Source organism: Nematostella vectensis, chromosome 11 (assembly GCF_932526225.1).
Source record: "Nematostella vectensis chromosome 11, jaNemVect1.1, whole genome shotgun sequence".
NCBI lineage: Eukaryota > Metazoa > Cnidaria > Anthozoa > Actiniaria > Edwardsiidae > Nematostella > Nematostella vectensis.
This window is the reverse complement of record NC_064044.1, coordinates 11900972-12151343: the sequence shown is the minus strand read 5'-3', so window position 1 is coordinate 12151343 and position 250372 is coordinate 11900972. Positions and strand designations below refer to the sequence as shown.

The 250372-nt window shown below is 40.9% G+C and overlaps 19 protein-coding genes, 5 long non-coding RNA genes and 2 other non-coding genes across 49 annotated transcripts; 13 read left to right on the top strand and 13 right to left on the bottom strand.

Moving 5' to 3' along the window:
* Window positions 1-10745: 10745 nt before the first annotated feature.
* Window positions 10746-52710, bottom strand: LOC5514715 (regulating synaptic membrane exocytosis protein 1). Of its 13 annotated transcripts, XM_032384331.2 has the most exons (26): window positions 52311-52710; window positions 51837-52047; window positions 51562-51567; window positions 46869-46952; window positions 44966-45158; window positions 42714-44866; window positions 37382-37481; window positions 35242-35367; window positions 34745-34865; window positions 33648-33961; window positions 33330-33409; window positions 33083-33213; window positions 32752-32842; window positions 32298-32369; window positions 31739-31898; window positions 30276-30515; window positions 29109-29390; window positions 27043-27288; window positions 25913-25978; window positions 25061-25243; window positions 22135-22384; window positions 20971-21009; window positions 15763-15863; window positions 15218-15334; window positions 14386-14525; window positions 10746-13253 (listed from the first exon to the last, which is right to left on the bottom strand). In XM_032384331.2, the coding sequence occupies exons 1-26, from the start codon at window positions 52442-52444 to the stop codon at window positions 12906-12908; spliced, it is 5988 nt and encodes a 1995-aa protein (XP_032240222.1). In that variant the 5' UTR covers window positions 52445-52710; the 3' UTR covers window positions 10746-12905. The 13 variants fall into 13 exon arrangements, with proteins under 13 accessions (XP_032240222.1, XP_032240216.1, XP_032240220.1 ...); XM_032384325.2 differs by having other exon boundaries at window positions 42714-45158; XM_032384329.2 differs by having other exon boundaries at window positions 22135-22288; window positions 42714-45158.
* On the top strand, window positions 35513-59492 carry LOC116619483. The gene is made up of 4 exons (XR_004296708.1): window positions 35513-35736; window positions 45984-46137; window positions 54196-54287; window positions 58899-59492. It is a non-coding gene; the product is annotated as an uncharacterized LOC116619483 (long non-coding RNA).
* A 1704-nt stretch (window positions 59493-61196) lies between these two features.
* Window positions 61197-62672, bottom strand: LOC116619484. Its single transcript, XR_004296709.2, has 2 exons — window positions 62183-62672; window positions 61197-61790 (listed from the first exon to the last, which is right to left on the bottom strand). It is a non-coding gene; the product is annotated as an uncharacterized LOC116619484 (long non-coding RNA).
* Window positions 62673-64522: 1850 nt separating this feature from the next.
* Window positions 64523-94865, bottom strand: LOC5514741 (adenylate cyclase type 3). Its single transcript, XM_048734731.1, has 23 exons — window positions 89924-94865; window positions 86922-87071; window positions 85823-85956; window positions 85525-85636; window positions 85177-85301; window positions 82534-82695; window positions 81880-82033; window positions 79232-79369; window positions 77304-77341; window positions 77147-77200; window positions 76295-76358; window positions 75531-75628; window positions 74696-74783; window positions 74168-74281; window positions 73507-73608; window positions 73021-73196; window positions 72371-72452; window positions 71799-71960; window positions 70786-70932; window positions 68705-68797; window positions 68300-68411; window positions 67799-67923; window positions 64523-67511 (listed from the first exon to the last, which is right to left on the bottom strand). Exons 1-23 carry the CDS (start codon window positions 90728-90730, stop codon window positions 67356-67358), a joined length of 3393 nt encoding a protein of 1130 aa, XP_048590688.1. The 5' UTR covers window positions 90731-94865; the 3' UTR covers window positions 64523-67355.
* A 54-nt stretch (window positions 94866-94919) lies between these two features.
* LOC125573908 lies at window positions 94920-95141 on the top strand. Its single transcript, XR_007314260.1, has 2 exons — window positions 94920-95005; window positions 95092-95141. It is a non-coding gene; the product is annotated as an uncharacterized LOC125573908 (long non-coding RNA).
* An 11105-nt stretch (window positions 95142-106246) lies between these two features.
* LOC5514712 lies at window positions 106247-116596 on the bottom strand. Its single transcript, XM_048734732.1, has 9 exons — window positions 116252-116596; window positions 114734-114898; window positions 112505-112816; window positions 111577-111758; window positions 110843-110974; window positions 110161-110391; window positions 109522-109591; window positions 108205-108284; window positions 106247-108032 (listed from the first exon to the last, which is right to left on the bottom strand). The coding sequence occupies exons 1-9, from the start codon at window positions 116370-116372 to the stop codon at window positions 107982-107984; spliced, it is 1344 nt and encodes a 447-aa protein (XP_048590689.1). The 5' UTR covers window positions 116373-116596; the 3' UTR covers window positions 106247-107981.
* LOC125573803 (uncharacterized protein K02A2.6-like) lies at window positions 106420-107945 on the top strand. The gene is made up of 2 exons (XM_048734585.1): window positions 106420-107810; window positions 107942-107945. Exons 1-2 carry the CDS (start codon window positions 106420-106422, stop codon window positions 107943-107945), a joined length of 1395 nt encoding a protein of 464 aa, XP_048590542.1.
* Window positions 116597-116671: 75 nt separating the features above from the next.
* On the top strand, window positions 116672-122299 carry LOC5514696 (pre-rRNA-processing protein las1). 3 transcript variants are annotated; one of them, XM_032384324.2, is made up of 3 exons: window positions 116672-117331; window positions 118591-119485; window positions 120816-122299. In XM_032384324.2, exons 1-2 carry the CDS (start codon window positions 116703-116705, stop codon window positions 119480-119482), a joined length of 1521 nt encoding a protein of 506 aa, XP_032240215.1. In that variant the 5' UTR covers window positions 116672-116702; the 3' UTR covers window positions 119483-119485; window positions 120816-122299. The 3 variants fall into 3 exon arrangements, with proteins under 3 accessions (XP_032240215.1, XP_032240214.1, XP_001634914.2); XM_032384323.2 differs by having other exon boundaries at window positions 119614-122299; XM_001634864.3 differs by having other exon boundaries at window positions 118591-122299.
* On the top strand, window positions 122202-123649 carry LOC5514700 (tropomyosin-2). The gene has a single exon (XM_001634863.3). It carries the CDS (start codon window positions 122210-122212, stop codon window positions 122936-122938), a length of 729 nt encoding a protein of 242 aa, XP_001634913.1. The 5' UTR covers window positions 122202-122209; the 3' UTR covers window positions 122939-123649.
* A 3006-nt stretch (window positions 123650-126655) lies between these two features.
* LOC5514701 (tropomyosin-2) lies at window positions 126656-128512 on the top strand. Its single transcript, XM_001634862.3, has one exon. It carries the CDS (start codon window positions 126745-126747, stop codon window positions 127489-127491), a length of 747 nt encoding a protein of 248 aa, XP_001634912.1. The 5' UTR covers window positions 126656-126744; the 3' UTR covers window positions 127492-128512.
* Window positions 128513-134951: 6439 nt separating this feature from the next.
* On the bottom strand, window positions 134952-156816 carry LOC5514691 (pumilio homolog 2). 4 transcript variants are annotated; one of them, XM_048734725.1, is made up of 11 exons: window positions 156632-156816; window positions 154365-154652; window positions 149452-149541; window positions 148361-148693; window positions 147164-147342; window positions 141074-142580; window positions 140211-140591; window positions 139518-139655; window positions 137915-138162; window positions 137340-137423; window positions 134952-136905 (listed from the first exon to the last, which is right to left on the bottom strand). In XM_048734725.1, exons 1-11 carry the CDS (start codon window positions 156686-156688, stop codon window positions 136668-136670), a joined length of 3543 nt encoding a protein of 1180 aa, XP_048590682.1. In that variant the 5' UTR covers window positions 156689-156816; the 3' UTR covers window positions 134952-136667. The 4 variants fall into 4 exon arrangements, with proteins under 4 accessions (XP_048590682.1, XP_001634869.2, XP_032240209.1 ...); XM_001634819.3 differs by lacking the exon at window positions 156632-156816 and adding an exon at window positions 155621-155761; XM_032384318.2 differs by lacking the exon at window positions 156632-156816 and adding an exon at window positions 155621-155761 and having other exon boundaries at window positions 140217-140591.
* On the top strand, window positions 137330-139065 carry LOC116619479. The gene is made up of 3 exons (XR_004296706.2): window positions 137330-137456; window positions 137536-138204; window positions 138792-139065. It is a non-coding gene; the product is annotated as an uncharacterized LOC116619479 (long non-coding RNA).
* Window positions 147442-147688, bottom strand: LOC116619511. Its single transcript, XR_004296720.1, has one exon. It is a non-coding gene; the product is annotated as a small nucleolar RNA SNORA73 family (small nucleolar RNA).
* Window positions 148973-149218, bottom strand: LOC116619512. The gene has a single exon (XR_004296721.1). It is a non-coding gene; the product is annotated as a small nucleolar RNA SNORA73 family (small nucleolar RNA).
* Window positions 155647-161725, top strand: LOC5514702. Its single transcript, XM_032384320.2, has 6 exons — window positions 155647-155780; window positions 158023-158169; window positions 159190-159245; window positions 159758-159837; window positions 160729-160850; window positions 161388-161725. Exons 2-6 carry the CDS (start codon window positions 158094-158096, stop codon window positions 161429-161431), a joined length of 378 nt encoding a protein of 125 aa, XP_032240211.1. The 5' UTR covers window positions 155647-155780; window positions 158023-158093; the 3' UTR covers window positions 161432-161725.
* Window positions 161350-171643, bottom strand: LOC116619488. Of its 5 annotated transcripts, none has more exons than XM_048734726.1 (10): window positions 171554-171643; window positions 171352-171475; window positions 167412-167479; window positions 166704-166968; window positions 166039-166103; window positions 164978-165592; window positions 164334-164510; window positions 162683-162748; window positions 162365-162457; window positions 161350-161833 (listed from the first exon to the last, which is right to left on the bottom strand). In XM_048734726.1, exons 1-10 carry the CDS (start codon window positions 171614-171616, stop codon window positions 161780-161782), a joined length of 1590 nt encoding a protein of 529 aa, XP_048590683.1. In that variant the 5' UTR covers window positions 171617-171643; the 3' UTR covers window positions 161350-161779. The 5 variants fall into 5 exon arrangements, 4 of the variants coding, with proteins under 4 accessions (XP_048590683.1, XP_048590684.1, XP_048590686.1 ...); XM_048734727.1 differs by having other exon boundaries at window positions 171367-171475; XR_007314259.1 differs by lacking the exons at window positions 161350-161833; window positions 162365-162457 and adding an exon at window positions 163028-163158 and having other exon boundaries at window positions 162696-162748.
* Window positions 171644-171693: 50 nt separating this feature from the next.
* On the top strand, window positions 171694-186014 carry LOC5514685 (methylcrotonoyl-CoA carboxylase beta chain, mitochondrial). Its single transcript, XM_001634860.3, has 16 exons — window positions 171694-171947; window positions 172985-173051; window positions 173198-173282; window positions 173490-173591; window positions 178868-178995; window positions 179458-179570; window positions 179852-179965; window positions 180281-180345; window positions 180797-180896; window positions 181123-181218; window positions 181951-182023; window positions 182277-182420; window positions 182800-182956; window positions 183224-183338; window positions 185182-185267; window positions 185374-186014. The coding sequence occupies exons 1-16, from the start codon at window positions 171810-171812 to the stop codon at window positions 185489-185491; spliced, it is 1701 nt and encodes a 566-aa protein (XP_001634910.2). The 5' UTR covers window positions 171694-171809; the 3' UTR covers window positions 185492-186014.
* Window positions 186015-187480: 1466 nt separating this feature from the next.
* LOC5514684 (programmed cell death protein 6) lies at window positions 187481-192201 on the top strand. 2 transcript variants are annotated; one of them, XM_001634859.3, is made up of 5 exons: window positions 187481-187614; window positions 188090-188308; window positions 189824-190025; window positions 190725-190936; window positions 191034-192201. In XM_001634859.3, the coding sequence occupies exons 1-4, from the start codon at window positions 187509-187511 to the stop codon at window positions 190891-190893; spliced, it is 696 nt and encodes a 231-aa protein (XP_001634909.2). In that variant the 5' UTR covers window positions 187481-187508; the 3' UTR covers window positions 190894-190936; window positions 191034-192201. The 2 variants fall into 2 exon arrangements, with proteins under 2 accessions (XP_001634909.2, XP_032240234.1); XM_032384343.2 differs by having other exon boundaries at window positions 190725-192201.
* A 606-nt stretch (window positions 192202-192807) lies between these two features.
* LOC5514703 lies at window positions 192808-194310 on the bottom strand. Of its 2 annotated transcripts, XM_001634817.3 has the most exons (4): window positions 194127-194308; window positions 193817-193894; window positions 193504-193569; window positions 192808-193125 (listed from the first exon to the last, which is right to left on the bottom strand). In XM_001634817.3, the coding sequence occupies exons 1-4, from the start codon at window positions 194224-194226 to the stop codon at window positions 192896-192898; spliced, it is 474 nt and encodes a 157-aa protein (XP_001634867.1). In that variant the 5' UTR covers window positions 194227-194308; the 3' UTR covers window positions 192808-192895. The 2 variants fall into 2 exon arrangements, with proteins under 2 accessions (XP_001634867.1, XP_048590265.1); XM_048734308.1 differs by lacking the exon at window positions 193817-193894 and having other exon boundaries at window positions 194127-194310.
* Window positions 194311-196271: 1961 nt separating this feature from the next.
* LOC5514695 (NFU1 iron-sulfur cluster scaffold homolog, mitochondrial) lies at window positions 196272-204392 on the bottom strand. The gene is made up of 9 exons (XM_032384311.2): window positions 204164-204392; window positions 202385-202520; window positions 200729-200795; window positions 200123-200237; window positions 199982-200045; window positions 199629-199668; window positions 199528-199563; window positions 198849-198947; window positions 196272-197580 (listed from the first exon to the last, which is right to left on the bottom strand). Exons 1-9 carry the CDS (start codon window positions 204375-204377, stop codon window positions 197497-197499), a joined length of 855 nt encoding a protein of 284 aa, XP_032240202.1. The 5' UTR covers window positions 204378-204392; the 3' UTR covers window positions 196272-197496.
* Window positions 204393-205227: 835 nt separating this feature from the next.
* LOC5514686 (protein kinase 4) lies at window positions 205228-208326 on the bottom strand. The gene has a single exon (XM_032384309.2). It carries the CDS (start codon window positions 208101-208103, stop codon window positions 205695-205697), a length of 2409 nt encoding a protein of 802 aa, XP_032240200.2. The 5' UTR covers window positions 208104-208326; the 3' UTR covers window positions 205228-205694.
* Window positions 208327-208974: 648 nt separating this feature from the next.
* Window positions 208975-219229, top strand: LOC5514708 (serine/threonine-protein kinase 3). Its single transcript, XM_048734255.1, has 14 exons — window positions 208975-209134; window positions 209268-209351; window positions 209531-209659; window positions 210247-210298; window positions 210437-210499; window positions 211185-211267; window positions 211633-211714; window positions 212152-212217; window positions 213391-213492; window positions 214120-214257; window positions 214743-214841; window positions 215107-215317; window positions 217480-217691; window positions 217970-219229. Exons 1-14 carry the CDS (start codon window positions 209121-209123, stop codon window positions 218129-218131), a joined length of 1497 nt encoding a protein of 498 aa, XP_048590212.1. The 5' UTR covers window positions 208975-209120; the 3' UTR covers window positions 218132-219229.
* A 1854-nt stretch (window positions 219230-221083) lies between these two features.
* On the top strand, window positions 221084-224348 carry LOC116605471. The gene is made up of 2 exons (XR_007314254.1): window positions 221084-221468; window positions 222353-224348. It is a non-coding gene; the product is annotated as an uncharacterized LOC116605471 (long non-coding RNA).
* A 2397-nt stretch (window positions 224349-226745) lies between these two features.
* LOC5514694 (carboxylesterase 5A) lies at window positions 226746-234955 on the top strand. The gene is made up of 7 exons (XM_001634856.3): window positions 226746-227390; window positions 229046-229228; window positions 230050-230189; window positions 231377-231478; window positions 232446-232893; window positions 233401-233606; window positions 234246-234955. The coding sequence occupies exons 1-7, from the start codon at window positions 226762-226764 to the stop codon at window positions 234425-234427; spliced, it is 1890 nt and encodes a 629-aa protein (XP_001634906.3). The 5' UTR covers window positions 226746-226761; the 3' UTR covers window positions 234428-234955.
* On the bottom strand, window positions 234930-239063 carry LOC5514710 (galanin receptor type 1). The gene is made up of 2 exons (XM_032384308.2): window positions 237654-239063; window positions 234930-237131 (listed from the first exon to the last, which is right to left on the bottom strand). Exon 2 carries the CDS (start codon window positions 236680-236682, stop codon window positions 235675-235677), a length of 1008 nt encoding a protein of 335 aa, XP_032240199.1. The 5' UTR covers window positions 236683-237131; window positions 237654-239063; the 3' UTR covers window positions 234930-235674.
* A 3787-nt stretch (window positions 239064-242850) lies between these two features.
* Window positions 242851-247729, bottom strand: LOC5514687 (adhesion G-protein coupled receptor D1). The gene is made up of 9 exons (XM_032384307.2): window positions 247527-247729; window positions 247032-247134; window positions 246015-246165; window positions 245118-245202; window positions 244800-244866; window positions 244052-244143; window positions 243461-243587; window positions 243336-243377; window positions 242851-243194 (listed from the first exon to the last, which is right to left on the bottom strand). Exons 1-9 carry the CDS (start codon window positions 247634-247636, stop codon window positions 242922-242924), a joined length of 1050 nt encoding a protein of 349 aa, XP_032240198.2. The 5' UTR covers window positions 247637-247729; the 3' UTR covers window positions 242851-242921.
* Between the last annotated feature and the right edge of the window lie 2643 nt (window positions 247730-250372).

The following is a 250372-nucleotide window of genomic DNA, read 5'->3' as shown; positions in this document are numbered from 1 at the left end:
CGTCCTACTCACCCTTCCCATAATCCAGCCTGCGTCCTACTCGCATTTCCCATAATCCAGCCTGCGTCCAACACACCCTTCCCATAATCCAGCATGCGTCCTACTCACCCTTCCCATAATCCAGCATGCGTCCTACTCACCCTTTCCATAATCCAGCCTGCGTCCAACTCACCCTTCCCATAATCCAGCCTGCGTCCTACTCACTCTTCCCATAATCCAGCATGCGTCCTAATCTCCCTTTCCATAATCCAGCCTGCGTCCTACTCACCATTCCCATAATCCAGCATGCGTCCTACTCACCCTTCCCATAATCCAGCCTGCGCCCTACTCACCCTTTCCATTATCCAGCCTGCGCCCTTCTACCCTTACCATAATTCAGCCTGCGTCCTACTCACCCGTCCCATAATCCAGCCTGCGTCCAACTCACCCTTCCCATAATCCAGCATGCGTCCTACTCACCCTTCCCATAATCCAGCCTGCGTCCTACTCGCATTTCCCATAATCCAGCCTGCGTCCAACACACCCTTCCCATAATCCAGCATGCGTCCTACTCACCCTTCCCATAATCCAGCATGCGTCCTACTCACCCTTTCCATAATCCAGCCTGCGTCCAACTCACCCTTCCCATAATCCAGCCTGCGTCCTACTCACTCTTCCCATAATCCAGCATGCGTCCTAATCTCCCTTTCCATAATCCAGCCTGCGTCCTACTCACCATTCCCATAATCCAGCATGCGTCCTACTCACCCTTCCCATAATCCAGCCTGCGCCCTACTCACCCTTTCCATTATCCAGCCTGCGCCCTTCTACCCTTACCATAATTCAGCCTGCGTCCTACTCACCCGTCCCATAATCCAGCCTGCGCCCTACTCACCCTTCCCATAATCCAGAATGCGTCCTACTCACCCTTCCCATAATCCAGCATGCGTCCTAATCACCCTTCCCATAATCCAGCCTGCGCCCTACTCACCCTTCCCATAATCCAGCCTGCGTCCTACTCACCCTTCCCATAATCCAGCATGCGTCCTACTCACCCTTCCCATAATCCAGCCTGCGTCCTACTCACCCTTCCCATAATCCAGCTGCGTCCTAATCACTCTTCCCATAATCCAGCATGCGTCCTACTCACCCTTTCCATTATCCAGCCTGCGCCCTTCTACCCTTACCATAATCCAGCCTGCGTCCTACTCACCCGTCCCATAATCCAGCCTGCGCCCTACTCACCCTTTCCATTATCCAGCCTGCGCCCTTCTACCCTTACCATAATCCAGCCTGCGCCCTACTCACCCTTCCCATAATCCAGAATGCGTCCTACTCACCCTTCCCATAATCCAGCATGCGTCCTAATCACCCTTCCCATAATCCAGCCTGCGCCCTACTCACCCTTCCCATAATCCAGCCTGCGTCCTACTCACCCTTCCCATAATCCAGCATGCGTCCTACTCACCCTTCCCATAATCCAGCCTGCGTCCTACTCACCCTTCCCATAATCCAGCTGCGTCCTAATCACTCTTCCCATAATCCAGCTGCGTCCTACTCACCATTCCCATAATCCAGCCTGCGTCCTACTCACCCTTCCCATAATCCAGCCTGCGTCCTACTCACCCTTCCCATAATCCAGAATGCGTCCTACTCACCCTTCCCATAATCCAGCATGCGTCCTAATCACCCTTCCCATAATCCAGCCTGCGCCCTACTCACCCTTCCCATAATCCAGCCTGCGTCCTACTCACCCTTCCCATAATCCAGCATGCGTCCTACTCACCCTTCCCATAATCCAGCCTGCGTCCTACTCACCCTTCCCATAATCCAGCTGCGTCCTAATCACTCTTCCCATAATCCAGCTGCGTCCTACTCACCATTCCCATAATCCAGCCTGCGTCCTACTCACCCTTCCCATAATCCAGCATGCGTCCTACTCACCCTTACCATAATCCAGCCTGCGTCCTACTCACCCTTCCCATAATCCAGCATGCGTCCTACTCTCCCTTCCCATAGTCCAGCCTGCGTCCTACTCACCCTTCCCATAATCTAGCCTGCGTCCTACTCACCTTTTCCATAATCCAGCCTGCGTCCTACTCACCCTTCCCATAATCCAGCATGCGTCCTACTCACCCTTCCCATAATCCAGCCTGCGTCCTACTCACCCTTCCCATAATCTAGCCTGCGTCCTACTCACCTTTTCCATAATCCAGCCTGCGTCCTACTCACCCTTCGCATAATCCAGCCTGCGTCCTACTCACCCTTCCCATAATCCAGCCTGCGTCCTACTCACCCTTCCCATAATCCAGCCTGCGTCCTACTCACCCTTCCCATAATCCAGCCTGCGTCCTACTCACCCTTCCCATAATCCAGCCTGCGTCCAACTCACCCTTCCCATAATCCAGCATGCGTCCTACTCACCCTTACCATAATCCAGCCTGCGTCCTACTCACCCTTCCCATAATCCAGCCTGCGTCCTACTCACCCTTTCCATAATCCAGCCTGCGTCCAACTCACCCTTTCCATAATCCAGCCTGCGTCCAACTCACCCTTCCCATAATCCAGCATGCGTCCTACTAGCCCTTCCCATAATCCAGCCTGCGTCCTACTCACCCTTCCCATAATCCAGCTGCGTCCTACTCACCCTTCCCATAATCCAGCATGCGTCCTACTCACCCTTCCCATAATCCAGCATGCGTCCTACTCACCTTTTCCATAATCCAGCCTGCGTCCTACTCACCCTTACCATAATCCAGCCTGCGTCCTACTCACCCTTCCCATAATCCAGCCTGCGTCCTACTCTCCCTTTCCATAATCCAGCCTACGTCCTACTCACCCTTCCCATAATCCAGCCTGCGTCCTACTCTCCCTTCCCATAATCCAGCATGCGTCCTACTCACCTTTTCCATAATCCAGAAAGTGTCCTACTCACCCTTCCCATAATCCAGCCTGCGCCCTACTCACCCTTCCCATAATCCAGCCTGCGTCCTACTCACCCTTCCCATAATCCAGCCTGCGTCCTAATCTCCCTTCCCATAATCCAGCATGCGTCCTAATCTCCCTTCCCATAATCCAGCCTGCGTCCTACTCACCCTTCCCATAATCTAGCCTGCGTCTTACTCGCCCTTCCCATAATCCAGCATGCGTCCTACTCCCCCTTCCCATAATCCAGCATGCGTCCTACTCACCCTTCCCATAATCCAGCCTGCGTCCAACTCACCCTTCCCATAATCCAGCCTGCGTCCAACTCACCCTTCCCATAATCCAGCCTGCGTCCTACTCACCCTTCCCATAATCTAGCCTGCGTCTTACTCGCCCTTCCCATAATCCAGCATGCGTCCTACTCCCCCTTCCCATAATCCAGCATGCGTCCTACTCACCCTTCCCATTATCCAGCCTGCGTCCTACTCACCCTTCCCATAATCCAGCCTGCGTCCTACTCACCCTTCCCATAATCCAGCATGCGTCCTACTCACCCTTCCCATAATCCAGCATGCGTCCTACTAGCCCTTCCCATAATCCAGCCTGCGTCCTACTCACCCTTCCCATAATCTAGCCTGTGTCTTACTCGCCCTTCCCATAATCCAGCATGCGTCCTACTCACCCTTCCCATTATCCAGCCTGCGTCCTACTCACCCTTCCCATAATCTAGCCTGCGTCTTACTCGCCCTTCCCATAATCCAGCATGCGTCCTACTCACCCTTCCCATAATCCAGCCTGCGTCCTACTCACCCTTCCCATAATCTAGCCTGCGTCTTACTCGCCCTTCCCATAATCCAGCATGCGTCCTACTCCCCCTTCCCATAATCCAGCATGCGTCCTACTCACCCTTCCCATAATCCAGCCTGCGTCCAACTCACCCTTCCCATAATCCAGCCTGCGTCCAACTCACCCTTCCCATAATCCAGCCTGCGTCCTACTCACCCTTCCCATAATCTAGCCTGCGTCTTACTCGCCCTTCCCATAATCCAGCATGCGTCCTACTCCCCCTTCCCATAATCCAGCATGCGTCCTACTCACCCTTCCCATTATCCAGCCTGCGTCCTACTCACCCTTCCCATAATCCAGCCTGCGTCCTACTCACCCTTCCCATAATCCAGCATGCGTCCTACTCACCCTTCCCATAATCCAGCATGCGTCCTACTAGCCCTTCCCATAATCCAGCCTGCGTCCTACTCACCCTTCCCATAATCTAGCCTGTGTCTTACTCGCCCTTCCCATAATCCAGCATGCGTCCTACTCCCCCTTCCCATAATCCAGCATGCGTCCTACTCACCCTTCCCATTATCCAGCCTGCGTCCTACTCACCCTTCCCATAATCCAGCATGCGTCCTACTCACCCTTCCCATAATCCAGCCTGCGTCCTACTCACCCTTCCAATTATCCAGCCTGCGTCCTACTCACCCTTCCCATAATCCAGCCTGCGTCCTACTCACCCTTCCCATAATCCAGCATGCGTCCTACTCACCCTTCCCATAATCCAGCATGCGTCCACTCTCCCTTCCCATAATCCAGCCTGCGTCCTACTCACCCTTCCCATTATCCAGCCTGCGTCCTACTCACCCTTCCCATAATCCAGCCTGCGTCCTACTCACCCTTCCCATAATCCAGCATGCGTCCTACTCACCCTTCCCATAATCCAGCCTGCGTCCTACTCACCCTTCCCATAATCCAGCATGCGTCCTACTCACCCTTCCCATAATCCAGCATGCGTCCTACTCACCCTTCCCATAATCCAGCATGCGTCCTACTCACCCTTCCCATAATCCAGCATGCGTCCTACTCTCCCTTCCCATTATCCAGCCTGTGTCCTACTCACCCTTCAAATAATCCAGCCTGCGTCCTACTCACCCTTCCCATAATCCAGCCTGCGTCCTACTCACCCTTCCCATAATCCAGCCTGCGTCCTACTCACATTTTCCATAATCCAGCCTGTGTCCTACTCACATTTCCCATAATCCAGCCTGCGTCCTACTCACCCTTCCCATAATCCAGCCTGCGTCCTACTCACCCTTCCCATAATCCAGCTGCGTCCTACTCACCCTTCCCATTATCCAGCCTGCCTCCTACTCACCCTTCCCATAATCCAGCCTACTCACCCTTCCCATAATCCAGCATGCGTCCTACTCACCCTTCCCATAATCCAGCCTGCGTCCTACTCACCCTTCCCATAATCCAGCATGCGTCCTACTCACTCTTCCCATAATCCAGCCTGCGTCCTACTCACCCTTCCCATAATCCAGCATGCGTCCTAATCTCCCTTCCCATAATCCAGCCTGCGTCCAACTCACCCTTCCCATAATCCAGCATGCGTCCTACTCGCCCTTCCCATAATCTAGCCTGCGTCCTACTCACCCTTCCCATAATCCAGCATGCGTCCTACTCACCCTTTCCATAATCCAGCCTGCGTCCTACTCACCCTTCCCATAATCCAGCATGCGTCCTACTCACCCTTCCCATAATCCAGCCTGCGTCCTACTCACCCTTCCCATAATCCAGCATGCGTCCTACTCACCTTTCCCATAATCCAGCCTGCGTCCTACTCACCCTTCCCATAATCCAGCCTGCGTCCTACTCACCCTTCCCATAATCCAGCCTGCGTCCTAATCTCCCTTCCCATAATCCAGCCTGCGTCCAACTCACCCTTCCCATAATCCAGCATGCGTCCTACTCGCCCTTCCCATAATCTAGCCTGCGTCCTACTCACCCTTCCCATAATCCAGCATGCGTCCTACTCGCCCTTCCCATAATCTAGCCTGCGTCCTACTAGCCCTTCCCATAATCCAGCATGCGTCCTACTCACCCTTCCCATAATCCAGCCTGCGTCCTACTCAGCCTTCCCATAATCCAGCATGCGTCCTACTCGCTCTTCCCATAATCCAGCCTGCGTCCTACTCACCCTTCCCATAATCCAGCATGCGTCCTACTCACCCTTCCCATAATCCAGCCTGCGTCCTACTCACCCTTCCCATAATCCAGCATGCGTCCTACTTACTTTTTCCATAATCCAGCATTCGTCCTACTCACCCTTCCCATAATCCAGCCTGCGTCCTACTCACCCTTCCCATAATCCAGCATGCGTCCTACTCACTCTTCCCATAATCCAGCATGCGTCCTACTCACTCTTCCCATAATCCAGCCTGCGTCCTACTCACCCTTCCCATAATCCAGCATGCGTCCTACTCACCCTTCCCATAATCCAGCATTCGTCCTAATCTCCCTTCCCATAATCCAGCCTGCGTCCTACTCACCCTTCCCATAATCCAGCATGCGTCCTAATCTCCCTTCCCATAATCCAGCATGCGTCCTACTCACCCTTCCCATAATCCAGCCTGCGTCCTAATCTCCCTTCCCATAATCCAGCATGCGTCCTACTTACTTTTTCCATAATCCAGCATTCGTCCTAATCTCCCTTCCCATAATCCAGCCTGCGTCCAACTCACCCTTCCCATAATCCAGCCTGCGTCCAACTCACCCTTCCCATAATCCAGCATGCGTCCTACTCACCCTTCCCATAATCCAGCATGCGTCCTACTCACCCTTCCCATAATCCAGCCTGCGTCCAACTCACCCTTCCCATAATCCAGCCTGCGTCCAACTCACCCTTCCCATAATCCAGCATGCGTCCTACTCACCCTTCCCATAATCCAGCATGCGTCCTACTCACCCTTCCCATAATCCAGCATGCGTCCTACTCTCCCTTCCCATAATCCAGCCTGCGTCCTACTCTCCCTTCCCATAATCCAGCCTGCGTCCTACTCACCCTTCCCATAATCCAGCCTGCGTCCTACTCACCCTTCCCATAATCCAGCCGTCGTCCTAGTCACCCTTCCCATAATCCAGCCTGCGCCCTACTCACCCTTTCCATTATCCAGCCTGCGCCCTTCTACCCTTACCATAGTCCAGCCTGCGTCCTACTCACCCGTCCCATAATCCAGCCTGCTCCCTACTTACCCTTCCCATAATCCAGCATGCGCCCTACTCACCCTTCCCATAATCCAGCCTGCGTCCTACTCAGCCTTCCCATAATTCAGCCTGCGTCCTACTCACCCTTCCCATTATCCAGCCTGCGCCCTACTCACCCTTCCCATAATCCAGCATGCGTCCTAATCTCCCTTCCCATAATCCAGCATGCGTCCTACTCACCCTTCCCATAATCCAGCCTGCGTCCTACTCACCCTTCCCATTATCCAGCCTGCGCCCTACTCACCCTTCCCATAATCCAGCATGCGTCCTAATCTCCCTTCCCATAATCCAGCATGCGTCCTACTCACCCTTCCCATAATCCAGCCTGCGTCCTACTCACCCTTCCCATAATCCAGCATGCGTCCTACTCACCCTTCCCATAATCCAGCCTGCGTCCTACTCACCCTTCCCATAATCCAGCCTGCGTCCTACTCACCCTTCCCATAATCCAGCCTGCGTCCTACTCACCCTTCCCATAATCTAGCATGCGTCCTACTCACCCTTCCCATAATCCAGCCTGCGTCCTACTCACCCTTCCCATAATCCAGCATGCGCCCTACTCACCCTTCCCATAATCCAGCATGCGTCCTACTCACCCTTCGCATAATCCAGCATGCGTCCTAATCTCCCTTCCCATAATCCAGCCTGCGTCCTAATCTCCCTTCCCATAATCCAGCCTGCGTCCTACTCACCCTTCCCATAATCCAGCCTGCGTCCTACTCACCCTTCCCATAATCCAGCATGCGTCCTACTCACCCTTCCCATAATCCAGCCTGCGTCCTACTCACCCTTCCCATAATCCAGCATGCGTCCTACTCACCCTTCCCATAATCCAGCCTGCGTCCTACTCACCCTTCCCATAATCCAGCATGCGTCCTACTCACCCTTCCCATAATCCAGCATGCGTCCTACTCACCCTTCCCATAATCCAGCATGCGTCCTACTCACCCTTCCCATAATCCAGCATGCGTCCTACTCTCCCTTCCCATTATCCAGCCTGTGTCCTACTCACCCTTCAAATAATCCAGCCTGCGTCCTACTCACCCTTCCCATAATCCAGCCTGCGTCCTACTCACCCTTCCCATAATCCAGCCTGCGTCCTACTCACATTTTCCATAATCCAGCCTGTGTCCTACTCACATTTCCCATAATCCAGCCTGCGTCCTACTCACCCTTCCCATAATCCAGCCTGCGTCCTACTCACCCTTCCCATAATCCAGCTGCGTCCTACTCACCCTTCCCATTATCCAGCCTGCCTCCTACTCACCCTTCCCATAATCCAGCCTACTCACCCTTCCCATAATCCAGCATGCGTCCTACTCACCCTTCCCATAATCCAGCCTGCGTCCTACTCACCCTTCCCATAATCCAGCATGCGTCCTACTCACTCTTCCCATAATCCAGCCTGCGTCCTACTCACCCTTCCCATAATCCAGCATGCGTCCTAATCTCCCTTCCCATAATCCAGCCTGCGTCCAACTCACCCTTCCCATAATCCAGCATGCGTCCTACTCGCCCTTCCCATAATCTAGCCTGCGTCCTACTCACCCTTCCCATAATCCAGCATGCGTCCTACTCACCCTTTCCATAATCCAGCCTGCGTCCTACTCACCCTTCCCATAATCCAGCATGCGTCCTACTCACCCTTCCCATAATCCAGCCTGCGTCCTACTCACCCTTCCCATAATCCAGCATGCGTCCTACTCACCTTTCCCATAATCCAGCCTGCGTCCTACTCACCCTTCCCATAATCCAGCCTGCGTCCTACTCACCCTTCCCATAATCCAGCCTGCGTCCTAATCTCCCTTCCCATAATCCAGCCTGCGTCCAACTCACCCTTCCCATAATCCAGCATGCGTCCTACTCGCCCTTCCCATAATCTAGCCTGCGTCCTACTCACCCTTCCCATAATCCAGCATGCGTCCTACTCGCCCTTCCCATAATCTAGCCTGCGTCCTACTAGCCCTTCCCATAATCCAGCATGCGTCCTACTCACCCTTCCCATAATCCAGCCTGCGTCCTACTCAGCCTTCCCATAATCCAGCATGCGTCCTACTCGCCCTTCCCATAATCCAGCCTGCGTCCTACTCACCCTTCCCATAATCCAGCATGCGTCCTACTCACCCTTCCCATAATCCAGCCTGCGTCCTACTCACCCTTCCCATAATCCAGCATGCGTCCTACTTACTTTTTCCATAATCCAGCATTCGTCCTACTCACCCTTCCCATAATCCAGCCTGCGTCCTACTCACCCTTCCCATAATCCAGCATGCGTCCTACTCACTCTTTCCATAATCCAGCATGCGTCCTACTCACTCTTCCCATAATCCAGCCTGCGTCCTACTCACCCTTCCCATAATCCAGCATGCGTCCTACTCACCCTTCCCATAATCCAGCATTCGTCCTAATCTCCCTTCCCATAATCCAGCCTGCGTCCTACTCACCCTTCCCATAATCCAGCCTGCGTCCAACTCACCCTTCCCATAATCCAGCATGCGTCCTACTCACCCTTCCCATAATCCAGCATGCGTCCTACTCACCCTTCCCATAATCCAGCATTCGTCCTAATCTCCCTTCCCATAATCCAGCCTGCGTCCAACTCACCCTTCCCATAATCCAGCCTGCGTCCAACTCACCCTTCCCATAATCCAGCATGCGTCCTACTCACCCTTCCCATAATCCAGCATGCGTCCTACTCACCCTTCCCATAATCCAGCATGCGTCCTACTCTCCCTTCCCATAATCCAGCCTGCGTCCTACTCTCCCTTCCCATAATCCAGCCTGCGTCCTACTCACCCTTCCCATAATCCAGCCTGCGTCCTACTCACCCTTCCCATAATCCAGCCGTCGTCCTAGTCACCCTTCCCATAATCCAGCCTGCGCCCTACTCACCCTTTCCATTATCCAGCCTGCGCCCTTCTACCCTTACCATAGTCCAGCCTGCGTCCTACTCACCCGTCCCATAATCCAGCCTGCTCCCTACTTACCCTTCCCATAATCCAGCATGCGCCCTACTCACCCTTCCCATAATCCAGCCTGCGTCCTACTCAGCCTTCCCATAATCCAGCCTGCGTCCTACTCACCCTTCCCATTATCCAGCCTGCGCCCTACTCACCCTTCCCATAATCCAGCCTGCGTCCTACTCACCCTTCCCATAATCTAGCATGCGTCCTACTCACCCTTCCCATAATCCAGCCTGCGTCCTACTCACCCTTCCCATAATCCAGCCTGCGTCCTACTCACCCTTCCCATAATCCAGCCTGCGTCCTACTCACCCTTCCCATTATCCAGCCTGCGCCCTACTCACCCTTCCCATAATCCAGCATGCGTCCTAATCTCCCTTCCCATAATCCAGCCTGCGTCCTACTCACCCTTCCCATAATCTAGCATGCGTCCTACTCACCCTTCCCATAATCCAGCCTGCGTCCTACTCACCCTTCCCATAATCCAGCCTGCGTCCTACTCACCCTTCCCATAATCCAGCCTGCGTCCTACTCACCCTTCCCATTATCCAGCCTGCGCCCTACTCACCCTTCCCATAATCCAGCATGCGTCCTACTCATCCTTCCCATAATCCAGCATGCGTCCTACTCACCCTTCCCATAATCTAGCATGCGTCCTACTCACCCTTCCCATAATCCAGCCTGCGTCCTACTCACCCTTCCCATAATCCAGCCTGCGCCCTACTCATCCTTTCCATTATCCAGCCTGCGCCCATCTACCCTTCCCATAATCCAGCCATATTTCATCCTGTCCCTTTTCACCGGTCCAATAATCTCTAATTTTTCAGACACATGAGCGCTATAAATAAATTTATTTTCTGCCTTTGCTTTACATTTTTTAACCTTAAACTCAGAGTAAATAAGACGATAAATTTGTCCAACTAAAACTCCTAAAACAGATACAAATAAATACAGGATATATAAAACTTTGTTATAAATTAATAAAGCTATATTCAGCTTTGTGGTTTATATAGCATTTGTGCTTTCTAGTAACATGAAAATTTTTTTAACATAATATTTTACCCTACCCAATAACAGTTTGCTTTCGGTAGTAAGCACAATACAAGTCTTGTGGAAATTGAAATCTACTTGAACTTGTCTAAAATGCTTAAAAAAATTGTACGCCAGCCACTCTTTGGGTTTGCTAATACTATGTACAAATGAAAATTTTAAATAACTATGTAAAACCAATGTTTTTTTCCTCCTTAACGGAATCCTATATATATTTTTTAAGAAAAGGAAATGAAATCGCAATGTATCGATGCAAACAAATACTTCAAGCGACCATAAAAAGATCATCAAAAAAGCCATCAATTTCCAAGCTTTTCAAATTAACTGTGCATTTGCTATATAGCTTGGATTAGCAAAAAACTTTAAAGTCCGTGAATCCGGCTTGCGTGACACTGTTTTGTTTTTGTTTTGAATTCTTAGAACTCCCATCATTTTGATAAATATAACTTACCCAGCGTTGTTTGATATCGTAGAAATATAATCGAGTCTGTTTTATTGTAGGATAGATTGAATTTCAGCATGATTCAAACGGATTTAATTCACATGCATGGGGTTTTCATAGCCTACAAAACCACGCGTCACGCAAATCGGATCGACTGGCTTTAAGTCAAGTATTGATAGTGAACTATCAGCTTTCTATCGCTAATGTTTGTCTTTTACAGAAATAATTGTAATTTCAAATGCAACAAAAGTGAGGAAGAGGCTGGCTGTATTTTTAACAATGTGGTGACTTACTCTTTTTAGGCTATGTATAGTGTTTGCACCGAATCCGCAAACGGTCTTTAAATAATTTTAACAAAAGGGCGTAGACGAGGGAGAAAAATTCAAGGTGTAGAAATAACTACATCAGATCTAAGGATAGCACGAAAATCGCTCTTTTCTTTATCACTCCTCGCTACTCTGAGAAAAAAGCGGGAAAGTGCAGTCTCACTTTACTTTTACCAGTTGCATTTCACGCAAACTTATACACAAAATTTATCCCTAGGTTTGTAACTTCTCGCTCTACGCTCTCTTGTTGCTTAAAATCCACAATTTATTAATTTGGTGACAATTTTCTGTTTAATTCATAAACGTTTCCATGTAATTCATTGTCTAGTTACATTGTCTTTTTAATACCAAGGCCTGGAGGTGCCTTTTGGCTTTATCAAGCAAATTTTCCACTTTATAAAATGCCAGTTCAGGGCTACAAAACGAACTAATAAATGAGCTATTTTACAATTTTCTATGAACTTTGGTCCAATGGTAATTCATCCATGTAATGCTCAGTGAAAACAAAGTCCTCGAAATAGCTTAACGCGAGTACTATCTAATAATTACTACAATATTACCTGGATTCTAAGAAATCTTTCGTCTGCCCTTATTTTGTAATGTGCTTATTTGGTCATGGATGTGTCATTCGTGGACATGACTTTAAAAAAACTTGTCACGTGACCAGGTGTTCGAGTAATTTCGGTTTCTTTAGTGGATTTGACCGTTGGTTGTCTTGAAATTCTTCGATATGATCATTTGAGCAGGCACAAATTGAGTTATCAAGTTTACTAGCGTGACAAATATCGTTTGATTTTGTGACCAAGATGGCGTGACGAGATGGAATCTCCTGCATTTGCCTGTCGAGAGCGTATCAAACTTGATGACGTGACATAGCTTGTCGTGACATAGCGTGACGTGACATAACGTACGTTCTTTTATAGCATGTTGCTTGACGTAGAAAATCTTTATCACACCGACCAGCTCGAAAAGTGCTGGCTCTCATCATTTGCAGTATTCCTGTGTAGTCTGACACAACGATTCGAATGTTTTGTGATTTCATAACACAACACACGTGCGTTTCAATTTCCGTTCCGCAGTCCGTTCCTCTCCAGCAAATCACACTTCATCACAAGTACGAGATATCCACGGAACGACGAAGTAGAGCAGCCAATTCAAAAGGTCAGCATTATCCGCCTACACGTAATCCCCATCTTGCTCGTCATAGCCACCGTCCATGTGACCCCTCACGTGACCTCCCATGTGACCTCCGTGACCACCCATGTGACCTGGAGGCGGCATGATTGTCGGTATAGGCGACATCCGGGGACTTAATCCATGCGAAGACCTAGGGGAGGGGGCTGGAGATTTTTTAGGCGAGCCTCCCATTGGTGAGGGGAGTGGTGGGTCGCACATGGACGAGGTTGAGAAGAGTTTGTACCAGCCCATACAAAGATTGGAAAGGTCCAGGTCATCGAGTAAAATTTGCACCACTCCCATGAACACCTTACGGTCCATTCGGCCATAGTCGCCCCATACTATGATCTGATGGTAAAGGGTATCATCATCATCAAAATCATCATTATCATCATTTAAACAAGCATTGTCATTATCGTCATGACAATCATCATTCAAAAAATAAGCATAACAGCAAACATATTAATATTTTCCACCATTTCTTCTTCCATTTTCTTCTTCATTTAAATTGATTTATTTAAATTGGTTCTTTTAAATTCGTTCCTTTCAATTGGTTCCTTTCAATTGTTTCTTTTAAATTGGTTCATTTCAATTGGTTCCTTTAAATTGGTTCTTTTCAATTAGTTCCTTTAAATTGGATCATTTAAATAAGTTCATTAAAATTGGTTCCTTTAAAATTGGTTCATTTAAATTGGCTCCTTTAAATTGGTATACTTGAATTGGTTCAATTAAACTGGTTCCTTCAAATTGTTTTCTTTAAATTGGTTCATTCAAATTCTATAGAACTTCGAGCAGTCCTAAGGCCAAAAATCATGTACCAAGATAATTTCCATGGTTTTACATAGCTTTAGGGTATAGCTTTGCATATATGTTGAAATTATGTCAATACTCCTTGCATCGCTGTGATTATAGTTATACATGAATGCCTATAGAGTTAAAACTGACAGTAAGTCATAAAGTTTCTTTTGTGGAATTCAAAATATTTTTTAACAGCCTTCTATAAAGATATCTCAATGAAACACTGGCTGTTTACGAATCTAAAGACCCCGAACTGTTGCTGCAAACTGTAATATTTCCTGGTACAAGAGTTTTTACGCCTATTCATGGAAATTGCTCGATGTTCTGTTGGAATTTATTTTCTTAGACAAGAACACCAATTATCATTGAATGGGAAAAGCCCCATGATCCGCGAGTTAAAACTGACAGTAAGTCATAAAAAGTTTCTTTTGTGGAATTCAAAATATATTTTAACAGCTTTCTATAAAGATATCTCAATGAAACACTGGCTGTTAACGAATCTAAAGACCCCGAACTGTTGCTGCAAACTGTAATATTTCCTGGTACAAGAGTTTTTACGCCTATTCATGGAAATTGCTCGATGTTCTGTTGGAATTTATTTTCTAAGACAAGAACACCAATTATCATTGAATGGGAAAAGCCCTATGATCCGCCTTTTATTATTTTATATTATGTTTCTTACTTGGAGAGTTTTTCCATTGATATCCACCCTAAAGTCCAGCATCTGTTGGTACAAGGGCTCCAACGTCCGTCGGGTAGTCCGAGTCTTTTTCTTTGCTATACACTTTTTTCCTTCCATTACATACACTTTAACATATGGAGCTAAAAAACGAAACAAAATTTAAGTTTTATAGCAGCAACATCACCATCGTGTAAAGCAGATATGTCGTCATGGCAATTAACAAAATACTATACTTATCTTACAATCAAAAGTCATTCTATATACGGCCTAGCGTAACTTGTTACCAGGCCCAAAGGACCAGCCGATACTTGTTACCAGGCCCCAAGGCCTAGCCACAACTGGTTACCAAGCCCCAACAAGGCCCAGCCGTAACTGGTTACCAAGCCCCAAAGGTCTAGTCGTAACTGGTTACCAAGCCCCAAAGGTCTAGTCGTAACTGGTTACCAAGCCCCAAAGGTCTAGTCGTAACTGGTTACCAAGCCCTAAAGGTCTAGTCGTAACTGGTTACCAAGCCCCAACAAGGCCCAGCCGTAACTGGTTACCAAGCCCCAAAGCAAAGCCGAAACTGGTACCATGCCCCCAAGGCCTAGCCTAATTGGCCACTAAGCCCAAAGTCCTAGCCGTTACTGGTTACCAAGCCCCAACAGGGCCTTCCCATAACTGGTTACCATACCCCAAGGCCTAGCCGTAACTGGTTACCAGACCCCAAGGCCCAGCCGTAACTGGTTACCAGACCCCAAGGCCTAGCCGTAACTGGTTACCAAACCCCAAGGCCCAGCCGTAACTGGTTACCAGACCCCAAGGCCCAGCCGTAACAGTTTCCCACGCTCACCTGGCAGGATCTTGGTGCCCGGTTTTGGTAGCAGACCCTTGGCTCGTATGACCTCTACTTCTAATGCGCCCTTACGGTAGCACAAGCCTAATTGAATATCACCCATGGAGGGCGATGCTGAAAAAACGAGGTATGAGTAAGCTAATGGTAAGGTATGCAGGCTAAACAACAAGAACACATAGCTCGGGAGTTAGCGCGATCACAAGTTTAAATAAAAAATTTCTAAACCGCCAAGTTGTCATAAACCCAGTGACAATACTGTGGAGGGTTACCCCCCAAGAGTGCTAAAGCCTGGTTTTCATATAGTGGTAAGAGTCGTAAGGGTCGTCCTAAGAGTCGTCTGCAAAAATATCCTCGCGACCCTTACCATTTCTGACGACCGTGAAACGACCCGTCGCTTCGGTCGTATCTGCCGTTTTGGTTATCCCATCGAGTGTTTCCATATAGTCGTAAGGGTCCAGAGGAATTGTTTTGCAGACGACTGTTACGACTGTTACGACTATATGGAAACCAGACTTAAGAACTTCCTTGTGCTAGTTACGTACCTAAAACCTGGCGCCCAACCATCTGTGATGGACCAAGCCCTTCAATAAAATCACCTAGATGACCCTCGTTGCCGAGTTTTAGACTTGGTGGAACCCACGGACTGAAACGAAGATAACAGGTTAAACAAGTTATAAAAGGTCAGTCACTTGCACTTTTCTTGGAACTAAGGCTGCGCGCAAAAGCAGTCTTGAAGAGAATGTCCAAAATGTTTTTGCTTGTAAAATTTGCTTGCTTACCCCCTCCCCTAAAAGCCATGAATGCGCACCTGCTTTTTGAGCATAAAATGAATGTGGCTGTGAATGATTTTGACGTGGATTCTTCGTTTGGCGCGAATCAGCAAATACTAGACTTCTTGCATATGCAATCTATGCGTGTCCTACCCTGTCCTCAGCAAACCTTCGCTACGTGCCTATTGTTGAATGTCTTTTGGGAATAATTCTGACCTGGATTTCTCTATTGAAGAATCTGCAATTTTTAGACTTATGGAATGTATGCCTGTCCAACCCTCTCCTCAGCAAACCCTCGCTATACGTTCCTATTGCTTGACTATAAAATGTGGTTTGGGAATGATTCGCATGTGGACCTAACTAAGAATTTGCAATTCTTAGACTTATGGAATGTATGCTTTTCCACCCCCGATTGTGATATGAAGGGTAAAAATGGCCTGTGAATAATTCGGATCATCATTTGCCGAGAGTAAAGATGCCAGTCTCTTCGTTGAAAAGGAGTCAAACGGGTTTCAAAAACTTGTCATTCATAAATGGTAATATATCCCAGGCGACTAAGAACAAATATTGCGCGTCTTGATGTTAAAAAGTAAATTTTGTTTGGAAATAAAATAAATATATTATGATATAAATGTTTTTGGGTGCAAGAAGGGACTACTCATTAAAAAATGCAGATCCTAGACAGTATATAACAATCATTAAAAATTATCAATGCATATTTAAAATTGAATACAGATGTTATGCTGACTAAAATAAAGAGAAAGCTATCCATTTTTAAAGGGTGCCAACCTCTTTACTTAAAGTACAAGCTCGCAACAGAATAATCAAATCAAATGTAGTATCCATTAAATAGTGATCAATACATAGTATGCTTTTCATCATTCGATATCAGGTATGATGGTGTAAGAGTAACGTAAATAATCTTATGTCCAGATTGGGGTTTGCCAAAAGTAACTACAACACATGGAAGTAATTACAATCTTATCATACTAAATTCTAATTTCCTATGTTTACCAACTCAAGATATGACAAGGAAATAAGAATTTTACTAAACAAAAACCATCATTTTCAAAATCTATTTAAGAAAATATCATTTTAAACCTGCCGACTTTTGTTTTAGCATATATGCAAACGTCTACTGCAGCTGCGGTTTCCCAAGTCTTTCCCAAAAATATCACAGTAAACAGTTTGTATTTTTAGTCTAGGAAGCACTGACTTTTATCAAAAGAATAGATACTCCTGATCGCGTTCATAGCCCATTAGAAACTCGTCATAGATAGTTACTTAGAAGCAAAAAAAGTTATTATCGCCAAAAGAGACTGTCGGATGATGCTTAAAAAGATTGAATAGGAAAAAAATATCATTATATCTTTACATGAAGACATGGCAATTTATGCGATATACAATTGCACATACAAAAAATTATACAAAAAGTCGAGATCAGATTTTTAAAGACCCTAGAAAACCGGAAGAGAAAGTCATCATTTACTTCTTTGATAAAAATTTAACACTGAATCCACTTTTTGCTGTCCCATTTCAAAAGATTAGAATTAGTTCAAACATTGGCAAATATTCCATGTCGCATGTATACCTCGGGAAGCAAGCATCCCTGCTATCCCCCTGCCTCTTTAACTCATTCACGACGTCAAAAAGAGACTCCATCCTCCAGGCGGTTGAGTGGTACTCTTAGATATAGCGACTTCTCAAGTGGTTATGGCGAAGGTGAGACACTGCGGTTCCATACTTACGCAAGGATGCTAATTCGTCAAGGACAGATTGTCATTTTTTAGGTTGCAACTCGCAACTGGGAAACGCATTTAATAGGCTGATTGCCTTTCAAAAAGGTTCAAAAGGACGTCCAATGCGTTCCAAGATAAGATTGCATATGTTGTGCTCAGAGAAATTTGCCCATAGATCATCGGGGAGCAATGAAATACAGCCGCATGAATGTTATTATGATTGCGATTTATTATTTGAAAAGAAAACAAAATATTTGCAATTGGAATTTCAAATTATATGACCTCTATTGAATAGCTCATGACAGTTTGGAATAAAACACGGAAAGACAAGTAAGAGAGGGCGTAAAAAAAACCCATCCCATGTGAAAAGGTGATTCGCTTAGATAAAAAATTCTGGAAATCATATCCCCTAATAAATATTTTTGATTTCCGGTTTTCTGTTTTTTATTGAAAGTAACCGGAAGGTTACCTGTGTAACAATTTATGTTGCCGCGGAGGAGTGGGGATGAGACCTAGACCCAGGCTCTCACGAGAAAAGTAAAAAAAAAAAATTCTCACGTAAAAATCGGAGGATAAATGTACAAATGATAAGATTTATCTTGAGCAAAAGAGGTTTAATGCAGTAGCGAATAGCTAGGTGTCATTGAGGACAGACGTCAAATTTTTTAACTGACTCAACGATAGACCAATATGGTGGGGAATTCTCTACCTTAGGATATCTTCTAACTCCCATATACACAAGTAGGCTTGTCCTACGTCGCTTTTCACCTCTTTTCTTCTTTATCTTCATTTTTGCTCTATACAGGGTCGATATCCTGGGGCAAACAATCCTTCAACCACGGCCGCGAAAAACGTCGAGACGCAATCCAATCTGACTTTATTTTAATCATTGTCCATTGAAATTGCAATAAGGAGAAAACGAAAAAAAAGTTTATGATTCCAAAACCAATTGGAAATGGGAAAAGGTAATGAACACGTAGAGTCATATTCGCTTGATTATTACACGCTTGTCCTGGGCAAATTTTAATTAATGGTCTTTTGTGTTAAAACTAAGAGTAAATGTAAAGAAATCAGAAGGTCAAATAACAGGAGAGTAAAATAGAACAAAAAACTGACATTCGGTAGCTCATGTTAACGCTCCTTAAGACGCCAATGGAAAAGAAAAGATGAGTTTTATCAAAATGAGTCGTTACTTCTATGTTATATGCATCCGTTACTTAACTAACACGGCTCCATAATACCTTGCTATCAAGAGCAAATACAAAAAATGCTAAAAAGATATAAAGAGCTTTGGCTTAACATGAACTAAGTGGAGAAGTTTAGTACCTTCCAGCAGCCCAGAGTTTACTTGCTACAAAATCCAACGCTGTCTCAAGCCTTGACATCCTCGGTCGCTCCGAAGATATATCGAGAAAAGCAACCTCCAAATTGAATTTTTAATACACTATTATCTGAGACCTAAAACCCATTTGCTTTACCATCGCAACGGTAGGAGTATTAATCACCGCGGCAACAGGAACAGTAAAGTGGTATTTAGATTCAATTTCACTTTTTAACTGACGAAGATTGAGCGATCTCTTCAGAAGCAAAGTGAATTTGGACACGAGCCTTGTAATTGGGGCCTTGGGGGAATTGCCTAATGGTGGCATTACCTAAATAACTTTTAACTCGAAAATGACCAAAGTTGTTTGAATTGGAAAGGATACGTCAGAAGCGCTATAAAAACAACAGCAATTGGTCATTCCCGATTTCCACCTTTGATGCTTGCAATAAAATGTTTTTTTTTTATTTTTGTTTCCTGCGGAATGACAAACACTATACAGCCATTTCAAATTCTAAATTCAACCTTATTATAACTATCTCAGTAGATAATTATCATAGAGAAAAATTAAAGGAAAAAACATTGTGGGGGATATGGGAAATAAACAAGTTTGACAGCTATCCGTGTTCCCAAAACAAAACTCAACTCTGTTGTGTGATGCCCAAATATAGATTTCCCTTAGTGCAGTATAGCACAATTAATTGGAAAACGATAGAAGGTACTCTGTACATAAAAGTCGTGCAGTACAATTATTAAATGAGTCTTATGTTTCTCATCGGGAGTTCTTAGAAAACGCATCTCTTTGCTAATAAGAACTGGTCGGAGTAAGTGCGCCTAATTGTGTAAACGCATCTCATAGATTGTCTTTTGTTAGTGCTCTGCTATAATAAGGACTGGAGTTTTGTCTTATGATGTGAGTGTCTCTCAGAGATTGTCTTTTGCTAGTGATCCGCTAATAAGGCTAGAGTCTTATAGTGGAAATGCATCGAGCTAGTGATCTGCTAATAAGGACAGGAGTAGCTCCTCATTGTATCAACGCATCTCAGAGATTGTCTTTTGTCTTCTAGTGCTTTGATAATAAGGAAAATAGCCTTTTAAAAAGACTCGAGTCTTCTAGAGTGAGAAGAAGACAAAGAGCAGAAGACACACCTTTTATTGCCATCATTATACTTTAAAGAAAACCTCTAGTTACTTTATATCGCCTGAGGGTTCCAAATCTAATTTGCAAATTGATTGAGCTGTGATAGATTAGAGCGCAGAAGCATTCAGGGACCAGTGAGAGCCTAACAGCATTCATTTTTTTTTTACTTTGCTTAAATCGAGCGCGTAGAAGCTTCCACGACATATGCGGCTACAATCTATTTGTTATAGAGTTAGCTATTATAATAACTCTATAATCTTAAACATCACCCATGGCAGGTTAATCACAATGTATGTAATATGTTTCATTGAGACGTCTCATGGGTAATGAGCAAAATAAAGATAAAAACAATCAGAAAAATCTTCTTTATCTAGATCTAACACTGTTTTAAAATAGCCTCTAAACAGTTTTAGACTTTGATTAAATTTTTGGGTATTTTTGAAGTTATTATAATTACGTCGCCATTTTTCCAACAACGCTGCTGACCTCCCGACCAGGAAAAAAAATAAAAACAAGTAATGATAACATATATTGAATGTTTTAACGCCAAATTCACTCAATATTCACTGATATTATATCAGTTCCTGCGGCATTAAACATTTCTATCCCGTGCGCGGCTAAATATCCAGCCTTATCTAATGGTGTGCGGCATTTTCCCGCCTTTTCTATGATATTAGCGCGCGCGGTATTTATTTCCCGCCAATCGCATTGCACCAGTGCAACATCCACACAAAACAAAACGTAACAAAGATAAAAAAGTAAGAAGAGAGTATACTAACATGTTGTTTTCTGCGTTCATGATAGCGTAGAGGCTGTGTCTGTCGGAGAGGAGAGAAAAGAAGAGAAGAAATGTAGAGAGGGATAAAATAAAAGTCATCTGATCCAGACCTACTTGACAGTTTAAATGCACTATAATTTTAGGTTTTTATTAACAGAGTTTTCCATTCTTTTCAAGTACCTCTTGGGGGGATGCACACAAAAGTTTTTATATATATAATGATTCATTTCCGTTATTCAATACAAATGCATTGGCGAAAAAAAGATAAAATAAGATTACTTTCTAGTAGGTCTGTTTCATGAGGCAGGTTACAAAGAGGAGTTAGTTATAAAGGAAGGAGGGGTCAGTGAGGAACTCGAAAGGCTCTGTGAGCTAACTCCTGAGAGACCATTAGGTATTTCGCATGCATGGACTGAAGTGAAAAAAATTATAAGAGACAAATAAAAAAAATGAGAACAAGAGACAAATGAAACAATGAGAAGTTAAGGATAAGCATAATTTTGTTTGTCTGTAAGTTGTTTCGTGTTGCATTGATGGTGTTTTGATTGCATGCTTTACGATTGTTTGTGTGAAGCTATAGAAACGGCTTCTGGATACAAAATTTAAACACGCTGCGTTATTGCATAGTGTCTTATAACCTTTGGAAAGATTTCAATTCCGTTTAGCACAAAAGAAAACTTGACGCGTTGTGGTAGATATATAACATGCTGTACTAAGGAATAATGCTCGTGTGATGAGCGTGTTTTGCGCATGCGTGAACATGCAACTAGCATGCATTAACGAATATGCATGTTATATGCATAAAACGCTAAAAATTGACACGTGACATGACATTTGTTCAGCATGAATGGCTCACGTGATCAACATGCAAGGGCAGATACTTCATAGCAGATATTGTAAGATGCACTGTGGGTTTCCCTAGTGTATAAAGGCTTGAGGGGAGGGGAGGGGAGAGAAGGGGGGAAGGGAGGGGCTAATGAAAACAATCAAACCAATATTCAATCATAAAGGAAAAGCAAATACATACTGCCCGCATTATCCATGTCCAAACGTGTCCAAGTCTAATACACAATTTCCATCATTGCCCGGATTATTCAGGCCCTATCTGCCCAAGTCACATACACACTTGCTACTGTTGTCCGTATTAGTGAGGGTATCAGCTTACCTTCCGCTTTCACTGCTTGCCACTGAGCCAGGAATACTGGTCAAACTGCCGCTGCGGTCGCTATCCGCTATCGAGGAGCTCCGACTGCTACGGCCGCTGCCACCATAGTTTATCTCGTTACGCATGGCCTGACGGGATGTCTTTAGATAACCGCCTGTTGAGAACACAGCGATATCGTTAACACTACCTGACCTGGATTGCTGGGTTAGCTGTGGCCCTTGTCTTGTGACGCCATTGCTTGGGATGTGACCTGTAGGGAGAGAGATAAAGTTAGTGACTATGGATCACTTGGCTTACCTTTATATTGAAGAGTTGGATTTGTTTTTGACGTTTTGTTTTGTAGAGCACATCCTTGTTATATCTTTGTCATAATGATCGTAAACAAAGCGTAAATAAAGCTAGTAATCTTTAATTCAACAAAGGCTACTTTGGGTTTAACAATTTGGTTATTTGTAAGTAAGAGTCAGGTAGAAACATAGAGCCTCATTAAAACACATATCAGGGAAAATCAGGAAGAAATTAGATCAATTAAGAGACGGTTAGAACTTTCAATTATAATACAAGCGACCTCAATTTGTGAAATATGACAAGATATTCGTCTGTTATTCGATTTTTTTTTTATCATACAGTTTAAGGAAAGGAATTATATTCCAAGTCATCCTAGACAATTTTCTTGTTTGTGTCCATCAGGGCTGTTCAGCAATTATAAATATTATTTGTAATTTTTAGCCGAATTCATTTGCGCGACCTCGTCGATTCCAAAATCCTTGTCTCGTTTGGGGATAGCGCGTAGCCAATCAACCGCCACTTGCTTTCTAGGCCCGTACCCAGGGGGGGGGGGGGGGGGGGGGGGGTTGCAGGGGCTGCATCCCCCAAAACGGCCGGTTCACTTTAGATTCTCAATAGACGTGCTATTGTTTGTAGATAAAACTATTAAGCACCAGCTAGATCACTTTGGTATGTAGCCAAATCCGACAATAAACGTCCCGTGGAGATACTGCAAAGGCGTGGTCAGATTTTTATCAAGGAAATCCCTTCCCACCCCCACCCCCCGGAAATACTCTTTTTCGGATTCCGCTCCCCCCCCCCCCCTAAAAAAAATCCTGGGTATCGGCCTGATTTCACTCTCGCTTCATTGACTATGTTTTTTCCCAGACGAGAAATTGATCTCTGGTCACGCAACAACGAATTCGCCTAGCACCTTACCGGCGTAGTCTACAAAGAGAGGGAGGGCGTGGGTGTTATCTTACCACAAATGCTCTTTTTAATTCTCTTATTTGTTATTTTCTGAATCCTAGTTCAAACGTAGAGGCATGATGTTTGTCGGCTATCAAAAATTACTTCAAAAATCGTTTGATATGAATATAAATGTGCAAAACTTTTGTCCATGTATCACCCTTAAGCGAATTACAAATTGCTGTACAAAAAATAACTTAAATCAAAGTCTCTTAAATTCTCCCGATTTAAAAGAAAAGTGTTAATGGAAAGGGCGATTATACTGCTTATTTAAGGCAGTGCTCTAAAGCGAGCAAAGAAAAGGATTAAAAAGAAAAAGTAGCCAGTCTGAGGTCATTACTGCGGTTTCTAATATTCTGCGAACTCTCGTCAATAACTTTCAACTGCTTAACCGCTTTTTGGCTTCCGTCATTCAATCTAACATAATTTCATACGGTGTTTTCTTTTTTTTAAAAAGCCATCGCCTTGCGGAGAGTTGGCGTTAATTAGAGCAATTTCAGTGCTGGCCAATGACTTTGCAGACTCGTACCCAGTCGTTATTTGCTGTTGCAGCGACATCCACAGGAACCCTGAAGCGGAGACGAAAAAAAAAATGGCAGATTACAGATCCAAGATGGCGGACGAAATCGGCGAGCAAATGTTACGAATTTTCACAGACGAAGAAAGACCTATTCATACTGCATTTCTTGATTGTAAAATTCCATGTGCATATATGATAACTGCAGAAATAGCCTAAATATTTTCCTGGAGTTTAGAATTCGGCGTACGATCATGTGCGCGAATAGTGACTTCCTCGAACTAGAGCTTCTTCTAGGGAACATAAAGACAATTTGTGCTCGAATTATATCTCTGAAAGTGTATATTTGTGATAAATACAAACCAACCAGAGCAGTATGAGTTCAAATAAGTGCCAGAACATTCAGACCATCCAAATTCATTTCATAAAATGACCCATCGAGCTCATCAGTTGCCCGCCGTCTTGGATTTTACGAAACAAAAAATGTCCTCTAATTGGGAACGACCGAAAAGAAAACTAAAATGGTTTACAACGAGTATGTGAAGTTGGCCCTTGGACTTCTGCACAAAAAAGTTTAAATAAAAAACGGTCTCCGAAACCGCATCCTGACCGTCATGCACCGTGCGCTTATTCAACCTCTCCATAATGCATCGCGCGGCGCCTGGGTACGAGACTGAGGATTTTGAATGACGGAAGTCAGAATGCAAATTATCTCACGGAATTCGTCGGCGAGAGTTCGCAGAACATTGAAAACGGCAGTACGAGAAAAGCAAGAGTTATTTTATTAGACTCACCTTAAAAACAACGAAGGAACCTGCACCTTTAGAAGAACCGTTAGGGATTATCCACGTAAAGAGAACGAGTTATGACATAGAAGTGAGCGGGGATAGAGAGCTAGAGGCGAAGTGATCTGGCCGCATCAAGAAAACGGCACAGAAGAGATTCACACACATAGCGTAGAGATGAGAAGATCATATGCGTGGAATGTGGTGGATTAGTGACTGAGGATCAATCTGCATGCATCATGATCATTATAATTATGATTTATTAATCAACAAAATAAATCCGTATCAAATGAACTCGCACCGGCTTTAGATTCCCTTTGAGGCACCCTTTATTATCCCTTTATTGTTTTTATAAAATTTAAACAGCGTTTTTCTAATTTTAACGTACCATTGGATATTCTCTCGCCACCCTCTGTGACGGGGAGGTAAGTGATGCTGGCACTTTTGCCAGATTGCCCCAGGGGGACCGGGCTAGGGGCGGGTTGCGCAACCATCTGCCCCTGCATGACGTCACGCTCCGTATAAGGAATCATGCTTGTGCTGTTACGCCGCTGGCGAGGGGGACCGCGGGCTAGATTGGGGAAGAGATGGGTGGACGATGATTAGGCAGGAAGCAGAGAGTATAAAGGTTGGTTTGAGAGAAGAACGTTAGGAAACAAAGAGAGAAGGCTACAGAGACATATATGACAGTGCATAACACTGCGTAAAGTAGAAGCAAAATAAGAAACACGATTGCTCCCTTGAAACAGTAAATCTGGATTTGACAGACATCACTAGAAAGAAAAAAAAAAGATTCCTATCAAAGAAAATAAGTTGGTAAGTTGCTCTAAAAAGCAGAACATAAATCTTACCACTGCGGCGACAAATAGAATAGAAATTATAGTAGAGAAAGAGTCAAAACACAGCAAGCATATTACAAAACAGACCAAGAGAAGGCCAAAGAAGGAAAAGATCCTGGAGAAAACGAGCTTTGAAAACTCTTCCAACCGATTTTGAAAAAACTCACGAGAGTTGATTTGACATTTTAGCGAATATGGAAATACCGCTGTGAAGTGTTAATGATGCTGTTGTCTAATAACCTTGTTTAGGCTTTAAAATTACATCAAAGGTTAGCGCTTTAGTGTTAATCTCTTAATGCAAACAACCATTAGATGAGAGGGGCTCATGGAGGCAATTACGGCAAAGGTATTTTACATACAATTAAAGTATAATACAATTAGATGATTAGTGAGGAACTCACAAAACATTGCTCTGTGACTCTCGTATGGGAAGCCATCATATAACATTCCACCAACGTACAAACGGTCTGTAGGAGAACATGTGAAGTTAGAGGCCAAGAATCTCAATCACATGACATTTTAGGCTCCTATAAGCCCGACACTAAAACAGCATCAAATCATTTTACGGAACCACTACGAGCTTTTCCCGAGTACAACCGAGCTATTTCCGAGTAGAACCGAGTAAAATGTGTGACCGAGACCGATTGACCAAGTCACATCTAATTGCTTTACGGAACCGCTACGTGCCTTTTCCGAGTAGAACCGAGCTATTTCCGTGTAGAACCGAGTAAAAAGTGGGACCGAGACGATTGACCAAGTCAAATCTAATCGCTTTACGGAACAGCTACGAGCTTTTCCCAAGTAGAATCTAGTAAAAAGCAGGACCGTTCACTAAACCGAGTGACCAATCACATTTAAAAACAAAGGCAAACCAGAGCAGAAATTGCAGAAAAATTATTTTAAAATACCTTATAATGATTGGTTTTAGTGTTGGCGTTTTATTTGTGGACAATTTTTTTTTATAGAAATTGGGAATCAGATGTAAATAACTAAAACTAAAAATTAACTTATTGAGATTCGTCATTAGTTTACGCGTTTAAATCATAGCGTTTTGTTACGTGTTTAACATCGAGGTGTGGTAGGTGAGCAAGGCAATGTTAGTGAAGACAGAAAGAAAGAGAGAAAGAGGGGGAAAGATAAATAGGCAGACATGAGAGACCAATAAGGCACGTATGGCATGAATGCGCATTCATTTCAGTATTTATAACCATGTTATCACAGTGTATAATATACAATGTCAGAAAACATTTCAAGGGTGAAAAGTGTTTTTGGCAAAATATTGAATGCAAAAATATCTGTAAACACAATTTAGTTCCCTTTATAAATAATTTACGAAAATTCATTTGAATTTAATGCTTTGAAATAATCATCTCAAATTGATTATTTTTTAAACTGAGAAATACTGTCAGATAATTTGATTAGATAATGCTTTTATGTGTGGCTTATCATTTAAGCGGTCAAATTATTTAATATAAAGATGTTATAAGTGGTTTGATTTATGCTCCTCTCGGTGGATCATGCCTACATTTACCTTGTGGAGACAAGTGAGGGGCTCCTTGTCCAGGACGCGGTTGGTGGACTGGTGACCCGCTCATGCGAGGTGAGTGGCGCCCAGGCCTCGGCGACATGGTCGGATCGTAAGGCATTTCACCATACACGTGATCAGGCGCCTGGCCATATCCCATCCTGCCTCGCGACCCGCCTATGACGAGCTTCGATCGATCAATTTCCATTTCTCGAAGTTTCTGTTTTGCCATGCGAATTCTTTCTTCTTCGTCTGATTGCCGTGGAAATAAGGTTATGATTTAAAGGTTAAATGGTGATGATTATTTGGGGGTGAGATTTTACGAGTTAGACTCTGGTTAATATAAATTTGTGTTTATCATGAATTTTTACAATGGTAAATCATGTTCAATTTATCCAATCTTTTGTTTATTCAACTTCAAATTAAGGTTGCTTAAGATTGTAGTGATCAAAATGATCTTTAAATTGATTAAAAAAAATTCATGATAGACATTAGCACTCCTCACTTTTTCTCGGATTATATTATTTTCTAAGGGTGAATGAACACTAATGGAATATCCTGATAGCTCCGTGTTGATATTCGCATTCTTAGAAATCGCTCATTTCTTATATGCACATCGGCATGTTATAGTTGGGTTCGTGAACAAACATCGGTGGATGGATGAACCGATTCACTCTTTTGCGTCATACTGCCTTTTTAGCCTCGTTTTTTAGCAATGTAAAAAAAATGATGAATCTGTTATCAAGCTTAATAAGTACATTGTTTCGATGTAGATTTTGTAAAAAAATATGATTTGATGAGGCTTCATCGCACAACGACTTCATCACGATCGCCAGGACGTCAATGACACCTGCCACTAACATATATAAACACAAAGTGCAGTGCAATTAATTAACGGAATAGGCATGAAATTGATTCTTTTTGGGAATGAATTCAGTTGGATCTGCATGAGTAGGTTCCAAGATGAGGTCAGGTGAGAGGTTCCCGTATGTTATTAGTCCCCCTATGTATAGCTGTCACGTTTTATTGTCTGCAGTTCGTAACCCATGCTATCGCATGCTTGGGTAGCCTGTGGATTGTTAAAGAGTCTTTCTCCGTTGTATGTCGTCTTTGCTACATTACTGCCATTGATTTTTTTTGTAACAGTTCTATTTTTATAACAAGTTTGCCTTCGTGGCCATTCTTAAAGGAGTTTATAAATAAGGTTACAAAAACAAGAATATGAAAACATCGGTTTATTTGAAGAAAGTTTTTTGAAAACATTAAAGAAGTGAAAAAATATAATAAGAAGTATATCGTTTTCTCTCTCAAAAAAGTTAAACTTAAAAAACACGGAGTGGTGCATAGAAAAAGTCTTATACCAGTAAATAAGAATTATAAATGAGTCTAATTCATGCCTCGTTATCTCGCATTTGAGAAATGATGGCGGTTAGTCCATGCGGGATCAGTAACATAAGATGGATTATATTGGCATGCGGGAGCCGAAAACGCTGAAACGAGATCCAATGCACAACATCACAGTTAAATGTGCCCTCGCAGACAAAAGATCGGATCAAATGTTTGAATGGGTCATGATGTTTGAATGTCATCGGGTGATCAAACGTTCGAAAAAGGGCGCTTCTAAAGCTGCGATATCTTGGACACTTAATAAAGAATATTTATGTTACGAAAACGGCCTCCGATATTCCATTATTTTTCATTGTAAATGTCATCTACTAAGGCTTGTATGCATCTCCTTTTTGAAAAGTACTTTTTCATAAGAAAGCTCCAAACCCGAGGTATAAATCCCAAAGAAATCATGAAAGGTCTGTATATCTCTAGTTTTGAAATAACATATATAAACTACTTCCGAGAGATACCAATAGATCGTTTATCATTAAAACAGTTTATTCGTTCATCAAACTTTCGCATCTCCAAGCCGTCAATATTTGAGACGGTTACTGTGTAAATCTCTATCGTCTAAATTGCCCGTTAACAAGTTTTCAATATATAAAAAAAGTTTTCAATGCATCCAAGCCTACAGTATATGTCCAGCCTGTCCGGTCAGAAATGTGTCCGAGTCTCGTCCTTACCCATTGGTTCTCGTCCGGGTGGCAACTGTGGTAGGGCACGTGTTTTTTTCTGCCCGTGGGGGCCGTGACTAGGGGAAGTTCGTCCCATAGCGTACTGCGCATGCGCCGGCATTGTGTGATACCCAGGTATACCTGCCGGCGACATGCGCCCGTCTTGTATTCTACCGATGCCCGGGTGTTGAAGGGAGCGCGGCTGCGTTCTGTTGTGGTCAGCGGCCGTGTAAGGATAAGTTGTGCCATGCGCAGTAGTTGTGACGGACGTGTTGTATTGAGGGGTGTACGCTTGGAGAGTTAAACGTGATACCGTACGTTAGACCGGTTTAGGGAAGTTTAGACCGGTTAGACCGGTTTAGGGATGTTTAGTTCGCATTTCATTTTCCACTTGAAAAGGGTTAAGAGTGCTACTAACATGGGATTTAAGGAAAACGTTTAGCTTACTCAAGTGCATATAATAGACGGGTCTTAGACATCACAGCGTTTAGGTTATGTATTTATAATGTCGGGCCATTTTGATATAACTTTGTTACATGCAACTGCTTGTTATTGCTATGTTTCAAATGCTTAGTTGTGACACATTTTATCACCATATTTTGCGAGTGTGTTTGACGGGGCAAACAAAACCGCGTGACACACGCAACAACAGCAGCCAAAAAGAAGGCGTCACAACCATGTAAGTCGCGTGACACAGCGCCACCAAGAGAGGTTTTCGTGACTACGAATACCTCGGTTAGCATATATAACCATACGTCACATAAAAAATGGCCGTGACCGAGTCTTTCCACCTCAGCGACGTACTAACTTACCATTCAACTGACATACAGATGTCCTTGTCTTGTATACATCAATAACTGATAACTTCTAGGTTTTGAGCTAGATGCATTGTTTGGTAGAATAGTGGCAGGGCCGTAGCAGGGGGTGGGGCACTAAGGGCACGTGCCATATTCTCACAAATTATAAGGAAATGACCAGTAGGGGCGTGGCTGTGCCTCCCATTGTTGTATTAAAGTTTCTGTATCGTGCCCTTCCCCCCCCCCAATAATGATGACAGCGGTGACAGCGGAGGCAATCAAAACGTTGCCAAAGTAACACCAATTGCAAATCCATTACGTGACACGAATTCAGGGAAGCTACACTTTATAAAAACTTTGTTGAAACAAGAAAGCTTACCTTGTATCATCTGGTTCTGGCCATAAGAGTCCGGCGGACTGTCTCTGTGTTGCATCTGCTGCTGTTGATGCTGCTGCAGCTGTTGCTGGAGATGCTGCTGTTGTTGCTTTTGCATCTGCTGTTGCTTAAGCCGCTCGTTGTCTGGGGAGTAACCGTGTCCACCGGGGATCATGCCGTTAGGTGCGCCATGTCCGCGCATGGTGTCGTCCTCGTAATCGCTTCCATAGCCTCCCATTGGACCTATAAGTGCAGACAACGTAAGATGAAATAAGGCAATAATAAAAGGCGATAATATAAGGCGATAATATAAGGCGATAATATAAGGCGATAATATAAGGCGATAATATAAGGCGATAATATAAGGCGATAATATAAGGCGATAATATAAGGCGATAATATAAGGCGATAATATAAGGCGATAATATAAGGCGATAATATAAGGCGATAATATAAGGCGATAATATAAGGCGATAATATAAGGCGATAATATAAGGCGATAATATAAGGCGATAATATAAGGCGATAATATAAGGCGATAATATAAGGCGATAATATAAGGCGATAATATAAGGCGATAATATAAGGCGATAATATAAGGCGATAATATAAGGCGATAATATAAGGCGATAATATAAGGCGAGAAAGGTGAGAAAACGTCAGGTAAGAGAAAAAGGTGAGGCATGTCAGGATATTCAAAGGGAAGCAAAATTTAGTTTAGGTAGTAAGATAAGGTGAGGTTGGGTGATGTAGGCTGACTTATGGCGAGGAGTGGATTGAGGTGCTATAGAGTGAGGGGAGGTGAGGTGAGTTGAAGTGGGGTAGGATGAATTGAGGTGAGGTGATCTTAGGTAAGATGTTATAAGGTAGGGTGATGTGATATGATGTAAAGTGAGGTGAGGCTAGGTGAGGTATAGTAATGTAGGGTCAAGTGAGGTGGGGTGGCCTGATGTAATATAAGGTAAGGTGGAGGTGAGGTAACGTGGGGTGACGTGAGGTGAAGTAAGGTATGGTAGAGTATAGTTAGGTGAGGTGAGAAAATGTAAACTGAGTCGCGAATAGCTAGCGTAAAGTGCGGTAAGGTTATCGTAGTACTAAGTAACGGGAGGAGAAGTGCGATGGTAAGTGAGTCAAGAGTGAGATGTAGCAGAGGATAGGGTGATGTATGGCTGGGTAGATCATATAAAGCCTGGTATCTTAAAAGCTATGGAGTATTGAGTTTAGGTGAACTAAAAGGGTATACCAGACAAAGCAAGACAAGGAGATAACTGTAAATTGATAGATTGAATGGGAAGGCTAGAAAGAATAAGTATGGAATAATCAGGGTAGATTGGGTTAGGGCAGAGTTGGTAAAGGGAAGGTGTCTTGAAATACAAGGTGTAGTAAGCTGTTGTGGTAGACTGAAAAAGGTGAAACCAGACCAAGCAAACATTAGAACATGACATACATTGAGTCATAATCCTTACCAAGATCTCCTGGTCCCCTCTGTCCCTTGGAGCGGAAGGAGCCCTGAGGAGATTGAGTCGGTGTGGGTGGGTTCAGGGGATCACCGTTCTCATCGTGTGACTTCATGTTGTACCAGTATGGATTTCCATCAAGATTAGCCTCAGTCATATTGATAACAACCTGCCAGGAATAAAATATATATATATCAACTTTTACTATATTTCAAGTTAATGCCTTCACAACATAGATTGTACATCAAGAACGAACAGGGGCGTGTCTAGAATGGGGTCCGAGGGGTCCTAACCCCACCGTGCTCATGTGACGAGTTGATCCGGATGATCCATTCGTTGATACAGTAGTTAAGAAGATGGTAAGTTTTATGTGTGTATTTGGATAGGAAATGTTTCTAGATGGATCTAGTGACCTATTACCATAGAGCTAAGGATGCCATTTTTAGCTTAATGATCTGTGGTCAGTAAATTACTGCTTTGCACCCTACTCTACGTTTTTCTAGTCACGCCCCTGATAAATCTATAGATATCGCTTTGATTTTCTATTCGTAATCACGGTGTTTCTTACCTCGCCGATGAATTCACTCGATCCTACTTTATTGTAATCCCACACTGTGATTTCTAATGAGCGACCTTGAAACTGAAAGTAATATATAGTGGGTTACTTATAGATACAATGTTACATTTATGGGTTAGAGGGAAGATTTCAATTCTTGAACCTCAAAGGGAAAATGAAAAAAATAGTAGAGTTCTCATCAGAAGGTAAACAAAGAAATAGAAGCCAATGGACCAGACGCCAATAGGCACTTGTACTAAGAAATCACGTGACTTTTTGAGTGACAAAAATTACGATACCACCACAAGAACAGCCAAATATTGGGAGTTACGTTATATAACAAAGTATGAGATTTGGTAATTCTTCACTGAGAAAAGTGTGCGTTTTGTGGCTGCCCGAGAGGGAAGGTTGCTAAGTGAACTTGCACCCTAAAATCTCACATACTAGTCGTCGCCACAAGTGATACCTTTTGTAGTCTGCACGGATAGACAAACGTTTGATTCCACTTGGGATTAGCAGTTTTCATGGCGGTTTTTGTACGACGTTTACTCTGCATACTGAAACATAAAAGGTAAATAAGTTGGCGATAAGTTTTGCGGCTGATTATTCAAGTTCTCGAAGGGCAAAACAGTGCCTTCTGTCTGGAATGATATATATTCAAGTGTCGTACCTTGAAAGAAAATGTATTCTAACGTACTTTCTCTCTGGAAGGAAATATTTTCTAACGTACTTTCTGCCTGGACGACAATATATTCTAACACACCCTTTTGTTTGGCAGGAAAAATATCCTAACTTACCTTCTGTCTGGAAGGAAATAAATTCTAACGTAGGGATTAGGGGGGTTGTGTGCATCTCTTGAAAGTAGGCCCTCGGCACCGACCACCGTCACGTTCAGATTTGAAGAATCCTCGTCGTAGAAAAGCTTGGCCTGAGAACAATATCAAACATGTTTGTTATGAAATGCGGATGTTTGTTATATAAACATCATATAGCGAGCCTTAGTTCGTCGCTTCTTACAACGATGTCTCTATTTTTATATTATACCTGGACTCTCCCTTGAGACGGCTTTCTTGATGCCTCACTCTTATCTGGTCCACCACCAAAGAAAAAGTCGTCGTTTGATACTAGAAATAAAGAAGAAAAAATGTAAAATGTTGCGACCTCATTCCCGGTTCATATTATGTAATGGCCGGTTCATATTATGTAATGGGCTGGGAGGTGGGGGCATTTTGCAGAATAATTTTTAAGGATAAATGGTCAAATAGGTAAAAATGAGTCAATTTCGTTTGTTTTAAGACCATTTGCATACATTTTTTAAAGGGAAAAAAACAATTACAGCATTTGAGTTTAGCCTAACCTAACCTTGTGATCCGAAGATGCTTTGGTCATTCATATTACTTCCTATGGCGTCATTCGTGCGATCGGGACCCATATTGTACCGTCCGGTATCGGGACCTGGGCCCATATTCAAGCGTCCGGTATTTGGGCCTGGGCCCATATTCAAGCGACCCGTGTCAGGCCCAGGGCCCATATTCAACCGGCCCGTATCCTGAGGGGACGCCATCGTTGTTAGCGGCGATGTCCGGTCCCTTTTTACAGGGGATCCTGACGAGCTTGTGGGAAAACGCCGTGAGGGCGAGTCACGTCTTTCTAAATCTTGTGGGGAAAATTTACTCCTGAAAAAAGGTTTAAATGAGCATACATGCATGAGAAATATAAGACACAGCTAGTTTAATATCCGAAGTGGTGGCTGGCTGGTTGGGTGGTGGTGTGGTGGTTAGGGGGGAGGGTGTTGCTCTTTGTTCAATTTGGATCTGCCACTACAGACTAAATCCGGCTATGCATTTTTCTGCCATTTAGAAATTTTAAGGCACCATGTAGGGAACTATTTTTAGCGGTTCAATACTCGAACGTTTAGCTAGTGGGGAAAGCGGACAAGAAACATGCGCCAACATTTTTTACGACTATCCACGGCGAGTAGAGACCCACGGGTAAATATATTCTTTGATATGGGAGTTCTGCTTTCAGTAGATATTGTAAGTAGAGAGAGTCTTGCTGTTTTGGCAAGGACGAGCAAGTTGTATTCAGAAGCGGAATGAATAGAGCCTGAATTCCCTTGAGACAGCAGAATCCATTACAATGAGTGTAGATCCTCATATATGGTTCACTCACAGCTGTCAACTCTCCCGCATTAGGCGGGAGTCTCAAGATTTTGAACCTTTTCTCAAACCTAATTTTCTTGAAAATACTTATACATTTTCTGTATTCTCCCGCATTTATAGCTATCTTGGTACTTCTGATACATTCACTGTATCTCCTCAAGATTTTTCCTAAAGCGAGGTTGACAGCTATGTTCACTATAGTAATGGTTTGGGTTAGGATTAGGATTAGAGACACTTTATTGAACCTCTGCTATTGATTTTTCATTTACTGATAATACTTATGTGCAAAAGACTTACTTGTCTCTACATAATACTAAATGAAGTTCAGGCGTGTCGATCGGCTGATTAATAATTTCTAAGACCTCCTCAAAGGTGCAATCCACAAAAGATTGCTCGTTCCACTCCAACACTTCATCACCTTCGGAACAAATAGAAGACAAAATGTTACTAAGCATTGATAAACATGATTAACATATTGTAAGCAATAAGTTCGACTATCCCAGAAGGATTACAGACTACCCCGGTTCCAGAGCCTCGAACGTCTCTCTATTTAGTGGCCAGACGTTCGAGGCTCTGGAACCAGGGTAAATACAGACAGCCCCCAAGAATAAAATCAATGACCGACGAAGACCCAGCAAGATTCATGCGAATGCATGATCGGACAGGAATTCGACAGAAAAATTCGCACGCGCACAACTCATAATCCCCGCCAAAACCACAGGTATCCCATACATCATTTGTAGAAACCATAACAACACATCTTATTTTTCTTATACTTTTGATAATTATTTTACCTTTTTGTAATTTTGCTTGAAGGTCCGCCGGTCCACCTCGAACAACATCAGTTACAAACGCAGCGAGTTTACCATCGTCCGACATTTTACCACCAACGACTTTTAGTCCATACATAGCGGAGGGATCTAGAAAGAATGTTTGAAATCTATAATTAGTTTTCTAAACACGTCATACTTGTACGAAAATGAAAAATTAGACGCGAAGAAATGACTTCTTTTGGAAAAAAAGAAAAACATAGGAAGCCCAATTTACTAGTGCCTAGTCCCCTGACCGTGAGAAGTGGCAGTAGAGACAAAGATGGCAGCTCATCGGTTCACCACAAGTCTCGATAAAAATAACGAGGTTTGCAACGAAAGAAGCTATGGAAAGTTTTTGATGAATCAAATGTTGTTTAAGGTTCGTAGTCAGAGATCAGGAATGAAAATCCGAACTCAGCATTTGATCATAAGGGTTATTGTATTGCAAAATCGAGATGATTCAAGCGAAATGAGGAGGTAAACAACATCTTCTACCAAATCCACGGTACAATAGTCAATTTTTCCTGCAACTCGCAATGCAATAAATAAATTCAAGGTAGCAGAGTGTTGATACACGCTCTCAATATTTCTCGCAACTTGCAAACCTGGGAGAAATGAGGCTCACTGATTTGATAATTTTTCTGAGATTATATCGCAGGCTGCCGCATTATGAGTTTCAGAAACTGGATACACAGCGCTGTTTTTTCACAATGTTGAGAAAAGTAGAAACAAATTCTAAAAATTGCATTTCAAGTTGCAAAATAGGATGTTTCATGTGTAATTTAATTGCAACTCGCAATGAAACAAATATTGTGTTAAAAGTTGCAGGAAACATTGCCTTGTGTTATGTGCTCTTAACTCGTATAATCTACAACATATTAACCACTATTTTGATCAAAGCTTTGGAGGGGTAGTTCTAATTTTAAACTACCCTTACCATAGGAACTTGACAAAGAACAAACAAACACAAGATAGAAATAAATACAATTAACTTATGCACTAGTCAATTGAAACCCCCACCCCCATGGTCTGTACAAAACAAAGTAAAGCCCCCACCCCCTCGGGACAAAACCGCAGTCAAATGACCCTACCCCTCAGGATGCAAACTATAGGCAACTACCCGACAACAAGTCATCTAAAATAATGTTTCAAAGCCAGTAACATTTTAGTGAGTACATTTGTAGTAATAAATATGAAGATATCAGTTACAAAAAAATGGAAAAATAAATTATCTTCATCTGGCATTTGTTATCATTTGTATTTGTTTTCGCACATGTCGGCATGCAACTTGCCACACGCTGATACATGGAACTGCTTGCTACAGAAGAGAAAGAGACTCAAACCAGGAACTGACATGACTTTTGCAAAGCATATTTGTGATGTTATTCATTTGTTCCCAAGCCCTCATGGTGGGGACAAGTCTTAGAGTCAAAAACTGTCAATTCCCCCACCCCCTCAGGAGAGATTCTTGTTCAAAAGTGCTCTAAGTCCCCATGTTAACCCTACACTTCCCCGGGACCATGGGGGTGGGGGTTTCAAATGACTAGTGCATTATATGATCAAGGGACTTCCATTGCAATAGAATACTTAAATGTATAGCATTCATTTCAGCGACATAGCAAGGATTTTTAAACAGGAGGGGGGCCAAAAGGCCATTTCAAGGCATTTTCCCCTGTATTTTAGATGATATCTCATACATTTACTGATTTTTGGCTGCTACAAGGGATGGCCCGGACCACTTCCCTGGCTATGCCCCTGCAATTTTTAATTCATTGTCCTCTGTAACCAGCGATAGATACAGAAATCTCGAGAGGTGGATGGAAAAAAACACTGAGGTGGGAGGAAATGACAAAAGGGGGACAAAGGGGGAGTCTGGTTGAGACTGAATACAGGGAAAACTGAAGGGAAAGCAATACAGTAGCATTGCAGCATTTTTTAGCCACCTGTGATATTTGAAATTGAAAAACAAGTGTGCTTTTCTACTGCTAATAGGTTTCACCATCCCCTCCCTCCCCTTCATCACATACATCAGAAAGTATCCCCTATCTGGGAAATATACCCACAAAAAATGAGTATCAGATTCAACTGGTATCCCCCAGAATCCCTGATCCAAATTAGCTACCTGTTTCTGATGGGTGAACTCTTGAATCTTTAGTGAGGAGAACTTCCCCAATACATTTATTATCATCATCAGGGGGTGACCACTTTATGCTGGATTCCAACTGAGCAAAAATAATATATCAACAAATTAAAACCAGTACACAATTGAATAGCATTCATAAAACATAATATACCATGTCTAAGCAAGGTAAACTCAAACCAAAGCCTGATAGTAGTCTCATTTACCCCTGTTCAAACAAGGCAAAACCTACCAGTTATTGAGTATCGATACTCTATCCGAGATTCATTAAGGGTTGTTCAGTAGGGAATCAATAATAGTCACTACATGTTTCTTGGTTACTTGATTATGAACTTCATTATTTATCTTACATTTGTTTTTGTTTCTAGAAGAAAACATGTTAAGCCACAAGATACTGTGGTGAGAATATAATTATAATAGTCATAGCTACTTGAGGATATATAATAATAGTCATAGTTACTTGGTAACTGGATTATTAACTTCATTACTTATTTTACATTTTTGTTTTTGTTTCTAGAAGAAATTATCTTAGCCACAAGATACTGTGGTGAGAATGTTGCCAATTATAATGTTTTAGAGTGTGTACTATTGGCTTCAGCCTACACAATAGACAGGCTATAATAATGGAATAATAATAATGGCAAACAGTTTACACTCTAAACTCACTACACTAGTAACATCCATGTAATTACTGTATGTTCAACTAATTACGTATGGTATCTGCTCTAGTTTTGCAATGTCATTTCCTTCTTACCTATCATTGTTAAATCATTCTAATTTGTTTCAAGTGTTTGTTACATTTAATCCTGTGTTGAGCCAAGGGAGGTCTCTGATTGCATTAATTCTGCATGCAAACAGATTTTTGCTAATTAAATCTAGAATGGAAATTAGAACAACCATTATATATTCACTACATTTTCCTTCAAAATTTAATTTTGTCCAATGGAAAGGACTCCTACTAAAGTTGTCTACTAAAGTCAGAGAAGATCTGAGATTTAGTAGTATTACAATCTCTACATCACCGGTGCTTAAATTGTCAAGAGCTTCAACTTGTCACATTAATGGTATATACTGTATATTATAAAAGGGGATATACCCTTACTTTAAATAAGCTAGATAACAAAAGCATGACATCTTACAATACATCATATATAAACTATCATTTAAAAAAAACACTAATACAACTTCTATATTCTAACCTGATTTCTAAGACTATTCCATGCAGGTTCCATGAATCAATTAATAATAAAAATACAAATGCCTCTGACTGGATACTTTCTGGATAGTTTTCATGTATCCTGGTATATAATAAGCACCCACTTCAGCAGTATGCTGTTTGCGAGTTTTGATACACTTACAATAGTCTCTAAGCTGGAGAGAGAGGATGATAAACCATAATTCCAATGTGCCATCTTTTCAGATCAATGGGCTACATATTTACCGAGACCCAACAGGTCATGGGTTATAAATCTTAGATGAACTTTAACCTTGAAGACCGTAAAGAACTAATGACTAAATAACACAAACGCATCTCACAAGCCCACCTGAAAGCTGATACATCCATCTAACTTTCCACTGATAATGGAAAGTTCTAGTTAAAGTCGACACTGAGAAATTGAAATTGTTTTAATCACAGCGAATTGGACTTTTTAACGAAGTAACATTTCGATATGTTGAGATCTGATAGTATGAATCTAGGGTCGTGGTGTGTCAACACCGATATTTCCATTTTAACGTTATGCCTGTTAAGTTATGAAAACAAGCCCGTTTAAACAAGGCTTGATTAAGTCAAATTTTCAAGTATAATATTTTTAAAAACATTAACTAAAGTGTTTACCAAAAAAGGCGGATTTTGCGTATAGTAGCTTTCTTATTTTTTTTTCAGGGGAGGGGGGAAATGTGTCAAAAAATTGTAAGCATTAGCTGCTGGAATAAAAAAATGTCACAAAGAGTGATTTTACTAATGAATCACGATCGTTGATCTTAGATACAGAAAGCATAAGATACAGCCTGAATCACGGAAATACTCGAGAATCAATGAATCATCGAATAATTCCTCGAGGAAACCTAAATGCCTTTCCACTCATTCACTCAATAGCATGCCGATTAAAGTGAAATTCATTGGGAAATCATTTTCAAAAGTGTAATCTGTTCATTAAATAAAAAAGGAAAATGTTTTGAAACTCATTTATCAACACGGACACCAAAACAAAATATTTGAGCGAAAAATTCCAGGGGACGCTACGGGAATCAATTAGTGGAAAGATGGTGATTACAAATGAAGCTTTAGTTGTTAAAGATAGCGACATCATTGCTCTAAAATCGTTGCGACTGTCATCTACAATACTTCTTAACTTGAGAAAATACAGCGAAGAATTTTGAATATATGTAGGCACATGAAAAACTCAAACCTCAGAGCGCCTTGTCATCGATCTACCCACAAAGGTTTGGCCCGGGTGCCTTGATTTATTCAAGAGAGAGTGCGCTTGTGTTGGTATCCGCGAGGAATTTTGAAATGTTGTTGTCGTCGTCGTTTGGATTGTAGGCGTAGCCGTGGTAGTTTTTCGGATCGAGAGAGCGCTGGTGAAGCGATCCCCGACACCGGCATTCGTCGATGAACTCGGTGGGTTCTCATCTTTGAAAAACAGATTACTCTAAGGACGGAAACAAACAAAGTACATCTTGCAGTTTCCCCTCCATTTCCGTGTGAATAGAGCGAAAAACGATAAAATGCGATGGAATTCTTGGAAATTCTTACCAGGAATACCCCAGGCGAGGTCCTGAAATTGGACATTGGAACGTTTGATCAAGGATCCAAAGAACGTATGATCCGCAATTCTACAGAAAAACGGTCTGAGGTTTTTTTTGCCCAACAGTTTAATATGTATTATTCATGCTGTCTATCGGCGAATGTTTTAAATGGAAGGCTAATCGCATAAAAAGCCATTGTCATATTTTCACAGGAGTGGGGCTTTCTTATTGAAGGTAATTAATATTTGATTTTGTTGTGATGCAAAATTTAATTTTACGTTTTAAGCCGACAGTACTGAATCGACCGTTGTTTTATTAAGACTGTATGAAGCCATTTGGGAGAATGTCACTTGGAATAATTTGGTAATATTGACTACAGGAAATGGCCTTCACACAGTGGGCCGAGCAAGCTGGGAGATATTATCAGGAGTATAAATATCAACAAACTAAAAATAAAGAGAGAGAAAGCCCTTAATACTAGAATTGCGTGATTTCGACATCAATCATTAGCCTACATCTCAACTCTCAATTATCTAAAAAAAAAAAAAATGGGATACTTATGTTTTAAATTTCGGATATAAACATCAGTTAAATAGTCGAGGTCCTTTAAAAAAATAAAATAAATCTGGAAACGAGAACGTTCCTAAGATGCAAAACAGGTTATCGGCTTATTAATTGTGCTGATGCTGATATCATCATAGGGGGGGGGGCATCATACAGTACTAAAAATATCTAATTTTAATAACCAAATGTTTACTTTAGCTAATTCCAATCCCATTCACTGAGAAAAACACCGTCTTTTTTTTCAATCTAGTTGTTGTTCGACATGTTATCCTGTTTCCAAGAAAATGGAGAAAGTATCAATGTAATGCAAAGTCAGGGAAAGAATTTCCCTGATATGATTCCCTGAATGTGATTATATGGAATCTACGGAAATATTCTATATGTTTACTAAGGTATTCTCAGTGAAGTGTTACGTAAGTCGTAGTATTTGTGCGACGTCTTGCTGCACTCGCACTAGCACTGGGACAGGGTGATCATGTTTACGTCTTACACAATCTGACAATACCCATTTTGGAAATTATTATTCGAAAAGTGTACTTAAAAGCTTAGCATAATTTATTACAATCTTGAGGTCAATACGCAAATGTTAACACTCTTCTTTGCCGTTTACCTCGAAACGCTCGTATTTGATTACCTTTTTTTATTTATAAGAACGCCTAATTTGCAGTTAAGGCTGGGCCGTTATCATTATTTAAGCATTTTAAGGCTGAAAAAATTCTTAGATTTCGGTGTATATAAAAATATGATACACAAAAAATATAAGAAGAGAATTACACAAATTATCAATAGCAATAACATTTATTGCATTGTAGAACGCATTGCACTAGCAAAAAATGTTGCTGTCTGATTCTGAGCATGTTCTAAGAATTCCCAGGGATAAAAAAATATAAAAAAAACAAAAGAGTGTACCTCTACCCTGGCTCAGCCATAATAACTAATTACCAACTGCTTCCACTCCTTTTATATCTAGCTTTTACGCAAAGTGTTTTTGAGGTCTAAGAATAGCATTGCTTTTTGTATCCTCGACGTTTTTTTTTGTATTAAAAAAACAAGACTTTGATCTATTTTTAACTTGAAGAAGTACAGCTCTACGCCTAAGCAAGTAATTATGTATAGCTAATATGCATAAATGAAATAGTCAGTTGTAATTGCTCTTCAAAAAGCAATCAGTCCATTTTTAGATCGTCCTGCTGGGGTATGTTTAGAGCTCTGTTTTACTAAACAAACAACACTGAGGTCTATTACGCATTTAACCCTATCTTGCGATGAACATTAACACCGGTGTTTATACTGCAAGGGCAATGACACACTTTGACTGTATCAAGCTGTGAGCATTAATCCTGATTTTTTTTGTATGTCTACTTCAAGGCGCCAACCGGAGACTACTTTGAGTTTCCTTGAGGTTCCCTAGATGACAATTTGCAGCACCCGTCGGCTGCTTATAGTTGGTCGTTTTGTAGTTTTTATATACCTTCTATTGCCTCTGGAGTACTACCTACCTTAATTAAAGAATTTCGCTCGACCTCTCCTTTTTTATTGTTTACATTTAAAAATACGTTCTATTGCAAGAAAAAACTGATACTTTTAATGATATTCGATTCAAAATATTTCGGTTACTCGTTTGAATGAGCCTCTGAAAATTGATGCCTTGGTGTGACTAGGTATTGTGCGAGACACGAAATGGTGGCTATGGCCTTCTTAAAGTACAGTCTTGGGCCACATTATGTTTTATAGTTTCAAACTCGAGAGTAGTCGACCATTCTGCAAAATCTCGCATGCAATAATTGGATTTTTCCGTCCTTCTCAGCTTATCTAACTAGTGATTTAATGATTAATGAAAGCCAAAGCCCAGCATTGTTTATGAGTGGCTTTAGACAACGCTCGCATATTCGTCTTGATTCCCTATCCGCCACTGAATACTCAACCTATGTTTCATAATCCGTAGTATAATCAAAATCGCACTAAACAGCGTATTTAAGCTCAAGTTATTTGTACTCACGTTGTTGTTGTCTTCGGGCGTTGGCCGTCGCTCTTTGTGCACCATATCGTCACCGATCCCATCCCTGAAGCCGTCACGTTGCTCACCAGCAAAGCCTGGCGAATCATCCACCCGCTTGCCCATCACGTCGTCGCTTACTCGCGAATCCATACTAGTACGAGGCGAGCTGTAACCATCTCTACCATCACGACCATTGAAAGATGATCCATAATCACGCCCATCTGATCGTTTCGATTCTGGACCAAAGTCTTGACCTTGTGAACCAAACCTGGATGGTTTCTGCCCTTGTCCAAATCTATCCATTCCAGGCTGGCTTGACCCAGGTCTGCTATCGCTGGGACCATACCCGCTAGGAGAGGCCAGTCTATTCGGAGTGTAGCCTTGACTGGGAGTACCCTGAGAACCAGGACTAAATCCCTGACCACCTGGGAGGCCCTGGCCAAAGCCTGACCTACCATCGCTAAACTGTCCATCAGCATTCATACCTTGGTTTTGAAAAGGTACCATCCTTTGGTCTGGTCTCTGCATTCCCTGATTGAGTCCTGGGCGTCCGTCGACATGCCCAGTGAATTGACCAGGAGGCATGCCACCATCAAGATGCTGGGGTGACGGACCAAGGTTGTGAATCTTCGGAGGTGATCCAACCATTCCTGTCCTTCGTTCGGAGAACCCTTGCTGTGACCTGCGACCAGAAGTTGGGGTCCCCATAGGTTGAGGTCCTGGCATTTGCCCTGCCATATGGGGTGGACCACCCATTTGCTGTGGCGGACCACCCATTTGCTGTGGCGGACCACCCATTTGCTGTTGCGGACCACCCATCTGCTGTGGCGGACCACCTATTTGTTGTTGCGGTCCACCCATTTGCTGTTGCGGACCACCCATTTGCTGTTGCGGACCACCCATTTGCTGTGGCGGACCACCCATTTGCTGTTGCGGACCACCCATTTGCTGTTGCGGACCACCCATCTGCTGTTGCGGTCCACCCATTTGCTGTTGCGGTCCACCCATTTGTTGCGGATGACCACCCATTTGTTGCGGATGACCACCCATTTGTTGCGGATGACCACCCATTTGTTGCGGATGACCACCCATTTGTTGAGGGTGAACACCCATTTGTTGTGGGTGACTACCCATCTGACCTGGGTGTGGCCCCATTTGACGAACCGGGTGCTGCCCCATTTGTTGATGTGGGTGAACTCCCATTTGATGTGGATGACCTCCCATTTGTTGACCTGGGTGGCCTTGTTGGTGTGCATGTGGTCCCATGGGGCGCTGACCAGGATGACCACCCATGTGTGTTGGTGCCTGTCCAATCATCTGCTGTTGCTGTACAGAACCTGGCATACCAGGGCGTGGTGATGGTTGGCCGCCCATCCTTGTGTCTAAATGTTGCTGCGGTTGCTGTTGTTGCTGCTGCTGCACTTGTTGTTGTGGTACACTAGTTTTCTGCTGTTGCTGCCCAGCACCTCGTTCGGCTTGTGCAGCTGCTGCGGCAGCTTCAGCAGCCGCCTTTTTTGCCGCAGGAGGCCGCATGCCCCTTGGTGGTATCTTCTTCCCATTAATCTCTGGCCTTGGTGTGCCATCAGGATTCGGCGGAGGAGCAGTTGCTGGGGTCGGGGGTACCGTACCTCCACGCCCTGTACCTGCCGCAGTTGACACCGGCGGTTGTTGAGGCATCTGCTGCTGTTGTGGAGGAACACCAGGTCGTGGGCCTAGCTGCATCATTTGGGGTCCACCCCGACCCATACCTGGTGCCTGCTGCTGCATCATCATTTGCTGGTGAGGCACTCCAGGTCTCATGCCAGGAGCCATCTGCCTTGCTCCCTGCTGCTGGGGGTATCCACCACGCATCCCAGGAGGCTGCCCCGGCGCTTGAGGACCTGGAGGGAATCCTGGTCTCACCCCAGGTCCTTGCTGCGGCATCATTCCTCCGCGGATACCAGGCTGCATGCCTCTCCCTTGCATTGGTCTCCCATTTGGGTGACCGCGACCACGCCCTGGCCCATAAGGCTGTCGACTCATTCCTAACCGTTGTTCGTCGTGAAATGTCACTTTCCTACGTCCGCGATTATCACCATATCTAGACGCTTCATCGTCGCTATAATAATGATTAAAATTATATGCAGAGTCCTGGATCGATTCAACTTCCTCATCTGAAACAGAAGGTCGTCGTAGATAATTATGTCTTTCCATTTCAAGTCTTCGCGCACGTTCGCTTTCTGATTCGTTCCGCCTCCTTAAGCTGCCCCTACCTGGTTCGCTGCGATGGAGTGCGCTTTGCAAGTGCATGGCTCGTTTGTCCTCCTCTGATGGAATAGCCTTAAAATCGTTGCCAAATTGTGAGGATGGATCGTCCAGCGCCTTAATATCTTTGGGGCCGAACCATGATCCCGTCTTTGTCAAGACTTCTTGTTTCTTCTTGCATATCAAGCACAACCACTGCACCTAAAGGAGATGTGACCAGTCGTTAGATGCAAAAGACACAAAAACGGGTGTTAATTCTGGACATTCAAACGCCAGATTAGCTTACGTCGTCTGGCTATTTTAGGGGAGTTTTGGGAACTGTCTGGGGTAGATAAGCAGGGCAAGAGAAAAATGTCCACTCCCCCCCCCCCCCCCTACACACACTACCTGCAGTCTTGCAAGGCGCCCCTACCCCCACCGCCGGTGCGGCCGAATATTCATTCAACTAGCTAGCCAAACATACTAAGTTACAAGACTATTTAGTGGACAGAAAACCTCTCCAGAACCACCAGCAGAAAACCACCAGTTACGCAGGCTGAAGGTTGATGTTTAGGGGAGTGGGACCCCTCCTAAATCTCTTCCTAAGATGACGTGGCTTTGATTAGGTGTTTATCTGATTATTCTTGTTAATCACTTTTCCAGGTCTTTATACATGCGTTTATTGTTATCATTTAGGGTGTAACCATGCTTTACGCTTCAACAAGGATGTTTATGTCAAAGTCGTTATACCCCTAAAATGCGCCAGACGACGTAAGATTATCTGGCTTTTCACATGGGACTTTCAAATATTACAATAAGCTAAGCATGCATATAAAAACCTTTGATACATGCAACCAAAATTACAATGAACCAAGCAAGCATATACAATTTTTAGACAGACAGACAGACAGACGGACAGAAAGACAGACAGTGACATTAGTACAAGTAGCGGTGCTTAATTTAAATGCATTATTTTATTAGAACACCCGCTCAGATGTTTTTATTACATGCAAAGTTTTAATTATTATTTTTTCATTGGCTTCACAGAAAACAATTTCCTGGTCAAATCTACATCATACTCAGAGCATGCGGTAAATAAGAAAGTTGAGAAAGCCCCAAGAGTGACAGGCCAAAGATTCATGCAGCAATCAAAGAGTGGAAGTAATGATAAACGGATAACTAGTCAATGGGAAATAGTAGGGTGAGTAGATAAGATATGGTTTTCTTTAACAGTAACAGTCTCTTAACAGTAATCTAAAGTCGTTCCTTAAGTAAAAGTGAGTTATACTGTGTTTCCTAAGATAAATATAGCAGCACTTGTTATCTTGTGTGACTCAAGTGCACTTCTTCGATAGTGGCTGATAGAGTCTGTCTGCTAATTTTCAAGTATTTATGGAAGTGATCATTCTGTGAGTGTATGTGTGCAGTTAAGCACTATGAGGGGCTCAGGGTATAGAGGATGGGACAAGAGAGATGCACGGACAAGGCATGAGGAAAGTTCAGGGGCGTAGCCAGGGGGATGGCCCAGGGGGCCTGGGGCCCCCCTTCTAGCAGCCAAAAATACAGTAAATGTATGAGACATTATCTAAAATACAGGAGAAAATCTCTTGAAAGGACCTTTTGGGCCCCCTCCTGTTAAAAATCCTGGCTACGCTGCTGAAGTTAGGGGAGAAGGTAAGAAAGAAATGAAGCTCCTTCCTGACCCCTCAACATTTTTCTCTAAAACCTTGTTTTTCTGACTCTCTTGCCCAAAACCCTTACATCCTGGGTCTTTGAGTTGGTGGTACAGTAGATCTAAGCTTGGTCTAAGCTGTATAGTTCAATGGTATTGAGGGAAAAAATGTTAAAAGCGAACAGTCATGTCGATGGTGTAAGGCAATACTGTTCAGTAAGTCAAAGCAAGAGTAAAGATAGGTAAGAATAGTTACAGACCTCAGGACCGAGAGCAAGAGTCTTGACCTCATTAATCAAGTTGGTAAAGAGAGAAAATCCTTGAGCAGGCCCGGTAGCAGCAGGCTGAAATAGAATGAACATAGTGCAACGCAATAATTAACGTTTATGTTTATGAATGTTGTGCGTATGAAAGAGAATTCTTTGCAAGAATGCTTGTGATTGATGTAGGATTAGAATAATTTGTCTTTGGCCATTTTTGATTTGTGATGACAAGGCAGGTATTTATGAAAAGGGCTCGCAGGTTCAGAAGAACCAGTTATCTAGAAGGACAAGTTATCTAAGCTAGAATAGTCTCTTTTGTTTAAACTCCTGGCGACAGGCCTAACATAGCCAGTTTTTGCTCAAAGGGTGGGCTTAGGGTTATTCTAGGTTACATTTGGGTAAGACTAAAGGTTCACCACATCAAACAAAATGCTGTCCATGTATGGGATTCTGATCCACTCTAAACAAAAACAAGCAATCTTGTAGATGGGTTAGTGGTGTTTATGTAAAAGTTGATTTAAAGTTTATACTAACAAGTTGAGATAGAAATCATCACACTGAAAGAGATAATTGATTAAAGCATAAAGGGGGAAATTGCAGGGAGACAGAGAAACAAGAAGCTGAAATAGAGAGTAGCAGATGGAAAAGAAAAAAAAAATCCAAAATGCATTTTACAAACTTTATGAAACTTTTAAAAACTCAAAATAATATATGTTGCCAGTTTTGAACAGTAGACATGTCAGATATTTCAAGTTAACTTTTCATGTTTTTGCAGTTGATTGATTTGTGTAATTGTGGATGATGATATTATTTTATTATAAACTTTATGAAGTTTGACCTTGAAAAAAAAAATCATAATTGAAAAGATTTTTTTTAAAGAAATCCTGACAATAAAAACATAAAAACTCCCATACTCCTTGATCACAAATAGCATATTTAATTTTAGCTGCCCCAAATCAATCATTGTATGTTAATACCTCATTGCAGGCTAGGCTTGAATAACAAGGTCATCAGCAATATTCATACAATGTTTCATAATAAAAATAGCAAAAATGTTTGGCACTAAAGCATTTTCTGGAAATGAGCAGTTATCTTCAAGCACTAAGGCGTTTTTTGGCAATGACGCCAGCTAGGTTATATTTGGGTGCATTTTCTGGAAGTAATTCATAGTATCTCCAAACATTAAAAAGCCTTTTTTGCAAGGGCATCAGTTAGGTTATATATTTGTGATATATTGCTGTCAAGCTCACATATTAGTTGAGCTGTAAACACAACTCATTTCCTAATATTTTGTTAATTATTGTCTTTTTTGCATTAGGAAATCAGAGGAATATCCATTCAAAAACTATTTTTATTTATTTAGGACTAGATGGATTGTAGGCTCTAGGATAGTTTTACTCTAAAGTGATGTCTAATGTCTTTTTTTAATTGACCACCTCAACTGGTTATATTTGCATTGCGGTCATTTTTCCAGCGAACACTGTCCACACAAGTTTATAACCTTTCAAACGACACACTTTGCACCCGCTACCTGGTATATGAGTGGCTTGACCCCCAGTTGCGGTCCAAATTGAGGTGGGAATACATGGTTTATTCAGCACTAACAAGACATTAAACATCAGGCCCGTACCCAGGGAGGTGCAGGGGGTGCGAACGCACCCCCCACAACGGCCGAAAGTCCACTTTTGGTTCTCAATAGACGTACTATTCGTAGACAAAACTATTAAGCATAAGCTAGATCACTCTGGTATGTCATTAATCCATTAGTCAGACTTTATTTGTAGCAAAATCCGACAATAAACATCCTGTGCAAAAAGAAAAAAAACTTTTTGTTCTGTCGGGGGTGGTCAGATTTTTATCAGAAAAACCTCCTCCATCCCCCCAGAAAAATTACTTTTTCGGATTTCGCACCCCCCCTCCCCCCAAGAAATATCGTGGGTACGGGCCTGAACATCACTTTTTAAACTATCCTGGAGTAGGGACCTCTTCAATATCTTAGTATGTTAGTATTATATAACCTCTTTAGTTATTTTTGCATAGTCATTTAAATAACAGAAAAGGGATTTTCGAAAGCATGTTATGTGTTTTATACTCCCGAAGGTTAGGGGAAAAGGGTTACTAAAGAAGTAAGAAAAGTTAAACTTTCATAGCATTGGTCGAGAAAGATGATTTTAACAAAAAGCTGATTTTTTTTCCTTTCTAATACAGTTACTATGCCCGCATTTACAGAAAAACAAACAAACACTGGATCTAAATATAGTCATGAGAAAATGTACACCAGCTATTAAGGAGTACTTGGTACATCTGATAATTTCCATAGAATTACACTCCTAGTTATAAACAGTTCTCTCTTAGCAGGTGAATTTTTTGTTTACTTATTGGATTTCATTCATTTCATTAGAAAACACATAGGTTTACAACCAAAAGCACATTTCAAATGTATACATTGATTTTTAGTTTGTGGGAATTGCCAAAGTAACATAGTATACTAGATTTTATATTTGTTTTGGTATGTCTGGCAAAGATACAATGTTTATTGTAGACCAATAATGGGTTAATCTGAAATTTTAGAGTTAATCTTCAACCTAGTTACCCATTGATACAAAATTGGATTAACACAAATTTATTCTTATTCAAAACCATGCAAAAATGACTTTGAATCTTAACAGAAATATCTAAACATCCAAAACCACAATTGTTTCTGCACAGCATAAATATAAATATTTGTGAAAGAATGGCAAACCTAATAGTGTTTTTTTTTGTGAATGTCTGGAAGACGCATAGAATAAACGATTAATCCCAGCTTTAAGCTGTCCAAGATTACATTTAAAGAGTTCTATAGCACATGATTAATCCCTGTTATCTAGAATAGGGTGTGTATAGCTGGGTATAGGGCGTGAATGGATACAAATACTTGTGAAGGCCTATATTAGGGTGTAAATTTTGGATCTTCTCGACTTTGCCAGACATTGTAATTACTTCGGTGTCTACTATTAAAACTAAGTGTAAATGGCAGTAATGAAACATTATGGGCTACAGTCCTCCTTATGTATTAACATTCCGCCTGTGGCAATAGCTGCACAGTCTATAAAAATGATTCAGCATTTTCAACCTGTACTCAGGTATTTGAACCAGTAGCATGCTATCTCCAAACAAAACAAATTTGTATCTCTCCTTAACCTAGAAATCTTATTAAATATTCAGCAATTTATGTTTGAAGCGTGTTTTTTTATTCGTGTAAAAACTTTACTCCAATCCGAATGAGCTAGCGAGGAAGTTAATTGGTTGATCTAAGACTGTGTTTTAAAGTGTTATTACTGTCTATGTCTGAATGTGTCGGGGAAAGTTTTAAACCAGGGCCCTGACGACGTATCTCGTATCTCAAAATTGCTGTTGGTTAGATGCAATCTCGATTCTTTATTGACTTTTTGCCAATCGCATACTCTTGTGGAATAAAAGCTACGGGTCGGGGTTCACTCACTCTCCGAATCACGTCAATTTGCCCTGCCCCGAGCTCCCTGCCAGCGTATGCGCTAAACACAAATTATAAGCATACGAGAATAAAAGCACTTTCAGTACTGTGATCGACATTTCTTGAAATAGCGGATTTGGTTTATGCATTGTTTAAACCCTAAGAAACCTCTAGCTCGGAATTGGAGAGTTTCTTTAATGAAGAAAGCAAACATGTATTCCATAAATCTGAATATTACGCTCAGGCCTGAAATTAAATTTTCGAATACGTATGTTAATTCTCTGCGTGATGACTCCGTACCGCAGTCTAGGTAGACTTTATATCCGAATGCCTAAATTCGTAACTTCACATTTCCTATGCATGGCTGAATTTCACGACAAATTACAATCCACGGTTTCGTAAATAAACAAGATGCGGCCAAAGTTATTACCAGTACAGCGCCTTTATGCTAAATTACTTCACAGTAAAGAAATGCATCAAATTCAAGGAGAAATTCCACTTTGGTTTTTATTCGTAAGATGCTAGTATTAGGCTGAGATGCATCAAAATTTAAACCGCTTGGGTTTAAAATGCAGATGGGTATTTAGAATACGGTGTTTTAAAACGAAGCTGGGTGGGACGAATAGCATGTATGACACATCATCCACCTGTGTTGGGAAAATACCCGTACGAAATGTCAAAACGTTGGCTGCGATTTTAATATCGGGCTAACGGAAGTTGGCACGAACTCACCATCTAAAGAAACTTTTGGTAAATGTAACCTTGGAAAATGCTGTGTAAGTGTTATTAGAATCTTACACTCGTAAAAATAGGCAGACAATTTTTGATGCATTTATAAATAAACTTGATGTTTAGGGGGAGTTTCTTTACGAAATCCCGCAAAGTTGAGACCGCTGAATCGCTCGGTAGCCGAATGTTTCTACCTTAGCGAGTAGTAAAACTTTATCGTGGTCACCCTAAAAGACGAAAGGGTGATGAATAAGTCTGATAATACTATCTCATATGCATGACTTAGTCAGTTTGAGTTTCAAGCGACCCACAAAAGTAGTTTTATAGTTTTTAAATATTTATAAGGCCAAATCCCAAGCTTGTCGGATTTCTGTTTACACTGGAATTCTGCAGAACTCTTTGAATGTTTTCCCGTCTAATTCGAATTTTCTGATTTGAAATCACACGAAATAAAGCCTGTGAAAGAAAGCGAGTTAATATTTAACTCACCGTAGTCTGAAGATGTCCAAGTATTCCAATGAGACGAACCAGAGAGAGAGAGAGAGAGAAAAAAAAATAGAGAAAATACATTAGTTATAATAATTTCACTTTGGAGATTGTATAATAGAACGAGCGGGCAGTGAATTTCACTTAGAACCGTACATAATACTTGTTCGATTTCCTCCGAATCGGGAATCACAATAATCAAGAAGGGTACGGCCGGATTTTGGTTGAAATTTAAGCGGGAAATTTAGGATTTTTTTGGTGGCAGCGACAGAACATACCTGTTTGGATCCTGGAATTGTAACCTCCATTCCACACCGTGCACAACACTTTAATTTACAGTATTTGCATTCTTTGCCGGTTCCTTCCGTAAATTTCGTCTTATTGCAAATCTCGCAAACGTTTTCTTGCTTAACTTGGGGGTTCACGACTTCCATATCTGTCTTTTTTTCCAGTTGATTCTGGAAGCTAGCAACCTCCTTCAACATACTCCTAAAAGAACGAAATTTCAATTCATCAACGAACTTTACTATGCTACCAAATTGCCGGCCAAATTCCCCGCAAAAAACAGCTTTATGTAAATGCATCCAAGGAGTAAAAACATACTTATAGTTATCTGATAGACAAAGAAACCAAAATCTTCCACCTAAATAAAAAACGAGGATGTATACGTCGTGTTATGTGTATCTTGTCAGTGCGTAGAGCGGCCGAGATGGCGTTGGCCGTGTCGAAATTATCCGTTTCCAATTGCTTACTTCTGCATCTCTTGCGTCTGGGCTTCCAATGATTTCTGCCGATTCATAACCTCAAGAATGATGTGTCTTTCTTCCTCGGTTAGATGCGAGAGATCAGGTGGAGGAGGCGAGGCTGGAGCTCGGAAGCCTGCCATGTTTAGTGCGACTCTTTCGGAGACGAATAGCACACGCGTACACTTGCGCGAATAAATTCAACCCACGCGAGAAAAACTAAAATTTAAAAATTATCTATCCACTAGTTAATCCTAAAATTCAATACGGATTCCTGCCTGAATTCTGTTGTCCATGCTTGTGGAATTTTTCATTCATTCGGCAAGGAATCGTACGGCGAAATCGCTGAAAAGTCTGTACCAAACCACAACAAAAGCAGTCTCCATTTGGTTTTGTGTATATTTGCAAATTATTTGTGTTCGGAATTCCGATCGGTAACGAAGCGTATTCGGAGAGTGCTCGTTCAAACTTCGGTATATACGAACAATGCTAGACGCCTGTATGTAAAGTGAGCAGAGCCACGTATGGGAATCGTAAAAGCTCCGCGAAGCGTGCGAACTTTCTAGCATGATGATTATTTTTTAAATTTCGTGACTTGAATTATGAATATATTTTCCGGTGCTTACCGAGTTAAAATTAGCATGCAGCGAGTGAGTAAGAACATGAATTTGATCAGTTGGTCATCATTACACATGCTTTATCAGAGATCTATTCAATTGATAAATAGAGAATAGACTTTGGCCTAGGTCTACATTTATACCAAACACAGGAAAGAAATAATTCGCGTTTTCTGATCAATTACTTTTCACCCCTAAACCACCTTTAATGCAAACGGGCGAGAAAAACCTATTCGTAAATGCTGATGAATTCCTCCATTCATAAAACAGCAAAAGTGGATGTGTTGCAATATTTATCAGTGTTTCAAATTTTTCAATAAAGAACCAGTTGAAAGTTGACGGCATGAGAGTAATCGGAATGGTAAAATTGACAGTGTTAATTTTTTGGGGGTATTCAACTAAATCTAACAAATTTAGCGTCGTACCACTTGGCGGGTTTTATAGAAAACTTGCCAATCTTTTGTTATTATTTTCACAAACGAAGGACGAAAGCCAAATTGTGCTTATAACATTACGTACTCAATCTCTTGGCCAAATTAGGCCTAACCAAATATTGAATATGAATCGTCATTGTTATTTAAACATAGTTTGTATTTAAGAACAAAACTTTTCACCATTCCTGCCTATAAAATCTCATCATGAGAAACAAGACTTCATTTGACTTTAACCAAAAACTTAAACCTAAGCGAATGTTTTCCTTAATGCTTGGATAACATTTTAGAATATCTCCTCGGTCATTTTCCACCTTCTTTTAATTATTACCGCTCTTTTTCTTTAAAAACTACCCTTCTTACCCTCTCGATCAAGTGTTAAAACAGACGACTTTATTACGAAGAGATATTAATCGTAGGAGTGACCTGTCTTATAAACCAATAAACAAAAGGTCAATGATCAAAGAGTTGATAATAACACGGGCAATACGAAATGCAGCTGGTGTTAACCCCTTTGTTGGCTTCTTGCTTTTAAGAGGGTTTCTAACTAAAATAAGTCCGTTAGGAATCTCAAATTATATAAGCGTTCACCAATGTGCAAAGCTCTAATATCCAAGGCTATTTGCCGTAGCAATTTTGGAACACGTCAGTATATATAAGTGAAATCCCCTCTCTTCTTTAGAAAGGCCTATCTTAATTTTACTAATTTATTATCTTGAGAGCTCTAATTTACGTTATACTTTAAATACCATTAAAATGCTCGTAAAATGAAAAGATCTCTAGTTTTCTTAACAAAATTATAAGAATTGGCCAAAAGTGGTATTTATTTCTACTTTATTTTCTTAGACACATCCACGGGGTATTGGCAACCTTTAGCGCATCATCTGTGGCTGGCGGTTTGCTGTGTAGTCTTACTGTGGCGCCAAGTTTATTTGTGGGTAAGAATTTACAAAAAGTAGAAAACATGGTAGGGGCGGATCCAGAAGTTTAAAAAAAGGGGGGGGGGCAAGCAAAAGCTTCAAGAAAGGGGGGGCCCGGACTTATTGTTCTTCCGTATATCCCCTTATAATTCTTGTTATTTTTTAGCCAAATGTCTGAAAATAGGGGCCGTGGTCCCCTCTCCCCCCCTAGATCCGCCCCTGCATGGCTTTATGGAAAGATAATTGCATAAAACGTAAACTCTACTCCCCCAATTTTCTCTTCCTCTGAGCCTCCTCCCATTTCCCATTCCCTCATTCTCTGAGTCCCGTTCAGTCCCCCTTCCCCTTCTGTCCTTCTCTGAACTCAATTTAACCCTTTGTAACCCCTCTCCTCCCACGTTTCCCCGTTTCCCTTTTCTCTGTCTCTGGGCCCCGTCCCCTCCCCTCCCCGTTCCCCTTCAATCAATCAATCAATCAATCAATCAATCAATTTTATTTGGTACCCTTATACATGATTATATATCAGGTGTTTTTCCAAATAGTTAAGATAAAAAGGAGGTTGTCATTATCCGTGGTGTGCATTTATTCTTTTTGGCATTCAAATCTTTTTCTTGTGCCGTCCCCTTTTCTCCGTCTCTGGGCCCCGTCCTCCCCCTCCCCGTCTCCCTTTTCTCTGTCTCTGGGCCCCGTCCCCTCCCCTCCCCGTTCCCTCTTCTCCGTCTCTGGGCCCCGTCCCCTCCCCTCCCCGTTCCCCTTTTCTTCGTCTCTAGGCCCCGTCCCCCCCCCCCCTCCCCGTTTCCTTTTCTCTGTCTCTGGGCCCCGTCCCCCCTCCCCGTTCCCCTTTTCTCCGTCCCTGGGCCCCGTCCCCGTCCCCTCCCCGTTCCCCTTTTCTCCGTCTCTGGGCCCCGTCCCCTCCACTCCCCGTTTCCTCTTCTCTGTCTCTGGGCCCCGTCCCCTCCCCGTTTCCTTTTCTCTGTCTCTGGGCCCCGTCCCCCCCCCCCCCCCCTCCCCGTTCCCCTTTTCTCCGTCTCTGGGCCCCGTCCCCTCCCCTCCCGGTTCCCCTTTATTCCGTCTCTGGGCCCCGTCCCCTCCCCTCCCCGTTTCCTCTTCTCTGTCTCTGGGCCCCGTCCCCTCCCCGTTTCCTCTTCTTCGTCTCTGGGCCCCGCCCCCCCCTCCCCATTTCCCTTTTCTCTGCTCTGGGCCCCGGCCCCTCCCCTCCCCGTTTCTCCTCTGAGCCGCTACTCCCTTCCCCCACCCCCCCCCCCCCCCTTCCTCTTTCACTCCTTTTCACATATGAACCCTATCTATATCAAGAGAGCTGTTGTTCAATGTTTGGCAAATTTTTAGGTCATTGTCTTTTTATTAGAGTAGATATTTCTACACTGAAAATAGTGCCGGGTTGACCTTACGTTGTGTTACCTGATTCACCGTAGCTTACCTCCCCAAATAGTGCCAGAATTTTACAAAGAATAAAAGAAGATGGTATCTGTCCACAGGCTCTCGTCGTTTATAATAATATCTTTTCCCATAAAAATTTCTAGCCGACTTACACTAAGAAATCGCTTGACTGTTTGGGTGGAAAGCTAGCGAGCTCAGGCTTTGAGCGGCAAAATAACAGCAACAAAAAGCAAATTATTTACTGGATTACAAGTACTCTGTTAACTCCAACTCTGTTGGGAGACAAAAATCAATTCCGGTTAGCGGGGTCCATTGGAAAAAAATATTAGCTGCTGATATTTTAAAATAAAGAAATGATAAAGTATCTTTCTCCATATTGTGCGGCGGAATACAATTTTATTGTTTTCATTTGAAGGCAACTTATTTAAAGAATCTAGAAAGTTCTAGTAAATTTCATTGGAAATGTCTCTGTAGCTCCTCCACCTCAGTCTTTCTCGCGCTTGGCATTTTGCTAGGATAACAAATGGTGGCTGATAGAAATTCTTTAAATAAACAAACTATTATTGCCATGGAGACTACCTCACTCGCTCGTTCCCAAAAACGAAACAATCTCAAATCAATGTCTTGATTATCGCCTTCCCAACAAGCCATTGTTATTCTATCATCAAGCCGACTAGCAATTGGCTCTGGTTTAAAATAGTGATGATTTGATCGATTGCGAATCTTTTAGCGGTAAGAAAAAGACGATTTCCAGGCAAATTATTTATGGCCTCAGCAAGATAATCTTGGGTTAAACAAAAATAAGTAAAATATGCTATGTCAGATAAATACAATTTTGATATTGCGATGCTCTGCCATCCTCGGGGACCCAGGGCGTCGCGGAGATCGGGCACACAGCGAGCGCGGCGCGAGAAAGAAACACTGTTTCTTTCTCGTGTGCATAAATTATAGGGATCGCAGGATGATTTAATAAAAAAAGAACTATCCAAATCTACATAAAGTATCGACTAAATTCCAAAGATAAACCAACTAAACACATTTCCCGTGACAGTTTATCATCCAAAGTAAATAGAAAAGAGATGTTTAGATAACAGGCATGTAAATTCAATCATCTTCAAGAGGCAATAAACACGGAACCGTCTGCTGGGCTTGCAAACCGGTAATTATAGGAGAATTAAAGAGCGAGTAAGATAGTGCCATAACGTTGCAAGTGCACGTTATTTGCTTCCCACATGGATTAGATATTCTCTTATTTTAATCATTCTCATATTCCCCATTTCTGTTTGGCTTATTTGCAAAATAACATCTTTTAAGATCACCCTCACGGCTGAAAAGAAGAAAAACACATTTCCGTCTAATTTGCAAATTACCCCTGTTCGCTCTACTGCTTTTGGCAACTTTGTTTTATTCGTTTAAAATAAAATATTAAAATTGCAAACATGATTTTTTAAATTCCATCTTTCCTTGCTTGACAAGCAGAGTATTATTTCACAATACCTCATCTTCTACTGACGATCGGGAGGAGTATTAGTGATTTACAAAAACTACTCCGAGTTCCATTTTGGCGGTTCTTGCTACCCAGTCCTTCTAAACGTGCAGCATGTTTAACTTTCAAAGTTCAATAACCCATCGAAAACGTTCTTCCGCCTCTTTTGTACTCTACTTTTATTTAGAAATGGAGAGAACTATCTGGATAGCGTGGCTAGTCGGTCGCTTTATTAGACGCAGCGTTTAAGTGTCGGTCAGAAGTGACAGTCTCAGCCGACAGCGTGGGCGATGTTTAAGTCGACCGACTCCTGATAACACAGGATACCAAAGGGTATTTTGCTCGAAAATAGATCAATATTCGCCGCGTAAGAGTCACGTTTTTTCCCCATTTGGTTTCTAGCATCCTAAGAAATTGCGAAATCGATTAAAAACCCCCAAGAGAGATAACCGCTAGACTTCAGTAGTCTCGCCGGCGACACAGGGATGTCATTTTCCGCCAAATTACTTTCGCGTACAACTGAACACAGGTAGCCTACTAATAGAAATGCACAACTAAACACAGGTAGCCCATCAATTGGAGCGTACAACTGAACACAGGTAGTCAATCAATAGGAGCATACAACTGGGTAATTGTCTTGAGTTTTCACAAGTAGAAGAACTATGAGAGAGAGTTATGAGCGAACCTGAAAAATGGTTTGACCGTGTACTAAATTACAGCTATGCTGCTACTCAATCCCGTCAGAAAATGCTAATCTGAGCTGTTTTAATCACTATGAATTATATTTCCGTTGCCTTTTGATTTGAATTGCGAAGTTGAGAGTTCAAGACAAAAAAGCATGGAACGGAACGGACTCTTCCTCCCTTTCTCCCTCCCTGCTCGCGCGTTCGTGCGACTAAAAACACGTGATTCATTTCTTTACTGTAATCAATTTACCCGCCTTCGTGAATATCAAAGTAAAGTGGCGCGGGGTTTTACGACGGAGCACGCACGCAGAAGGTTCCCGCCTTGTAATGGCGAAGGTTAGTGTTCATTAACACGCTGATGCACAAGCGGAAGTTAAATAGTCAACTACGTCAAAGTTTTGGTGGGAGTTCCCCCTGCCGTGTTATGACGTTTTCTGCCGTAATGTGCCGTGATGTTTTTTGCCGTTTACGTGCCGAGACGGTATTTGCCGTTGTTTTCCTGACTCATTCTTACGTTACGTACGTGTTTTTTTGCCGTTACGTGTCGTGACTTTTTCTGTCGTTACGTGTCGTGAAACTTTCTACCGTTACGTGTAGTGACTTTTTCTGCCGTTATGTGCCGTGATGTTTTTTGCCGTTGTTTTCCTGACTCATTCTTACGTTACGTAACATGTCGTGATTTTTTTCCGTTACGTGTCGTGACTTTTTCTGTCGTAGCGTGTCGTGACACTTTCTAGCGTTACGTGTCGTAACTTTTTTTGTCGTAACGTGTCGTGACACTTTTTACCGTTACGTGTCGTGATTTTTCTGTCATAACGTGTCGTGACACTTTCTACCGTTACGTGTTATGACTTTTTCTGTCGTTACGTGTCGTGACACGTTCTACCGTTACGTGTTGTCACTTTTTCTGTCGTTACGCGTCGTGACACGTTCTACCGTTACGTGTTGTAACTTTTTCTGTCGTTATGTGTCGTGACACTTTCTTCGCTGGAGTTTTTGGGTTTTTCTCTAGTCTGTAAAGCAACCATGAGGTATAAACTGTGTCGCTTTTTGCTACAGGAAACGGAAATTTGCTATTCTACCACTTGGTATTTTGCAAGTATGACAAAATGGCAGTCATCAGAGACTACTATCAAAAGTAGCCGTTGTCACAAGTCTTACAGAGGATAATGCAGTGAATACTCAAAGCTATAACGCCGACATCTACCGGATGTTTCAATCCGAAAGAGAGGAAGGTATAGAGTTTTGACGCCTTCTCTTGTGTTTGTTCGATAAGTTGACATCATTAGGCATGTAGTTAAAGATAATGGTTGTTTTAGCAGTGAATAAGCGAGAATAAAAAAAGGACAAATTGTTATTAAGTAGAGCCCTATATAGGATAATTGTCACTTGGAAATTGCGGCGTATTAGTACAGTTTATGAGGGCCGAAAGGGGGAAGAAAAATTGGTTATATTCGATTAAATAGAAAGGAAAGTGTCATGTTTCTTATTTTACTGTATTGCTAATGAAAAAAATCTTATTGTTATTGCCGGTGTTATTATTAACACCGGCAGTGTTCCGGATGTAAATGTTTCCTTTAGAAAAAAAAATGTTAGTTTTAAATGTCTTGAATGTCGCACAATGGATGGTTTAATTAAAGATCTTTAAAATCATTCTTGAGTGTTTTCTTATAAAATATTAGAAGCCTAAATGCAAATGCTATTGTGGGTAATTTGTCTATTATTTTTACTAAACGGTATATGAGATTTGATTTCCAAAAAGTAATTTATAAAAAAAATTAGATACAAACGCAGTTAAATGGAAGTGGTGAAAGATAACCTTTATTGTTGATAAGGCTTGCGGTAATCCTAACAGATTGCCTAAACGGTTAAATACTATCAACGGTTAAATGCTCTGAGAACATTACGTTACAATATAACTAAAAAGCCTCTGGCGGCCGCCATCGGTTGATTTGGAAAAGCGGTTGGGATATAAAGCATTTTATAATTTTAGGGTTTCTTCTCCTAATTTGGCAGTTGAAAACAAAAATACAAAGGCTGCCAATTAAATTATTGATATTAGTTAATATATGATAAAAACCTTATATAAGCTAAAAAGGTTTAAAGATGGAAACGGTAGGTAAAATGGGCCCGTCACTTAACACATCGTGCAGCATCGCCACAAAGTATTGACCAATCAGAGGGCGCAAAGTATCGACCAATCAGAGGCGCAAAGTATTGACCAATCAGAGGGCGCAAAGTATTGGCCAATCAGAGGGCGCAAAGTGTTGACCAATCAGAGGGCACAAAGTGTTGACCAAGCAGAGGGCAAAAGGTATTGACCAATCAGAGGGCGCAAAGTATTGACCAATCAGAGGGAGCAAAGTATTGACCAATCAGAGGGCACAAAGTGTTGACCAAGCAGAGGGCAAAAAGAATTGACCAATCAAAGGGCGCAAAGTGTTGACCAATCAGAGGGCAAAAAGTAATGACCAATTAGAGGGAACAAAGTGTTGACCAACCAGAGGGAACAAAGTGTTGACCAATCACAGGGCGCAAAGGGTTGACCAATCAGAGGGCGCAAAGGGTTGACCAATCAGAGGGCAAAAAGTATTGACCAATCAGAGAGAACAAAGTGTTGACCAATCAGAGAAAACAAAGTGTTGACCAATCAGAGGGTGCCACGTTTGGACCAATCAGAGGGTGCCACGTTTGGACCAACCAGAGGGTGCAACGTTTGGACCAGTCAGTGCGTGTCACGTTTTGACCAATCAGATGGTGTTACGTTTGGACCAATCAGTGGGTGCCACGTTTCGACCAATCGGTGGGTGCCACGTTTGGACCAGTCAGAGGGCACAAAGTGTTGACCAATCAGAGGGTGTCAAGTGTAACCTAGGCCTGGTAGACGGAAGCTAGAGGGCGGCTTATCTGTTTCCAAGATTTCGCAGATTTCAAAGTAGAAGATAGCAATAGTTGGAGGCGAGGCAAATTTATCATAAGGGAAAATGAACAAAAGCAACAACAAAAAGGACTTGGCTAAAAATGAATGTCCAAAATTAAGTCGTTTTTATTGTTCTAAATAAGCAAAGGGAGTCTAAACCCTTATTTCTGCAAACAATGATATTCTGGTTTATAACATACACGTATCCGATAGTTTGGAGACAAACGGCTGAAATGTATCAGAGTACATTTCACGACGCTTTTTAAATCTCGTTTTATCGTGCCGTTGCCATCATCGTTGTCTTCGTCGGCTTATAACAGACTAGATAGTCGCTCTAAGCAATTGGCGTGTATCGATGGATTTCGCCCCGATAATCGCTAAATATGACTCAGCATATTACAGTAAGATAAGGGGATATATCACGAGACGGTGGGCGCTTTGAATCGAGACAGACAGAGATTTTATTTGGAATTGTATACAACGTCCTTGTATATTGATTGACGTCCAAATAATATTAAAGATAAAAAAAATAATAATAATTGTACGGTATTTTAAGTTTGGCAGCGATATTGATCCCGGAGGGCGAAGCATTCATTTATGAACTTTTTCTTTGCACTGTGACGAGTTAGCCTCACTGGCGCTAGCTAGGATTTACTGAGCGGTAGGGGGTGGTTGTGCGAAGGTATAGACGTCATATAAAAAGACTTCGCGGATTTAGCGGTTTAGCGGGTGTGCGCGCTACTTGTACTCTCACGGATAGATCTTCCTGCGGTTAGCAATGTGCGCCCTGTCGGAAGACGTAATGCCATCGATCGAGGCTTTGAAATAGTCATTCAATAACAGTGCACCTTGAATTAAGACTTTCTAGAGTCATCAATCATGGTACTTGAAGGTTTGTTGGAGATGCTGTCATTATCTCTTGCAGAAACATGAAACTATTGTTGACTGCACAGCCATCGGAGGGTCATTTGCGGTCATGAGCGTATTCCGTTCGCAGTAGCGGGTCCAGAAGTATTTTAAAACCACTAATCCTGTCATTAAGATGATAATCGCAGCCACTATTATTATCATAATCGCCATCATAATCACAACCATCATCATCATTACCACCACCACCCATAATCATTAAAATCACAGCCACCATCATCATTATATCATCACCATTACCACCACAATCCTCAACCCTACTACCTCAACCATAACTCAGGGGCGGATACGGGAGGGGGGGGAGGATTGGGTGGATATCCACCCCCCTTTTTGAGTAAAAAAAAAACATTTGAAAAGTCACTTTGTTTGAAGAAAATAAATGTCTGAGGGACGGGAGGTACTTTCCATTTTCCTTCGCCTGCTTGACTTTGCTGACGCGACAAATCCAGTTCAGCGTGAAGTATTGTAAGTAAGTATTGAAGATGTAGTGACCTACCAAGATCCACTTGATCAGTTATATGCCGTCTGTCCGGCCATTATCCGGACATTTGTTCACAGTCCTTCACATCTTCAACAAATTTCAAAATTCTTCGGGAAAATCCTAAAGTGAAATCACAAATTTAGTCTCAACAAGCATTACATAAAAATAGATGACTGATTGGTCCAAACTTAGTAACTTAGTTCATAATTTTCAAAAAAATATATCTCTTGAAATCAAATTCAACATACAGTACCTTTCAAGTATAAATCCTACAGAGAAAGACAAACAAAGCAATGAAAGGTGCTGGGCAGGACTGACTTGCTTTAACGAATGATTGTATATAAAGGTAAGGTAAGGTGAACCAAGTGAGGTAAGGTGAGATGTGGTGAGGTAAGGTGTGGTGAGATGTGGTGGGGTGAGGTGAGATGTGGTGAGGTGTGCGGAGGTGAGGTGTGATGTGGTAAGGTGAGGTGAGGTTAGATGAGATGTGGTGAGGTGAGATATGGTGAGGTGAGGTGTGCGGAGGTGAGATGTGGTGAGGTGTGGTTAGGTGAGGTGAGATGTGGTAAGGTGAGATGTGGTGAGGTGAGGTGTGATGAGGTGAGATGCGGTGAGGTGAGATGTGGTGGGGTGAGGTGTGGTGAGGAGAGGTGAGGTGTGGTGAGGTAAGGTGAGATGTGGTGATGTCAGGTGGGATGAGGTGTGGTGCGTACAAGTAAGGCGAGGTAAAATAAGGTGAGGTTAAGTGAGATGCTGTGAGGTAAGAAAGGTGAGGAAGGTTGAGGCAAGGAAGGGGGGTAAGATGAGAGGTAAGGTAGTGTAAGGTAATGTGAATGTAAGGTAGAATAAGGCATAAAATTCCCCACACTAAGGCAGGATAAGGAAAACACCATACGGATGTCTTTTGAGGGTTTAAGCCCATGTAACACATTAACCACATTCAGGACACTGATGTGGCATTTCTCCTGTTTGTGTGAGAGCATGCTTTTTGAGGTTCAAAGAAAGGGCAAAGCATACTGAAGGCACTGATGTGGCTTTTCTCCTGTATGTGTGAGAGCATGTGTCTTGAGGTCTCCAGCCCGAGCGAAAAATTTACCACACTGAGGACACTGATGTGGCATTTCTCAGTTTCTCCTGTATGTATGTATTCTGAGGGTCCCAGCCTGTTTAAAGCATTTGCCACACTGTTCACATTTGTACGGCCTCTCACTAAAATGTGACTTTTTTGTGTACGTTGCGATTTCCAGGCTGACTGAAGCATTTACCACAGGTCACACTCGAAACTCTTTCTTCGTGGCTGTCGTTGTTTGTCTCCTTTTTTTGCTCCCTTTTGTACTCCCGGTAGATTCAGCTACAATATCTGACTCATGAATGCTGGTTTTGTTAAATGAATGAACTCTTGTGATTTCTCCTCGGTGTTTTGACGCCATTTTGCTACTTTGTAGCGATGCATTCTGGGGTCATTTTGGGACAAAGGGTACCCAACAACAGCAAAAACTGTTGGAACAACACGATATAACACAATATAGGCGATATAGTTTCGATTATAACGATCGAAATGCCCGGTCCGTTCCTGGAAAAATTATAGTAAAATGTATGGGAAAAAATTCATTATTACCGATATTTTCGAAAATAGCAATAAAAACTTATTTCTTGCAGTGCCACGTAAAATCCATCTCGATAGATTTCCACGCAGCAGTTTGACCCACTCTTATTTTATAATTCTTCTCTCAATAATGATGTAACAAATGCCCCTGTACGAATTTAAATTTTCAAAACTTACACATCCATGGGGGGACCCTCTCCCCCCCCTCCTCTGGGGGGACCCTCTATAAAAATAGACGGGGGTGATCGTCCTATCTTTTGGGGTATATATAACCCAAAAGAGCATAAGATATCTTATGCTCTCTTGATACACCCGATTTTTATATAAAAAAATCTACTACTGCTATCCCTTTTTCCGCTTCTGCTATCCCTTTGGGGGTCTCATGCATGTGGATCATAGGGTGACAAAAAAGTAAAAAAAAAAAAATGATTGAAGCGGACTTCCCACTAGCCAGGGTTAACCTTTCTTGCAATGCATTGTGTAAAATTGAAAGTGCATAACTTTATCCAGTGGTAGATACAGGTTTGGGAGGGGTGGGTGTGATCCTGGGTAGCAGATGCCTCCCCCACTTCGGATTAATTGAAATTTAGAGTAAGCCTCCAGCTACACGTTTCATATTGGCGCCCATTCTCCACTTTTGGACGACAGCATGGGAACATGGGTTTCGAACTCTCTCACCCATAAACTTCATTACGCTATGTAACATCAGAATTCAACGAGCAACAATACAAATAAAACACAAAAAGAGCAAAGATTAACTATTTGTATATTTCTAAGTGCCACATTTCGCGTAGCGACGAATCAATATTATACAATCACCCCATTAAACGGAGTGCTCTACCTATATTTATCCATAATTTCATCTGTCCAGAAAACAGCTACAGCATTGCTGACAATACACCCAGAATTGCTGGCAACACACTCAGCATTGCTGGCAACATGCCCAACATTGCTAGCAACATACTCAACATTGCTGACAACACACTCAACATTGCTGGCAACATGCCCAATATTGCTAGCAACATATTCAACATCGCTGACAACACACTCAACATTGCTGACAACATAAACATGCTGACAACACAACAAGAATTGTTGGCAAAACACTCAGCATTGCTGACAACATACCCAACATTGCTGACAATACGCCCAGCATTGCTGACAACATTAACAACAGTACTGGCAACGCACACATTGCTGGGAAAACACGCGGTTGCGGTTTCCAACATTCTGCGTACTCTCGCGGCTTCCGACATCAAAATAATTTAGGCGTTTTTATTGGCCAACATGTCTCTGCCATCTGCTAAGACGACCTATCATAAAGCACTAATCGTAATAGTAGTCGTGCAGCGCAAATACAAGCAAGAAAATTTCTATTCATAAAGGACTTTCTTTCACTTAAAGATCCAATGTTTGGTTGATCTCTGGCGTTAATTTGCGCAGCCATTTTAGCGTGAATTTGCCAATAAAAAAGTCATATTTTTTTTAGTGTGAGTCACCTATTGTGTCACTTTGAATGACGGAAGCCAAAGAGTGGTTAGAAGTTGGGAATAATTTACGAGGGTTCGCAGAATATTGAAATCGCAGTATGTCGTCTTGTGTTCGGCTAGGCTGGCAAGCGATGCCGGCGCTGTTTGTACGGGATCAGAGTTTCGCTGTGTGCCTGAGATCCCAAGCTTCTCTGCTCCTGGCATACGAGCAGTGAAGCAATACAGAAGCAATTAACTCTCTAGTGGAACCCCACGGGATCGTCCAGCTGGTGATTTGATAACATCATAGCCCTTTGACCAGACCCCCGATAGCACAACGCATTATTGTCTATCATAACTCTAACAAATCCCCGTCCTTTCCGTAAACCTCTGCGGGACTAAGTTTAAGGAGACGAGAACTGGGCACAGGTCTAAGTCTCTCTCCTATGAAATTTTCTAACACAAATAAGTACATTATGGTGTCCAGTTTTTTGGGGGTGTTAAAGGGCAAGTTATAGCACGATAGTTGTCAACAAAGAGTGCTCGGTTGGGAGACCCCACTGGCAGTCTAGTTCTCAGGCTACTGAGATTGGTCTCAGCCCACTATTTGCAAAACATCACGAAGTACGCACCGGAAAAGACAATATTGCTAGGATAGTATCTGTTGATATATATATAGGCACTTCATGGTATCCGGTCTGTTGAGTCCAGGTCACCACGACGTACATACTGGAGCAGTTAGGATCATCTTAAGCTGCGTTCACACTTGAAGTAAAACCCGTGCGTTACCTTTTACTTAAAGTGGTTTTCAAAATCGCGTGCAACAAAATGTAATTGTTAATGTGTAATAGTCAAGCCAGAATAAAAGAGAAAAAAAGGCATTACCGGTAATTAGTACTAAATAAACTAAATAGTAGTTCACGGGTTTTTGAAAACCACTTAAAGTGGTACGTACAATACGCTGTATTTGCAATTAAGGCATAATATTTAAAACCTTCTAAATTTAACCCATATTCTGTCACATACCACGGCTAAGGGCTGAGAACCCGTGAGTTATGCCTGGTGTACACTAATGACATAACGACATAGGCGCGCGCACGTTCAAGTGTGAAAGTTCGACATAAAGACATAAGCCCGACATAACGGTATGGACATAACGACATTGTGACGACGGTGATAACAATAAGGGCATCTTTAAAGTTCATTTTACACGTGGCTATATTTCCTGCAACTAGCAATGCAATTATGACAAACGCAAACAAATTTATAGGTTGCAGAAACATTTTCAACATTTCTTGCAACTTGCACCACAACAAAAAATGCATTACAAGCTGCAAAAAGGATAGTGTTAAACGCTTTATCTCTTTGCAATTCGAAATGCAAATTTCGACAGGAGGAGTTGCCTCGTGTAAAACGCGAAGTATGACATAAAAACCAAAACGACTGCCACAAGCATGGGTGTACACCTATTTTAAATAAGGTTGCAGATCTTGTCAATCAAGTAGGGTCCGCTTTCTCATTGGCTAACTGTCTGGCAGTTCTAGGTGCCTAAGGTAGCGCGTAGAGGGGGTGGGGCTCTTTGGAGAATTTTTTGTCTTTGCTTCCATATTCAGTACATGAGATATTTCTAAGAATGGGATATCTTTGGTAGCCGAGGCATAAAATGTTAAGTCATAAACTGTATAGTCAAACAAAGCATCTGAAAGTTACGTACAGCACGGTCAAAATTTCTTCACCATTATTTTACTGATGTGTATTTTTTTCTCTGCCAATACCGGAAATTACGAAAAGCAAAGCTATAAACGCTAACTTAGGAACGAAATGAAAACTTACACAACGATAATAAATTCACGGTCTTCTGAAAATCAATATATAAATGGTTATGTATATAAATGGCCTGCAATAGCGCAACCATGGTAACGAATCTCATATCTCGCGGGCTAATGATAAACAGCACGCAAATAACCGCGGGTACCCTGTCGCACAAGTATCCCGAGACAGTAGATATTATATAAAATGGAGATACCGCTACAACTGCTCTAAGGTACCCTGTTGCATAATTCTTCACCGTTGCGGAATCCCTATGTATTCGGCGGCTGCGAGGGACTGCGCACTATACTATCTGGTTCGGTAGCTTGACCTGTGACGTGTTTTTCCTTCCCGTCAGGTAGTAGGTGATGAGTTGACCTTTGCCCTTCACGCGCACTGCACCACGGTACACGAACACAAAGTCTTTATCCTTGATTGTCTCGTAAGTCTGCGCGGTTATCTAGAAAAAAAAAACATGGGAAAACTTTGGAGCATTGAGTTGTCCGCTTGCAGATTTGCTTAATAAGGAGGCAGTGGGCAACAAATTGGGCTAGGATTTATAGTAGCCATTTATGGGGTCCTGAGCAATTCAATCACGAAAGCGAAGGCTTTTAAAGGCTTGAAATGCGTTGTTTAATAACTTAGCATGCATTGTCCGAAATCTCCATCCTGCTCGCTATATTCTTCGTGTTATCCCCCCTCCCCTCCCCGCCATCGCCATGTGTATCGGAGGACCCCTTTGCTAACCTGAATACAGCCCGCTTTGCCCGTAGTCTCCATCCTACTCGCTACATTCACCGTGTTACCCCAGATATCATAATGCGGCTTTTTCGCGCCGATGACTCCAGCTACAATAGGGCCTTGACAAATACCTGGAAACAACAGGACGAAGCTTATTATTGCTTATTAGCTAAAAATGATATTAAGAAATTATAGGATTTTTGGGAAGACGAGACTGACATCTTGGTTTTTTCGGTCCAGCCAAGGTAAGCGATAAGCGAACAGCATGCTGGGACGACTTTAAAGGACGCCATTCAACATTACCGGTTTTCATTAACCCGTGAACTACACTTAAGTCTATTACATTTTATTGTGATCTGATTCTATTGTTCTCTTGTGTGTTTTACTGACTATAACCTTTTGACTTTCACACTTTGTTTCACGGGTTAATGAAAACCACTCTAACAATTAAAAAGTAGTTTCACCCGTCAACCGTGAAAGTGCCGGCAAGTTGAGCATTGCACCCACCGACGCGTAGAACGAATTGGTTGAAGGATTCCTGATTGATAAAGTCCAGCTTATCTCGCAAAGTAAGCGCGAAGTCGACGATGTCCACAAGGTTTTGGGATTCCTCTGCGTCCTGTGAAAAAAAAATCCATTCCATTCCAAGAACTAATGAATGAGAAAAGGATGTCGCACGTTACACATTAACGAGATTTTTTTTTACAAATTAACGAGATCTTTTAATCAAAGTGAAGCGTTAGAGATTTACTAGTAAAGATAAATATAAGAATGAGGGGGTATACAGGTATGTATATTGTGGTTCCAAGAATTTTATTGATGGAAATATAAAAATTGTATCAATACTTGTTCGAGCCCTCAATTTCCTAGCACACCACATTTTCCTAGAACCGGAAGTGACGTAGAACATACCTCGGACTCGGGTCTCAGACCGGAAGCCGCCATGTAAGTACTGCTGATCGTCTTGATCTTCTCGACGCCCAAGAACCGGGGGTCAGCCAGCACCTGTTGGCATGGCAACATAATGCAAATGAGTAAAATATCATTCAACCAAGAACATACAAAGGTAATCAGAAAGTCAGTTTTCCTACCATTAAAATCAGAAATGATAAAAGCGACAGTAATGATCAGCACGATGGCAGTGTTGATGGGGGATAGGAGTGGTCATATAAAGAGATGTGAACACCAGGGGTTGTGTACAGGATGGACTATCTAGGGAGGGGTACAGGATGGACTATCTAGGAAGGGGTACAGGATGGACTATCTAGGGAGGGGTACAGGATGGACTATCTAGGGATGGGTACAGGATGGACTATCTAGGGAGGGGTACAGGATGGACTATCTAGGGAGGGGAACAGGATGGACTATCTAGGGAGGGGTACAGGATGGACTATCTAGGGAGGGGTACAGGATGGACTATCTAGGGATGGGTACAGGATGGACTATCTAGGCAGGGGTACAGGATGGACTATGTAGGGAGGGGTACAGGATGGACTATCTAGGGAGGGGTACAGGATGGACTATCTAGGGAGGGGTACAGGATGGACTATCTAGGGAGGGGTACAGGATGGACTATCTAGGGAGGGGTACAGGATGGACTATCTAGGGAGGGGTACAGGATGGACTATCTAGGGATGGGTACAGGATGGACTATCTAGGGGGGGATTACAGGATGGACTATCTAGGGAGGGGTACAGGATGGACTATCTAGGGAGGGGTACAGGATGGACTATCTAGGGAGGGGTACAGGATGGACTATCTAGGGAGGGGAACAGGATGGACTATCTAGGGAGGGGTACAGGATGGACTATCTAGGGATGGGTACAGGATGGACTATCTAGGGAGGGGTACAGGATGGACTATCTAGGGAGGGGTACAGGATGGACTATCTAGGCAGGGGTACAGGATGGACTATCTAGGGAGGGGTACAGGATGGACTATGTAGGGAGGGGTACAGGATGGACTATCTAGGGAGGGGTACAGGATGGACTATCTAGGGAGGGGTACAGGATGGACTATCTAGGGAGGGGTACAGGATGGACTATCTAGGGAGGGGTACAGGATGGACTATCTAGGGAGGGGTACAGGATGGACTATCTAGGGAGGGGTACAGGATGGACTATCTAGGGAGGGGTACAGGATGGACTATCTAGGGAGGGGTACAGGATGGACTATCTAGGGAGGGGTACAGGATGGTCTATCTAGGGAGGGGTACAGGATGGACTATCTAGGGAGGGGTACAGGATGGACTATCTAGGGGTGGGTACAGGATGGACTATCTAGGGAGGGGTACAGGATGGACTATCTAGGGAGGGGTACAGGATGGACTATCTAGGGAGGGGTACAGGATGGACTATCTAGGGGTGGACACAGGGAAGACTATCCAGGGGTGGGTACAGGCAAGGCTATCCATGGGCAGGACAACAGCAGATTGTTGAGCTCCATTATGCAGGGCATCTGGTAAAGTGCGGTCAAAATCGGAAAATAGTGCGGTATTTTTTTTAATTAAAAAATTAGCGATAGTGCGGTAAGTAAAAAAAAAATTCCTCGAGTTCAGCTTTTTGGGGCGAAATATGATTTCGTGATGTTCTTACAAGATCAGCTATTGGAAAATTATATTCAATGGTATAGGAGCCTTGTTATTCTGTGGCTGTTGGTTGTCAGGCCAGCTCCATCTGCGAGGAACGTCTGGTATTTGTTCTTTGATTATGCAAACTATGCTATGATAGGCTTCAATTCGCTTGCAATTTACGATGTTTTGATGTTAATTGTTTGAGATTTGAACCAGGTATTTACATGCTGACCTTCAAGTTGGCCATGTTTTTAGCAAGTTTTTCACACACTATTATTTTCCGTGAGAGTTTTTTCCGAGATAGTGGCGGCATAGTGCAGAAAAAGTGTGAAAGTGCGGAAAAGTGCGTTTTTTGGTCAATAGTGCGGAACCGCACGGCCGCACTTTACCAGATGCCCTGATTATATCATTAAGTCCTAACCTCGTCAAAGTCGGTGATGACTTCATTGAGAAGACGTATACATTCTACACCTCCATTATTTATGTTGTCTTCTGAGTAAAACTCAGAGAAATTCGGGATCGAGGCGAACATGACGCTGACCCGCTTGTACGAGTGACTGTATAAATCCTGCAGAAAAGACAAACAAAGCAATGAAAGGTGCTGGGCAGGACTGACCTGCTTCAACGAATGATTGTATAAGGTAAGGTAAGGTAAACTGAGTGAAGTAAGGTGAGATGTGGTGAGGTAAGAAGGTGTGGTGAGGTGAGGTGAGATGTGGTTAGGTAAGGTGTGTGGAGGTGAGGTGAGGTGTGCGGAGGTGAGGTGAGATGCGGTGAGGTGAGGTGTGGTGAGGTAAGGTGAGGTGTGGTGAGATGTGGTGAGGTGTGAGGAGGTTAAGTGAGATGTGGTGAGGTGAGGTGAGATGCGGTGAGGTAAGTTGAGGTGTGGTGAGGTGAGATGTGGTAAGGTGTGGTGAGGTGAAGTGAAATGTGGTGAGGTGAGGTGTGGTGAGATGTGGTGAGGTAAGGTGAGGCGTGCTGTGGTGAGATGTGGTGAAGGTGAGGTGTGGTGAGGTGAGATGTGGTGAGGTGTGGGGAGGTGAGGTGAGGCGTGGTGAGATGAGGTGAGATGCGGTGAGGTGAGATGCTGTGAGGTGAGGTGAGATGTGGTGAGGTGAGGTGTGGTGAGGTGAGATGCGGTGAGGTGAGATGCGGTGAGGTGAGGTGAGATGTGGTGATGTCAGGTGGGATGAAGTGTGGTGAGTACAAGTAAGGTGAGGTAAAATAAGGCGAGATGTGGTGAGGTGAGGTTAAGTGAGATGAGGTGAGGTAAGAAAGGCAAGGTAGGATAAGCCAAGGAAGGGGGGGGGGTTGAGATGACAAATGAGAGGTAAGATACGGTAATGTGAATGTAAGGTAGGATAAGGCAGGGCAAGAAATTCCCCACACCAAGGCAGGATAAGGAAAACACCAAGGAAAGTGGTGGTCACGCACCGTCTCATCCTTATTCTGGTGTTGCAGAAAGTGGTCTGCCACATGACCAGGTAGAATATTGTATAACAATTTCTGGTTTATTCGTCTTAACTCTTCAACCTCCTTTTTCTTTTCATCCGCCTCCATCTTCCACAAGAAGAGCAGTCTTGCAGTACGCTCAACCTGAGAGAATAAAAAAGCAGTTAGACCTAAAATGTAAGCACTCACAAAAAACATCTCAAACATCCCGTTTAACCTTGTAAGGTAGCCCCGCCTTGATTTCCACTGCTTAACGTAAACAGAACACGATTTCAGACTTTCAAAATGTCAGGATTTTTAATGACCGTTTCAGGGCTGTTTCCCAAAAATCCACTAAATTTTGGGTACTTTTTTGGGTATTTTGTTTTTGTATTGCAGCTCACAATGCAACCTGCAATACAATTAAAAAAATATTATAATGTGGGCGCATTTCAAGTTGCAAGAGCGTGTATCTTCTCTATGGAGCCTGCATTTTTTTATTCATCATTGTTGCATTTCAAGTTGCATGAAAAATTGCCTCGTATAACATGACGTTAATCTTAGAACACTTTTACCTGTCGCCCGTGGAGGGCAAGGATGATGAAGGTCAAAGCAAGTACAACCGATGAAAAGTACATCTTTGGAACAAACGTCGACCTGGAGCAAATAAAAGCATTCCTTATTAAACTCCATCATCATTACCGAATACTACCGAGTCATTCTCGGAATAGAACCGAGTTGTCTCGAAATAGTACCGAACAGTACCGAATGATTCTCGGAATGGCACTGAATAGTACCGAGTCATTCTCGGAATGGTACCGAATAGTACCGAGTCATTATCGGAAAAGCACCGTACACTACTGTGTCCTATTAATTGTTCCCAGTCATTCTTTAAATAGTGCTGAACACTACTTCATGGAATAGCACCGAACACGTCCTTCACGAAATAGCACTTATTCAACATCGAAAAGGTACCGAACAACCGAATACAGCAACTAGATAATACCCATAACCAGTCACTTCTGCATAGATACTGGATTCGCTTGTCCTGTCTAGCGAGTTTGTAGCGTACTTACCGCTGTTAAAATAAACATATTTGTCGTAGTTTACGAAGAGCTTGTCCTGTCAAGCGAGGTTGTAGCGTACTTACCCGCTGTTAAAATAAACATATTTGTCGTAGTTTACGAAGAGCTTGTCCTGTCTAGCGAGGTTGTAGCCTACTTACCCGCTGTTAAAATAAACATATTTGTCGTAGTTTACGAAGAGCTTGTCCTGTCTAACGAGGTTGATGATCCAGTAGGCTATGAGTACACCAATCATCAGCATGACCTTGAGCGCGTGACTTAGCTGGACAAGGACCGAGATCCCAACCAGAATCAGGATACCGTTGTACGAGAAGTACTAGGAACGAGAATCGGGATGTAGTCAGACGAGTCTGTTAGTCACTCAGAATGGTACAACAGGGCTAGCATCCACAGTGGTAATATGTGTTTTAGTCTTTAAGTACTGTGCCTGGAAATTCTACCACAGGAACGATATCCTTATTCAATGTGTGTGCTAGTGTGTTAAGGCTGTTACTTGAGATGGTGCAAGAAAAGCTTATCTTCAGCAGATTTATTGTGTCATCAGCACAAGTATAACTATCATCTATAAATGTGAAAGCAAGGATTCATTAAATTAAAATAGCCGTTTAATATTGCATCATATTTACCTGTGGGTATTCACAATACTCGCTAGTGGGATCCAGTGATTTAGATTGATTAATCCATGTGCGAATCATATCACTTGAGACATCTCTTGAAGAGCAATCCAACTGTAAAGTAACACAGAGAATAACTTAGTAAACATAATGGAAGTAAAGTAAAGGGTGATAAACTCAAAATAGCTTTACAAAGTAAGTGATATATATATGAAAATAACGTCAAGAAATGCTAGAAACAACTAAATACAAAACAAATCCTTAAGCCAAAGACTTAAAATACACCAAAAGCAAATAATTATAGTTAAGTACCTGCGCGGTAGGAGAAACAGGGAATCGGGTGAAGGTGGTACATAATATAAGGCTAACAACTAGCGCCATGACAAAACTTAACAATGACACAGCGTGAGACCAATGATATGAGACTGGTGTTCCAAGATAGAAGTCAGTCAAATGGATGGTTGTAGCAAGGGAGGAAATAAAGGAATTTATTGGAGCTTCTTCGCTCTAAGTACGCCCGCTTGGAAGAAGGTGCCATTATTAACAGTGTTGTTTAATTGTAGGAGAATAGTCTTTGGGTTTCGAAGATGTCTTTATTGAGGAGGTCTCACTGTATGGGGAAAGTCTATGGGTTTCAAAGATATCCTTATTAACGGGGTTCCACTGTACTTACAAAGTCTATAAGCTCAGCTCCAGCGAGTACAATGACGCATAGGGCAGCGACGAGAGTGCGTGCTGGCTTGCTTCCTTCCAGTAAGTACGAGACGGAAAGCACAGGCCCACATGTCTTAGAAAAAAAATCAAACAATTATTAGACAACAAATGCACGTGAGAATGTTTATCATCGTGATACACTTTACTATTATATGCACTTAGACTATTTTGTACTCTCACATATAAGATTCCTCTACCAAAATAAGATAAAACCAATACATCCATATATAATAAGATGGGTATGTGTCAGTCGTGGCATTTTCCAACTACGGGGTCTCGACACTTACGGCATTTCGCCATGTACGGGATTTTGCCATCTACGGCATAACGCTATCTACGGTATTTAGCCTTCTACGGTATTTTGCCATTTACGACATTTCGCCATGTATGGTATTTTGTCATCCATGGGGTTTTCTGTCTACAGGGTTTATTTCCATGTTATTCATGAGTGTTGCAACCATCTGTTACTATATAAAGGGTATGTTACCTGAGGAAATTTGACGGCAAATGTGAGGACCGTAGGGACAAACATCAATAAAAACCCGATACCAAATACCAGATGACTTCGTAACGACCTGAAATAGAATGCCATTGTTTATCATCAATATTTCCTCACCCAGGCGAATAACACTTATACTATAAGTAATGGTAGATTTCACTCTTAAATATCATCACATGCATATAGCATGGAGTTAATATAAAAATATATTGGTGCGTTAATGATAAACTAGGCCTTATTTCCAATGAAAAACCATATGTGAAGTTATGTGTCAGAGCATTTTTTTAGCTAAGAGTGACTTATATGTTAATACTTCTGAGGTGAAGAAAAAGAACATCTTGAGAATAATCCATGACTTTTGAACAAACTCCACCTTATGTACTACTGCGGTTTTCAATAACCCGCAAACTCTAATTTCCAAAAGCCGAATCGCCTTCTGGCTTCCGCCATGAAAAATGCTCGAGGTATTTTCATTGGCCAACATTGAAACGGTTTTCAATCACGCCACCCTCCGCAAGACAATGGTCAATAAAAGCACTAAATGTACTTCCGTTAGTTTAGATGACGGAAGCCACAAAGCGTTTTAGATGAAATTATTTACAAAAGTTCGCAGAATATAAAACTCGTAGTAACAACGCATTCGGTTCCAGATATGCAAGAGGCAAGTTGCACCCAGGCTTCTGATAACAGCTCGTCTGGTAAAACCAGACAAGCCAAGTTTGTAGGGCAAGCAACCACTCGCCCTTCCGTCGGCATTCCCTCGTCAGGATTTCGGAAATGAGATAAGCGAAAAACCGTTCAATCAAGTAAAAGCGATACTTACGTCGGCAGAATGGCGAGCTCTACGAAATAACAGCACAACATGATGATGCATAGACAGGAAAGAGCTTCGGAGCACATGTCTTGCTTTTCAAGCGCGTACTGAAACACGTAACAGAAACGCGATCAATGTTTCTTAGACGCATAATAAAACATGTAACAGAAACGCGATCAATGCCTCTTAAACGCATAATAAAACATGTAACAGACACGTGATCAATGCTTCTTAGACGCTTAATAAAACATGTAACAGAAACGTGATCAATGCTTCTTAGACGCATAATAAAACATGTAACAGAAACGCGATCAATGCCTCTTAAACGCATAATAAAACATGTAACAGACACGTGATCAATGCTTCTTAGACGCTTAATAAAACATGTAACAGAAACGTGATCAATGCTTCTTAGACGCATAATAAAACAAGTAACAGAAAGACGATCAATGCTTCTCGAGCGCGTACTATAGCACGGAACTAAAACGCATTCAATGCTACTCAAGCGCATACTAAAATATGGTTGCAAATAAAGGAATTCATTGGAACTTCGTTGCAAACGATTTTATTACAAAAACTCGAGTCAGGAGTTAATATATTCCATTTCTACCTTCAAATATATTTTACCCTAATTAATTTAGGATCATTGATTATTTTTATCCACAAACCCTGGGTTCAGACCCTAGGGTTTAAATTCTCATCACCCAGCTGAATGAGACTTTGAAGATATCGGTAAGGAGAATTTGTATTTAGAAAATTGGTTCAGCTCGTACCTGGTACTCGACGTCATAGTTCTTGAATCTAAGCGTGACAGGATTCATGTCTTCTTGAATTTTTCTACAAAGACAAAGCGATAGGGAATATACACGGGCACCCTGTGGAAAGCCAGGTTGCACCTCCAAACAAGGTGTACAACTAGCGCCACTCGACAGTGCTGAAAAACGCAAGACTAGTTCCAGTACCGCGCGGTTAAACAAGCCGGATTGTTTTAAAATGGCGGCTTTTTACCGGCGAACTGTCACATTTTGGCAAATGCTAAGAAAACTAGACCAAACAAAAGGCTATAATTTTCTTTATGACCCCCTTATTATCACACAAATCTGTCATCTTTTGTACAGTATGGGTTTAATGCTGTACAGTTAGTCAAAACAGCAACTGAAGTCAGCCTTTCGCACCGTTACTCGAACGATTCAACACTACGATTGTGCTTGTTTTCGCCAGAACACGCGCATGCGCATACGTTATTCAGCACTGTCGCGCCAACCCTACCGGGCCAGCAAATACCGACGCTGTCATCCTAGCAAAATACCAAGTGAGAGAAAGCATCCACTTCCATGATTTGGGGGAGCTGTTGCAATTACCGAATGGTAAAGAAAGCATAAGATGCTATTTTCAGGTGGTTACCTTTAGATTTGAACACAAGAACAAAGGTGTGGATAACAAGGCTATCTGTCCGTCCGTCTAACTCTCTGCCAACTGTCTGTCCGTCTATCTGTCTGAACTGTCTATCCGTCCGTCTTTCTGCCGTCTTTCAGCCCAACTGTCCGTCCATTCGTCTGTCTGTCCATCCGTCTGTTTGCCTGACTATCAGTCTAACTCATCTTTCTAATATTATATATCCTCACCCTACTGTTCGTTCATCGAGAACTTCACAGAGGAGTTTATTGAGCATTTTCTCGCTAAAAGGTAAGAAAGAGGCACTTTAGTTTAGCTGCAAGAGTTAAATTCAGTAAAAAATTCAAGGGCACTACATCTATTAGCTCCAGCGGGAAATACACGTACTTTGACGTCGTTGATGCATCCGATTTTTCGGAATCCTCCTAAAAAATCAAGGAAAGGAGATTCAGTAATCAAAACTGAGGATGTAGAATAATGTCAGGTGAGCCTAAGTGCCATTGATGATGATGGTAAAGATGATGATGATCATCATAATAATCGTGCTGCGAACAGTAATGATTGTTCATGATAATGATTGGAAATATGATGATATATGAAGGCAATGATGGTGATAATGATGGTAATGATGATTATGACGATGATTACGAATCTGGGAACACGATAGACTGCTGGCCGTCTTTCATTTAGCAGAAAGTCCAAACGTTAGGCGCGACAATGGCGGGGTTTCTCCGGACTATCTCCGGACTATATCCGAGCGCTCACCCGACCTAGAAGGAAACCTGGTCCCACGAAGGTTTCGCGCCTACTGCGTATATTAGGGTTATTTAGATCCACGACGCCGGCAAGAAGACGCCGCCTCGCGCACGTTCGTTTGCGCGCGCACGCTTTTCTTGCCGGTGTCGCGTCCTGTTCAGGACGGCATTTCATGCTTTTTCACGTCCTCTTCAGGACGGGACGCCGGCAAAAATTAGCGTGCCCGCGCAATCGAACGTGCGCAAGGCGGCGTCCTCTTGCCGGCGTCGTTGATCTAAATCACCCTATTGTTATTAGGGACCTTAAAGCCGCATTGTCACCAGTTTACTTCCGGAGGTCCGTCGGAAACCTCAACCGTCAAAAGACAAAAGAACCTATTAGAATCCGCGCTATAAAACGGGCCATCCGCTCTAAATTATCAGTCAAATCCTCGAAGAAACTTCCAAAAGAAACACTGCTTTTAAAATTTTGAAATATTTTTTCGCGTTTTCCGTTAAAAATCGTCACCAGTTTACTTCCGGTCGATTACGTAACAATCTCCGATGATTTTTAACGGAAAACGCGAAAAATATTTCAAAATATTGAAAGCAGTGTGTCTATTGGAAGTTTCTTCGAGGATGTGATCGATAATTTAGAGCGGATGGCCTGTTAAATATCTCGGATTCTAATAGATTCTTTTGTCTTATAACGGTTGAGGTTTCCGTCGGACCTCCGGAAGTAAACTGGTGACAATGCGGCTTTAAGGAACGACAACTGCAACGCGGACGCCGACGGCAGAAAACAATGGAATTTGATTCAGAATTCAATAGTAGCACGTGGAAATGCGTTATGTCTGATACATTTCAGCCGTTTTCCGTAAAACCACGAACGTGGAAACTCCAAGTTTCACGGTCAACTGAGGACGCGGACGTTTGCACTGTAAACTCCATTAACTACGTTCGCTGCTGTAGAAATAATGTCCTTAGTTTATTTTTATCTGTCTCTGATTATAATGTTTTGCTTATTCCATTGCGAATAAATTATTATTGATCGCCACGCGCAAAAACATCTTTATCGATCGCGTTGTCCTAGCCGTCGTCGTCGTCCTTGCTTGAGTCCCTATTATGAACTACGGACGCGAAAAGACAGACTGGCACGCTGGCTTGTTACATGAATAGGGACCTTAAGCGACGACAAAGGCGACTACCGTGAGAACGTGATCCCCAAATCAGCTTTCATACTTTGCGCTCAATTTTAAATTAGTTATGATACAATTCACTCATTCATGTATTCCCCCAAAAAACTATAGTAAACCCTAGAATCTTATTTCTAACATAACGAACAAGGATAGTCTAGTTTTCAGCGCACACGTTTCCGTCCTCGCTAGACCGCGAAACTTGGAGTTTTCACGTTGTAGTTTGAAGGAAATTGGCTGAAATGTATCAGACAGAATCCATTTCATGGTATTTTTCACGTCTGGCTCTTTGAATTCTCAACTGTTTTATGCCGTTGCCGTTTGCGTTGCCGTTGTCGTTGCTTAAGGTCCCTAATGTTATGATGTGGATGGCGGTGTCTTATACCATATAAGACGAGGTCCTGCGTCTGTTGCCATCGCGACCGATAATTGAGTCTTTATCATTCGCCACCTCTGGTGGAGAAGACGACCTTCTCTTTTCGGGTGAGGTTTCCGGTGGTAACACAAGTGTATCCAGGTCCTCCTACAATAGGAAACATCAAAGTCACACTCTTCTTAGAAAATCTTATAGGAAGATCTTAGCATACTTATATGCGTTGGATGGCTTTCCGGCATGAAAGGAAGAAAAAAAAAAAGAAATCTCGGTGTTCGCATTCCGTGGCCGCCATCTTGAAGTTTGCGCGGCGCAGGGGATGGGGGTAAGGGGTAAGGGGGGGGGGGGGGGGGGTGAGTAAAGAAATCATAATCCAAGATGGCGGAAAACTCATAATCTAAGTAACGGTAGCGACATGCGAATGCCGAGTTTTCGGATTTTGTTTTGCCAGAAAAAAAAAAATGAAAAAAGAAACCTCCAACCCCCATAGGTAGAGACTAGGGAAATCTTAATATAATTGTTGAAATATCTTATTATTTTGGAAAATAACACAAAATACTGTCCATAGCAATCTGTAAGCCTCTGTACATTGTAGGCTGGATATTAGAATTATCAGTTATTTATAATGTATATTTAGCGGCAATAACATATTAGTCATACGAGTCAGGACTAGAGTCTTTACAGCAGTTTTCAGCAAATTGCCTTCTGGTTTCCGTCATTCAAAATCCTTGAAGCTTGTTCATTGGCCAGCACTGAAATGGCTTAAGATCACGCTTCTTCTTTGAGGAGCTGACCAATCAAGGCACCGAATGCAATTCGTTTGAATGACGGTAGCCAGAAAGCGGTTTCGCAGTTGGAAATTGTTGACAAGATTTCGCAGAATATTAAAAATCGCAGTAAGCGGGGCGGTTTTCCCCCCTCGTCGCTCTCCTCCCCCCCAACTGCCCTGCGTTCTTTTTGTGCGCTCGCTCCCAGGAACCGACGCGGCTCAAAATACAAGATGGCGCCCGATCACCGAACGAAGAGCGAATTTCCGCGATAATAAAACACCGAGTACCGTCCGCAAGCAGGCTTAGGCGCGTAGTTTGCGTGATATGTAAGAATCACGCTCGCTGCCGCTCTGTCGAACACAAATCTAATCAGAAGACAACTTGTCACCGAGACGTCAGTGCTATCGTCGATAACAGAAAGACGTTCCGACGCTAAAATATCCTAAGCGCGTTTTAATGAGCCATATTTTTGTATCCGTCATTTATAGAATGAGAGTTAAATCCAAACAGGAAACTTCTACTTGGCAGGATCTGAGACGTGATAAATGATTGAAGGAAATGATCAAAGACCGTTATCTTCACTCGACGGAAAAACCTTGCGCGCAAGAACTGCGAACAGATAATGAAAGACATGCCAACATTTCGTACAATGGCCCTCGCATTTCGGACTGATTTTCCCAATTCAAGACACTAATACCAAGAGGCTGAAATGCGCACTTCCAAGACTTTGCCTTCATTTTATATTTTCATATACACTGAAATTTAGGGATTTAGGAACACTCCTAAGCATATTTTCAGCCTTAAAATGCTCCAAAATTAAAAACGGCCCAGCTTTATGAAAATTAGATGTTCTCATAAAAAATATTTTACGTATTTTACTCCATTCACAAAGTTTAGTAAGGGCTATTGTAGTGTTGTTTCACTAGAAGTTTTCGTCATCGGAACTTTACGGATGATCCATCCGACCATCCAGCCATCCGACGATCGAGTGACACAGAAGTCCCACAATAACTCGTAAATGCTTTGCAAGCATTCACGAGTTAAAAACGCTGTCAGTGCAAAGGCAAAGGCATATGAACGACCGAAGGTGCTTATGGGTATAATTATTTATAAAATAAAGGTTATAAAAACTCTAGTGATGCCAGAACCATAAATTAATTAATTTCATCGCACAATCAATACTTTTTTCCCCGCTTATAAACTTGTTAGATATATAATTCGGTTGTAGAACTACAATTTGCCAATCGACGTTTGCGCTGACAATTTAATTAGAAATAGGTCTACACCTATTTCCTGTAGAATTCTTGTTTATGTCCTTATAAACATTCAGATACAAGAATGCGGCCTTTTAGCGCTACCCATGCGGGCTAGCCACCGCGGGGTAAGACACATGGATTCTCGGGTGCAAATTTTTTTGAAATAGGTGTATACATTCGAGGTGTACCTTTTTCGGCTTAATTTTCGCGAGTCTTTAAATTCATAAAAAATTTTTAAACGCGAGAATCGCGATTTTAAGTACGCGATCTTTGCAAAATTTAATAGATCTAGAAAAAATGATAATAAAGATTGAAGGTTCTATTGAGAACGAAACTATTGATAATGGTTGGAGGAACAAAAACACTGTGAGACTGATTTTTAAGGCAATTAATCAGCCGCTAAGGGGCAGCTCGTTGGTTTTGTCTCAATATATTTGTTCTGTTTTAGTCATTGATTAACGTCATTTTTTGGAAAAACGAAAAAAAGAACTTGAACTTCGTATTCGCGAAATTATATCCCATGCAAATACATTTTTTTTCGCGTTTGCAAAATTAAAGACTCGCGAAATGCTCTGAGAAAACTTTCGCGAAATTTAATATGCGTTTGATAAAAGCGGTATAAATGCTAGCCCACCTTCTCCCCGTCCCATATTGGCTTCGCTTGTGTTATCAGGTACGTCTTGATTTTCTTATCCGCGAGATAGTCGTCACGTGACCCGCCGTCACCGTCTTCCACCTCGAAGTAGTCTTTGATGGAGTTCAGCGTCGGTTCAGAAATGTGCACCCGACTAAGGACGACAAAATTCACTCTTAGGCACGATCACTGTCACGTCACGGGACGGTCACGAACACATCACGTTTACGAACACAGACACGATCACGGTCACGTCAGGTGACGGTCACGAGCTAAGTCACAGTGACGGGACGGTCACGAACACAGACACGATCACGGTCACGTCAAGTTACAGTAACGAACACAGACACGGTCACGAACATAAACACGATCAGGATCACCTCACGAGGAGGGTCGAAAGCACAGACAGTCACGAACACAAACATGATCACGGTCACGTCAGGTGACGGTAACGAACTAAGTCACAGACACGTTCACGCCACGGGTCGGTCAAGAGCACAGACAAGCAACAGTTAAAGGGAATACTCAAATAATGCATTGCTTTAACAGCAGATATGGTTGACAGTATACAGATACTATTACTCATGAAAACAATTAAATGCACATTTTCACGAGCAGACGTCACGTCCAGGAATATAAGCACGACAAGCTTACCCAGGAATGCCTCCAGACTCCATATGATTGGCAAGTGTGACGTCATTTGACCACGCCTCGAATTGCCACTTTCTTTGCCCCAGGACCCCCGCCAGCACCATGCCGGTGTGGATTCCCACGCGCATGTTCAGAGATTTGACGCCTTTCTCCTCACGCACGTGGCTGCAAAAAAAATGTAATAGTGTGTGAGGCTAAATTCAAACGACGTATTACCCATGATTCGTATTCAAAGCAAATGCATGCAAATGAAGATGAAACAATCGACTTGATTCATTTGCACGCATTTGCATTGAATACGGCTTATGGATAATACGAGGTTTGAACTTAGACAGAGAAATGGAAATGTTGATCGATTTTGGTTATTCTTTCAGTTGTGTTTATACGCAATATGCTCCGCCATGTCTAGCTCCGTGTGAACAGCGTACAATGCACAATTAGGTTACAAGTTCCCCCATGTCTAGCTCCGTGTGAACAGCGCAATGCACACTTAGGTGACAAAATCCACCATGTCTAGCTCCGTGTGAACAGCGTACAATGCACACTTAGGTAACAAGTCCCACCATGTCTAGCTCCGTGTGAACAGCGCAATGCACACTTAGGTTACAAAATCCACCATGTCTAGCTCCGTGTGAACAGCGCAATGCACACTTAGGTTACAAGTTCCACCATGTCTAGCTCCGTGTGAACAGCGCGCAATGCACACTTAGGTTACAAGTTCCGCCATGTCTAGCTCCGTGTGAACAGCGCACAATGCACACTTAGGTAACAAGTTCCACCATGTCTAGCTCAGTCTGAGCAGCGCAATGCACACTTAGGTTACAAGTTCCGCCATGTCTAGCTCCGTGTGAACAGCGCGCAATGCACACTTAGGTTACAAGTTCCGCCATGTCTAGCTCCGTGTGAACAGCGCGCAATGCACACTTAGGTTACATGTTCCGCCATGTCTAGCTCCGTGTGAACAGCGCAATGCACACTTAGGTTACAAGTTCCACCATGTCTAGCTCAGTCTGAGCAGCGCAATGCACACTTAGGTTACAAGTTCCGCCATGTCTAGCTCCGTGTGAACAGCGCGCAATGCACACTTAGGTTACAAGTTCCGCCATGTCTAGCTCCGTGTGAACAGCGCGCAATGCACACTTAGGTTACAAGTTCCGCCATGTCTAGCTCCGTGTGAACAGCGCAATGCACACTTAGGTTACAAGTTCCACCATGTCTAGCTCAGTCTGAGCAGCGCAATGCACACTTAGGTTACAAGTTCCGCCATGTCTAGCTCCGTGTGAACAGCGCGCAATGCACACTTAGGTTACAAGTTCCGCCATGTCTAGCTCCGTGTGAACAGCGCAATGCACACTTAGGTTACAAGTTCCGCCATGTCTAGCTCCGTGTGAACAGCGCAATGCACACTTAGGTTACAAAATCCACCATGTCTAGCTCCGTGTGAACAGCGCAATGCACACTTAGGTTACAAAATCCACCATGTCTAGCTCCGTGTGAACAGCGCAATGCACACTTAGGTTACAAGTTCCGCCATGTCTAGCTCCATGTGAACAGCGTACAATGCACACTTAGGTTACAAGTTCCGCCATGTCTAGCTCCGTGTGAACAGCGCAATGCACACTTAGGTTACAAGTTCCGCCATGTCTAGCTCCGTGTGAACAGCGCAATGCACACTTAGGTTACAAAATCCACCATGTCTAGCTCCGTGTGAACAGCGCAATGCACACTTAGGTTACAAGTTCCGCCATGTCTAGCTCCGTGTGAACAGCGTACAATGCACACTTAGGTTACAAGTTCCGCCATGTCTAGCTCCGTGTGAACAGCGCAATGCACACTTAGGTTACAAGTTCCACCATGTCTAGCTCAGTCTGAGCAGCGCAATGCACACTTAGGTTACAAGTTCCGCCATGTCTAGCTCCGTGTGAACAGCGCGCAATGCACACTTAGGTTACAAGTTCCGCCATGTCTAGATCGGTTTAACAGCGCACAAAGCACACTTAGGTAACAAGTTCCACCATGTCTAGCTCCGTGTGAACAGCGCGCAATGCACACTTAGGTAACAAGTTCCGCCATGTCTAGCTCCGTGTGAACAGCGCGCAATGCACACTTAGGTAACAAGTTCCACCATGTCTAGCTCCGTGTGAACAGCGCGCAATGCACACTTAGGTAACAAGTTCCACCATGTCTAGCTCCGTGTGAACAGCGCAATGCACACTTAGGTAACAAGTTCCACCATGTCTAGCTCCGTGTGAACAGCGCGCAATGCACACTTAGGTAACAAGTTCCACCATGTCTAGCTCCGTGTGAACAGCGCGCAATGCACACTTAGCTAACAAGTCCCACCATGTCTAGCTCCGTGTAAACAGCGCGCAATGCACACTTAGCTAACAAGTCCCACCATGTCTAGCTCCGTGTGAACAGCGCAATGCACACTTAGGTAACAAGTTCCACCATGTCTAGCTCCGTGTGAGCAGCGCAATGCACACTTAGGTAACAAGTTCCACCATGTCTAGCTCCGTGTGAACAGCGCGCAATGCACACTTAGGTAACAAGTTCCGCCATGTCTAGCTCCGTGTGAACAGCGCGCAATGCACACTTAGGTTACAAGTTCCGACATGTCTAGCTCCGTGTGAACAGCGCACTTACGCAATATGCTCTACCATGTCCAAACCCATATTAACAGCGCATAATGCGTGGTTACAGCTGTCATCCAGACCCGAGATGCAGTAGTAACAGTCGCCAAGAATTTTGATTCGAAGACAGTGATTTTTCTGAAAAAATAAATAAATAAAATAAACACCAATATGTATCAGATTTGCCATTCAAACTATATATATCGTCTTCTTGATCTTCTTTATTAACAACAACAATAATAACATCGTCGGCATTCAACACCTTTTTCCATTTTTTTGCTACAACCATTTCCCTGCTCATCATCATAAACATCGTCATCATCAACATCATCATCATCTCATACATCTTTAATCATCTTACCGCGGCGAGTTTGTCAAAATTGGCGAAGAGTTCGTTAAGAGTAACGATCAGCTGTTCCGCAGTGCACTTGGATGACAACTCCGTGAAGCCCACAATGTCCGCAAACAATATACTGGGAGGCAAAACGTTAATAAACGATGTAAACATTTTTGTAAAAAGCTTCCTGCACATGTCGTGATTTTGATGAAGTTTCCAATAAGGGCGTGGCAAACACGTAGCTCTTCCTTACCTGTACATGTCGCTTGCTTTGATGAAAAATCTAGGATAAGGGCGTGGCAACACGCGTCATTTTTTTTACCTGCACGTATCGTGTGTCCTGATGAAAAGCTTCTTGAAGGCGTTGTCTGTAAGAGCAGGGTTTCCATCTCCCTCGAAATCCTTCGTCATCTCTTCGGCCACATGTTTGGGTAAAACAGACAGGAGCAAACGCCTCTGTCAAAGAGATGATATAATAATCAGACAGCAGTATTGAGCTCGTTGTTTGACGTCATGTGTGATGTCAAGTTTTACCTAACATGTCATATCTTGTTGCCGATGTCCTTGAAGAAGTTAAGGACGGCACGACTTCGAAAATGGCTACGGCTGTCACACTAAAGCAGAGCGGCGAAGAATAAAATCTTTAAATGAAAATAAGCCCTTGATTGATTGATCGATCGATTGAGTGATTGTCACGTCGGAACATTATAATGTATATGGGTTCTGGTTACCTTTAATGGGGTGTAGAGTGTATAGGGTTAGGGTAGAAGGGGGTGTGTTCTGGTAACCTATTGGCTTTGCGTAGGGATGGGGTAGAAGAGGTGGTGTGGGTTCTCGTTGCCTATTGTTGGTTCTGCGTGTATAGGGATAGAGTAAAAGGAAAAGGAATGTTCATGTTACTTGTTGTTAGTTCTGCTCTTATACGGTAGAAGGGATGGGGGGGTCCTCGTTACCTGTTGTTGGCTCTACGTGTATAGGAATAGGGAGAAGGGAGGGGTGTGTGCTAGATACCTTTAGTCGGTTCTACGCGCATAGGACATGACGGGAAAGCATGACGTGACGCTTCAAATAAGCCCATTTCACATCCAATCAGGCGATACAACAAAGGCAAACAAAATACCAAGATGCGACTTTTTGTAAAGTGTCATTGAAATTTGAGCTTTTCGTCCCTGAGCTCATACATAGCGCAAGGGTGGTTAATGGAAAATTATCCTAAAAAGCCAAAATCTGGTTATGTGCACTTCGGCCTCACGTTTGTGTTTTTAAAATCAGTCTGTAATACAAGGAACCTATAGCCACTGAAGAAATTGTGTCTTCTCTCTCCTCTATCTGGAATTGCTTGTTTTCCAGGATAGAAGTGGGGGAGTGTGTTGTTGGTTTTGCGTGTATAGGAAATGGGAAAAAGGTTGTGTTCTAGTTACCTGTTGCTGGTTCTGCGCGTCCAATGTAAGCTTCACTTCTAGAGACTCCCTCGTCTCCAGGACGGATCGTCTCTGCTTACGGTCTGCGATGTGATAATCGATTGCGCCCAGAATATTTGCGCACACGAACACCAAGGTGTTGGCGACAAGCTAGTAGGATAATAATACAGCGTTGTCAGTTAAGACCCCCTAATCATTTGTAACCCGCACACCCCAGGGGTTGAATTGAAAAGGGGGTTACATGAGCAGTTTCGCATCTAGCTAGCGCTGTTTGCTAAGGGCTATAGAAACTTTATAGAAGCGAGCAGATCTTCCGCTTTTATGATCATCACTCGTATCTGCCTCTGCCTCTCCTTTATTTCTGTTTAGTTAACCTTTGCATAATTTACAAATAATATCCATTCAAAAACATGGAACCGACTTAACTAAGAAATCACATGACTTTCTGGTGGCAATCTCGCGCGAACTTCGGCTTTTGGTGGCAAAATAACAAGAACACAAATAAACTTTTTCAACGCATATGAATTTTCATTGGAAGATTTTTTTTTCGCTCTGTTTGCCACTCAAAAAGTCACGTGATTTCTTAGCGCGAGTCGTCCAGCAGCCTAAAGACACAGGGGCGAATACAGGGGAGGGGGGTGGATTGGGTGGATATCCACCACCCCTTTTTAGCAAAAAAAGTGAAAAGTCATTTTGTTTGAAGAAACTACGGAGAAGGTACTGTCCATGTGCTACCGCCTGCTTGACTTTGCTGACGCGACAAATTCAATTCATCGTGAAGCATTGTTAGATCTATGTGACCTACCAAGAACCACTGGATCAGATACAAGCCGCCTATCCGGCCATTATCCACCCCCCAATTTTGAAATCCTAGATCCGCCCCTGAGACTAGTATAATCCCTAAGCCAAAGCTATTTGCTAGTGTGTTATAATGAACAAATCAAACAAGTCTTATGGTTAGCGTAATACACAGGAGCGTAATGACCCTTTTTGTACCGGTTGAATCCAACTAAACAATGGACCATGAGATATTTGCAGGGTGGGAGGGGATAAAAAATAAAGAGAGCAAAAGATCGGACAGAGAAAAGTAATCCTACAGAGATACTGCAAATAATTTTGCCCCCCCCCCCCCCCCACAAAGAATGAGCTTTTAGCAAAATACAATCTCGTAAAAAAAAAAAAAAAAAAAAACCTCCTTCCCGAAATCTTAAGAGGATGTGGCAAACACCGAAAGGTGCCCCAAAGGAGTCCTCGCATTTCAAAACAAAACGCTCATAATGTCAGCGAGTATAACATTGATCCCTAAGCCTTAAACAAAGTCAACCTAAAACTGAGCATTTTTTTTATGTAAATACTTTCTAACAACTTTCTCCAACCACATAAAAGTACTCTTTTCTTTTCATGTAAAATGCAAATCGATAAGTCGAAAAAAGCGCATGCGATTGGCTGAGAGGGCGATGACGTCACGTGGCACCTGCGCAGAGTTCGCTTTCTCTGACTCTTGCCAGTGTGTGTACAGGTCCCATTGAAACAAAACCCTTTTGATAAAAGGGTGAATTAAAAAAGATTACCTGATTATTATTTATCGCTGGATTTGGCATGTACTGTACGCATGTACCGTACATCAATTAGAAAGCGAGCATATAGAAATTACGGCGACCTTGGATGATTTTTCTATCAATTTCCACCTGATCACGTCTGTATGGTAATTTGACTGCGAAAATTGGTCAAAAAAGGTGTTCTGTTTTAGAAATTGAGTAGCAGTTTTATAAATTTTACATGTTCTCCGTCTGAGCGCCACACTATTCTAATAGTGTTTTAGGTTGACTAGCGGCCCCTTAAAACTATTTACTTGGAGTAGCCTTACTCGAATTCAAGTGAATATATCCAAACCGATCGAGTTCTATTTATCAACCGATTCAGGCGGAAAGGGGATTGAGATGGAAATTACAAACATACCTTTTTGGAATATTTTCGAAACGTTATTTTGGGGGATTCGGGTTGACTGCAAACTGCGCGCTTTTAATTATAACTATCGCTCGCTAGACACACGGTAAACGAACAATTAACACAATAGAACAAGGGCATTGGTAAGCAACAACGGGCGATGGTGATTAAAAAAAATGCAAAACACACAAATGAAAAAAAAAAACCGAAATCTCATAATAGATTCTAAACAACAAGATTATATATTCGCTCGCTGCTCATATTTCTAATCGAAGATGAAGATGTATTTATGGCGTGTTTCGCAAGCGAAAGTATACTTTATAAATGACGTTCGCAAGGAAGAGAAAGGTTGTTGGGTGCTTCAGGCTCTTTTCAGATATCATACACGATTTTTATTTCTCGCAAAAAAAAACATTGCTCTCTATCTCCTATTCGGTATATTTCCGCAGTATGAAAAAAATATGCGAGTTAAAAAAAATTTTTCTAGCTATATAATACCATGGTAAAAATTAGTGTTGGTTTTCTAACCGCTCGTTCTCGTAGTGTTGTTATTCCGTCAACTAGAACCAAGATGTGTTAAAAGGGAAAAGTAACGGGCATTTCAACAGACTAAGGAGATATGGACCCAGATCCCACTAGAAAGCACACAATAATAAGCGCATTTTATATTCAAATCCCAATTTTTCATTTTTTTAGTGAGTACTACGGCGCGTTTATATTTAGGGAGGTTTGTAGAATGATCTAAATTTGAATATCCAACTGGTCTCGTCCTTCTAAATAAGGACTTTGGTTATTAAAGTAGAGATTATACAAGGCAGTAGGCTATGAATAATGCCACCGATGTCACACCAAAGATATCAAATCAAGGATAGAAACTAAATGCACACAGAAATACAACGCTAAAAAAAATGGAAATTAAAAGAATGAGAATTCCTGATCAAAGTCGTGAGAATAAAATCAGTAAAGTGGATGTAGAGTATATGAAGCAGCGGTATTTAGCGCAGGCAGGGAAACAGGAATGATGGAGACAGCGCGCACGCAAGGCTAGTAAATACCTGTTGGCCGAGATAGTTCAGATTCATTCTTGCTTGCGTCCCCGCTACGACCAAATGAGCAATGGAGATCATGATGGCGAATACAGCACAGAGGGCCAGCCTAGCCGGCAGCATAACATAACTAATGAAGGAGAAAAAGGCGAACATGCCCACAGAGTCACTCGGAGTTAGCGGGTCGTACCCTAAGACCTGATCCACTAGTAGCTGAGAAAAGATGCCGAGCCATACGAGGTACGGTAAACACTTCATCAGTCGCGCCGGGTACAGCTTAGAGGCATAAAGGACGACTAAGAGCAGATAGAAGGCCCCGTAAACGCCAGTGACAATGAGTCGACTGACTTGAGTATAACTACTAGGTTTTTTGAACACGGCGGCGTACATAGCGATTAACGCCACATTGACCAGCAAAACCAAGAGGATGATGTACAAAATGCGATCGAGCTTCTGTTGCTCGTAATAATGGTGGTATATATCTTCCAGTGGCTTGGAAAATAACTCGACTTTGTAAGAAGGCAGGCGTAAGGCACGACGCACGTTTGTCCATACGGAATTAGACGTATCGCAGCTTTGTTGCTGGTCTCGGAAAAATGCGACTTTGACACTCGATGTACTGATTTTTGAGGCCGATTTCGTGCGGCCGTTCATTGCCAATTTCTTGCTTTCCATGTTGTTCCCCGCTTTCCCGGAATCCATTTTCGGGTTTTTTGTTTTTTCGTGCTTTTCTCCTGTCGGTTCTACGTCCTCAAGGTCGGCTGCCCATCGTACTGAACCGGGGGAAATACGCGATTCTCCCGAGGTTTTCCCCATTTATACTCTTCTACTATCCGTAGCCAAACCGACGCTTTTTCGGCACTGACTTTTGCATTGTAAATGTCACACTATGCACGAAATCGTTACATCTGGCGCGAGATGTATAGCGAACACGGAATTAGAAGAAATTCCCTCTTTCTTTTACTGTTCTCTGCCGTGTTATGCTAATGAGAAACACCATGAAAACACTACAGAAGTGAAGTCGCTCCCTGATTGGCTAGCGCTATAATAGCCGTCTTCTATAAAGTTAAATATAATAAAACGAAGAGAACAAATTCAGCCTAAATGTGGGGAAATTATTCTAAGTCCAAGTCACTTTACATTTAAAGTGGAGTAGAGTTTACAAGCCAATTCAAATGAGCCTGGATTTGTTTCTTTTTTATTTTGAATTGAATGGAGTAAAGAGAACAAAAAGTGAAATTAGGATAATGGTAGCCTATTTGACAAATATAAGATAGGTTGAAATGTTGACTCCGTTGCTAGGTGAAAAGAATGTCTACGAACTAAACAACTTCATTTTAATAACACTCAAAATAGTTTTATTACAGAATACGAAAATTAAAAGCATAGTAAAAAGAAGACACGGTTCCACGTTTTGAGGAATTAAAAGTTTTCAATAAGAATTCTTCGTGGTTGTTTCTTATTTGGTTTTAATTTGTTCGTTTAATACCAAACCACGAATACATCAGAACAGGGACGAAACAAAAGCTCTCGTTCAACGTTTTAAGTAAACTCAATGTTTATTGTCATTTGATGGAAAACAATAAAAATCGGAGTAAAAAGGCGATAATGGTTGGATTCATTGACAGTAAATCCTACCCCAATAACAATAGACCACCAATAGAATAATCAAATCGGACTTTAATACTTAATTCCATCGAGGCCAAACTAATTGGTAGAGCACTAGCGGGAAAACTAGGACAAAACAACTCCCGCCAAAACACCACCTGTGCCCCATGGCAACGGCAGCACGCGTGGCGTGCCGGGAAATGTTTTACAGCGCAGGTACATTTCTGCGGTTAAGAGACCAGTTGCTTGCTTTGTTCAGTAATTCATTTCGGAAGATTAGTTCGCGTCCTTCTGGGATAAGTTAGCTCTCGCACTAACTCGTTATTAAACCCACTGATAGCTTTTTACCGGTGCAGTAATTGAGTTTAATTGGGCTCAAACGGGTGACATTTTTGTCGTCCTGATTTTGAGAACAGTTAGCAGCAAATTCGAGTCACGAACGGCAGAGAGCTCAAGTAGGCATTAGTCTTATAACGCTATTTACATAGCGAAGGGAATATTAGTGGAGGGAATTTCGCACAAATGCCAAGGGCACGAAGAGTGGGCGGTATCGTATGAAAAACACCATGTATACAAAGAAAACTGAGAACGACTCGGTTGATGAGTGTGCGGTTGGGAAGGAGGAAGGGGGCGTACTGGTCCGTTTGGGAGTGTAATATTTCACACGAAAAGATGCACACAATGACGTCATTTCAATCAATGTTATATCCTTATATGGACACATCCGAGAGTTCCTGCGTCACAAGAAAGCCGCGTTTAACGCAGACTGGCCGACACTCTTGGGCCTGACGAGTTAACACCGAGTAATCCCGAGCAACTACGAACCAAATAATATATTACGAGTTACTTTCGATTAGTACTGAATCTGATCTGAATAATACCGATTCACTCCCAACTTCTACCGAGGCACTTCGAATGATACCCAGTACTGCCAAATAAAAACGAGTCTGTTCCAAATGATTCCGAGCTAAGTTCGATTAATCACTGAGTCTGTTCTGAATAAGGCCGATTCACTCCCGATTAATTCCGAGCTCCTTTCGATACTATACCAAGTCTGTTCCGAATAATATCGATTACTACCGATAATACTGAGTTCTGTTTGTTTGGCGAGTGATATAAATTCAAATTGCCAACATGACAGTCTCGATGATAGATAGCATCTACTGGTCTGGTTTGTGCGCGTTAGTAAAGGAGGTGCGCAGAACCGAAGACCACACGAAAATTCAAGAGACACTCAGAGACACCAGAAACAAAGAAATGAACAAGGAAACAAACAAACGCAAAATGAGAAAAATAGAAAAAAGAAACTGTAAAAAACAAATAAACTTTTATAAGTAAAATCATAAGGCAATACAGCCGGAGTAAACAAATAAGTCAAAATCGTTTTGTCATTCGCAGGGTGGCACTATTTTAGCCTCCCTCGCAGGCGTTTTTAGGCAGGCGTCGCTCGCTCCCCTCCACAACGATGCCTGCCTAAAAACGCCTGCGAGGGAGGCTATATTTTTATCTACTCTGGAAATTTACTTGAAACGAATTACTTACAGTGGATTCTCGACATAGTGATACTCGATATAACGATATTCTCGATATAATGATAGCCTCGATACAACGATACTCTCGGTATAGCGACACTCGACATAACGATATTCTCGGCATAGCGACACTCGACATAACGATAGTCTCGGTATAGCGACACTCGACATAACGATAGTCTCGATATAGCGACACTCGATATGACGATGGTCTCGATATAGCGACACTCGATATGACGATAGTCTCGATATAGCGACACTCGATATAACGATGCTCTCGATATAGCGACATTCGATATAACGATACTCTCGATATAGCGACACTCGATATGACGATACTCTCGGTATAGCGACACTCGATATAACGATATTCTAGGTATGACGAAATTGATTTCTGGTACCAGTAAAATATATGGGATATATGTTGATGAGATTTTTCAAATTTTCTGTCCCTTGCCATATCGTTAAATCGAGGTTCCACTGTACTATTACATTATTATCATTATCATTATAGCTTTGATCTGTACGACTTTAGTATTGAGCATAAAAATTGCAGTTGGTAAGACACGTTGACAGATGTGGTGAGATGACTAATTACAGTTCGTAAGACACGTGACAGATATGGTCAGGTGACTAATTGCAGTTCGTAAGACACGTGACAGATGTACAGATGTAGTCAGGTGACTAATTGCAGTTCGTAAGACACGTGACAGATGTAGTCAGGTGACTAATTGCAGTTCGTAAGACACGTGACAGATGTGGTCAGGTGACTAATTGCAGTTCGTAAGACACGTGACAGATGTACAGATGTAGTCAGGTGACTAATTGCAGTTCGTAAGACACGTGACAGATGTAGTCAGGTGACTAATTGCAGTTCGTAAGACACGTGACAGATGTAGTCAGGTGACTAATTGCAGTTCGTAAGACACGTGACAGATGTAGTCAGGTGACTAATTGCAGTTCGTAAGACACGTGACAGATGTAGTCAGGTGACTAATTGCAGTTCGTAAGACACGTGACAGATGTGGACAGGTGACTAATTGCAGTTCGTAAGACACGTGACAGATGTGGTCAGGTGACTAATTGCAGTTCGTAAGATACGTGACAGATGTGGACAGGTGACTAATTGCAGTTCGTAAGACACGTGACAGATGTGGTCAGGTGACTAATTGCAGTTCGTAAGACACGTGACAGATGTGGACAGGTGACTAATTGCAGTTCGTAAGACACGTGACAGATGTGGTCAGGTGACTAATTGCAGTTCGTAAGATACGTGACAGATGTGGACAGGTGACTAATTGCAGTTCGTAAGACACGTGACAGATGTAGTCAGGTGACTAATTGCAGTTCGTAAGATACGTGACAGATGTGGACAGGTGACTAATTGCAGTTCGTAAGACACGTGACAGATGTGGTCAGGTGACTAATTGCAGTTCGTAAGACACGTGACAGATGTGGTCAGGTGACTAATTGCAGTTCGTAAGACACGTGACTGATGTGGTGAGATGACTAATTACAGTTCGTAAGACACGTGACAGATATGGTCAGGTGACTAATTGCAGTTCGTAAGACACGTGACAGATGTACAGATGTAGTCAGGTGACTAATTGCAGTTCGTAAGACACGTGACAGATGTAGTCAGGTGACTAATTGCAGTTCGTAAGACACGTGACAGATGTGGTCAGGTGACTAATTGCAGTTCGTAAGACACGTGACAGATGTAGTCAGGTGACTAATTGCAGTTCGTAAGACACGTGACAGATGTAGTCAGGTGACTAATTGCAGTTCGTAAGACACGTGACAGATGTGGTCAGGTGACTAATTGCAGTTCGTAAGACACGTGACAGATGTACAGATGTAGTCAGGTGACTAATTGCAGTTCGTAAGACACGTGACAGATGTGGTCAGGTGACTAATTGCAGTTCGTAAGACACGTGACTGATGTGGTCAGGTGACTAATTGCAGTTCGTAAGACACGTGACAGATGTGGTCAGGTGACTAATTGCAGTTCGTAAGACACGTGACTGATGTGGTCAGGTGACTGATGCAGTGAATCTCCAAGCTTTCCCGTGGGGGGGGGGGGGATGGACCGCTACAGTAACCTAACCAGATATCAATCATCTTGTACTTCTTGTCATGTCGCTCTGGATTCGAATGGAGTTGTTTTTTTACTGCCGAAAACAAACAAACAATTAGAATAAATAACATATCCCTTTGAATTGAATCATTCTTTTATATTTATTATTTCATATTTCTAAAGCAAAAATATGGTATTGAGCTATGACATGTCCCTTTTAAGTATATTAATAATATTTTTACAAAATGAAACTTTGCCCCAGGTTACCCCAAATTATGTACTAACTTGGCCCCAGCTTACCTCAACACATGTACTGACTCGGCATCAGGCTACCTCAACATATGTACTGACTTGGCACCAGACGCCAGTGCTGAAAAACGCAAGACTAGTTCCAGTACCGCGCGGTTAAACCAGCCTTTTTGTTTTAAAATGGCGGCTTTTTACCGGCGAACTGTCACATTTTGGCGAATGCTAAGAAAACTAGACCAAACATAAGGCTGTAACTTTCTTTATGACTCCCTCATTATCACACAAATCTGTCATCTTTTGAACAGTATGTTTTAGTGCTGTACCGTTAGTCGAAACAGCGACTGAAGTCAGCCTTTCGTACCTTTACTCGAACGATTCAACACTACGATTGTGCTTGTTTTCGCCAGAACACGCGCATGCACATACGCTATTCAGCACTGTCGCACCAGACTACCTCAACATATGTACTGTCTGGGCCCCAGCTTACCTCAACATATGCACTTACTCGGCCCAGCTTACCTCAACATATGTACTTACTCGGCCCAGCTAACCTCAACATATGTACTTACTCGGCCCAGCTTACCTCATCATATGTACTTACTCGGCCCAGCTTACCTCAACATACGTACTTTCTCGGCCCAGCTTACCTCATCATATGTACTTACTCGGCCCAGCTTACCTCAACATATGTACTTACTCGGCCCAGCTTACCTCAACATATGTACTTACTCGACCCAGCTTACCTCAAGATATGTACTTAATAGGTCCAGCTTACCTCATCATATGTACTTACTCGGCCCAGCTTACCTCAACATATGTACTTACTCGGCCCAGCTTACCTCAACATATGTACTTATTCAGCCCAGCTTACCTCAACATATGTACTTACTCGGCCCAGCTTACCTCATCATATGTACTTACTCGGCCCAGCTTACCTCAACATATGTACTTACTCGGCCCAGCTTACCTCAACATATGTACTTACTCAGCCCAGCTTACCTGCTTACCTCAACATATGTACTTACTCGGCCCAGCTTACCTCAACATATGTACTTACTCGGCCCAGCTTACCTCAACATATGTACTTATTCAGCGCAGCTTACCTCAACATATGTACTTACTCGGCCCAGCTTACCTCATCATATGTACTTACTCGGCCCAGCTTACCTCAACATATGTACTTACTCGGCCCAGCTTACTTCAACAAATGTACTTACTCGGCCCAGCTTACCTCAACATGTGAACTTACTCGGCCTAGCTTAGCCAACACATGCACTTACTCGGCCCAGTTTACCTCAACATATGTACTTACTCGGCCCAGCTTACCTCAACTTATGTACTTACTCGGCCCAGCTTACCTCAACATATGTACTTACTCGGCCCAGCTTACCTTAACATATGACACACGCGTCCGTTGCGCTGGTGGTATTACCGCTGTGCGGTGTTGTGGGAGAGATCGCGGGCGTCTTTTGCTGTTTTGTGTTGCTTTTCTCGTCTGAATCGGAATCAGGCTTCTCGCTCACGGTTTTCCCGTTGAGTTGTTTACGCATGTCTTTGACTAGCCGCTGAAGTCTACAAAAAAGTCAATCAACCTTATTGGGTTGCCTTTGGTTTTATATGTTACACGTGATGCCATTGGCAGGAGCACTCACTGATTGATTTCGCTGTTGTACATGTCTTCTTGTTCCCGTATTGTCTTCTCGCGGATTTCTTGTGTATTCATCTAAAAACACGTGAATTAGAAACAGGTCTGGTCTACGAGCGAGAGCGCGGGAGAAGGGAGTTGTGTTTAGATGAGAGGGGGAAGGTGGGAGATCAGGTTTTCTGTGGTTGGTAAGAGTTGTAACGTTAAGAAGGCCAATTACGCCGCCATTTTGCGCTAACGCACAATACCGACTCACTCAAAGAATCCATTTCCATCGGCTAAATCAAACAAGTGACTGAGATACTTACAATCAAACATTTTTAATGAAGTATCAGTCTTAGATAGAAATACAGAAACATAAAGAAAATATTTGGGGTCACAGCCTCGCCCCTACTGGTCATTTCCTTATACTTCTTAAAAATATTGGGGGGGGGGGGGCATGTGCCCCCAGTGCCCCACCCACGGCCATGAGAATGCAAAAGCACGTCCAAAATTCCACGCTTCCCCATGGTTTATCTGTGGGCACAGGGACCCCAACCTATCTATCCTGCCTCGTCACGAGACTCGCCCGCTTGCCATATAAGATAATAAAAACAAACGCTGAGCACTCACTTCGATGTTCGCAGACTTATGTCGGAAGTAACACCTGGAAAAAAATTTAAGTGAATAACGATTAAGATTTCACGAACAAAATCCAAAGCCTAGTTTTATCGTGACGCAATGGTGTTGTTTAGCTGTGAAAACCAGTCGACCGAGCAACAAGTGCAAGCGCAACGCAAAGCACAGACGACCCTTACTTTCCATCTGGGGTGGAGTAGACAAGTCCAGTGCATTTGGTGATGGAAACCTCAATAATGAATCGGTCTTCAACAACCTGCCGAGTGATGGCGCTATAGAGAACAAACAAATGAAATAAACTCAGTTAACAATCATGATTGTAAGTGTGTAAGCATGTCTGACTAGAGATAGTACCACGGACCAGCGTCCTCAGCGGATTATTTGATTGGTAATTCAAATATGGTTTACTGTAGCGTCCCTAACCCCAACCCTACCCATTAGTATAGTGAACCATATATAAAGGAGTATTTACGTCCCCCTATAACAGATTGGGCATGAAAGACGGTTTGTTGGAGTCAATGGCCTTATCCAAGAAGACGAGAGATTCACAGTGCTGGTGTGGAGAGACAGGTTTGATCCTCAATAGATTACTGATCCTCATGCTTGAGAAGCGAAGTCCATACCACTCAGCAATCGTGTAATTCTCTACATCCACCACCCCCCACCCCACCCCTACACCCTCTAATCTCTCCCTACCCCTCAAACGCCCCACCCAGACTAATGTCTCTAGCCACCGGTAGGATAAGATAGAAGGAAAATTGTATTGCGTATGAAGGAGGGGGTGGGAGGCAGAACAAGTGTCAAAGTGTTATTGTGTAGTTCCAGAAAATATCCATACCCTCCCCCCCCATGGAGGGGGTCGGAGGTATGACCCCCAACCCCTCTGGAATTTCCAGCCCCCTGAAAAGAAATTAATACAGTAACTGTTAAGTAAAAAGGGCATTTTACCCCCCCCCCCCCCTCCTCCCCTCTGGAAATTCCTAGGTGTTTGACCCCAACACTCCCACCCCGGAATTTCCAATCCCTTCCATGGAGGGAGGGGGCGTATGGATATTTTCTGGAACTACACATTAATCATGTGAATGATAAGGGACAATACATCTTTACCTTTCTGCCCCCTTCGGGCGGACGATGGGAACGAACTCGACCTGTGAACGAACGGAGAAAAAAACATCTGCGTGAAATTGTGGACTGAAAAGAAAGCGGTTTGCAGTCGGTATTAGCTTGTACTCAACAAGTATTACCTTGTACATGTCGTGTTTGATTGATGGTTTGAAGCGGCCCATCAATTCGTCTAAGCCAAGACGGAGCAAATCCCTCTGCACAAATCAAAAACTTGCGATAAGATAAACACCAAAATACTGTAGACTTGAAAATTATTGGCTACATTTATTCATTGATTTATTTTGCGCCAACTGAGAGGTTGGGAGCGTAAGGGTAAGTCTTTGTGAACATCCCAGCTAAATACCAAGTGTTAGAAAGCATCCATTTCCATCGGCTGATTTGGGGAGGCATTGTGAAATTTCAGATTGAATTTGGTAAATGGAATATTATACCGCATTCACACCATCACCTAAACCAGTTTAAAGGTGGTTTAATTAAATTGATTTTAATCTCAATCTCCCGAGAGTGGACGGAACCAAGAACAAGACTGAATAGACTGTGCTGTACATATTACTAAGTGATCATTCAGCTAGTAAGAATTCAACACAATGAGAAACTTGGCAAGTTCTCAGGCAAAGAAAAACCTTGTTTAACTAAACATGGTTTTGGTGTGAATGCAGCATAACACTTTGTTTTTTTAGGTGGTTCGTGATTCCATCACATAACGTATTGGTGAAAACAAGGCTGACTATCTCTCTTTAAAGACACGCACCTCCTTGCGCTTGACGCGAACTCCCGCTACGACGCCATCCTTGTGTAGACCGATATACGCCGTCCCGCACTTCTTGTTGTTCAGAAACGCACACAGTGTTCTGAACACGCACAAAACACAAGTAAAAACATATTCTTTGGGGTTCTAAAATTTTTATTACAACTAGGTACATTCAAGTGCAGACGTAGGGAGTTCAAATGCGGACAAGTGGCGCAAAGGAATGGATCGCTGCGTTTACATGCGGATGCTTGGCACGAAGGAGGCGTTTAAGCGTAGACGTATGTTGTTTAAGTGCGGACGCGTTGCGTTTAATTACGGACGTTTGATGTTTTAGTGCTGACGTTTTGCGTAAAAGAGTGAAATTATAGCGTTCAAGAGCAAAACTGTGGCGTTTAAGTGCGTACGTTTGGTGTTTCAGGACAGACGTTTTGCGGACGTTAAGCGTTAAAGAGCAAAAATGTGGCGTTTAAGTCCGAACGTGTTGCGTTTGGTGTTCGTTTGGTGTTTAAGTGCGTTCGTTTTGCATTTAAGCGCGGAGGTGTGGCGCTCACATTGGACGTGACACTTAGGTCCCGGTGCGCCTTACCTAGCTAGAGGTCTCTTTGACACATCGTGCACATTCGTCTGTGATCTGCCAAATAACAAATAGGCTCCTCAATATACCACTCTCACAGACAGAGCAAAAATTTGTTTCCCAAAGTAAGAGTTTTTTGCTCTGTCCTCTCACATAGTACCAATTATCAGATTGATAATTAAATCAACACAGACAGCTACGCCTCAATTATCATCATTATTAATTTCATATTAATTTCTCACACAGTATTCTTCCGAAAAAACCTCACACAGTATTCTTCCGAAGAAACCTCACACAGTATTCTTCCAGGATGACAAAACGAGACACTTTCAGTGGGAAAGGTTAGACCCTAATCTTGAATCTCAATCTCGGATAGAAAACAAATGTCGTGAAAACAGCACCAACATCGTTGGTAAAAAAAAGTCGCGGCGATATAGGCGCACATGTTCGCAGGCGTTACCCGCTTACTACCGCCTCAGGACTCGCTTCTACCATACCTTAATGCCATGTTCTTCAGGCAATGTTAGCGGGTGACCCCGGTGGGAATAGAGTACTATTTGGGCTTAAGCTAGAACTGTTTCTTGATTTCTTTCAGTGTTTAATCCATATCAATACAAGTTATCAGGGGCTTTTTGGAGACAAGACTCACCTAAAGTCATGCGTATCGTCTACTGCAAACGGAACATGGTGTGTCTGGACGTAGACTCACCTAAAGTCATGCGTATCGTCTTCTGCAAACGGAACATGGTGTGTCTGGACGTAGACTCACCTAAAGTCATGCGTATCGTCTTCTGCAAACGGAACATGGTGTGTCTGGACGTAGAACTTCTCGCTTTTGGAATCAAAAAGCTAGAACAAGAAAAAGTCATGTCACACACCATTCGCCTCTCTATGCCCCCCTCCCCCACCCTCCACCCCAGATCTAACAAAAAGCTGGAACAAGAAAAACTCATATCACACACCATTCGCCTCTCTATACCCCCTCCCCCACCCTCCACCCCAGATCTAACAAAAAGCTGGAACAAGAAAAACTCATATCACACACCATTTGCCTCTCTATACCCCCCTCCCACCTCCACCCCAGATCTAACAAAAAGCTGGAACAAGAAAAACTCATATCACACACCATTTGCCTCTCTATACCCCCCTCCCCCCCCCACCCCAGATCTAACAAAAATCTGGAACAAGAAAAACTCATATCACACACCATTCGCCTCTCTATACCCCCTCCCCCACCCTCCACCCCAGATCTAACAAAAAGCTGGAACAAGAAAAACTCATGTCACACACCATTCGCCTCTCTATACCCCCTCCCCCACCCTCCACCCCAGATCTAACAAAAAGCTGGAACAAGAAAAACTCATATCACACACCATTTGCCTCTCTATACCCCCCTCCCACCCCCACCCCAGATCTAACAAAAATCTGGAACAAGAAAAACTCATATCACACACCATTCGCCTCTCTATACCCCCTCCCCCACCCTCCACCCCAGATCTAACAAAAAGCTGGAACAAGAAAAACTCATATCACACACCATTCGCCTCTCTATACCCCCCTCCCACCCCCACCCCAGATCTAACAAAAATCTGGAACAAGAAAAACTCATATCACACACCATTCGCCTCTCTATACCCCCTCCCCCACCCTCCACCCCAGATCTAACAAAAAGCTGGAACAAGAAAAAGTCATGTCACACACCATTCGCCTCTCTATACCCCCTTCCCCACCCTCCACCCCAGATCTAACAAAAAGCTGGAATAAGGAAAATCATGTTTACCCCATTCGCCTTTCCACCCCCCCCCCCCCCCCCACTCCTAGGTCCCAACAAGCTTGAACAAGGAAAATCATGTCTTACACCATTCGCCTCTCCTACCCCCCACTCCTAGATCCCTACAACAAGCTTGAACAAGGAAAATCATTCTTACACCATTCGCCTTTCCAGCCCCCCCCCCCCCCCACTCCTAGATCCCAACAAACTTGAACAAGGAAAATCATGTCTTACACCATTCGCCTCTCCTAACCCCCCACTCCTAGATCCCAACAACAAGCTTGAACAAGGAAAAGTCATGTCACACACCATTCGCCTCTCCTACCCCCCACTCCTAGATCCCAACAAACTTGAACAAGGAAAAGTCATGTCACACACCATTCGCCTTTCCTAACACCCCACTCCTAGATCCCAACAAACTTGAACAAGGAAAATCAAGTCTAACACCATTCGCCTTTCCTAACACCCCACTCCTAGATCCCAACAACAAGCTCGAACAAGGAAAACCATGTCTTACACCATCCGCCTCTCCTACCCCCCCCCCCCCTCCCACCAAAATTCAACCCAGTCTACAATCAAACAGCAACATCGGTCAATCAGTGAATCGACTGACCGCTTCAAAATGACCGACAATGTAACACAGAACATGGAGTAATATTCCCCATGATCCATTCCCGTAAATGAATTCATGCAGCATGGGCTACCTGTAGCTCTCTGCTGCCGAGTTCAGCTGCATCCTTGAGGAGAGGCTCCCCGTCGGTGTCGCCCTCAGTCTCGCTTGTCCACCTCCCGCCGTAGTCCTCGTCGGAGTCTGAGCCAGAGTCAGTGTAACCTTTTCTTAGGTTTTCTAGTGATAGCGACACGTGAACAGGCTTTGGGCCTACTATCTGGTCGGCACGACGGCTTCTGTGGAGGAGAGCACTTTTGCTAAAGAAGATCAATGCTATAGGTGCTTGCAGTTTCAAACCACGAAACCACGCGTCATGCAAGTTGGATCAAGGGGTATTATAACAACAAAAACAAAAATGCTACGACTACAACAATAACAACAACGATGATGTCATCGACGACAACAACAACAATAACAGCATAAAAAGCAACAACGACGAAGACTACAACAATAACAACAACGATGATGATGGCGATGACAACAACAATAAGGTCGTCTTGCCTTCTCCTCCGCTCCCGTCGTCTTGGTGGACGGTACCCGTCATCTGCTGGCATGGACACAGAGAACCTTGCCTAGAAATACATAAACGGAAGTGTGTAAGAACCGCGTGCGAGAACCGCGTGTAAGAACTGTGTGTAAGAACTGCGTGTAAGAACCATGTGTAAGAACTGCGTGTAAGAACCATGTGTAAGAACTGAGTGTAAGAACTGAGTGTAAAAACCGAGTGTAAGAACCTAGTAATTTTAGAACCTAAAGGCAAAAAATTTTGATTTTAATACCCCAAAATATAAGAACCTACTTAGCCAAAAAATTCAAAAGGTTTTTATATGATGGATTACTCCATGATGAAACAAATTATTGGGCTTTAAAATATAAATTTGCTAAACAAAAAGATAAGATTACAGATATAACATGCATACAGTAGGATATCTCTATAGCAAACACAAGGGCAAGGAAATTATGAAATTGTGTTCTCTTGCGCTTTCTCTTGCGCTTGCGTTCCAGAGAGAATCGGAAAAATTTTGCAAGTCTCGCTTGTAAAAAAAGAAGGCGTAAGAAAAGGTGAAATTCAGTTAAATAACCATCATAAAATGTCTATGTTATGCAACCAGAAACAGTACAAGCTCCAAAGAACCACCTAGAAAAAGCGGGAAAATGCCAAGACGTTGCTCATTGTAACAATGACATTGACAGTCAATGATCTAGCTACGGGTATGTTACCCCTTTAAGTTATTTGTGATACTATCACACAATCACCTGAGGTACAGGGTCATCCATAACATGGCGTATATCAAGTACTGGCCGAGAGCGCTGAGGGCCGGGGTCACTTTTAGGAGCCCTGTAGAAATGTGAGTGTTTGTCAAGATTATCACCAACAAGAAAATTAAGCACAAGCACCAAACCTTTCTCTTAAAAATTCCATCAGAATAGCCATTCCAGCGATAAGCATGCGCGCATGCACCGTCATGCAGCGTGCCCTTCGTTTGGTGCAAGGTTAAAAAAATGCGTGCACTGCATTCTGGTAGTTGAGGTAGATTTCTATGGTAATGCGTGCGCAAACTTATAGCTGCAATGGCCTATTGAATTGTGCCTTGTTCTCCCCACCCTCCCCCTGTGACTATCATTTTTTAACACTCAAATCCAATATGGCGGCCACGAGCTACGATTTCAGGTTTTCTAGGGTTTTTCTCACCAAAAAAAGCATGGAACGCCTACAGGTATGCTAAATTGGCATCATCCTAATCATCAACAGAAATCTTAATTATCATCATCACTATCGCTATCACAATCTCCAACACCCAAACCACAATATCATCACAATCATTATCCTAACAATCGACATCATCATAAACACACAAAAAAACAGCAATTGTCATCATTATCACCAGCACCATCATCACCACACATATATAGGTCATCTTGATCACTCCTATCGATGACTACAACATGGCGATAAACTTTCGATATTATTGGAAAAGTCTCTTGACCTCCATCTTACCCTGGTGCATCGCCTATCAGGTTTCTAAGTGCTTCCAAGATGGAGTTCCGGATGGGTTCACTGGTGCAGTAGTGGTACAGATGAATCAACACAGGGAGCCCGTCAGCATTCACCATGCGCAGTCTATTGATGATGGTATCGGCAGTGATGGTCTTCAGTAGACCCAGGGAGAGCTCCAGAATCTTATTATCATCAGCATACTTCTGACAAATGTCTGTTAAAAAGCATAACATTAGTTATGACAAAAATAAATAAATTACAGTATACAGTATTTATATAGCGCGTAGATTAGACATTCTAAGCGCTTAACATTTCAATTTTAATAGCATTAGGAGTACTACTAGTACTGTTAGCCCACAGAAATCAAACTTTTAACTCAGTGGTGAGAAAAAAATACTTGCTATGTCTTGGCTGGTAATTTAACCTATTACAGCAAAGGTGAAAATCCCAATACACTGATGAACTAGCACACTGGGCCACCTGTGGATAGAGGCCCCATACATTGTTGTGGTAAATGTGCTACCTGTGGTGAGGCCACACATGCTGACTCACTAGCATACGTGTGCTGACGTGCTATTGCACTGGACAGCCTGTAGTGGGAGGCCCCATGCTGGCATGCTAACACATTGGGCCACCTGTGGTGAGAGGCCCCATGCTGACATGCTAACACATTGGGCCACCTGTGGTGAGAGGCCCCATGCTGACATGCTAACACATTGGGCCACCTGCGGTGAGAGGCCCCATGCTGACATACTAACACATTGGGCCACCTGTGGTAAAGGGCCATAAACTGATGTGCTAGCACACATATGCTATGAAAGGAACACATACAATAGGGGTAATAGTCATGACACAACACCAAGTAAAAAAAAAAAACTCTCTCCTTCATGGGAGGATAAACAAATACCCTCCTTACCAAGTATAGCACACACATGCTATGAAAGGAACACATACAATAGGGGTAATAGTGTCATGACATAACACCAAAGACTAAAAAAGGTAAAAAAAAAAACCTCCTTCATGGGAGGATAAACATATACCCTCCTTACCAAGTAAGTCTTGTATTCCACCCAGGAAACCAATGCGAGCTCTATATCTGAAGTCCAATGAGATGTTCAGCAGCGCTCCGAGAGCTTGGATCAGGATGTCCCTCACAGGAATAGATAACATCTGAAGCAGGAAAAATCAAAAGAGTTTAGTTAGCCACCTTAAAATCTCGATGAGATGAGCATGTAAAGTCAATTGTAAAAACAATTGTAAAAAGAACTACAGTTCTTTTAAAAGTTTAAAAAAAGATAAAAAGAAACCTTACTAATTTTTGCTATGCAAACATCTTGCTGAATTGCTAGAACTATCAAATCTGAATTATCGTGACACTGTCTTCTACCCACTGCTGCACTTTCTACTTAAAGGCCTCCATGTTGCTGCTGTTGCTAGTTTCGTAGAAAGGTACTGTATATAAACTCAACAACTGACATTTAGAACTTGGGTTGGCAGCCATTTGGTAACCATTTGTACAAGCCGTGATTGGATATCACTTACACTGAACAGGATGAGGGGTGAGCTGGAAGGTGCTCCAGCATGAAAACGGGTATGACGTTTCCGACTTTTTCCCCCCACCACATTCAGGGGAGTTTAGAGTGGAGTTTACCCCCTTGGGAGTAAAATGAATGGACCAGTTGTCTGCAGTATTTGCTCACTGTAATATATTCGGATGGGCTCCCTGTGTTGTACACCATATTTGGAATGCCTCGTGGGCATGTCGGGGGTTGTTCAGAAATAAATGGAGTTCAGTTGTTGTGTTCAACGAGCTGTCTATTTCTTCGTGATGTTTTAGTCCCGAAAAACATTACATCTGGCGACGAGGATGGGATCTGTGGAACACCATGAGTGTCATCGGTCAACTAAGAGAGTTCGACCGGCAAAAAGAGTCGTTTGAAGCTTACATTGAGCGGCTTGAAAACTTCATGAAGGCGAATGGCGTGCGAAAGGAGAACGAGGTAGCTGTCTTGCTCACTGCAATAGGTCCTGAAACGTACGGACTGTTGAGGAATCTTTTGACTCCGGAAAAACCTGACACCAAGACATATAAAGATCTTGTGGATATTTTGAGTGGCCATTTGCATCCGAAACCCTTGGTTATTGCCGAGCGATTCAATTTTCATAACCGGTTTCGTCACGACTCCGAAACAGTTGCGGACTTTGGCGCCCAACTAAAGAAGCTTTCAACTCACTGTGAGTTCGGAACTTTCCAAGATGAAGCTTTGAGAGACCGTTTTGTATGTGGTCTACGCCAGGAAGCGATTCAACGGAAACTTTTAACCGAGAAAACCTTGACGTTTGCGAAGGCTTTGGAGATCGCTCAGTCGATGGAAATGGCGGAATCGAAGTCGTCGGAATTGAAGGGCTCTGGATCGTCCGGATCGGGCTGCGGTGAAGAAGTTCATCAGCTTGGAAAAAAGCCACAGAAACACAAGAAATTCACACAGAACAAGGGAGGAAAGCCCAAAACAGCATGTCATCGTTGTGGCAGTGCTGAACATGATGGTAAATCCTGTAAATACAAGAAGTATAAGTGTGATAATTGTGGCAAAGTGGGTCACCTAAAGAGAGTCTGTCAGTCCAAGGAGTGCAAGGAAACCAAGTATGTTGAAGTTTCAGTGGACAATGACCAAGAAGATGAGTCATTGGGGTTCTTTTCAACTCGTGAACCCAGCAGCAAAGCAGTGACAGTAACTATCACTGTTAACGGAAAGGAAATTCCAATGGAAGTTGATACGGGAGCTGCACGCACAGTCATCCCTGAAAAGTTGTTCAAAGAGAATTTTGGACATTTGAAACTCAAGAATGCAAGTACCTCATTAAAGACTTATTCTGGAACAGTGTTACCTTTAATTGGTGAAACCGAAGTTCTAGTTGAGTACGAGGGTCAAAGTGCCAAGTTGCCTCTGATTGTGGCAAAAGTTGAGAGCAAACCAGCTATTCTGGGTCGTAATTGGCTCAGTGTTGTTAAGCTGAACTGGGAGCACCTTTTTAGTGTTTCTTCTTCTGATTTAGTTCATGAACTGACTGCACGGTTCAAGGGTGTTTTCTGTACGGGCCTGGGCAAAATCAAGGAGTTTCAAGCAAGAATCAATGTGCAACCTGAGGCCACGCCTAGGTTTCATAAGGCTCGCCCCGTGCCGTATGCCCTAAAGCCAGCAGTTGAAGCAGAGTTGGATCGCATGGAAAAGGAGGGGATCGTGACAAAAGTGTCCCATAGTGAGTGGGCTGCCCCGTTAGTGGTCGTCCCTAAGGCAGATGGTGGTGTTCGTTTGTGTGGAGACTACAAAGTTACGGTGAATCCAGTTTTGGACGTCGACCAATACCCTCTGCCTAACCCTCAAGATTTGCTCAGTGCTCTGGCAGGTAGTACCAAGTTTTCTAAACTTGACCTCAAGCATGCATATCAGCAACTGCCTCTTGGTGAGGAGTCCAAGAAGTTCCTCACTGTCAACACCTGTAAAGGGCTCTATCAGTATAATCGGTTGCCTTTTGGTGTCGCAAGCGCACCTGCTGTATTTCAATCTACTGTTGACACCATTCTCAAGGGCATTGATGGTGTTGTTTGCTATATCGACGATATTTTGATCACTGGAAGAAATAGACAGCTCGTTGAACACAACACTCACCTTTAACAGAACTTCAATCCCACCAGCAGTTGTTATGAATCCAACATTGGCCAGCTCATAGCTCAGATTCTGCAGTGCTCCTGCAAGCATGGCAACACAGTTAGAAATCAATTTTGCAACCAGGATTTGAACAAAGGCTGATTGTTATATTCCTAAATACTGGTGTCCTATCATAACAAGTTGGGTCATGAGGTTTCTGAAACGGTTATAAATAAAATAACTAAATATTAAATTGGAGTAGCTAATCACTCTCATTGACGCTGGGAAACTGAATTACGAGTGCTCAGATTCAGACGTGGTCGAGTTGAAGGCATGAGAAGGCGCCTCAGGCAGCCGCCATACAACTCATGTCTGACCACAGAACACAGCTAAGATTGAAATTTGATTTTGTGGAGGGATGAAACCGGGAGAAAAACCCTCAGAGCAAAGGTGAGACCAACTAACTCAACTCACGCTGGAACCAGGAATTGAACCGAGAACCCAGAGGTCAGAGGCAGAGACACTACAGAGCGACGCTCTGCCAACTGCGCCACCTGGGTTATAGAGATGATGGATAAAGGCAGTATGAGCAAGGGGGCAAGGTAGTGGGGTAGGGGTTTAAGGGGGGGTAAAGGCAGTGTGGGTGGGGGACTAATCATGTCTAGGGACCCTGTACTTTGCACAACTGAACAAGACTAGTGCAAGGTGCTAGGGGTGTGTCAACGGGGATTAAGGGCCTATGAGAGAGACAAGTCAGAGTAGTATGATGTTTCAGTGGGGTAAGGGTGTATAATCAAGACTGGAGTCGTGCGAGATGCAGGGGTTTAGTCAGTTAGGGTGAGAGTTAATAATCAGGACAAGAGTAGTGTGAAGTGCTAGGGGTGTGTCAGTGGGGGTGAAGGTATATGAGAGAGACAAAAGTAGTGTGAGGCGCTAAGGGAGTGTCAGTCAGGGTAATGGTCTATGAGAGAGACAAGAATAGTGTGAGATGCCATGGGTGTGACAGTGGGGGTAACAGTCTATGAGAGGTACAAAAGAGTAGTACTGTGAAGTGCCAGGGGTGGGTCAGTGGGGGTAACAGTCTATGAGAGGTACAAAAGAGTAGTAGTGTGAAGTGCCAGGGGTTTGTCAGTGGGGGTAACAGTCTATGAGAGGTATAAAAGAGTAGTAGTGTGAAGTGCCAGGGGTTTGTCAGTGGGGGTAACAGTCTAAAAGAGGTACAAGAGTAGTGTGAGTCACTAGGGTTGTCAGTGGGGCAAAGGTTAAAGAATCAGGGTTCTCCTCAAGCATTGATAACCAAACCAACTTAAGGAAACTCCATGGAATTATTCAACACACCTGCAGTGTGCTCCAGAATGGCAGCATGTGTTGGGCATGGCTGAACACCGGCAAGAGTACACAAGGAAACCTACAGCACCACATACAGAATGTTTTGTGGAGGAAAAAAATTGTTCATAAAGGACAGGGCTTTCATTAACTTTCAGAGTAGGAGGTGGAGATTGATAAGTAGGGGGTTATTTTATCTTTTGAGCTCAAATAAAACTTAAGTCGACTTTAAAAAAAAAAGTAGCAGGTATTTGGTGGAAAATAGCTGGTGCTTTGGCTGGCTGTGGGGGCCTAATGAAACCCCTGAAGGATTGAAGCAAGAGTCATTTCAAGACCCCACCAAACAGTGAATAAAAAGTATCTGAATCCAACTTCTACGATAAATATTTCAAAGCCAAAAAAGGATACAAATGAGATGTATATTGATTTAACTAAATCTACTTGTATCACTGTCAAATTAGAGTATTCCAATAAAAAATGGCTCCACTCTATTGCTAGAGCATAAAATAATCTATTGATAACAATATATTTTTTTCAAAATAAAACCATGTGTGTCACACTGGAATGGGTCCAAGGTCTTTCAAACCATTTGTTACCCGCAATTCTGAGCAGAAGAAGATGTTGCATTAAAATTCTAGTTCTACAATTTACCTGTGGTAGACACTCCTGTAATTCTTTTGGAAGTGTAAATAAACTGGATGTTTTGACAAGGACAGTAAAGCCATAATCAATAGCAAAGACTTTTGCCTGGCCATCTTGAGCGTCCGTGGCTGATGAGACGTCTAGGATGATTGCCCGGTAATGGTCTTTGTGGCCGGCTATGTTACCAGACACGCCCACTATGTCACCAGGCTCAGGGATGCCTTGCAAAGGATCACAAATCTAAAATAGAAGAGTGTGCTGTGTAAATATAAATGTTGTTTATGCATAGTGCTTTGACTTGTAAGTATTTGATACAGACTGTTCCTCGCCATTTATAATCATGAGTTGGGTGGTTCTCTTTCATGTCAAATACAGTTCAATAAAGTGTGATTTGAGACAGGACCTTGATAAGAGATTAAACATCTTTAACTAATAAAACTTAACAGATTCACAATACCAACGGTACAGCGCCTTTTCTACAGCTCTAAAAATAGAGATGACACGCCCTAAATTCGAAACCGGGACCACTAGCAGAAAATGTATCACCATGTTATTGCAGCTTTGAACTTTTACTCAACTTAAAAACAGTACTTCTTCAATGTTGTTTAGATTGAAAGATACAATTGTCAGTTTGACAAAAGTCTGATGTAGCAATTTTTGTTTTAAATATTATATAGGGTGTATAAGTAACCTGTGAGTGAAGAAACTTTCTGATCTCTTCAATCCTCAGCTTTGTGGATTCTCCACCAACATGAGCCCAGAAATGTCCAGCATCAATCACCTCACAAATTGATATGTCACGCCAAGTATTTTCACCCTTACTCTATGTAAACAGAAAAAAAAGAATACCTCATTGGTCAAGAAGTCCAAGCACGGCCTGTAACAGACCTCACACTACTTGAGGGCACAATACTGAGAGATAAAAAAATGGGGCACAGCCACGCCCTCTCTGGGGGGGTTTGCCCCCCCGCCCCTATAGGCATTCCAGCCCTGCCAAGCTGATGACAGTGATCTTTTAAAGATGTAATGATTATAAGACGAGAGCAGGCTCAGTTTGATAAGAATTTTGGCTAATAGCTGCAATTGCAAGCTCAGTCAATTGGCTACCACTCTTGCGCATGGGTATAATGGCTGGTGGTGCTACCCTTTCGTTGACCAAAGAAAAAGAAATTTTGGCAATCTGTTTCACAGCACCACCTAACATGATGTCCAAACAGCACAAGCATTGCTGGGCCACAACATCTCAACTGCTTTTTGCCAGTGATGCTTAGTGCTGTTAGCACAGGGTTCTAAGGGGTGGATCACGATTTTTATTTATTCAAGACTGAGGGCAAAATTAAATTGCAACTGTTATGGTCACACTCCATAGAAATCTCGAAAAGTGTATGGTTTACAAATTATACAGTGCATTAATACAATATTTACCTTGTCATTTTTACCCCTCGACCTTTCACAGGGTGGGTCCTCCCTTGATAGGTCAGGCCACACCAGCCCCTTCTCCACCAACTCTTTAGCAATGATGACATTTTTACCAGGCATACTGGTGTCATACAGGTCTACAGAGTTAAACTTGTTGAAAAGCTCGCTAAGGACAGTGAAATCCAGGCCTGAAAGAACATAAATGAGGTAAACAATATGTATCTCTACAGGCAGAAAGCTTAAATAATAACTAGGCAATTTCCCACTACCCTTTGGCATAAAGCGTTTCCTTATTTTTTCTACTAAAATACACTTAGAAAATACAATACTGACAGGGACAGTGCTCATCAAAATTTCCTACTACAGTGCAACCTGGATTTTACAATTTTACCTCAATTTACCGATGGTGTTCCTTTCTCCCGATGGAACTAAAGTGAAATGTATAAGAAATTACCTCGATCTAACAATATTTTAATACAACAATATTCTTGATTTTATGATACAAATCTTTTCTCTCAAGCATAATTTTGACCTCGATACAACAATATTACTGATTCTGTCTATCAAAAAAGAGACAGAAACTCAAGACACCACACATATACAGTAAAGTTAATTGACTTTTTGATTTGACAGATCTTGTTAAATACAGATTACAGTACAGTCCACAGAGTACAGTCCAATACAGTTGCATATCATTATTTTGTAAAAGTTGATAATTAACCCAACCTTGCTACAACAACATTTTCAGTGGATGTTCCTTTATTATATCTTAAAATCAAGGACTTCTTTGCTACAATACCTTGATTTTACAATACATTTTCTTTCTCCCGAGGTAATATCTGATATCATAAAATCCAGGTTCCACAGTACTTTAATGTACTGTAAAACCAGTCCACTAGACTAAGAGCATCAGAAAAAACCAAAAAAACAGCACCTTTGTGTAGCAGATGTAGAGCTGCTCTGACTGCTTGGGATTTACCCAGTTCTTTAACAGAACCAATGAGCTGCCGTCCTTTTGTCATCTCATACATGGCCTTGTCGGCCTCATCACTGTGTTTGTATATCATCTGGCAACAATTTCCATGACTGCCATCGGCGTCAAACACATCACAGAGAGCCACAAGCTGCCGTACTGCCCCGGCACTGATGAGCTCTCTCTGACATGCAGCATTCTTGTAGGCAAGCTTTTGTACAACGGCAGCTCCTTGCATGTGAGAGAGAAGTCTCTCGTTGTTTGTTGGGTCTCCTGAAAAATGGACAGACATTATTTAAAGGTGGAATTGAAAGCGCCTCACCCAACTCAGGCGCATACCCAGGATTGGTTGAGGGGGATGCGCAGTCATAGGTCTCATATAGAAAAAGCATAGTATTTGAAGATTCCTTGATAATCCCATGTACGCACCCCTGCTATCTGTTCCTGGAAGGAATAATCATGAGACCACAGAATCAAACTAATCAAATTGAGAACATTTAAAGGGCACTACTTTATGTTGGTGTCTTGGGGCTCAAATATGCGACCAAGGAACAAAACTTAGAGTCATTTGAGGAAAATCAGAGCTAGTGAAGACTCCTTAGAGCAAAGGAAAAAACCAACCAACTCAACTCAATTCTTAATCAAATGCTATGTACAATAATGAACTCAAATTTGTTCCACCAGCATTTTAATCTGAGGTGTTTGATTCTAAACTTGTCTGAGAATCAGTGCTTCTAGTTTGCTGTACAGTAAACATAACTGCATTGCCTGGATGCATGTTTCCCTTAGAATGATAACAGAGTATGCTGGTCTTAGAGTGTTCATTTTTTTTTTTTGCATTTAAACAATTGTTTGGCTTGGGGTACTATAAATTATGAACAGTATAGGCTGACATGGAAGTTTACGGGTTTGAACAGAGGTTGAATAGCAGGCCTGAATAAAAAGGTGCTTCATTTTTGTTGGTTTTTGGATTTATTATATATTTTCACCAAAAGAAAATGTCTAGCAGACTGGGACTGTATTTGGACCGTTGGGAGGCCTGTGGTGATGTCAAACCATGGTAGGGCACAAAATTTTAGTGTTGAATCGTATGGGAAATCCAAAATCAAAACACCAGAAATCAGTTGAGTAATGGTGTTGTCAAACGAAGGTGCCAGGCCAAGTGCCTTAGAGCTCACAGACCCCCAGTGACAATCAAGATTTCAACAGTAGAAGACAACAGTGAGTTTGATATGGTTTTTGGGGAATGTGCAGGGTTCAAAATATATATTTTTTTTATATCTGCTAGTTTTGGATTTTGGTGGGGAAAAAAAGCCTGCATAGTAAAAATATGAAGAGGTGATACAGAAAAAAAGCCGGCAAAGTCCAGAAAACAGCTGGCTATTGCCGGCACCTGGCCGCTATTTTGAATCCTGAGTTGGATGCAAATTCGCACCATATTAGGGTGAACCAGTGTAATAGTTGTAAATATGCATTGTATACTTAGTACAAGCCATCGCTTGCTAGCTTTTTCAGTTATGTTCTCTTTTCTTTCCTGATGCAGTGTAGGAAGAGATCCCCTCTTTAAATTCCTTTTCAATTTCCGGGCCTTAGCATCACTTCCGATGGAGAACTCCTTACTCTTAGTCCAGATGAATCAGGCCCATTTTTTTCCTAGATTCCGGGTCTTTTGTGTTGTATCCTAGGTTTTTTTCCAGATTTTGCGGACATTTTAAAACGAAGTTGCTTTCATTTAAAAACAATTTGAGTAGCTGTACCAAGGTTGTGATGTCATAAGCCCCGCTTTGACAGAGAAAAATGTTTGACAGTTTGCAATGGCAAAACTACAGCAAAACAATACCATACTTACCAGAGTATAATGGCATACTTTTTTAATCCCAAAATTACGTCGAAAAATGTGGTGCGAATAATATGTGGAACCCATTGTTCTCAACATGATAAAAAGCGGAAATTAATAAGAAAATGCGGCAATCCCATTGTAGGTGAAAAACAGTCACAAAATCACTTAAAAATAACTTTTCCGGTGTTTTGTAAAAAAAATGAAAAACGTTGGAGGGGTCTTTTTTAGGCAACTTTCAACCTTAAAGTATGAAGAAAGAACAAGTTATTCTACAGTTCAGCCTTTCCACAAATGGCAGAAGTGAAGGGCTTTACTGGACAGTATAACTGATAAAATATATTGCCACTCACCTAGATTACTTGACTTTCGCTCATGTGGTTGACATATCAAGACCAGGGTGGTAGCCCCGCCTTGCGCTATGACCTTGGCCTTGGCTGTGTTGTTTTGATGGCAAAGCATGACAAGTGCCCCTGCTGCATAGCTCTTTACTTGCAGATTCTGAGAGCGACATAACTCTATGGAAACATTGAATATCATTGGCAACTTGAGGAAATGTATTAAAGTCATTGGTTGTGTGAACAAAGTATACAATAGCAAGAATTGCTAGTGGATGGACGAACTCAATGGTGCATACAAGTCGAACAGTAACACTAGACCAAACAAGCACAAGTTTGAAGATGCTTCTAGGGCACAAACTCTTTTTTAGTGAAACAGGTGTGCAAAAAGAGCTGCATATATAAACCCGTGGCTACGAACTCAACACTTAACAAGACTTATATAGATGAAAACAGATACAATTTTGTGGCTAGAAAGAGGTAGATGCTGCCGTTCTACAAACGATCCCTCATTGCAGGGAATCTGAAGAATAAACTATGGCGAGATAAAAACATAATCACTAAGAAAAAATTATTATGACCAAGGCGTGCTACAGTAAACACTAATAAGACACAGTTCCCACATTGTCTCTCATAAGAGGGAAAATATGTGCCACCCTCAAATAAGCACCTTGCCTAAAAATACACTTTAATGATGAGGCAGGCTGTAGGCGGTAAGAGAGAGAGTGAAGAAAACTGACGGTAATACAAGCCACAACATTTCATCATTGAAAGTTTGCTATAATCTAGAAATGAAACCAATTTTCAAATATTTACCTCTCCTGAATAAGTGCCTTACCTTGGACACAAAAAGAAACAAATAACGGTCCGGGCACCTATTTGAGTAATAGGCCATCCCAGCTATAAGCTTGACGCACACTTACACTAGAAACCCATCTCAACTACCAGAATGCATGTGTCTGGTTTTTTAAGTTTACACCAAACAAAGTATGTGGTGCATGACGGTAGTTTAGGTAGGTCTCCATGTCGAGTGTGTGCGCATTCTTATAGCTGGATGTCTTATTGCGGTACCTCACAAACGAGTAAGATAATCAGTAAAGCCCCATCTGCACTAACAATTTTTAGTCGACAACTGTATTTGTTGGCATCTACACTAGCAAGAGTGACAATTTTAAATTGCCGAGAAAAAGCAAACCTGCTAGCTTTTGAGCAGCTATAGTTGCCATTTAAAAATTGACGACTTTGCTCCATCCACACTAGAAAATAAAAATTTTCACATAAAATTGTCAACTAAACATTGTTAGTGTAGATGGGGCTTAAGTTTATGCCAAGTAGATAATTACATAAAAAGAATAATGGTGATCGTCCACTGTTACAGCCAAAACTTTATGAACAAAACAGAAATTATTAAAAGAAGATACATTCACCGGCACATAATGACCTAATTATTTCACAAGCCATCGTGAAACACAAAGGTTTTAAACACAAACTTGACAACTTCGAGTTCATCAGAGCGCGCGGAATTGAGCTCACCTAATAGAAGTTCTATGCATCCCTCATCCACAAATTGCTGCTGCTTGGCTGGATTAGAGACACATTCGTCTATAATAGACGATAGAACGTCGATGGCACCTTCGTCTTTGTTACTTTCCATGTTTTCAAAGTTACGGGAGACGGCTCTCTCTCTCACGTGCCTTGTTGCTTGTGTTGTGATTAGGGCTTCAACTCTCCCCAGTCTCCATGAATGGACTTTTTACGCGCGAAAATATAAATACACACACACAAATGCAAATTTTTTCAAAGCCGTTTTTTTTTTTTTTTTCAAATAAAAAAAAAATAAGATGATAATTTATCTGAAAGAAGTTCCACGTAAAATTTGTAAAGATTAAAAAGACAAGAAAAATGGAATAGAGTTATACTTGGTATGCCTGTGCCTTTTGTTGAAAATTGGAACGCCTGGTGTAGTGTATCTATCGTTTCAGCAATGGCGTCAAACGCACGTGTCGTGTGTTGGTCAAATCGCGAGGAATGGACCCAAACATACGAGTATTTGTACAGTTTTCATGACATTTCCTTACAAAGGAGAGGTATTGCAAGGGTTTTGGCATGGAAAAGTCGCAGTGGCGGCAAGCTTCCTCTAGCTGTTGAAAGCACGGCCAATTTGATCTCTGCCCTTCTCGAAAGCCAAACTGCCCAGTACTCATACTCTTCACAAATGACTATTTCCATGGCTTTAGTAAGATTCGTGAATGGATTCACTGACAAGAGTCAAAAGGGTGTTTACGCACGATCTGTGCAATCTATAGCAGATGAAATCGGCCTTCCTGATTGGTTGGTTGACTTGAGGCATGAATCAACACATGCTGCTAAATTGCCTTCCCAGCAGACTTTGTGTGCTGGGGTAAAGGTAGCGCTCGATTGGCTGGAAGAAGGATATTGGAAGGCACAAATGAGGATGCATAGCGATGCTGAGGAAAAATTGCCAGCGTTACTGGAAAAGTACAGGGAGACAATAGGACCTCTGGTGGGTACAAAGAAGGCCAAGCGGATTGCGCACACGAGTTTGCCACTTGTGCAGGAAATTGTTAATCTGGTCCTTTCTAACAATCTTTGGTAAGTGTTGGAGGGCCTGGGAGTGAGGGGGGCGAATAGTCCCAAATCTGCCAATCTGATTATTATTTTTTTAAATCCACTAGTACATACACACCATGAGGCCCCCAACCCTTGACATTCACCTCTTCATGTAGCCAGAACTTGTAAAGGGGCTGACATTTTATATAAAAGGTGTAAAGTTTTTTATCCTTAACTCATTTACCCCTCAACCGGCCTGTACCAGCTTTGGGAAGTACCCACAACCCAAAAAATTCATAAATGCAAAATAAACACAACAAGATGAAGATACTCAGGCATCAGTCTAAGGGATAAATGGTCTTGAAGATATGCATCCAACCAAGCTGTGCAGCTGTGTTTGACTTTGACTGGCTGTATAAAACTCAGAATAGGGGGGGAGGTATCTGTTTTCAGTCTGTTTTTTTTTTTTTGTAAATTTAGCTAAAAAATAGCCAGGAGTCAATGGGTTAATTTGATTTTTGGTGGGGAAGAGGTGTTAAACCTGTGCCCTACTTTACTGTATCTTCCTCCCATATGCCTCATGATTTACTGTAATCTTCAGCAACATGTTCAAATATAGGATTTCTAGTGAGACCATTAGCTGCTTGAGGATTTGCAACAAGTCTACTATTATAAAAAAAAATCTGTTATGCCTAGTGCACACTAGCGACATAACGACATGGGCGCGCACACTCTTATCTTCGACATAACGACATAAGAGAAAAAAACAAGTTTTTTCTTTTATGTCATTATGTCCATGTCGTTATGTCGGGCTAAACATAGTGCGCTCGCCCATGTTGTTATGTTGCTAGTGTGCACTAGGCAGACACATACCAAGGATTGGCTGAGCAGTATAGGAATCATATGGAAAAAGCATAGTATGTGAGGATTCCTTAATAAGAAATGACCCACTTCTTGGCCGCCAAGGGTGCGTGCGCACCACTGTGTATGTGCTTGCTATGGGAAACACCTGCTATACTCTTTTACTAGAAGAGGCATTGCTTTTGGATTGTAAGGTACCTATGTGGCTCTTCAATAGAGGATATCAAGGGCTGTCAAAATGTACTGAAGTAGGCGGTTGCTAAAAAGGAGGCAGTTGTGATAGGATTGACACAAAATTAGCTCTACTTTTCATTTTAAACATCAGACAAAAAGTAACCAGTGATAAAATGTGAAGTAGCCGGATGAGCTCTGGCAGTTGCCAGCTTGTTAGTTTTCTACAGTAAATAACAGTTTTTTTTATGCTTTTCTCTTTTCTAAAGGTCTTCCCTTCAAGCCTGTCTCTTGGGTGACGGTCTGCTGACATCACTGCCAGGAACCTGTTCCCCTGACACAGAGAGTGCATTTTTATCCGTTCAAAATGAGCTAGTCACTATTTGGAAACCACTGTTTGTAGCGCTGGACAAGGAATCAAGTGAATTTATTCCTGGGCTGCTACTATCAATCTTGACTTCTGATGGGCATATCCAGCAACCCAGTAAAGATCAAATGAATGTCATGTGCTGGGCTAAATGGATCATCCAGTCATTCTCACACACTCAGCCTTATTTTACCTGTGACATGCCATGGCCTGCTGTATTAGAGGCTTCACTTCTAAGGCCAGTAGCCTTTACCAAGACAATTGTAGAACTAGTTCTTAAACAATTACCAACGCTATCAGAGTCATTAGTGGGCCAGGTGTTACGGTGTATGGATATCTACTCCGGTCACTTTTTATGCAGTGTTGATACAGGTGATTTTGTTACTGAGGAGATTTTAAGTGAAATGCTACAGAAAAAGCATGAAAGGTATTCCAAGAAAAACAAAGGTATCTGTGGTTCTGAACATGGATGGACAGTTTCGCACACAAACACACAATGGCATTTGATCCCTTTTGGTGAAATTCTTGGAACATCAAGCCAAGATAGCTCTTTAGAGCTTCAAGACTTTGACTGTGCCACATGCCAAGCACCGGGTAGACAGAGCGACCAGAATGGACCCCTAAATGTGTTTCATTCCATGGAAGAGGAGGAGGATAGCTCTAGTTGTCAGGACGATGAAGATGACACTGGTGTGTGTTCTCTGGACGACACCTTGCCAGAGGATGGGATTGCTGCTATGGAGACAGATCTTCTTAATGTGAAGGAAATACAGCAGCAGATTGTCTTGTTCTGACAGGTAGGTAGATAAAACAGATTATAATAACAAGTTCACCAATTTTTTTTTTACCTGATGGGCAGGTAGGTAAAATATATTAATGATTCAATATATATGGTGATATGTAATGGATTTTTTTTTTCTGACAGGCAGGCAGTAAATGGAATAGTTATAATAATAATGGGTTTGTTCTGACCCGACAAGCAGTTAGATAAAATAGCTATGCTTTGATATCTAGAGATGAAACAGGTTTTGTAAAAATACTCCTCAAAGCGCCTTCCCTAATAAGCACCTTGACTTAAAAAACTAAATAAGCTCCAAGGCACATAAAAGACCAATTACTGTAAGCAGGACATAGCTAGAGATGCTAGAACTGTGACCAAGCCAACATCTCTTGGAGTGAATATCTTCTTTATTATTGCAAGTCTTAAATTTCGCAAAAATTTTCTCGCCACATCTCGCGAGTCTTTAATTTAAGCGATCGCGGAAAAAAACTTATTACAGGGAATTTAATTTCGCGAAATTGAAGTTTAGGTGGCTTCAGTTTTTCTACAAAAAATAACTTTAACCCACAACTGAAACGAGACCAATATGTTGAAACACGCTGTTCCTGTAATGTTCTTGCTCTCTCGCTCGAGCATCATTACATGTCCTCACTAAGAGATCTCAATAAATGATTTTTCTGTATCCATTAGATTCCGCGAGATCCTAATTTTATTTTATTTTCACTGAAATTTAGAGACAAAATGGTTCCCATGTTAAAGTGTTCTAAATTGTAGAAAATTATAGATCTAACAATTAATTATCACAATTGAAAAAAACAGCGTATCCTTGATCATGCTCACCGTATTCTCGTTTTTTTAACGAGAAGGCTTTGTTTTTTAAAAATCTCCCAAATAAAACTTTAAAAATATACGAGATAATTTCATTTAAGCGCTTTTCACGTTAATTGGTGTCACTAAAACCGCGCGAAAAGGTGGGAGAGTGACAGTCGCGCGAAACCTTGCGCGCGAAAAAGTTACACAAGTTTCTTTTGCGTCACGAGTTGCAGGAAAGTAGAATTGGTTTATGAGTCTCTACCCAGGTGCGTAGCCAGGGGGGTGGTAAAGGGGGGCTGCTCCCCCTCCCTTTTAGCAGCCAAAATACAGTAAATGTATGAGACGTTATCTAAAATACACGAGAAAATACCTTGAAAGCCCCTTTTGGGTCCCCTCTTTACATCTGGGTCCCCTCCTCGTAACATTGCCAGACAAATCGAGGAAGGTAAAGTATCAGACTTCAAATGTGGATGGATAATTATTTTGAAGGTTTATTTTTGGCAACTAAACCTTTTACTTTGATATCTAAACAGTAACAAAGGAGTGGTCTTGAGATCCACTTGAATCGCTGGAAAATTCGATCCATCCTACAATAGACGCGACTGCATTCGGAATCACTGAAGCACAGGATAGTCTATGGATGATTAAATTTTCTAAAATATGAGACATTTAATGTGAAAATAAACATTAAAATAAACCTGATAGGGATGCTCGTCGTATTTTTCGGGGTCTCGGGTATTATAGGGGGTATCTGAGAGAAAATAGGTCTAGTATGGCTTGTAATTTTTGCCTCTGGGGTATTATTTACGTTAACATCTTTTAGCGTGCAGGTATTTTTCGAATTTCCCGATGAGCATCGCTATCACTTTTACCCTAGAGGGTACACGAAATAGCACGCTTGGGGCTTAAAAAATAACTTAGTTGTGAGACAACATTTAATAGATGATATGAATACATATAAAAGGCGCATGAAGTTATGGTTGGATAATTCAAGTGAACTCCGCCCGCCTAAATAAGGAGAAAAAGACCGCTGATCCGTGTATCCCTGACGTGTGAGTAAAGAAATTCAATACGCTTGGCTGGCTGCGGGCTCAAGCGATAACGTGTTAGGCAAAGTTGACACCCTGTTGAAAACTCTGATATCGATCTGATATATCCACAACTTCTATCAACCTTGGGAAATATTTTCTCTGTAAATCAACTTGAACTTTCAAGTTGAAAATACCTTAGGGACTCAGGAATTGTTTGCTATGCTGAAAGGGTTGTATGTGATGTTTTCGGTTAGAATCGCGAGACGTGGGATTCGTTATCGCCTCGAGGGGACCGTTTATCGCTGTGACGTAACCTTGAGCTCATCAAATGATTTCCGCTGATGAGTGCGGGCAGTGGCTTGGAGTCTACCAGCCGTAGCTCCGCTAAAACGCGCCTCAGAGACCTTTCTTACTAATAGGATATACATATACATGATTTGGCACAGCATGCTTGAAAATTCTGGCAGATTTTTGAGACATGGTGATAGAGGTTTTCCGGTTTGGGCGAAATAAAACCGAAAGCGAATCACGAGTGGTAGATTAGGCAAATAGCATCGATAAAATTTGGAGGAATAGTTTAAATGTTTAACGTCAAGAAGTTGTTTATCCGAGGCTGCAAAGCTTCAGACGTGAACCGAGGAGTGAAGGCCATTGTTTTTGGTTTATTAATGTTGTCTTTAATGTAAATAAACCTAGCCAATAGGACAGCCGAGTTCTGTTAAAAGTGACACAAACAAGGCACCCCGATATTGCATACAATTTACGGAAGCCCTAGTTTATAATTAATCTAGCGATAGGCCCTCACCCCTCAAACCACCGGTTGTCACTCCCCCCAGGATCACACACGCTCAAGTCAACGCTGTTATTCCTGAGTTTCAAACTAAAAGCCTTCCAAAATGTCTCTCACGGCAGTAAAGGAGAAAATGCAGATGATTAAGGACTCAATTGATGAGGCCGAAGAGAGAGAAAGTAATGCCAAGTTGGAATTAAAGGAAGCGAGAGCGAGGGAAGAAGCTCAGCTAGCCGAAGCAGAATCGATGCAGAGGCGAATTTTGCTTCTTTCCGAAGAACTTCGAAAAACTGAAGAAAGATTGGAAGAGCAAGAGGACAAACTAGCAGACTTGAAAGACCGTACTGATACTCATGAAGAGGTAAGGAAGGAATTGGAAGACTACGAAATGGAGGGGGATGAGAAACTTTTGGATCTCGAGGCGAAGTTGAAGGAAGTCGAACGTCAGGAAAAGGAGACATTGGATAAGTTGCACGAAGCTCAGCGACGAGAGGTCGTGCTCACCAAGGATTACGAGAGAGCGGTCGAGAAAGGCGACAACTTTTACGCGAAAATCGATGAACTGCAAGAAAAGGTGGACGATACGACACAAAAGATTAAACTCTTGGAAGAGAACGAAGAGTCCAACTTCGAAAGAGAAGAAGAGAGTGAGGATAAAATTAAATTTCTCGACGAGCAAGTCAAAATGTACTTGCAGCGCGCAGATGACGCGGAGCGGGAAATTGCAAAACTGGAGAGAATGAACGACCAAGTACAAGTCGAGATAGACAACAAAAGACGCGCTAGAGACGAAGTCATGAAAGAAATGGAAGAAATGACGGACATTGACTTTTAAAACTCGGAGTCTCATGGAGGCAAGCACTCATGCATAGCATTATTAATATTTTAGGTAGTTTATTTACACGTCCGCAGAATATACTTTGAAATATTCCGCATATTTTCGACTTTCGCAAAGTTTTTGAGATGTTATCATTTGTACATTCATAGGAATTTTGAAGTCTGACGGCTGATTGTCGAGATCTTAGAACGGTGACATTGATTTGTCCTTTATTTGCCCGTAAACATCTCGAATTACATGATTTCCAGTCGGTTCCATGCAGAGCTAGTCGGTATTATGACCTGAATTACAAATAACAGTGATTCAATGCTGTAATTCACCCTTGAGGATTTGTATTTCTGTTGTGCCTTTCAAATGGAATTGTTTGACTTATTGTAGGGTTATTATTTCCCTACCGCTAGTGTTTTGTCGTTTATATCTAGTAACAACCAAGGAACTTTATGTATAACCGGTTCATAATCCCCTCTAATCTTTTAAATATACTTTTGGAAGGTTTTAAGTACAAATCAATTCGGCTCGTATGCCTTTAACGACCTCAGTATTCTAGTTTCCACCAGACTTCAAATGGGAGATATTCTAGTGATTATCTAGGTGATTGAATATAGACTTTTATAAAGGTGGTTAAGATTTTGACAACGATATGAATATTTTTAAATCATGTCATTTGATATTCTCTATGTAAATGAATTAAAACAATTTACCAATTAAGTTGTATTTATTACATTATTTTTACCAAGATAGGTTTTGTTTTACAAATTTGTCAGCTTATCTTTGATTCAGCTGGCGGTTTTATCGTTTTATGCGGTTTTTGCCATCCTCTGGGACCCAGGTTGTCGCGGAGATCGGGCACACAGGGAGCGCGCTCTTTCTTTCTCGCGCGCTCCCTTATTAATCATTATCAAAATCGAAAATGACAGAATGCTATACCTAAAATAACAACTGCATAACAACCATACGGAATTTTCATTTATTTTTTGATAAGATGGTCTCGGTTCCGATACGGTACTCGGTGTTATCATCACGGAAAACACGCTCAGTTCGGTGATCGGGTGACATCTTGTATTTTAAGCCGTGTGGTTCCAGGGGTGCGAGCGCGTTTGTCCCGATTCGTCGTTTCTGGATTACATTTTTTTTTTTTTTGGAGGGTGGGGGAGCCCAGTTCTTTTTTTATAAGTTAAAGGCTTAAAAGAAAAGATTTGAAATTCTTTCTTGAAGATGTCAATATTTAAGATTAACAGGCTATTACATTTTGAATGTTGCTTTTATTGTTATCCAGTGGACATCACCGCAAAGGTATGCCCCTAACATGTTCCTAAGGGACAGACTGTTTGATATTTGATGGGTAGGAGTAGCTGGTCCCACCCCCCCCCCCCTCCCCTACACACACTCAGACACACCCGAAAAAAAAAATCAAGCAAGCAAAGACTGGCAGAAAAAAAAAAATCACCACATCCCTCGGGGAAACAGCAAACTATCCTTGAAAACCGTTATTATTGTAATGCTCTCGTAAGGGCCCGTATACACCTACTTTAAATAAGGTTGCAATCGCAGGAATCCATTTCTACGTAGTGTTGGCCATGGAAAAAAATGCGTCTTCGGAAGCTGTATCATTTTTGATTATGTTCCTGATTCACGCATGAACAACTGCAAGCTAAGACACGTTTATTCTCCATGGCAACCTTACTCAGTTACTTGGAATACAGGGGCGGATCTATGCTAGGGCCCAGTCCCCCCCCTATCTACACATATTTGGCTTAAAAATAACAAGAAATATAAGGAAATCCACGGAAGAACAATTAAAATGAATCCGGCCCCTTTCTTGGAATCCTTGCTTCGGCCTCCTCCGCCTCCTTTATGGAACGCCCTGAAATATGTGTATACCACAGGTGTACCAAGAAATACAAAAACAAAATGGAGACGCAAATCACTTTTCCAATCCTAACGAAAAATGATTCAAGTGATTTGTTAGATAATGCAATTAATTACAATGAATCATATGAATGTTCTATAATGGGCCTTCTCCATATTTGGGAGGCCTGTGTAACAGTGTGTTTTCATCAAGCACTCCGCTCGTTTTTACTCTAAAACTTGAAGCTGAAAAACTTATTAAAGGAGCTTGAAATGCGATAATTTGGTAAGAAAACGTCTTCAAATATTCGCGAGACAGCCGCTGCAAACCGAACTCCTACCTACCAAAGCGGCCTCGATTTCGCCCTCAACATCATCGGCATTGTCCTGAGAAAACTGGGGCGAGCCCATGAGGACGAGGTTCTCGAGTAAAAAGGTCTAGTCCGAGCGAAGTGCTTTAATGTCGAATCCTTTGTATCGCGACGCCGCAAAACATCGATTTGTTTTTGTCTTTTGGGATTTTCTGTTTCGCCAGTCAAATTATTTTAAGCCAATCAGATTCTTGCCATCTCTCGCCTAGTGCAGTTGTCTGGTTTCTGTCGCGACACTGTCTGCTTTTCGTCCAGAGGAAAGCCAGGGAAGTGCATAAAACGAGACTCTGATTGGCTTAGAATGGTTTTACTGACGGAACAGAAAACCAAAACAAATAGTGTTTCAAAAACGCGGGTCGCGATACAACGGATTCGACAGTAATTGTTGATAAACTTTTTTTATTAGCGCAAGAGACATTCAATTCTAGTGAGATAGTGAGCCTTTGATTATGCAAAACCATGGAAGCACGGGTGGCCTAGTGTGTTAGCGCGTCGGCCTCTCACCGCTGTGGCCCAGGTTCGAATCCTGGCTCAAACTGGGGATTTTTTCCGGGTTCCTGCCTTGAATCGAATTTGTCACAAGTGAGTTGAAGTTATTCTCCCGTGTTTCCAGTCTTCTCGGATAAGGACACTAAACCGGAGGTCCCGTCTCTTCAAGCTGTACTACACTAAACCTGAACCGAAGGGACGTAAAAGAACCACTGGGGACGCAATAAACCCTCTGGCAGTGACCACCCCTAGTGACAGTGCTTACTAACCGAGGTTACACTCATTGCCGGATTAGCTCGCGCTAGTGGCAATTACTGTATTTAAAAAAAAAAAAAAAAAAAAAAAAAAAATTAAACCACTATCCTATACCCGGAGAAACAAATGTCAAGGAGGCAAAAAAAGGTTCAAATATTCAGGGTTGGCCAAAAGGACTGTCCGCGCACGCCCTTTAATCTACCATCTTACAAAAAAAAAGTCAGAAAAAGAATAGGCAAACAAAGCGAGTTTATCCGTAAGAACACCCAAAATAATAGATTTGCTACTTTCCGTACCTTTTTAATTTTTATTTATTTATTTTATTTTTCATTTTGATTTTCGTACGCTTTTAGTCTTATTTTTTTATATTCTTGTAACCGTATAAATGGCACAGATTATTCGTTCTCTACTTGGTCTCGTATATTTGATTGCATTATAAGAATCAACAACATAATATGAAATTCAAATTTTATTGAAATGATATTATCAACGCATTGCAAAGAGACTTATGTAAATCACAATGTAAAGACATTATAGAAAGTTTATTTGCCGTCAAGTATCGCTAAACTCTATAAAATAAAAAGTCCTCTAATCCATTGATTCTATTCTGGGTGTAAAGTTTCTAAATCACGAAACCGACACGCAGGCCACAACATTCTTCTAATTCTAATGGCTAAAGCTGCGAGTGTTGTATTGTCGGAGCAGATTAGCTAATCCCTAGGGAAGAAGTTTTGAATAAAGACCCCGGGACAGTGGTACAAAAGATTTGCATTTTTGGCTTGGGAATCGACTCTACCAGACAAACTTTTAAGTTTTGCAGGATATTGTTGTTTTTTAAACATGGCACAGTTGTTAAAACTTAAAGAAAAAATGCAGCAGATCAAAGATCAAACAGATGATGCCGAGGAACGGGAACTTGGCGCTAAGAGTTTGCTAAAAGAAGCCGAGGCGAAGGAAGAGCAACTTTTAAGTGAAGCATCTGGTATTCAAAGGCGAATCACTTTGCTGAACTCTGAGCTCGAAAAAACAAACGAACGGGTCGAAGAGCAAGAAAAGCTGCTCCAAAATCTGGTCCATAATAGTGAGATGAATGAGGAAGCAAGAAAAGGGCTGGAAGAATCGGAGATGAAAGGTGATGAGAAAATTATGGATCTTGAAGCAAAGCTCAAAGAGATGGAAAGAGTGGAGAAGGAGACCCTCGAAACCCTGACTGAGGCTGAGAGAAAGGAGGTAGTGGTAACAAGAGACCTTGAGAGAGCAATCGAGAAAGGGAGAACCCTGGAGAACAGAATCCAGAGCCTAGAAAGCACGATGGGGAATGCGTTGACAAATATCCAGAAACTCGAGGCGTCCGGTGATGAGGCGTACGAGAGGGAAGAACTCAAAGAAGAGAAACTTAAGTTTTTCCAAGAGCAGTTGAAACAATATGAACAAAGGTACGAAGACGCTGAGAGAGAGGCGTTGAAACTGGAGCGCATTAACGACACGATTATCATAGAGATAGACAGCTATAAGAAAAAGAAGGAGGAGATTTTGAGGGAAATGGACCTGGAACTCGTTGATCTGAACAGAAACCTGGATATGTAGACTATTTCCATGGTCTCCTAGTATACTAGATCTTAGATCTCTTTCATGATCCTGTAATTTAAAATAGGTTAATTTTCAATTTCCGCTCCCAAGCAAGGGCTTGCTCGAGGGAGCTTTGTCTTTATCACCTCATTATTATGGACATGTTCAGGCGAAAGAACTGGGGACCTGGATATCCAGACAACAAACCCTTGGTGAAAATGTCAGTATCACCTCATTATTATGGACATGTTCAGGCGAAAGAACTGGGGACCTGGATATCCAGACAACAAACCCTTGGTGAAAATGTCAGTATCACCTCATTATTATGGACATGTTCAGGCGAAAGAACTGGGGACCTGGATATCCAGACAACAAACCCTTGGTGAAAATGTCAGTATCACCTCATTATTATGGACATGTTCAGGCGAAAGAACTGGGGACCTGGATATCCAGACAACAAACCCTTGGTGAAAATGTCAGTATCACCTCATTATTGTGGACATGTTCAGGCGAAAGAACTGGGGACCTGGATATCCAGACAACAAACCCTTGGTGAAAATGTCAGTATCACCTCATTATTGTGGACATGTTCAGGCGAAAGAACTGGGGACCTGGATATCCAGACAACAAACCCTTGGTGAAAATGTCAGTATCACCTCATTATTGTGGACATACAGCTATTTCAAAAAACGTTTTCCAAAAGCGTTCAGCAGTAAGCGCCTATACCGCGGGCTGGTATGGGTAATATGTTGCTCAGAATGTTTATTTTATTTGAAGCCCTCGCTGCATTTTTATTTTATTGCTTATTTTATTTTAAACCCTTGCTGCAGTGGAATGGTTCCCTGCTAGTCACTTGTACAGCTAATTACGAGTCATCTAACAATTTAAAGTATACCATGAAAGTCATTTTTAAAACTTCTTTGGTAATATTATTCTTAAGTATTATTACTTGTCATTTTTAGGCTCAATCTGGTTAGCTTTTAGGGAAAAAATGTAAAACAATTTTATGTACGCGAATAAAGCGCATTTCCACACGAAAGCGTGAATATTAACAATATTCGCACGTTTTCACTTGTTACCCTATGACCATGCAAAGCTTCAACCGTGTTCAAATCTTTAGACTATGTGAAAGTTAATAACTCGCGAACCAATTGTGTCTTAACGAGACAAAATGTGTCGGGATGTATGAACTCGGCATTAGCCTTGGATTCAGCTCTTGTGGAGAATTGAATGTGTAAACCAATTGTTAGCAGTGTAGTCAGCTTAGGCCGCATTCCCACATACCACGATGTTTTTGAGAACTGAGTTTATTTTCCACCGTTAACGCCTCTTCACTTATCCGGCGTTCCCGTGTAAACACGATTCAAGTTTTTTTAAAGTACAAAAAACTTTGTAGAAAAAGCATAGCTCTGTAGAGAATGGAGAACTGTCAGACAGGTACACGGGGGAATCCTGCGCACCCCCCCCCCCCCCCCGAGTGCATCCTGCCCCCCCCCTCCCCCGAGTGCATCCTGCCCCCCCCCCCCCCCCCCCCCTCCTCGGTGGCGAAAAAATGGGCCATTTCTTGATAAGGAATTTAAAATACTACAACACCTGTGAATGCGTAACCCTCTCCCCGTTCAGCCAACCCTGGGTATGCACCTCACTATGCTTCAAACTTGCGTCCTTTTGTTACCCATTTAGCGACGGTTTATGTCAATCTGTTGACTTACCCCCGACAATGAAGGAGCACAATAGTCGGTGGAAGGATTTATCAAACACTTGGACTGGGAGAGCTGACAAAGAACTACCGGCTACTACTGAGGGGGTGTTATGTGTAATATTCAAAGTGGTTTTTTTTTTAAACTTTCGAAGTAGCCACAGTTATACCCTTTTTTTAGTCCATGTTTATTTCGCCTAATAATTTGGTATTCATGTCTACAACAATTACGTCAAGTTCATGGTATTTCTATGGTAACAGCCTATAATGTCCTTAGAAACTGAATGCTTAATGTATTCCTCCAGGCGAGGTTTTTTTTATTTTTCCTTGTCTTTTTTGTGCTTATTCGCCAAGAGTTTTTTCACTCAGAGTTATCTCGTCGCATTAAGGGGTCACCGGAGCAAGATCTAATGGGCAAGAAAACGATTGATTGCTATGGTTAGAAAAGTTTTTGATTGGCGAAACGCAAAGTTCTTAAGCTATGTGTTGTTCTGTTTTATAATAAATTTGCGTTAACAAATGTTTGTGTGAAAATCGCATAATCGAACATCTGATCGACAAGGTTTAGCCAGTTAGAAATTGTAATTTAGTTCTGAAGATATTTTACAAGTGGAGGATACATAAGTCTCCACGTTAAAATGATTCGATAGATCCGCGTTAATAGTTCGGCAATCAATAGCTAGCTAGCGCAAAGTATCAAATAAACCAAAATTTCCATACATAACTTTCATTGTTTTTGAATAACACTCGAACAGTAATAACAATGTGAGTAATAAGTAATGAACAAAAATACGGCAATAATAACAAAACAACCAATCATTCTCATCTCCAATCTTTCTCCCCCCTTTCTGGCAGAAGCAGCTTGACATGGTGCTTCACGACTCTTCTCGCTCGCCTTTCCTCTCAGTATTTCAGGTTGCACTCGTCTTCGCCGTCATATTACTGGTCATTCGCCTCGTCGCCTTCAGGAGCGTACAATTTCTTAATTGCAGCCGGGGAATGATTGTCGGCGGTAGCTGTCTATCGTTTATATGGAGACACGGGGAAGATACAACTGACACCAAATGTACCGATCTTGGGAATTTCTCCGGTATTGGTGTGCTGGACGATATGGTCCCCAAGGCACCGACAGAAATCCCCGCACCCTCTCCCGCCGGACCGCATCTACCCCAGCTTATTCTCTCCTTACCTATGCATCCCCCGCCGCATCCAGGCCGCGAACTCCGAGGCCGCCATTCTCTCCGCGTCTTGTCGATAGCCCTGAGAAGGGCACGACGACCACGCCCTTTCAATATTTCGTCCCAGAGAAGTTCCCATACCACTGGACTCTGGACTGTCGATCGCCTGTTGATGATCCTGGTATGACGTACATCAAGTCTAGTCGTCCTCACGCCATTTTGACGAAGAAAAATGACCTTAAGGTGCCCAACCAGGAATGCTGTAAGCGAGCAGGGATCTCATATACCCCCTCCCCGCTCGCTGAATCACCCGCTCCTTTGAATGGAAGGAGGGTCAAACTCACGAGAAACGTCGCCAGGTCGGGGGCTGTGCCGTCATCTCCGAAGATCAAAGATCGGTTATTGTTGTCATTCGGAAGTCCTCGGGAAAGCCGCCGATCACCTCACAACCGAATGAAAAATCATTTCAAAGGTCGCCGCTACTCTCCATCTCCGTTGATTTTGACTGCGCTTTCAAATTACTCCGTCACGAGATCGGGTTCTCCCATGGATCACCGAAAGTACTCGTCGTCTTCGTGTGGGTCGTGGGCCGGCTCTTCCTCGATGACTCCAGATTCGGGGTTACCCGAGAGCGCAACTACTTCGCCAACGGTGTTCAAGCTTCCCGAGGTTCGCTCGAAACGTTTCTCGAAACGGCATCGAAAACGCGTACGCTTTAACTTTGAGGACAGCAGTGAAACGTGTTGCTCAGAAAGCCCTTTATGTCAGCATTTGAAGCCAATCTTGAAGAAAAGTGAACTCTACAAGGTGAGTCACAATCGTTTTTACAGGTTTAGTGAACCGGAGGCAGTGATGTTCAAGAGAGGTTCGGGTCTGCGAGTGTGCCGCATCACCACGGATGAAGAGAATGGGGACTGTCGAAGGAGTGGCTTTGCCTCAGATCAGAGTACAGAGACCATAGTGTAACGAGGCTTTTTGTCACGCAACTTGGCATGAGGTCCACTGTCACACAACCCGACATAAATGCAGCTCTGAGCAAGTAACTGTGCGATAATTCTACCTTTACTATAATGTAACGGAGGTTAGTGTCCCGCAATTTAGTTTGACGTCCACACTGTATTGCAGCGAAGCGGCTATATACGGCTCTGAGAAAGCATTTTTTTATATTTTTATCACTCTTTATTTCTCTTTTTAACATTCCATTTACAATTCACATTAAACATTACAACTTACAGTCTATTACATTACTTTACAGATACATTACACTTTCTTCTTCCCTTTCACAAGAGGCCAATTTCTCCCACTTTTTCAAGTGGGTTATTACATTATTTTTCTGTTTACTGATATGACTTTTAATTTTGTGCACTCTATAAGCTAGTGATCTGAAAAATTTGGAAGTATTTTCTTTTTTCTACAAAAGTATATGCATTGCTTTACTATAAGTATTAGATGGTTAATTATCATGAAATCATTTATACCAGAATCCCAGAGACCAAAAAGAATATACTGATCTGCTAACAAGAAATCATCAGAGCATAAATTAAGCCAAAAGTCGCATAAAGCATAAATCAAGCCCAAAAAGGCACATATATTTACAGTGGCAAAAAAGATGTTCTAGAGTCTCGTCTTCAGCCTCGCAAAAAGAACAGACGGGCGAATTCACAATACCGATCTTAAATAAATTAGTGAAGAGAATACAATGTAAAATCTTGAACTGAAACGCACGTGAATATGTATCTATGGCAACACAGAGGGGCAGCATGTAAATCTCTTCCCAGTCAAAATCGTTCTCAGGATAGTCACGATTATGCCTTGTCTGTGCTGTGGGTGTTACCAGCATTTTAGAGATATTATGATTGTACACTAATTTGGCAGTAATATCTAATGCATTTATCCATTTACTGCTAAGATATAAGGTTGGGATTGGGGCCTCTTGAAAAACAAGTAGCTCTTTAAAAACCTGACCCTTTATCATACAAGTCCACTTTTTCGGTATTGCATTTAATAGGCCAAGCCATTTGAGAAAATCACCTGACCTTAATCCTCTAGCCTGAAGGTCATTCCATGTTAATAGTTGTCCCGTACTTTTCCATATATCTACAACTCTATGGATACCTAATTGTATATATTCCTTATAATAACAGGATTGTTTTTGAACACAAATCTCTTCATTATTCCAGATCACTTGCTCTAAAGCTTCTTCCCTTGTGTCACCTTCCTGTCTATTAAGTTTTTACCATTCTTCTAAACTCTGTAAATAAAAGTGTGGGATATTCCTTAATGGGAGTTTTGAAATATGAAATCTACAGCCTAAGATGTATGCACCGCCAACAGGAGCTAGAAAAAGATTTAAAAACGTTTTTCAGTCAGCATTATCTTCTTCATCCAAATGTCTTTTTAACATCACCACTTTCTGAGACATTATTAAGGTTTTCAAATCTGTCATTTTAAGGCCACCATCCTTATATTCTCCAACAAGAGCCCGTCTTTTGACCTTGTTGTTCCCATTCCAAATAAACTGATATATTATGCTATTTACTTCCTTAATGAAATCCTCATGTAACGATAAAAGAAAGGCCCTATGAAGGCATTTAGGTATAACAAAAGATTTCACAACCTGTATCCGCCCCAAGAGTGTTAGAATTCTCCATTTCCAGACACAGATGGATTTTTTTAAGGATTCAAGAGTGTCATCAAAATTTAACTTATATGACCGTTTTTGATCGTAGGTGAAGTAAACACCTAAAATCTTCATTGGTTTATCTAAATGTTTCACATCTGTTATGAGCCTGTTAGAAACTAGTGGGTCTCCCAAATTAGGCGCTTCTAACTTATCCTTATTTACCTTTAAACCTGAGAAAGTAGTTGAAAGATTATTTTTCATTTACTATTAGGTAACGGAGAAGGGGTGTGTTTAGAGGGGGGTCCGGTCCGGGCCCCATCCTGCTCATATAACGAGATGAGTTCTTTTTCGATCGAAGTTAAGGAAGACTAATTTTAAGTTTTTCAATAGAAAATGTTTTGCGACTTATTACTAGAGTTAAGAATGCCGATTTGAACGAAATTGATCCGTGGTCAGTTAATAATAGGGACCTTAAGCAACAAAGACGGGAACGTGGACGACGACGGCAGAAAACAATGGAATTTGATTCAGGATTGAAAAGCAGCACGTCAAATGCGTTGTCTGATAAATTTCAGCCTTTTCCCACAAAATCACGACGTGAAAATCCCCAATTTCAAGGTCTGAGGACGCGGACGTTTGCATGTAAACTCCACCAACTACGTTCGCTACAGTAGAAATGATGTCCTTAGTATATATTTCTATCTGTCGACTTCATTGTTTAGCTGATTTTATTGCAAATAAACTGGAGTAGATTTTTAAACGCGAAGGCATCTATTTCGATCTCGTTGTCCTAGCCGTCGCCGTCGTCCTTGCTAAAGGTCCCTTATTGCTATTATGAACCCCACCCTGGGTTTTTCTCTAGATACGCCCCTGCGGAGGGGTGACGTCCACTGTACGCAAAGCGGCTATAAAGTCGTTTGCAACATTTTTTTTTTGCGCAACAAATGACGCCACCATTTTCGAGGTACATGTTACACGGATCGTTTTGCAACAAAATTCTCGAGCCCAGTCTCCGCGCGCCCACATTTTGTTGACACGACCTCGTTTGCATGCCCAAAACAAGATGGATTGTGGGATTTGTTACACAAAAAGACGACGTGGTGTTACACGGATCGATTTTTTCATAATTCGTCATTTTTTAAATCCTGCAACATGTTGCGTGAAAAACAAGGCGGAAGACCGTGCTACACGGCGATCGTTTTTTCGTGCGAAAAAAACAATGTTAAATGACGCGTATATACGGCTATGATGAAGCAGCTCAAATTAGATGATTCTATATTAACTTTAGTGTAACGTGTGACGCTTGACATCTCAGCTTTGCTGGGACGGTTTAGGGGACGCAATTCAACATGCCGTCTAGCTAGAAAATGATAGGCTTCGGCAATTGTGCTCCAGGAATATCATAGTCATCAACATTGGTGTCGCTCAAATTGCGTCCCGCAAAATCTACCCAGAAAGCCGACTAATAAAAAACGTTGGGCAAGTTTTGGAGACTGTCCTTCGCCATTAGCTCAGATAACGCAATGTAACTTTTTGAAAGAAGGTTTGAAAGAAGGCACATTTAAGCTACCCAGGGTACATTTAAGTCAAATCAAAGGAATTCCTTGATTTATTATTTCACTTAACAAACTCCTGCAGTTGTTGGATCTCGTTTTTGAGGGAGGGCTATACATTTCATAGATTAACTGGAGGATTAAATGAAGACTCGCTGATAGTTGACAAAGAAAGAATGCATCACTGTCACATTGAACGAGTAAACTGCCTCGTACCCAGGCGTCTCGATTTGATACCACAACGGTCACATCCTGCTCGCAATGCATCCTGGGAAGGATTATGCAGGCCCGCAAAGGACCACGGGAAGGAAATACCCACGAGCCTATCGGCCTCGGTTTCGGGATGCGATCGGCTGCTCTTCGACAGACGCTGGACGCGCCTGGGTACGAGGCAGATGAGTAAACTAATCAAGGAGAGGAGGCAATTTAGTTAACGAAACCACCACTGATTTTAATACAGCAATTGAAAATGACCTAGATGTCCCTTTACAGAATTTATACACGCTACCTCTACAAGAACTGCACACAATTTTACAACGTTATATGGATACTAATGCATATAGTCGCACGTTTGTACGAATAAAATTCTCACCGCTGACGGAACAAAAAATTGACCGCCAGGGCCTGTCAGACGCTTGTAGGAAGCGGTTATCAATAATAATTATAATAACATCGTAAAACTATACTGATTCTGGTAAAACCTAATACAGTACTTAGTAGATAGGTCTTTACATCGATTTTATCCACATTAGTACAAGGGTGTAGTACCCTAGTCTGAATTATACTTTAAACAATTTCTAGATTACAATATGAACAGTACTATAAGTACGAAAAGTTACCGACAAAAATGGCTTAATTTTGTTTTTTTCTTTACACTGTGCAACGGCTATGGGCGAGCAATGAAAGCAGACTTACATCCGGTATATGGTGCGCGCCCGGGTCGCGCCTTGGCAAGTGCAATTTGGCGTCGTATAGAGAATAGAGAAAATATTTTTAAACAGTGATGGAGGAATATTGCACTGCTCTCATGGCCCGTCCAGAGCCCTAAATCGAAAAAGCATCGATATATTATCATATTAAACAGTTCTTCCAAGGATAAAGTAGTAATAATTTTACATGTTAGTCTCATTTCTGTACAGCGAGCTAATACATCTGTACAGTAATCGCGCCAGGCATTTCAACTTGTGTTCCCTCAATTTACACACTCTGTACACATTTACACCTCCCGGCTTAATTAGGCAAACTAACCAATGAACGTGCGCTATTATTGACTGTGCTGGCCTATTTATAATTGATATTTCACACACTTGGCAATCATATTATCCTTGTCATACACATATATACTAAACGGGTCAGTCCTGTGCGCCTCGGTGCAATGAACTACATGCTTCACTATTTTACAATTTAGACATATCGGTACGAAATTACATATGAAACTCCTCTTAAAATAATAAAATGATAGTTATAAACCAGAATAAACCAGAAACAAAACATCACGCATTTAGGACGTTAAACTTTCAAATAAGGTTTTTCGGAAATTAATACGAAAATCAATCGTTTTCTATAAATATCCAAAAGCGTGACATGAGTTCAATTACCGATGCGCATAGATCACCGATCCCTTTTTCTAATTACAACTTACATTATATCAAACGTTATGTACCAATAATAACGGATTGAAACCTAGAAAATCAGGCTTTCTTTAACTAACTGTAATATTAGTACAGGGAAATATTATTACAATTTAGGCTTTGGACAATTTTCGTATTATAAAAGTAAAATATATTACTTTAAAACATTTGGACACCCGCCCCCTTATTCACTTAAAGTGGTAAAAATACTACGAAAGGTAATTCCGATAATTCAACAGACTCCCTTAGCTTATAGGAAGACAGCAATGTTCGCTAAGGGGTTAAAAGACATAGCAAGAGACGTTAACAGTAAAACGCTAAAAGCTCTGGAATCCTAGCAAAGAAATCAACATGCTATTTAGGGCTGCACTTCGGAAATAAAATGCTTGTTATGGCCCTTTTACTTAGCATTCGGGCACTGGCTTAAAACATTGACTAGAATGAATAAGGCTTGTTGAGAAGGAAGGGGAGTGTTCTGATTTAGGGAGGGGGAGGGGGAGGGGAGGGGATTCACAGCAGCTGGCCATTGGGAAAGGGAAGGAATTCCTGGGGTTTCATATTCATGTAGTACTTCTCCAGTTTGGCCAAGATGTGCTTGCCGTAGGTGTATTTCCGCAGGGTCGCCACGTGTGGTCTGATCCTGTGCATCAGGAGTTTGCGCTGCGCAGGTTCTGCCACGTCAATCATCTTCTGCACTACGTAGTTAGCAAACTGGTCCTTCATCATCGTGTAGAGGGCATTGTGAGGGCTGCGGTGACAAAAAAAAAAAAAAAAAAACGATTGATAAGATCACATGCTAAAGAACAGTTGATTAGATGGTTGAAAAGAGCGATTGATCAGATCACATGCTAGAGAACAGTTGATCCGATGGTTGAAAAAAAACGATTGATCAGATCACATGCTAAAGAACAGTTGATCAGGTGGTGAAAAAGAACGATTGATCAGATCAACTACTAGAGAACAGTTGATCAGGTGGTGGAAAAGAACGATTGATCAGAACACATGCTAAAGAACAGTTGATAAGGTGGGACTTGTGAAATGCAGTCCACATAAACCTTACGGAACGTCTAGTCATACTCAGTCACTGTGTGTATAACTGTTCAAGGAAAGTATGAAAGAAATATAGAACACATGATTGTAGAAATAGAACATTTGATCAAGTAGAACGTTTTCTTTTCTTACCCATCATTGGTGTTGCAGACCTCGTCTATCAGGAGAGCACGCTCAGTCCTTGAGGCAAAACTCACGCACTTTTCCACCACATTACTACGAACAAGAGAGAATATCATTAATCCCGGTGTAAGTGCGCTTATTTATTTGATGTACATTAATCTCTAGATCAGAAACTTCATTTTCTATTTGTTTCCTTTTCTTGTAGGCTGTATTTACAGCCGGCGTTGGGCGTTACGGTCTTACACGGGCTTAAAGAAACGTCTGGTAATCAAGCTTACTTTGTTTTCTCTTTCTATTTGTTCTCTTGCGTTTTTTTTTTTTTTTTTTAACTTTTTGAAGAGTCTGGAAAGACTAGGCCATTTTGTGTGTATTGTTAGTAAGCACTGTCACTGAGAATGGTCACTGTTAGAGGGTATATTGCGTCCCCAGTGGTTTTTTTTATGTTCCTTAGATTCAGGATTCAGGAGTTGAACCTTAGCCACAGCGGTGAGAGGCCAACGCGCTAACACACAAGAAAACCTGTGCTTCCACTTGATCTCCAAAAACATGTTAGCCATTCCAGTCGGCACTAGCGCTGTTCTCACCTGGCGAACTTGTGCTGGCTGAGGGGAAGGATGTTCCCACGGAGCTGCATGACTATCTTGCTTCTGTCCTCGGGCGTGCCATGCTCTAGTACGTGCTGAATGACGTAATTCCCGTACTGGTCCTGTACCAGGCGGTCTGTCTGGTCGTGCATCTCGTTCAGGATGGGAAGGGTCTGCTCCGTCAGGCAGTGCTCTAGGATGCGCTGGATCACTCGACAGCCATAGGGGTGGGTGGACAGTGCGTACACCTACGATAGTAGAGAAGGAGCGATGAGCAAAGTATAGAGAAGGTAAGCAAGGGTTAACAATGCCAACATTGCGGTTCAGAAATAGTAGAGAAGGAGCGATGAGCAAAGTATAGAGAAGGTAAGCAAGGGTTAACAATGCCAACATTGCGGTTGAGAAATAGTAGAGAAGGGAGTGATGAGCAAAGTATAGAGAAAGTAAGCAAGGGTTAACAGTGCCAACATTGCGGTTGAGAAATAGTAGGAGCGATGAGCAAAGTATAGAGAAGGTAAGCAAGGGTTAACAGTTCCAACATTGCGGTTGAGAAATAGTAGAGAAGGGAGTGATGAGCAAAGTATAGAGAAAGTAAGCAAGGGTTAACAGTGCCAACATTGCGGTTGAGAAATAGTAGGAGTGATGAGCAAAATACAGACAAGCCAAGCAAGGGTTTAAGACGCATTGTCACCAGTTTACTTTCGGCCGATTACGTAAAAATCTCAGATGATTTTTAACGGAAAACGCGAATAATATTTCAAAATATTGAAAGCAGTGTGTCTATTGGAAGTTTCTTTGAGGAAGTGATTGATAATTTAGAGCGGATGGCCTGTTAAATATTTCGGATTCTAAAAGATTCTGTTGTTTTTTTTAACAGTTGAGGTTTCCGTCGGACCTCCGGAAGTAAACTGGTGACAATGCGGCTTTAACAGTGCCAACATTGCGGTTGAGAAATAGTAGAGAAGGAGTGATGAGAAAAAAACAAAACAGAGCAGCCAAGCAAGGGTTAACAGTGCCAACACTGCGCTTGAGAAATAGTAGAGAAGGAGTGATGAGCAAAATACAGCGAAGCCAAGCAAGGGTTAACAGTGCCAACATTGCGTTTGAGAAATATTAAGCCGATGACATACAATACATACAATATTTGATAATTAGTCTATTTAGGTTTCCTTGCGTAAATCCATCACAATTTGGGAAACGTTCAGTTTTGAAACGTCGTCTCAAACGCCGATTTTAAGCCCGTGAACGATACCGAGTCACGCAAGTAATGATCTTTTTGGTGGGGTCCCTGAGATAGTTTTACTAAAAAAAATTTCCAATTTCAATCGTGTACTGAATTTCTCTTGCAAGTAGAATGTATACAATATACAATCGTAAAATGGTGGATTTCTCCACGTCATATGTCATGATGAAATCGTGATTAATCCTTGTTTGACGGAAAAATTCAAGGCATAACGTGTAAAAGCGGTGAAAGTGCTTTGTTGATCGAATTCTAAAAAAGAAATGGCCCCAGTGTCATTTGCTCTTTCAGTGAAAGGATTCCACGATCATGTGTTCTTCTTCTCGGCCAAAAAACTGATTACTATGATCAAACGTTCTTTACCTGTCCCTGGAACGCGTCAATGATGAACTGTAGGGCGTGTGGATCCACGCACTCGATGCACTTCTGTACCACGTGGTTACCATTCTGATCCTTGACGCACTTGAGCACGTGACCGTCCAGTTCCATCACCAACTCGTGCTACAAAAACAAAGCAGGTAAGACACCTGGCTGATCCGGACTACACAGGAAGCGAGGTGATGGATGGGACAGAGGACAACCTGGGTTTTACTAATAAACAAATAAACAGAGAACGATCGCTTGTATGAAAGGAAGCCGTGGGCATGACCTTTTGTTAAGCCTGTTGTTACCTGTTTTCTTGTTTACTTAAACTTGTCTCACGGCTTATTACCAACGCGAAAAATGCTAAAACATAGTTTATCTTTATTTTTTGTCTTTATTTTTTTGTAAATTTTGAAGAGAACTTTTCACCGATGTAAACAACGTTACGAATTCTAGGAAAGATGGGATAGTGCTTTAACAGAAGGGGAGATGAAGTGTGTTGATCCGACTTTCGTCACGTAGCAAACTTGATTAACCTGCTTCATAAAAGGAAAATTCAACCTATCCTACAGTAAAAATGGCTCAACTACTTCTAAATTATGAAAAAAAAAAAAAAAACAACGTAACACAAGTCGGATTCACAAACTTGTCTCCCAGAGCTGTTGATAAGGGTTGCGTGACAGTCACACTCACCCTCACCTGCACGTTGGGCGGGATACACTCGAGAGCTTTCTGGATTACGCGACACCCGTACATCTGTAACGCAAGAGGAAGCACGTGACCACGAATGCATGAGGCCAGGTGGTGCTTCTGTTCCTCGCTGCCAAATTCGAAGAACTTCTGGATGACGTAGTTGCCGAACACGTCGGTCATGAGGGAGTATGCTGCGGGGAGGATCTCGTGAAACACCAAGTGCTTCTCCCCGTTCGTGGCGCGCTCAAGTTTCTGCTGAATGAAACGTGAGCCGTGCTGGTCTTGGGAGAACTCCACAATGTGTCCTGCCAGATCTCGGAGCTGGATGTTGGGGTAGCGGTTGTTACGGAAATCCTCAAGAAGACGGCTACGACCTGTCTCCTATGATCACAAAAAAGGAAAAGGCTTGTTACTGTTAGTTTATTTTGACTTGATGCGAAAAGGCTTTGCCCCGGTGTAAGAACAATTCCCAGAGGATAACTTTGTATTCAGCTCTTTTTTCATCGTTATTCTATTCTACCAAACAAAAGAACTCGTGAACAATACACAAGTTCTTACATCAGGGTAGAAAAGAAAGAAAACACTGAAGAGCTTATTCGCGTCACCGTTTAACATAAAATACAAACAGCTCTTTCTTAAGCCAGCGACGTGAAAGGAAAACGAAGACAAAACAACGCAATTAATAGGTGGCACGGATAACAATAACAATCAGTTTGAAAAAGTCACATAACTGTCAACCCTTTGCCTTTCCTTTAAAAAAACTCTATTCAAAAACTGTCTTTTATTCTCGCCAGAAGCCTTAGTGCAAATGGCGTCCCAGATGCAGGGTAACAACAAAGTACATTCGTAACAGAAGCACACACCTTAGCACGTCCTCCGCGGTACGAGTTTTGCGTGAGAAGACCCCCGCCAAATGGTGATCCCCCCAAGCCGGCAAGACTGCTCTGGTACTTCTTCTCCACGGGGGCTGCGGACATCTGCATGTAACGCGAGAGACCACTGGAGATGGGGCTACCCACAGAGAAGCCTGACTGGCTACCTTGGGAGATCAGCGGCGGGGTCGGTAGCTCCTGAGGGCTGTTGTAAGAGGGTTGTGCCGAGATGCTTAGGCTCCCGAGGCTGTTGATGCCGCCTGGACTGGCATAGTAACCTGTCATGTTCTGACGTTTTGGGAAGTTGTTGTACTCGTTGCCGAAGGGTTCACGGCGCCCGTTGTTGCTTGACACAGAGCCGACCGCACCTACACTGGATGAGTTACCCAGGATACCTAAGTTGTTGCCAAGGACGTTGACTGACTGGCCATTGATTTGGACCTGGTTTCCCTGGTAGGAGGGTAGAGAGTTCTGGCCACTTACGGAAAGCTGTTGCTGGCTCTGCTGTCCATAGAGCCGCATTCCTGATGCCCCATTCATCTGACCCGCCGCACCCATTCGCCCGGCCGGGTTGCTGTTGGCGTTGTTGGCAGCAGCATTCAGCATCACAGAGGACACCATGCGGAGTGGTGCGCCCATCTGATTGGCAGCAATCTGTTGTGGTGGAACACCATTCAAGCCCTGCGCATTACCAAGCACAAGATTCCCTGATTGGTCATAGTATGCCGTTGCACCAAGTCCGAGAGGAGCAGCGCCGTGAGGAGCTAACAGCTGATAGTTCCCCCCTCCAGGCATCGACTGCTGTTGGGGGTTCCCCAGGAGCTCCATCTGGGACTGAGCTTGCATGGGACGACCACCAACTGCAGCACTTCCTTGCGTCCTGAGCATCTGCGCTTGCTGTTGTTGTTGCTGCTGTTGCTGCTGCTGTTGTTGCTGGAGGAAGTTACTTGCGCCTGAAGCTCCCGCCTGGTAGACACCCCAGGGCTGGATACTGTATGCTGCGTACTGTGGATGCACTACTGCTGTACCCGGATTCACCTGCTGTAGATTAGGGTTGCCATATGGGTCCTGGCTGGCGGCGGCTGTGATGTAATATGGACTCTGTGGGGGCAAGCCTGACTGTAGCCCAAGCTGCTGTTGCTGTTGTTGTTGTGCAACCGCTATGGCAATTTGTTGTTGTGTGGATAGATGAATGGATGAAGGAATCTGAGATGTGGACAGGAGCCCTGATGACACCATAGCCAGCTCCGAGGGGCTGACCGGTGTACCAGGCATTATTTGGTGATGGTTTTCGAATGAGAGCTGCTCCAGTTGGACAGAGTCCAGGGGATCTATCAGGGCGATTGGTGTCGACTGGTTCTCATGACCCTCGCTAGGTCTTGCCTTGATAGGCATTGGCGCGGCTTGCGAGATGGAGGCTTGGCTTGACTGCAATGCATCCTGGGAGTTCTGGGAGTTGCTGGAGGTTGGGGAAGGGTCGCGACTGCCTGGCGTTCGGCTGCAACACGATAAACAAGACAAGTGTTAAATAAAGACCAACGTTCAACAAAGACCAAAGTTTAATTAAGATTTAATTTAAACTAAGACCAACGATAAACCAAAACAACTCTAAACCAATATCAATATAAACCAAGACCAACGATAAACCAAGAACAACATTCTACGAAGACCAAAGTTAAATCAAGATCAATGTAAAAACCATGGTCAACGATGATCAAAGACCAACGTTACGGATCGCATTTCTTATACGAATGGCGAAAGTTTAAAGAAACATCTTCCGCTGTTTTTTCTACATTAAAACAGTAACTTACACAACGTCAAGCTTACAATCACAAAAAAAGAATGGGCAGCTTTGCAGAGAGAAATTTAGAAGTAGGCAAAGATTCTAAGACGTTTTCAGAAACTTTCAGGCGTATAAATGAGCAGCATGTTTGATTTTATGCCCTCTGAATCCTCAATATTCAATACATTCCAAGCACTCTCCCTACTGATGAGCAGATGTTGTTTTTCATTGTAGCGAATAATTTGCAATCAAAGAGACGGTAGGAACCTTCTTTTATTTATGGTTTCAATAAGGATATCAGGACTAGATACAGGTGGCTTAGAAGTAATTGTTTCTTCGACATACGCGAAAATAAAAAAAATATCTATTGAAAAAGTAACAGTTTATACCATACTGGTTGACTGTTTGTCAACCTGGGAAAATCAAAGTATTTTTTTACTTTTTTTTTTTAATGGATTTGTGAGGATTATAACGAAACAAACACTAATGGGGCTTGAGATTCACAGCTTGAAGTACGCCGAGGACTCAAAAGTTTTGCTCATTTTCAAAACAAAGTTCAAAAATGATATATGTTAGTATGCGTAAATTGTTAGTCTTTTACACGTTAAGTCAAAATGTGTCCGTTGATTACGCTGAAATCCAATTCAATGGTGTAGAATAATTTTTGGCTGGCGATTGAATAGTCGGAAATTGACAATAATGCAATTCAAAGAATAGATGACGCTATTCTCGATAAATTAGAATAAAGGGAGTCTTAATTAATCCGCTACATTGTGATAAGTTTGTTTTTAGTTTTTGCAGGATTTGCTCGGCCAAGGATCACGGCGAACTTCAAACGCGAGGTCGACAATCAATTGTAGAATTAGACGCATAAGTAAATGAAAGCTGACTCTTAAAACAACAACCCAATACTCCACTAAATAAACTTAGTTTTCGCACGCGAAAGCCATAACTATGAATTAGATTATGACTTACCAAAAACAGAGTCTACAGTGTACAAAGTTGTACAAATTTGCATCATTCAATTTAGTTAAAATATATACATATTGATTTCTTAAATCTATTGTTTTTTTTAGGGAATTGTACGATCATCTACGAGCAAACTAAGGAATCTGTCAGTTAGTTAACTGCTTGCCATTTATCGTTTATTCTACGGCCCTTTTATCGTACCGACACGACACACAAGAACCAGGAAAATTAGATTAAAGAAACAAAACGCATGAGGAAATTGGGTGAAGTTCGTTTTAATTGCGACGGAGTTTGTGACTTAGGAAAGATGGGTGTTTGGTATGAAATAGAGAGTGCTATCGAAAGCATCTATGATTAGTTTACTGCCAGTAATCGAGTATTTCTTGCGATAAAGTTAAGATAGAGCCGTTGTTATCTTCAGTGGGGGTACCAACTGCAAGTAGCGAGATGAAGAGAGCAACCGCTATAACGACAGCCTAGACTTTGCACTCTCCACCCTTGACTACTCTCATTTAGCGATTTATGTAATTCCGAAAGGGGAGTAACGGTGATAATTCGCGGGGTTTACGACCGACAAATAGCAGTCGATGATAAGAGATAAATTTTACCCAAGATACAAATAAATATCACAGGAGTAGAATAATTCTACACAATATAACGAAATTCCTAGTTTGGCAAGAGTTGCGTTGGTATTTGGAACGAGAGTAGAGCACTTTTCTATTCGATAATATTGGGGTGAAATCATGAAAATTAAATGCAAAAGCTTTAATATGATGTTATCATCATCAGAGCATTAAGAGAAAATCGGATAGGCAAAGGCAACGAAATCAGGCGAATTGCATGGCACCTAAGAGGCGAAACGCTAGTCCTTGCTAGGGTTTCAAGTTGAGATCTTTGTATTCTCGTTGAATTTAGAGACCGTGGTGAGATGGATGAAGGGTTCGCTACGCCGGACGTAGAAACAGATGTTTATTGTGGTTGTTAACAACCGAGCCTTGTATGCAACGAAAAGCTGTCGACAACAAGAATACGAACGAACGCACGGTACGAACATGAAAACGAGAAAATGCACGGTACAAAATAGCCGCTAGAGATAACGCTTCGAGGCTTTATCCAAAAGATTATTGTTGGACGGTAACTGATAAAAATAAGCAACAAGGCAAGCTCGCGAAGTCGCCCATGCAGGCAGTGTGTTTGAAGTGCTCGCTCGATGTGCAGAACTGAAAACTTAGCTTGTGGAACGCGTGCATGCAAAACATCACTCAGGCACGGCGATTACTTCAATCGCCTCTTACCTCGAAACGTCGCTCATGCAAACGCTCTACAGACGGGTCATTCCCCTGCGAATCTACCGTGCATACAGGGCCGCAATTCGGCGGTTTAGAAAACACCGACCGCTATCTTATCCCGAGCGCAATGCGCCGACGGAATCCATCTCGATCAACTCCGCTAGGTCATTCTACCGGGAAAGGCTCGAGTGTCGATACGAGGCGCAGATGTCGGGCTGACAGGCTTCAGTCGAACCAGACTCTCATTCCGAACAACCGGGAGGTTGGTCATATAGGTTGGCAGACAAAACGCATTAATTAATCATGGCAGATGGTTGCGTGTGTGGGGCACACATACTTCGCCGTCGCTCGCAGGGCGAATTTATATGTTAACATCTTTACTAGTGGTTGATACTACTCGATACGGCAAGGAGACAATATTAAAATCGGACTGGTTTAATTTTTGTTCCACAAGCTCTAAACGTTAAACTTAGCATTGAATTGAAAAAAAAGAGAGAAAAAAACCATAACCTTGGCAAAGAATGTAAAATAAACAAAAACGCAATGCGCAAAAAAAACCCCGTCGACCTTTACGTTTGTTAGCGAATAAAATTCTTGTTGAGTTTGCAAGTGTTTCGCTGCCAACAGGATAAAAAAATCATTTTTACTCAGCTGCCAACTGGGAGGCGGTGTAAATGAATGGGATGAATTTCAGCAAGTCCTATTAATCTTACAATTACACTGAATTGAAAAGGAATATGCCCTGCTGCATTCAAATCAGATTTACCAAAAAACAAACTCAGGGGCGCGATGTGTTACCAAGCACCATACGCTCCACGAGGCTTTCGGTAGCCTGCATTCGGGCACACGTTGTTATTGAATATTGGGAAACCTGTAGCGCGAGAAGACCGGGGTGCGCTGGGGTGAGGATGCAATTCGAACTTGTCAGCCCCAGTACACCTAGGTCTTCGTTCGCTTGAAAAAAAAAAAAAATCGGATTACCGTAAATGAGCTAATAAACGCCCGGGGCGTTTTTAAGCTGGAAGGGTAGGGGGGGGGGGGGGGGGGGGGGTGGGGGGAACTTTTATTAGAGAGGGGCGTTCAATACAAACTTGTAAGCTTAGGGGGGGGGGGGGGGGGCATTCATTAGATAGGGGGCGTTTATTGGATCATTTACGGTAACCTTAAATGGCAGCTGGGCTAGCGGACTGTTTAATGATGGCAAGTAGGCACGAATAATTTGAATTAATAAAACAAAGAGCAGAATTATGTATACCTTGGTAGGAAGTTAAAATTTTGTAATTATAAAAAAAACATACACACTGAACTGCCCTAGCCTACTGACGTAGGGCGGTAACCATGAAAAAAAGTTCATTGCAGGGAATTCTTTCAGAAACGAGCTCAAAGGAAGACTGGTGACCACAGCGTGACAATATTAGAAGCGTCACGTTAAAAGGGTGCGAGGGAAAAAATATACGATTTTGAGGGCATCATTTTAACACGGCCCCTCTTATTCATCATGTACGGTAAAGAAACACATCGGTGAAGCAAGAGAGAGTTTTTGAAATGTCATGGTCGAGTCAAAAGCAAAAGGAGGCGCATTGGGCAAGCAGTGACACAAATCAAAACGACCACGGAAATCATTATGATAAGCTGGCTCTTTGAAGGAAGCAAAACACGCCACGATTTTATGCTCCCACACCCCTCACAATACCAAGTGACTCAAAGAATCCATTTTCATCGGCTAATTCAAGCAAGTAACTGAGAACTTTTCAACCAAATCTCATTAAGTATCAGACTTCAATGGTACGTGGTTATTTCAAAGTTACCTTGCAAATGAAGTGCTGTATTTTCAATTGTAAAAAAAAATAACAAAGGAGTGGTTGATTGTCATTCTTTAAGGAGGAGAACAGGAGAATTAGGATATAAACCCTTGAAGTAATGGCTTAACTAGCATCAGAACCGAGAATCATTTGCAGAAGACAACAGAGGTGCCATTCCAGCAATACTCCCCATACCAAGACATACGTGGTGGTGCTGGTCTCAAGGCATTCTGGTTACCTGAATGTACTATGTGCTTTGTCTTTGTCCTCCCCAGTCTGCTTTTTGTGTGCCTGAGGGGTGTTCAAGTCTTGTTCATGTTCCTCCAGGTCTTCCTCTGTCTCTTCTTCAAAAGGTGATGCCCTAGTCTTTTTTGGCGTCCCTTTTCCCTTGCTGTGATCTCCCGGTGGTGACGATCCCTGATACAAAAAGTGAGATGTTCTTCGTTCTGCACAAAATGATGTACACAATTTACAAAGAACATGAAAATATTTGTTTGCCTGTTTTTTTCAAGAAGGAAATGTTCATTGCATGGTTTATCCCCCCAGTCAGTGCCAACAAGTGACTCTGGGAAGCACAAGGAATATGCAATGCACCGTACCAAGCCAGAGATCAACACACAAGGTGAAGATACTCTGGGGACAGTTTTGATCTCCAATGTCATGGCTAGGAATAGACATCATGGGACGTGTGCAATAAGCACTTTGCTCCATCGCGCCATGAAGGCAGAGCCAGTAGGGGCCAGCCCACAGGATGCCACATTGAATAGCAGGATATTCTTGTTATGTCAGATTCAACAAGCACTGGTATTCAACTCCTTTTGTCAGAAACAACCATATAAAAAGTATAACAACTATTTGACAAATACTGTGCCCTAAAATGATCATATCATTGACTATAATTTCTTGTAAACGTAGCATACCTTAAGGCATTGGATTCTATCTACCAATGACCTTTGACTACTTCGCAAAAGGCTGTTTTTTTTTTGTCAAATAGCTTCACAAAAACAACAAGGCCTACTTTTGATTGGTCAATAGTGAGCATGTAACATGTCACTGTCATAGTCAATGGGCCGAGACTCGCCAAGGGATCGTCTTCCCTGAAGTCTATTTTACCCCTTCCCTACATGTAATCCTATAAAATACTCTCAGGGTCTTTAAAAACACATGGTATTGTGTGAGGTTTCCCTACATGTAATCCTATTAAATACTCTCAGGGTCTTTAAAACACATGGTATTGTGTGAGGTTTCCCTCCATGTAATCCTTTAAAATACTCTCAGGGTCTTTAAAACACATGGTATTGTGTGAGGTTTTCATTTGTTGTGCAGGTTGTTGTCTGATAATAGTTAACTGTATCTCAACAAAATTACACTTCCAAATCATACTAACACATTATTTCTATCAGTAAAAAAGTCAGTTACGTTTTTCCACACTTACAAATCCAGTCTTCATAATCTGCGAGTCCAGTTCTTGGCCTCCAGGTGAGGACCTCAGAACATACTCGACCATGCTCAAGCCAACACCATCTGTCGACCGGGGTGACAGGACACCATGCGAGTCTGAATTATTCCCATTGTATGCCCCAGGCTTGACTGGACGCTGCACCATGATGGGCTGGGAGACGGCATGTTCTGATTGTGTGACATGGGGTACAGATGGCCCCCAAGCATTGTCGCGCCACTGGTCGCCCATTAAGATGCCAGATGTCACGCCTTGCTTCTCCTCGCCAGAATCTTGGGCTTCCCATAGTTTTTTGGCTGTGCTGGCAATCTAAAAAGCAAAACAGCAGATTCAGTTTAGTTAAGTGTGATGAAACTAGATTAACATAACACCTGACTAATTCATTTTAATTTACCAGCCTCAAAGAAATAAAATGCAAACATTAAGAAAAAAATCCTGGTTGAACCTGATAGAGCCCCAAAAATACAGTCTTCAATGGTTACTCAAAAACACATGACAATTTCTTTTAACAACAAGGTATAGATAGTGTTCAATGGATACTCAAATAACATGTTCAAATTTTTAAAACAAGAAGGTCTATATTAAAAAAGATGTTCATTGCATGGTTTATCCCCCCAGTCAGTGCCAACAAGTGACTCTGGGAAGCACAAGGAATATGCAATGCACCGTACCAAGCCAGAGATCAACACACAATGTGAAGATACCTGGGGACAGTTTTGATCTCCAATGTCATGGCTAGGAATAGACATCATGGGAAGTGTGCAATAAACACTTTGCTCCATCGCGCCATGAAGGCAGAGCCAGTAGGGGCCAGCCCACAGGATGCCACACTGGTTAGGCATTTAGATTGATTCAAATGTGTTATCAGAAGAAAATGTCTGCACATTTGTGCCAAACTATTTGGCAAAGATAAACACAATGAACTATTAAGTCTTAATTTCATGGTTCTCATACCATAAGTTGAAACACCAAACGAAATTTTGAAATGGCAATAATACAAAATATTAACAAAGTCTCCAAATAATACAAGGAGACTTGAGAGGATTAATCCAGATCCAGCTACTAACCTCTTCAATTGGAGTGTCTGCTTTCTTTTCATTATTATTCAGAGCTAAGTTTTGGAACTTGTCGTCAAGTTCAGCATCGTCTTCTTCGTTCTGAGGTTAAAAACAGAAGCACAAATGTCAATTATGATATGCAAACAATTTTAGGAAGCAGCAAGGACACTGGCAATAATAAACACCAGACAAAGGTAGTCAAGGCAAACAGCAATTGGCAATTGTCGAATGGTAGTTCAAAAACTGAAATATACTGTACAGGACACAAAATGATCCCAGAACCCGAAACGATCACAGGGCCTGAAATGATCATCAGGAGTCCCCGAAATGAACCCCAAGGAATTGCAGTAATGGACAAAGGGAAAGTGAAGGGGTTGGCTGGACACATGAAACATTTTAAACAGAGATCAATTCTAAACTTGAAAAAAAAAAAAACTATTAAGTGGAAACATCTTAGGGTCCTGGTCCCGTACGCAGTTCTGCTCAAGGTTAAACCAATCAGCTATTGAGCTATGATTTGGGGTTTGCACGGCACAGATCTGCACGATTTGAGCCAATCAGACGTTAAAGATCTCGGTGACATCAAGGAGCTGTTGACATACAATATCAAGACTACTCTGTACGACATCAATATCTGGTTATTACATGACATCAGAGATCAAAGCCTAAATTAGTGTTATTTGTATTATTATCAGGAAATTTACATTAAATAAAACAATGTCATTAACATAGTAATATACAACTGCACTAGAAATACAGTGGTTGAGTCAGAAATCGCGTGGTCAAATAACAATTCCCTTGATAGTTATTTGAACCAGGCATCAATAATAATTTTACATAATAAGTCTAAAGACATGCTGCTTTTGTAGGAAGCGAAATGTTTGAAGGTTATTATTTTTTTTGAATGTTTGCATTTAGTTAATAAAAGACCCATCATGAGATTGTGCAGGGTTGTACGCAAGAAAATGTTGAAATTAAAAACTTACATAATATTGCTTTCAACAAAAGCCACATCTCTTATTTTGCAATGGTAATAAAAGGGTTTTTCGAGTGCAGTGCTCAGTTTGACTTGCTTCTCGGAGATTAAAAAATATAAACACATGTGGACACAGGCTTACCGACCTCTCTGTCAGTCTCCAGTCAATCAAGGTAACTAGCTTGAATATTTTCTAGATTGATCACCTTCTGTAATAAGCCAGTTCAGAGTTAAAGAAATGCCACGAGGGACTGGGCTCTTTCGGACCAAAAGAGCGATTTCATAAGAGAGTTTGTATTGCGAAGTGGGAGAAAAAATCCTTTTTACAAAACCACTTTAAAAGATATGGTGAAATCATTCATTGTTATACGTGAGGACTTTATTGTACTTTGTATAGGTGGCAATTTGGGATGAATTAGGCGCAAAAGGTATTTCTACTGAGCGATTTTCTGAGTACCCTGAGTCATTCCTTCACTCAAGTACTGTATTAACGTTTATCGGCTAACTCAGAATCGGAGTATAAAATGCATCAGTTGAAGTGATGTTTCAATTATTATGCCATAAAATTCAAATCAATATTGTTCTTAGTTGTTTAGCAAAAAAATGACTTGAATTCTGTTTTTTACCAGAGGTACCAAAGTAAATTGTAAACTGTTGCGTTTTCATCCGTCAAATTAGCTCACGGTGCGAAGCAAATCTATCCGTAAAAATATTTTTCGGGCCGTAGTTATAACAAAACGCTGTCGAAAGGTAAAAAATAAGGGTGTAACACATGAATGTGGTTGGTTTTCCCGTATCTTGTAAAACGGCTTTCTAGGAAGGATTTTTCTCCAAGACCGCCATACAAACTCATCTGCATTTGGTCATCTGGTCTGATTCAATCGATTCGACTTCTTGGAGATTCTCGGAGATTAAAAAAGACCGCCATACAAACTCATCTGCATTTAGTCATCTGGTCCGATTCAATCGAATCGACTTCTCGGAGATTAAAAAAGACCGCCATACAAACTCATCTGCATTTGGTCATCTGGTCCGATTCAATCGATTCGACCCCGCGTCTTTTCTTAAAATCTTAACTGACCTAAAACTCTCTCATTGCCTTGTGGTGTGTATTTATTCAAAATAAGCGGTATTTCTAACGTTTGAGCAGTTGAGGGATTTCGCAGCAATGAGTGTTTGTGACCTTTATTCTAAGATAAAAGACATTGGACATATAGGACAATTACAGGAGGTGATCAATTGTGAAAATAATCTAGCTAGTTTAATACTGGGATTGACTGGAGACTTAGAGGTTGGTAAGCCTGTGGCGTGGGCATGAATTTCGTGGTGAAATACACATTTGGTTGTCAAATGAATAGATTTTTAGGGGTGATGTTTACCGGAAACGAGGTTTATAGCGCCATAGTCATGTGTCGAAACTGCAAATGTTTGGTGTGCTGAAAGGTCAAAAATTTGGTTGTTTTGAGCAAGGCTATGTTTATGTTATATTCCTTTCAGTAGCAATCAAAAGTTGTGCATTTGTTTTCAACCCTGTTATACATTCTTTAGAAATAAAGTCACTGGAAACCCTTAATAATGCTTAAATAATTGCAAGTGATTTCTTCTGCACCCATGTCCTTGGTATCGTTTTGGGTCCCGCCATCAGTTAGAGATTTTTGGGGAATCATTTCGGGTCCTGTACAGTACCACAATTCTTTACAAATTTCTTTCTATTTCATCTCAGGACTTAACTTGACTCAACTTTAATCTTACTATTATAAACAATAAGAAACTAAAAGACATGTAGTCTGGAAAGTACTTTCAGAATTGACAAATTTTAATCATAAAACAAATTATAAAGCTTTGTCAAAACAACCACCACAAAAAAGTAAAATAACAGCTTTGCATTTTTGCAAGTCTTGGACAGAAGCTGTATGGGCTAAATATATGGCTAGTTTTAATCAGCTACGAACTTTTATCCACTACTCCAAACAACTAGACCGTCATCCACAGACCTCTTATTAGAAATGAATGAAAGGTGGAGGAAATTTGGTTTGGTGGTCATTACCCACAGTATTCAAATACAAGTCTTCTTGTCCTTTGTAAGAATAATTACTCACAGAAAACTCCTGATGTGTGGAAGTCTACAAAGACACTACAATGCCTCAAATATTTACTTGTGCAGTATTTTTATTGTTACAAATTTACTAATCACAAGCTTAGGCCATCGATGTGTTAAACAGACTCCATTCTCTAGCCAATAATATGATGCCCAGAATAGACTAGGTGTACACTAATGGAGCACCACACTTGTGAGACAATAAAACATACCTTTTACCCTAGTCATGGATAACAAAATTGGAAGAAGTGAAAAACATCAAAAAAAAAAAAAAAAAGAGAAAACTTGTGATAATTAATGTCGTAGTTAAGCAGTGGCGTGAATATGTTTTGAAATTTTAATTGGAGATACAATCTATAATTTGCAAGTCTTCCACGATGTGAGGAAGATTTTGAATTTTCAAAAATTAGCTAATTTTGGTTCCAAAGGCACTGATTTGAAATGAAAACTGGCTCTCTTTTCTTTCTCTTGCTGGTGTTAAATAAAAGCAACGAATAAAAGCCATATTTGCAAGTTAATGAGAATCGAAGGAGAAAAAAAAAACATGACAATCACCCTGTAAACTTGAATTAATAGAACTATAATGGCGATATGGATGAGCAAGTCCAGAAAAACTTCAAAACAGAAAGGGTAAAAAGTAGCGTACAGGGATAAATATTCAAGAGCGAATGGGATATATATTTATACTTTGGATAAGAAATAAGGGATTGATTTATAAGGTTAAAATCCTGTAACTGTTTGGCAAATTAACAACAAACAATAAGACCGGGACTCGACTAAAACTTGCTCTTCAGAGTGATGTAATAACAACAAGGTCCATTTCTCTGCCAAATGAGCACATTTCCTAAACAGTAAAATGTCTATTTATTCCAGCTAGACAAACATAATACAAGCAAACAAGCTTTTAAGGATCTTTTGGTACAAAAAATCATCGCATTTATCGCATGGAGATTTTGATAACACTGATAGAAAACATCTAATTTGTTTTTAAGTCGTTCTTTGGAGTGGGAATTGTGAAAGCTCATCTCGAACTTTGGATCTGAACTTATATCATCGCATGAGATTTAGAAATAAAATTGGATTACAACGGTATCCTTTTTAAAAAATCTATAAGAAAAAAATACGAATTTAATAAGCTGTACGATATTCGGTGTAGACGCTTGTTCGAAAATTCGAGAGATGAGTGCAGAATAAAAACATCGCGCGATGTCTCAGACAACCTCGGTTCTAATTACTCCCCAACTTACTCTGCAAGAATTCAACCTCGAACAATAGTTCCAAATTAAATAGTTATTTTCTAATCACAGTCTAACTCGTACTGGGAGACGGTTGAATTCTGTGCGATTTGTTATTCGATTTGATATCGAGGCCATCGAACGATAACACGTTCTGGAATCGTGTTTGACTTGCCTTATGGAATAGTGAGTTATGAGCACGTTAGGGAAAATCGCACGACTGACTAACTTTTATAAATTCAAGCACTTTGCCAAAAAGAATTATAAATCTAGATAAATGTTCTGCTTGAATATAGCAACAGATAAGTTTTTGCTGAAGAGGTATTGGAAAATTCCTAGGGCGAACTTTCGATGCGTCGTTTTTTGTTTTGCTTCGCTAGTGCGCCAAACATTAAATCCCATTCCCTCTTCAACATAACCTAAAACGAGGATAGATTAACTCATTTCATTAAAATGATTCAAGAAAACATAAACTTAATAGCTCCTAAAGCCAACAGGCACGGCTCTACTGATGGAAAAACAAAAGACACATGAATACGACGCGGCATGCAAGCTCTTCGGTCGCCATATTTCCAACCGCACTACATCAACTCGAAGATAGAACTGCTCTTACCTCATTCATGCCTTCATTCGACGACCATCTCTGGCCACTAAAACCTCCTTCTTCTTTTTCTCCTACGGTTTTTGAAAAGCTCGTAGCAACTCCTTGTCGCTGAAACAGATAGCTCGCAACTTCCCCGTTGGATTTCCCACCGACTATTTCAAAGCCGCTGTTCTTGGTTCCGCCATTCGAAGGCCTAGTTCCAAGTTTTTGTGCAGCTCCAGTGCTGCTGTGAAAGGTACCATCGTCCCATCCAACTTCGTGCATGCCAAGAACGCATGGAAAACTCATTGGACGGATCTAAACACAAGAAAACCACGCGTGAATTCAACGAAAGCAAGGCATACCTTCCTCTCCAAAACTGCAACCGAGGGAGATAAATCGGGGGTGTGACTTTCGGTGCTACGTTTGCAAAAAATTCCAATTATTTCTCAACAAAATTAAAAAATAAACATCTATAAAGATAATGGGGTGCTTTGAGAGGCCAAATGCTGTTAAATTCGATGAAAAGAAAGCACGATGGCTCAGAAACTAACCAGATGCAAAATTGTACTCAGTCACTGGCCATACTTCATGGCCGCGGCCACCTTGTCATAGGATGTTGATTCCCAGGGGGCTTTGCGGCCGCATCACCAAGCACGTGGTTTGTTTTGAATCGAACGTTTAGCACGTGCGACGTGCGAAAGAAAAAAGCTAACTAAACGTCGATCACCGTAAAGCAAATAATTTTGAATACTAAACAGGGGATCTCCATCATGATTGAATAGCATCTTTAGAAAAACAAGGCAAAATGCAGTTGAATCGAGTTAAAAATATTGCGTAAAATGACCAAAAAAACATGGAACTAATTTTCTTGAATGCTTGAAGACATGTGGCATAAATGATTAATGTTATTGGTAAAGTTCCACTATTTGGACGATAAGAAATCTTAACAGTGCAATGAGAATTTAATTTTTTTTCTAGAGATTTTTAACTATAAAAGTTTAAAAAAAAAAAACTAAAATTGCTTGAACCATAAAGCTTACAAATAAAGTAACATTGCTTGCTCATTTAGGCAGCTTATTTGCAAATACCATTACAAATGCAATCATTGTATGTGCTTTTACTTATGGTTTAAAATTATTTTCGGAACGGAAATCAGTCCAATCGGAACTGAAACAGCAAACAAAACGGCTCTTCAGGGCGCCTGGAAAAATCCCAAAGTTACATTATCTCTGTTGTCTTTCTCCGCTGATGCGCCACGGATAGTTTCTACATAAGGAACTTACGCGGCTTGGACGCTTTCCGCTTTGCTGCAGGGCGAAAGTGACCTTTTTTGGCGAACCGCCTTTTGGTAATAGATTCTTCAGAGGGCATCCGCTCCCAAACCCTACATTTCTCCTGTCGATCCATGAAGAACAAAATTCCATCGAGGAAGCCAGTTTGTTGGTAAGGCTAACCTCTTGTTTACTTCCTCAGCTAGACAATAAAACTTCACATTTTTTTTTCTCGAAAGTTTGGCCTCGATTTGATGCTTGAGCCCAAACGGTGTGAGTTGGGCCAGCGTTAATAAACAAAACGCATGCGCTATGCTTTAAAATCGTGCGCCAATTTTAAAGATTTTTTGTTTATACCTTTTTTCGAAATCTATTGGCGTTTTTGCCAAAAAAAAGAACTGCCTTTGATAACAAGGATGATCAATCGGATTTATGTAGTATGTCTATTAATTAGCGTTAAGTTTTGTGTTATTTTCGAGGCGCAATCGGCAAATGTCGACGTCACATCAAATTCAGGTCAGTTCAAAATATTTTGTTTTCCTTCATATGTTGCTCGTTTGTTTTCGTTTCAATGAAAGAAAAACGCTCCTTGTTGATCAAACGGCTTGCTTAGCCATTGGTTGAGGGTTAAGAGACCATATTCTAATCTCGCAGCGTAAAGCAAGTCATTTTTTACGCGTCAGCTCTTGCCTACTCAGTCGTAGTCAAACTTATGTAGGCGTTACATGATCTAGAATTGCAAGAATTTCTCCCAAATAAAATCATGATCGGAAGACTAACGATTTTATACAATAAATAAAAAAGCTAAATACTCTTGACCATTTCATATGGTTTGTTATTGCTTTTTCGTGTTTTTTTTTTTATTAGCACCCTCGATACATGCTTCATAACATAGTCATTAAAACATTTAATTAATCCAATTAATAGTATTTGGGCTGCTAGAATGTCCTTCTTTGATCCATAGGATTGCCAGATCTTCTGTTAAATAAATTTAATTATTTTTCGCAAACATGTTTCCCTTACCTTTGGTTTCTGCTTGGGAATCCCTTCTCCTTGTATTGGAATTGAAAGCAAAACCATTGTAAACTTTCTAATTTCGCTTTCTTCTACAGTCTTGCATTCCTTGTTATTCTCGTTTTTTCTTTTAAATATAATAAACAGAAATGTTTTCTCTTAATATAGATCAATCTTTAAGGTTTTTGCTCTGCTTTCTTTCAGTTTGTCTGTTGACTGATTATATAAAGTGCTTCATAAATAATTAAAGCTTTGTAGTTAACCTGATTGGCTCTTTAAAAATCAGTAACTCTTTGAATCTTCAGACCATAGTAAGTGCAGCCCTTTGTGAAAAGGCATATCAACCCATTTTTGACCTATAATTCTTTGCTACAGTAATTATCCAACAAACATTAAAAACATGATCTCTCTCTTATCATTAGCTGCCTTTGATCAGTTTGTATATTGGAGGTCTTTTTCTAAATAAGTTATAACTTATCTAATATTACTGTTTGTACTAAGATTTTTTTATATTTTGTCTTCTGAACAAGGTTTCTATGTGTCTAAATACTGTCTTTTTGCTTTAACACATCTGTTATATGTTTGTATTGAAAAAAAATTATCCTACTTTTTTTAACATGTTTTGTGTAAGTGGATCACTATTAGTATTTAAGTTGTCAAGTTTGAAACTATGTATGGAATAAAAGTATGGGACTTTTTAACATATTAGACACTGTTATATTTCTACTATGTTATAATTCAATTATCATTTATTTTTTAGAAATGAACATTAATTAAATATTTAGTTGTCAAATTAACTCATTATAATGGTGACATCTTGCCAATGAGCAACTTGTGATCCGTGGGGGAGTGTTCTTGACATCAGTGTCACTTTCTTCATTGATCTGTTCTTTCATGGGTCATACCCACAGAAACACATTAATGATTCACACTCCACACAAATCTCTAGAAAATCACTGTTCTTTTTTTTCCTTAAAGTGTCTAAATCAGCCTCAAATTTGTTTTTATCCAATATCGGAGGGCAAAATAACCATCTAATAAATAAAGCTTTAATGATACTTTATTAACCAAATTCAGTTATTGAAATAGTTTCCCAAATCAGGCGATGGAAATGGAAGTGCTTTCTTGCACTTTGTATTTTACTAAGTATGACAAAATGACAGCTGTCAAATACTTATTTTTAGGATTTATTGAGACATAATGTCACACTAGAACTAAACCATTACTAAAAAAAATGATAACTTTCTCATTAATCAAGTAGTCATATAGCTTGTTTAGATTTTTGATGGTTATCTGAACGAATTTTTTTTAAAGTAATATTAGTGTCCTTTGCAGCTCTCTTTGCTCTGACTGTCCTCTTTTTCGTTAAATGTAGATATTTCATATTTTTCTTTTTACAGATGCTTTACTCTGTCGAAGGTGTGGTGCTGAGATAACATTTGCTGGTCATCTCAAGAATGTTGGTAGCAAAATGGCCCTTCGTCAGAGAAATGACACTATTCTAGGGGTGAACGAGTGCCTGATACAGTTGTTTAAAAACCCCAATGGTACGATGGTTATTGTAGTTTAAAAAACATTTTGCTGTTTTTGTATGTTCATTACTGCACTATTACTGGGCAAACAGAGATGAATGGATGTGGAATGGATGAAAGGTCTGTACAGTGACAAAAGCCCATGCTTGTGAAAATGTCTCCATTCTTGATTGTGAATGCAGTGCGCACACAATGCAAAAACAATTCATAGACTACAGAATATCTGCTAAATTTTGCCGATTTGTTTCCCAATAAGTAAAATAACCATTTGACTACCAGGTTGAGATGTAAAAATGACGGTAAAACTTGTAACCACACAACGATCTTCAGCAATAACGAGAAGACATGAAGACGGGAACCAGTTAAGCATGCGCATGTTTTCTCATATAATTTGATTGGCATCTCGATCTACGTCACAAATGACTGGACCCAGGCTTTCCAGTTCACAGCTTTTTTTTGAAAGGTTGATCAAAATACCTCATTATTACAGTTTTGAGTTATTCATGCGAGCGCGCATTTTATTGGGTCCATACGAACCACATACCATTTGGAATATGAAAATGTGAAGAATTGACCAAATCTATCAACTCTGAAAGGTTACATGGACTTTAAGGATTCACTTTGTGGCATTGACCAACCCCCCCACCCGGCTTGAAGGTTTGCTTAGAGCAAACAAAAAATATAACGTTTGGTTGGATATACCCCCACATTAATTATGTCTTAATGACTATAAAAATCTTTTTATAATAATTTCTTTATTATTATCGCTATATGTTAAAAAAGCACCCTATTAATAACATTTTAAATACAAGATTGAATTTATTTGAAGTATTGATTGCCTAATGTTATAAGGCGAGGGGAGGGGTATACCGGAGATTTGGTCCACTGAAATGGAAAAACGAACCACCCTGCACACAATCCTGTCTACGGGCCTGCTTCTTGTCAAAAGAATCGAAGGAAGATGCAAAGAAGGTGGAAATAACAAGGAGCTATTAAGGAGCCAATCATAAACAGCTAATTATATTTCTTTTCCAGGAAACTATTTTGAAGTAATTACAGCAGATGCTGCAAACATAAAGCAGCAAGGAGGGGTGAGTAATGTTTACCTAGTTTAGTTTGGTTTTTGATTCTCAGATTCTTGCATATGCTGTATTTGGTTGTTCTCCTATCATATTTAGGAAGGCTTTTTCTAAGTAATGATAAAAACAGCATGTTTGTTAGATGTTTGAACTATTTCCACCTTTCAAGGGCCGAGATATTACCTTGTTAATATTATCAATGATATGCATGAGGTGCTAGGACTTTGCATGGTCCAACTTATGTTTAAATAGGTGAATTTGCCAACCTTGTGAATACTGGTCAATCAATCAATCAATGTATGTTTATTGCCGGTTAGGCCTGAATAACAGTTTAGCAGCAACATTCATACAATAATATACAAAATCTATAATAAAATGTAAAGAAAAATCACTGGTAATTATATGTAAGGAAGGCATTAAGTCTGTTGGTATCCCACCCACAAGGCAGAGAAACAATCTTCAGACTACAAGCCATAATCAACATGGTGTCTTATTAATAAGATATAACACTCTCTTGCATAAAGGCCTTTACTGAGCACTCGTGGTTCCCTGGGTATGCCTGGAGGATCGCTGTATGCCCTCGCTGTGGAGCACATCTTGGATGGTATGGCCCATGATGCAAGGAACCACACACATCACAAAATATGAGTTTGTCATTTACCCTCCCTAGGATTCTTCCCTTGGAAAAATAAATGTCTCTTGCAAACCAAGTGGGGACTGGATATGGGAGCCTGATCAACCTTCACATGATTTCAGACTTTCAAAACTGCAATGACTTTTGAAAAAAATGTTCCTTTATAATCTAAAGGAGACTTATATCTCACTCAAAAATACACGTCTCATTGGTTTTATTATGTTTCTTAACTCTTGATATTTTCCATGACTTTTAATGACAGTCTACCGAGAAGGTAGGCTGTTGACTGAAAAGTACATTTATTGCAAAAGGCGTAGGTAATAAGAGTCAACATTTTTTTCAACTGACATCAAATACATAAATATTTTTTTATTTTTTGACATTGAATAAATTGATGAGATGAATTCAGTTTATTTGGGGAACTTTGCTCCCCAAGTTTGGGTGAATCGTCTAATCCAAAAACTGTGAAAATATTCTTGATCACACACACTGTTTATAACTAAAACATCTATTTTGATATTGTTTCTTACTACAAAATACAGCTATAGCATCTATGCCATAGGCATGCCGATCTATTAAGGTAGTAACCTCTATTGTTACTGTAACATGCCTCAGTGATATAAACTACTTCTATTACTTACTATTTCCGTGGTATTGATTGTGAGTGAAAACTGGTGTGAATTTGTGATGTTTTTTTTTTTTAAGTAGTAACCTCTATTGTTACCGTAACATGCCTCAGTGATATAAACTACTTCTATTACTATTACTATCTTCGTGGTATTGAGATTGATTGTGAGTGAAAACTGGTGTGAATTTGTGATATATATTTTTTTCTGAATCCTGGGGATATTGTGTTTGCAGGAGTTTTGAAGACCCACTACATACTCATGAAGAAATGCACAGAAAAGAGAAGACATCTCACTCAAGCGATAGCAAATATTCCTTTGTTGGGCTGATATACCCAAATCTCATCCAACAAAACTGTACGTAGAACAATACAATTTTATTCAGTCTTAAATACATGAGGCCCGATTTTGACCCCTAAAAAATATGACGAGCATCCCTATCAAGTCGACATGGGAAGACCCCCCCCCCCAGATCTTAACCCCTGTGCAAACAACCACAACATCGACTTACAATGATACCACATTTCCTGGTTGAGTAAGACCAACAGAAAATGTTGGCAAATGAATTCAGAACACCTTCTAATATGTTGTACAAGCAGTTTTGTAATATTTTTGTAATGCTTGCTAGCATGCTTGGCTGCTTTTTCTTTCCTATTTGAAACACTTGAGAGGGTTATGATTATGAGACTTTAAACTGGGGAGAGTGGGGAGGGTAGGGGGCGTGGGGGCACAGACACACCCCTCTGGTCATTTTGTTATGTTTTTTACAAAAAAGTGGGGGGGGGCACGGTCCCTATGGGGCATTGTGGCATTGGCTTAACACTTGCTCCCAATGTTTTTTCACTGTTAATCATTCTTTCGTTCTATTTCATTTTATTACCTTCTATTTCACAGATGCTGATTCGCTGATCATAACACCAAAGTCTTACAGGAGTTAAGATAGCAAGGGACTAGACTAATTTGCTTATTATGAAACAGATTTTATAACTTTTTTACAACAAAAACTTGTAAAAACATTTTTACAACAAATTCAAAGCCATGTTAAAACAGATTGTTTGTTTAGTCTCCTGGCTTAGAGAGAAAGATCATATGCAAATTTACCCACATTTTGGGAAAGGACAAAACATAACAGAAAAAAAATCCAGTCAAGATTGCCCATTTTAAATAAATTTGTATAGTTGGCAACCATTTATAAACATGAAAATACATTTCCCTTTCAGGGAATGTTTAAATGTGTCATGTCAAATGTTTTACCCTTTGGGTATGAAGTAATTAGTACTTCTTGATCAACTTTTATTCAGGTCATCCACAAAGGCTTCTGCCCATTTGAGTAGATTGGCCTAGAATTCAGATAAAATACAATAAATGGATTGAAAAACTATTAATAGAGACAATATGTTCCCAAAGTACTAAGGTTACGAGAAAGGTCTAATAAAATCTAACAACAAGTACTTGGGGTGAGTATGGGGTACATGGGGTGAGTATGGGGGTACTTGGGGTGAGTATGGGGGTACTTGGGGTGAGTATGGGGGTACTTGGGGTGAGTATGGGATTACTAGTTGTGAGTATGGGGGTACTTGGGGTGAGTTTGGGGTACTTGAGGTGAGTATGGGGGTACTTGTGGTGAGTATGGGGTACTTGGGGTGAGTATGGGGGTACTTGGGGTGAGTATGGGGGTACAAGGGGGGAGTATGTGGGTACCTGGGGTGAGTATGTGGGTACTTGGGGTGAGTATGGGGGTACTTGTGGTGAGTATGGGGTACTTGGGGTGAGTATGGGGGTACAAGGGGGGATATGGGGATACCAATGCATGTACACAAGCCGAAACTACCCATTATAGACCAATATAAAACTTTCAAGCAAAAACATACCTTACTCCATATAAATGTACTGTCAAGTTTCTTGTAGAGGAATTTCATCTCATTGTCACTGTACAACTCAGAGCTGATCTCAGGCGCCAGGGCCTAAAAAATAGTTCAGAGAGATGTAGCCTGCTACGGGATTATTCGAAAATGTTTTTTTCTAATATTGGGAACCCTGTGGCGCACACAAAGGCCGGGGTGTGCCACAGGATTCCCAATGTTTGAAAAACAAAACATTTCAGAATAACCCTGAATAAGAGCTAGCTAGCAGAGATGGACTCATGTTAAACTTCATTGCAATGATCAGAGATCAGCATCAATTCTTACCATTGCTTTTTTATTTTTACCAGTAGATACGTCACGCACTATTTTCATTATCAAAGACCCTAGCACCTGCAAGATAGAACATTTATTATGTACTTATTCATTTTGCATCCCTTTCTCAACCTTGATTTTTTGTAAGTGTATGATTGTGTGCTACAGTTCAACTAGTGTAAAACGACTCAAAGATGATGAGACATACAGAAGGGTGGGGCACTAACCCCCACCCCAGTAAATTGTTTAGATTCTGCCCAAATTATTTGCCAGCTAACAAGAGCAAACATTGATATTGAACATATTTTTATACTCTGCCATCTATGTTCACTTGTGTCCATACACCTATCCACTCACCAAGTGACCCTGCAGGCGATATGTAAAAACCTGCCTAGGGTCTCATCCTAGTAAACAGGTCAAGGCAAGACTAAAATTAGACGTTCACTGCTTCTGGTTTGGTTCTTCCTGTGAGGTCCAGGGCCGGGTCCCTAGAAAGAAGGTTAACGCTAACCCAGAGATAAATACCGTAAATGACCTAATAAATGCCCGGGGCGTTTATTAAATTTTGCTGGTCCGAGAAGAGGGCGTTCATTAGATAGGAGGCGTTTATTAGAAAGGGGCATTCTTTACAAACTATAAAAATTTAACAGATCCAACAGGCCTAAATCTAAATTTCACTGAGGCAAAGCTAGCCACTGGATGATAAATCCAACAAAAGCAGGTGTTTTATCTCATACTTTTTAATAATGAAACACTAAAACATCAAAATTTTACCAAGGCGAGTGCCTCACTTGCATCATGCAGGCTACGGCCCTGCCCAAGTGCAGTGGGGTTCTAGTCTCAGCCACTTTAAATTTTAGCCTGCGTAGCAAGAGTTTACCATGTGACGAATGCAATGATTTAATGGTGCAAATATGCAGTAAACGGAAACGAGAAGTAGGCCTTATTCCTGGATGCTACAATGCGAGGACAAAACGAAATAAAATTGCTGACATCACAAGCAATGAGATCAGGAATGCTAGAGAGCGGTACCCTCATTTTGGACTTGACATTGAACAAGACGCTACTCGCTTACCAGTGTTGATTAAGCAAGATGGCAATTAAATTACCATTTGAAGTCCTATGTCGTTTGTTTTTAAGCTGGCAGGGAAGGCAGCAGGGAAGGAGAGGGGCGTTCATAACAAACTTGTAAGTTTAGGGGGGGGCGTTCATTAGATCAAAGGCGTTCTTTAGATAAGGGGCTTATCAAATGTCCCGATAACCAGATTTATCCGTGGGTAAGCACTGACCTGCTTTCGAGAAACCAGGCCCAGGAATTGAGACTCTCATACTATGTATGATCTCTAGGGACATAAGGAACCATCACCAGGATAAACAGAGCCGAGCAGGACATGTAAGATTACGGGGGGGGGGCACAATACATATACATTAAAAAATATTGGGGGCTCAGCGATGCCCCTCCTGGTCATTTCCTTACAAAATATTGGGGGGGGGGGGGGGAGAAGTGCCCCCAATGCCCCACCCCCTGCTACAGCCCTGATAAATCATATGCAATGGAAGACTACAAGGTGTTTAGAGAAATTTGTGGGCCATCAGACAGGATGAGTGGCCATAGCAAAAAAAAACACCCTTTCATTTTACAAGCATTTTATGTGAAGCTTACCTTCAAGTTGCTCTTGGCAACTTTGCTAGGTGGCATAGGACACAGGCCAGAGTCCATGGGTTGCAATAGGATAGTTGAGACAAGACCGCGTGATACAAACAGGCCCAGGACAAGCATCACACAGGACTGCTGGTCTATGTCCCCCAGCTCACCACTTGCGGTCAAATGAATATGGTCCTTGAGGCAAATAGTAGTTAGTATGAAGACTCCTTGTTTTAATGAATGTCCTTGTATTACAGACTGATCTGTAGCGCACCATAATGAGTCCATCACAAGGAGTAGCGTTATCCCATCTACCGAGCTTGTAGCGCACCTTAACGAGTCCTGTTATCTCATCTACCGAACCCGTAGAGCACAATAACGAGTCAATGGATTCACTTTAACAGTTTTGGGAAGTAGGCCAATTAGGATGTGAGAAATGTGATTGCATCAACTTCACTAGCCAACAAGTGTGGCAACAAAAACGCTGATGTTTAGACCATAAGCCCTTAATCTGAGCCAAAGAATCGGGCATTGGGCAATATTTTTTCTTTGGAAACAAACAAAATGAAAGAGCTAGCCAGTCACATGCAAGGTTGCACCTCAAATCCCCTGGCCATAATTCAACTTTACGGTTTTTAAGAAATAGTGCAACCATACTCTACCTTTTCCACACCCCAGAAGTAATTACTTGGAAGAACCATGCCTCTCTTAGACATGTTCCACAGCACTCCGTCTCTGCCAACACTGAGAATTCCAGACCGTCCCTCCTTAATCTCAGTTATATTATATACAATTGTCTCTATGATGGACGCTAGCTCTGATAGGATAGCTTGCTGCTCCTGAGACAACTTGCCGAACAGCCCAGGGCTTTTGACATTTAAGTCAAAACATCCTTCTTTGATAGCATCATACAATGAACTCCATATAGCATTGTCTTGGTTGAGGTAATACCGTCTGTGAATTTCTACAATAGCAAGTTGAATATTCTCATCTAGTTTTACCATAGCTTTGAGCCGCCTATTTGCCAGTCTTCTGAGCAAGGAAATCAAAATAAGGCAGAACCATGCTGCGTAAAACACATGCCGTAGCTTCCTAACACGTGGAGGGCCAGGGTAGGGGTAAGAGTTTTCTGAGGGATCGTGGATGGATGGTTGGTTGAGAAAGCCTTCTAGCTGAGGCTGTGTGCGATCTCGTTGGGCTGTTTTGGGTTGATGTTGCACTTCGGGTAACCTCTCTGTAGGTCTAGGTGGAGTTGCAATACCACGGGGATGAGACACCTATGGAAAAATAGATGGTGACTGAGACGTACCTACTTGACAGGGTTAGTCCTAAACACTGGCTGCAGGTAAAGTTTCAGGCGTGTGTCCACTTGCACAGTCATATGCAAGCACAAGTACAGTCTTTGAAGATTCCTTTATAAGAAATGACCCTGGGTTTTTTTTTACCACTAAGGGGGGGTTCGCTCACCCTGCGCACCTCCTGTGTACTCGCCTGAAGTTTGACATCTGTAAAAGAGGTACACAATAATCCCCAGACAGACGAATCTCTTATCATCAATCCAATCAATATGACAGATTACCCATGGAACCTTTTTAGTTGGTATAATTTGGCGATTCATCTATTATTCCCTTGAGAAACAGATGGCATTTAGTGACAAGGCACCTAGCACCAACACATTATGTGATGGGTTTTAAAAAGTTGTAGGCTGCAAGCCAAGCCTCACCTGGGGACTGGGAATACGGACAGCCTGTGGCTTGGGTCTAAGTGGTGGTGGTGGCCTTGGTAATTCTGTCAAAAGAAATAATTCTCTTAGAGAACACTAATCGGTTACACTCAATAAGAAAAATATGAAGAAACCTGAAGAAAGAATCTGAAGAAATGTGAAGAAATCTGGACATAACCATCTAGTAAGTTTTGTTCTTCATTAAACAAATTTGTTTGAAAATACAACAGCTCCTCATACACATAATCCTAATACACTGTGAATGCATGCCTTGTCAATGCATGCCTCCCCTATCCTCCAAGCTGAGCCACAAACTAACCTTAATGCCACTGTTTTTGTATTGGAAGAGTGTACTTCTCATGTACTGACACATTGTATCTCTAGTGGCTGGTTTACAGAACACAATTTCTCGAAACACCACTTGTGTGTTGCCTCCCCCTATCCTCACAGCTCAATAGGCCATTCCAGCTATAAGTTTGCACGCATAACCATAGAGACCTACCTCAACTACCAGAATGCAGCGCATGCTATTTTAAGCTTACATCAAACGAAGCGTGCGCTGAATGACGGTACTGTTGTTAATGTACGTTTCAATGGTAAGTGTGTGTGCACCCTTATAGCTGGAATGACCTATTCACTCCCAAACTCTATGCAACCAGCCTTACCTTTCTTTGTATTGGGAAGCATTGTAAATGGGGTCATTTCACGTGTACTAACAGGCTGAATTTCCAGAAGCCTTACAGAAACTGGATTGTCCTTGTTTCTTCTTGGTGCCCCTTCGGACTGAGGGTCTGTACTGTTTCTCATTTGGCTGAGTAGCAAGTGCTGAAGTTGGGCATTCTGTGTCATCATCAGAGATGCCATTTCCATGGCATAATTCTCTGCATTTGACGGCTGTCCTTGAGTTTTATATTTCGCACGGCGCTCATCCTGAAAGAAAAATTGCGCTGGTAATTAAAAAATGTTGATCAACCACTCCATTGTTATTGTTTATAATTATAAATACAATGAATTTTAATGATTTATAAAAATAATTACAGTGAGGACACAGAAAGCTGGCCAAGCTGAGCAGCTTTGACCAATCAGATTCAGCTTGAGCACCGTAACCATTTTGAAAAAAAAGTTCAGCCAATGAGAATGGCTGGACATTGTTTATTTGACCTTGTACATGTAGTTGACCGTAGCCAGACTGTCTGTATTGTCGATTGAGTGTGAGAACACCCTAACCTGATTGGCTGGACTTTTTTTCAAAATGTTTACGATGTTCAAGCTGAATCTGATTGGCCAAAGTTGTTCAGAATGGCCAATCTTCTGTGTCCTCACTGTAATTATCAACCGAATAATGGTAATTTAAGGAAGGTTAAATCATTTACCTTTGATCTTTCTAGGAGCATTTCTGTTTTCATAAGTTCAGTCTGGAGTAGCTGTTGAGCACCAAAATCTATAACATAGAATATAAGATAAACCATTATTGAGACTATATAAAGTTTTCCCAAATAGTATGTTACAAGTGCAAGCTAAAAGATTAATTTATTGCTTACTTTAATAAGCTCAACAAATATATTTACTAAATATGTCAAACAAGCCTACCCAACTAATCCTGAATGAATGCTAAAAGTACATGATTCTTATATAGCTTTGCGCCACTGAACAAATGAACATGATACCACAGGCCGCTACCCAGGGGGGTGCAGGGGGTTCGCACCACTCCCCCCCCCCCCCCCCACACACACACACACACACACACAGGCAGTAGTTCCACTTTCGGTGCACAATTTTAAGACAAAACTATAAAGCACAGGCAAATTACAAAAAAAATCTACATTAATCTGGTATGTCATAAATCTATAAATCAATTTTTGTAGCCAGATCTGATAATAAACATGGCATGAAAATAATATTAAAACGTTTTTTTAAGGGTGGCAAGATTTTTATCAGAAGATACACCCACTCCCAACCCCCTACCATGGAAAAATTTTGTCCACTTTTTCGGATTTCGCACCCCATTCCCCCCACCACCTAAGAAAACTCTTGGGTACGGGCCTGTACTACCACGTCTCCTCTACTTAGCATACCTGTCAACTCTCCCTCATTAGGCGGGAGTCTCAAGATTTTGGACCCCTTCTCCTGTTCTCCCGCGTTGAGCACAAGTCTCCTGCTTTTTAGCGATTTTTATCACTTCCAAAAAAATATCTTAAAGAAAATCGTCATTTTGCCTATTTTCTATTAAAATATTTGAAATAGTAATTTCCTTGCGTAGCACAATTTATCTTACACCCCCGTGAGATCTATAAGTGTGTTTGTTTACGAGAGCTTTCTATACGGCAAACGCCTGCAAGGTTAAACCCACCCCTCCCCAAAAAAATGAATATACCCCCCCCTCCCCCAAAAAAATTCTCAAGCCTTGAGATTTTCCACTAAGGTGCAGGATTGCAGATTATCAAAATATCATGATTGTTTATCATTCATTTGATAATTGATAATTTGATATTTCAATGATTTTTGGGTGATGATATTGTCTTGAAAAAATTCTAAGTGAAATATCAATGTGAAATATCAAAATGTCATTATCAATTGGATTATCATGGTAGTTGACTCCCCAAAAAGGAATATCAAATTATCACTATCATTCTCATTAATAAGAGAGGCAGGTAGATTGAAAAATCTAAATATCACTATCAATAAATAGAAATTAGCAGGATAAAGTGAAATTCCAAAATAGCAAGTTATCATGGTATCAATATCATATCATTTTATTATTATCAATGTTGAACAAAATAACATAAACAGTAAGCAAATGATATATCATGATAACATCATTTTTTGTTTTACTTGACCAATGACACACTAAGATTGATAGTATGATATATCATGATAATATCATTTTTTGTTTTACTTGACCAATGACACACTAAGATTGATAGTATGATATATCATGATAATATCATTTTTTTTGTTTTACTTGACCAACGACACACTAAAGATTGATAGTATGATATATCATGATAATATCATTAATTTTTGTTTTACATGACCAACAGCACACTAAGATTGATAGTACGATATATCATGATAATATCATTTTTTTGTTTTTACTTGACAAACGGCAGACTAAAAGTGATAAATTGGAAAACGTATCTTTTTTATTTCGGCGATTTCCGTGTGCTTTGGATAATAATAAAAAGCTTCATCCTGGTAGTGTTTTTTTTTTTCACTTTACGGTTCATATCATTTTTCGCCTTTTTAGCTCTTTCTCAAGATCTCTGTTGAAGCTGTTGTTGACAAACCAAAATAAAATGTTACGCTTGTACTGGGTCATTTTTCTAGTGACCTCGAAGTTATTGTTCAGGCGACGAAAGCCCTGTTCGCACAACTCAGTGTTGACGCCTTGAATCTTGGAAAATTTTTGTCAGTACCATGGCAGTTGTGATACTTTAGTTCAATAAGACTTTCCCCATAAGGGCATAAGAATTTATGGATTGTTTACACATTTTTTTTTTATTCCCTGGGGAAGAATAATATTTGAACACTTATTTCAACAGTTTATCCTAAAAATAAATAGCTTTTCTTATACTTACATAGCTTCTTTCTACTCATCACCAGTCAGAACTGTATAATTATAGTAATATTTATTTTAGAATGTTTTCATTTATATATATTATTAGCTTCGTTCTACTTATGTTTTTTTTTAAGACTTGACACTCCAATAAGAAAAAAATGTTACTATCATTAAATATTCTAATAATATCATGATATATCACTATATCATGGGCCTTAGAAGAAATTGTGCCTCATTAAATATTCTGATAATATCATGATATATCACTATATCATGGGACTTGGAATAAAATGTACTTCATTAAATATTCTGATAATATCATGATATATCACTATATCATGGGCCTTGGAAGAAAATGTACCTCATTAAATATTCTGATAATATCATGATATATCACTATATCATGGGCCTTGGAAGAAATTGTGCCACGTTAAATATTCTGATAATATCATGATATATCACTATATCATGGCCTTAGAAGAAAATGTACCTCATTAAATATTCTGATAATATCATGATATATCACTATATCATGGGCCTTGGAAGAAAATGTACCTCATTAAATATTCTGATAATATCATGATATATCACTATATCATGGGCCTTGGAAGAAATTGTGCCACATTAAATAATCTGATAATATCATGATATATCACTATATGATGGGCCTTGGAAGAAAATGTACCTCATTACATATTCTGATAATATAATGATATATCACTATATCATGGATCTTGGAAGAAATTGTGCCTCATTAAATATTCGGATAGTATCATGATATATCACTATATCATGGGCCTTGGAAGAAATTGTGCCTCATTAAATATTCGGATAGTATCATGATATATCACTATATCATGGGCCTTGGAAGAAAATGTACCTCATTAAATATTCTGATAATATCATGATATATCACTATATCATGGGCCTTGGAAGAAATTATGCCACATTAAATAATCTGATAATATCATGATATATCACTATATGATGGGCCTTGGAAGAAAATGTACCTCATTACATATTCTGATAATATAATGATATATCACTATATCATGGGCCTTGGAAGAAATTGTGCCTCATTAAATATTCTGATAATATCATGATATATCACTATATGATGGGCCTTGGAAGAAAATGTACCTCATTACATATTCTGATAATATAATGATATATCACTATATCATGGGCCTTGGAAGAAATTGTGCCTCATTAAATATTCTGATAATATCATGATATATCACTATATCATGGGACTTGGGAGAAAATGTGCCTCATTCAATATTCGGATAGTATCATGATATATCACTATATCATGGGCCCTGGAAGAAAATGTACCTCATTAAATATTCTGATAATATCATGATATATCACTATATCATGGGCCTTGGAAGAAAATGTACCTCATTAAATATTCTGATAATATCATGATATATCACTATATCATGGGCCTTGGAAGAAATTGTGTCTCATTAAATATTCTGATAATATCATGATACACAAATGCTTATATGATAAAAACCCTTTGAAGAATATCAAAATATCAACCCCCATCAGACTCTTGATAAATCATGATATTTAGGGCCTTAAATACAAGAAACATATAAGAATTATCATGATATATCACATTTAATGATTGGTCTTGATAATAGTGATATACGCAGTCCTGCACCTCTCTCAGATTTTCGGGGTTGACAGGTATGACTTCGACAAGCTAAGTCGATTGACAAACAAGCTTGAGAGACCTCTATCCCTACCATGCTTATAATTACCAGAGTCTACGAATCCAGTAGTTGGTAAAAGTGCTGATCCCAGAGGCAAACGACCAAAGTTTGAACCCGAGTATTGCGCAGTTGCCGCATCTCTCTCGTTTGACAACTTCTGCAAAAATAAGCGAAATCTTACACAATAGCTAAAGTCCACTGAGTCAATAGAGTAGTATTTATTTTCAAAATTTACCTGTTCTATAATCTTAAGATGTAGTTTTGTAAGTTGGTCGAGAAAATGTTTCTTGTCCGCCATTTTTGTTTTGCTTGATCTCTAGAATAACTAGTCCCCCTCGTACAAAGGGAACCCATAAATACTTTTTTCATCACGTGGCAAATCCAAAATGGCGGCGGAGATGTATGGATTCTTCACAAAATTGTAGTAATTTGTGGGAAAATAGCAATTGTCTGTATTCATCATCTTGTAAATATAATAATTTAATAGTATAATGAAGAGCTTGGCGTTATTAAGAAGGCATTACCGGCCCTTGCACTGTGTATTTTTAACGAGAAATTCGTACTACCATGATCTCTCCAAAGCCGGTGTTATCCAAAGCAAAGTAGATACCGCATCAGAAGATTTCAGGGTAAGCCACGAATCCGGTCATGGAGGGAACATTTTGCCTGTTAACTTTATTTAACATTATACTACAGGGAAAGATTATAGCATGACAATTCTTTAGATTTTTATTTTGCATGCATAATTTAATGGTGGCCAAAGTCATGTTTAGTGCGTGACACCCACAATTTTTCTTACCAGGTAACTTGCAACGCATTTTTCGTTGTATTGCGAGTTGCAAGAAAATTCTCCTGCAATATCTCTTTTTAAAAAATTGCCCTTTATCTCTGCAACCAGCATTTTTTTATGTGTATCATTGCATTAAAATTTGCAGGAAAAAATGCCTTGTGTAATATTTTTGTAATGTATATTGTGTAATATTCAATTTTTTTTTTGTGCGATCTTGTGAAAACCTTGATGCATGATGCTCTTTGGTACAGTCATGTGTACTCCAATTGAAAGAACATTCTCATCGGCTAAAACAAGGTCACATGGTGAACCACAGATCAAATGTTCCCCAGGTCAACAGCAACCTGAAAGTATTGACAGGTCTGAAAACATTGCTGTTGCGCATCCAATTTGAGCTTGAAAATTTGGCAGAAAATTTGGTGCTGCCATATGAATTAAGAGGGATGGGGCCACCAAATAAATACTCTTTGAAACTCTCTTGTCAAAAAAAGACTAAAAAAGCTAAAAGGAATGGTGCACTTTATGAATTTAAAAGCAAGAACCTAATCTTTTTTTAACAATATAGTTATGGGCCAACTTATTTTATCCCAAGCAGGAGAAGTGTCATTCAAATTGCCTTAATTTGTCTTGGTAAATAATGACCTAAAAAAATCACTTTGCTGAAAAATATTTTTCAAAATCTTGTTAGGGTTAACATTGATGATAACCTTACTCTTTAAGTCCACTTAGCTATCTATGAATAGTTTAAAGCCTGCATGGAGCAAAAAGCTGGAGTCAATCTTTCTACATTGATTTTTCCAACGTTAACTGCCTTATGCACACAACATATTCCAGATAACAAGCCAGATAAGATTTATTTTAATCAATTTTCTCTAGAGCAATAAACACAGCATGGATTCTCTAGTCCAGGACCTACGCCAAAAAGTGGCAAAGATCAAATTGGGTGAGTGGTGTTGTTGGTAATTTCTCATCATTTTTCTGTGAAAACTTATTTACTCTTTTTTTCTGCTTATTTCTTTGCTCTGTATTTCATAAAATAGTTTACTTCTTCAAGTTTTCATGCTTAATTTGTTTTTGTTATAATCTTAGGTGGAACAGAGAAGGCTAGAGAAAGACATACACAAAGGAATAAAATGCTCCCAAGAGAGCGTATAGCAAATTTACTCGATCCTGGGTTAGTATGTTAATTATAATAAGACCTTTTTGCAGTTAGATAAATACAATACTTTGGGAGCATGTGGTTCCACACCAAAGAGAGAAACAGGCTAATAAAGATTTCAAGAATTTCAATTTGGATAATAACATTATGTTGATAGTGTTGATGAGGGCATTGATGATGATTACAATGTCAGTGTTATGTGATAATGTGGTTTATCATCAGATCACCTTTCCTAGAGTTGTCACAGCTAGCCGGTTATGAGCTCTATGGGGAAGAAGAGGTACCAGCCGGCGGCATAATCACCGGGATTGGACGGGTCAGTGGGTAGGTTTGAATTCTCCTTTTCTACTTTACTCTTCTTTCTTTCAGCAAACATGCTATAAAGGGTTAAAACAGTTTGAGGAAATAAAGGGTAGAATAAGATGAACACTTTCCCATTTAAAAATGTACTTTCCCATTTAAATGTGTACTTTTGCGAGAGCGTTGTTTTCACGTCCTCAAAACGCGGGTCAACCAATCAGAGACCGTCACTTCAATAGCCTTAATTCAACACGTCTGGAGAACGCCAGTCAGCCAATGGAATGATCTTGAAATTTGAGCCCTCGTGATTCCGCGTTCTTCGACGCGACCTGACCAATCACACCGAATCATTCTTATCCCGCAAAAAGGTCAATACAAATAGCCTTCTGTCAACAGATGCAGATTGCCGGTGATAACGATAATTAACACGGACTAGGGGTCAGAATAGATCAAATGGAGAAGATGACTTTAGAAAATAAAAGGAGTAGCCTTACATCTTTAAAACTACTTTTAGTACTCGAACTTGAACAAGTCATTAAACAAGCTATTTCTAAAACCAACACCAAGGACACTTGAATTGGCTTACCCTAGTAATGACCATTTTCTTTTTTGCACAGCTCTCTCAGAATCTCTTTTCGCTATACCAAATATGTCATGTCTTTCTGTGAACATTTCACCAAATGGATATTTTTAGTGTTCCCAGGTCGGACTAACCATACTTGATCGCAATAAACCAAAGACTTGTGATGGCGCGAAACGAAATTGGCGCCCTTTTAGTCCCGCGGCTTGGCTTCGATCCCGGCTGTATCCAGCCCAAATTTGTCTGCCATCCAAATCAAATATTGTTCTTTTTGCCGTCGGTTTCATCCAAGAATGACCCATTCGTATTGTTCTCATTATAAAAAGATGCAGGAGAGAAATCTTCTAGCTCACGCTGCACATGATGCCGTGATCTCAGGGTATGGAATGAATTGATAAACAATTTGCTGTCAACAGATTCGGATTATACAGCAAATTAAAGTGCGTTTTCGAACGCAGAACGTGCAATCTGTAATATAGGTGAACTCGGAAAAATGCCATCGTGTTTCGAAGCAATCACATACGGAAAACCCCTTTAATAAAGCAAACCTCTAACTACTGAAACATCTCACCGAAACGTGAAAGAGGAAGATAGTATACAACAGCATCATTTTATTACAAGAAGAACGAATAAAAGCCAATCACATTCCCAATCAGTGCGTTTGCAGACGCAACGAGTGTCTAGGATCGATTTACAAAGATACATAGGTATGGAAAGCCGGTAAAAATTTTAGTGTTCTATGTATCTAAAGTGACTAGCCTTTAAACAATATATCGGCGTTTTCTTACTTTGTAAGTCAAGCACGCAAAATGTTTTGTTCATTTCACAGAGATCAGACATAGCTATGCGTTATTTTTTCTTGTCGATAGACACTCAAGAGTAGGCTTTGAAAACAAACCGTAAAATGTGCGTTTTAAAGATGCAGGCTAGTCAATAGTGTAGAAGAATCTTATTTTCGGTACGAGAAACACATGGCGCTTGTAATTGGTTGTTAGAAGACGAGGTTGATACAACTTTCATATTCAAACATCAAAAGCAAGCTGTTATAAGTTGATTTACGTCTAGTTATGTGCTTTGGGAAAGCACCCGACTCCGGGACAGATGGAGCACCAAAGGTTGAGCTCTCTGTTGGTGGTCATATGATATGATTAAAAAACTGCTATCTTGTAAGCTAGGAGATAAGGCCCGAGCTAGGGAGCCTTGCTCTTGGCACACAAGCATTCCAAGCACCAGTCGAGCAAAAGAGCTCAATTCGATGCACATAATATAATTCTAGAGAAAAATCAAAAGATTTGAACAGATAATCTGTTTAAAAGAATTTAGCCTATTATCATCCTACAGTATCGCAGATTCATGCATAGGAACAATCGGATATTACAGCTTGGTGTAACATTTTTTCAACTTGACAAAGTTAGCATGTGGGAAGCCCAGCACCTATACCCGCGGCTATTTACTCAAGTTGGGGTTGCTTCGAAACACGATGGTATTTTTCGAGTTCACCTATATTACAGATTGCACGTTCTGCGTTCGAAAACGCACTTACTACGTTTTGATTTGCTGTATAATCCGAATCTGTCAATATTTGATTGCAACAACAGCAAATTGTTTATCAATCCATTCCATACCCGCGATCTCGTGTTACACGGCATCATATGCAGTTTGAGCTGGCAGGTTTCTCTCCGGTGTCTTTTTAAAAGGAGAAAAATACTGACTTTTTCCTTCTTTGCACAGCTCTCCCAGAATCTCTTTTCGCTATACCAAATATGTCATGTCTTTATGTGAACAATTCACCAGTGGGTATTTTTAGTGTACCCATGTCGGACTGACCATACTTGATCGCAATGAACCGAAGACTTGTGATGGCGCGAAACGAAATTGGCGCCTTTTAAGTCCCGTAGCTTGGCTTCGATCCCGGCTGTATCTAGACCAAATTTGTCTGCCATCCAAATCAAATATTGATCTTTTTGCCCTCGGTTCCATCCAAGAATGACCCATTCGTATTTTTCTCCTTTTAAAAAGACGCCGGAGAGAAACCTTCCAGCTCAAACTGCATACAACATCCGGTTTATCCCCAGAGCGTATTGTTGACAGTTTATTGGCAAAGTATATATGATGATTGGTTAAACAAGGCGATAGGAACAGAGCTTGATAATAAATCACGAAATTCATTATAATTTGGCTGAAAGTGCCTTGTTTTTACGACGCGCTTTCCATATTTGACTAGAATACCCGGCCAAGTTACGTTGCGTAACCTAACCTGCTACCAACGCGCTTTTATGTGCTTTACAAACAAATGAAGTAATACTGATCTAGTGGTGTTTAAAGTTTTGAGGCGGTATAATATTTTACCGGCTTTCCATACCTATCGGTACAATCGACCTCATTCTCGCATGGATATATCTCGGCCGTTGCGTTATCGAAAGCACTAACAGACATGCGATTGGTTTTATCCTTTCTAAAGGGATACAATTACTTGACACAGATATTTATACCCTGCTTATATACTCAAGCTCCCCAAATACTATTAATGTGAAATGATAAAGTTTTCTAAAAATACAGACAAAAGTGCTAAATGAAATAAATTGTAGTCCACTGCTTTCAGAATGTAAACCCAAGATGGTGACATTAATAATATAGGAAATATTGTGACATGAGTGTGGGAAATACCAACTTTTACCCAATATAAAGCACACCAACAGCACGTAACTACATAACAAGTTTTACAGACGTGATTCAACTAATATCAGCTTGCTTTTGATGTTTGTATAAGAAAGTTGTATCAACTTCTTGCAAGCAATCACAAGCGCCATAATGTGTTTCTCGTACCGAAAATTAGATTCTTTTACACTATTGACTAGCCTGCGTTTTTAGAACGCACACTTTCCGGTTTGTTTTTAAAGTCTACTCTTGAGTGTCTATCTGCAAGTAAATATAACGCATAGCTATGTCCGATCTCTGTGAAATAAACGAAACAATTTTCGTGCTTGACTAAAAAGTAAGAAAACTCGCTTGTCACTTTAGAAATAGATACATAGTACACTAATATTTTTGCCGGCTTTTCATGTCTCTGTAACTCGATCCTAGCCACTCGCTGCGTCTACAAACGCACTGATTGGGAATGTGATTGGCTTTTATTCGTTCTTCTTGTAATAAAATGATGCTGTTGTATACTATCTTCCTCTTTCACGTTTCGGTGAGATGTTTCAGTAGTTAGAGGTTTGCTTTATTAAAGGGGTTTTTCGGATGTGATTGCTTCGAAACACGATGGCATTTTTCAAGTTCACCTATACTACAGAATGCACGTTCTGCGTTTGAAAACGCAGTTACTACGTTTTGATTTGCTGTATAATCCGAATCTGGCAATATTTGATTGCAACAACAGCAAATTGTTTATCAATCTATTCCATACCCTGCGATCTCGTGTTACACGGCATCATATGCAGTTTGAGCTGGCAGGTTTCTCTCCGGTGTCTTTTTAAAAGAAGAAAAATATGAATGGGTCATTCTTGGATGGAACCGAGGGCAAAAAGATCAATATTTGATTTGGATGGCAGACAAATTTGGTCTAGATACAGCCGGGATCGAAGCCAAGCTACGGGACTATAAATTTCCAATTCGCGCCAATTTCGTTTCGCGCCATCACAAGTCTTCGGTTCATTGCGATCAAGTATGGTCAATCCGACATGGGTACACTAAAAATATCCACTGGTGAATTGTTCACATAAAGACATGACATATTTGGTATAGCAAAAAGAAATCCTGGGAGAGCTGTGCAAAGAAGAAAAAAGTCATTACTAGGGTAAGCCAATTCGAGTGTCCTTGGTGTTGGTTTTAGAAATAGCTTGTTTTTAAAGTTCGAGTACTATACGTAGTTTTGAAGATGTAAGGCTACTGCTTTCATTCTAAAGCAAGCTTCTCGATTTGATCTCTCCTGACCCCTATTCCGTGTTAATTATCGTTATCACCGGCAATCTGCATCTGTTGACAGAAGGCTGTTTGTATTGACCTTTTTGTGGGATACAAATGATTCAGTGTGATTGGTCAAGTCGCGTGGACGAACGCAGAATCATGAGGGCTCGAATTTCAAGATCATTCCATTGGCTGACTGGCGTTCTCCAGACGCGTGCAATTAAGGCTATTGAAGTGACGGTCTCTGATTGGTTGACCCGCGTTTTGAGGACGTGAAAACAACGCTCTCGCAAAAGTACACATTTAAGTGGGAAAGTACATTTTTAAATGGGAAAGTGTTGATGGTACTATTATTTGTATGAAAGGAATCTATACTTTTCCCCCTTGTGTGATCCAGCAGACAATGCACTTTATTGTAAAGCTGAACAGTCAGCGTCCAACTCAAGTTTGACTTTCTAATAAGATCATGTGGATAGCTCCCTTTTCTCACTTTTTAAGCTTTACCCATTCCTGGTCCCAAGTGCTTTGCTTTCTTCCAGCTTGAGTAGTAGTTGTGCACATTTGCCTGACAAAGACTAGCAGCTTGTACTCAAAATGTCACAATTCAATGACTACTTTGAGAGAAAAACAAATAAGTTTTCCATCGGGTCCACTGTAGGTATAACTTGCGTGTAGAATTGCAATCTGTGTCTTTTTTATTTTATTTCATTTTGTGCTGAAGCCATTTATTGTAAGCCCACACATGGGTTGTATCAGATCAATAGTACCTCTGTTTTGCAAGTGTTGACTATTTTGCTGCTCATTTTCTCAGTGTGGAATGTATGATAGTCACCAATGACCCCACTGTTAAGGGTGGGACATATTACCCAATCACCGTCAAGAAACATCTTAGAGCACAAGAGATAGCACAAGAGAACAGACTTCCATGCATTTACCTTGGTGAGTTCACATTCATTATCACTAATACCACCACCATTATCATCATTATTGCCATTATAGCTATCATTCATTCTTAATCATTAAACATCATCGCCATTGCATTATTATTACCATGGCTATCGTTCATTAATCATAATGGCCATCATCATTATCATTACCAGCATCGTTATTATTTATCATCATCATCATTCACTATCAATGTTAGAATTTATTATCATCATCATTACCATGATCATTATCATTTATTATCATCATCATCATTACATCATTATCATTCATCATCATCATCATCATCAGCCATAATTTTCATCATGAATATAATGATCACTATAAATATTATCATCACAGCCATGATTACCATTGTTATCACCATCACTTCCACCCTCATCGTCCATCAGAAACCATCAGCTTAATTACAATAAAATTATAATATGGTTTTTTAAGTTATTTTTGGATTTACAGTTGATTCTGGAGGTGCAAATCTACCAAGACAAGCTGATGTATTTCCAGACAAGCTCCATTTTGGGAGAATATTCTTTAATCAGGCCAACATGTCATCTAGAGGCATTGCTCAGGTTTGTAAGTGCTGTCTTTTTTATGGCCAATTCAACCAGAAGCAAAGATTGATCTGATAACTTACTGTAGAAGCCTTTGTTGGCTTGTTGATGACTTTGCTTGCAGTTTCCTGGTCTGCTCAAATTTTTTTCTACTTGTTTGGTAGATGAGTTTGCTTGTAATGTTTGACTGTATTCTATTCTATTGTGTATAGTTTTTTTGTGATTCTGATAAGTGTAATCATTCTGTTGTATATAGATTGCTAGATACTGATAGCATATTATTATTCTCTTGTGTTTAGATTGCCGTGGTGCTGGGGTCCTGTACGGCGGGTGGAGCCTATGTGCCCGCAATGGCTGATGAGAGCATCATAGTCAAGCAGCAAGGCACTATATTCCTAGGTGGCCCCCCACTGGTATGTTACTGACAATTTTATAGTGTTGCATACTACACCGCAGCACCTCTCAACGTTGTGTGCAAACAACACCAGCACCTTCACTCATGTCTTCCCACAACTCTTTGCAACGGCAACGTTTGCATTACAAAGAGTTGTTAGAGGAAATCAGGTAGGTAAATTGCTGTGTAAACAGTGATTGATAGGGATAAAGTACACTCTGCCCACCTTACCAAGGGTTTCACACACTTTTGCTTCTTATGCGGTATAAATAGTGGAATGGTCATCCCAAGTGGTGACTAGTGGGTGATCTGATATGCTTTATGCTTTTTACAGGTAAAGGCAGCAACTGGTGAGATTGTGAGTGCTGAGGATTTGGGAGGAGCAGACTTACACTGCAGGTAAAACAGAGTACAATGATAAAAAATATTAAGACAAGTTCCAACAGAATATTGAGAGTTTTCATCAATAGGCATAAAATACGTTTACCAGAAAAGTTAAAAGCCTACAGCGTTGGTTTTGGTGACTTTTAAGAGGATGGTATAGATGTCAGTAGTCAGTTGTAGGGTTTCCATGTAAAATTCTTTATTGGAAGCTGTTCAAATGCATACTTGATTTCCAGGCAGCCATGATGATGCATGCAATAACACTCAAATCTATACTCATGATCTGTTTGCCAGGACGCTAAAGTGTGAATCACTGTGCAGTTTGATCATTACACATATTCTCAGTTTGCCAAAACCTTTGTGTAAATCACTGTGCAGTTTGATCATAAGTTATCTTTCTTGGCAGTACCTCTGTTGTGAATCACAGAGCACTTTGACCATTTCCTTACTCATGTCTGTTTGGCAGGACATCTGGTGTAACTGACTACTACGCACAGAACGACCTTCACGCTCTCTATGCTGCAAGGGACTGTGTAAGGAACCTCAACTACAAGAAAGATGTGTCTGTAAGTGCAAATGGGTTTTGTAGTTAACCTCTCTGATTCCTAGCTTTTATCTTTGCGTGGCTTAAAGTACTTTATTTTTCACTGGTGCACGTATGCAACAAGTTAAGAACTACCAGTTGTAAAGTCTAATTCATGTTGCGTAGCTCCAAGACTTTAGGCACATAAATCTATGGAAGTAGAACCTAGGGTGCATATGCGTTGACCTTTTTGTATACCTAACCTGCAGGTGACCATTGAGAAACCTGTGGACCCAGTATACCCCTCAGATGACATCTACGGGATTGTGGGGGACAACCTTAAGAAGTCGTATGACATCAGAGAGGTATGTTTAAAAGGCTGCCCTCTTTGCCATGTTTGCAAATAGGTCCCTCGAGACCTCACCTTACGGCACAGCGCAGCAGTAATGACTCAAGAGTTTGCTGATTACACCATCAATTGATCAAAGTTGTTGCTATGTCATCACAATTTTTTTTCTTTACTTCTTTTTTATATATGCAATTGTAAGCGACAAAGGGACATAAAAAAGAAAAGAATGCCATATCAGCATTGGTGAATTAATGACCATTGAAAGAAGAAGGAAAAAAACTATTATGGGTATATTATGTATTTATTTTGTAGAATAAAAAGTATAAATCAAAGGGTCTCAATATAAACCGATTGTGTGGACTGACAAGAACTAAAGGATTTTTTCTATCAAAGTCCAGAAGATATTTATTTAACAGCATCAAAGAAACTTCTTTATCACAAAGTGTGGCATTGTTCAGTAGGCTGTAAGGAGATGCGAGGCCTGATAATAAATCAATGACAGTGTAGTATCTTAGCTGTATTATGACTGGAGTTTCAAATTTGTTACTTTAGTCATTTTTACCAAATATACTTTCACTCAAGCACATCTACAGTATGCCTCTCCACCTTTAATGCCTTAGTCTTTTTTTCCACTTATTTATTCTCAACTTATCCCCCTCCCCAACTAATACCAATACTGCCACACCTCTTTTCTGTTTGTATTTACAGTGTATTTAACAATAATGATAAGTCTTTTTTCATTCTGAAGGTCATTGCACGAGTAGTTGATGGTAGCAAATTTGATGAGTTCAAGGCAATGTATGGGGAAACTCTTGTCACAGGTGATGCCATGTATAAGAAATCTATATCAAAGTATTAAGCTATCTATTCCATGGAGATGCACATACAGAGGCTTATCAAAGAGGTTAGGTTATACTGTACACACTGGAATATTTTACATTTCCTTGAATGGAAAAAAGCATGAAGTTATGCAGATTACTGTGTAACATAGAGGAGATCCTAATTGTGAAAGGAAGGAAGTGTGTAGTAGTCTCCCTATTCGCTCAAGCTCAATTTACTTTTTCTATGTTCTAGGTTTTGCACGTATCCATGGTTACCCTTGTGGAATCATTGCTAACAATGGCGTGCTGTTCTCCGAGGCCGCCTTGAAGGGGACACACTTTATTGAGCTTTGCTGCAAAAGAAAAATCCCTCTCATATTCCTACAGAATATCACAGGTAATCAGGTTCTTAGAATGAGTGTTTCTGAGAGTAAGGGTTTCTTGGAATCAAGAACACTACATGCAATGGACATCCCCACATGCCATTAATACCATCTTTATCAATGTTTATTTTTTATTTCCTTGAATAAATTAATCATTATATAATGCGGTCTGACATTTTTTAAACAAGAGTATTAACTTGGAAGGGAAACGGTTACTCAGGCGCGCTTATAAAAATATTTTCTTTCATTATACATTAGCTGTAACAGGCACCAAAATCTAGGGGACGCTTTACACTAGATATTTGAGGGGGGGGGGGCACGTGTCCCCCCCTACTAAGCCCCTGATTAAGAATGTATTATATTAAATAGTATTGTGGCAACGCATCTTTTCAGGTTTCATGGTAGGCAAGGAATACGAAGCAGGTGGAATAGCCAAAAACGGTGCCAAGATGGTCACAGCTGTCTCTTGTGCTAAAGTTCCCAAGATCACTGTCATCGTCGGCGGGAGTTTTGGTGCAGGGAACTATGGGATGTGTGGGCGAGCCTATAGGTATGTGACATGTACTCTTGGGAACGTTTGCACTGATTTGAGTCCTATTATGTCAAATCCAGGTGAAGCATGAAAAAATTCGGTATGCCTATAAAGAAGCCCTTGACGAAATGTTCAAAGTGTCATTAATAGTTCTTTGTTTTCCAAGAGGCATACACCATATAACTCGAACTATGTGTTGATATATCTGCCTGTCTATTCTAAAGCTTCCTGCAGTCATTTTGGTTATGCCCCTGACATTTTGTCATTCTTTGTTCTCTTTCTTAGCCCAAGGTTCATGTACATGTGGCCAAATGCACGGATATCAGTGATGGGAGGGGAGCAGGCTGCAACCGTGCTAGCGACCGTAGCACGTGACCAGAGAGAACGGGAAGGCAAAGAGGTATAAGTCATGAGCGATATTCTTCTCACATGTCACACTACAATACTCTATGTAGTCTGTTCCATGTCACACAACAATATGCCATGTAGTCTGTTCCATGTCACACAACAATATGCCATGTAGTCTGTTCCATGTCACACAACAATACGCTATGTAGTCTGTTTCATGTCACACTACAATACTCTATGTAGTCTGTTCCATGTCACACAACAATACTCTATGTAGTCTGTTCCATGTCACACTACAATACGCTATGTAGTCTGTTCCATGTCACACAACAATACGCTATGTAGTCTGTTCCATGTCACACAACAATATGCCATGTAGTCTGTTCCATGTCACACTACAATACGCTATGTAGTCTGTTCCATGTCACACAACAATACGCTATGTAGTCTGTTTCATGTCACACAACAATATGGCATGTAGTCTGTTCCATGTCACACTACAATACGCTATGTAGTCTGTTCCATGTCACACTACAATACTCTATGTAGTCTGTTCAATGTCACACTACAATACGCTATGTAGTCTGTTCCATGTCACACTACAATACGCTATGTAGTCTGTTCCATGTCACACAACAATACTCTATGTAGTCTGTTCCATGTCACACTACAATACTCTATGTAGTCTGTTCCATGTCACACAACAATACTCTATGTAGTCTGTTCCATGTCACACTACAATACGCTATGTAGTCTGTTCAATGTCACACAACAATATGCTATGTAGTCTGTTCCATGTCACACTACAATACTCTATGTAGTCTGTTCCATGTCACACTACAATACTCTATGTAGTCTGTTCAATGTCACACAACAATATGCTATGTAGTATGTTCCATGTCACACTACAATACTCTATGTAGTCTGTTCCATGTCACACAACAATACTCTATGTAGTCTGTTCCATGTCACACTACAATACTCTATGTAGTCTGTTCCATGTCACACAACAATACTCTATGTAGTCTGTTCCATGTCACACTACAATACGCTATGTAGTCTGTTCAATGTCACACAACAATATGCTATGTAGTCTGTTCCATGTCACACTACAATACTCTATGTAGTCTGTTCCATGTCACACTACAATACTCTATGTAGTCTGTTCCATGTCACACTACAATACTCTATGTAGTCTGTTCCATGTCACACTACAATACGCTATGTAGTCTGTTCAATGTCACACTACAATACTCTATGTAGTCTGTTCAATGTCACACAACAATACGCTATGTAGTCTGTTCAATGTCACACAACAATACGCTATGTAGTCTGTTCAATGTCACACTACAATATGCCATGTAGTCTGTTCAATGTCCCCCTACAATACGCTATGTAGTCTGTTCCATGTCACACTACAATACGCTATGTAGTCTGTTCAATGTCACACTACAATATGCCATGTAGTCTGTTCAATGTCACACTACAATACGCTATGTAGTCTGTTCCATGTCACACTACAATACGCTATGTAGTCTGTTCAATGTCACACTACAATACGCTATGTAGTCTGTTTCATGTCACACTACAATACTCTATGTAGTCTGTTCCATGTCACACAACAATATGCTATGTTGTCTGTTCAATGTCAGGGGGGGGACATTTTTTTGTGGTTTCATTTTTCACCCTCAGTGTTTTTGGGTTTGAAATATTTGCCTGGAATTTCGGTTTAAAAATCATGTTTATAGCTAAGTGTACTAGTGATTGATTGTGTATATAAACGCTAGTAATTTGTAACCTCCCACCCCCCGAGTATGCTGAAGTAGTCTGTGCGTGCTTTGTGATTACTATATTTATCTAACCACCTTTTGGTTTAATCCCTCTTATTATTTTAGTTCACCCAGAAAGATGAAGATGCAATCAAGATCCCAGTTATGGAGAGATATGAGCACGAAGGGCATCCTTACTTTGCTTCTGCAAGGTCAGACGTACATTTGATACAAATCTCTAGACCATTTTATTGAAATGATACTGCCTTTTAGAATAGAATTACACACAAAATGAAACACTGCTATCTGTGCTTGCAGGTTATGGGACGACGGTGTGATTGATCCAGCCGACACCCGGACAGTCCTGGGACTAAGTCTAAGTGCCTCCTTTAATGCACCAATTCCTGACACAAACTTTGGCGTGTTCCGCATGTGAGGGCTGTACTGTAGGATCACCAAGAGACAATCTTGAACGCTCTGGATATCTGTACTTGATAGAATGTACTTCTTAGACTTGTAGAATAGGTAAACAATTATTTCCATGGAAACCTTGTTGACTAAAATATTCATTGCCATGGCAACAACAGTTGCATAGGGGGAATTTTGCTGAATGGAGGTGGGGTGCGTGTAGGCATCAATTCCGTCATCCCTAGCTTTCCAATAACGATAAATGTCGGGGATTTGGCTAGATTCTTCAATAAGAGAAGACTTTTTTGATGGCTGAGGGAAGTGTACACCACACACGTGCTAATCACTAGCTAGTCACCTGGCCAAGAAACTAGAAATGTGACCACAAGCCATGACATCTTTGCATTTGGTTAAGACCCCCAGGGGCGTATCCAGGATTTCTGGCACCAATACATAAAACTGTGGTGCGGGTGTTTCTCCTGCCCTCTGGATACACGATTATGTACTGTAAGTAAACTACGAGCTATTGTGTAATAAAGTAGGGGAGAAGGGATAGACTGTCTACATGTTATTAGTTACAGTGCAAATCAAACACTCATTCCTTATTATGGCCGCCATCTTTTAGGATTTCCCAGACTCTTTCCCTTTCATCCTAAAGCCCACTAGTGCACTGTTGGCCCAGCAATGTTGCCGCACCATTTTCTTCGCAGGCACCATGTAATAGAAGTAGTGTCCACGGTGCCCTACATCCTGCTACGGCCCTGTATTTCAAATAAGGGTGTCAGCGCGATTGGCAATTGCCAAATGGCCATTCTACGACCAAAAGGTGTTTATAGGTAGTAGTAATTCTTTTGTAAAAATGAAGATGGTAAAAAAATTCAAACGATAGCAGAACCATATATCAATTACTTGAAATGGATAATCATATGTTTTATTTGTATTTTTCTGAATTTGGAACAAATGTTTTGGGATCCATGGGTCGGTTTCGGTTCATTCGTCAATCGCCATTTGCCGTTTGCACTGACAACGTTTTTTTTTTTAAAATAGGTTTATACTGTTGTCAATAGTATCCGCGAAGGATATCCTAAGGTCGCACTCGTCGCACTTTCTGAGCCTCGGCATGTTCTTGCATGTCTTAAAATTTGGTGAAATCTCAGGCTGGACGTTCTTATAAAAAAGGTTCAGAAAAATCTGAATCATGATTTCCGGGAAAGGATGTCGAGCGTACGCTTGTTTATCATGGAATGTGATTTCCGACTTTTTAAACTCGTGAATCGTGTGTGATATATTGATTCTAATTCTTTCACTTGTCTCATTGTGCTTAAATAAGCTATGGGGAGCTATTGTGAACTCCGTTATAGCGGGAAGGATTAAGCTGACAGGCGCGAAGTGTCGGGGGGGGGGTCATAGGTATCGTATGGAAAAAGCATGAAGATGCCATGATAAGAAATGACCCACTTTTTTGCGCGCGCACCCCTTGTGTACGCGCCTGGGACCGAAGGGAAAACATAACTTGTCATTTCCAATAATCTAATTTCACATCAAATAAGGCGGAAAGTTACCCTAAGTACTTAGTGAGTAATATCAAACAAAATATCAAATGCGACTTTTTTTTAATTTATGCGAGTATTGGGAGGATCGACTATTTGTAAAGTACATGTAAAGTATAAGGAGGATCAAGAAAAAAAATATATTGAAAAGCCAAAATCTGGGTATGTGCATTTTGGCCTCACGTTATTTGTGTTTTGAAAATGGAAAATCAGTCTGGAATACAAGGAACTGATGGCCATTAAAATTGTATCATCTTTCTCCATCTCTTCGAAGTGTGCATATTCACGGTTTTTCATGTCCATCAACCATGGTCTAGGGTCTTACTGTATCATCAAAAATAAATCTTGATGTTGGGGCGCTAAATTTTCCGCTTATATCTATATACCGTTTCCCGCATAAAAAAAAAGCGCGGTCATGGACGGGTCGCTAGTACAGACGGGTTACCTGTGGTTAGCGTACTTGAGACGCAAGGCCTGTCGGTATAGAAATACAAGATGGCGGGCTACCCAGGCGGTTATGGCGGATATCCTGGTCAAACACCGGGCTACGGCGCACCGTCCGGGCCTGGGCAGTACGGCGGACAGTACCCCCAACAACAAGGTACAACACTGAATCGTCCGATTTTGTAAATTGTAGCTGTAATTATGGATGGCCGGCGATTTTTTTCGGATTTTCTCATGTCCGGCATCTGTTTTTTTTTTTTTTTTTCTTATTCTAATAAAAGACGGAGTAAAGAGTTAGTAACCCACAAACGTCTATGATTTGATCTGATATTTGAGTATATTTACTCAATTGAGTTTCCATTAGCGGAGAGTTATGTCATAGCTGTCAATCACCCACATTAGACGGGTGTCACAAGATTTTGGACCTCATCACAAGCCTATTTTGTGGGAATGTTCATACATACTCTGTATTCAACCGCATTGGCTCTCTTGTTTGTTTTTGTTTCACATATTTACTGCATTTCACTTGATTTCACAAGATTTCTCTCCAAGTTGGGTTGACAGCAATGTTATGTTGTCTTTAGAAGACCATGCATGATACAAAAACTTTGCCTTTGGAATTGTATTTCCAGGGTACCCCCCTCAGCAGCCAAGTTACCCCCCTGGTGGCTATGGGGGACCCCCTAGTGCACCCTACGGAGCCCCCCCTGGGGCAGACCCAACACTGTGGAATTGGTTCATAGCTGTAGATAGGGACAGATCTGGAGCCATCTCCAGTGATGAGCTAGAACAAGCTCTTATGAACAATAACTGGTCACGCTTCAATCAAGAGACGTGTAGACTAATGATAGGTATGTGAAATCACAGTAAAAAAAAGTACTTTTACAGGAATTACTTCAGTCCCTTCTGTTTTCTTTTGGGATCTCTCAGAGGTTTCATATATTCAGAGTAGGAGGTAGGGATTGATAAGTGAGGGGTGGAAGTTATTTTATTATTTCAAATAATACTAAAATAAACTTAAAAAAAAAGGAGCTGTTGCTCAGTGCAAAATAGCTTGCGGTTCTGCCAGCTGCCAGGGCTAATGGAACTCGTCTCTTAGACCGTGTACAAAAAAAAGAAATTGCCAACTGGCATTACAGTGAATGTATTACATTACAGCATCATAATGTTGTTTTTTTAGAGTGGAGATACTACGAGTGCTCTAATTGGTTGATTATTGGCTAAAAATTATCAGGTTCCCATGTTTCAATATGGCCACGCACTCAGTCAATAAGAAATACATATCCCTAGGTTTATTTCATAGCATTCTGTTTGGTATTATCAACTTGTAAGAATACTATGTTGCATACATTAAGTGGTATTATTTGAAAGGGAAAAGTATGTAGGTTCGATTTCCAGCTTGTTTCTTTGAGCCCGCATTATGTGCCCCCATCAATGGCTGGATATCTGGTCTGGTTGTTTGTCCTGTCCTGTATAGCTCTTAGTCAGAACACTGCTACCATTAGGAAGGCTCAAGTAAAAAGCTTGAAGTCTTGAATCCTAAATCTATTGGGTTAGCATTGTTATAATGTTTCCGATAAAGAGTTTTTTTATTCCCTGTCAATTGCTTTGAATTGCTTTTTACATGAATGGGTGTGTTTATCCTACAGGTTTCGGAGAATCGATCGGGTTGAGAATAGGAGGTTTTATTGGGATGTTTACAACCCTTGACAAATATAGTGATGGCAAAACAATGAAAAAGTTCGAAAGTGTGTGAGGATTAGCGAGATTCATACTACCCAGCCTCAGTAGGATGGGGAAAATGTTTCACAGCTCGTAAAAGTCCTAGTTTTACTTGAAAGCTAATTATTGAAGATTTATTAAAAAATTAGATATTCTATTTACATTCGCGAGGGAGTGATTGCTAACATGCCTTGGCACTTATTTCTAACTTTGCACATTTTAGCTAGCTTTGTTGGGCTTTGAAACGCTGATTTTGCACTTCCACATGTATTTGTTTACCTTTTTGAGTGTTTATGGTGTTTTATAGCACGAATAGATGCAGAGAAGTTGTATAATGTCGGAAGAGACATGATGGACAAACATGTGTGACCATTGATCCAGACGTTAGTGGGGCCAATGGGGCTGGAAATCGAGCCTAAAAAGTATGGAGCCTTTTGAGTTCTACCGAAATCCTGAGAGCTGCTAAAGGGGAGCACTGAAATAATTACCCTAAAGTGGGGACTCGGAAATTTTAGGGTGTCCCAAATCAAAATCCCCCCCCTCCACTTTGTGTTGAATGGACACTCCCTAAATCATATGCTCACACACTGGCATCATCATTGCTCACTAATTTTCTGCTTAAATATCCTGTTGTGTATCTCAAGGTTTGTTTGACCATGACCAGTCTGGGACTATCAACTTCCAGGAATTCCAGCAACTGTGGTCATATATCCAACAGTGGAAGGGTTCATTTGACAGATACGACACAGATAGATCTGGCAACATCAGTGGACAAGAACTACACACAGCATTTGCAGAGATGGGCTTCAGAGTCAGCCCGCAGTTTATTAGCCTGGTGCTAATTAAGTAAGCTTTTGTCCTACTTCGCGTATCTGTTTGTTTTTGTTTTGTTTTTGTTTATAATTTCATTTTGTTTTGCTTAAAAGTTATAATCTAATAAAATTTAGTGTATGGTCCTATTTTTTAAAAGGTTATGTCTTCTTTGGACTTTCTTGCCTACCTACTGAATAATGGCTAGAAATACACTGTAAATGACCAAATAAGAACTCCTAAATGTTTTTATAAAGCTATAAGTACAAATGGTATCAACGTTTTTTAACTCAATATAAGTAGGATATAGTCATTGTTGTTTCTCCTTTGATCTCCCTTCTTGTAAATGGGGAGGGGGGTCAAAGGAGATGATTTGAAAAAAATTCAGTGCTGGCCAATAAATATTCTTTAAGGATTTTGAATGATGGAAGCCAAAAGGCAAGTTGCCAAGAGTTAATTGAATTTTGAAAACTACAGCAACCATCCCTAAGCCAGGGCGGTAGCAGGGAGTGGGGCACTGGGGGCACATGCCCCCCCCCCCCCAATATTTTCAAAAATTATAAGGAAATAACCAGTAGGGGCGTGGCTGTGGCCCCATTGTTTTCTTAATGTTTCTGTATCGGGTCCCCCAAATCATTCGAGGCCTGCTACAGCTATTCTAAGAGGAGGAGACACGTTGTTACAGGATGATAAGTTAGACTGATGCTGATGACTAATGTTCCACTCATTTCACAGATTTGACAGGGCAGCTCGCAGCAGCTTGAAATTTGATGACTTCATCCAGTGCTGTGTCATGATCAGAATGCTGACAGACGCATTCAGGGCCAGGGATACTAACATGAATGGGGTGATTCAAATCAATTATGAGGACTTTATGCAAATGGTGCTGCTCAACAAACCCTAAATCTCCATCGACACATAGATAGGCACAACAGAGCAAAAAAATGGCAAGTTTTCCCAAAATAAGGTCTGGTTTACTTCGGTAAGCTTGAATTTTTGCATAGAGGTTCCTAATGTCATGTTTCTTTTTTTTTCTTATTACAGTGAAATTTGTTGTATCGAGACCCGCGTTTCAAAAAGTTAGAACCATATGAGCCAATTTGCTTAGCACCGCCTCCAAAATTTGAGTGGCGAAACAGAAAAAACAAAGACAGTTTGAACTACAAAGGAACTTACAATAAACACACTGCTTTATTTGTCACATTTTTCGTGTAAAATAATTGGGGATTGTTACATAATGACTGGAAGTGAAATGGTACGATTGCCGCTTAAGATTATTTTACACCTGAGGGACGATGACATAAGCATAAGGTGGCAGGAACTACATAGACTTTCGTTGAAATGGTTTCTTGTGTTAAAGGGAAACACAAATTCCAGCCATAAGCACTTAATACAAGCTTTGAACAAGTATTGATGCGCTATGATATGATACAAATTACTTTATTGGTACTATATTTAGTCAGCCTTTTATTTTCCAAAAAAGGGTTCGCATATTTTGCAAGAGTTTTATTTTGATTTTTGGGTGGCTAAAACCCCGAGGAGGGGGGGACTCCCATATTACAATGATGGGGATGCTCGTAGGGAATTTCCTTTTTCCCCCTAAAAGGTACCAAAAAGGGTGTGGCTTCGAGCCAATTTTTACCCCTGAAAGGTACCAGCAAAATATAGACTTTTAAACTACTTTTATTGCTGCAGATGACAAGTCATCAAGCACCTCCACCAGTTTTGTTTACAAATGTACATCAAATACTAGTTGCACTAAGCACTAAGTGTTTTACTAGTTTTATGTGTACCATGTCACAAAAAAAATGCCAGCACTTAAACTCGAACCCCCTAAAAGGTACCAAACCCGTGATTTTTACCCCTAAAAGGTACTACGAGCATTCCCGTCATCTCGATATAGGGAGTCCCCCCTGGGCTAAAACATCTTACACAGGAAACAAATTTCACAAAAATCTCAATATTCACAATTTTTTTTCCTCAAAAATGTTATTTAATTTGGCCAGAGAGTCCATACTAATACTTGCAATGAAACAAGCCCAATGTCTGAATTATCACTTGATTCACAAGACAATAAACATTCAACACATTTACGTTTACAGTTTTACTATTTGCGCTGTAATAATAACCAATGTAATATGTTACACGCACCTAATTTAATAAGTGTTGTTAGGAATTGTATACTTGAAAATAATAAAGCAATAAACAGAAACAAGTTTGTTTGTAGCGTCAATCAAAACTATATAAACAAACATGTCTTGAAAGGTTTTATCCAACGGAAATCAAATGGAAAGATCTTGCTCGTTGGTCTTTGTAGTCTAGTAGCTCACAGACAGTGGACTTTCCATTAAACCGTAAACGGTTACTTGTATAAGTATGTCTCACTCTTTCACATCTTTCTCGCGAGAGGGTATTCAACAATCACGTTCGCACCAGCTAAACACCATTACCGGTCTTTCTGCTGCTTCAGATTACGTCGTCTTTTACGGTAAAACAAAGGACATCCGATGCTCTAAGAATAGCTTCTGGAATTAGTCCGATTGGTGACTTCAACTCAGAAACTGCAAAGTTCTCAATGTTGATGTCAGTGCCTCTGAATACCGCTCTAACTTCTGTTCTTTCGTGCATCGTGAATACCGCAGGCTTGTTATACATTGTCTGTATCGATTTAAGAAATCTCTCGCGCAGAAAACTACGTATTTCTTGTTCATCTGTAGAACTATGTTTTGCTTCTTCGTCCGCCATATTGTTTGGCAACCGAACCCCAGTCCTTATCCTATTTAGCAATACAGGGAACCCAAGTACGAATGACAAGCAGTTGAATGAAAACGACACTTTATTTTACACATTTAGACTTTATTTTACATCTTATTTTATCTACAAATACTTCAACAATAAGGTAGATTCTAGCATTTAACCTTGATGGGTTTTGGCTTGGTTAGCCCGGCACGGTTGCAGTATTTTGTGATCACAACGAACTTTTCTTTGTTTAAAGCAATGTTCTCTCCCTTCTCGTCTGACTTAGCGACCACCCCGCTCCAACGGCATCGCGGGTGGATCTCTTTCACGCCGTCAACACACTTTTCTTTCTTGCCCTCCGGAATAAACCACTTGACTTCCCCGCCCTTCACAGACGCTAAAAGAGGTTACAAACTTACGGAATTAAAAGAGGAGAAGAATTCGACAAGAAAGCTGGCGCTCATAGCTGAGGGGAGTGCGAGGGATTGAAGAAGGCAAAAGGTGCAAATAAGCGACGTAGACTATCTCAAAGTCCGTTTGTCAGCTTTTTAAAAATTGGCTTTTACAGTACAATATCTCCGCCGCGCCCGATTTTGTTTGCTTGAATCACTGAGAAAAATACCCATTAGACCGTGCGCTCTTATTAGGGAAAACCAAAGAGGGCAACTTGGGGCAGGTTTTGAAGGTTTTATTGGGTCTGGGGGAGGGGTGGGGGAGATTTAAGCGTGTGTGTGTGTGTGTTGGGGGGGGGGGAGGGGGTGACGCTCTAACATACCTCCGTCAAGCACTACAGCATCAAGAAGCCTAAAAGTGTTTGCATAGGCTTCTTCGTCATCTTCCACTGAAAAAAAATGCGTAAAAGGTGAAAAGGTGATTATGGAAGTGCAGACATTGTTTTACATTCTAGAAAGTTTGCGTCATTGATTAGCTCAGCAGGACCGTGAGCAGGGGCACGTGCTCCCCCCCCCCCCCCCCCCCCCCCCATAATATTTTCAAAAATTATAAATTTCGCGCCGGCCTGCTACGGCACTGCCCAGTACTACGCGTCCTACGAGTTGTTATCCACGAAATATAACCTTGGTGTATACCTTGGTCTTCTGTTTCAGTGGTGATGTCAATTTTGTCTTCCAAGCTTGCCGTCGGGGCGTCCTCAAAGGGAGAGAAATCTATACAACACAGTAGTATGGTCAAATGATCGTTAGCACGATAGAATTGTAGCATGACATTTATACATTATATATAATTAATTCTCTAGTGCCTCAGAGTTTTTTATTTGTTTTTAATGGCTGAGAGAGGTGCAAGCCATTTGTGTTAGTTTATCTTTAAACATGCTCTGAAACAATTGTTTTCCACCCTTTGAATTATTTCGTACTATTATTTTGAATAAAGCTTACGTACCGTAGCTGGTTTCCTCTGGTGAAAAATCCGCTATTATACCGACAGGCAAGGCAGAAGAGCTTGCAATTACAACAGCACAAACGACAGCTAGAAACTTCATTGTTTTTCTTTCTGAGAGAGCACTGGGTGATACTACTAGATCATCGGTGTGTTTGCAGCGAAGTGACGGTTATAAAAGCGTTGATTTGACTTTATATTCAGGCGACTTAGAATAGAGCGTTCTGATTGGTCCGCTAGGTATATTAGCACGAATTACTCTACTACAGAATGAACAAATATTTATTGGTAAACAATCATGCGTGAAAAAAATACATGAGGCAAATACTTTTTATAACTCAACCCATAATGTATAAAGGATTATCCTATACTAAAAAGATATAAAGGAGATAAAGAGAAAAGGATGACAACAATTCCAGTGGCTTTTCAATGGTTTTCATAAGTTGAAAATTATGAAAATCAGTACAAGAAAATATAGCGGCCAGCGATGAGGGAAGGAAAACAGGGTTTGGATTATATAAAAAACAAAAACAAAAAACAGTGCTTTCGTAAATCTAAGGGTAATATTCATATACACCTATTTCAAAAAGAGTTGACAGCGCAAACAGCGAATGGTCATCGCTAAACAGCAAGGTGGTTAAGGGGGGTATGGATCACGTTTCACGAACCCCCCCAAAAAATGGCTTTTTCACGTTTCAAGGACCGAAAAATGGTCTTTTCACGCTATTTAATACTGTAATACCGCGTCCAAAACCGAAAATACTAGTATTTATTGCATACGACAATACATATCTTTTTATTCGAAAAGGTGACGATTCTCCGTTCAACACACTCAAACACTTGAGCTAAATATCGATTCACAGAAACTTGAAACTTTTCACGGGGAGAGTAAAATCACGTTTCACGACAGTGAAAAATGGCCAAATCTCGTTTCACGAAAAAAAAACCTTTACCACTCTGAAATGATGAGGTGATGGATGGTAATTATTTGTAAAAACGTAGGCCGTAAATAAACTCAAGCGATGTCAATTGCATTTAAAGGATACGGTCGTATGCTTTATTATATTTTTTTATGAATTTGAAGCAAATATGTCCGGACCATGAGTCCTTTCGTAGAACTGCCATTTGTCAATCGCCATTTGCATCGACAACAATTTTTTTAAAAGAAAACCGTGCATCAGTGTTTCCCGCGCAGCGATTTCTTTGTGTTGGTCACGGTTCTCTCACGACCGTTAATCGTTGATTGTGACCGACACACAGCTGGATGGCTGCGCGGGAGACTATGTAACATGCAATATAGGTAGTCATCAGGCCCGTAGCCAGGATTTTGAGCGGGGTAGTTCGTTTTCCCATTTGAGCGGACCAAATTTCCGGTATACCCCTCTCATCGCCTTATTACATTAGGCAATTAATCTTGCATTTAAAAAGATTTTTTCTTGTTATTAATAGGGTACTTTTTGACATATAGCGATAATAATAAAGATAATTATTATAAAAAAAGATTTTTATATTCATTTTAAAGACATATTGATGTGCACAGTACATCTCCAACTAGCCTACGTGTAGCCGCTAATCTCCAACCAAACGATATATATTTTTGTTTGCTCTGAGCGGACCTTCAAGCCGTGTGGGGAGGGGGGGGGGGGTTTCGCCCGAACCCCCCCTTGCTACGGGACTAATCATACAGTTTCGAGTTTCATGTTAAAATTGTTTTCGTTATTTTTCATATGCATGGGTGCGCGGACAAGTATCGTCAAATTTTGTTTTTGCTTTCCTCGGATGAGGGAGGAACGGTTAAGAGCCAGAACACCATAAATTTCCGGTGCCTCCCTTGATCAACCCGCCGGATTTTAGTATGGAACTTTCATTTTTCCCTCCTCAAGATATTTAATGAACACTCCCTTTAAAGCGGCATTGTCGCCTTCCGGAAACCTCCACCAACAAAAAGACAGAATCTATTAGGATCCGCGCTATAACAGGCCATCCGCCCATCAGACACACCCTCAAAGAAACTTCAAATAGACACACTGCTATAACAGATTTGAAATATTTTTCGCGTTTGCCGTTAAAAATCATCGGAGGTGGAGTAAACTGGTGGCTGGCCGCCCTAACCCCCGTTTGGGACTGATCATGTCGAACTAATGAAAATGCATCGAAACACTTTTTTTATTCATAGGATAACAGTCCATTAAGCTTTTTCAGCGATGTCTCACAATGTCGCACTTTTCCGCAATTCCGCAGTCACTAGCTAGCTCCCCCAGCACTATCATGTCGGTCTTGTCCATTTCGTGTAAGTTACCTTGTCGATAGTAATTACTGTAGCCCTTGCAAACTATTTATTCATATCTCACCTTCATTTATCTTCCAATATTTCCCATTTTTGTTGCGTGACCGAACAACAGCAACATCTGAACATGTTGAAACTACCAAATATCAAGTCATTTTTATAGTTTCAGTCATTTTCAACCATGAAGTCAATGCTGCTCATGGCAACATCTAAGCCATGTGTCAGGGTGCGAAAGCATGTGAGACTTCACATTTACCTCAGGGCAGGCGCTTACACAGGGGGGGTGCGCGGGTTACGCGTAGTAGGTCATTTCTTATTAAGGTAATGTTCCGCACTGTATTATGGAATTTTCAAATACTATGCTTTATATGACTGTGCACCCCCCCCCCCCCCCCCCCCCAGGCCCGTAGCCAGGATTTTGAGCGGGGTAGTTCGTTTTTCCATTTCAGAGGACCAAATTTCCGGTATACCCCTCTCCTCACCTTATAACATTAAGCAATCAAACTCGTATTTAAAATGTTATTTATAGGGTACTTTCTAACACATAGCGATAATAATAAAGATAATTATTATAAAAAAGATTTTTATAGTTATTTTAAAGACATATTGATGTGCACGGTATATCTTCAACCAAACGTTATATATTTTTGCTTGCTCTGAGCGGACCTTCAAGCGTGGTGGAGGGTTCGTCCGAACCCCCCCTGGCTACTGGCCTGTCCCCCCCTCTCCCCGGCCAATCCTGTGTACACGCCTGTCAGGGGGATACACAGTATCCTGTGTACCCCCCCTGGGGGGTACTGGGGGGTACTGAACTGCCCCCATCGCCCCCCCCCCTCATTGCCCTTTCACTAGCAACAGCCATAGTGTTCATGGTTACCACAATGTCTGTAAATCTCAGAGAGATTAGCAAGCTGCTATGGTAAAGCTGGCTTCTACACAGGGAGCTCACCTCTGAATAAAGTTAGAGTTTTTTTTTAGCTTTGCGTGGTTGATTATTTTTAGTGCGCTTATGCTTTTGAATCTCTAGCTTTATTCAAACCGTAGAGGTGAGCTTCCTGTGGCTTCTGGTTGCGAACGGCATAGGATTCAAACTCCGTTGTCTTTCTCTCCCAGCTTTTCTTCTAACTTCTCAAATTCTTCCTTATTGATATGATCGACCTTATCTTCCACCTGAAAAAAGAAGCGGTTTGCTTACAAAGAGTTTATAAGTAAATAATTTCAGGTCACTATGTAGCATTTAACCAAAGTTGTACAGTAGGAATTGCTTCCCCTGGGTGCTTGCTTTCTACCAAGAAAGGGCTTATTTTCATTGAAAAATTTAATTAGCCTTGAATTTGCACAACAAAGTCATATGACTTCGTAGTGCAAGTACAGTTGAGGGCTCTGATAGCACAGGGGTAAACACTTTGCAAATGAATAGTCAAATCTATCCGATGGTGTATGCATACTATCCAGGATTTTTCTTGGGGGGGTGACATCCGAAATAGTAGACCTTATTTCCGGGGGTGGGGGTGGGGGAGAAAAACTGACCACTCACAAATGAATAAAAATTATTTTTTATGCCATACGGGACTTTTTTTCGGATTTTGCTGCAAAAAAGTTCATGGTTATGGTTTAATGTTATGGTTATGAATTTACGATATACCAGAGTGATCTAAAATTGCCTTTTTTTGCTTATGCCTTATAGGTTTGTCTACAAATAGCTCGTCTATTGCAGACCGATAGTGGATTCCCTGCCGTAGTTGGGGGGGGTGTGCGAACGCACGCCCTGACCCCCCCCCCCCCCCCCCCCCCCCGGGGACCAGCCTGCTATGCCTCATATGACCTCTGATGACTTCCGAAATAAACAAGGGACAGCATGTAGTAAGACAGGGGCAAAAAATGGCAAAGTTCACATTGTAAGGTCGTGTTAGCTTATATTCGCTTGATTTATTGGATAGATGTTCCTTGTGTAGTATTAAACAAAATAAGATTTAGTATTTTTTGGTAGATAATCCGTTCTTGAGATATTGCAAATTGTAAGACTCTTGATTTGTCTGAAATTGCCCAAGTTGGGCAAAGTTTACTACTTTTTTCATGATCTATGGCACATTTGCTCAATCATATCTCAGGAACTGATCATTTACCAAAAAAAATACTTATAGCTTATTTTGTTTTATATTACGCAAGGAACCTCTAGGCAAATTATCAACAAAATGTAAGCTAACACAAGCTAAAACAACAATTTTAGTTTTGCCATTTTTTTGCTCCTGTCAGATAGTAATAAAGAAAACATTTTAATAAACAAAAACAAATAGATCTCATTTTCTTGTGAGTCTGTCATCAATAAGATGCACAGAAGACATCATAGCGTGTCACATACAACAGTCATGCAACTTGACTGCATCTAATTACATACTCTTTGCAAAAAAGAGATCTATTTACTAAATAGCACATACCTGCTCGACAGATACCACCTCTGGAATGTAGAACTGCATCATGTTTTCTATTCCATTCTTGAGGGTCACTATAGAGCTTGGACATGAGGCACATGCGCCCTGCAGGAGGTAACGAGATATAAATACATCAGTGCCAGATCAAGGGTGTTTTTCAAGGACATAGGGAGGGGGGGGGCATGGCGATGAGGGACAACATGCATTCCTCCTTTTAGATAACTACTTTGATAGTGTCAAAACTGGTAATTTTTACTAGCCCATTATTATGTCTTTAATATCAGTGTATATGTTATTTGTGTTGGTGATTACAGTTCAGTTGTTCGTTCTTGGAGGAAATGCACCTTATCAATCTATGTGCCATTATATTAAAAAGTAGGGTCTAATAATAATAAAACATAACTAATAGCCATGGACTAACTCCCTGGGGCTCCATTTTTCTTGTCATCCTAAGGACATAGGGAGTTAATTGTTGTTTATTTACCAAATAAAATATAATGCAACATTCTTTAAAGGGCATTAAAAGCAGGTGTCACTGAAAGCACTTTAAATGTGCTAAAATAGTGACGAGGAGAATAAACATGTAAGAGACAAAAAAAAATACTCTCCCCCTCCCTGTCCTGTCTTTAGAATTTACCAAACACTGACAAGGATAAAAAACACATAGGATAAATAACCTACAGACCTGCATCTTTAGTTTAACTATGCCATCTTTAAAACCCTGCAAGAGAAAAACAACATTAATTACAAGTTATCCAATATAACTCAATAAGCAGTGTACAGTACCTTGAAGATAATATCACCACCGTCTTCTTGTACAGTGGGCCTAAACAGAAAATATAACAAAGTAATGTGTTGTTAAAGCAATGTTGTCACCAGTTTTCTTCCAGAGGGCCAAGGGAAACCTCAACGGAGAAGAGAAAAATGAATCTATTAGAACCTGTGCTACATATTTAACAGGTCATCCCCTGTAAATCGGTCACATCCTCAAAGTTCATCCTCAAGTTTTCTCTTAAAAATAATTGAAGATTGCCACTTTAAAGACATGTACAATAACAAATGACGGTGATGATGATGACAACAAAGTGATGATGATGATGACGACGACGACGACGACGATGATGATGATGCTATGCTACCTTATTCTAGTATCCAGCAATTCTTTAATCATCAGCACTGTATCATCATCATCTGCATCAGGAGCTGCTCAAAAGAAACAACAATCAAAAGGCCATATAAATATGAAATAACAAAAAGACAGAAATGATTACTGCAAGAACCTGTGTCCTGTGGCGGTTCCTCCTCTGTCATAATTGGCAGATTACTAGAAAAAAAGTCCATAATGGTGGCGAATATTTCAGGTTTCAAAACAGACCACTGAACCTCTTCGTCACTCTAAAGAGAAAATGTTTGTCAGGTACAAATTTAGGCAACAAGCCCTTACTTCCATCAATTAATGTGTCATCTTGGCTCTTTAGAGAAACTACAATTACATCTACCATCTTTACTGTTATTTATGGTTATCCCTGTTGCTGCTATCATTGTAATCCAGCATATACACGAGGAGGTTCGCCGGGTAAATGCACAGCCCCTCCAGGTCACCAATAAGTGGGTCATTTCTATTGAAGGATTGTCAAATACCATCCTTCTTCCCCATTAGTCAAACCTGGGTAACCCATGATATTCACCATAAAAAAAGGTTCAATGATGAGGGTGCAAAACGTCTGAAATACATTTTATAAGAAATGAGTGCTTTTCAATAGTCAAGGGGGACGTGTCCATAACACTTACCCTGGGCAACAACACGCCATCACAACCCTGGCAACAAGCCTGTAGGAGACCTTATTCAAGCCTGTAAGAGACATTCAGTGTGCTCAAGTTCCTACCTTTGTAACAGTTATAAACTCTGGACCAAACATGACACCTTTGACCCCATTTATTCGGAATAGATTCCTGTTAAAAAGAATTATAGGAGTGTTCATTAAACATGCTGGGGTGGGAGGGGAGATTTTGACTCAGGACACCTTTGAACATTTCAGATGAAAATTCACATTCAGTGAAATTTGTGCCCTCCACCCCCTTTGTGCTCCCACCCCTTTAAGGTTACGGAACAGTTTCGCGACATGGTCCTGGAAAAAACGATTACACACGCACAATTTATCCAAACTATACAAACGAGGTATCAAATTAATCATTATAAAATGAAGAATCTACCTATGTTTGTTATTTTTGCTTTAAAGGAAACTTTTTTTAAAAATAGCAGTAAAACCTAAAACAATATAGGTGTCTTTGGAAGAATTTAGGTACCATGCCCCGTGTGTCAAAACTGACGCCAAATGTCTTATTTCAATCAGCACATACTTGTTAACAATAGTGTGTCTTCAATTTTAGATATCTAGTTTCATTCAAAAGTAATTATATTTCAAAGTTACAGTATGCAAATTTCAGCCATATCCGGTGATCAAATTCCGATAACTTTCGATGGATTTAGAATTTTAATGGCTGTACACACACTTTTGTTAGCGAGGTATTGCTCTACCGACCTGCCAAATTTTATTCAATTCCAAGCAATCTATATGGTACATAAATTCAAAAGTTTAGCGTGTTTTGGTTGATTTTTTGTTTTGCCGTAATGCGCTTCTAAAGTTTCCTTGAGCTTAATCCCTTTTCCGGATTATAACACTTCACACCTTCTCGGGACACGCAAGTTAGCCAATTCGCGGGTTCGACCGCTGCTGTGTTGCGTTTACAAAGAAAACAAACGCTTATCAAGTGTTTTAGCGCTTTTGACAAGAGCAACAAACTAGGAAATGGTAGATATGGGCAAAGAAAAAGCCAAACATGCTGGAAGACTCAGAAGACTATCGCTATCATAGCCAGTATTGCACGGAGTATCTTTCTCATACTCGCAGAAACTCTGTTGTTCTCGTTCTTTTGATTATACTACGGGCAACAAGTTTCTTTTAGAGGCTTGGGGACTTCTCTTTTATCCGTTTCTTTGGTCCAGTCTTGGCTTTTCTACCTTCCCAAGGATTCTCCTATTTACGAGGCATTTTTTTCTTTGTTATATATCCTAAAAATGATAGAAAATTGCAGAACAGAGTAACCGAAGTGTGAGCGCAAGTGACGATGAAACAAATCACAACACTCGTGGCCGGGCAAATTCGAGTAAGTTCTCGGATAAGCGTTCGCTAATGATAACAGGATTAAAAGATTAAAATGCGAAATGTGTCATGCTTATAATTCTCCTAAAAACGTTTTTCGCTAGATTTCCTAAAATAAAATCGCTACTGTAAATATTTTTCCAGAATGTGGTAGTATTTAGTGTAGGGATTCAGTTATTGTGAAAATCGTATTTTCTGTATTTCTGTCCACACGAAACTGTTCCTCGTAACCTTAACAACCCATGGGATTTTTTGGGAACCACCCCTCCCCCACAGGGTATTTAATGAAGTTGGCATAAGGACATAAACCAATGAGAGTGTGCATAACATTGTAGATGTATAATAAAGAGTAATATTAATATCTTTGTCAGCTTAGACCTTGCTAACGGTGAGCGATGGGCGGAGCTACTGCTGTCAAAGTTGACTGTTCCTGATTCAAGCACCAAGACCCCTGGAACAAACTTCAAACTGTTGGGGTTTGGGGTTTCCTGTACTTGTATAAACATTCCACGTGCTGAAATAAAGGGCAAACAGTGAAATATGGTATAGAAAGGTAGCCAGCAAGCTGTAATAAAACTATGGGTCTGTATAGGGGCTGTGTAGTAGAATCATGAAATTAAATCTAACACAAAATTGAATTTTACATTTCATGATATCAAACACCTCTCTAAGAAAATTGGTTTCGCTGACATCTCCAATTTATGTCTATGATGGGGCAAAAATACCCTGGTTCCAGAGCCTCAAATGTCTCTCTATTTCTCCTCTATTCCAGAGCCTCGAACGTCTCTCTATTTCTTCTCTATTTAGTGGCCAGCGATGCTGAGAAGAGGCTCTGGCCTCTCAAAGCGCTATTTCGACTTCTGCTGGGTTCAGAATCTGAACTTGGTCGCTGATGGGCCAATTGACACGTGGTCATGGAAACCAAGAAATTCTGACAGTTTTCTATTGTATTTTTGCTTCAAGTTCAAAAGGTCAAAGCCTTTTTTAATAATTCTTGTTGTTTGCAATAACAAACATCTAAGCGAACGAAGTAGAGGAGCTTTGCTTTGCAGTCAGAATTAGTTACAAGATTTACCAGTATTAAAAGTCTGTAAGTAGTAAAAGTATGTAAAGTCTGTTCAAGAGGAGTCTCTTTACGGGTTCATCAAGTGGCGAGATGTCTTCTATACTGGCTACAGGAAATCGCTGATTCTGACACATGCTAATCACAAAACATTAACATGGAAGTGAGGCAGAAGTTGAAATAGCGCTTTGAGAGGCCAGACCTCGCTGGCCACTAAATTGAGAGACATTCGAGGCTCTGGGACCAGGGTAGGGCAAAAAGAGCTGCGGTGTTGCAAACAATCAAGTCCATTGCTGAAAAAAAAAACTTTTAATTCTAACAGTTGCTCTCAGACTGGTATTTTGTTATTTGTATTTCAGGCTTACAACATAAGATAATCCCCTATAATATCATGATATCGAGGGACCAGCAGAGAGGACGAAGGAATTTCTATAGATATCTAGTAGATTCTAATAAGATAATCTCCGATATTATAACAATTTAACGTGGGTTCAGCAGAAGGAAAGGGGGTTTCTTAATAGACATCTAGTAGATTCTTATAAGATAATCCCCTATAATATCATGATATCAAGGGTCCAGCAGAGAGGACGAAGGAATTTCTATAGATATCTAGTAGATTCTAATAAGATAATTTCCGATAATATCGCAATATCAAGGGGTAAAGCAGATGGAAGGAGAGAATCTAAATAGACATCTAGTAGATTCTAATCAGATAATCTCCGATAATATCACAATATCGAGGGGTAAAGCAGAGGGAAGGAGGGTATCTAAATAGACATCTAGTAGATTCTAATAAGACAATCTCCGATAATATCACAATATCGAGGGAAGAGGAGAGGAGAGGAAAGGGTCTAACCACTATCTAATAGCATGTTATTAGAGGAAAACAATGATAATATCCTAATCTCAATATCAGATATCAGTGATAATGTCCGATATCGCGCCTATCTCGTCAGAAAGGTCCTTGCATGTAATACAAATTTTTATTTTTGGACTACATTTAAAAAATCTTACCAAAATTCGTGGAATAAAAGATAATCTTTGTTATCGTATTGAATACGTTTCTGCATGATTATGTAACAACGTACGCTTACCTTGTATTTTGTTGATTTTTAATTGATGTGCGGGCCTCAATTTGAGCATCCCATTTGATCTCCCTAAAATACCCATGCCAGCATGTTCCACATGAAGCGACGATAAAAGCCTTACACTACATTCCTGCGATAATAAACTCCCCGTGGAATACCTCCCAGGTTGAAGAGCGCGATTCAATACACGGAGTAAACGAGTTCTACATGCGGACGCCATGTTTGTTTTGAACCGTCATGCAATTCTAGATTGGCCCGGGAGGCCTGTTGCTACTTCAGGTGATACCACAGGTAGCCCAGGAAATGGTTTCGAAGCTTGTTCGTAGCTTGTGGTGATACACAAAATGTAAAATTAAAGGCTTCATGTTTCTTGCCCCAATCAGTGTTAACATTTTTATTTTACACATGTTATGCTTTTTTAATTGAATGTCTTTTTCAATGGTAGAGAAAAGCATTGTTTTGCTATACATGTCACATCACAGGGTCTCAAATTGCAAATGCACATCCAATCCCTCAAGAATCCCAGTCAACCCTGTACATAGCGTCTTGTCTTACAAATTATACCTCTTGTGCCTTCTTGACTACAGTTTTCAATATTCTGAAATGAAATGGTTCCTGCACACTGCCCCCCTTTAAAGCACCAAACCAATAAATCAAGCACCCAAATGCAATTCTATTCTTCAAATGACAGAAGCCAGAGTGGTTAAGCTGGAAATTGTTGACTAAAAAATACAAACTCAGATTTTGGGTGACCTGTGGTAAAACCAGTTGCAGTTTCTACAGATAGCTGCAAGAGCTGACTCGTCCCCAGTCGTAACGCAAGTTTTCAGGATATTTCGAAGGTGCACAAAGTCTAAAGGGAAGATGCCCTGCGCGCCTCTTTAACCCTTCCCTTGAGGCTTTGCTACGTTTCTGAAAACGATGTTAGACGACTGGGGACGAGTCAGCTGCAGGAGAGTTGGTCAACTCTACATTATTTGGCTCATCTTTGCTTTAAACTCTGATAAAAGCTGTTTCTGTTGAGAAATGACAAGGACCAATGCATAAAAGACAATACAAAAGTACACAAATATTGCTAATTTTTTTATTGTTTTAAATTTGGTAATTTTTCACTACAATTTGGCTAAATAGAATTATTAAAAATGCAATGAGTAGTATCAATTAAAACTGCAAATAATTGAAAAGCAGAAAACATTCCTATAGCATGTTTGTTTTCCACCTACATGTAAACTATTACTGAGAAATTTTACATGTCATTATTACATGAAAATAAAAATTCTCCATGTAACACTACAATTCTATTTTTATCAAAAATCATACTTATTTTAACCACATTAATCTATACTGACATGAAAATTTAAAATCTCCATGTATACTAAAATTCTATATTCTTTTCAAAAGCAGAATATTAACCTTGTCAAATGCATCATGTATTTTCATACAAAATACATTAATGGCATACTCAAATATACAAAATTTAAGCTTACAGTATTTTTCTACAGTTTCAATTTCATTAAGCCTTAATAGGCTCAGAATGTTACACTTCGCTTGATACTTGCTGGTACTGCTTAAGAAAGTCATCCGCCAAGAGATCTTTGACAGTTGGTCGCAAGGTTGGGTCATCTTGGATACACCTTTCCACAATTTGCTTCACATCAGGGCTGATTTGGCCAAGATCTTTGACTCTTTTCTTCAGAGTTGTGCGATTGTCAATGGGTGGTACACCACCCATTAGCTCAAACAAAAGGACCCCCAAGCTGTGGATGTCTGCTGGGCGTCCATGAGGTTCTTTCTCCATGACCTCAGGGGCGGCAAACCCTCTAGTCCCCGCCTGCATTAGCCCAGGAGCTGTGAACTCTTGCTCAAGCCACATTGCTGAGTCAAAGTCTGATAGCTTTGCCCTGTGGAGCTCTCCCTGGTTGAGGCAGAGTAACACATTCTTCGCTTTTATGTCTTTGTGGATTATTCCACTGGTGTGTATATGGTCAACAGCCATGCAAACTTGTGTCCAGTAGAACATTGCCTCATTTACTGACAGTTGGCTGCCTTCTGCTTTCATGTAATCCAGGTAGTCACGCAAGGACATGTCACATTGTTCCATGAATATGTTCATGTTCAATAACCCTTTAAGGTTACCAAGGGTAATACAGTAGTGATCTACAATGTTCGGATGTTGGCCCATCCTTTTGTATACTTCCAACTCTTGTACATTGAGCGAGTAGTTGGTCTCTTTAAGAACCAATTCCCTTTCTGTGTCACCTGAGATTACAAGAACTCTAAAGACTTCTCCGTTTGCACCCTTGCTGAAGCTCTTGACATCTTTTTTCTGATAGTTAACCCCTTCCGTGAGAAATCTTCTTTGGGTACCTGGAATTTGTGGATAGATTACAGTCCCACAAATCAATTGTGGGGCGCCCTGGTGAACAAAGTTGTGGTGGCCATTCTTTGGAGGGGCTTGAGCTGTGCACACTTTATTTTTATTTTGACCACCATAACAGTTGTAGACTCTGCAGCCTGGGCGACAGCATTTTTTAGCATGGGTGTTGAGGTGCCCTTTAAAGGCAACACAGCGCTGACATCCACTGTTGTCATGTCCTTCAAAATGGTTCCTCTCTCGCCACGCACATTTTGCTCTTGGACAGTTTTCTTTTAAGCAGTTATAGTAAACATGCTGGATATCTTGGGGATCGAATTGAAGGTGCTGCCAGTCCACACTGTGTTCCTCAACATCTTTACTACCAGAGAACCCGACTGATGTCATCTCCTGGTCAGGCTTCTCTTCCTTCTCCTCCTCCTCATCATCACACTCTTCCTCCATGTTAATGTCCCCACTACTCAGAGGGCGCTTACCGCTTTCATCATCTCTGCCACCTCCTCCCCCAGAACTCCCTCCTCCTCCACCGCCACCACCAAGAAATCCTCTATCCCCTGACCCATCACCAGCACTGCCATTGTTTTCAGGGTTTTCACCAGTGCTTTTGAAACTCCCACTGCTATCACCACTCCCAAGGCCTGAGTCGGAGCATGAGACGTGACGGGGACCTGTGTTCCTCCAGTTCTGACTCTTAGAGTCTGACCCTTGGTGATGTACTCCTTGAGCCTGCCGAACCACAACGCCATTACTTGTTCTTATTTTTTGAACAGGGCTGCATTTGTGATTTTTCTTCTCTGTAGTTAATTTCCCATTCGCCAGTCTTGGGGTTTCACACTTCCTTTTCAATGTCTTGGTCTTGTTAGATTTTTTTGGGCGTTTGGGCTGGGAACAGATTGGCTCACTGTCCAAAATCACGAAAACGTTGCGTTTCTTGACCCCTATTTTCTGTCGCGGCTGAAGTTTTTTTCGCCCCTTTTTTTCTTTATCCTTGCATTCCATTGCGTCCCCGACAGAAGGAGGCTCCTCTTCTTGTAGTTCTGTTTCATTATTTTTTTTTGTTTGACTGGAGTCGTCCTCCACATTCTCTGCTACTTCGTGTTCTACCGGGCTACCGGTCTCTTCGAAGAAGTCTTTCTCTTCCAAACACTCGGCGTTCTCTTCGTCTTTAATGAGCTCTTTGTCACTGAGGCAAACGCTAAGCGGTGGGGCCGCTTCCTCGCAACATTTTGAGACGATCTCTCTGCTATTCACCACAGATAAACCCGATTTACAAAGATTGGTTAGCTCGTTTGAAGATCTGAGGAAAATCTTAGAAAATTCAGCTATCCAGGCAGAGGTCTTGAGAGACGACCACACTCTGTTTTCTCTCTCGACTTCAAGACTGTTTTGTCCTTTCGATTCTTCAACCAAATACTCGAAAGAAGCCTGTCTCTCCAAGGTCGACACCCCACCATTTGATGACTCAAAGGAGTCTTCATTGCATGGAGTAGGGTATTTCAAATTTCCAGACTTCTTTCTGCGAATATTTCGAAGCTCGTCTTGTTGCTCTTTGGTTAACAATATAGGCGCCATCTTGAAAGTTTAGAAGTCTTTTCCAGCTTCTAAATGAAAGGTTTCAAGTCCTGGTTTGGTGCTTCCACGATACAAAAACTACTTATAAATACTTCTATGATATTTTCTAGATGAAGTGTCTCGATAATCTCGTATCTTCAACGTCTTAAAGAAATTTGGTTTTGATGCTTACTGCGATCAATCTTCGCGAGCCCTCCGCGAGGCGCGGCAATTCGGAGAAATAAGTATTAGACATTACGTCATATAAGGCAAATCTACGAAGAGAAGAGGGGAGAAACGCAGATTTAAGACGCTTGTTTTCCATGTGTTTTACTTTAAAACTGGGCTGAATGGTTACGAGGTAATATTTGTAACGATTTAAGAATGTTATACTTTATAAGGTTATCTATTGTGGTAATGATAGATTTTAAATTCGCTGAATAAAACATTTCCATTTATCGTACCCCTCCCCCGCGCCATTCGAGCAGAATTATTTTTAGATACTTTTGATTGACGTGTTGATCGGGTCGTTATTGCGTGCTCCTAAATGTTTTGATGCAAAAACTACGGCTAGCTCTTTGAAGTCCGTATTACTGCGCTAAAAAAAAAAACTTGAAAAATTCGGAACGACCTTTGAGAACCGAGCGAAGCAATTACTAGAGAATGATGTCAAAATAACAAAATACAAAAAGATTTAGAAGAATTTGCCATCCCTTCGGGGTTCGTTGAAGGGTTTATACTCCTGAACATTTTCTCTTCTGATTTCCATGACAGAGTGGGCATTTTTATTCTCGAAAATAAGTAGAGTTTTGGTGCACACCTCGTGTCAATTGGGTTGCCTGTGTTATCTCTGATATTACCCAGAATGCAGTACTTCACCGCTGACTAGATCCGCAGGCTCGTAAAATGATTCTTCTTGTTGTTGCTTTCGAAATGCGGCGAGAGCTTTGAGAAACTTGAACAGACCCATGGAATCCTACCCAGAATTTCCCAATGCCGCTATAAATACCACCTGAGATCTACAACCCACTGTTGAATATGTCCACTAAAGGGTGAGAACCCCTTAAAATCCAGTAATTAAATGAGATTGCCTGCAATTGGATTGTATTTGTACTAGCTATGGTCTCGTTCATTTTACGGCTATAATTAAGTATTGAAAATTAATGCCGAATTTCTATCTTCCAGAAATGAACTCCGCAAATTAAGCGAGGAAAGCCTTACAAGGCCGCCAGAAGAAGTATTTGATGTCCTCGAAAAACTTGGAGAGGGGTATGTATTCAAAATCTGTGGCATCAATTGACATTTTAGTAAAGGGTTTGCAAGTTGATTCGTGACTTGATAACTTAAAACATTAGACTTTCAGTTTCTTTCCATAATGCATTCGCCTCCTCTTAGCAGTGCCATGATGTCTCTAATTGCCCTTTAATGTTGTTAATGTTATGGGTTAGGTCTTATGGGTCCGTTTTCAAAGCCATGCATAAAGAGAGCGGGCAAGTTGTTGCGATCAAGCAGGTCCCTGTCGACACAGATCTTCAAGAAATTATTAAAGAAATTAGTATGATGCAGCAATGCGATAGGTAAGGGACTATGATATCTCGTATTGGTTAGAAAAAATATATAAGAAAATACTGACTAGAATCAGGTGACTATCTGCAGCATGTGAATTTGACAGATGAGATATCCACTTTAACTTGTGTCTTGTTGAGAAATAAATGCTTCAATCACCTTTAACTAAGTCATCTGTCAAAGAATGCTTCAATTTTACTTTTGTTATGAAATTTCCCTTTGTCATTTGCATAACCTAAAACTTGTTTGGGAGAAGGGTAATTAAATTGTTTCAGTATTTTATAGTAGTAGGGTGCAATTGTGAATGTTGCAGGTTGAATATTATGTTTGGCCTTGAGTTTATGATCATAGTCAGTCAGTAATAGTGTCTGTAGAATTATCTTTATTTGCAAAGAATATACCTGTACTATAAGGCCCATGTGTTTTAAATGGATCAATTGACATTCTTGTAATAAAATACTTTGTGGTTTTGATTGTCTTATTCAGGTGTAGAGTTATGATCTTTGTTTACATTTTTTTTTATTATTACAGTATTTGGTTTTGGAAATTAAAATAAATCAAGACATCATATGTAACTTCCAATCTTTTTATCTTGTAGTCCATATGTAGTCAAATATTATGGCAGTTATTTCAAGAACACAGATCTGTGGGTAAGCTACATACTTCTACTTAAATCATCAATAAATAGTTATTAATTTGGTAATTTAACCAATAAAGATGTTTTAAAAATACACCCTAAGCCGCCAACAAAAGGAGATTTAATGTCTGAGTTTTGTTGCCTTCTTTAGATTGTTATGGAATATTGTGGAGCTGGATCTGTCTCAGATTTGATGAAAATAAGAAACAAAACAGTAAGTACTGCTTTTCAGGTAACAGTCAGGTGGCCTCTATTAAAAATACAATAATACTTCAGGTGTCTGAAAACTTTCACACTATACTAGAGTGACCTGTTACGATCAACAATGGTCACAGGGCAACAAAAAAGGTTTGGTTAACATGGTAAAATATAACAGAATTTGTCGCCTCGAAATGGTTATGTTTATCAGTTATCTTACTTTCCTTCTCACATACCTTATTTCTTTCTTTTTCTACATCTGTTTTTGAACACAACTTTATGAACTTGAATAAGTGCCTCCTCCAATAAGTGCCTCCCCTCCCCCGAGTTTAATGAAACTGGGTAAAATGAGTATTAAAGACATACTTAATAAATGAAAGCTTATTGAAAAAAGAGCTTCTCCAAGTTTCGATAATGGTATATTATAGACAAACAAACACCATTTTAGAACTACAAATTGATATAAAAGAAACAAAAACAAAATTCAGCTTTTCGTGTGAATTTCATCCTTCAATAAGCACCTGTCTTGAAGCGCCTCCCTCAAAATAGCACCCTGTCGGAGGGTAAAAAAATAAGAAGCACCTGGGCGCTTTTTCAAGTAAATACTATATGAGTTTTTTGGTACCTTTTTAGAAATTACGATGTAAGACAGTTTGGTGAGAAGTCTTGATGAATTACTTCATTTTTTGTAATCATCTTAGCTTACAGAAGAAGAAATTAAATGTGTGTTAAAGTACACGCTCAAGGGATTAGAGTATCTTCATCTGAGAAGAAAAATTCACAGGTATGGTTGTTCTACCAGGGCTTAGAGTTTTTCATTATTTCAATGCACATATGTGGTGCCTATTGGACATTATTTAGCCAGATCGCAGTTTGTGTTAGAAAGAACTTATTGATTATTTAGTCTAGTATTTATGTTTTTAACTCGATTTATTTAAGAGTTTAATTAACTTTTCCGTAGGGGTGGACCATTAGAAATTTGGGGAGGGGGTGGCAATTTGTTTGTGCGTGCTTATTTTTGTGGGCCCGGAGTGTGTAACTTTTTTAGGGCTTTGAATTCTGCAAGTTTTTTTTTTTAATTGCTACCCCCCCCCCCCTCCCCAAATTTCTATGGTCCACCCCTTATATATTTTTTTCTCTGATTTTCAGAGATATAAAAGCTGGCAATATATTACTGAACTCTGAAGGGCATGCCAAACTTGCAGATTTTGGTGTTGCTGGCCAGCTTACGGTAAGCTTCTAATACAACATTTCTCTAAATAATTGTATTTAAATTATACCATCAATTAGTGTTTCCCAAGAGAAAAAAAATCTTGCAATCTCACATAAATCCCATCTAAAAAAATTAAAATATTAAATATATGTAATGCTAAGGATACTGTATGTTTAACGAGCAGAATGTTTTGTTTGTTTGTTTTTTACAGCCTGTAGAATTTGTTTGTTTTTTACAGCCTGTAGAATTTCATGTTTGATACTCTAAAGACAGATGGCTTTCCTTGCTCTCTTGTCCTTCCAGGTTTACATTCTTTCATTTTGGAATATTCAAAGATTTGTGTTTTGCATTACATTTTGTAATTTGAGAAGCAAAGCCTTTGCCATGGGCTACTTGCACCTCCAACCTAACAGTTTTGTCTAGCTGACTCCATTGGGGAAATTACTGTTTTGCAGGATACAATGGCTAAAAGGAACACTGTTATTGGGACCCCTTTCTGGATGGCTCCAGAGGTTATTCAGGTGAGGAAAAAACACCATGTGAGGTTTAGTACCTATTGGTTGGAAGACATGAGTAACCCTGTAGGTTTTAATATTAAGCGACCACTGTGCCTCTGTACGCATGGATAGAGAAGGCCATCCCCATCAGACTTGCAGTAATGATATATCTCACTGTAATCTCCTTAAGGTCTTGGTAAAGGTAAACGATGTGGCCATGGAAAAAAATATTGTAGCGCCGCAATTTTCACTACATGTACAAACTATATATTAATAAAAGATTGAATTATCTCCTGCAAGTTTTATTTTTATAGCTAATTCCTTGTTTAAGTTTTGAGGCCTCAAACTTAAAAGTACAGAGTTTACTCTAGAGCGTAATGCACCTTCACATTATTGCACATGCACTTGCTGGGTAATTGCATCTCAATGACAGATGATCTACCAAAGTGTGTGAGGACTCTTTGTAATTTGACACTGTCAACAAAATATTACGAATCAAAGTTGGAACTCTCATTTCTGGTGAAATTTGGACACGAAAAGTGCTATAAAAGCAATCTTCAGTTGAAAATTCCTCATACACTTTATGACATGGCATAATTATCTATCAGATACCAAAAATTTGAAGGCGATATCTTAAAGGCAAGGATACACCTGACAAGCTCAAATTCTCGCCTTAAAATAATACACTAGAAAAGTCAAGTATTTGGCTTGAATTCACTGTCAACAGGTCACGGGAAACAGCCCATTTTAGCCGTCTTAGAATGCAATATATGGAAAACAAACAGTGTTGAAAAATTTACCTTTACCAAGACCTTAAATTTGAGGAGGTTGAGGAGGAAGTTTTTGTCGTTCAGCAAATATTTCATTCCATTTTCTATTAGACTTTTTATAAATGCCCTATAGGCTTTATATTTGTTACCACTACCTGGCTAATATCTTATTATTTGTTGGGTATTTGTTTTTGTAGAAAGTCAGTTGCATCTGTCTGGTGTGTGAAATTTGTATTATATGTATTATGTATATGCGTGTGGTATTTGTAGGAAGATGGTTATCTCTGCCTGGCTGATATCTGATTAGTGTGGTATTTGTAGGAAAATGGTTATGTATGTGTGTGGTATTTGTGGGAAGATGTCTACCTGGCTGATGTCAGGTATTGTGGGAAGATGTCTACCAGGCTGATTTTTCTGGTATTTGTAGGAAGTTGGTTACGACTGCCTGGCTGATATTTGGTCACTTGGTATAACTGCCATGGAAATGGCTGAGGGCAAGCCTCCATATGCAGATATTCATCCCATGAGGGTAAGATGTCTCTTGAAGCGGCATTGTCACCCGTTTACTTCCGGAGGGCCGACGGAATCCTCAGCCGACCAGAGATAAAAATCTATTAGAATCCACCCTATGAAACAGGCCATCCGCTCTAAATTATCAGTCAAAGAAACTTGCAGTACATTGCTTTCACATTTTTTTTCCTTGGCCATTAACATATGCAAAAAACAAATAAAGAAATTGTACCCTCTAAGGTTTTTTTTTAAGATTGAAATTACAATCCAAGATGGCTGTCAATCCACGATGGCCAGGAATGATTATATGTAATCAGATGAGTTAATTATCAGCTTCAGTTTTTCATGTTGTTGATAGACAGAATCAGTAATACTGTATCGTTGTATCGAGGTCAACATGATGCTTGGGAGAACAGGTTTGTATCATAAAATCAAGAACGTCATTTGTATCCAATATCGTTAGATCGAGGTAACTCTTATACATTTCATTAAATTTCCGCCAGGAGAAAGAAGGGCAATTGTAAAATCCAGGTTATTATAAAATCCAGGTTATTGTAAAATCCAGGTTATTGTAAAATCCAGGTTCCACTGTACTATTATGAAGGGAAATTGTGTGAGAGTGCTCACAGATGCTATTCTTTTCCAGGCAATATTTATGATTCCTACCAAGCCCCCACCAACATTTAGAGACCCAGGCCAATGGTCAGAAGATTTTAAAGATTTTGTGTCTAAATGTTTAGTAAAGAACCCTGAAGAGCGTGCAACAGCTACTGAACTATTACAGGTAAACACTCACCCATGGACATATGTCACTATATCATACCTGCCGACCCCACAAAATCTCGTGGCTTGAGAATATTATTTTGAAGGGGATGGGGTATATCTATTTTTAGGGAGGGGTGGGGTATACCACGATTGTGTGGCTTGCAAGCCAAAGCATCTAAATGGATTTCCTGCTGTCATTTAGCCAATCATCAGGCATTTGTCAGTCAGAAAGCACACAGCATAGAACTTGCATGCATGTTCGATAAATGACGCTACACAAGGAATAATTATTTTTATTACCGATAGAATGTAGGAACAATGTCAATATTCTTTAAAAGGATTTTTCAGAAGCGATAAAAATCGCTAGAAAGTGGGAGATTTGGTGCTCCATGCGGGAGAGCGGGAGAAGGGGTCCAAAATCTTGAGACTCCTGCCTAATACGGGAGAGTTGACAGGTATGCTGTATATAAGCTTAGGACTGACTTTTCTTACTCTGATTTTCAGCACTCGTTTATCCAGGGAGCCAAGCAGATCAGTATATTAAGTAGTATGATCCAGGAGGCACTGACGATCATGGAAGAAGAGAATGCGAGGGACGATGAGGTACCAAAAAAGACATTTGTGGGTTGGGGTTAGTGTGGGATACCAATGAAAACATATTGAATGTTTGGAAACAGAATCGCTTTTGCTTCTATGATTGGAATATATATTTAATGTTGTTTGCTTTTTGTTGGTAGATTGCATATCTTATACAAATCATATGCAAATCTTCTATACATGATAAATCACAGTATGTATAAAACAAAGGATGCTGTAAGTTTGAGATAAAAAATGATAAATTCACATCATCCTTTTGTTGTTTATTTAGGAGGAGGAAGAGGAGGGAGAGGACCACGTTGACTCAGGGACGTTAGTCAAAGTAGGCGCAAGCTCCGCTAGCGACAGCACAATGGTGGTAAACTCAGACACAGATGGACTTGGGACAATGATAGTGAACAGTGAGGCGGGTACTATGATTGAGTCTGACCTTGGAACCATGGTGATAAATAGCGACGAGGATGAAGACTCGACCATGAAACGTGAGTGCTGATTATGATGTTATAAGGTTGTTAGTCATGGTTTTGGCGGTTATTATAATGGTGATAGTGGTATGATGATGACGATGACGATGATGATGATGGTACTGGTAGGAGGATGGTGATGTTGTTGTTAGTCTAGATGTCTAGTGGTAGTAATGCCAATGTTAGCAATGGTGATGGTATTGGTAGTAATAATAATGGTTATGATGTTGATAATCATGGTGATGATGATGATGTGGTGGTATTTGTCGTGGTGGAGGTAGTAGTGCCAATGCAAGACACGATGATGGTAATGGTAGGATGATGAAGATGATGATTATGTTGTTGGTGGTGGTATATGTCTAGTGGTAGTGGCGTCAATGTTGGTGATGGTATTGGCAGTGATAATGATGGTAGTGATGCTGATGATATTGTGATGGTATTGGCAGTGATAATGATGGTAGTGATGCTGATGATATTGTGATGATATTGGCAGTGATAATGATGGTAGTGATGCTGATGATATTGTGATGGTATTGGCAGTGATAATGATGGTAGTGATGCTGATGATATTGTGATGGTATTGGCAGTGATAATGATGGTAGTGATGCTGATGATATTGTGATGGTATTGGCAGTGATAATGATGGTAGTGATGCTGATGATATTGTTATGGTATTGGCAGTGATAATGATGGTAGTGATGCTGATGATATTGTGATAGAATGGCAGTGATAATGATGGTAGTGATGCTGGTGATATTGTTATGGTATTGGCAGTGATAATGATGGTAGTGATGCTGATGATATTGTGATGGTATTGGCAGTGATAATGATGGTAGTGATGCTGATGATATTGTGATGGTATTGGCAGTGATAATGATGGTAGTGATGCTGATGATATTGTGATGGTATTGGCAGTGATAATGATGGTAGTGATGCTGATGATATTGTTATGGTATTGGCAGTGATAATGATGGTAGTGATGCTGATGATATTGTGATGGTATTGGCAGTGATAATGATGGTAGTGATGCTGATGATATTGTTATGGTATTGGCAGTGATAATGATGGTAGTGATGCTGATGATATTGTGATGGTATTGGCAGTGATAATGATGGTAGTAATGCTGATGATATTGTGATGGTATTGGCAGTGATGATGATGGTAGTGATGCTGATGATATAGTGATGGTAATGATAGAAGATGTTGAAGGTTGCATTCGGAGAATCACACAATGCTTCATGGGTTTTAAATACATAGTGCAAATAAATACAGTTTGGAATTTTTTTCATGTTACTGTAAACATTAAAATGGATTTACATATAAATATTTAAATAACTATTCCAGTTGAAGTCTTTCACCGGGAGCCAAAATAGTGCTCAACTTGACAGGAGCTGATATACAATTCTTGGACACTCAATGACATCAATGTTTATCTACGTAAAATGTGCATGAATTGAAAAGCCGTAGATAAACATTGATGTCATTGAATGTTTAGTTTAACTGAGGAGTGGACTAACGGCAACCTTGGTCTACGAAACAAGTTTGTATTAAACTGCATTAAACGCACTGAGTGTCCAAGAATTGTATTTAAATAACTATGTATATATGTTACCCATAAACGAATATTGGCTACAATAAATGGATTCTTGAGTGCAATATTATTCGAATTAGGGTATACGAACTGTATTTACCTTATTGCACTTAAATTTCGCGATTTTGAGAGGGCGATATTTCGCGACACTTTATTTTCTCGATTTCGCTATTTTCGTAAAAGGCAGGTCACTTTTTTTGCGATTTTGCGGCTTAGGGACAATAAAATCAAGCAATACAAGTAAAATTAAAATGTGCTTTACTAACAAAACCGTAACAAAACATGCGTGGGCTATATTTAGTTCCACAAAAATCTATAAATACAGTTCGGAATTGCCCATCTCAACCACTTACTGTACTATATGTACATAAGACGACTAAATAGACAAGGTGTTTCTATAAAGTTTATTACACGGATAATAATTCGCCGAAAGCTTTTGTGTACTCACTTTACTTTCGCGCATCCTAATTTTTGCGACACATTTTCGCGTCACTTATTTTCGCGAATTTTTAAAAATCGCAAAAATCACGAAATTAAAGTGACGCGAAAATAAAGTGTAATAGGTATATGCTTTTGTTGTAAAATGCAGGCATTGACTCGGATGAAAAGCAGAGTTACCGGCCATCCTACATGGACCACTTTGAGCGCATGTATGACGCAGGCGGGAAAGGGAGTGGCAGCAGTGATGGGCGTGGCAGCTCACCCCAGGGAAACGGCATCCCCGAGGAGGCTGCAGGACTAGTCAAAGGGTACCTTGACCCCTCACGGATGAGAAAGAATGGCCCCCCGGATTTCCAGTTTGTAAGTGTCTTCATACACCTATTTCAAAACGCCTTCAAACTCTACGTTGACCACACCCATTTCCCCATCCCATAGGTTTCCAATCCAGGGGATCCAAGAAGGGGGGGAAGCAAGGGTTTCAAGAAAGGGAGGGCGGATTCATTGCTTTTTCGTGGATTTACTGTTATTTTTTTTTCTAAGCCAATTATCTAAAAATAGGGGGCGCTCGGCTCACCCCTACATCCGCCCCTGGTCTATGACGTTTTGTTTACAGTATTCTTGAACTGTACCCTCTGTAGCTCAAGAGTGCTAGCTTCGAGGAGCTGACGAGAAGAATGCAATCGCTAGACTTCGAGATGGAGCGGGAGATCGAGGAACTTCGAATTAGGTACCAGAGCAAGAGGCAACCGATCTTAGACGCAATGGAAGCCAAAAAACGCAGACAACAGCAGAACTTCTGACGTAACTTCCGGCTCTGTTATAGTCAAAGGAGTCTCTGACGTTTCTTCCGGTCAAATGAACTTGTAATTTTACCTCGGTCAAAGGAATCCTAAGCCCAATTTCTGTTTAAAAAGCCGCAGACAGCAGCAGGCCTGACGCAACTTTCGCTTTATAATTGCAAAGAAATATATGACGTCACTTCCGGCCAAATAACTTATTGACGTGATGCTTGTCAAGTGAACTTTTTACGCCATTTCTGATAACACAGCTATTGATTTGAATTCCCTTTTAATTACCTTTTGGTGTTATGAGGAAAACTTCTGACATCAGTTCCAGTTCATCTCGAGTATTAAATGCAGTCTATTTTACAAGTGATTGGTTGAAGTTTGCGCAGATTTTGTTGCGTGCCTTTTGGTAATAAGTACATATGAGTTGCGTGAAAGTGCAATCTTGTCACGTGGTAGGGGTGGACCATCTATTATATCCTGCGCTAATGATTTTTTTTTTTCAAATTGTGATATCGAGGATAACAGATCTGTTGAGTACACTCTTTTTTTATAAGAATGTCTAATTTTCAGTTTAGGCTGGGCCGTTCTTATTTTTGGAGCATTTTAAGGCTGAATATGATCTTAACGGTATTCTTAATAGTGCACTTATATAAAAATATAATGTCTTGAATTATTAGAAAGAGAATTACACAAATGATCAATAGCAATAATTGCTATAAGCACAATTTGATTCTGCATTTTAGAACGCATCTGGAATCAAAATCAATATTTGTCTGCTATCTGATCCTCGGCATGTTCTTAGCATGTTCTTAAAATTTGGTTAAATCTTCAGCTTGACGTTCTTATAAAAAAAAGGTTCTTATAAAAAAAAGAGTGTATTATGGTTTTGTGACTTTTTGGTATCCTAATTGTTTGTTTTGCTAAAGAATGATTTTATCATCCCTCTCACATTTTTTGGTATTTCGATTCGGTTTGGTAATGCAATGGTCTCACAAAGAAATAAGGCTTTGTTGTGAATACTTTATGGATTTAGTAGTATTAATCTGTGACCCTAAACCCTATTTTATATTTTGTACATAAACAAAAATACAATAAAACAAAGGAAAGAAACGAGGCACTTAGCCGTATATGTTAATTTATAACTAACCAAGAATTTAAGGGATCCCGCTCAATGGAACTCAGAAAGCCTTCGCCCTATTCGCCAGGGACCTTAAGCAACGACGACGGCAGAAAACAATGGGATTTGATTCAGAATTCAATAGCAGCACGTGAAAATACGTTCTGTCTGATACATTTCAGCCGTTTTCCATAAAACCACGACGTGAAAACTCCAACTTTCACGGTCAATTGAGAACGCGGACGTTTGCCGTGTAAACTCCTCTAACCACGTTCGCTAATGTAGAAATAATGTCCTGAGTTTATTTTTATCTATCTCCGACTATTATGTTTTGCTTATTCCATTGCAATTAAATTATAATTGATCGCCAAGCGAGAAAACATCTTTTTCGATCTCGTTGTCCTAGCCGTCGCCGTCGTTTTTGCTTAAGGTCGCTATTGTTGTAAACGTTGCGCAGGGTATTTCCCTAGTAGCAGGGAAGCGTTCTATTGGGTTGAGTTGATAAGCGAACAACATGCAGGGATAATTTAACATGGCGTCGAATAATGCCATATTCTATATAAAATATGATATTATGTAATATCATATGTTATTAGATTTATGGTTATTATAGGCGACGTAGTGTTACCATTTATGAGCAATCGCATCATGTCGTGTGCGCGTTTAACTTTCCTTAGTCACGTTGATTCGGTCCTTTTGATAAGTCAGGAACAAGATAGCTACATGGAGAGCTACATAGATTAATGTAGTAAGATTGAAGGAAGATTGGTCTTGGTGGCATCTTGAAGGATCACACTTAAATGTTGGGAAAGAATTTTGCCAAAATACTGAATTTCGCGAAATCGGTTCATCTTCTGGCAAGCCAGCCGTAGTGTGTACTTTCCTCTTTTTTTGTATTGGGGGAGACTCAATAGCTTGTAAATTACTCGCCAAAATACCTACGAATTTCACCCATACTATCTTATTCTGCTTAATTTTCGCGCCTACTTAAATTCGCGATTTAAAAAAATTCGCGAACTTAAAGCTTCGCGAAATATAAAGACCGCGAACTTTGATCTCGCGAATTTTAATGTATATAGAAAAAAACGTCCTACTGAGATCCCTTAGTGGTGACATGTAACGATAGCCCATAATGGCTCGGAAGACAAGAGCACTTCACATTACTTTACTTTCGAATCCGTTGTATCGAGACGCCGCATTTTCAAAACATCGATTTAACAACTAAAAATCAAAATCTGCACTTTTGCACTTTTTAGAAAATGGCTAAGTAACGGGAATAATCTGGCACTTCATTATTTTTAGTAAGTAAAACGGGCATTTTTATTTTTTTTTTGGAATACCATTTAAAAATGCACTATGTTACACCTTTCAGAAGGGGTAATTAAGCTAAATCCTGACAACTATTAAAACCGGAACTCTTCTAAATAAAACAAGTGTTTTTATTGGAGATTATCTTATTACCATCTACTAGAAATACCAATACTGTAGCATTATGGTATCTCTAAATAAAATCTATACATGTTAAAGTCAGGAAATTTTTTTATTCTTAATCTACAGGCCAGTGTTCCATTTACATCATTTCACTCTGACCATGACCAGATAGCTGGTTGATAAACTGTTTTTTATCAACCAGCAAATATATCAAGGAGCTGGAGAAAAAATGTGACAAACTCGAACAGCTCAGCTTATATACATTTAGGTGTGATATGTAAATTTATATTTGTCAATAGATGCAAAATGGTCCATGTAAACGGGTGGCCAAGAAGCAAAGCTAAATGAATCAATAATAATGACTTGGCACAAATCATTAGAGAAAGATAATATGAAAGCAAAAGAAAACACTAAACTGTTATTTCATTCTTTGGCTTTATGCTTTCTGCATAAAGCAAGGGATTATCTTTTGCTGCAATTTTATTTTCTAGGGATTTGTGTTGACAACCCCATCAGTGATATCAAATGGTGAATGATGATTCTTAATTAACAGCCCCCTGGGTATTCCAAAGTAACTGTAAGAATTATGACTCTCTATTAATAAAATTATAGATGCCTAGCCTCACTGCTGAGCAAATAAAGTGACTTGCCCATAGCCACAACAAGACAGCAGAAACAGAATGGCAGCCAGGGTGGCAAGCTGTTTTCAGTGGATAGTAATATACACACTTGCCCAAAAGAGTAAAGCCTCAGCTGAATGGCAGGAATCTTGCTGCAGGATGTTTGCGCCAAGAAAACCAGGTAAAATCATTTCATACTTGCATAAACAACAGACTTTCATTTACTGTAAAAGGACGCTATAATTTAATAGGCCTATGTATTCATTAGCCAGAGATCTATTAACAAGTTTCAAAGGCCTGCCTCATATTTTCCAATCTTCAATAAAAAAAAGTATCATTATAGCATTGAAAAATAGACAAAAAAAATAATGATTGCAAAAAAAATGTTTTTCTAGAAAAAAATGGATATATGTTCAGAATTCCTTAATTATCTGCTGTGTACATGAAAATGACTGCATCAAATTGAGGACACTTTTTTCATTAGTTTTTTTTCGACAATCTTATTTCTGTTTATTTAAAAGGTGGTTTCATAGCATGGGGAGACTCCCATAAAAGCAAACAGGGATAAGTGATTGTCAGCAAAATCAATTTTAACTCTTTGGGTGTGGTCAACAGCCATTTTTTTAATTCTTGATAGATGGGAGTGGTCCATGCAATTTTAGTGCTTAAAAGCACTAAAAAAACATTTTTTTCTGTTTTTCCTGATTTTCTTTGATACTGCACATCTCTTTTCTGACAACTTTCATGTCCAGTTGTTCTAAGGATATCATGATCCACTAGTGTGGGGACCCCTTATGGATAACAGAGGTGGAATAATTTTTGAATACCCCATAAGGGATAGCGGTTGGTAGGATTTTATAACCTAAAAGATAGTGATCACCCCTGTCTACAACATTTTTTTCATCGAAAGTACTTATGTCATAATTCAAGCTCACATAATAAGTTTATACGATGTGAAGACACAGTCATTCGGGGTCGAAGGATACTCTCAAACCTAGTTCCCGTTAATTATTACCAATAAAAAGAGTTTAATTATATTGGTTCTAAAAACGTTTTTTTTTTAAGAGGTTGTTATGGGAGACAAGACGCAGATGTTTTATTCCCAGAACCAAGCCAAGAAGATCAGCGGCAGAGACTCAAGCATCTGTCACGCAACTCCCGTCACGTGACTAGCATTTTCACTTTCCAACTACTGAAGCCTGAAGCACCTGAACTCTAACGTTAGCTAGCTAATGATGATAGGCAACTTGCACTAACTTTGATCACATAACTTTTTGGGTGCCAAAGTAGCGCGCACTCCGGCTGTTGGCGCAAATTAACAACAAAAAAGCAACTTATCCAGCTCTTACGGATCAGCCAGAAGGTTTTCGTGTGTCAGATTTATTTATTTTTGATTTCCGTATGTCGTTTCCTGCGATTATCACGGCTAGCGCGTCGGCGTTGTTCGTTCGCCAGCGATATAAGCAGCTCGGAGTGCGTCACACTTCTGATTCTTTCAGTAAGTTTCTTGCTCTGATTCTCCTCCTGAATTTATTTAATGCTCCTCATAAATTTATCTTGTTCTGATGTTCTCTGTAAATTTACCTTGGTCTGTTGGTACGAGAAGCACCAGAGAGCATGGTAAATTTACGAACAGCATCAGAGAGCGTGGTAAGTTTACGAAAAGCATCAGAGAGCGTGGTAAATTTACTGAGAACACCAGCGAGCGTGGTAAATTTACGGACTCAGAGCGTGGTTAATTTACGGAGAGCATCAGAGAGCATGGTAAATTTACTGAGAACACCAGCGAGAGTGGTAAATTTACGGAGAGCACAGAGAGCATGGTTACTTTACGGAGAGCATCAGAAAGAATTGTAAATTTACTGAGAACACCAGCGAGCGTGATAAATTTACGGAGAGCCTCAAAGAGAACGGTAAATTTACGGATAGCATCAGAGAGCGTGGTAATTTTACGAAGAGCACAGAGAGCATGGTAACTTTACGGAGAGCATCAGATAGCATGATAAATTTACGGGGAACATCAGAGAGCATAGTAAATTTACGGAGAGCATCGGAGAGAACGGTAAATTTACGGATAGCATCAGAGAGCGTGGTAGTTTTACGAAGAGCACAGAGAGCATGGTAACTTTACGGAGAGCATCAGAGAGCATGGTAAATTTACGGGGAGCATCAGAGTGCATAGTAAATTCGCAGTGTCTACTTGCACGGCTTGCAGGAGGAAAAAAAACTAGCTGCACGGCTGTCTCCTAATTTCTCGATTTTTAGCCTAAATAACAAGTTTCTGGCTTTGAAACACTTCCACGATTATTAAGATTAGCCAAGAGATGTTTTTTAGCTTGAAAAGCTGTGCATTGAGTGACCCGCAAATGCTCGGCACAGTATGGACGAAGCGTGGAGTTCGACACCTCGTTTTCGCCATAACAGCTGTGCAAGGAGAAAAAAAGTAGATGCAATTCCCTTTTTTCTTTTTGCCATTAAGCCAAAACGAAAAGTTTTGACTTTAAAAACCGTTATTTAGAACCGTCAAACGATGGCCTCGAGCTTGAACAAATTCGCAAAAGGCGACATGCGAGTGCACATAATGAACGATGCATGAAATGTCGAACTCCACGCTTCGTTCATACTTTGCCGAGCATTTGCGGGCCGCTCAACCAGGTCAAGAGACTGCAAGTAATCGTCCATTTCGTCGACAAGTTTCGTCCAGTTATTCGCAGATTGTCGAAATGGACCATGATTAAACAGAATGAGACTATTTTTGATCTCGAAAAAGTCCAAATGGACAAGACCATAGAATGTTTATATCCGTGCTTTTTTTAAATAAGCGTATCTGTAAAAAAATGACAACTCTGGATAGGGTAAATTAAGAAAACTCCCGTAAAAGCGTAGGCGTACTAGCAGATTATTTCTCTTAAATGACCAGATCTTATATCAAGGTACAATTACCGCTAACCACAAATTTAGAAAATGGGCCGAAGAAGGCAAATGATGCATGTTTTTCTATCATTTTATACCGTTACTAAGAAAATATCACGTAAGTGCAAAAGTGCAGATTTTGATTTTATGTTGTTTTTGTTTTTGTCTTTTGGGATTTTCTGTTCCGCCAGTCAAATTATTCTAGTCCAATCAGATTCTTGCCATCTCTCGCCTAGTGCAGTTGCCTGGCTTTCTGTGGCGACACTGGTTTCCGTCCAGAGGATAACCAGGGAAGTGCACAAAGCGAGACTCTGATTGGCTTAGAATGGTTTTACTGACGGAACAAAAAACAAAAACAAATCGTGTTTTGAAAACGCGGGTCGCGAAACAACGGATTCGGCAGTAAGACTGACTTTCACAGCAACTCAAATTCAGCTGCCGCTATGGGACAGCTTGATGGTTTTGGTCAATTATATTGGTCTTGTTTCGCAAAAAACGCGAATTTAAGTAGGCGCGAAAATTAAGCAGAATAAGATAGTCTGGGTGAAATTCTTAGCTATTTTGGTGAGAATTTTTTGTAAAAACAAAAAAAATTCACTTGAGATTCAAATTAAATCCCCTTAAAACTCATATTTTTCTTCGCGACCGCGAAATTAAGTACTCGCGAAATGTGCCGAGAATACTTTCTTGAAATTTTTAAATTCAAAAGATGCGCGAAAATAAAGAAGAATAAAGTACATTGAAGACACAATAACCAAGTACGAATATCATCAACGTTTTTTAAGATTTTATTTCATAGTAGAATGAACGGCTCCTAATGTTTACTACAAGCTAAGAGTCACAACTTAGCGTACTGTGAGCTTGCGACACCTGTGGTTAAGACTTGATTATGGAGACGGAAGCCATTTCGCAGTTACTGCCCGTTAGACCGTCAAACAATGAGAGAGCGCCGAAAATCACCCATCCTCGGGGAACCAGCGGATTCGCGGAGATCGGGTACACAGGGAGCGCGCGAGAAAGAAAGGAGTCCCCGAGGGGGGGGGGGGGGGGGAGAAAGAGGCCCCGAAGATGAAAAGCACCAGGCGTCCAAAAAGCATACAGGAGATACATAGGCAAATACGCACTAAACCAATAACAGCGCAAAGCTAAGGGAGTGTTCAATAAATACACCGGGGGTGGAGGGCTCCGGAGATTTTAAACCACCAAAAGGAGAGGCTCTGAAAAAAAAATGGCCCTTCAAAGGGGGGGGGGGGGGGGCTCTTATATTTTTAGGAGCCGTACTTTTCACTTTTGATAATATTTACTGACATGATCTAGTTTGTAAAAAAAATAATAAATATTAAGCCAAATTATTATTGTGTTTCATACTTATGTCTTATAAACCATAATAGATACTTGTTTATTTTCAGTTACAGGAACAAATCGAAATAATAAAGGGGAGGCTCTGAAAAAAAAATGGCCCTTCAAAGGGGGGATGGGGGCTCTTATATTTTTAGGAGCCGTACTTTTCACTTTTGATAATATTTACTGACATGATCTAGTTTGTAAAAAAAATAATAAATATTAAGCCAAATTATTATTGTGTTTCATACTTATGTCTTATAAACCATAATAGATACTTGTTTATTTTCAGTTACAGGAACAAATCGAAATAAACTTCTAAACAGTGGTGAAGCCTGCAAATCCACAAAACGATATGTATACATACAATGTTTTATACGTTGGACATTATCCCTTTTTATACAGAAAAACATTCTTAACAATAACAAATATATACAAATGCATACTCCTTCACAGGCGTCCTTAGGGAAGGACCATTTGACTTTTGAGGAGGGGGGGGGGGGTGATTTTGAAAAAAAAACTGCACCATTTTACACGATTTTACATTTTAAAAAAAATTATGTATATCAGACTCTGAAGTTGACTGGATCCATCAACTCGGAAAGGGAGGGCAACTTCGCAGTATTTCAGAGTAAAAATCCCCCCCCCCCCCCGTCGGTGTATCTAAAAACATTTGCCTAGTGTCACTCAGGATGCAGCTCTTGCAACTTTTTTGGACTTCTGTGGCTGCACAAGAATACATATGAAAATGGCCACCAGGAAGCTTGTTTAAGTGAGACCTTTTATAGGATAAATTAGTTTTCATGGCAAATAAACATCCAGTGGGCCGCAGGCAATTTGTGACAATGCCAGTAAAATAGAATCACTCGCACGGATTCATAACTAAAAAATACACGAACCTACACTTAGGTTGTTAAACGTCGATCGCTTTTCATCGTCATGGAGTTATACTAAACGCCAAAAAGGCCAATATCAATCTGTCATTGATTATTAGTCACCTCTATTTTTATCCCCCCTCAATGCCATTCGCAAAATTAACGGCTAGAATGATACCAGAAATAAATAATCACCAAAGTAAATAGAATAAAAATTCAATGCTAAAAGGGATTTTTAATACCATAATAAAAACGTGTGTTCTTTCATCTACTAAATTTACGCTTTACTTCCTTTGTGTGTCCTCGAGTGTTTTCCATAATTAAATGAGGCGTCATTTGTAAGGAATGCTTTTCTGTCTGTGCTTTACTCAACCGAGAGCACTGGCAAGGCGCACAACAACCGGGCCCAGAATTACGGCTATGAATGCCTTAACCGTTTTCTCAATGCTCTTCGCATTTGCAATCGTTTCTGAAGCAAATGTTGTTCGGATTGAATCAGGAATGGCACGAGGTGGAACTAAGGGTAGCGCCAATGTTTACTATGGCATACCATACGCGGGAACTACAAAGCGTTTCTCACTTCCACAACCACTTCTCCCAACTAACGAAACAAACAACTACACTATGGCAAACCCTAAATACTGCGCGCAATTCGAGCTAAAAGAGGGATTGCCATTTGATGTGAACAGCACCGAAGACTGCCTAACTCTGAATGTACATACTCCTCATGATGCGAACGAAAACTCATCCCTTCCAGTACTTGTTTATATTGGTGGTGACTTCTTTGTCGCAGGAAGCAGTAATGATGTCGATGGCAGCGTTTTAGCATCAAATCAAAAAGTGGTTGTCGTCACATTTAACTATAGACTTGGCGCGTTTGGATTCTTGGGCAACAGCAAGATTAATATTTCGCAGAATCTGGGAGTGGAAGATGCGAAAGCCGTACTGAAATGGGTGAATAGGAATATTAAAGGGTATGTTTGCAATAAAAACAAAGTAAAGTTTATGCTTTAAGGCGACCGACGAACAGTAATTTTACATTGCCAGTTATTCTTCAAATGTTTTCTGTATGAGATATCATTTATTGCAAGACAATCTTATATTGGCTCCTAATGTGAAATTTTCCTGCGAAAAACCTCAAAACTCTGTTTGTAAAATAACATACAGAATTTGTTGACATAGTTTTTTTTTGCTCCTTTCCTTTGCTACGTTTTGCTTATATTCGTAGGCTATTTTTCTTTGCATTTACAACACAGTTTTGTTGAATAACAAATGATTATTTATTCATTTGATAAACCATGCTCTATTGACATCGCGATGACTCGAAAGACCGAGAATCACAAGGCAGGCGGAGTCCGTATTTCGACAGCACAATCTTAGCCCAGGCAACCTCATTTGTTTATTATCCATAATTTATGAAAGACAAGCCTGTATGTTGGCAATAATAAGGATTTTAAGGTACGAGCAGCAAAATCGTACAACTTTTATGGCAGCATTGCTGCGTTTTACTAGCGGCGAACCATCTTTTGTCGCAACAACTTCTCTTGTTGTAAGTTGGGAAAGTTTGCTGCAGAAAGTAGAAGATGGTTCTACTTTTTAGGCAAAACTTTGGAGATGCTGCCCTTATCAATACAACAATCAAAAACTTATCAGCTTATCTCGCAGCTAAGTGACTTTAGGCTAACACAAGTAGTTGCAATATTGTTTGTGATTGCTGGAACGAAAATGACACAACAGTGTCAAGGAAAAAAAGATGGCGGAACAACAACAAATGATACCACTAAAGTTGTACGATTTTGGTCCTCGAATTACCGTACCTTTAAGTTCCTACTATCATTTAGCTATTCCATTTTTTTTGTTATCAACACCTCCTATTTAAAAGTTCAACTCAAAGACTTCCGAAGTTTCGGAGTGAAGGGTTTCCGAAGATGATGGGAAACCGTAAAATGACTAGATAAAGCTGATCATGGATGTAAGATAAAGTTGGATCTCGTAAACTCGAATCCTAGATAGAATTTACACCCAATTGACTCGTAGGCTTGATTTCCAGCTCGTTTGTGTGAACCCGCGATGTGGGAGCCAAGCAACGTGGGCTCGCACGTCGGCTGGGAAAATTAATATCCTTCTCCTTCAGGTTGAATTTCTATACATTTCCAGACTCCTGAACATGCTCGAATTAGTTCGGGGTAGGCGCAGGAAGTCCCGTGTTGATAGTCTAAAAGAGGTCATTTCTTTTCCAAAAATTGTAAAGCCTACGTAACCGCTTACTCGCGAAGAATTTTCAATATTTTTGCGATTCAGCGGCCACACGTAGGCTCAGATAGAAAAGAAGTGCCGATATCAATCTCGTTTTGAAAACTGTCGTTTTTCAAGGTCACTCGGTAAATTCCTAACTAGGACTTTTCATACCATATTTGGAAGTCCGCTTCAGTCTTTTTTTATCGCCCTAGAACCGCTTACGTCCAGAATTTCCCCGTAAATTTTCAGGAATTAGTTTTAACTACTATTTTGAAGGCCGCCATTTTTAATTCCCCTCCAGATCCTAACATTTGAGAGCACCACAGGTTCCCCACCCGCTCGCCCAGGGTTGTCTAGACCATTAGGAAAACGACATTTTCATCATTTTCAGATTTGGCGGCTCAGCAGGCATGGTCACCATCGCCGGTAACTCGATCGCTGGCGCAACTATTACGTCATTACTACTCGCAGACCCAGATGTTCAGAGTCTGTACAAACGTGTCATGCTGTGGAGTGGTTCCTGGTACTTGCCTTTCAGCCCCTTGACTCAGGAAAACATGGCCATGAGAATCGAGTAAGTTGTTAAGTCATTGACTGAATGGCTTGTTTGTACTAACTTCCCACCAGCTATACTGATTCGAAAGCAGGGCCGTAGCAGGGTGTGGGGCACTGGGGGCACGTACCCCCCCCCCCCCCCCCCCATATTTTGAAAAATTATAAAGTAATGATCAGTAAGGGCGTGGCTGTGCCCCGATATTTTATATTTTAATGTCTTTGTATTGTGCGCCCGCCCCCCAATATTTCGCGGCCTGCTACGGCCCTGGGAAGGCACAACAGAGCTAGGCTCCACACCAAGTTCCCCTTTGTGTGTATTGTTTAGTAAGCACTGTCACTTAAGTTAGCGGAATTTTTACGTCCCTTCGATTCAGGTTAGTGTAGGGCAGCTTGAAAAGATGGGACCTCCGGCTTATAGTCCTTATATGAGAAGCCTGAAAACACGGGAGAATAACTTCAACTCACTCACTCGAATCAATTGATTCGAATTTGTGTCACAAGTGAGTTAAAGCCGCATTGTCACCAGTTTACTTCCGGTCGATTACCTAACAATATCCGATGATTTTTAACGGAAAACGCGAAAAATATTTCACAATATTGAAAGCAGTGTGTTGAAAGCAGTGGTACACAGCGGTGCGAGAGACCGTCGCGCTTACACGACTAGGTAGCCCGTATTCCAATGGTACTAACGGACGGATAAACACACGAAAAGACGGACTGGCTGACTTGAACTGATTGATAACTCGACTGTTTGTTTTTTCAAAGAAGCTTAAAACAATAGTGGTAAACCTATGACTCATTTACAGTGTTTTTTGACCCAGTTCTCTCTTTGTATGTAAGAATGATGAAAAACGCGCTCGGATGCTCTAATGATGACGTTAAAGCGTGCCTTGAAAAACAAGAAGCAAGCAAATTGGCAACGGAATTAAAGAATCTAAGTCACCACTTCCCCGCTCTTATGGTTGGACCTGTTACTGAAGGTGGGTTGATATCTCCCGGATTGTATTTATTGCATGTAATTGCCAAGGGAGGAATTCAGGAATTCCAAAGAGGGGGACCGAAGCAAGGGCTTCAAAAAAGGAGGCCGGATTCATTGTTCATCCGTGGATTCCCTCATATTTCTTGTTATTTCTAAGCCAAATATCTGAAAATATTGCTGCCAGAAGCTCGTCCGGGACACCCCTAGAGCCGCCCCCGATTACCATACAAAACGGGGGGGGGGGGGGAAGGGGGCTGGGCTTGATGGCTTGGTGGAAGACAATGTGGTATTCTGGTGAAAGGAATTGTGGGATTGCTGGAATAGGAAACGCTAGTTGTTTCAATCTCAGTCCCAGTCCCCAGGACCGGACCCAGCCTTTTTGCTAAGAGTGGCTTTGACCAGGGGCGGATCCAGAAGTTAAAAAAAGGGGGGGGAGCCGAAGCCAAAGTTTCAAGAAAGAGGTGGCGGACTTATTGTTTATCCGTATATCCCCAATTCTGTTATTTTTAAGCCAAATGTCTTAAAATCGGGGAGGGGGGGGGCCCGTCGGCCCGCCCTTAGATTTGCCTCTGTTTATCTAGTTCCAATGGATAAAGAATATGTTATATAATATATTATAACAATATATTGTCATACAATATATTGTTATAATGGATAAAGTCATCAAAGGCACAGCAATTGCAGTGTTCTTGGGGCATTCAACCATATAAAAAAGTGCTGTATTACCCTATGCTTGTCCAGGAACTTCGCACTTCTGAGATGCAGTTAAAGATATTACTGTGTGGTTAGGGTAGTCGGTTGGGTATTTTACAAAGTATTCTCAATCAACAGTTGCAGTTGTGTTATAGATGTGTATTCAGAGCCATAGCAGGCCACGTAAGATTAGGAGGGTGCGAGGCAGAGCCACGCCCCTACTGGTCATTCCCTTATATATTATCAAAAATTTTGGGGATGGGGGACACATACCCCAAAGTGCCCCAACCCCTCCTATAGCCGTGGTATTATACGACGTGTGCCATGCTTTGTAATTCAGCTTTTATCAAATTCTCACACCTCAATCTCAATAAGGTTTTTAAAACTTATGTTTTCGGTATGGAATGTTTTCCGTTCTCTGTGTACACTATAAAACCGTAATTTTTTTTCCTTTGTTGAGTAGACTATGAAACTTTGTCACATTTATATTTCCAGTTGAACTAAAGACGCGCATCCAGAATATGAATCTGACAGGAAAAGACTTTTTGATCGGTATGCAGAAGCAAGAAGCCTCGTTCCTCCAGCACTATCAACCCTGTAAGTCATACCCCGGTTTTATCTTATTTTTAACGGCAGTTGATCCCTCTAGTAAGTCTAGAAAACCCCCTCTCCTCTCCGGCAAATCCTGTAACCCTTTTAGCTTCTGCAGTGAATTAACTGAAGAGCTACAGAGAGCTCGATACCATTGGGAAATCGTCATAGATTTGACGCTCTATAGTACCATGACTAGCCATCTTTTATTCATAGGTCTCCAAAACAATGAAAAATTCCCATAGAAACAGACAGGGGTGATCGTCTGCAAAATCAAGTTTACAACCCTAAGAGATAGCACTTTGGGTGTGGGAAACAGCTATTTTTACCCCTAAGAGATATCACATCAACTGTAGTCTAAATATTTTTTAGCTCTCCTGTATTCCTGAATTGAACGCCACCAACTAGCATAAATCTTTCCTGACTACATTCACTACCTTCATTTCCAATTGGTATAACGATGTGATGATCCTTTAGCGTAAAAATTATAAACCCGCCACCCATAGGTGATAGCAGTTTTTGTAGAATTTTATACCCTAAAGGATTGGACCATCACACCTGTCTATGTTAGCCTAGTTGCCAGGGTACCTTTCTCCCGTCCCGGGGACTCATTCTCCCGATAATTCCCTTTTCAGATTTTGTAACCTTATTCACCTATTTCAATAAAGGTTGCCAGCGCGAAACGGCGAACGGCTATTGCCAAATGGCAGTTCTACGACCAAAAGGTGTTTATGGGTTGGACTCAAGCGATGTCAGAACCATATATCATTACATTCAATGAATAGTCGCATGTTTTACTTGTATTTTTTTAATTTGGAACAAATAATTTGGGATCCATGGGTCCTGTCGGTCGTAGAACTGCTATTTGTCAATCGTGATTTGCCGTTTGCAATGACAACCTTTTTTGGAATAGGTGTATATCCTTTAGATTGCTTATAAGTGAAATACTATAAAACTCCTTGCTTTCTTATAGTCCTAGGAACAGTCATGTCCCTAAACTTCTCAAGCGGTATCTCGCAGAACGACTTTAAGAGCCTCGTTTACAAGACCAAAATACTCAAACACGGGACCAACTCCACATCGAGCGCTTTGATTTACGAATACACCAACTGGGAGAAAAGAGACGAACGTATTGAAACGCTGAAAGGCTTTCTAAATCTATTGACTGACGGTCTCTTTAGAATTCCCGCCCTAAAAATGGCGGAGGATTTAGAGAAGAAGAACGTTAGCGTGTATGTTTTCCAATTGAATGAAAAGGAAAAGATGGATATAATGGGACGAAGTGTACCGGAATTCGTGGACGTGCCATACAAGCAGATTCCTATGTACTTGTTTGGTGACTCTACAGTAATGAATAATACAGGAAAGGAGGGGTTTATATCTGGATTTCAGAAGCAAATGGTGGAATTCGTGATAACAGGGTAAGTGTAATGTTATTTAAAGTGTGTCAGACATTTCATAACATTTCATCATGTATTGTAACCACTGGACTTCCGGCCATGAGAAAAGAACTAAGTAAGATTATGAATTAAGTAAAAAATGCCGTGGTATGTTCTCTGATTTAAAGCCGCATTGTCACCAGTTTACTTCCGGTCGTTTACGTAGCAATCTCCGATGATTTTAACGGAAAACGCGAAAAATATTTAAAAATTATAAAAGCAGTGTGTCTAAATAGCGCGGATTTTTCTGTCTCTTGTCTGTTGAAGTTTCCGTTGGCCCTACGGGAGTTAACTGGGGACATTGCCGCTTTAATAGCTAACAACCAATCAAAAAGCTAGACTACGCATAAACTGCTCATTCGCTTTATTTATTGTCAGCCACAAGGAGATGACAAAAACAACCAATTTGCTCGGTTACTTCTCTTCCAAGATTTGCTTCTATGTCGGTTTAAATGTACTTATTTTTTTGGCTTCTTTTTTAACTTCCAGGAATCCAAATGAAAATAAAACCCATGGGAAATGGCCAAAATACAGCAGCGAAAATCGTCAAGTTTACCAAGCAGCCTTCATAGAATCTGGTGTAAGTTCTGACTTTCTTGCTCAAAAGGCAGATTTCTGGACAAGGTACCTTCCACAAACGGAAGAGATGCCAACCACACCAGGAGTACCACCGGTCACCATCAGGGATAGATACGGTAAGTCATGAAAAAAGTGTGCGTGACGAGTAGGCGTGACTTGCGAAGCGTGACGTGTGGAGGGTGCGTGACATGAATGCGTGACTTGTGAGGACTAACACATGGAGCGCGTGACAAGTATGTGTGACTTGAGAGGCGTGACAATTGAAGGCTGCGTAACACGAATGCGTGATTTGCGAGGCGTGACATGTGGAGTGTGCGTGACAAGAATTTGTGACTTACGAGGCGTGACATATAAAGCGTGCGTGATGAGAATGCGTGACTTGCGAGGACTGACACATGGAGCGTGCGTGACGAGTATGCGTGACTTGCAAGGCGTGACATGTGATGAGTGCGTGACAAGAATGGATGACTTGCGAGGCGAAAGATATGTATTAGTGCGTGATGAAAATGCGTGAGTTATGCGAGGTGTGTGGAAGGTGCTTAATGAGAAAACCAAACATGTAAGGCATGCCATGTGAAGTCTGCGTGACTTGCGAGGCGTGACGTATGGAGCCTGCGTGGCGAAAATGTGTTATTATTATTCAAGTGTGACATATGTGCGTGCGTGACAAAATGCGAATGTGTGACCACATCAGCAGCAGCTTTTGCTTGTCATTTCGACCAATTACGTAAACACCAGTTATTCTTACTCTGCAGACGAGGACGAGCGTATCGCCCTGATTTGTCTCACTGTCATTTTCGGCGTCTTTCTTCTCATTTGCATCGTTGCTCTGATACTGATGTGCTGTGTAAGGAAACGATCCGGTAGCAAATCCATGGACAGCGTTTACTACGACGATAAGGGACCGCGCGCCAACGCTGCCTACAACCTTCACTAAAAAAAACATTACGTAGGCGTACACGTGCTTGTAATACATAGGGCTTGAGTACCTCCACCCGAATCCACTTGACCGTAGAAGGGGGTAAGGCACTGGGGCACGTACCGCTTCCCCCCCAATATCTTTTATTGTTACTTAAAAATGGCCAGTAGGGGCGTGGCTTTGCCCCCCCCCCAATGTTTTTTTAATGTTTCTGTTAAGTGCCCTCTTCAATAATTTGAGGCCTGTTAAGGTTTGATCCATGTGAATAAACCTGGGGTCACCAATATATAAAACATATTACGGAATGTAAAATTGTAAATTTTGAGCTCACATGCTTTGCATAACACAAAGGTATTGTTTTATACAATTCTACTTTACAAAAAATGCGTTTTATAGGCATCTTTTTAAATAAGTTTTGCTAAATAAATATGGTATTTGGTATAAATATGGTATACACAATTGCATCGCTTTTGCTTTAAAAACTTTTGATAATATGCAATTAACAAAATGCCAACTTAAGTTTTAAATAAAAATATCTTTATTGTACGTGCTATCGTCTCAATATTTGAATGATAAATGTGAATTGAGTACGTGATAATTTTTTGTATTTTGTGTTTAGGGAGAATTTACCTCAAATAGCCAGGGAGAATTTACCTAAAATACTCATAATCCTGTAGTGTAGGGAGAATTTACCTCAAATACCTATTCCTTACTGTAGGGAGAATTTACCTCAAATACTCAAAATACTCTAGTGTATAGGAAGAATTTCACTATAAATACCCATTGTACCTGCTGTAGGGAGAATGTACCTCAAATACAGATTCTTACTGTAGGGGGAATTTACCTCTAATCCCACTCTCCTTATTATTAGGAGATTAAACTTAAAAAACTCATTCTCCTTACTGTAGGGGGAATTTACCTCAAATCCCACCCTCCTTTTCAGGAGAATTATCTTCAAAAACCTATTCTCCTTAGTGTAGGGGGAAATAACCTCAAACCCTCTTCTTAAGTAGGGAGAATTTACCTCGAGTAATCTCTCTCCTTACTGTAAGGAGAATTAACCTCAAGTATTCATTCTCCGGCGAGTGGATGCGAAGTCTTCGATATCATATGGAAAAAGGATAGCATTTACAAAGATCCTTCAATAAGAAATGACCAACTTCTGGGCAGCCAAGTAGGGGGGGGGGGCACCCACCCTGTGTACCCCCCTGTGTAGGGTTTTGTTGTGAGGGGGTGGTCGTTTTGTCACAGCGGACATCAAGGCTCTAGATACGAGCCAACTTTAAGCTGACTTCCACCTTTCTTGATTTCGTTCTGCATCGCTTTCGTCCGTCCCAGATTTCTTTAAACCCTTGTCGATAGCTCGTACTCTGGAAAGCGTAAATCACCGGGTTGAGACTTGAGGAAAGAGTTACAAAAAACTCGCACGCGCGAAGCATCGCCGTAAACATGTCCTGCCTTTGAATGAGAACACCTTTCTCAACAGACGCGATAAACAGGAGAAACGTCGCGTAGGGCAAATAACAAATGTAAAACGCGCATGTGACGGATAGGCATAGCTTAGCGAGTTTTCTCCGTATTGCATCGTCTGCTGTGCTCGGAACGCTTTGCTCGGCGCATATCGTATTTGTGATAAAAACCCCTTTGAGGATTTGGAAATAACAGAACGAAAGTATGAGAAATGGTAGAATACCCAGGAGAGTAATAGTGCAGTAAATATGAATGGATAACTTCGAGGCTAATTCTAAACTGAACGGGCACAAGCACTTTTTATATTGCGTGCTAAAGTAGTTATTTAGAAAGTCGGGGATACTAACAGCGACCGCTAGACCCCAAATACCTCCAATAACAAATGGAAGCCTCTCTGTGGATATTCTTACTCCTTTCATGGCATTCACTAACGCGTTATATCTCTCCACTGCGAGAACAACAAGCGTGAGTATCGACGCCGACACCACAACCGTAATAATCGCATTCCCGGTATATAACACACAGACCAAATCCCCGGGGGTGCCCCGGGGGTGCACCGGGTAAATTACAAAACTTATCCACCGGGGATTCCATATGAGGATCATGATATCTCCGACTGCGAGGTTGACGAGGAGGAAGTTGGTTGTCGTGTGCATGGCACGTGACCTCCTGACGACTGTGATCACCAGGGCGTTACCGCACACTCCAAGACACATGTTCAGGGCGAAGGGAATCGCGAACGCCATATCCAAAGTCGAGATAGAGAACTCCTTAAAATCATCCGTGCTGTTGTTCGTAGGCATTATGAATAATGTGGCCTAGAGCTGTTGAAAATCGTCTTGAAGTGGTTGACAACTATAAAACCTTATTATACGGGTACCCTGTGTCACAAAAAAACAGGTCTCTCAGTTGGAAAAGCCTAACATGTACCCTGGTCGTAGAAACGCACAAGTCCTTGCTTGGTGAATATACCGGGTATCGTTTTCTCACTCGTGGAAAGAGCTTTAAACGGGTACCCTGTGTTCGGCAGATTTCCTTGAAACCGGGAACCCTGTGTTCGGCAGATTTTCTTGAAACCGGGAACCCTGTGTTCGGCAGATTTCCTTGAAACCGGGAACCCTGCGTTCACTCACACTTCCTTCAAATGAATAGCTTACGTTTTTTGTACTGCTTCCTCGAATTTACTGAATTCAACTCCAGCAATCGTCCTCTGCCCCGTTTACATTCGTAATTGCATGTAGCGACCACTTCTCTGATATAAAATGACAACAAATGAATTGATCAATTTGCAATATTTTTACAGCCGCCTACATAGCCCAGGGCCACATTTTAAAGCACTTTTTAGCTTCAAATGCAATGGCTAATGATCCAGTTATCATTACCGGCGTTTAAACACAAAAATAAAAATAATCCAATTGAGGTATTGAAATATGGCGTCTCTTATTTCTTCTTTGCTTGAACGAGGCAAAAATATATACTCACTCAAAACCTTGTCCAATTTCTCGTCACACTCCTCTTTTTTTAAATCAACTTGAATTAGGATTTATCCATTTCGCAAATTAGGCGATGGTCTCGCATCAATTTCCCAGCGAAAAAAGGTTATTGAAAGAAGTTATTGTAGAAAAGACAGCGTCGCGGCATTTTTATCCATCGCTATCATGTCTCTATCATTAGACATGCAAGCGACTTTCAGTACGAAAGGTAACTATTATACTCAAAACACAAGATTAAAGATAACACCATCCATTCACCTCCTTGCCATTACATCCAATACCTGTAATATTATGACGTTTTCCATGTCTGCATGGCATTTAGGCCGTCACTTTCGTCTTCTTGGGAAGAATTCTGCCACATTTGTAGCCGAATTTATCTGAACTGAGTTTGTTGATGATGTAAGTTCCTGCTAGCTTTCCCTTTCCTGTTCGTAACTCTCAAGGGTTTCCCTATAATTGTCCTGGTTTCGATACCCTAGTATGCCAGTTTTGGACCACTATAGATTCTCCTTTCGCTAAAAAAGCGCTGATTATATTGGATAGGTTTGTTTAAAAGATGACAAGTCTGATGTACTTATAAACTAACTGTTAGTCCAAACGCTACGAGGATAATAAAAGAGACCCACAAAATGCTCTACAAGACAAGGGGTGGTTTTAAAAATATTCAAGAACGAAAAGTCTTATTGGTTGACAAAATGAAAGCTACAGTATAAGCCTGTTATTGGTCAATCAAAATATGAATCATGGAGACATAAAAGGACTGCCGCCGCTCACCGCGTAGGCTCCTTTTACATTAGTTTCTTAAATTCATTTATCCATTTCTTCACCTTTAGAATAACAAGGTTATACTTTTACATTTCAGTTTACAAAACAATTTTTCAAAACAAGGTAAAGTGTTCCCATGGGCTTCTATACTAATGGTTAGTAGACAGGACGAAGCAAAAGGAGAGAATCGAGTCAAAGAAAACAAGAAGAAGAAAAGAGCATCGCAAATGCCATGAGATGGATTCACTAGCCCGCGGCAATCTCACCCTAGTATAAGAGACATAATACCTATTCATTATCTTTCTTTCAATTTTTCTTATTTTCTAATTGCAGTAAGCCTCCTACCTTTGTATCCGATTCACAGTGTGATGCCTCACGTCCAATCCGCGATTTCCGATGCACTTTAAATGCGCTCAGAGCAACGCTTTCTATTTTTTTAGTAGCTACTGCAGTGTCAAATGTTTATATCCAGCGTTTGATTTTGATTCTAGTGTCTCTAGACTTCTAGACATCCGTTTCGACGCAATTTAACACTGAAAAGCTTCCATTTCCGCTTTGCGCTTGCGTTGGTGAAAACAACTTATAACATTCCCTTTCGTTTGTGGTTGTGAAGCTTTTATATTGCATTTAAAAGGCGAATACTGAGTTTTACCTTTCAGTATTCTCATTAATGACTTGATTTAGTCAATAAGAAACTTGGGCAAGTGGTACTATATCATTATCAGGGCTTACACAGATCTTATAGTCAGTTTACCCTTGGGGTTATATTGTTAAGATCTACTATATCTTTTAGACTTTCGTTATTGATGGGGCCATTTTAGGAAGCTGAGGATTAGATTGTGCTATTACCTTTGGCGTAATACGATTGAGGATAATCTGAATGTTAAAAGCTTTGGCTACAGCTCAGTTGTTTGGGCATGGGGTAACACTCTTATTCAATTCGCTCCTTCCTTTTGCCCCTCCCAGCGAGCGATCAATACCCTGTAAAGCCGGGCGCACACGGTAAGGAAAATTTCACGCGTGCATTTTTCGCAAGGCCAATAACTCATTGTTTTCGGGCGTCGATCGAGCGAACTCACGTCTCGCGAGCAAAGCCGAAATTCTTCCCTGCTTGAAAATTTGGAGTCGCGCGACGAAAGTTGCAACGTCTGCGGAGGACGTGAGTAGTTTGCTCGCCTGTTTTTCGATTGACGTCTGCACACTGTGAGTTTTTGGCCTCGCGAGCCAGTGAGCAAGAGCACGCGTGAAATTTTCCTCTCCGTGTACGCCGCACTTAAGTGACGTTAGCCCAGACGCGGTCAAAAAAACGACGCTGTGCGTGTGAAGCTTATAGGGGCTGCGTTTCACATCTTTTGGGTGGGGTATTAAACTTAAAGTTTCCCTTGGGCTACGCCAGGTCGGAAACATAAGCACTTTAATATATCAGGCCGAGAGAACCAAAACGATTCATATGCGGGATTTTTCAGGCTGGCTTCCGTTTTTTCATCTATGGCGGATAGCAGAATAGATCATGGCCCACGAAAAACTCATGGCATACGCCCTTTAAAGAAGGCCAATCACGCCGCCATATTATGCTCCTGCTAAACACAAAGCACCCATTGCCATCGGCTAATTTAAGCTTGTCACCAAGATCGTCAAAACGTCGTCAATAACGTATCATCATCCGCAGATTGTTATTTTGAAGTTTCCTTGCAAAGAAACTTTTGTATTTTCAATGATAAACAATAACAAAGGAGTGGTTGATGGACACCCTTTTAACATAAATCGATAAAATGCAACGAATTATCAAGGGAGTTGAACTGTTAGGTAACACCAGAGCCTGACGGTTGCTTCATAGCAAGAAATTCTGAGGAACCATATATTATTGTATAAGTATTACGACACATGAACAATACTAATGACACTTATGGTTGTTATTTCATGAACACAACATACTTCTGCATTATGCAACAAATCACACTAGCATCACCACACTTCGCTTTGCAACACATCACACTAACAAAACAATATCTTGTTACAGTCTGAGCCTCGACATGTTCATAGAATTTGGTGAAATTTCGGGCGTTCTCTGAGTTCTTATAAAAATGGTTCTTATACAAATTTAATTAACCCTATAGCCCGCGGATATTCCGGGATAATGGATGGCGCCCCCGCTAGGAATATACTCAACGAAAATCCTCAGCGATTGTTTGTTAAGTATCTAATGGATGGCCTACCTTAATAATAAGCGGTCGTCTAAAATGGAAAATTACACAATTTTAGCACAACATTTGTTTCAAGGGCGCATATCAAGAAAATTTAGCCCAAAATTGTCGTTTTTCCCAGACGCGGTCTCTTCCAAATAAGAAAACTAATATATTCTTTATTTGGAAAACCTGCACGATTCTTGTCATTTAAGGGCTGCCGTGCCGCAGATGCTTCGCAAACTTTGTGAATTGTATTCAGAAGATAAAAACAGTGACTGTGACCATCTTTAGTTAATGGAGAAAGCCTCTGAAAAGAAACTTTCCTCGGTACCAGATCCCCGACAACGGTTTCTTTATATGTGGCTCCATCGCTAGCACACTATTCAGACAATGCTAGAAACAATCCTAGAAACAATCCTAGAAACAATCCTAGAAACAATCCTAGAAACAATCCTAGAAACAATCCTAGAAACAATCCTAGAAACAATCCTAGAAACAATCCTAGAAACAATCCTAGAAACAATCCTAGAAACAATCCTAGAAACAATCCTAGAAACAATCCTAGAAACAATCCTAGAAACAATCCTAGAAACAATCCTAGAAACAATCCTAGAAACAATCCTAGAAACAATCCTAGAAACAATCCTAGAAACAATCCTAGAAACAATCCTAGAAACAAGCGGTCACATCCGTCTGCAATCCCAGATGCGTGATCTTTTTTTTCAGCTGCAGAAAGTAAATGAAGAGGAACGTACATAAAAAGTATATTTAACTCGTTAAGACGTACCGTCTTAAAGATACAGCCCTCTCAAACCTAGCCGCATCGAAATCTCAGATTTGAACTGTCTTCGTTAAAGTGACCTTAATGAGTTTTTCAATAGATATCGCCAACAACAGCAAAATAAACTGGAAAAAAACCGCAAATTTAACTGATTGTCAACGAAAACAATCCAAAAAATACTAATAACGATATTCTCGGTAAAACGATCACCATTTTGATCCTGTAAAATATATCCCGATATAACGACACACTCAAGCGAAGCAAATATGTATGTCAGTTTGACCCGTATTATGTCAGTTTGACCCGTATTATGTCAGTTTGATCAGTTTTGAAAATACTCTTTATTTTATTAATTTACAAGTTTAGAACCTAATACTCTAGCCTCCGCCAAGTTCTATTTTTTTTTTTGTCGATAAAAGCCACATTTCCTTTTAATATCCCCCTTGTTTTCCTTGTTACGTTAATCGACAAGTCTTGTAGACTCCAGAACCAGAAGTATCTGTCATATTACTGGACACCTCGTCCGCATCTTCCTAGAGAAGGCTATATTCATATTACGCAACAGATTCCCACATTTTTTTCTATTTCTACTGTCTAGTCACATGCGTTTCAAGAACACATAATAAAGACAGTTCCTGCGCTTTTTCTATAGATGTGATTTACATTTAGTTCACGTGGTGACTAGTTACAGGAGCTTGTTACCAGGTTACCGCTCTTTCGTTCCTGTTTTGCTCCTGTACTCAGGCCCGTAGCCAGGATTTTGAGTAGGGGGGGAGGGGGGGTTTCGTTTACCCATAAAGCTAACCAGCGGCCGTGGTAGCCCGTCCTTCCTCGAAGTGGTACTTACTTTAATTAGAACGGAACTTCCAGACACCCCGGACTACAGGCCTGGTACTTGATATCATGTTTTGATGGGCCAAAATTAAAAATATTCACCTGAAAATTTACAGCGATGAACAACTTGAACGTGAAAGAACCATAGGGACGTTGGGCCGTGGTATCATCTTTAGCCATAAAGTAGAGCACACTTACTCGAACTTAATACTTGCAACTGCGTGAATCGGTCGGTTTTTCGAGTTTTCCTAACCCTATACTTCCGGAGTGGTAACTTCCGGTTTTAGGAAGTATAAAACGCCCTTTGTTGACCAGTGACCTCTAATAAGCAGTAAAGCCGAAATATATTTATACGCACGTTTCTGCAAGAAAAACTTCCATGTGGGTTGTGCATGCGCATTGTCTGAGTATCTATGACGGGCCCTTTATCTTAAAATTGACAACATGTAAGATAAAGAAAAATGCGCTAATTATTTGTGCTTGTTTTATAGAGCGCTTGTCTGATTTTGAAGCAGTTTGTGCATTTTTAAGAGAGCGCGACTGCGTTTGAACATTCTCTTGGTTTCAAGCGATTGGCGCTTGTTCTAGAGAGCCCTAGATTGAGTTTGAAGCAATTTCGTATTTTTTAAAAAGAAATGCTCAATTCGCTAACAAAAAGCCAAATAAATTTACGAGATTTCACTTTGTTATCACATTTCTTTTTGCAAAATATATCTACGATTGCAGGCGGTTATTCCAGGCGCCCCTCATACAAGCCCTAGCTCTCTCTCGCGCATTCAAAAAGCTAAAAAACTACCAACGAGAACTGACTGCTCTGAAACTCAACATAATCGCCAGCACGCAGGCTAGTTGGCACCTAGACTCATGTACCATTTTTCTTCTGACGATGGTAATCATTTTGTATCTTTTATGTTTTTCTTATGGTTTAAGTTAACGTTAACTGCTTTGTCACGCAGTTATTGTCACGCTAGATATATCCCTGTTTAAGACACTTCTGGCATTACTTGATTGATGTCAGCCGTTATTTCCCCCAAAGACTTGGTCACGTGATGACCGTCACGCAAGTTTGTGTTCGTCACGCAACTACTGTCACGCGTAATGACTTTCGTTACTCCCTGGTCGACATCAGTAGACGACCCCTGATTTCCACAGCGCATGTGCGTGAGAATGGCAGGGGAGGGGGTGGGGGATCTCAAATTGACGTGAAGGTTACTTGATTCGAGCTGGTAGACCCTTAGATTGAAGGCCGCCTTTAACTGGAGAAAATATTTCAGTCTTTATCTATCTCATGTTTCAAATTCATCTATCTCAATATTTTAGTTAAAAACGTATTCAAAATCTATACTGTCTGACTATCCTGTCTTTTTTCAGTCATCAATCATTTTATTTTAACTCACCTCTGAGTTGCGGACGCAGTGGAATATGAAAATCATGAAGCCCTGAAATATGATTGAAAGAAAGCTGAGCTAACGCTACAACAACCATCATGGTCATAAAGTTATTGTTGGGATGTTGGACATACCTGACTTGAATTGAGTATGGTGAAAATGTAATCCCCGACCACCCCAATTCCGCTGAGACTAAGAAGCCCAAATAGCCACGTAATGCCGAGCAAGGGCGTTAGGACAACAATAGCGCGTGCACTCGACCTGAAAGCAAGACATTAATTACCACGTGACAACAACAAGGGCATTAGGGCATTAAAAGGGCGCGCACTTGACCTGAAACAAGACTTTAATTATCACGTGGTGTCGAGCAAGGGCATCAGAACAACAATAGCGCGCGCACTCGACTTGAAACTAAGACTTTAATTATCACGTGACATCAACATGGGCGTGCTAGTGCTGAGTACTAGTTTCAGACCGCGCGATTATACCATCTTTTTTGTTTTGAAATGAGGGCTCTTTGCCGGCGAACTGTCACATTTTCGCGAATGCTAAGAAAATTATCAAGCAAATCTGTCATCTTTTGTACAGTATGGTTTAAAGCACGCGCACTAGAACTGAAAAAGAACAACCAATAACCACGTGATAAAAATAAGGGCTAAAGAATAAATTATGCATATGAACTTGCTAAAGCCCGGCTGCCCGGAAATTCTGTAAAGACCGCTTACCTGATATTCTCGGAAGTCCTTGAGTTTTCGGGATCGACTGTTGGCAGAAGGATCATCTCCTTGACAACACATCCCAATACCAACATGTTGACCTGTTGGTGGATATATATCGGCAGCATGCATCAACCGATAAGGACCGTCTGATTAGTTGCTCGCTTGAACGCTATGATTGATGGTCAAGTTTCAAATTTTACCATGACCGATGAACAACGCTGACTAGAGACTCATGAATACAGTGCGAGCGCATCCAGTGAGAATTCGTTTGAGCTTAGAATAAAAAAATCGGGCATAGTGAAATTCGTAATTAAACCATCCATAAAATGCAGTTTAATTAGCTGGTCGTTTGGGTAGCCTGCGTGCAGCCGGAAATAGTTCCATTATTACCGTCTGCGAATTACCGACAGAAAGCTTGTTTAGACCCCCCGCGCACCAACCGCCGGAGTGAAGCGATATCTGATTGGCTGTCGTCTGGTTCAAATGGAACGAGCCGCGCGATTGGTCAATAGCTCCATGTACCCTGCAAATATGATTATAAACCAGACGACAGCCAATCAGAAATCGCTCTACTCCGGCGGTTGGTGCGCGGGGGATCTAAACAAGTTTTCTGTCGGTAATTCTTCGTGACTTGGCGATAATGTATGCAGTAACAATAGTTTTTGCAGCGTTACTGCAGTCAGAACTCAAAAGCGATTTGAACACCTAAAATTAAATCTCCACGCAAACTCATTCATTCTCTAGTTCCTCGTACCGTTGCGATAAAAATTACTGGTCCCGCGAACATCCAGATAACATGATTATCGTAATTCATCCAACAACTGCAACAAAAAGTCTGGTTAGAATGAATCACATTGTTGCAACTTAAAAAAAGGCAAATATTTCAACCCCAAACCTCATAATAACCAACAAGTGGGGGACTAGCAGTAATATATCAAATGCGTATCATATCACACGAAAAAGGATGGTTATCAATAAGACATGATTACCCTCCCCCGCCTGCGTCCCCCTGTTTACAAGCCCAGAGTTGTGTTCAGGATCAGAGGTCGGCCTTAGTTAAAGTCAAACTTACACATTGGTGCTGACGTATCCCTGTATTTCGCCTGTTAGCAAGTAAGCGTACAACAAAGCAGCAACGACCATCAGCGTAGGAAAACCTTAAAAGCATTTCAAGGGCTTAATTAAATGCTATTTTAGTAAGGAATAGCTCGGTTCGATGTGTTAGAACTCGAAGACAGCCTCGACTTGGTACTTTTGTCTTACAGTAAATGTGTTAGAACTCCCAGTTTTTTCGGAATGCCATATTGGTAAGGAAAAGTTTCCTATAAATATTCAATAATTTTTTGCGTGACTTAAGTAACATTTGCATTATACCCAGAAATTCTACTTTTGGGTCTCTCTTGAGAAACATTCAAGTCTGAAAGGTGTCTCGAATCTGCACCATTAACAAAATAACCAGAATTACCGGATTTACATATAAAATGGTGGACAACCCGGGCGCACAATGTCGAAGGCAACAAGAATTTGAGTAATGGGAGTTTGAGCTTGATGGGAGCACAAGGGATAGTAGCAACTGAAAAGAAGAACGTGCAAGGCGTATTACGAAATGAAGGATAGGCGCACAGAAGATGGTGGAAAATTGACAAGCAGGGTGCACAGAAAATTAAAACTGGAGGGCGCTTAGAGGATGACGGAAAGCTCGAAGGTAAACCATTTTTGTGCAGCGAAATATCATAAATGCTAATAAATGTTTTGATCAATGTTTCACCTTAGATATCACCTACAACATGGTTATAAGTACCAATTATATGATTAGCAGTATGATAATTCACTCGTATCAAAGGGGCGGATAAAGAGGTTTGACTTGAAATTATACAAGCTCATATTCACCCGCAAGTTGTTTAATATGATCGTGCCCCCCTTCGAGATGATACCCCCCCCCCTGGTCCCGTCTTGAATCGCAACTCACCGTAAGAAATCGCGTAACAGTAGCGCATATCAATATGGTAATTGAAGACTTTGACGATCACTCGGTAGAGATAGCAACCCTCCACCAGCATCCAACAGAAGGATGCCGTGTAGGTGAACTGCACAAGCGCGACAACCACAAGACATAGTGTCTAGGAACACAACAAGATATCAGCTTTACAGATGAAAGAAACGCAACAAGATATCAGCTTTACAGATGGACTAGAAAAACAACAAGGTATTAGCATTACAGATGGAAGAAACACAGCAAGATATCAGCTTTACAGATGGACTAGAAAGACAACAAGGTATTAGCATTACAGATGGAAGAAACACAACAAGATATCAGCTTTACAGATGAAAGAAACGCAACAAGATATCAGCTTTACAGATGGACTAGAAAAACAACAAGGTATTAGCATTACAGATTGAAGAAACACAGCAAGATATCAGCTTTACAGATGGACTAGAAAGACAACAACGCATTAGCATTACAGATGAAAGAAACGCAACAAGATATCAGCTTTACAGATGGACTAGAAAGACAACAACGCATTAGCATTACAGATGGAAGAAACACAACCAGTATCAGCTTTACAGATGGACTAGAAAGACAACAAAGTATTAGCATTACAGATGGAAAAAACACAACAAGATATCAGCTTTACAGATGGACTAGACAGACAACAACGCAAGTAATTTATTTAATATGAAACAATGACAAACAAAAACCCATCCACAAACAACTACTATTTACGTTTACGGCGTATTTAGTTGACTTTGTTGTGTTTTCTTCGGCTACCAAGTTTCGTATTTAATCTGTATTTCAGTGTTGTCAACCTCTTTAGAAGGTTGTTTCCGATTATTTTTCTGGTATGAAAACTAGTTCTGTCTGCAAAAAAATATTCACAGGACAGATATCACTTTAGCTGGACGGTATCTACTGATATTTGTCCTGTGAAAACGTACACGTGACCCGTGACTCCTCTCTAGAGTCTGAGCCTAGTGAGAAACGCACCTTGTGACCCGTAACGTTCAGTCCTGCTATCAGCACAATTTGCGCCAACATCAGGTTCACAATCAGGTTTAACCGGATCTGAATCCTGTCTTTACGAACATTGCTGTGAAACCACGAAAATACAATGTGAGCAAGCAAGTAACAAAGAAAATATTCATACACGATAAAAAGCCTGGAACAACCAGACAGAAAAAGAATGCATACAACGGCGAAAAAAATAATGCATGTCTTGGAGACAAGAAAAAATACTTTACTAATGGTCCGTCTCTTAAGATTATGGTTGGCATAAACCCTCAAGGCTTCTTTCTCTAACTTTTTACCTAGCAACTTTATATTTTATTATATATTTTTTTAGAAATAAAATCATTGTTTGGGCTGTGCAAGCCTCCAATCAAAACATCCCTTGCACCGTTTGTCGGTTCCACCATCTATGTGGTTTTCTTTGACTTTATTGTTGTATCTCTTCCGCTCGTTCTTCAGATATTTCATACTTACAGAAATGAAAGATAAGCCGCCACTGTTATGGCCTCTCCAAGTAAAGAGAGAATCAGACCGATATACGAGATGGAACTAAGAGCGATGCGATGTTCACTACCCATCATCATCTAAGTAACAAATAGCCACAGGTATCAAGAAAGCATCATAACACTGATCAATAATCAGAAATTTATCACAATCAGTTCTTAAACACGAGGTTCCACATCTTTTAGAGCCCGCACAGGTTGGTATAACATCATTTTACTATAAATCGGAACATTTTAGGTGGACAAGTCTAGGAATCATATTTAATTTGGTTTAGAATATGAAATTTGAATTTAGCGCTTAGAGCAATTGTCCTAACATAAAGACGCATTGGCTGCTGATTGATAACTGATTGTTCTTTGAGCTCGGGTGTGGGAGGAGCTTTTCCTTTTATAACTGAACCTCGGGTTTAATAAAGAAGAAAAAGCCATTTTTGGGGGAAAGTCGACGGGGGTGTGCGCGCAACCCCAAAACAGTACCATGACCAAATATTACAAACAAATATTGTTCGTAATGCACTCTCTTCTTACCGATGTGGGAGTCAGCCTCATGAGAACTGCGAAGTTGGTCAGGTGATGACACGCGCATGTCGTGTGCGTTGATGATGACCTTATTACGTAACATCCAGTATCGGACCAATCACCATGGTCGGATAATCTAGCACAGAATTCGCAGATCAAAGTCCATGCTTCAGTGAATGTGTTTAAAAGAGGAGTGGCAAATACATGCCTTTTAACTTACGAAAAATTCCAGAATTGGCAAGAAGTCTGTGATCCGTTTTCAACTTCCTGAAAATAACAAAACTATTATAAAACGTACAGGACACGCAATGTTAATAACAATAAATATGGTAACATGATTATTATGTTGTTGTTATTGTTGTTGATGATGATAATGATGATGTCAATGAAGACGATAACTTGTTGTTGACCATGAAGATGATGATTATGTTTTTGATAATGATGATAATGTTAATGATGTTTCACTCATTAATGACGATGGCGGTGACGATGACACGGGGATAGCAATAGGTTGGGCACTGGGACACATGCCTCCCCCTTATATTTTCAAAAAAATAGAAGGAAATGACCAGTAGGGGCGTGGCTGTGCCCCTCAATGCTTTCTTAATGTTTCTGTATCGTGCCCCTTCAATAATTCGAGGCCCGCTATGGCTAGGGATGATCATTGTAACAACGAGAGTAGACTGTAGTTGGGGGCGGTACAGGTACCGGGCTTTACTTCGCTTTTACAAACTCAAGGTTTACCAGATAATTCCTGCGGCTTCTACCGCACCCCTTTTTATACGGTCCTACCACGGTGTCCCTTAGGTAATCCGACACTGACAGCCATGGAGAGCTTTTAGCCCTGTTTAGATAAGGTTTCAGCCAATGGGCGTCCGAGGAATGAACTACCCCACCCCCCATGGGTATGTCGGTTTGTTACCCTTGGGCTACCGTGACTTACGTAATGTTTACATGTTGCTACTGACTACGGTTGTCACACACTAACTTGTTACACTGCTAGTGCGCATGGCAAGCTACACACATGAATATAATGATTGACAAGATTCCAATCATTTTTGCACTCAAAATCTTAAACCGTTCTAAATCCTAATTTCGTCGACGGCCAGGTCTGAATCCTACACAGGGGAAACCCTGTGTGAACTCAGACCTAACTTTTCTTCCTTCGTTAAGAAGCGCGAACCGAGAATTGGTGGCCAAATTCTGATTGTCAAATGACCCTGGAAAAGGGACGCGCAACCCCTACTTTTCCACTGGGTCAAGGGTCAACTTTTTACTTTTCGCTATGCTATTTCATAGGGACGGCTAAAGTTACTTTGTCGATATAACTTGCTTAAACAAACAGACGCCTTTTAGTTGAATAAACAAAACGTACTTATAACGGTTCTTAACTTCAGGAAGGTCGGTGTTTAATTACATTAAGATATTTAGTTGTCAAAGATGACGTTAATCTATATTTCGTTATTTTCCTTCGTGACATCATATGGTTTAACGTGTCCCACCTTTAGATGTCGGAAAGTCAGCATCACAGGCTCACGGTAATCTCTCTTGGGAAAGATGGAGCTTGATATGATGTGCGTGTTCACCAGTGGGACTTCTCTGTCAACAGCAGTTACAATGGATTTTTCATATTTGTGTGAATAATCCTGATTTTTTTTCTTGTCTTTTTTTCAAGAGACCATGATGTAATAGAACGAATGCCCCATAATAGGGTATATTCCAATGATGTCGCCCGTGAAAGCTATTTTTAGAACAAGCAGTTATTTTTAGATACGCCTCTGATTGGCTAGCGCTCACGTATCCTAGCAACACGAGTCTTACGCGCGATCACATCTTGAGCGATGTGAACCGGCAAATCAAGCAAAGGCTGTTATGGAAATCTTTTTGACTGAAAAAAACCTTTTCTTTTTAACGAAAATGCTCTTCCATACAGTACGCTGGATACAATCAACCGTTACTCGGACATTAAAGACATCGAAATGCATAGAGTGCGTTATTTTAGGCGCGGGGATCAACTTTCCCAGTAAAAGTTTTCACAGCGCTGATTCGCAAATTATAAAAAAAAAAAACAATTATAAATCTGTGTTTACAACACACAATTCTCTTCCAATTTCTTTTTAATGAAAAAGATACACCCAGAACTTAATACCATTATATTCACGCCGATATTGTGGTTATTAAGACAGGAATTTTACAAATAAAAGGTTGAAAGTCTTCATAATCATGTAGTAAATCTTATTCCAATGACAAGGGTTTCTTGAGTGACATGATTTCTGAACGGTTGCGTGAAGCATTGAA

What these genes read in the sequence shown, in the direction of transcription:
- LOC5514715 (XM_032384325.2), bottom strand. Translation starts at nt 52,444, where the DNA reads ATGGCAGGCTTCCGAGCTCCAGCCTCGCCTCCTCCACCTGATCTCTCG. An exon ending in AGTTCACCCATCAGAAACAG is followed by an intron (nt 35,368 to 37,381) that starts GTAGCTAATTTG and finishes CATTCTTTCTAG; the next exon opens with ATCCCTCCGCTATGTATGGA. An exon ending in CGTCTCAAGGGAGAGTCCAG is followed by an intron (nt 33,214 to 33,329) that starts GTATAATATAAA and finishes TATTGTTCTCAG; the next exon opens with GCCAAGCTTTTCTACGACGA.
- LOC5514741 (XM_048734731.1), bottom strand. Translation starts at nt 90,730, where the DNA reads ATGGGGAAAACCTCGGGAGAATCGCGTATTTCCCCCGGTTCAGTACGA. An exon ending in CAATATGGGACGGGGAGAAG is followed by an intron (nt 79,370 to 81,879) that starts GTGGGCTAGCAT and finishes TTCCTATTGTAG; the next exon opens with GAGGACCTGGATACACTTGT. An exon ending in TATGTTTATTTTAACAGCGG is followed by an intron (nt 72,453 to 73,020) that starts GTAAGTAGGCTA and finishes TATTTGCTCCAG; the next exon opens with GTCGACGTTTGTTCCAAAGA.
- LOC125573803 (XM_048734585.1), top strand. Translation starts at nt 106,420, where the DNA reads ATGAGTGTCATCGGTCAACTAAGAGAGTTCGACCGGCAAAAAGAGTCG.
- LOC5514712 (XM_048734732.1), bottom strand. Translation starts at nt 116,372, where the DNA reads ATGGAAAGTAACAAAGACGAAGGTGCCATCGACGTTCTATCGTCTATT. An exon ending in CGAGGGGTAAAAATGACAAG is followed by an intron (nt 110,975 to 111,576) that starts GTAAATATTGTA and finishes CTGTTTACATAG; the next exon opens with AGTAAGGGTGAAAATACTTG. An exon ending in GGATTGAAGTTCTGTTAAAG is followed by an intron (nt 108,033 to 108,204) that starts GTGAGTGTTGTG and finishes AGCCCTTTACAG; the next exon opens with GTGTTGACAGTGAGGAACTT.
- LOC5514696 (XM_032384324.2), top strand. Translation starts at nt 116,703, where the DNA reads ATGGCGTCAAACGCACGTGTCGTGTGTTGGTCAAATCGCGAGGAATGG. An exon ending in GTCCTTTCTAACAATCTTTG is followed by an intron (nt 117,332 to 118,590) that starts GTAAGTGTTGGA and finishes TCTTTTCTAAAG; the next exon opens with GTCTTCCCTTCAAGCCTGTC.
- LOC5514700 (XM_001634863.3), top strand. Translation starts at nt 122,210, where the DNA reads ATGTCTCTCACGGCAGTAAAGGAGAAAATGCAGATGATTAAGGACTCA.
- LOC5514701 (XM_001634862.3), top strand. Translation starts at nt 126,745, where the DNA reads ATGGCACAGTTGTTAAAACTTAAAGAAAAAATGCAGCAGATCAAAGAT.
- LOC5514691 (XM_001634819.3), bottom strand. Translation starts at nt 155,761, where the DNA reads ATGGAATTTTGTTCTTCATGGATCGACAGGAGAAATGTAGGGTTTGGG. An exon ending in GCGGAAAGCGTCCAAGCCGC is followed by an intron (nt 154,653 to 155,620) that starts GTAAGTTCCTTA and finishes TCTTGTGTTTAG; the next exon opens with ATCCGTCCAATGAGTTTTCC. An exon ending in AAAGCACATAGTACATTCAG is followed by an intron (nt 142,581 to 147,163) that starts GTAACCAGAATG and finishes ATCGTGTTGCAG; the next exon opens with CCGAACGCCAGGCAGTCGCG.
- LOC5514702 (XM_032384320.2), top strand. Translation starts at nt 158,094, where the DNA reads ATGGCCCTTCGTCAGAGAAATGACACTATTCTAGGGGTGAACGAGTGC. An exon ending in GTTGTTTAAAAACCCCAATG is followed by an intron (nt 158,170 to 159,189) that starts GTACGATGGTTA and finishes TTTCTTTTCCAG; the next exon opens with GAAACTATTTTGAAGTAATT. An exon ending in AAATCTCATCCAACAAAACT is followed by an intron (nt 160,851 to 161,387) that starts GTACGTAGAACA and finishes TCTATTTCACAG; the next exon opens with ATGCTGATTCGCTGATCATA.
- LOC116619488 (XM_048734726.1), bottom strand. Translation starts at nt 171,616, where the DNA reads ATGGCGGACAAGAAACATTTTCTCGACCAACTTACAAAACTACATCTT. An exon ending in GTAAAAATAAAAAAGCAATG is followed by an intron (nt 162,458 to 162,682) that starts GTAAGAATTGAT and finishes ACTATTTTTTAG; the next exon opens with GCCCTGGCGCCTGAGATCAG. An exon ending in GTACATTTATATGGAGTAAG is followed by an intron (nt 161,834 to 162,364) that starts GTATGTTTTTGC and finishes TCTGAATTCTAG; the next exon opens with GCCAATCTACTCAAATGGGC.
- LOC5514685 (XM_001634860.3), top strand. Translation starts at nt 171,810, where the DNA reads ATGAAGAGCTTGGCGTTATTAAGAAGGCATTACCGGCCCTTGCACTGT. An exon ending in GCAAATTTACTCGATCCTGG is followed by an intron (nt 173,283 to 173,489) that starts GTTAGTATGTTA and finishes GTTTATCATCAG; the next exon opens with ATCACCTTTCCTAGAGTTGT. An exon ending in ACTACAAGAAAGATGTGTCT is followed by an intron (nt 180,897 to 181,122) that starts GTAAGTGCAAAT and finishes CCTAACCTGCAG; the next exon opens with GTGACCATTGAGAAACCTGT.
- LOC5514684 (XM_001634859.3), top strand. Translation starts at nt 187,509, where the DNA reads ATGGCGGGCTACCCAGGCGGTTATGGCGGATATCCTGGTCAAACACCG. An exon ending in ACAGTACCCCCAACAACAAG is followed by an intron (nt 187,615 to 188,089) that starts GTACAACACTGA and finishes TTGTATTTCCAG; the next exon opens with GGTACCCCCCTCAGCAGCCA. An exon ending in ATTAGCCTGGTGCTAATTAA is followed by an intron (nt 190,026 to 190,724) that starts GTAAGCTTTTGT and finishes CTCATTTCACAG; the next exon opens with ATTTGACAGGGCAGCTCGCA.
- LOC5514703 (XM_001634817.3), bottom strand. Translation starts at nt 194,226, where the DNA reads ATGAAGTTTCTAGCTGTCGTTTGTGCTGTTGTAATTGCAAGCTCTTCT. An exon ending in CACTGAAACAGAAGACCAAG is followed by an intron (nt 193,570 to 193,816) that starts GTATACACCAAG and finishes ATTTTTTTTCAG; the next exon opens with TGGAAGATGACGAAGAAGCC. An exon ending in TGCTGTAGTGCTTGACGGAG is followed by an intron (nt 193,126 to 193,503) that starts GTATGTTAGAGC and finishes AACCTCTTTTAG; the next exon opens with CGTCTGTGAAGGGCGGGGAA.
- LOC5514695 (XM_032384311.2), bottom strand. Translation starts at nt 204,377, where the DNA reads ATGGCGTCCGCATGTAGAACTCGTTTACTCCGTGTATTGAATCGCGCT. An exon ending in AAAAATCAACAAAATACAAG is followed by an intron (nt 202,521 to 204,163) that starts GTAAGCGTACGT and finishes CCTTTATTTCAG; the next exon opens with CACGTGGAATGTTTATACAA. An exon ending in GTGGTGATATTATCTTCAAG is followed by an intron (nt 199,564 to 199,628) that starts GTACTGTACACT and finishes TTTCTCTTGCAG; the next exon opens with GGTTTTAAAGATGGCATAGT.
- LOC5514686 (XM_032384309.2), bottom strand. Translation starts at nt 208,103, where the DNA reads ATGGCGCCTATATTGTTAACCAAAGAGCAACAAGACGAGCTTCGAAAT.
- LOC5514708 (XM_048734255.1), top strand. An exon ending in TGGCTCCAGAGGTTATTCAG is followed by an intron (nt 212,218 to 213,390) that starts GTGAGGAAAAAA and finishes TGGTATTTGTAG; the next exon opens with GAAGTTGGTTACGACTGCCT. An exon ending in GCCCCCCGGATTTCCAGTTT is followed by an intron (nt 217,692 to 217,969) that starts GTAAGTGTCTTC and finishes TACCCTCTGTAG; the next exon opens with CTCAAGAGTGCTAGCTTCGA.
- LOC5514694 (XM_001634856.3), top strand. Translation starts at nt 226,762, where the DNA reads ATGCTTTTCTGTCTGTGCTTTACTCAACCGAGAGCACTGGCAAGGCGC. An exon ending in GTGAATAGGAATATTAAAGG is followed by an intron (nt 227,391 to 229,045) that starts GTATGTTTGCAA and finishes CATCATTTTCAG; the next exon opens with ATTTGGCGGCTCAGCAGGCA. An exon ending in CCTCCAGCACTATCAACCCT is followed by an intron (nt 231,479 to 232,445) that starts GTAAGTCATACC and finishes GCTTTCTTATAG; the next exon opens with TCCTAGGAACAGTCATGTCC.
- LOC5514710 (XM_032384308.2), bottom strand. Translation starts at nt 236,682, where the DNA reads ATGCCTACGAACAACAGCACGGATGATTTTAAGGAGTTCTCTATCTCG.
- LOC5514687 (XM_032384307.2), bottom strand. Translation starts at nt 247,636, where the DNA reads ATGATGATGGGTAGTGAACATCGCATCGCTCTTAGTTCCATCTCGTAT. An exon ending in TGAACGTTACGGGTCACAAG is followed by an intron (nt 246,166 to 247,031) that starts GTGCGTTTCTCA and finishes TTGTGTTCCTAG; the next exon opens with ACACTATGTCTTGTGGTTGT. An exon ending in CTGTTACGCGATTTCTTACG is followed by an intron (nt 245,203 to 246,014) that starts GTGAGTTGCGAT and finishes AATGCTTTTAAG; the next exon opens with GTTTTCCTACGCTGATGGTC.